Source organism: Siniperca chuatsi, linkage group LG15 (assembly GCF_020085105.1).
Source record: "Siniperca chuatsi isolate FFG_IHB_CAS linkage group LG15, ASM2008510v1, whole genome shotgun sequence".
In the NCBI taxonomy this organism is placed as follows: Eukaryota; Metazoa; Chordata; class Actinopteri; order Centrarchiformes; family Sinipercidae; genus Siniperca; species Siniperca chuatsi.
This window is the reverse complement of record NC_058056.1, coordinates 28278421-28561066: the sequence shown is the minus strand read 5'-3', so window position 1 is coordinate 28561066 and position 282646 is coordinate 28278421. Positions and strand designations below refer to the sequence as shown.

Sequence of the window (282646 nt, the reverse complement as noted above, 5' to 3'; positions counted from 1 at the left end):
ACACACACAGATACAAATACACACACACAGATACACAGATACAAATACACACACACAGATACACACACAGATACAAATACACACACACAGATACACACACAGATACAAATACACACACACAGATACAAATACACACACACACACACACACACAGATACAAATACACACACACACACAGATACAAATACACACACACACACACAAAGGCAGTCAGCCTCAGGCCTGTACAGTAGAGCAGTGAGACTCAGAGGGCGGCAAGAGCTCGCCCTGATTTAACCAGTGTGTGTGTGTGTGTGTGTGTCTCTGTGTGTGTGTCTCTGTGTGTGTGTGTGTGTGTGTGTGTGTGTGTGTGTGTGTGGTGTAGATACACGGTGAGTCATCCTCCACCAGAGTAGAGCTGCTCTTCCTCACTGCAGTCTCATTGTGTGTCTGTGTGTGTGTGTGTGTGTGTGTGTCTGTGTGTGTTTTGTTAATTGTGAAACCAGGTTTTATAAACTTGAGACCTCAGACCTGGTCTCTAGGGATGCTTAAAGTCCAACTGAAATTAATGAGGAATCTCCTCTGCGTTTGTTTTAAATTTGTGAAATTATTTGCAAAAAGAAGAAACGTAAGTTTTGTCGGCGCTGTAATTTGATTGGTGCGATATCTCTGCAGGCGGAGACTAAAAATTGTTATATCCCTTCGTTTCTGAAAGTCAGCTACAACTCCGAAAGGTGCAGTCCGGCAAGAATCATCCAATCACAGAACTTCAAATTCTGTCAAGGTGTGGACACCAGTCTGGGTCAGTTGGACCGGGTCTGTTCCAGTCTGGGTCAGTTGGACCGGGTCTGTTCCAGTCTGGGTCAGTTGGTGTTGACAGCGTATGATATGTAAAGAGTCTAATCTGCAGTCATGTTTGATCGGCGACCGATGACGTCACTTGTGTGTCGCAGAGGGAGATCTACCTGTAAATAAACAAGAGAAGAAGAAGAATGGCGAGCAGAACGGTTTGTGGTGCGGGAGTGCACGGGACGACTGAAACGGATGAAAAACTGAACTGTGGCCTTTTGTGATCTTTTCAGCACAGATGTCGCTGCATATAAACAAGCTGCTGTTTGGCGTCCATGTTTGTTTTGGTACCGGAACACATGGCAGATTTGCGGGGTCGTCTACCTCCGGAGCGCCAGCGGTTACTGCGCAGAGGTTCGGTGTGCTGTCTGGTGGATTTACTCTGCCGCCAGGTTTCTGCTCCTTCCTGACAGTCAAACGCTAAAACATCTTTATGTTGTTCTTTTCTTTTAGCTCGTCTTCAGCGTCGTACTAACGCGCTCCGCTAACAACGAGCTGAAGCTAAACATTACCCTGTTGAGAAAACTGAAGATCTGCAGCTTAAATTCCGGGTCAATATCGGATGAATTCAGTAACCACGACAAAGCGTACTGAATTCACTACGGCTCTGATTTAGAAATACTTTATTGATCCCCGAGGGGAAACTCTTTACACTTCAGACTGGATTCACCACAGCAATAGCTGAGGCTCATGAGGATGAGGAGGTCGTAGAGGTCCTTGAGGAGGTCGTGTCCATTCTTGCAGGAAGTTCTAAAGGTGCTTGGGGAGATACTAGAGACGCTTGTATACATCCTTGAGGAGGTTCAATAGGCCCTTGAGGAGATTGTAGAAGCCCTTTAGGAGGTTCATGGGTATTGTAGTATTTAGAGACAGAAAAAAACCTAATTTGTCAGAAACAAAGTGTAAAAAATTCTACCTGGTGGTCAGAACATGAACCTGTATGATGGTACCATCATGAGTTTCTGTGTCCAGTAACATTCAGGAGATCCATTAAGGAAACATCTGAAATGTGAATTCAGAACGAGGACAAACACTTCACAGCTCTACAGAAAACACCAAGAGGCCTGAAGGTTATATACTCTTGTACGCAAAAATGTTGAAACATCTGAACAATAGCTGGAGTTTCGTCACAGCTAATTCAAATTTCAGTGAAATCGACAACTTTAAACTGAGTCCAACCAGATCCGTCTGTGCCAGCTGCTGGTTTGAAATGAGACTCAGAAGCAAAAACCCCCATTTAATCCTCAGGTCTGAACTCATTCAGGGATCAGAACTGATTCATCTAGTTTTCATTTATTTATATCAAAGAGCGGAAGTGGAGAGAGAAGACATACAGACATGAAACTAAATATTAAAACCACTATCTGTCCCAGATCCAAATCTGTCTCTATCTCACACAGGTTCACTCTAAAACTGTGTCTCTGTCCCCTGATCTCAGGTCAGATTTAACTTCACTGTTTTATTCATGTCAAAGTAAAGATTTTTACATCTCTCTCTCTCTCTCTGTGTTATGTAAACTCTCTCGCTCTATTTCTGGAGCGGAGGATTTCTGAAAGGAAGCTGCCGAGTCAGTGGGGCGGCTAAAAATAACCCCAGACATCTGATTGGCTGACAGCACAGGGCTCCTTCTGCATACGTAATGAGGCAGAGGAAGAAGACGGATGAATGAAAACCAGCAAACAAAAATGAGACTTTCCACACTGTTCAGTCTGTGACAAAACACATCTGATTGGCTGATTGGGCCATAACATTTAAATACATAAGAGGAATGACCAATCACACTGTGAGGCAGCGCTGCGTCTGCGCTCTCTGATTGGTTGCTTAAATGCTGATGAGGTTGACCAGTTAATTAACGGCAAGTGATTGGGAGGTTTTAGACATCCTTGAGCTAGTTCTAGAAATCCTTTAGAAGGTTCTAGTGGTCCTTGAAATGTCCTAGGGTTTCTTGAGGAGGTTCGAGTGGTCTGTGACAAGTCGAGGTTAAGGTCTTTAAAAGGGTTCCAGAGGTCCTGTAGGAGAGCCTTGAGGAGGTTTCAGAGGACCTTAAAGTATTTTAGGGTTCCGGCTGTCCTTGAGGAATTACTAGAGGTACTTGAGGAGATTCCTGGGATCTCAAGGGGGTTCCAGAAATCCTTGAGGAGGTTGTAGAGGTGACAGTAGTCCTTGAGGAGAAGTTCAAGACATCCTATAGAGAGTCCTTGAAAAAGTTCCAGAGGTCCCAGAAGAGGGTGTAGAAGTTACTATGAAGGTTTCGGTGGTCCTTTAGAAGTTTACAGAGGTCCTTGACAAGATTCCAGGTGTCCTAGAAAAGGTTCCGTGGAATCTTGAGGATTTTCTAGAGGTCCTTGGAAAGATTTCATGTTCTTGAAGAAGTTTTAGGGGGTTTTGAGAAGGTTACATACATCCTGGAGGAAGTTACAGAGGTCCTTGAGGACTTCCTAGAGATCATCTAGGAGGGTCCAGAGATCCCTGAAAAGATGAAGAGGTTTTGGGGGTTCTTGAAGGAGGTTGTAGAGGTCACCAAGAAGGTTCAAGTAGGCCTTGAAAGGTGACCAAAAATCACTGAGGAAGTTCTAGGGTTTTTTGAGAATGATGTAGAGGTACTTGAGAGGGTTCTAGATGTCCTTGAGGAGTTTCTAAAGGAACTAGAGGTCAGTGAGGATGTTCTCGAGATCCTTGGGGAGGTTGTAGAGGTCCTTGGGGAGATTCTAGAGGTACTTAACGATGTTGTATATATCCTTGAGGCGGCTCTACAGGCCCCTCATGAGGTTGTAGAGTTCCTTGAGAAGATCGTAGAGCTTGAAAATGTTGTAGAGGTCCTTGAGGAGATTCAAGGAGTCCTTGAATAAGTTAACTGTATCCTTGTGTAAGCATCAGTACTGCTGCTATAGTTACCTGCTGTTTGTTACAGAACTGTTCACCTGAACTATGTCTGAGGAGAGTCTGCCAGCCAATCAGTGAGCAGGATTGTCTGGTATAATTCACAGTAATGCAACATGGAAAAGACAAATGTTTGTTCCCTCTTCCAGCTCTGATGAAGTAATAATAATCTGATCCTGAGCAGAGAAGAAGAACTGGCTGAACTTCTTCTGACCCTGATAACCACCGAGCTGTTAACACACACTGCGTATCTCACATCACCACACTCACACTGTAATCATCAGCCGCCGCTACAACACGGCGACGCATCCTGCTGCAACAGGAAACGCATCATAACTCACATCAGCACTCAGGCATGGAGGAGAGACGAGAGAAAACCATTCATCTTCACCGAGGGGGGGGGGGGTTGCAAACAGCAGAGATGGAGTTATTGAAGCAGGCAGGCAGGAAATTCACATTTTACAGTTTTATCAGCTGGAACAACGCGTGGAAACACTGCCAGTTGGAGGTGGGTGGGTGGGTGGAGGGATGGACGATGGATGATAGATGGATGGAGGGAGGGAGGGAGGGATAGATGGATGGATGGGTGGATGGATGATAGATGGATGGATAGATGATAGATGGATGGAGGGATGGATGATGGATGGAGGAATAAATGGATGGATGGATAGATGATGGAGGGATTGATGGATGGGTGGATGATGGATAGATTGATGGATGGTGGATGGAGGGATGGATGATAGATGATGGAGGAATAAATGGATGGATGGATAGATGATGGAGGGATGGATGATAGATGATGGATGGGTGGATGATGGATGGATGGATAGATTGATGGATGGAGGGATGGATGATAGATGATGGAGGAATAAATGGATGGATGGGTGGATGATGGATGGATGGATAGATGATGGAGGGATGGATGATAGATGGATGGATGGGTGGATGATGGATAGATTGATGGATGGAGGGATGGATGATAGATGGATGGATGGGTGGATGATGGATGGAGGAATAAATGGATGGATGGATAGATGATGGAGGGATGGATGATAGATGGATGGATGGGTGGATGATAGATAGATTGATGGATGGAGGGATGGATGATAGATGGATGGATGGGTGGATGATGGATGGATGGATGGATAGATGATGGAGGGATGGATGATAGATGGATGGATGGGTGGATGATGGGTGGAGGGAGGAATAAATGGATGGATGGGTGGATGATGGATGGATAGATGATGGAGGGATGGATGATAGGTGGATGATGGGTGGATGATGGATGGATTGATGGATGGATGATAGATGGATGGAGGAATAAATGGATGGGTGGATGATGGGTGGAGGGAGGGATAGATGGATGGATGGGTGGATGATAGATGGATAGATGGATGATGGATGGATGGATGACGGATGATAGATGGATGGAGTGAAAGATGGATGGAGGGATGGATGATAGACGGATGGATGAGGTTATAATGAGAAGACTTCTATACAACCGGACTTCTTTTTTGCAACCAGTGGAGTCGCCCCCTGCTGGCCAAAACACTGCATCCTGACTGCATGCGACGCCAGCGACAAAGTCAGTTAAACTGCATTGTTTTCTATTGGACGTCCTAACTGGCCGCGAGCGACGCAGCGCTGCGCAGCGCGAGGCGGCGAGGCCTTTTGTGCTGAACTTTTGTCGGACTCTCTGCTGCGTTAATTAATTAATTAAATATATGAATGAATAAAAAATAATAACGAATGAATTGATTTAAAAAGTTTAAAACACTAATGAACCAAAAAGAGTAGTGAAATGCATGACATCACTGGTGCAGTTCTCTACTGTCCAATCAGATCAGCTGAAAGCCTTCCGGAGGCGGAGCTTCAGGGCCGCAGAGTAAGAGAGAAACACCTTCTTCCTTCTTACTGTTTATGATTACATGATTACATGTTTACCGTGACGACAGAGACACAAACAACAGCTGTCTGATGACTGACAGCTGATTCTGTGGTTGCCTAGCAACGAAGCAGAGCTACAGGCTGCCATCTTCGGCTGAAAACTCGGCTCTCTGCCTCGTGTTGTGTGTTTGGGGCTGTAACACAGAGCAGGTAGGACGTTCAATTCCCTCTCAGGCTCAGTCAGAAGAGCAAGGCACTGACATTATTGATACCCAGTAAAAGGTATTGATTATAGGGTTTCGTTGTGCTAGCAGAGGGGGGGTGCAGAGGAAGAAATCTTTACAAGAGATTTCTAAAAAAAAAAAAAAATGCTGTTCACTGTCTCCAGAGGATGCTTGTGGTGCGCCCTGATATATAACTTGAAGCCTGGACGAAACAGAAAAGGTTACTAAAATCAAAGTGGTTCACCTGCTGGGGAACAGGACTGTGATCAGTACATTTAACGAATATCTGCTCATTAGACTCTGAGAGCACGTCCACACTGTCGTGTCGGGGAAAACTGAGCTTTTACAAAGCGACGACAGAAGCTGCTCAGCGAGGGTCGGAGGCTGCGAGGCTGAAAAGCTAAGAAAGCTGTCTGTCTCACTCCTCACCTGCCTGCAGTGGCAACAGGGATAAGACAAGCAAGGTCTGGGATTGGCTAGCCAGCTACATCAGGTTGATTTTGGTAACGGCTCCAAATTCATTCAAGTCGTTATAATTCAAACAAGTGTTCGGTCAAGTAAAACAGGTCTGAACCACTCGTGTTCCAGTTTCATTTGAGAAAATTCTGAATACAGGAAAATCGATGAATGCCACACTTTCTCTTCAATCACTCGTACGCGCCCCTGCGAGTGATTCTTGTCGTCACCGATTGTGAAGCGGTTTGATGTTTTTCTCTGTTCGTATCATTGGAAGTTACATTTCTTTTGGTTTCGGGCAGAACGAGCAATTTGAAGATTTCACCTGAGGCTCTGCTGAAACGGTGATCAGCATCTTTTAAAATACTTTCTGACACTGTAAATAGAAAAATAATCAATTAAATAGTCAGTGATAAAACAAATCCTTTGTTGCAGCTCTAAGACCTGAAGCGCAGAGAACTCTAACGTCTTTTTGTGGCGAGAACATGTTGAAGAGTACTGATCGTCTCCACCTGTTTCCTCTGATCGTCTCCATCATGTTGGCGTCCTGCAGCTGCTGGTGGATCGAGGCTGAATCAGCCTGCAGAGCTCACAGGCTGACAGCTTACATAAGCACACTGTACACGGTATTATTCTCCAAACATGGCCTTAATCCCTACACTGGGAGAGATAAGTCTCACCAAGGTGGGATTCCTGCGGCTGAAGATGAGTCGCTGTGATGCTGCTGCACGTTAACATTTCCTCCCTGTTTGATCCGTGTTGTCCTGTAAGCTGATCCACACCGACACAACGCACATCTGCTCGTGTCCATGTTTTTTTCCTCAACGTGCACGCGTCTACAGCGAGCTGCTCTGCAAACGCCACATCACTCATCTCTGGATCTTTTTTCAAAAGATGGATGAAAGTAAAGGGATAATGAACGTTCTGCTGATGAGTTTTTATTTGTTTTTCACACGAAGAGAACGAGTCACTTCACAATTATTTGTTCCTATATCAGGAAAACTGCCCATTTTTAATGCTGTTGAAGCAGTTAAGAAAATCCTTTTGTTTTAATTGCACTGTGTGGCTTAAAAAATAAAGTGAATGCTTTAGAAAAATCAGCTGGAAGCTTCATTTTCAGTAGAGTATCACCAGCAATTACGTCCATCCACGACACTGATTTGTGTCTTCTTCTTTCCTCTCCCATTAATCATCTGACGACCCCTTAGATTTATCTGGTGACCCTTTGGAGGGACCCGACCCCTAGGTTGGGAACCACTGGACTAAACTAGCTAACTGTATATAAAGCAGTTAAACTAGCTAACTGTATATAAAGCAGTTAAACTAGCTAACTGTATAAAGCAGTTAAACTAGCTAACTGTATATAAAGCAGTTAAACTAGCTAACTGTATAAAGCAGTTAACAGTATCAGTATTAATCTAGTTAATTGTATCAGTCACATGGGCTAATTTTCTGCAAAACAAGGACTTTTATAATTCATACTTAAATTTAGCTTATAATATTTATTTATTTACTAAATGCGGGACTTTTACTTGTAATGGAGTATTTTTACATTTTGTTATTGGTACTTAAGGAAAGGATCTGAGTGCTTCTTCCACCACTGCTTATTTATGGGGGAGTCGATGATCTCGTGTCTGCGGTTTTATTCTGGTTAAATCTCATACTATGTTTTTTACTCATTATTTTCTCTTCTTCTGTCTCTGCTGCAGGACGTACAGTTCCCTCAGCTGCTCATATGACTAATAATGTTCAGTAATGTCCTCCATGAATCACACACACGGCGAATGTATATCTGTGATGACTGAGAGGACGTAAACTTCCTCTGCCTCCGTATGAATCACAGCCAAACATACAGTCAGAGCCATAAACATGATCAATGTGGCACACACACACACACACACACACACACACACACACACACACACACACACACACACACACACACACACACACAGACATGTCATTACAGCAGAGGCACGTCCTCCACACTCCGGCGGCCATATTTATCTCCCCTCAGCTCCCAGCATGCACTGGGAGAAGATTTACTAATGTTAATCAGGAGCCGAGAGCTGGAAGAGACGAGACCGAAGGAGAAGGATGATTTGGATTTCAAATCTCTCCTCTCTCTCGTTTCGTCTTCTCGTTGCGAGGTTGGCGTTACAAAAATAAGACATTTGATGATATCACCTCGGACTACAGCATTTCTTTTCACTACTTTCTGACAACCAATTAATTAAGATGCTCAGCAGATTAATCAATCATGAAAATAATCGTTAGTTGCAGTTCTAATCGCAAGTAGAAATTTCTTTTTTCCCCATTTTAAGGTGTCACAAGCCATAAAGACCAGAACGATCAACAGAAACATCAAGATTCCCCCTCTGAGAACCAAACGAACATGAAGATCATATCTGAACTTCCTGTCTCAGCTCGCGAACAGACACTAACTTCCTGTATCTTCCGGAGAACATCCACAACAACAGAAACACTTCTCCAAAAGTTTCCTCTGGAGAGCCGTGCAACACTGCAGCAGCAGTTTTGTTTCATCATACAAACAATAAAACTTTTCCACCTTAAAAGAAACCTGAGTCGTCTTCTTCTTCTTCTCTCGCTTCAGGCAAAGTCTTCCTCCTCTCCTCCCATCAGAGCTGTTACTTCTCCCCCAGGGGTCAGAGCGGCCGGGAGGATCCAGAGGAAATCCAAACAGACATGTTGATTAATTTCTTCACCCAAATGTTTAGTGGAACAGAAAAGGGCCTGTCGCACTGACTGGTGGACAAACAGAGATGTTCACCGAGCACTGGGCTGTCACTCTGCTGTCTCCACCTCCACTACTCAGAAACAGTCAGCGCCAAACGGCAAAACAAACGCACCCAAACCAGGACAAACACACAGTCTGACAGAGGTCAAAGGTTCAAACTGTCAGTGCATGTATTCGCTGTTAAACACCTGATCTACGGCTGGAGGGATGTCCCACTCTGATCAGAGAGCAGAAACCATTTTATTTCCTTGCTTTATTATCACCTTCTAAATAACCTCCCGAAATATAATGTTATGGAAAACATTTGCTTTCTCTGTTTTTACCAAAAATATTTTTTTGCTCTTTTTCAGGCTGAAGCTGTTAAGCTGTTGTCTGTGTTTACTGACTGGTCTTTGTACAAGGAGGAGGAACGGGATCAATACATTTACTGACAACAAGTCGATGAGACTACAAACCAGACTGAGAGTCTGCAGCCATGCTAGCACAGCGGTGCTTTCAGCTAAATGCTAACATCTGCATGCTAACATTCACACATTGACAATGCTAACATGCTGATGTTTAGCAGGTATAATGTTTACCATTCTTAATGTAGCATGTTAGCATGCTAACATTAGCTAGTTAGCAGTAAACACAGAGTGCAGCTGAGGCTGATGGGAGCGCCATCAGCTCTGCAGGTATTCGGTCAGAAACCAAAGTGTTAACATGTCGACCTGATGGTGGCGCTAGATGGAAAGTCAGAGGATCAGCAGAGTGATTACAGTTCATCCTGAGGGGAGCATGAACGATGAAACACGTCTCGTCACAGTCCAGCAGCTGCTGATGTTTCAGTCTGAACCGACGTGGCGGACAGACCGACCGTCATTACCATCCACAGAGCATGGCTAAAAATTGTGAGCGCAAACGTGTTAATTTGACCTGATGGTGGCGCTACAGGAGATCATTAAGGTTCCTCGGGAGGTCCTCTGGAGAGGACGAACACCTACAGCTCGTCTGAATGGAAATCTGTCGTTTTTAAGATACCTTGTCACAGATTAAGGTGTTGATCGTATGAGGAACGGCCCGAGGAGTCCCCAACATCATCAGGGTTAATCCTCTGGGGACCATGACTGTCCACAGAAAACCTCGTCACACAACTCCAGACAGTTTTATGATCGTAGAGTTGGTGGTGTGAAGGTTAAAAAATACTGTTCATTGACAATTTAACAACATATCCATTAAATTAGGGTTTAATTACCTTCAACAAAGCACTTTGGCTGATGGGTCTGTTTGGTTTTCAGGCACTTCCGTATTATTAAGTCGGATATATATCGAAGCTTTCAGAAAAATCCCTGTTAAAATTTTGACTTGGATTTTGTCGTGAACAGATTTACGAGCTAAACTGATAATTACTACACGTCCAATATGACTTGAACGCAGCATAACGGGCAACACACACACACCGGCAGTCTGACGCTCATCATCACGAGTCGATGCACATCAAAAAAGGCCCTTTATCAACAAGTGCAAGTGCGTTTATCAACGTTGTTAGCATTAGTGTGTTAAGTGTTTTAACTGAAGAGACACTAATAAGGGAATTTATAATCAGTTGGTGTGAATCAATAATTTGATCACAATTAAATAACTGTTTCAATGTCCATATGTAGTCAAACCCAGGTGGTTTATGTCTTTTAAATATGACTCGACACAGATGAATCAGCAGGATTTCCTCCACCTGCAAGAGTCAGTCAGCTGATCACTTTCTTCTTCTGCTTCTATAAACACAGCAGTTTGTCTCGGAGACACCAGTGTTTCTGTCGTCCTGAGCGTCCAATCACAGGCCCGAGCTGTCGGAGTCTGCAGATTTCCACCGCACCCGAACGCACCAGCAGCTCGTCTCACTAATTAACAGCAGTTGAACCACAGAGGAGGAAGTCATTAGTGAAATCAGATGCCGAGTCTGTAGCACAAACGTCCACAAGGGCCAGACGGGAAAAAATAAACGGCAGCTTTTAGGAGTTCACGCTGAATCAAACGTGACGTCTGAGGGAACTGTGGAAAATTCAAATTGAGTCCATTTTATACCCGTTTCTGTCTCTCCAACATGCTTAATGTCTGAATAAAGACGATTTGCTTTACTTCCAGTATGAACATCCATAATGTAAATGGGTTGTGAATTGTATGCAGTGATGTCATTTTTTAATACGGGTGGCTGTGAATGGTGTCATCGACACCAAAAAGATCAGTTTACTTTTGTCTAAACATGAACAGCTGAACAATAACATGAAACACAATCTAAATGTAGCGAAACAGCTTGCAGAGATAAGACTATGAGACCGAGCTGCTCTTCCGTCTCCCGTCCAACGCCGCGGCGTCCCTGGCTCGGGCTGCGAGGAACCCGGACGTGACGCTGGACGACCAGCTGTCCTTCGCCGCCAACGTCGCCCCGACAACCCGCTCCAGCAGCTTCATCCTCCGCAACATCAGGAGGACGCGTCTGGTCTTCACCCAGGAGGCGGCGCAGGTTCTGGTCCAGGATCTGGTCATCTCGCGCCCAGACTACTGCAACTCGCTCCTGGCTGGTCTGCCTGCATGTGCCGTCCGACCTCTGCAGCCGATCCAGAACGCAGCAGCCCGGCTGCTCTTCAACACTACACCGCACTTCACCTGTTCAGACTGAAGACTCACCTGTTCAGACCGAAGACTCACCTGTTCAGACCGAAGCCTCACCTGTTCAGACCGAAGACTCACCTGTTCAGATGCACTTTGGCCCATAAGAAAACTCTTCTTGTTTCTAAATGCAGCAGTTGAAGCAGTTCAGCGTATCCGATGAAGCTGATGTACCTCTGTGATTCTCGCAGTTTTTGGGTTGTGTCCACACGGTTGAAAGCACTCGTTTAGTTTATTATTTCTTTGGTTAAATGTGTTAGCTGAATAAGTGTAATGCAATGTATTCTCCCCGGGATGATGACCATGGACGCTGACTGAAAGCTCATCTCAGGAGTCGGGCCGCTAGCTGCTGAGATGACCGGCAGTGACAGCGATCGTCACGCTGTCTCCACTTTCTGTCCTTCTGTTTCTACAGCTCGTATCGTTTGGTTCTGAGCTGCAGCGACTTGTTAGTCTGAGCTCTTCCTCCTCCCCCTCCTCCTCCTCCTCTCATCGAGCAGCCGGCCGGCAGGAAACGGGCCAACAGCGCTCCCAGTAATCTGCCGCGCTCCATCCTCATTATCAAACATTAACACTTATTAACACAGTAAACCCACAGCTAATGGCTTGATAAACACAGGAACACATTGGGAGGAGGGGGAACAATGGCGGTACGAGCAGCATTTCCTGTCTGCGAGGAAATGCTCCACAGCTGGGAGAGAAGGGGGTAATTAAAAAACAATTATAATTAATCCCAATTTACCAGAGAAGGTAAAGTCAGAACAGGTCGAATATGCTGAGTTAATGATTTCATCAAAGTAGGAAAATATGCAGATTTATGGCTGCAGCCGTTCACAGCTCTTCATCACACCTTCACACACACACGTTTCAAATCAGAAATCAGATGCGTTGAGATTGTGGTGCGACTGAGTTTTATATTGTGCCTCCAGTTCTGTCATCATCCTGAAAACCTTCTCCTGAAACAGCCAACAGGCTTCATCTCTTTCATTTAAATCCTTTTACGAGCTTCTGGCTTCTGAGGGCGAGTGTAGTGAAAAGTCAGCAGTCAGATGAGGTCGTACGGGCGACGTGGCTCCGCAGGTTTCTGGTCGTGCGGGCGACGTGGCTCCGCAGGTTTCTGGTCGTACGGGCGACGTGGCTCCGCTGGTTTCTGGTCGTACGGGCGACGTGGCTCCGCAGGTTTCTGGTTGTGCGGGCGACGTGGCTCCGCTGGTTTCTGGTCGTACGGGCGACGTGGCTCCGCTGGTTTCTGGTCGTGCGGGCGACGTGGCTCCGCTGGTTTCTGGTCGTACGGGTGGTTTCTCATCGTACAGGTGGTTTCTGGTCGTGCGGGCGACGTGGCTCCGCTGGTTTCTGGTCGTACGGGCGACGTGGCTCCGCTGGTTTCTGGTCGTACGGGTGGTTTCTGGTCGTACGGGTGGTTTCTCGTCGTACAGGTGGTTTCTGGTCGTACGGGCGACGTGGCTCCGCTGGTTTCTGGTCGTACGGGTGGTTTCTCGTCGTACAGGTGGTTTCTGGTTGTGCGGGCGGCGTGGCTCCGCTGGTTTCTGGTCGACGGGCGACGTGGCTCCGCTGGTTTCTGGTAAACGGGCGACGTGGCTCCGCTGGTTTCTGGTCGCGTGCGGGTGGTTTCTGGTCGTCACGGGTGGTTTCTCGTCGTACAGGTGGTTTCTGGTCGCGGCGGGCGGCGTGGCTCCGCTGGTTTCTGGTCGCACGGGCGACGTGGCTCCGCAGGTTTCTGGTCGCACGGGCGACGTGGCTCCGCTGGTTTCTGGTCGACGGGCGACGTGGCTCCGCTGGTTTCTGGTCGCACGGGTGGTTTCTCATCGTACAGGTGGTTTCTGGTCGTGCGGGCGACGTGGCTCCGCTGGTTTCTGGTAAATACGGGCGACGTGGCTCCGCTGGTTTCTGGTCGCACGGGTGGTTTTCGTCGTACAGGTGGTTTCTGGTAAATGACGGGCGACGTGGCTCCGCTGGTTTCTGGTCGCAATGGCGCGGCGTGGCTCCGCAGGTTTCTGGTCGTACGGCGGCGTGGCTCCGCTGGTTTCTGGTCGCACGGGTGGTTTCTCGTCGTACAGGTGGTTTCTGGTTGTGCGGGCGGCGTGGCTCCGCTGGTTTCTGGCCGCACGGGCGGCGTGGCTCCGCTGGTTTCTGGTCGTGCGGGCGGCGTGGCTCCGCAGGTTTCTGGTCGCACGGGCGGCGTGGCTCCGCTGGTTTCTGGTCGTCACGGGTGGTTTCTGGTCGTACGGGTGGTTTCTCGTCGTACAGGTGGTTTCTGGTCGTGCGGGCGACGTGGCTCCGCTGGTTTCTGGTCGACGGGCGACGCGTGGCTCCGCAGGTTTCTGGTCGACGGGCGGCGTGGCTCCGCTGGTTTCTGGTCGACGGGCGCGGCGTGGCTCCGCTGGTTTCTGGTCGCACGGGTGGTTTCTCATCGTACAGGTGGTTTCTGGTCGTGCGGGCGACGTGGCTCCGCTGGTTTCTGGTCGTACGGGCGACGTGGCTCCGCTGGTTTCTGGTCGTACGGGTGGTTTCTCGTCGTACAGGTGGTTTCTGGTCGTACGGGCGACGTGGCTCCGCTGGTTTCTGGTCGTACGGGCGACGTGGCTCCGCAGGTTTCTGGTCGTACGGGCGACGTGGCTCCGCTGGTTTCTGGTCGTACGGGTGGTTTCTCGTCGTACAGGTGGTTTCTGGTTGTGCGGGCGACGTGGCTCCGCTGGTTTCTGGCCGTACGGGCGACGTGGCTCCGCTGGTTTCTGGTCGTACGGGCGACGTGGCTCCGCAGGTTTCTGGTCGTACGGGCGACGTGGCTCCGCTGGTTTCTGGTCGTACGGGTGGTTTCTGGTCGTACGGGTGGTTTCTCGTCGTACAGGTGGTTTCTGGTCGTGCGGGCGACGTGGCTCCGCTGGTTTCTGGTCGTACGGGCGACGTGGCTCCGCAGGTTTCTGGTCGTACGGGCGACGTGGCTCCGCTGGTTTCTGGTCGTACGGGCGACGTGGCTCCGCTGGTTTCTGGTCGTACGGGTGGTTTCTCATCGTACAGGTGGTTTCTGGTCGTGCGGGCGACGTGGCTCCGCTGGTTTCTGGTCGTACGGGCGACGTGGCTCCGCTGGTTTCTGGTCGTACAGGCGATGTGGCTCCGCTGGTTCACTTGGGTGCAGCTGAGCTCAGATTTGTTATCAAACTAACTTCAGTCTGCTGTTGGACTGTCTGCTCTCGTCACGCTGTTAGCTTCTACTCTTCACAAGCTGTAAAAACTCTGAAAGTTTTATTTTTCAGGACGCTGCGACGAGCTGCTCTGAATATTTAGCTACTTACTGGATGACAGAGGCTCCTCGGCTCTTTTTCTCTGCAGATTCATGTTAAATCTCAGTTGTTTTTCTTTTTGCTGTCACATAAACTCAGCTGAACCGAATGTCTCCAGACTCCCACTGAGCTTCGTGGCCTCGGAGGACTCCGGATCTCCTCCCCGTCTCCCCTCCCCCCTCGGCCCGGAGGATCCGGATTATCCCGAACTTCAGGATTATATGTGCACGCTGGCCGGCTCTCCCCTCATCATCCTCAATGACAAACGGCAGCATCAGGCAGCAGGAAGCCTGGCAGCTGTACGCAGATACAGGAATAACAGCCTGTAGGTGTTCTTTAGTGTGATTCTGCGTGAGACAGTGAAGTGCGGAGGTATCTGAGCGGTCAGGTTCGGCTTTACTCAACTCCTGCTGATCATCCAGAAGGTTTCACGTGGATTTCCTTTCCTCCGGGCAGACTTTGGTTTTATAGCCGACTGATGCTGGATCTTTGAGACAGACACTGATAGATACTTGCGTTAAATATATAGTATATTATGTTATAATGTTTAGAATCACGCAGTCGAATGACTCTCCCTTAAACGCCAGTCACGTTCTGAAATCTACAGCATGTGTATTTTTATATTTCATTAATTAAGACAAACGTATAGATTGCAATGTGCATGGAATAATGGAATTATACATGACTTTTCCTGGACTCGTGATAATAAACTGAATATCTTTGGGTTTTGAAATATTTTCTTTGGGGTTTGGTAAATCGTGATATGCATTTTATAAACATCGAGAGAATAATGAGCAGATAAATAATCGTTAGCTGCAGTGACATCATCATCACCATCATCATCATCATCATCATCATCATCATGTGTGAATGCAGCTGAAACGTCTGAGATCTCTGTGATAAAAATCCTTTCAGCTAAAAGATAAATATTTTACACATTTACTGTCATCTGTGACCCCAAAGCATGCTGGGAAAACACACACACACACACACACACACACACACTCAGGAGTCCTGTGTGACAGTCAGTTTGCTGGTTGAGGAGGTGTGTGTGTGTGTGTGTGTGTGTGTGTGTGTGTGTTGATTGACAGCTCCTGTTGCAGCTCTGACACACAGCGGAGTTGTAACTGAAGGTGACAGGTAGCAGATGTGTGCGGACACACACACACACACACACACACACACACTTGACAGTATCTGTTGTGGCGTGTGAATTTGTGTATTTCTGTGTGTGTGTGTGTGTGTGTGTGTGTGTGTGTGTGTGACAGATGGCCTCAGGATGCTGCTGTTGGGGCAGATTAACTACGAACACACGCAGAGTGATGTTAGCTCCATGCTAACATGTTAGCATTAAACAGCTGGTCAACAGGAAAACGTGCACTAACTGAATCACACAGCGGTGAACTGCAGGAACACAACTGACACACACACACACACACACACAGAAAAACCCAGAGGACCAGATCCCACCTGAACCAGAACTCAACCAGACTCCGCTCTGTGAACGGCTTAAACAATCTGACTGATCTTTCATAAAACTTCAGTATTTTATATTATTTATCGGCTAAAAGTTGCCTTTTCAGTCTGACAGCCGGTTCAAAAACACAGCCCTTAATGGTGTTAAACCCCAGTGGTAAACTGGGACCAGTTCCCTAACCAATGAGCCTTCTCACCTCAACACATAATCACCTGATGAAAAAAAGACTTCAGCCGTGTTTGGACCCAAATTAGCAGGTAAGACTTTATTTTATAGAGCTGTAATTTCCTGATAATTTCCCTGAACTTTTCTGGAAAGAGTTGTGTAATTTAGTACTAATTATAGAGAAAACAGAGACCGCTGGTACACTTCCACTTAAGTGTTTTTATTTTTAAAAAAAAGCATTTATTATTTCTATAAATTTACTATACGAATCGTTACATTCAGTTCGGTGAATGGTGCATAATGACTTGCTTACTCAAACCACAAAGTTTAGGGCTTTGATTCGACTTTAGACGTCCTGGCCGAGGTTTTAAAGTTATAACATGCAGAGCAAGAACTTTGTCCCGCCGCTGTTTGGACCAGTTCCCATTCAGAACCAGCTCTCCGTGACCCAAACACCAGCATGAATCCCAGTGACGTTGGTGACCCCCCCTCCCCCCCCCCACACCTTTTCTCTAGCGCCACCATCGGGACAATAATTCCTCTTGAACCAAAGAAATATGTAAATCTAATGTCCTGATCTCAGTCCTGCTCTCCGGAGGACGAACCCTTTCACACACAAAGTGCACGTTTGTGCAGTTATATACAGTCTGTGGTTATATGTCATTATTTCCATTGTGTGTGTGTGTGTCTGTGTGTGTGTGGGTGTGTGTGTGTGTGTGTGTGGGTGGGTGCAGTAAAAACTACAATACTTCCCTCTGAGATGTAGCGGAGTGGAAGTAGAAAGGTACCTCGAATTTGTACTCCAGTACCTGAGTAAATGAACTTAGTTGCATCCCACCTCTGCTGTTCAGACTGTAAGAACTGTTGTGGCCGCAGTGAGCAGGGCGGCCTGCGGGGGGCGCTGTGGGCTCCTCGCGCCGTGGTGTTGCTCTGAGAGACGCAGCCAAACAGTGAGTGACTGACTGTGTTTGACCTTTTCCATCCAGATGAGCTTTAACTGCGTTGTGGTGAAGAGAGTTTATGAGGCGGAAAATGAGCCCATATGGCTGTGAAATCAGATCAGTATCAGCGACAACACGTCCGACGCCAGAGTCAACAACAACAACAACAACAACAACAACACAGGCGGCATCACACTCACTCACTGACTGACTGACTGCAGGCTGCAGCTGCATGGTGATGATGATGATGATGATGCAGCCATTAGAGGATCAGCTGATTAGCAGGGGCGTGAAGATGAACGATGCGTATCAGAGACAGAGATCCAGCTACATCGACACGCTACCGCAGATATTACTCACATGATAAACACGTTTATGTTCTCAAAACTGTTTTTCTGACAATATAAGAAAACTGGGTTGTGACAACACGTGACATGTATTTTTATTTACTTTCGGACTATTTATAGACTAATCAATAATTAAAACAAATCGTTAGTTGCAGCTTTAATCTCCAGAGTTTGAGGAGAGATAAACTGGGGTCCGTTCAAAAAACGTTCGCTTTATTATCATGAACGACTGAAAAACACATTTGAGAAGTTGGGACCAGTGAATTTTTGCCATTTTCGCTTAACCAATCAAAATCGCTGCAGATTCATTTTCTGTCGATTCACTGATCAATAGATCGACTGATTGTTTCAGCCTCTGTTTCATTTTCAGAGCAGAAACGCAGTTTGTCTCCATAAAGCCTCCATTTAGCAAACGCACGGATGCTGCATCCTAATCCCTCCTTCCTCCTCCTCCCTCCTTCCTCCTCCTCCCCTCCTTTCTCCCCTTCCTCCCTCCCTCCTCCCCTCATCCTCCCTCTCCTTCCTTCCTCCCTCTCCTCCATCCTCCCTCTCCTTCCTTCCTCCCTCTCCTCCATCCTCCCTCTCCTTCCTTCCTCCCTCTCCTTCCTTCCTCCCTCTCCTCCTTCCTTTCTCTCCTCCATCCTCCCTCCTTCCTTCCTTTCTCTCCTCCATCCTCCCTCCTTCCTTCCTCCCTCCCTCACCTCCTTTCTCCCTCTCCTCTGTCCTCCCTCCTCCCTTTCTCCCCTCCATCCTCCCTCACCTCCCCTCCTTTCTCCCTCTCCTCCATCCTCCCTCCTTCCTCCATCCTCCCTCCTTCCTCCTCCTCCCCTCCTTTCTCCCCTTCCTCCCTCCCCTCCTCCCCTCATCCTCCCTCTCCTTCCTTCCTTCCTCTCTCTCCATCCTCCCCCTCTCCCTCCTTCCTCCCCTCTCCTCCATCCTCCTCTCCTTCCTTCCTCCCTCTCCTCTCCTTCCTTCCTCTCCTCTCCTCCTTCCTTTCTCTCCTCCATCCTCCCTCCTCCTTCCTTCCTCTCTCTCCTCCATCCTCCCTCCTTCCTTCCTCCCCCTCACCTCCTCACCTCCTTTCTCCCTCTCCTCTGTCCTCCCTCCTCCCTTTCTCCCCTCCATCCTCCCTCACCTCCCCTCCTTTCTCCCCTCCATCCTCCCTCTCCTCCCTTTCTCCTTCCTTCCTCCCTCTCTTTCCTTCCTCCCTCTCCTCCCTCCTCCTCCCTCCTCCTCCCTCCTCCTCCCCTCTCCTCCCTCCTCCTCCCCTCCTTCCCCCCCGTATCCCGGCTGCGTGACGGAGACGTCAGCGCACTGCACTCTGAATGTAAGTAACACAGTGTGCTGTGATGCGCCTCCTCTCCCTGTAATCTGCGACATATAAGATTACAGATAATCTGAGCGAGCCGACGTCACAGAACAACTGTGTTCAACAGGAAACACTCGCTCTGTCACCGCGCTTCATTTCATCAGACCGAAAGCCATCCAGCAGGCTAGACCATGTCCTCCTCTCTGGTCCACATAAATCAGGTCCTGACTCTGAACTCTGACCAGACTTGGACCAGGAGGGGGAACACTCTACACCACCACTTTGGCTTTGGACCAGGACTTCCAGGTCCTGCTGAGCCACTTTGAGTCTTTCAGTTGTTCAGAACCAAAACTTTTGTTTATATTCATTTTATTTAATTGTTTATTTTATAAATTTTTTAATGTATTTTATTGGTTTTATTATTATATTTTCATCATTTTTACTTCTCATGTGCATTAGTCTCAACTTATATCTGTACGGCCTTATTATCAGCGTGTCAGTCATCTGTAAAGCACTTTGCACTAACCTGTACGAAAGGTGCCATACAAATAAAGTTCCATTGATTGATTGATTGACTGACTGACGACACACAGATGACAGCCAGAGAGAAAAAGAGAGCCTGAGTTGGAGCTACACAATAAGAGCAGAGCTCCAACAGGCTGATGCTGCTGCCTCCTTACATCCTCCATCCTGCATCTGCACTCACAGCAAAGACAAAACAATAATCTTCCAGATGTTCGATGACGATGGTTTAACATCTACCCAGGACGCTAAACGTACTCAGCTCAGTCCAAATATCACAGCAGCATTACAGCGAAACCTCCATAAAGGCAGATAAGCGCACTATAAGGTCACAGCTGTGTCATGAGAAAGTACTGTATATGTATTTTTATTTTAAGGTCAGTACTGAGAAACATCTATTATTCACTCTGATTCACCGATAGTCTACTGGAATATTAAAGCAACACCACAGGTGATAAAATCACCACTAAAACGTTCCTACAGAAACATTAAAGGAACATTTCTGCGGTACCATAAAGAACAGTAGACTCAGTGTCCGCCACAGTTACACTAAGAATTAGCAGCTCACAGAGTGAGATAATAAAACAGATAATAAACGTACTGGAAGGACACCAGTGACCCACAGCCAGCCCCTCTGGGAGCATCACGAAGGCTGGAGCGGCCACTGAGGACACCGGGGTCGTTTCGGCATCCTGTGGGGAGTTTATATTTAAAAACTGACAGCTACACAATCTCCACCCCGCTAACAGTCGGTGGTCCAGATTTTAGTTTCAGGCCGACACGTACATGAGTAGATTAAGAAATAAGGTTTTAGTATTTATGCACCCCTGCCGGCGGTGCGAAGAAGAAGAAGCCGCCGTGTTGGGAAACAAACCGTACAGACAACATAAACTGAATCAATGAAATATGGAAAAAAGACAAATAATTCAAAAGTTTTAGAAAGTATTTCGTTGTTGTTGTTAAAATGTCATGAGGCGTTAGGACGGGGGACTCGAGACCTCAGTATTTCTAAACTCCTACTTATTGACCTGAATATCATATAAATATAAAAATAATTATTATTATAATGAGATGCCTCAGCTGATACCAAAGAGTACTGTGAAACAGTTAGTAGTATCTACGGAGGGCCAAGGCACCAGTGACCCCGGTTTCCATCCAGGGGGTCAGTGTGGACATTGTGGAGGACTACAAGTACCTGGGAGTCCACATGGACAATAAACTGGACTGGGCTACGAACACTACGATTCGCTGTTTACAGGAAGGGCCAGAGCCGCCTCTGTTTCCTGAGGAGGCTGAGGTCCTTCAACATCTGCCGGACGATGCTGAGGATGTTTTATGAGTCTGTGGTGGCCGGTGCTGTCCTGTATGCTGTTGCATGCTGGGGCAGCAGGCTGAGGGTAGCGGACGCCAACAGACTCAACAAACTGACCCGTAAGGCCGGTGGCATTGTGGGGGTGGAGCTGGACTCTCTGGCGGTGGTGTCAGAGAGGAGGATGCTGGGTAAACTACACGCCATCTTGGACAGCGTCTCCCACCCGCTCCATGACGCGCTGGTCAAACAAAGGAGCGCCTTCAGCGGAAGACTCATCCCCCCACAATGCACCACAGAGCGCCACAGGAAGTCATTCCTGCCTGTGGCCATCAGACTCTTTAACTCCTCCCTCTAAGTGTCAGTCTGTATGACCCGAAGTCACTAAACTGGACATTGATCATTAACATCTCTGCAATACTTGAATAATTGTGCAATATTCTGTGTAATACTTATGTGCAATATTTAGCTTTTTCCTATTTATTATTCATACCTCCATTACTGCTGTTGCACCACTGCTTATTACTTATATTATTACATTTCATTTATACCGTATTATCACCATCAACCGGTAAACCCACTTGGTACTTCACACTTATTTTATCTTATACTTATACCCACCTGGTACTTAATTTATTTTTTGACCTGGTTTTATAGTGTATTGTATTATATTATATTGTTTGCTAGTACTTCCTCCTGTGTGCACTGACGTAAAGACGAGCTGCTGTAACAAAGAGTTTTCCTTCGGGGATCAATAAAGTATTTATGATTCTGATATATATATATATATACACTGTATAACACTACTATCAGTGGTAGAAAGTAACTAAGTACATTTACTCAAGTACAAGTTGAGGCTGTTCTCGTTCACTTTTCGCGGTTGTACCTACGAAAAGGTCTTTCACGGGGAGGTCGGGGTTCGTGCCCCGCGTGAAAACACAAGTCAACGTTGAGTTATTTTAAGTTACTGCGAGTTACTAACGTTAAATTACTTATTTTAACCGTGACCGTGAGCTTTAAACCTAACAACCGAACTACGACCGCTTCACAGCGTTAACCACGTGTTTGTTGTTACCATGACGACGAAGGTCCGGTACGGCTGTTGCTAGTTGCTGGACATTCGTAGGATTATGCACGAAAAACTTTTCGTAAGATATCCACGAACTGTTGTGCGAGGATACGTTGACAATTTTGACAATTTTGAGGCACTTTTACTTTCCTTAAATATTTCCATCATCAACAACAAAATGATGATCTATTATTATATGTTAAGATAAAACTTTATTGATCCCGGGGGGGATCAAAGTAAAGGATCTGAGTGCTTCTTCCACCGCTGACGACTACACCACGAGCACAGCGACTGTCGCTACTGTAAGCAGCTATAGTTACATTTTAGGAAGTTCATTTCTCAAAAATCATAACTCAAGGACCACTTATGAGCTTTTTTTCCTTGAGCTTTCAAACACATCACAAGGTCTTCATCAGCAGACGGAGTTTGCTCCGCGCTCACGTGACCTAAGTATGGAAATTCGGTCAAATAATAACAACTCCCATACTTAGGTCACAAACCGTCTGCTGATGAAGACCACGACATGCGGTTGAAAGGTCCAGAAAAAAGTCTGGAAACAAGTGGACCTTGATTTTTAGAGATCAGACCAGAACATGTATGAATCACACTATAAGCAACTACAGAAATATGACAGGATTAGCTTCTAAAAGAGGAAATAAACTCTCAACTAAATTATACAACCTCACTCAAAACTCACATTTCAGAGGATTATTATAGCGACTGTTACAGTAAGTACAGGAATAAAGCAGCATAATAATATTAAAATAAAGGTCACTCAGAGCTCTTTTTAAGTCCCCACAGGAACCCGAGAGCTGTCACAGTGGATAACAATGAAACAGCAGCAGTAACCATCATGCCACCATCTCCTGAGTCCCAGAGACCCTGAACACACCTGCAGGACGCTGGTCCACAAGAAGCCCCGTGAAGCACATCAGGACAGCTAGACCTGTTAACACAGGAGTCCTTTCATACGGAACCACTATAAATATTACCGGGATATTAGAGGAATATTAATGGGAATCTGAGGCATCACCTTCCCTGGTATTCACAGGTGTGCAGCAGCCTACCTGTTGTACCTTTAGGCCGGGCATGAATGTAATATGAGTGAAAGAGCAACACACACACACATTTAGCCTACACACGCGCTAAATCCCTCACAAGGTCAAGTTGGTGTGGGTGGTATTCCGGGTTACGCGCTGCTTGTGCTGCGATGCGGCCGTTAAAATCGTATTAACGTCGTATTTAACGTGTATAAATACTTTAAAATGTACAACATATTAATTGTGTATTAATGGAGGTCCTTACCGTACACGCCCTGGCCGTGCACGCCCTGCAGGAAGCCGGTAAACAGCCACAGGAGACCGAAAACTAAACCCATCTTCACATCCTCCTCTGGCCGCCTCGCTGCTTCTCTCCCCCCGGGGATGAGGTTGTCAGTTCGGTTCCCCGCAGCCGCTGCTGCCGCTCCTCCTCCCGCCTCCTCCTCCTCCGCCGCAGCTCCGGAATCCGGACCGGTGACCGGTTCTCATCCAAAAATCCAAACGTGTCCCCCACCAGCACCCCGCCACCACCCCCCAAACCCCGGTCAGATCTGACAGGAAGGTCCGGTTCTGCTCATACCGGAGCTAACGTTAGCTAAAACCGTCAGGAGCAGCTGACGAAGATGACGGTCAGCGGAGGACCGAGAAGAAGAGCAGGTGCCTCAGCCGCGTCTCCTTGATGGTGACATTGTAGAAAAAAAGATTCAAATTCAAGAAAACAACGTCGGTGCGCCAGTAACGTTATCCTCCGACCGGTAGGATGTTCAGAAGTCCCCGCTGCCCCTCCGCCGAGTCCACCGGGCTCCTTGTCCGTTAGTCGGTACCGGAGTTACATCCATCATCCTGAGCGGTACCCGCTCCGTGTCCTGTCCTTGCTGTCAGCGGCTCTTCGCGGCCCGTCAGGCCGGGGAGGAGAGGCGGAGAGTCGGGGCTCCGTGACGCCGTGATGCCGCTCTGAGCTCCGGCGAAGGAGAGGGAGAAGCGGCCAGTCCGGTCGACTCGTCGGTGGATTTTTACCGGTGAGAGACGTCACCGAGCGAACCGAGCGGTAAAGTCGAACACAGTGGACAAGGAAACGGCTTCCGGGAAGATATTTTCAAAATAATGTCGTTCAGGTCTTGTACAAGGAGGGTCAAGCTGAGGAGTCATTAGATCAATAGAGGAAGAAAGAATGAAGAAAATATTTTTGATACAAAAAATAGTTTCTTTAGACTTTTTTGTGGTATAATACTGAACAATTTCTCAGTTTTAGATTTTTTTCAACTGAAACAAGAGAATAAAATCAGTTTACGGCTGAACGGAGTTAGACAAGCAAACAGTGACGCAGAAGGTTAAATCAACAGGCTCAGACAGGCTTTAATATTAAATAAAACCCTTTCATTTACAAAAACAACGTGTAGACAGTTCATTTTCTCATGGTTTATTTCATTTGTCTTTCTTAAAAAGGAAATAAATGATCATATAATAATAAAAAATAATCATGTGGGCTAATAAATTACATATACTGTAATAAGATGTCATCAAAAGGTAAGTTAAAAGAACATTTTACTGATAACACATTTTTTGGTTAGCCTTAACTCCTAGCCTCAATATTAAAAGATGAATCGTACTACAATTTCTAGTTTATTGTTATTTTTAAAAACTTCTACATCAATCTGTTTTGACCCACGACCCACATATAAGCGAGTGTGAAAATTTGATAAAAACTAAAAATATCCGATGTTTGTTCAAACATGTTATGTCACTTTATTTATTATCATATTTACTTTTACATTTTTCCAACAAATTCAAATTTCAAACATTATCTCACACCGGTTTTGGGAAGTTAATTATTACATTATTCATTAATTACTTATATCGCCACTTTCCAAATCGTATGCTTTTATTTTGACGGGTACACGCGCTGTGTTCCGGTCCCAGGCTGACTAACTGCAGCTGCTTTGACGTGAAGCGGAATCTGCGCGCGGAACAGCACGAGCCGCTGGTTTCTGACTGTGGGGGGGAAAAGTCCCTGCAAGAGGAGCCTGCGGGCGGCACGCGTGGTGGAAAATGACAGCGCGAGCCCTCACTGCGCACGTGTGTGATGTCCTTTTTTTTTCCCGGGACTCCTGGGTGAGGCGGGAACACAGAGAGAGAGACACACTGAACACATCTACAGCTCATTACCGATTAACACAAATGCTGGAAGTGTAATGTTGTATAATCAACAGGACATTTCTGAGTGATTTATGATAATATAAAAGTCACGTTTCCCTCCAAATGTAGCGTAAATTGTAACTTCCAGAAAAAGAAAACATGACTTGCTGTGTGAACATGAGCTCATTGGTGGAAATAAACAGCTAATTCTCCAGACTTACTTTGTGAAAGAAGCGGCTGTAAAACGGTGGATACATTTTTTTGAGCGTCACAACCGCCCGCGAAACGGCTCGTTTCACTGTCAGAATTAGATCCATTCGGTCCGATAACATTTGGGAAGTCTAGAAGAGACTAAATCATTTTATCCCCATTCCAGTTAGCCGGAGGGCTAAACCGGAAGTTAGCCCTCCGGGGTAGAGGGAGGCGGGGTTAAAAGAAACGCTAGTGCGCTTGCGCCTGTGGCACCGCACAATGCGGGAGCTGTAGGAAGATCCGGGTAATTTTATACCAGGAAGTCGAACTTTTTTGTTTTCATGCGCCTCTGAGCAGCTTTCATAGGAATGCCCGGAGCCTCCGACGCTGTATCCAGCTCTCTTTATACATCCATGGCTGACGCACTGCTGCATTAGCGTATACATGGTGGATATGAATTAAAGCTACAGTAGGTAACTTTTATAAAAATTACTTTTTGGCATATTTGCTGAAACTGTCACTATATCCTGACTTTAGTACACGAGACATCTGTGAAAAAACAGGTTCCTGGTGGCATTTGGTGCTGGAGGGGCGTCTTTGAGAAGACGAGTCACGGCAAGCGGTAGCGGGGTCCTGGCGAGGCTCTCGCCGCGGAGAGCGAGGGCTCCTCCTGCTGGCGGACGAACTTGTGGGTTTGGTGGGAGGGGCTTAGCGGAGTGATGGTTTTTCATTGTTCACTTGTTGCACTACTGCAGCTTTAAGGCCTCGTCACGCCACAGTGGTCCAGCGAAATTCATCTGCTAAATATCTAGATCCTGAAGCTTGTTGACGTGGTGTCTGTACTCGCAGGGCGCGTCGGTGAGCTAACCGCTAACTCGCTAGCTAACTGCGCTAGCGCTAGTCGGTCACAGCATCTGAAGCTGGAGTTGAAGCAGGTTTAACTTCCATCGTCATTCAGCAGATGTGAACAGGACACAGCAGCGAGGTTTAAAACGACAGATGTTTCCTGAGCCGCGCAGCTGTGGCGTAGAAGAAGACCATGTCCACAGCTGAAAGCGTCCACAGCTGAAAGCGTCCACAGGAGGACGGTGTGCAGCAGGTACGGCGGCTCAGCTGGGACAAAACTCTGTGAGTTAAATGACTCCGTCTGTGAGCTGATGGATGAACGGACTGAGAGTAACTTTCAGACGTCCTGCTCTTCATCCTTACCCTCCTCCTTTCACCTCCTCCTCCTCTGTTGTCCCTCCTCCTTCGTTCTTCTTCCTCATCCTTTTCTCTCTCTGATTTGTCTCCTCCTCCACCTTGTTTCCTTCCTTTCTTCATTGCTTCCACTTCATCCTCTGTTGCTTCTCTTCTTCCTCCCTCACTTCTCCTCTTCCTCCTCCCCCTCAACCCTTTCTTCTTCTCTTCATTTTGCCTCTTTCTCCTGCTCGATTTCCTCTCCTTCCTCCTCGCTCCTCCTTATCAATCTTCAATCTTCTCTCCTTTCTTTTGCTTCCTCCTCCTCCTCTTCCTCCTCTTCCTCCTCCTCCTCATTGATTTTTCCTGTTCGCTTTATTACTATAATTATTCTAATTTTGTACCTTCAGTTCTTCACCTTGATGCCGATCGGAGCCCTTGAGCTTTCTCTGCATTCATCCTTATTATGTCCTGCACATAAAGAAATGTTCCATCTCTCTGCTCTTTGTATTGATTTCTCCTCTTCCTCCGACGAAGACTGATTCTCTGTTTGTTGCCTGAACAGTCTGACTTCATTATCTCTGCTCGCTCTGATTCAAACACGGCTACATTTAAAGTCAGGTGTCCAGCAGTAATTAGTTATTGGCTGACACTGGCTCTGAGCTGATGAATGAAGCAGAAACAGGAAGAACACCGAGTTCTTTTTCCCAGAAGCATCTTCAGGCTGAGGTGGTCGGAAAAACATTTTATTCTTCTTCAGATTAAGAGATGTTTCCCGAAGGCATCGTAACTGAAGTCGCTCTTAGAAATGACGGAAGACGAACGAGTGGCTCCTGCCACCGAACCTGCACGTTTTATATACTTTTACTCTTGTGCTTTGTTAAGTGACGTTTGATGTAAAATGAGTGAAAATGTTTAAATTAGAAAATAAAAGTAACACACACAAATAAATTCCCCATCCGACCTGCCAGTGTGCGTCGTCTTCGTCCTCCTCTCCCTCTTCTCGTCTCTTCCTGCTGGACGGTCTCGGTTTCTTATCTTTTCTTTGTATTTACGGAGCGGATGTTGTTCGTCCCGTGTTTATATCCGGCAGGTCTGATACAGACATGAGGACCGAATCACGATCGACGGCGTACGCGAAACTAATAACCGCCACTGCTTCATTTCAGAGGAACGGCGGCCTCCGGCAGCAGCAGATAAATCACGCTTTACTTTCTTAAACTGACTTATTGATTGATTGATTTCACTTTATTATCAGAATATTTTTCTGCGGCGCGTCTCGCGCCCTGAGGCGTTCACCGTTTCACACATTTAACCAAACAACAAAACAAACACTACAAACACGTATTACGTCAGACGTTGTGAGTGAGTCGCTGCAGTGCGATCGGTTGAATCATCGTCTACACAGGAACACCGAGAACCCAGCTCTGACCGAGCGGAGGAACAAGCGAGCTGTTTAACCTGCGATCTGTCCGCTTGCTCCAGGTGACCTCAGGTGTCGTACCTACAGATGTCCTCTCCGCCCCGAGGCGGCGTCCGCACAGATGCCTGAATGTTTCCAGGAGGAAACTTGTTCAGTCGGTGAGTTCTGGTCAGTAACTGGCGGAAGATACGAGTTCACCGGAGGACCAAAAGTGACTTCTTGTGTCTTCTTTGGATTAATAATAAGCGAATTCTGTTCACACCACTCCACTGATCTATTCGTACAGTACTGATGAAGACCGGGATCATCTTTCATCCGAAAGCTTGGATGTAAATATATTTGGAATATCAGTTTACAAAAGCTGAACCAGTATTAATATGACTGCACATTACGCTTCGTCTTCGTACTGAACAGCTCCGAGTATCAAACATTCATGTGTGTCGTTTACAACGCTTTTAACACACAGCAGCTTACAGACGGTTACATATGCAAACTGTTCAGCTTCATCTTCAGACGGAAAGAAGCTTTTAAGTGGTTTATCAGTCTGCTGTGTTTATTCAGCAGCAGCCCGGTGTCATCTGCTCCTGATTTAATCTCTGCGTGTGGTCGCACTGCTTTCTGGCTGCAGATTTATCAACACGTGTGCTGCTGCCTTTAAATGGCTGCAGGGATTTAACGAACTGAACGCACTAAGACTCCTGGACTAAAGTAACATTTTCATCAGAGCTAACCCGTCTTTGTTCGACAGGATGTAGTTAAGATGTCGTTGGTTTAAGATTTGAGATCGGGGGACTCTTTCCCTCATTTTCATGTCAGAGACCCGAACGCGTCTCTTTGACCGCAGATTAAAATAAAGACACGGCCAGATGAGTTCCTAATCTCATCGAATAGGAACAAACGCTAACGACATCGTTACTGTTCCTGGCTGGCGATTGGCCGAGCGTGGGCAAATCACCTCAGCGCTCTCGTTAAAGGCAGCAGAGAGCGAAGCAGACAAGATGGCGACACAGAGAGCGGCTGAAACGGGCTCAAACTCTGGGTCCAGGTGGACCTGCTTCAGGACCCTGCAGGGACCGTTCGGAGGTGAGTCCAACAGGAACCAGAGTCATTGGTTCAGGTTTAATTCAACATCAGTGAATATCGGACCAAACGCCACTGTGCGTGAGTTAAATGAGTGTGATGACGATACCGTTAGTTCTGGATCCAAATGGCTTTCGAGGCATTTTCCATCCACGCCAAACCTTTTTAATTTAGGACTGACCTGGATTAAAATGGTACTAGACACCGTTAGTCCACGTTAAAATTGTTTACAGTCTGTTAGTCGTAGAAAACTAGACTGAGTTAGTCCTGGTTTCCGTCATTCCGTGTAACACTGCGCTGCGGCTGCAGTGTTGGCCGTTTCCTGCCCTCTAACGCAGCGCTGTCAGTCTTTCTGCAGGACAGCCTCCTCCTCCTGCAGTTCCTCCGTCCACATGCTGAAGAGTCACATTACTAACGGCGAGTTTCCCTGCAGCGCTGCTCCGTCTGGGAGTCCGCTCGGACAGCTGGGAGGCCCCGACCACCCGGCCACTGTTCCTAAAACCCACGGTGTCCGTCTCATTTGTGCTCTGCAGTGTAGTCCAAGTAGCTTCGTTGTGTTTTCATATTTAGTGCTTATAGTATAAGCAGGATTATCCTCTTCAGCTCAGTGGGTCTGAGTCTCATTATTTACAATCTTATTATCTAAAAACACTAAATATCTTAAAAAAAGCAACACAAGAGAAGCACCAACCCGAGATAAACGCCGCGAGGCAGCGTGGCTTTTTAAATAAAACCAAGTGAGAGCGTGAAAGTTCATCCTTGACCTTAACTCAAGGTCCACTTACTAGCTTTTTCTGGAGCCTTGAACTACATCTTTTGCGCCGAACTGTATCGTGATGTCACTTCCTGTCCGAGCTCTGTCCCACTAGCTTCAGTAGCTCAATATAATCTCTCATTCAGGATTTCTTTCATGTGAGGAAATGAAGCGTGTTCCTGCAGTTTGAGATGAATGATGATCCAATCCAGACCTTCGCATTAGAAACTGAAACACAGACGAAACTAGCTCAGAATCAGAATCAGAAACACTTTATTGATCCCCGAGGGGAAACTCTTTGTTACAGCAGCTCACTGTCACGTCAGTGCACACAGGAAGAGAAGTACTAAGCAAAAAATATAATACAGGTATAATACAGCTCCCATGAGAAGGATATCGACTCACACAACCTCCTAGTTGTAATCTACGGTGGCCCTGAGAGCTCAGCGCCCTGCAACTTAAGAAAACGCCGCTGCAAATAGAGAAAACAAGCAAATCCACGTGCAGGTAGATTCGCACGTGCTGTTTCTGGCAGACAGATATCTCAAACCAAACACAAACTGTGCTCTTAAAGACACCAGCTAATCAGAGACTCTGCTCTCTGGTATAACGTCCTCGGGTGAGTCTGAAAGGCCGCCATCGGGACAAAAGATAAGAAGAGATCCCGCAGACTGCCTGCAGCCTGGACCGGCTCTGAACAGACTCCCAGGAGCTTGTTAATGGAGGAGCTTGTTTGGCAGAAGAAGCTGAAGTGTGTGTGTTCCTGCGGAGGCCGTTAACCTCCGAGCATCAGCAGAACAATGTGTCTGTGTGGAGGCCTCGACTCTATAATGGAGCTCCGTCCTCTGACGGATGACGTGAGCTGCGTAATGGTCTCTGAAGAGGCCGAGGACGAAGCGATCAGAGCCGAACAGACGCTCTCTGCTTTTACCGGAGACGCCGCGACCACAGGAAGACAGGAGGGCGTGGAGAAGAAGAAGAGCAGGAGGGACAGAACAGAGAGAGACGATAAAAGAAAGGAAACTGGATCAATAAATAAACGCAAAGAAAGAGAAATAAAAAGCAGAAGAGGACAAAAAAAGAAACAAAGAAAGGCCCTTCTTGTGTTTTTTGTTTTAATCAAATACTTAATCTAAATTAAAAAAAGGAAAATGATCCACAGGAATTGTTTTTGGAAATGTTCATTTAACAACTTATTCAAATTCACCAGACTGTGACGGATCCTGTTTCTGTTTGTGCTTCTGAGTTTCATGAGGACAAAGACGAAAGAATTTTTAGAAAGTGAGGACAGTTTTGGAAAAAAATATATAATATTGGTGATTGCAGACCTTTTTGACTGTTTTGGGGAAAGAACATTAAGGACCTTTTTAAAATTAAAGGATATTTTAAATATTGTGGACAATTTTGGAAAGCGAAGACATTTTTGGAGTTTGCAGACATTTTATAAAGTGAGGACTTTTTCCCCGCCCAGATAACTGATATTCGTAAATAACTCGATAATTGGCTGATACTCTGGAGCTTTAGAGCGGAGGACAGTTTCACCGGAACTATTTATTAGGTGTCCAATATCAGGAATACTTTATTGATCCCCGAGGGGAAACTCTTTAGTTACAGCAGCTCACCTTTTACGTCAGAGCGCACAGGAAGAGAAGCACTAGAAAAAAAAAATGATCAGGAATTAATGGACACCCTGCAGCCCGTCAGAATCGAGTATTCATGACATATTCTCGTATGTCACGAGCCGCAGAAACAGAAACCGAAGGCAGATCTGGACGTGTTTCCAGCCGGCTGTCTCGTCTGTCTCGTCTGCTACCAGTCACGCAGTGAAACACTGAGGGCTGAATCTGAAGACTCCTTCCTCCACAGTTTTGCTGCTGTCACGGATCGTTACAGCGTTCTCCGTCTCCCCCGAGCCGCCGCCGCCGCCGCCGCCGCCGCCACCTTCGACGCTGAAACGCTGCTCTGCGTTTAACCGTTTCCATGGTGAAGCTCGGTGTCAGCTGTTGGCAGACCGCAGGCTGATAACAGCAGAGATCAGCACTGTGCCGAGTCCGGTTTGTTTACGGCCCTGAGGGACACGTGAAAGAGGAGACCGTCAGCGTCTCTGCGCGGCGGCGGCGGCGTGTCGGCCTGAAATCACCTGCGGCCGCCAGACCAGCTGCACTGTTTCCGCTGGTGAGTTGGTCAGTTTACCTGCAGTCCCCAAACACAGGAGCTCGTCACTGTTTGATGTGTTCACACTCCTACTGCTGACTGGTGAATTTATTCATTTAAATTAATAAGTGATTTACTGATGCTCTACAGGTCAGATATAAAAGAACGGGTGTTCGTATTCATCAGGTTGACCTCTGCAATGGACCGTTTGACCTCTGACCTTCTCGACACAGCTCCAGAACAAAATGTATTTCTTCCCATCGACTGGGAGGCGGTCAGATACACTGCTGGGGAGTCAGCGGACGGCTGGAGAAAGGTCACGGTCACATCTGACGGAGGTTGCTGTCCCCCCCCCCCCAGATGCAACCTGGGGTGGGGGTGTTTGGGAATCTCACAATTCGAGTCGACTTCCTGGTGTTGCTTCGATTCAGAACAGATTCCACCGGTTTCGGGCCGTCACTCCGGCAGCGGAGGTCGCCGCCGTAAGGAAGTGAGAGCGGAGCAGCTCCCTGAGTGACGCACGTCTTCGTCAGCAGGGACGAAGCAACATCATCGTCAAAGTCTCGTGATCCGGTCTAAGCCAATAAACAAAGTTTATGATACTAGTTAGCTCAACTTCCTATGTTAATCGTGTCGTATTTCTAACCATTGCGTGCTGCAGCAGCCTGCAGCACGCGGCGCACTGACAGAAATGCTGACGAGCAGCTCTTAAGGGCCTCGCCATGCGGTTATTTTGTTATTGTCTTGAACTGAATATACGATTTTTCTGTCCGGCTGCAATAAAGGTCACATGAAAAAACATCTATGCGATTATTCCTTCCCGGGTTAAGGTCTCAGGTCGCCCCAAATCCAGAGCGAGCCTCTGTAACGGACTATTTTAACACAGTAGTTGTTCTCTGCACCCGTCTGACAACGTTTTGTTAGTTTGGATCCGACTAAACTGTGTGAAGCGGAAGATATTGACCCGCGGCAGACCCGAGGGTCCTCGCAGTGCTGCCGAACTGAACTGTTTTCTTTGGCTTTACGTGAAAGTGATGAAATGTGAGTAGCGTAAATAATTATGTTATAGGATCTGCTCATTGGTCTTTGTTTCGTGTTGTTTTACAACTTTTTTAACACATTTACTGTCTCAGCGTTTCCTGAAACCAGCGAGTTCAACAGATTACAATCGTGACGTCAGGGCAAAAACAAAATGTCCGACTATCGGCCTCGTCGGCCTCCCAGTGACATCATCGGCCTCCCAGTGACATCATCGGCCTCCCGACAGGTCATTTTAATTAACATTCAGCTCAGCTGAGACGCTTTTTGCCTGCAGAGAGAAACACCTGATGGAGAAGAGGAGTGACTCCTCCCAGCAGATTACTGCGTCTCCTTCAGGAGGATCAACGTTCGCTTCTCTTCTGCTGCAAAGAAACGGATTAAAGATCATTCAAATCCTCCTCCTCCTCCTCTCTACTCCTCCACATGTTCCTTAGTGTAATGTTTTCCTGCTCCTCTTCATCCTAAATGTAAACATCTCCTCCTCCTCCGCCTTCAAGTTTGTTTTTCCTCCTCCACCTCCTCCATGTTCAAGTATGGAACTCCTCCTTCGTCATGTTATCTTTTCCTGCTCCACCTCATCTTCTCCTCTTTCTACTCCTCCACATCTTTCTTTGTGTTATCTTTTTCTCCTCCTCTTCCTCCAACACACTTCTCCCTCCCTCCTCCACATCTCATGTTATCATTTTCTCCTCCCCCTCCTGTTCATGGTGTCTTCTCATCCGCCACCTCCTCCTCCTCCTCCTGTAATTTCCTCCTCGGTGATGAAGCAAAGCCAGTAAAGTCTCATTGTTGTTGCGTCTCTTTGTTTGTTTGGTTGTTATCACTCCTCATCGCCTCCTTCGCTCTGACTCAGTGTTTGTCTGAAGAAGACAAAGAGAATAAAAGACGTCGTTCTGCTCGTGAAGCGATCAGTCGAGTCACTTTGGACGTTTTAAACCAGAGAAATTGATTCAAGAGCTCAAACAGTTTGAAACGAATCGCTCAGTTTCTCTGTTTTGTCCCCGCAGCAGCTGGTTTGAATGGAAAGTGAGGACAGCGATGAAACGTGTTGTTGCTTTAATTGTCATTACTTTAAAAAAGAAAACTATCCATTTTATTTTGGAAGTGTTCAGTTCAACAGATCATTTATTTAATATTTAATTCACCGGACTGTGATGACTTTAATAACGGTCACTATCGGTGTGCGAGCGACACCGTGGCTTTGCACGTAGGCCCGCTCGCTCTACGTCAGCGCGTCCGATGTGTAATAATCAGTTATGGACCGCGTCGAGCCTCCACACGGGAACCACAGCGCGACACAATCCGGCCGACTACAGCACGGCACAGAGCGCTCTGCAGAGCGGCGGACTATGCTCTTATTCTTATCGGCACAAATAAGACACGGACACGTCTGATAGGAAAACAAGTTTACGATCTTGCGGCGCCACGATTCGATGGTGATGACAAGAACAGCATGCCGGTGTCTTTATCAGAGTTAATTGGTGATGAATCTTACATCAGTGGCCTAATTTGACACGTGATCAGTGATGATGAAGATGCAGCTCCCCCTTTAGTTCGCACACTGCGTGTTTGTCCTTCTGTCTATGTGGGGACCACGTGTTTCGACATTTTCTGAAACATTTCGGACGTTTTTTTTGGAAAAGAGAACATTTTGGAAATACTTTTTGAAAAAAGATCAAACATCAGTGAAGAAACAGTTGAATTTTCTGAATTGGTTGAAATGTCCCTTTAATGCTGCGGGATCAGTTTTATCTCTCTGTATTTCTGCCACACAAAGCTTTTATTCAACGCTCACGTCTGCTGGATTGTTTCCTCTTTAAACGCGCTGTGATACTGAGCTTTGCTCCGACATGAAACTGAGCTCCTGTACAAACTGACGTGAAGTGAAATCCCTTCTGAAGCCGCTGATGCTCGTTCAGCGTTCAGCGAGCACGTAGCAGGTTATTTCTTCCTGCAGATAAAACCGGAGCGACTCGGCTGGCTTTCATCACGCTCGCGGAACAACATCACAGGACGGAAAGAAAGAAGCGTTGATGGTTCAGACTCACACCGTGATCCCACGTTAAAGGATTTTAAAGATAATAATGAAAAACTTGATTACAGTTTCATAAATGGCAGAAATAATTAAACGAACTTCTCCAAATTACCATCTTAAAGTCACCAAAACTAAACCATTTCTGATTTAACCCTTTAAACCGCAGTCACTGCATGTCAGTGGTGGAAGAAGTACTCAAATCTTTTAACCCAAGTAAAAGTAGTAATAGTGTAGAAATACTCTGTTATAAGTAAAAGTCCTGCGTTCAAAATCTTAAGTAAAAGTATTCGCATCAAAATGCCCTTAACGTACTCATTGTGCAAAATGACTCATTTCAGAAAAACACGGCTGATTTTATCAACTTTATATTCTGCTGGCAGCTTAACCTACAATAATACATCATAATTTATTATTTGATTATATTTAGTTTTAATAATCTGAATCTGCAAAGTAACGTTGTCAAATAAATGTAGTGGAGTACAGAGTACAATATTGGCTTCCAGAATGTAATGAAGTACAAGTATAAAGCAGCATAAAATGGAAATACTCGCGTAAAGTACAAATACCTCAAAATTGTACAGTACTTGAGTAAATGTACTTCGTTACTTTCCACCAACTGTGTTAATCGCATTGAAATTGTAAATATTACAGCAATTTAAGACAAAACTAAAACCACAAAAATTGTTTTTCTGCACTTTAATGGAGACGGGAAACAAGTTTATAGTTAATAGACATAATTTTTGTTTAGAAATGATCAGAATTTAACTTAGTAAGTCAAAATTATCATTTTATCATTCAAAACTTTTCATCTATTGATTTTTTTTCTTCCATATATCAGTTGAGGATCCTTAAATAAATATAAGGTTTTTATTAAGTGGTGCGTGGTTATATGTAGACATGGCGTTGGATGACATCAGGTTATAGAAGACGAAATGAAATATAAAACATAATAGAAAAAAAAAAATTCAAAGTCTATGTGGAAACGTTGAACCGAAGATGATTTCATGACATGGGACAATATATATTATAATAATAAAGATGCTGCTTGCTCTCAAACACTTGACATCGTGCAACAAAGTTTAGTGTTTCTGTACTAAAGAGAGGATATCCTGTTTCAGCAGTTAGAGCATCTTCACTAAAGTCAACATCTGTATGTATTATTAATAGAGCAGAAATCTGCCCTTCATCCTCATCAATAATTCAGAGAGCTGAGAGGACGACGGAGTTAGGAAGAGGTGGATTTTTTCCTTTGTTGATGGAGCGAGGCTAGCAGTTTCCCCCTGCTTCCAGTCTTTGTGCTAAGCTAGGCTAAACCCGACACACAAAACCGTGTGAAACATCTGACTCTGGAAAAGTTAAGAAAAGGAGTTCATTAAATGTTGGATCGCTTCTTTAACGTCTCTAATCTTTATAATAATTAATAATAGAGTTTGTTTTATAGCACTTATCAAAACCAGAGATTACAAAATGTTTTACAAGGACAAAAGGAAACATAGGCCTACATGTGAATTTTACCCGTAAACCAGCGGACAGACATAAACACACACATGCAGACACATTCACCCAAATTGAATGAGGTTATGAAAAAGGCTGATAACAAGAAGCAATATAAAAGAGAAAAAGCAATTTAAAAGAGGTTATTAAAAAGCCCTTCGATAAAAATGTGTTTTCAGAAGCGATTTAAACGAAGATACTGAGTCCTGACAGAAAACGCTCGGTCCCCTTTAGACTTACGCCTCAACATGGGAACCACCAACAGGTTTCCGCCTGAGGAGCTCACACTGCAGGTTTATAAGGACGCAGTGATTCAGAGATATAGTCTGGGGCCATGAAGTGCTTTAAAAGCAATGAGTGAACTCTTAAAATCGATTCTGCATAAGCTGGTAGCCAATGTAAAGACATTAAGAGGGGAGTAACATGATCTCTTTTCTTAATCTTTGTGGCAACGGAAGAGGCCAGCTTAGGCACTATCTGTGAAACTACAGGCTACACACTAACCACAAAACCTTACACCAAACAGCAAAACGTTCTTCTTCTTCTTATAATTCGTGCAAAACACAAAACAAAACAAAATCAAAAACCATCATTTGAATAAGCACCAAATACGCACTGATAGTATACAGCACACAGAAAAAGCAAACGCCACAAGTTTTTCATTTACAGCGGTGTGCAAAAGTGTTCGCCCGCTTCCTGATTTCTTATTTTTTTTGCATGTTTGTCACACTTAAATGTTTCAGATCATCAAATTAATTTAAATATTAGTCAAAGATAACACAAGTAAACACAAAATGCAGTTTTTAAATGAAGGTTGTTATTATTAAGGGAAAACTAAATCCAAACCTACATGGCCCTGTGTGAAAAAGTAACTGGTTTATCACACCTGAGTTAAACTTCTCTAGCCACACCCACTTACTGCCACACCTGTTCTCAATCACTTAAATAGGACCTGCCTGACAAAGTGAAGTGGACCGAAAGATCTTCAAAAGCTAGTCATACATGTAGTAAACACACACACATACACACACACACAGGTATCCAAATGTGTAAAGTATTGAAGTGTATTCTGAACATAACACGCTATCAATACAAATAAGGGGAAAAGTTATTTATTTTCTCACACAACCCTGATGTCTACATCTCCTGGTTTTAAAATCTGGCCCAGCTGAATCTGTAACTGAACAGCCCTGATCTATGTGTTTCAGTACACGATGGTGTCATCTGCCATCACGTGGTCCTGTATTTACAATGTGGGTCTCCTGCTCTGGGTCGACCTCTCCCACCTGATACTGGTTTTCTTGCAGTTCTTTAAAAACATTTGTTTTTAGTGATAGATCCTCCTCGTTATGAAAGTACAGTACATATTACTGTCCCAGTAAGACTGCAGCACTTGCAGGTTCTCATTTCGAAACATCCGGATGATACCTGCAACAGTATATAGCGGCTCAGATTTGGTTGAACCTGTTTCTCAGCCCATCGCAACATGGTCTCTTCCCCGTCCTACTTCACCTCCTCCTCCTCCTCCTCTAGCCCACCCAACTCTTCCTCTCTGTCCAATATCGTGGCCTATTCATAGTGGTCAAGCTCTGATTTGTAAGTGAACTAAACCTAAAAGTGTTTTCTGAGTGTAAAGCAGAGAGCGTGTTTGGCAAACTCAGTGACTGCATTGTGTTAACGGTTTCAGAGAAAGTGCTTCAGGAATCACTGTTGGTGTTTAAGCATTCAGAATAAACTGTAACTCAACGCTGTATATCATGGCTGCCACGGTGTCACGTGACCTAAAATCAAATCTTAATCAAATTATCCGACTGTAGATTTAACTCCTGACTGCAGGAAATGAAACCGAACCCCCACTGGAGGATTTGATCTGTAACGGCCGACCAGTCGATGTTTATCTTCCATCCTCTCCCTCTTTCCTGCCTCTAATGACGTCATGGAGACAAAATCAATCCATTTGTTGCGTCTGGATGTTATTAAGACACAGACGGGCAGCAGAGAGTCGGAGTCTAATGAGGAGTAACGTTACACATGCTGAATGAGCTGCAAATCCAGCGAAGAACAGTCTCGCTGCCGTCATGACTGTTACGCTCAGACAGAGCTACTTCAGGTGAGAGCAGGTGAGTGTCTTACAAGCGACACAAAGCGTTTTAAATGATAATAACCAAAACAAATAATGGCGAGGAGACCAATGTAATAATTCAGGGCATATTACTAAAGATAAATGTCCAGGCTGTCGCAGTAATATCCTGTATTTATAAAACAGGGAAAAGCAGCAAATCTGAATGAAGAAACTGACACCAGAGAATGAAATGAGCCAAAACCACCACGTCTGATTCAAACCCTTAAATATGGTTTAAAGTCTTCCTCCATCTCAAAACTCATTACATCTATTTAAAGGTATATTACGAGGCTTTTGGTCTTTGTCCCAGAATCAAAAAAGTAATCGTTTAATTTTGTTGGACAATTTAATCTGAGTATACCTTTAGTTTTAAAACAGTCTAATTAAAGGTAATCAGTCACTCAGTGGACCGTGGACGAATCTAACATGTTTGTGGTTTCCTCTCGGGGGGGGGGTGGACCTCGGGGGGAGCTGCTAAATTAAAACTCATAATGAAAGGGAGAAGGTGCCCTTTGTTTAGTGATTTAATGTGGCAGCCAGCGAGGTCCCTGAACGTCTCACACGCTCGCAAATATATTCAAACAGGCATTTATAAACACTGGCACAGAAACAAACGGGCTAATCACAGAGGCTGAGGTCACGGCAGTTTGTATGAGTTTAATTAAAGAGAAGAAGAAGAGGTGAGTTACTGGTTGGCGTTAATTTCCATTGAGGTCAGCGAGGTGACGGAGCGACGGTTCTGTTTGTTAGTTATTACTACTCGTTACCGATAACACCACTTGTTGGAGAAAGTGGTTTTGGACAGCTTGGTTCGATGGTTTTTAAAATTTCTGCCTTTGAACATTTTTCAGCATTATTATTCAGAGGCAAAGCCGCTGCTTAAAACGATGTTAGGTTTGTTTTAAGTGTCTTCAGGGCAGAGCTACGAGGAATGTGTAAGAGCACCAAACTCAGTGCACCAGTAACAGTGATAAAGGTGTAATTTGTCCCACCTTAACAGGTACAACAGGACAGTGAGGGAGACATCAATCCGTCCACACAGTCCTGATAGGAGCACTAATCAGGGAAATAAGTGTATATATATATAAGAGTGAAGGGCGTTGAAGATGAGTGTTATCAAGCTCCTCTCCTGTGGAACCAGGTCCCAGTTTGGGTTCAGGAGGCAGACACCATCTCCACATTTAAGAGCAGGCTTAAGACTTTCCTCTATGATAAAGCTTATAGTTAGAGCTGGCTCAGGTGAGTCCTGAACCATCCCTTAGTTGTGCTGCTATAGGCCTAGACTGCCGGGAGACTTCCCATGATGCACCTCTCTCCTCCTCTCCCTCTCCATCTGTCTGCATTTTTATCCCATTACTGCATGTTACTAACTCGACATCTTCTCTCTCCCGTAGTTCTGTGCTTTCTCGTCTCTCTCCTCTCTCCTTCTGTTGCTTTCAGCAGGTATTTCTGCCTCCGGAGCTGCGGAGTCTGGATCTGTGGGTGTGTGCCGCCTGCTGCCCCCGTGTTCCTGCAGAGTCTGGATCTGTGGTTGGGGCCACCTGCTGCCCCCGTGTTCCTGCAGAGTCTGGATCTGTGGTTGTGGGCCGCCTGCTGCCCCCGTGTTCCTGCAGAGTCTGGATCTGTGGTTGTGGGCCACCTGCTGCCCCTATGTTCCTGCAGAGTCTGGATCTGTGGTTGTGGGCCACCTGCTGCCCCCGTGTTCCTGCTCGACAACTGCTGCTACAATTATTATTATTATTATTGGTCTTATTGCAATTATTATCACTATCACTCCTATTATTATTTAATTAATGTTACCACTACCAATTACATTATTCTCTCTTGCCCCCCCTGAGTCTGGTTCTGCTCGAGGTTTCTGCCTCTTAAAGGAAGTTTTTCCTTGCCGCTGTGGCCAAGTGCTTGCTCATGGTGGGATTTGTTGGGTCTCTGTAAATAATATTATAAAGAGTACGGTCTAGACCTGCTCTATAGGAGAAGCGCAATGAGATAACTTCTGTTATGAATTGGCGCCATATAAATAAAATTTAATTGAATTTGAGAAACTTGCCTGGACGCCTGCTGTCTGTCTGCTTGTAGCGTTCACATTGTAATTACTTTTTCTGAAAGTGGCGGTATTTCCGACTCTGCACTCAGCAATAAAGTGCCTGAAAACCAAACAAACATGGACACCTCACCTCATCAGCCAAAGACTGTCGTTCAATCTATGTTAAACTAAATGTAATAAATATGGTGTCATATTATAAATGCACAGTATTTTAATCGTCACTTGACCAACTCTGTAATCACACGACCGTCTTGATAACAGCATCCAATAGTTGTTCAGATGTTTCAGTCTGGACCAAAGGGGTGAACCGATCAGACCTGAGTAGATTTTACTGCTGATACTTTGAATGCAGGACGTTTTTCCACATTTTGATGTTGATATTTTTCCGTAATGAAATGATCTGAATCCTTCTCTCAGCACTGAAGCTGGCAGGTGAAAGTTAAACTCCTGAGAAACAAACACCTGCTGCCTGCTGACGAGCTGACAAACACAATAAAACTGATGCACCATAAAAGCCTCATTTTCTTTACAGCCCACTCTTCATGTCAACTTGACTAATAGCATCTCCGGAGACGATTCATTTGTTGAAGGGCGCGGTTTCAGTTTACGACAGGAGAAGTTTCTGACGCCGCCAAGACAAAAATACTGAACCGTGGCCTTGAGGGTTTTTACTGAGCGTCCTGCAGCCGGACAGCCTGCTGTGGAAGACAATTTCTGCCAGAAGAAGAAAAAAATAGACAAAATGTTAGTTGTGTTAATGTTGAGTCTCAATTAAAAATTCAGTTCGAGACTCAGGTTTCAACCAAGCAATAGCATTAGCTCACGCGAGCTAGCAACTGGGGATAAAATCTGTCGTTATTTCATCTGATAAAATCAGAGAAGTTGCTTCTATCTACTTTCAGGTGAAATCGATGACTTGTTTCAAAAATGACTGTGAAGTACGATCCCGCAGTCCAAATTAGGATTAAGAAGTCATAATTATGACTGTACAAATAAAAAATTTGGAGATATGTGAAAATTATGACTTTAAAGTCGAGATTAAGTGAAATTAAGTCAAAATTAAAAGACAGGAAATTAAAAATGGACAAACTAACATTTACTACATGAAAATTATGAGATAGTAAAAAGTCAAAAGTTTGACTAATCATTTGTATTTTCTAAATCGTTCTCAACTTTTCACCTGTTTATTATTTTTCCTTCCGTATGTTTCCCTCCTCGACCTAAATCAGACTCCATCAGTGGCTCTGCCGCCAGACTGGATTCATAAAACCAGGTGTGGGATTGTAAATCAAATAAGAGCTGATCTCAGGGCTTTTATTTCTGACTGGAGGTGGTGGCCTTGTGTTTTACTGTTTCGTCTTTGGAGTTCTTAATTAAAATAGTGGCTGCAACATCTTCCTGAACTAAAGGACACTGAACTTGGAAAAGCTTTCAGAAGAATAACTTCATTATACTTGAATACTTACAGTAGTTCCATATTATAAGTTTGTATTTTACATACTGTAGTGTGAGGCTCTTATCATGTAGGTAACCACCAAGTGCATACTTAAGACGGCTTGAAAACAATGAGCTAACTACAGCTGATAAAATCGTTAACGTTAGCATTAGCAGCAGCATCTTTCTGCAAGATACCCACAGTAGTTTAATTTAAACCTAAAAAGATGGACAACATGAATCTTTTTCATGCTTTAATGCTCAGAAATGCTTCATTTACATTTTAAACTGGTGGAAATGTTCTGTGTGGACCCCGAACTCTGGTCTGCAGGCCTGATGTAGACTGCCTTGCTCTGCTAAGGGGATTAAACCCTTAACTCATTCATTATTGGTGCTGTTTCCAAAGTGCCCTGGTGTTAATGCCTTGCTCATTAACCTGCCCTGGGAATACAACTATCCACCACTCTGCAACTGCCAACATGAAAGTCTTCTTCTTCTTTCTCTTGTCTCCTTGTCCTTCTTCTTCTTCATGTCCCGTAGATTATAGACGCGGTAGCTGCCTTTCCGGCTACTAACAGTCTTTGTTTCAGCTGCAGGACGTTTTGATCAAAAAATACATTTAGAACTTAATTGTAGATGAAAACCAGGAGAGTCGGCCGGTTTGATTACCTGTCTTCAACCTGAGGGCTTCTGCTTTATTCATGAGGAACAGCAAACACGACGGCGCCGCTCTGGAGGCCACAGCGTCTCTGAGAGGGATGGGGGGGCGTAACATGCCACCATTAGAGGTTCACCAGAATAAAACATCTTTTATTCATCAACTCTGAGCGACTCTCCTGTTCCCAGAAGAAGAACAGAGAGCGGCGGTTGTATGTGACAGATCGATGTTGTTCAGCGTCGTGTTGCTGTCGATTCACATCCAAGTTTAAAAGGAAGGAATGAAGGGAGGGGGCGAGGGATGGATGTTGTTGTCATGGCGATAAGCGCTGATTGAGCTCCAGTTTGAATGTTTAATGTAGTTTCAGTAATCAGGTGAGGGAATTAAGAGCTGGCTCTTAATTATAAAAGACAGCGAGGAAGAAAACTCCAGAGAGCGTCGGTAGTCGACACACTCACAGATGAAATTAATCCTCACATGATGATGAAAGCTTAAAATTAATACATTCATAACATGCAGAGAGGCAACATATAAATAAACCACGGAGAATATTTGCACATACATGTATAAATCACTGAAATGGGTCCGGATGAGATGCAGATATTAAACATTTGAATCTGTCGGATCAGATCTCCTGTCCTCAGATAAAAGGAGTGAAATATTGGTTCGGACTCAGGAAACGTGACGCCGTTCAGACGTCTCAGCATCTACTTTCTCATCTTTCTGCTTTCCGGAGGTCGAACCCTTTAGATTTTGATGATAACGCAGGAAAACAGCATGACAGGCTGTAAACTTTAACAAACCTTTTCTCAAAAACACCAAACTGCAAAGCTAAAACTTCAAACACACACTTTTTTATTTCTCAGTGGAAATCTGAACAAAGACATTAACACGGTGAATAATATATTTCTCGTAATCGTAGCTGAGATGTATCGAAGAAAAGGATTTATAAAAACAAAAAATATCTGCAGATAAGAAAAAGCAGGAACCACAAGCAAGTCTGGTTATTAGAAATCGATGGACACCTGTCAGCCAATCAGGACTTCCAGCAGCCATTCTTTAAACCATTAGGTTTTCATGTTTAAGCCTCGAAAAGTTCATTATCTGTGAGTGTCATCATCTCGTTTTTGGTTTTCTTTAAGATAAAAGATTTATAATTAATTACATTCTTTAATGGGCACATTTCACTTGCATAACTTTAACTAACTGTGGATCCAAAAAAATGGTTCAGGCTGTGAAATCTGTGCTTTTATTTACAACTTTTATTGTAGATCAGTTTTAACGTATATTCATTATGCTGCTTTTGCTCTGCACTGTATTAGTTTTACACATTGTGCTTCTCTGTTGTACGCGTTCGTACCCCTGCCTGATTTATATACATAGTTATTTACAATGTGTAATGTGTAATTCGATAGCGCTGCCTTCTTGGAGTCTGGTATCCAGTTCTCATAAAACATCCGTGTTTACCTCGACAGGCCACTGAAGTGCAGCTCGAGCTGTTTCCTGATTCATCCTCCTCTTCTTACTGTGATTTAATGCCGTTTAAACAAATTCTCATAATTAGCTGAAGCTGTCAGTGAATGTTAAGTTGTTTCTATCTGAAACCTGTTCAGATCTAATGATCTGTATGCATGTGAACACACTCAGTACTGTACTCCTGTTTCCTGTCCACCTGCTGTACTCTGCAGAGTTGTTTCTTCGAGCTTCGGCGTCTCTGCAGCATCTTTAAAACACAGAGGAACTCTGGGAAACTGCCTGGACCTTTGGGTTTGTTCCACTTCCTGTTGTGTCCTTTAACCTCGGGTTGCTGTAGCTGCTACAGTAAATACAAGTAAAAAGTAAAACGTTAGTCGTCTCTTAATAACTCCAGATTATCTGCATCGTCTCTTTACGTGTTGTCTTGCTTTGCCACGAGTACAGTTCTGAGGTGCTTTCCATTTTCGGCTACTTTCTACATTTCAGAGGGAAATACTTTTTACTCCACTACATTTATTTGATAAATGTGCAGATTCAGATTATTAATGCAAAATATAATCAACAAATAAATGATGGTGTATTATTACAGATAAAGATAAAACTTTATTGAAATTCACAAGCTGTATGTAAAGCGATTAAAATGAGCTCCACCTTCACCAGCTGCATCATCAATAACTATAATCCAATAATATAATATATATTATTCTGAAATGGGCCGTTCTGCATAATGAGTACTTTTACTTTTGGTACTTACAGTATATATTGTATTTTATATGTTTTGAGTATTTCTACACTGTGGTGTTTTTGCTCTTACTGAAGAACTGCACCACTGACTGACTGTACATTATGTGGATCAACATCAATACAGTTCATGGTGTAAAGTCTTTAGTATTGATCAGTGAGCACCTTCTGCCCTCTGCAGGACAGAGTGTGAACTCCACTCTGAGCTGAGCAGCGCCTCATTTCTCTCTCCTCCATATCAGGAGTCGATGGTGACGTCCATCTTATGAACCTTCTTAATGTTTCCCAAAAGCATCGGAACTGAAGTCGCTGTGAGAAGTGATGGTAGATTAACGAGTGACTCCTGAACCCGCAGGAGGAACTTTGTTCGTTTTTAGCTTTAATCACGAACACTGAAGTTCTTTGTTTAGTGACATCTCAAGTAAAATAAGTGATAAAGTTTAAATTAGAAAATACAACTAAAACAAACAGTTCCTCTGCCGGTTTCTGTCGTCGCCCTCCTCCTCTCCCTCTTCATCTCTGATATCTTCATCACTTTCCTGATGGGATGGTTTCAGATTCTGTCTTTTCTCTTGGCCCACGCATGTTGTTTGTCACGTGTTTGTATCCAGCAGGTCCGACACAGAAGTGAGGACAGAATCACACTCGATGAGCTGCGTGTTCGCGAAGCTTACTGGAACCATCGCTGCTTCGCTTCAGGTTTAATGAAATTTTCACAGCAGCAGATAAATCAGTTTACTTCCACCCAGGAACACGAATTATAAAGCTGTAGACTGTTTACCGCACACGAAGCTTCGTTTTAATATCGTAGAAAAGGTTTCAGTCGTAGTCGTCTGGACGCTGTTTTCAGAATCAAGACGTTTCGGCTCCCATCCGGACGTCATTCTCAATTGTGAAAAAATGGGACGGGAACTGGAAATTTAAGCTACTCTCTGTTACATAAGCCCCGCCCTCAGGGAGGAGTCTACCTGAGTATCTGTTGATTAGCTAGTTTCACCTGAAACTGACCTAATAGTTTCCACGATGGCCCAGTAATCAGTAATCAGGCCTATTGTTAACAATAATAACAACTCAGAGTAGCTTAAATTTCTAGTTCCCGTCCAATTTTTTCAGCCCAAACGTCTTGATTCTGAAAACAGCGTCCAGACGACTACGACTGAAACCTTTTCTACGACAGAACACTCCTGAGGGAATGAGGGACTACACCGTCCTACATTTTAATACTTAACACTTTGTCATGGATGTATTTTTAACAAATCCAAAAGATATCTGATTTTTAAAAACTCACTATGTGTAACTTTAAATGATAAGGTGTAAAGTGGGCTTCGCGGTGATGGTGAACAGTGTTCATTTGGTTAAATTAACTCTGAACCGACGTGTTCATTGCAGCAGCAGGTGAGTCAGACGGGTCATTTAAAGTTTAAACATTTTACCAACAAAGTTTAAAGATACAGACTCCGTTCTGTCCTGCTTTAATACAACAGGCCACATAACGAATAAAGCAATAGTCTGCACTGCATGCTCGTCATTCTGAAGTTTATCAAGACGTCTGTGGCAGCAGGAAACACCTCGAAACACATCAGACTTGCTTTTCCTTAGTTTTTATTTTTATTTTGTTTTCAGAATGCAGAGTAGAGAGAGAGAGCAGGTGTCACATCAGGTTTATATTCAACACAATAAATGTGAGTGAAGACCGTAAAACATTTATTAACAGTGTAACCAGATCGTTTGAATAACGCCCCACTCAGACTGTCTGTAAGGGAGGTTTCAGTCTCGTTATTTGCCCCCCCCCGGTTATGATTGCAACTACAATGAGCTCCTGGTTGTCTGAACTGGCCGCTCCTCCGGTCGTTTAAACCCCGTCCTAGTTTTTTTCCTTCTGCTGCATATTTTCAGCTGAAATGTGACTTTTGTGAAAATGGAGGGAAAATGTTGTTGCTAATCTGATAGATGCTAACATGCTAATATCGACGACAGGACACATTACAGCCGTCAGGGGGGGCGAGACCCCGTAACATCAGATGGTCTGTGGTGATGTCAGCTGCAGGTCGGTGCTGCTGTTCTCTTTGTTCTGGACGGACATCAGAGATAACGATATCCTCGGGAGGTTTCTTTTGGTTCATGTCTATGTTCAGGTATGACTGAGAGGGAGCGCGATTTCTGACTGCTGAATGTCCACGTCTATAACAGACCAGGTCTTCATTTCACCAGGGTTCAAATGAGTCCAGAACGATGAGCTAAATTACCGACGAGCTCAGTGAAGATGTCATTCCCCGCCTCCCCCTGTGATGTCTGAATGAGGCTTTAATCATCGTGTTTTCTGGAGATAACAGCTGATAACAGACGACACCGAATCTAAACTCTATCCAGCGTAGGGAAACCTGAGGAGCGCGGCCTGTCCGGGGCCGAGCTGCAGGTTCGTCAGGTCCACGCTGCTGTCTGCAGGCAGGGAGCTGCTGTTGGTGCTGAGGACGACCGCAGCCCGCCGAGGCAGCGCCGCGTCGCTCAGCTGCAGCGCCGCCGCCTCCTCCGCCCAGTTGAAGGCGGCCAGGTAACGCTCGCTCTGATCCCAGACCCGCAGGTACGCCAGGGAGGAGGAGGAGTTAGAGAGGAGGAGGAAGTCTCCGAACAGCAGGGAGCGCTCTTTAGCACGAAGCTCGCTCAGACTGCGGAAAAAACTGCGACAGGACAGACGCTCCGCCCTCTCCTCCTGCCCACAGAGAGGACGAGATCAATACACTGACAATCACAACGCAATACTACTATTACTGCTGGTACTACTCCTTCTGCTGCTTTTACTAGTATTTCTACTACTAACTGCATTTTAAAACTTCAGCTTCTACCACTGCTAATACTGCTGGTACAACAACAACTGCTGTTTGTACTTCTACCACTACTACTGGTGCTTTTACTGTTACTGAAAACTAATGCTACTAGTGCTGCTACTAGTAGCACTACCATTAAAACTGGTACTAATACTACTACAACTGCTACTACTGTCACTACTGCTGCTGCTGGTAAAAGCACTACTAATACTAGTACCTCAACTACTGCAGTTAATGCTACAACTACTGCTGTAGTACTATTTCAGCTGTTGCAACTACTACGATGATTCTGGCAATAATGATAGACTGTGTGATGATGATTATATATGAATAGTATTGCTGTTACTTTTACTGCTTGTACTGACTTTTCATGTTATTCTGTAGTTTTTCCCTCATTATCAGTATAAATAAGAAGTTTTATCATGCAGTAACATGCAGTATCTCCATGTGTTGTTGATGATGTTTACCTGCAGAGTCCCATTCAGCGCCTCATCAGAGTCCCAAAGCATTCTGGGAAACTTGGTGCCCTTTAACAGAGATGTTAAAATGTCAGGATCAATAACAATCAGTAAGCAGGTGTACATATTTGCTAAGGGGCCTTCTAGTGAGTAAATCCAGCCCTGGGTGGGGGGGTTAACGTGGTTGTCATGTACTGTTCTACATGTTGTTTTTTTGTTTAAATTTAATGAAATCGACTATTTTTAATCAATTTACAGGTTGTCAGGTTGCTCTGCGTAGGATTTGAAAACCCTTTGCCACCATCTAGTGGTGATAACGCGCGACCCTGTGGCAGAGAGCAAAGTGTTGTTTAATCTTTCGACCGAGAAAAGCTCCGTCCACATCGTTTGAAAGATGCTGAAATCACCCAAATCCCACACACACTTTAAATAAACGTAACATGTGGAATCTGTTCGAGGGTTCACGGCGTCCTCACCTCGTCCATCAGGCCGATCTCGTCTCCGTAGTTGAAGACGGGCGTCCCGGGCAGCGTGAGCAGCAGCAGCTGGTGCAGTTTGACCAGAGCCGGGCCCACCAGCGACGCCAGGTGACCCTCGGTCCGCCCCCCCAGGCTCCAGGCCAGCTTGGTCTGGATGTGGGACGAATACAGGAGCTGGACGGCCTGAGCGTGCTCCGCGGCGGGGCGGAGGACCCTGGAGATCAGCAGGTCGACGCCGGTAGAGGAGAGGAGGTCGGACACGTCGTTAGCCGAGGAGCGGTCTGTGACGCCGATCAGGACTCTGGGAAACACACCGAACACTCATTTCATGAAATCCACATTTTCAGGTGTAAAAACATTTTTCGGTCGTGTTTGTAGTTTTTTTGGCGTTTTCAGACTCAGTCGCAACAAGTTTGCAAAGTATTGAAACCGTGTTATGCGTTTTTAAAGCTCACTTCCTCCATGTTCTCGCCTTTTTCAACAACAGACTCTCAGTTTATGTAAATGGACTGAAGCAGTTTAAAGATTCGTCTTGTGACTAAAATCATTTGTTAAGAACAGAATTTTACATCCTAAATACAGACTTCTTTTAAAATATTTACGGTTTGAGTTAACGGGACTAGATTTTATAGTATTTTTTCTAATTGTTGTTCATCTTTGCCTCCTTGTTAAAAATCTGGGAAATGACGTCAGCATGGCGTCAGATGAAGCTACAGGGTCGTGTTTATGCAACAGAATACATTTCTAATTTTCAAGTGACGAAAAAGAGGCTAATTTGAAATGTGTTCATACAGTTTATTACGGACGTGTGAGATCTCGAAAGATAAATCCCCAAACTGCAAACTCTGGGTTAGTGGTGTGAGTAATTAAGTGGTGTTTGGAAATCTCAGTCGTGCTGATTATGATTAATTACTGTGCAAAGTTATATTTTTTGGAAGGTAAATGCTCCTCCAACATTTAAGTTATTCCGAGGTCAACTATCACAATTTCTACCATTAGAGAAATTAACTCTCGAGAGGCAAAACTGTGAGTTCCTTTCTGGAGGCTTTGGGGCCTTATTATATTATCAGCTGTATATTATAAGATCTAAGTCACTAAACTGGACATTGATCATTAACATCTCTGCCATACTTGTAATAATTGTGCAATATTCTGTGTACTACTCCTGTGCAATATTTAGTTTTTCCTATTTATTGATATTGATATTAGTCATACCTCCATTACTGCTGTGCAATATCTTAATAATCTCAATAAGCTACACTTAACTCGACAGTACATGCACCTCTGCTTATTACCATATTATCATCATCAACCGGTAAACCCACTTGGTACTTCACACTTATTTTATTTTATACTTATACCCAATTTATTTTCTGACCTGTATTATAGTTTTTATAGTGTATTATATCGTTTTCTAGTACTTTCTCCTGTGTGCACTGACGTAAAGGCGAGCTGCTGTAACAAAGAGTTTCCCTTCGGGGATCAATAAAGTATTTCTGATTCTGATTTTGATTCTGAGTTATGAGGACTTGTAGAGTTGTCTAAATGTGGAGGGGATGCTGAATTGTTGGGCAGATTTTGATCTCGGGTACGTTGGTCCATTTTTTTGTCCACTATCTCAGTTCTGTGTTTTTTTAAAGAGCTTTGGTCCAGCATCACATCATTGAGTAGATGTATGTTGGTTTCTAGCTGTGCTTGTGTTGAGGTGTGACCCGGTCCCAGTGTGGTTTCTGACCTCTTGTTGGGATGCTCGTCCGTCCCGTTCTGGACGATGGCTCGGATGTCGGTCCACAGAGACGGCACCACGCTGGCCACCCGCTCCACCCCCGACAACTGCACGCCATCCACGCCTTCGTTCAGCCAGAACACCAGAGCAGACTGAGGAGAGAGACAGCTGTTAGACACAACTACAGCGCCCTCTGCTGTCTCACACAGGTCACATCGATATATGGAAACTGTTTTTATTTTTGAGCGTTTTGAGCCTCTACATTTATCACAGTGCAACTTGAACTGTCATCTCATGAGGGGCCTTTTGTAGATCAGGACAGTGAGTTAGCTGTGAGTCTTTCAGCCTGTATCTGTTCACATGCAGTCAAACTGTCCCATCAGAGCAGCCGAACCAGCAGTCAGCAGCTCCTGTCTGCAGTGGACCCGTGGACGGACAGACAGCTGTCTCTGGATCACTGTGAGACTGAAGGAAACTTAGAAACAGCAGGATTCTCAGGCAGGTTCTGCAGCATCTTTCTTCTCTGGTGTTTAAGCTGATTTCTGGAGGTTTATTCTGGACGGACGTCAGAGACGATGACGTCCTCTGGAAGTGTGAGCGAGTTCAGATCTGACTCAGTTGTGACTCGGAGAAGGAGTGAGACTTTTGACTGTGAGTCACTGCTGCAGCTCCACCTGCTGACAAACTACAATAACTAACTTGCTGCTGTTTTCACCTGCGTGCACCTGTCGCCTCTCACAGTATCTTTGCCTCTGTCTTCCATACTTACAGCTCGCAGCTGTACTGCACTGTATACTGCAGTGTGTCAGTACTCACCTTCAGTCTCTCAGCTACGTTGGTCACGCTGATGTTGGAGAACCAGGGTCCAGATGATCCCTGGTAGTTTGGAGTCAGATCCAGAACCACAGAAATACCTGCAGAAACACACAACACGTAAACTAAACAGGTATGTGTGAGATGTAAAGGAGTAGATTTACTTCAGTACTGTTTGAAGTACCGGTACTTTAGTTGAGCTTTTTCAGTTTGTGAGATTCGTTTAGATTAGATGTTAAACATCAAGGAGGACTGAACATATTTCTGTCTCAAGTTCACAAATGTTCATATCATTTATTGCTTTAGTTTCTTCTTTTTTAGATTCTGCATATTGTTATTTCAGAGAAGACGTATACAACGAACTGTGAAATGTCATTTTTATGTTGGCACTGTAAGAAGCAAAGCAGTGTGTTTTGCATTTCATTTGGTGCTGCGATAATACATCTTTAATATAAACCACATATTCCTTACAATAACTTCACATTTACATGAATCTACATGCTTATATTCAAAACTGTATAACACCCTCATCTTAAAACCTCGTATTTATTAAGCAGCTCATTTAATTTCATGAACTGAATTAACTAAACGACAGACAACTGAGCACCTTTAATTTAAAATTTTAATACAAGAATTAAGAATTTAAGGTAACCAGTCATTTAATGTGGCTTGTTTACATTAATAATCCTGTAAATCATGAAAAATAGCATCAAAAATTCCTTCATTATCAGAGAGAATCCACCCGCGTATATAATTAACCCTGAATGTTTGAAACTCTGTAATTACTCCTGATGTGTTTCATGATGTACGTCTGCATGAATACTTGTCCTCACCCTTCTTATGAGCGGCCCGGACGAGGCCTTTAAACTGCTCCAGGTTTCCGGCCTCGGGGGAAATCTCCTCGAACCTCAGGCTCATGGCTTCGTCTGCCGGGGCGACGTGGATCGGTCCGACCACCAGACCTTTAACCTTCAGCTGAAACAGGCTGCCGATCTTCTGCTCCAGGCCTGAGGAGGAGGAGGAGGAGGAGGAAGAGGACACATCAGCTGTGACTGAGCAGAGACGAAATGCAGGAAAACTCCAGCTGTCCAGTGTCCTTAAAGGAATAGTTAGGTATTTTGGAAAAAAGTTTCTTTATGTCTTTCTTTCAGAGAGGAAGATGTTCAGATGGAATCAAGCCTGTGTTCGATACAGAGCTGGAGTCAGGACGTGGCTAGCCTAGCTTAGCATAAAGACTGTAAGCAGGGGGAAACAGCTAGCCTGGCTATGTCTACAGTCATGCTAACAGCTCTGTGAGGCTGTACTTTGAGCTAAATGCTAATATCAGCTCACAATGACAATGCTAACATCCTGATGTTTAGCAGGTATAATTTTCACCATCTTAGTTTAGCGTGTTAGCATGCTAACATTAGCTGATTAGCAGTAAACGCAGAGTACAGCTGAGGCTGATGGGAACGGCATCAGCTCTGCAGGTATTCGGTCAGAAACCAAAGTGTCGGACACGTTAACGTGTCGACCTGATGGTGGCGCTAGATGGAAAGTCAGAGGATCAGCAGAGTTATTACAGTTCATCCTGAGGGGAGCATGAACGATGAAGCACGTTTCATCACAGTCCAGCAGACCGACATTAACATCCATACGGCCGCGCTGTTAGCACGGCTAAACATACACCTACCAAATACACTGAGAGAAGCTAACCAGAAGCTAACCTCAGCTCTATATAGTTAGCATTCAGCATGGTGTTCAAACTGTGTTTTACTTCTGCTTTATTGCAGACACGTAGTCAGCAACATTACACCAACAGTTATTTTGAAGAAGGGTGAGTTAAGTAACCCCCCCCCCTTAAACTGCTGTTGGTCTCTCTTACAGATGTTGAACTAATCTCCCAGAATGCCGTGCGAACGCTGGATGTTCTCACCCTTCAGGTTGCGGCTGTCGGTGAAAGCCTGGATGTTTCCGATCTGGTACAGCGGGCCGTCGTTCCACCAGTTGGTGGCGGGCAGATCTCTGCAGCGAGGAGCCTGCAGGATGATGAGGACGGCTCCACCCAACATCCCCAACCAGCCGAGCCAGAACACCACCAGCAGCGCCCAGCGGGTCCGCACCCAGCTGAGGAAACATGGAGGAAGAGCAGAACAGATCTGACCCAGTGGAAATATCTAAACACATTATCATCACATGCAACACTGTGTTGCTGTGTCTCCAGGGTGGGGTTTGTTGAGTTTTATTCTGCCCCGCCTACAGATGGAGGCTACCGGTTCATTAGACCTACACGTCTACACATCACATGTCTGGTATTAGTCTACATGTCAGCTGATAATGGTCTCGGTGTTGACTCTGGCCTCAGATCTTGTTTGAACAGCTCAGCCGCCAGAATAAAACGCCGGCAGTGTACGTTTCTGCGGACCACGGATACGTTGAATCTCTGCACAGGTAGCCTATAACTCGCATCATCCCACATTTTATTCAGAATCAGAAATGCTTTATTGATCCCCGAAGGGAAACTCTTTGTTACAGCAGCTCGTCTTTACGTCAGTGCACACAGGAGAAAGTACTAGCAAAAAATATTATACACTATAAAACAGGTCAGAAAATAAATGAAGTACCAAGTGGGTTTATGATGGTAATACAGTATAATAATAATACAATGTATTAATATTATAAATAATAAGTAATAAGCAGAGGTGCATGTACTGTCGAGTTCAGTGTAGCTTATTGAGATTATTTAAGATATTGCACACATTTTATTATTCTGGTGACTGGGTTGCTTAAAATGCAGAGAGCCACACCCTGTCAGAGCCAGCTGATCCCAGGTCAGCCTGCACTGAAATACATACTGTGTGAATGCAAAGTGGCTGTGAACTACAGAATTACTGTGTGTATACATACATACATACATATATATATATATATATATGTATGTATGTATGTATGTATCCGGGCCTGTGCGATGCTCCTCACCCGGGGGTCCCGGCCACCCTCAGCAGCTCTTCCTTGGTCAGCCCGGTGAATTTCACCTCCTCCGCCTCCTCGGGGATCTTCAGCTTCACGGAGCCGTTTTTCTCCGCCGCCGCCGCCGCCGCCTCTCCGCCGGCAGACGAGGCGTCCTCAGCCCGGTCTCCTCCACCACCTCCTCCTCCTCCTCCGGTCATCGGCTGCTTCTCCTGCTCCTCCTGGTCCAGATCCGCTTCACTCACGTCGGCCTCCGTCGCGTCAGCATCCGCAGCAGCATCCGCCGCATCCTTCGGCTCAGCATCTCTGGTCTCCGCATCCTTCAGCTCCACGTTGGTCTCCTCCGTGTTCATACCGGCCATAATTACCGCTAATCAATCAAATGAAAGAAACGAGAGCACCGAGCTGTTCTGCACCGTGAGGCTTGTCCGTGATGTCTGCCTGCCTGTCTGTCTGCCTGCCTGCCTGTCTGTCTGCTGACCGCAACACTGCAGCAGCTAATGCTGCTTTCAATGCTGTCGGAAATCTGGGAACTGGATTTATGGTGTCCGAAAACCCCCCATTCTAACCTCAACCAGTATTCAGATCCTTTACTTAAGTAAAAGGATGTAGGTATAAAATGTACTTAAAGTACTGAAAGTAAAAGTACTCGGTGCAGTAAAATGCTGTTATATATTCTATCATCACATGGGTCTCCGTTATTCCAGCTCTCATGAATATTTCTCTTGACAGGACAGAACAAAATACTTGGATTAACCCGAGAAGTCCTCCAAATGAAATGATAAAATATGTGGTTTGTCCATGTGTTTTCTGATCTGACGCCATCGTCTGTCTGTGACACGGCTCTGGTTAAAGTTTGGTTCGGTTTAGGGAAAGATCAGGGTTAATAAAACCAGTTCGACATGAGCAACATCCTGCTTTTACATTAATGCACGAGGAATAATAACCTGATGATTATCAGGTCGTTCCCCACAACTGCTACTTCTCCTCTCATGGCCGTTACGATACGTACTGTCCTCAGTACGTGATGTTCTTTCTGATCTCCCTGTTTCTTTGTATAAGTGTAAGCCTGTTTGCAACAGATAATCAACGTTTCCCTGCAGGCAGCAAGTCTGCAGGACGACACTTTGAATTCATAAGCCTCATGCCCTGCGTGTGTGTGTGTGTGTGTGTGTGTGTCTACAAAAGTTTCAACATGGTATTTAATTTGTTTAAGTTTTTGATTCTCGCGCACGCTATCAAACAATTCACTCACACTACTGTCGCCTTCGGGTTGCCAACAACGTTCGACCCAAACGCACACTTAAATATATGAAGCAAACTTCATCTTTGCAGCTCGGGAAGATAGAGACAGTTTCATGGACAAAAACACTACGTGCTATCGGGAATGATGGCACTTTGATGTTGTTTTGATACAGTTTTTTGTGTGTGGAAGTGTTTAATTTTATGTCAAATGCGTGAAAACATTGATTAAATACAGAGAAATAAGAATGAATGACTAAAGTTTACGTCCATGGGGGGCGGCAGCCTCAGGAGCTCCGCCGTCCTTAGAAATAAAAAGCTTTTGCTAGAGATTGTCAGTGACCAGACTTCATAAGTCTCAAACCAGGACACCTGACAGGCCAAGTGCACCAGCGCAGTAGGGCTCAGATTAACATCTGCCGGACGATGCTGAGGATGTTTTATGAGTCTGTGGTGGCCGGTGCTGTCCTGTATGCTGTTGCATGCTGGGGCAGCAGGCTGAGGGCAGCGGACGCCTACAGACTCAACAAACTGACCCGTAAGGCCGGTGACATTGTGGGGGTGGAGCTGGACTCTCTGGCGGTGGTGTCAGAGAGGAGGATGCTGGGTAAACTACACGCCATCTTGGACAGCGTCTCCCACCCGCTCCATGAGGCGCTGGTCAAACAAAGGAGCGCCTTCAGCGGAAGACTCATCCCCCCACAATGCACCACAGAGCGCCACAGGAAGTCCTTCCTGCCTGTGGCCATCAGACTCTTTAACTCCTCCCTCTAAGTGTCAGTCTGTGTGACCCGAAGTCTCTAAACTGGACATTAATCATTAACATCTCTGCCATACTTGAATAATTGTGCAATATTCTGTGTTTAATACTCCCGTGTAATATTTAGTTTTCCCATGTTAGTTTTTCTTATTTATTGTTATTATATACCTCTATTACTCTCGACAGTACATGCACCTCTGCTTATTACTTATTACTAATTTGGTTACATTGCATTATTATACTGTACTTTCATCATCAACCGGTAAACCCACTTGGTACTTAATTTATTTCTGACCTGTTTTATAGTGTTTATAGTTTATCATATTGTTTTCTAGTACTTCCTCCTGTGTGCGCTGACGTAAAGGCGAGCTGCTGTAACAAAGAGTTTCCCTACGGGGATCAATAAAGTATTTCTGATTCTGAGATTAATTTCATCCATAAGTGGTAAACAATTCATGTAGCCTGTTCGCGGTGTAGATGTTGTTATGTTAGATGTTATTCCAGTGACGGGGCTTTACTTTACAAACACTCACATTAAATTCATTCTTTTTGTGGGTGCAGTGTGTTTGTAGTCTACACTCAACCAATTAAATGTTATTTAACAAGGAATCATCATCATTATCATTATTGATATTAAATAACGCATGCTTACGGCCAAAATACACAGAGCTACCTCTCGGGCCGTAGCCCCACCTGGTGGAAAGGCACGGCGCGCCGCTGCTGGGAGGGTCGCCTGCTTGTACCTGCCCATCGGGGCTGGGCTTCCAAAACAGCACAGTGAGGACTGCCGTTCTGGTAGTGTCACTCTCAGCCGGGCCTACTGCATCCACCTCCGCTTTCTTCCTCATGCATTACACCATATTCTCACTCATCCACGCACCTCGAACATGACTGATGTCTCTCCTACTTACCCACCAGTTAGTTAATATACGTTTGTTAGTTTGAGTTAAACAACTTACTTTTGCCTGATATCTGTGTGTGGCCTTCCTTTTTGTTGCCAGCCTTGAGCTCGGCGGTAACACTACGCTACTCCTATTTACTACGTCCTCAGTACACAAAATAAATTTCCCCAGACCTGCAGTCACAATCAAAAAAAGTTGAGTTGAATGTGTTGAGTTTAACTGGTGGTAGCTGTCATTTGACAGTGACCTCTTGGCTTGCTGTTTGAATGTCTCTGACAACTGGATCTTTAGTTGACCCCCCATCCTGTGCTGCTGGCCTCCACCCCTCCACCCCACCGGCTGTCCTGCGATAAGGCTGCTGAAGGAGCGCACTTTGGGCAACAGTGCGTCTCTCCTCCACGCTGCTCTGGTGGATCAACACAGCAGAGTGGCTGAGCAGGTCGATGAGCTTCCTTTCCGTGCTCCGCGGCACCGCAGCGGCAGGTGTCCCTCCCGCCCGGTACCCTGGCTGCTGTCTGTCTACGCGAGGGAGGCCCTCACTCACCTGAAGGACACAAAAGCCAGGGTCACGTCCATCTTCGGTGACATCTTAAAGATAGACTACACCATGAAGGCAAGCTTTGATTAGTATGAAGCGTGCCCTCTAAAGCATGCTATGTGAAGTGACGTAACGTGGCTGTTTTTTTTTTTAAATGTCTCTTTATTTTGACAAAGAAGTTTGTGGGTGACGCTGCCGGGACAGCCGCCTTATGTCCGTCCTCACGGACTCCGAGGGGAACGGGCTTTTGCCCATGGTGGCTGGACTCGTGCAGTGGTACACCGACGCCGGACAGAGCCCTCCTCAGGTTTTGTACGTGGACCGGGACTGCTGTGCCACCGCAGGACAGTGTGAGGTACTGTATGGCCTCTCCACGTGCCATTAAAAAGGTCCAGCCCCTCTCTCTCCTGCCCCTGCTGGTCAGCCTCCTTAACGGGTGCAAACCTGTCAGCAGATGTCGCAGTTCACCTGCAGCAGGTGTGACCAGCGTGGAGGGAAGAAATGAAGGAGACAGGCAGGCGACATTTTTAAATTATTTTCCTTTATTGCTGTTTATTATTTATTAGTTTTTATTATTGCAGTATTGACTGTTTATTCATTGACATTATTTACAGTTCTGTTCTTCCTTAATAAATGTTAATTTTTGGATTCTTCTCTCTTCTTAGTTCAAAAAGTCACCATTCCAACTAAAATAAACTATTACAAAACCAACACAAGTGAAGCGCCTTTTATTAATATCATGTACTGAAGAACAGTTTTACCTTTTCTTCCAACACATGACAGTTTCCACTCACTGCTGCGAGGTCCTAATGAGACACACCTGTTCCTAATGAGACACACCTGTTCCTAATGAGACACACCAGTTCCTAATGGGACACACCTGTTCCTAATGGGACACACCTGTTCCTAATGAGACACACCTGTTCCTAATGGGACACACCTGTTCCTAATGAGACACACCTGTTCCTAATGGGACACACCTGTTCCTAATGGGACACACCTGTTCTAACCATCAGTGAATGACCTGAAGCACCATCACAAGGAAAGAAAAGAAAAATCTTTAAATAAATAAACCTACAAAACTTGAACAAACCTGTGTTCTGTTGTTTGTACCTGATAAATTCACAGATTAAAACACTGGCCATTAATTACTGAGTGAACACACAAAAATTATAATGTTGTAAAATACTGTCTGGTGACTTTTCACATTTAATATTTTTAATATTTTAACTGTTAAAAGCCTGACTGGGGTCATGGGAATATAAAAAGCTATTGTGCACAAGAATAGTTGTTTTCTCACATTAGTAATTTGTGCTCATTTGTATGCATGAATTAATTCAGGAGAATGAATTACTAATTTGTGATTATGAGTGGCAAAACTTAACAGAAGCTAATTTAAACAATAATACACTTAATTTGTAATGTGACAGATGTCAAAGAATACAGTTGTCCAACACGTGAAATCTCTGTTCAAAATCGAAAACTGAACTGACCATTCAGTTCGAGCCCCTCATTTAGATCTGACAACTTTAACGGTTTATTTTTCTCCGCAGCAGTCGACACAGAAGCTTACGTACGTAACGTAACTGTTGCATCATTACAGAAGAAACACGAGCAAATTTAATGAAGGTGACGTCCAAAAAAAAACATTAATATGAAGAAATGACGTCAGTACCTGCAACTACACTTAACTTCACTTCTTAACATTACAGTCACATCAGAATCAGCTTTATTGGCCAAGTATGTGAACACATACAAGGAATTTAACTCCGGTTTTTCGTTACTCTCAATGTTAAACACAGAACAGTTTACAGGAAACAAACAAAGGTAAATATACATATAACTATTATGAACATACAAGTAGGTGAAAAAATAAGTGTATATATAAATATATATAAAAGCAACAATGAACAACAACAAACTGTCTATATACACGTCAAATTGTAAACAAGAGTGCAACAAATGCTGGAATCAATGATTATTGTAATATATTACTTTATATATATGAAATGATGGTTTATGTACAGTATATGCGTGTATACATGTCTATATACAGATTGCAGGCTTTATATTTGACAATGATGATGATATTTACATGTTAAAGAACTGTGTATATTTAAACTTAGATATAATTTGCGAGTACAGCGGATGTTTTAGTGTTAACCTGACATTAATTTGAGTGCACAGAATTTAAAACCCTTTTTGTTCTTTGTATTCGTGGTGGAGTTGAGGTGACAGGAAGTCGCACACGGCACTGAGGATCGCTGCCTGTACAAAAGATTATCTGAGCTTTAACTCAGAAAAAGGACAAACTAACTGGAAACCAGTTAGTGCAACCAGTTTACGATCAGTTCTGATTCACCCAGTTTTTAAAGTGATTCACTGTTTCAGACACGTGGTTTTTTTTTGCTCCTCAGTTTTTAAAACAAATTTAAGGGAGACATAAGAAGTATTTGTAAGAGAGGCCTCCAAAAAAAACAAAGTTCCTCTTTGGTGCGCAAAAAGTACCTGCTTGGATTCGTACGAATACCTCACACAATCATTTGGACTCGGAGAGAAAATTATTTTAGTTCCTGTACAGTTTCTGTTTTCTGCTGAGTCGTGTTACATGTTTTTCTGTCACAGGAATCATCTTCTGATGTCTCCACCACAGAAATGAACCAGCAGACACAAAAACAAATGTCAGTACATTCAGTCTGAAATACGCTAAGAGTCTAAACTAACCGCTGCCAAGACCTTCAGTGTTACTGATAACCAGAAGGACAAACCCACGGGTGGAGCTGAGGCCACGGTCCACTTCTCGTGACTGTATCCCAACGTGACAATTTAGGATGAGGTTGGTGGTTTGGCAGAAACACTTCACAGCTTATGTTGTACTTTAAAACATGCAGTGATATAATATTTAAATCTGACAGCTTTCTCTCTTTTGAAGGAACTTGTCTGGACGTAAAGCACCGGGGTTTCGATTAAGATGAACTGTCAGATACTCACGAGAAGATCTAATAAAACTTGTTTTAATGCTGTCCCGCTGCAAAACAAATGTCCTGTGGAACAATAAAGATCTGAACTCTCGTTTTGTCTTGATTCTTGTTCGTAAGAACCATCAAACAACAAGAAACACCTCCCAAGGTCAGGGACAGCGTTAATCTTACTAAGTCGGACCGAGTAACATCTCTCGTTTAGCAGATAGGTACGCAGACACTGCAGCATCCTTCCTGATGATGAGTTAGTGTTGAGCAGCAAACCAAGCGCTGAAGACTAAACTTGTTCTGAATATGCTGCAGCTTGATCACAGAGGTCATTCTGCTGTGGCAGACTGGACAGGTTGAAAGAGGAAAGCTTGTAAATTAGTCCAACGTACAGTTTAAAAAACTGCACCGAGAACAAAATGACAAGGAAACTTCAGCTGGAATTCTGCGTCTCCGAGCTGAAAGTAAGCTAACGTACGTTAGCGTTGTTCGGACACGTTGGTTTATGTGGTTTTTAATTCTTGTACAGATTGAGGATATAATGTACGTGTCCACCAGGAAGCAACATCACGTTTAACAAACCACAATGTAAAGAAAGACGCAGAAGAAATCAGATTTCTAAAGCAAAATAAACTCTTACATCTTTGTCTCATATCATGTGTTCAGTTCCTCAATACAGCTGTTCCAGAAATTCACCTCTTCGACTCAGACAGTATACAATTACTTTTTACATTATTCCTCACAATTAGTTTTTTAAACATGCAAATTCCTCTAAAATCATGTTGACTTTCTCTCATTTTAAACAACCTTTAGTTACTTTCAGGTAAAAACATGCTGTTTAACTCTATATGATTTGAGCCGTTTTAATTTAATAAACAGTGAGTTTGCTTTAATTTATGTGGTTTCCAGCATAATTTATTATCTATTGCCACTCCCAGAAATGTAATTTCAGTCACTCTTTCAATTTCACCATCATTTATCAGGAGTTTGTGTGTTTGTTGCATGATTCCCAAAAAATGTCATTTAATCTGACTGTTTTTTAAAAATCAAACCAACTCCACACATTTCGATTCCTTTTCCGCTGAATCCAAAAGGTTGTTTCAAATGATTACCACAACTAAATAAATAAATCTGCAAATAAAATAGATTTTATTTGAACATATTGACTTAACCAGGAGTGTGCTACTTCCATCTCTCTCATTTAATGACAGATGGTTGGAGGAAGACACGTTTCGGAGGAAAGCAAGCAAGATGTAATTAATGCCCAAAGACTTTCACGTTAGGGGCCATGAAAGCAGGTGAATCCCACATTAAATCTGAAGCACCAGCGTTTGTGTTGTTTTACGAGAAAAGTGGTGTACATTGATTTCTTAACTTTTTGGCTCAGGACAGGCTGTCTTGAGGAGTGTTTTTAAGCTTATTCGTGTGCTTGAACTGCTCTCTGATGGGTTAATCGTTTGAATGGAAAAGTCTGAACTGACAGTGTTATGAGCACTGAACAAAAGAGAGGAAAAGTTTTGTTTTACCAAGTCGGACTCAGTTGTCTCTCTTTCCTATCAAAGAAATTCTTTCGACATTTGTTGAGTCTTAAGTTATATTTGTTGAGGTCTTTAAAAACAGTGCAAGAACCCTGTATTATTCTTTGTCAGGAAATATGTTGGGTAACCTGCTTTTCCAGTTCCATTTTTAATCAGTTCATTCTCCGAGTATTTTTAATATTATTTCTGCTATCTTCCATTAATTGACTATAGTTGCTTTTGCTGTATCTCAAAATACTACTCAGTTTGTTTCTCTGTCTTGTGTGAATGTTCGGCTTCTTTGTCTTAGCTTTAAAAATTCCTTATAATATATTTTTCTTTTGCATGCATTTTAGTTAACCAAGGCTTTTCAACAAATCGCTGTTTCACTACTTTCTTTTACTGAAGGACAATGTTTTTCATAAAGAGCAGTTATTATGGACAGAAATCTCATAGCTTCATCTACATCATCCACATAGACCTTACTCCAGTCTGGGTTGGAATAAATGACCAACACATTATCAAAATAGCTGCAGATTAATTTTCTTTCTATCAACTGAACGATTAAAATGACTAATGGTTTCAGCTCGAGCCAGAATCAGTATGTGGCGTTCAGTTGGAGCAGCTAACCCTATCTGCTCAGCTGGAGCTCATCTCGTCATCATCATCCTCTCCTCTTCCTCCTGCTCAGCTGTTCCTCTTTTCCTCGTTATCGCTCTGTGGATAGAAAGCAGAGCTTCCTCCGGCTTCTCGCTGACGCTCAGTTTCCTCAGTGGTTTCAGTCTGCTGCTCTTTTCTGCCGTCTGTGTTTCTGTTGGCAGTTTTCTAGCTGGAAATCTGTTGTGACCTCAAATCCCTCCTTCACTCTCAACTTGCATTAATGCTTTAAATGCTGGACCTCATCACATAGTTTATGAATTAGTTTGTGTGCAGAGCAGGAGGTTCTTCCTCTACCAACGTTAGCTTGTTACCAGCAACATGTGCAAATGTTAGCTCATGGAAAAAGGTTTACGCTGCACACTCATCATTCAAGTGCTGCCGTTTTCTTTACTAATTATTATACTTGCTTTCTACCTAAAGTTTATCAAGACGTCTTTAGCAATAAGCTACAAAACATAAAACAGCTTGGAACCACCAGCACACACGTTATACGAGTCGAGTGTGCTAATATTCGTTAGCTTACTAGTCAACCTTAGCATAACTCTTCTGCACTGCTAACAATGGCAGGGCTGCTACACCTATTAGCCATCAGTTAGCTTCAGTTATTTGGCTAAAGGTGTCAAACTTTCACATGTGTGTGTTGTCCTACATCTTGAACCAACAGCCCATCTAAAATGGGATTACATGACACATTTTCAGCAACATAGACTTCTGAATTCCTGCCTCCAACTGTACAAACTTAAATCCTGTTAATCTGCTGTCCCTGAATGCAAATCCATCATTTAGTCTTTTCTGCCTGCCTGCTTGAACAACCTGATTCTTAAAACATAATGAAGGCAGCGAAATGATGACACGAAAATTCGTGAAGGGCTTCCACATTTTTGATTTGCCCGTTTTGCCCCGAGCTCTTCTCGAGCAACTGAGGGGGAAGTGTGTCCTGTAAGTGGCTGGAATTACAATTGTTCCTTGCCTCATTTCAATTAAATTTTATTTATATAGTGCCAATTCATAACAGAAGTTATCTCATTGTGCTTTTCCTATAGACCAGGTCTAGACCGTACTCTTTTTAAAAAATCATTACACAACCAAAATCATTACACACTGAGTTTTTAAGCTGCAAGGAGGCAACACCTTGTCCAAAAGGTGTAGTGGGGAGCGTATCTATGCTCCCAGGGTCCAATGTTCCCCAGCTCAATATCCTCTTAATATGACACGTTAAAGAGACTTTTCAAAGGGTTTTATGTTCTCAGCAAAGCGTTTTCCCAAGGTCAAATGTCTAATGAAATCACCCACCTACGGGTCAGCGGTTCGATCCCCGGCTGTGGCAAAGCTGGAGAAGCGCTTCAGGGGTTGTAAAGCAGTTTAAGGGAGACAGAATTACTGCAGATGAGTGTGGAGTCTTAGTAGATGTTTTGTACATTGTAAAAACTGTAAATAAAAGCGACCTTTTGACTGTTGCTTCACTCAGCCTGTTTACCTTCCTGGCCGCATGGCTAATTGAATATTCATACAGGGAGGAGCCGCACTTCCTCTCCAGGTGGAAGGGAAGGCTTAAGGCTGTTTAACTGAGACAACTGTGGAACAGTGCAGGCTTTTAGTGACTGATGTAGTAAATAGTAAAGATAGTATAACAGTAATGTATTCAAACAACACTATAAACAGTTAAAGGATGGTTCAGAGCTGTATTATGATGCACATCTGTCCTTGTTGTCTCCTGTCAGCGCGTTCGTTTATTTGCAAAAGAAAAGTCTGGAGAGAAGCTATTCCTTAATTTGGCATTTATTAAAGAATTGGAGGATCAAAAGCATCTTGTACAAGGATCTTTTCTATTCAGAAAACCACAGTCAGCAAGCTGTTAATCTGCAGCCATCATCCTAAAAAAGAATGCTATTCTTAACATTACAGAGTTTTAAATGAGAATGTGCAACTATCTGATAGGTTTCTACAGAGGTGGGGGGGAGCTGTGGTTTAGACTGAGCTCTCCCTTTGGTGGTGCACAGGCCGGTCCGGCCTCCACCCTTCGTGTGGAGACAGCACCCTAGTGGAGGAATCCTGCACTTCCTCTGTTTGTAAGTTGCTAAAGTCTCTGCTTCGTTCCCCAAAACTGATACTTTTCCTCTCATGGTCATTACAATACATACTGTCCTCAGTACATGATGTTCTTTCTGATCTCCCTGTTTCTTTGTATAAATGTAAGTCTGTTTGCAACAGATAATCAACTTTTCCCTGCAGTCAGCAGTCTGCAGGACAACACTTTAAATTGTTAAACCTCATGCCCTGTGTGTGTGTGTGTATATGTGTAAAAAAGTTTCAACATGGTATTAATATAATAGGCAATCAACCTTCATTAAAATTTTAAATTCTCACACTCCTCAGACTGAAGCCTCAGCAAAATCTCTGAAGATGGAGCTGGTACAAGGACAGACCTGATGTGAAGGAACTGTACAGAATGAAGAGGAAGGAGGACAATACAGTGCTCTTGAGAGTTTGCTCTGTTTTGGCTCTTTATTTATTTTTTATTTATATATATTTCTGATGACAATCCTGAGCAATTGAAGACTCCGCTGCTCATATCCAGGCTTCGTCACTGTGTATTTATCATGTTTCAAGAACATATTTGCAGCATTAAAGTTTTAACAACGAGAAGATTTAATGGTGTGTTTTGTTCTAATTCACATCAGCTGAAAGACTCAACTGAGTTCTGTTATTAATGTTAATAAATTACATGTTTGTTTACTTTTCATCACTTTGCACATTTGAGAACTCACTAGACAGCTTTGAACCTGTGAGGTGTGTGTCAGCAGCAGCGTGAGTCATCCTTGTTGTGTTTTATTGACGCGTTGCAGTTAAATGTCATGTTTAAATGGCAAAAGTATCAGAAATAATAAAGCTTCCAAAGTGCGGATTGTACAGAAAAGTTTATAACAACAATATGTATAAACCCACAGAACTGAACAGAGCAGCAAACAGACAGCAGGCAGAGAGCAGCTGGTGAACACAGTGGAGCATTTAACAGCTAAAAAATGAAATAAATAAAACAAATAAAATAATTAAAAAGTCCCTCAGTCCCCCACTGGTCTCCTCTTCATCTCCTCCCTCCAGTCCTCCACAGTTTTTCCACCGACAGCCGCAAAGTAAGACACACCTGCAATGCGAGTGTGGCCAGTGTCAATCCTTTTGGGCTGGCCACACTTGCTGCAGGTGTACTGCAACGTCTGCCAGCGGGTTTTGCTCCCGGGCAACGTGCCCCCCCGCAGCAGCTGCCTTCCTCTTCCTGTATGCCGTGGTCCTGGGCACACGCTGGGCTGCAGACGTGACGGTGTCACCCGGGAGCGGTGCTGGAGGAGGGAAAAGGCCACCATATGAGGGACCGGGCTGCTCCTCGGGGACGTCAAAGTGAAAGGGCTGTCCTTGTCCCACCTGCACAGAGGACAGCCCTCCCCCTCTCTTTCTGGCGTCGAGAGAACCTGAGAGACAAACAGGCCGTTTTTAGTCTCTTCAGCATTTATTAAACGTTCAGTCACAGTACCAATTACAACACATCAACACAGCTGCCTGTTAAACTCACCACTGGGACAGGGTCCTCTGGTTCAGCTCAAAGAGATGGATTTCGGTCTGAGCCATCAACCTCGGGCTGGCCAGCACTGCCTCTCTAATGGCCACGTAGTCCGCGAGGATGAGGAACCACCGAGTCCTCATGATCCCTCCGGACCGCGTGGCCGCGGGGTGGAGACGGCAGAGCTGGCTGCATACGGCCTCCACCAGGTTCAGGTTCAGTCTGAGAAGGCAGCTGAGAGGCAGGCGTGGAGAGGACAGCGAGGGTTAATGCACAGCAGATATTTACGAGAGGAAATAGCAGTATTTGGAAAGAGTCTTACCGTTGGAGACTCTCCTTCCCAGGACAGGAGGTGTCCCTCTCCCGGTGTCTGGGAGGGTAGACAACTCGCTGTTTGTCCTGCTCTGGCAGGCGTTGCCAGAGCGCGATGAGTCTGTCTACCCTGCTGTCAGAAAGCCCCTGAAGGCTCCTGCTTCCAGCAGGGCCTGGGCCAGCTTCAGGACATGCTGATATCCCGGCTGGCCGTCAGGACCCTGCATCTCCTCCTGAGAGGAAACACGAGACAGGAGGAGAAGAAAAGGAAGGAGGGACGAACATTGTTGTTATTATCATCATCATCATCAGTAGTAGTTTCTTAGTGGTCCTCGATACCCTCATCCACCTCCTCGAGCGACTGGATGGCAGCAGCCTCGTCCGGAGTGTCAGGGTCCAAGCTGACGTCCTCAAGCACTCTGCCCGTCTGCCAGTAGAGGAACTCCACCCCGATGAGCTCCCGTCACAGAGCAAAAACAGGAAGCAGAGGATTTGTTAAGTTCTCCTTTTCCCCTCATAGTTATGATGTTGGAATAAAGTGTTTTCACATCACATACCTGTGTACTCTGCAGGCTTGGTGACGTCCTTAACCATCTGAAGGCCAAGCACCCTTTGGCTCTTCTGGTTAAGGACGTGCTTGAAGTGGCCACTGTAGGAGTGCAGAGGCTCCACCTGTCCCTCAGCTGCAACCAGGGGTCCAGCTGCTGCTGCTGCGCGGTCCTCGTTCCACCTCACCAGTCCATCAACCAGGAACGCCTGGAAGTGCTTGGCACTAGCTCGCGTCCCTGAGGAAGTAGGTTTTGGATCAAAAGGAATTTACGTTTGCATGAAGTGTGAATACAGAGTATTGTATTTCAAGCTGTGAGACACATGATATAAGTACCTGGGATGAACCAGTTGAGGTGGAAGGACTCCAGCGATGTGGAGCCCCTCGCGCAGCGATAAACCGGCAGGCTGACTCCGCCCTTTGTCAGCCTGCCAGTCTGGGTGTACAGCAGCACGCCCAGTGGGTCCTGAATGCAGCTGAGGTGGCGCATCTGCGTACTCCAAATGTCCTGGATGCGGAGAGCGTCTAGCAACAGGATGTCCAGGTTGTCGCGTCCTGCTGGCCCGCCGAAGGTGTTGGAGGTCCTGGATGAGGAGTGCTGTCTCCTCCGCCCCACGCGTCCGGCGCCGACAGTGGAGCCTCCACTCCTCTCTGGAGATCCTCTGGATCACCTCGCCGTCAGTCAGGTCGACCATCCCGTGTTTCCACTCCAACTGGGACCGCTTCGCTTCAGTCAGACGGCGGGCATCTCCAGGGTCCACCTCGAAGATGCAGTGAGACAGCTGCCTCATGAAGGTGGGGTAAAGCTCGTGGCTCTCAGTGGTGACACCTGCTGCGAAGCGCCGCATCAGGTGCCAGATGTCTAGCCGAACCACAAGCTGTCCCCACTCCTGTGATGAAGAAATATAACCTGGTTTGTTTTTCATCCGTTTGATTATTTGAATACATTTCTTTATATTGTAAACACTGCTTTTATGATGTTGTAACCATCTCGAACAAAAATCTATCATGGCTTTGGTCTATACTAATGTGTAACGTTAAGAATTCACATTATAATTCTACTGTTATCAGTATTAATATTTACAGTGTCATTTCATACCTGAAACAAGGCAGCTGTCTTTGACACGCCGTCTCTCTTGCAGCAGTCATGGTCCACGTAGATCAGCTGGGGGCGGTTGAATCCATCTTCAAGATGGTTCCGAAGGTGGACGTGATCCTGGCCTTGTACTCGTCCAGCTGCGTCAGGACGTCGTAGCCGTACACCGTCAGCAGCCAGACGGGGCATCTGGGGTGATGGTGGAGGAAACTGCACCCTCACCGAGCACGAGGCCAGGAACTGCTCGCTGCGCGAAAGTACTGGATCGCTCTCCGCATCCAGGCGTCTGAATGTTGCTCCCGCAGGGTGTTGCACAGCCGAGCAGCACTGTTGCCCAGAGTGCGGGACCTCAGCTGTGCGATCACCCTAAGGTCACAGGACAGCCAGCAGAAACACAACACATTAAATTTATTATTATATATATATAATTAGAATTTTCTCTTACTTGTACGTAAGTACAGCTGGAAACTGGCAGCTGTAGGTGGGGACAGCTGCCTTATGATGCCCTCCGACCTTCTTCTTACATTGACGGCACTCCAGGTACTCAGTGGCCATGAGATACCAGCCGTCGATGTCCAGGACCCTCCGGATGGTCCTGTACAGCCCAGCCTTTGTCATGGACCCTGTGCACAAAGGCTGGGGGCATGTCAGCTGCAGATGCCAGATCCGGTGTGGCATCCAGAGGAACAGCCGACATGCGAAGAAGGGGTTGGGGGATGCGGGAGGCTGGTGGTAGATCAGTTTGTTGGGGGTACCACCAGAGATTCAGCTCAGAAGCTAGAGGGTTTTTCATTGAACCAAACTTACCCTGACATTTCCTGTCCTTCTGATTACGGGAAACATTTATAAAGCAAAATAAAAAGGAGAGTCAAACATGAATTCAAGTCTTTCTGTTATTAACATGTTACATGATTATGACTTTACTTTTTACTTACACTGCTCGATGTCAACTACCGCCCTGACCAGCTCTTCATCTGAAGGCTCCTCGGATGGTGTTGAGGGAGAAGCTGGTCTGAAGGAGGCAGTAATCACCCGACGAGAGACAAGAAACAGAAAATATACAGTGAGCACAAGAAATCCAATAAAGTTTAACTGTGTGTGGACTCACCTGGAGACGCAGCCTTAGGCACCAGCTTCTTGATCTTTGCCCGCATCTCCACCGCAGACAGAGAATGCCGCCCGGAGACGAAGGCCGCAAACCTTTAACAACACGACAAACGCTGAAAGGTCCTCCAGGTTCCTCGACCGCTTTAACATAAAACACGCACTGTGAAGCACTCCTGGCTCCCTGGCTTGCGGCCAAGACAGAGGCTGTGGTGGTGGTGGTGGACGCAGCAGCTCTCTGCCTGTCTCTGCTCCTGACGTAGCGGACGGCGTTCTCCATCTGCGTGCCAGGAGCTGGCGCCTTCCTCCGGAGGTAGTTGACAAATCTAAGTAAATCAGACAGTTTGTCATTTCATTCTTATCACGGTCAGTACAGCAGCTACATTATAATCCACATTACAACATACCGGATCTTTTTGGGGTCCTCAGACTCGTACAGGCTCTGCAGGGTCTCGAATTTGAAGTCCCCAAAGCCAACAAGGGCTTGTCCCTCCTGACCGGGCTGGAGGGACTTCTCCCGCGCCTCCTCAAATGCCCGGTGGAACCTGACTGCCTCCACAAAGTCAGGGTACGCTGAGGAGTAGCGGGTGAAGGCGTCCTGCAAGTTCACAAAGACAAGTTAAACCTGTCGCCACTCTTTTCATTGTATTGTATGAATCAGACCGAAGGACTTCACCTTGTTGGCCATCAGCGGGGACTGAGACCCTGTCCTCTCTCGCTCCTTCTGGTGGGAGGCGACCAGATTGACTGCGTAGCCCACGTCGTTCTCCAGGAGCCAGTGGAAGGTCTTGCCCTGGTACCGGCCGAACTGGACCTTCCACCGACTCAGGACGAGGGTGATGTTGGCGGTGTCGCCACCCTCTGAGAAGACGTGGGCCCAAGCCTCAGCATCCACCTCCTCTGGCTTCTTTGCCCTGTATGGTGCTTGGTGCGCTAAGGGCTTGGGCATCAGGGGAGGCCTTTAAAAGGAGGGTCCCAATAGGGGCATAGTGGCGTCCAGAGGAACAGCCGACATGCGAAGAAGGGGTCGGGGGATGCGGGAGGCTGGTGGTAGATCGGCCGGGTTTGTTGGGGGTACCACCAGAGATTCAGCTCACCGATGAGCCGAGGCCTCCCCCAGCTGTCCCTGGTAAACAGCACCCGACCGATCCACTGCTGCTGCGCCACAGTGAGAGCTGCCCGCCAGGACTCAGGCAGCAGCTGGAGAGAGAACCAGAGGAACACACAGGGATCTTTTAATATCTGAGGACATCACTTTATGGGGGAGGGCAGCAGTGACATCTGAGGCCTGATGAGCAACGTTTACTGTTCCACTTACAGCCTTACCTCAGCACTGCCAGCAGGTGGCGGGGGAGGGAGGAAGGCTGGCCCGGGGCAACTCCTCCTCTCGTCCTTCCTCCAGGGCAGGAGCAGGCGGTGGCCGCTGCAGCGAGGGAGGTGGTGACTCTGCAGGCTGGACCGTGACGAGGGCTGCTGGAGGTCGCAGGGGGTGGTCTCGCTCCTCGTGTGGCCTCCAGAAGCTCCTTGTCTGTGGGCTCGTCCAGCACACTTCTGTGGCGCTGCGGAGGTGGATGCTGCAGGAGCGAGAGAGGAGCCTGTACGTTTGAGGCTCATAGAGAAATAAAATATTTCAGTAACAGGAAAGAATTAGATTTGTGTGTGGATGAGAAATTATGATAAACAGATTAGACTCACTGAGGGAAGCAGGCAGCAGCTATGCAGGTAACAGGAAGATGAAGAAACTGTGACTCTGCAGGTGCGCTCGTTAGTGATGTTCTGACAGGTGATTGGCTGGCAGATGGGTTAGTGATTACCCTGAAGTTTAACTGTGTTTAATTTAGGCTGGACTTGCCTGGAAATGCAGGTTTAGGCAGCACCAGCTTTTTAATCTTGGATTTTTTTTTAAGCCTGGATTTCCACTGCAGAAAAAATGTAAAAACAAACTATGTACAATTGCTATTTTAATATTTTAAAATACACTGTATACAATAGAAAAGCTCTTCACTCCTCCACCTTGTTCTTCTGCTCCCTGGCTCTACTTTCAGCCAACCACAGTTCTACAGAAGTGCTCTTTCTTGCCTTTGCTGTTGCCAAAGTCTTTGGCCACATTTCTGGCAGATAGTTTGAGTTTTTTGCCCTCAGGTGGCTCACTTTCATCCTCCACAGGGTTGTCCGTGGTATTGCGCTGTGCTGTCCTTCCCTCTGTCATTGAGCAGAATAACTCCTCTCTGTAATATGCATGGCCGGTTTCCAGCCGTATGGGGCCACCGCAGGTGTTGCACCCCTCTGCTATTGACTTGGACAGGACCTCCCTGTCATTCTCCTCCTAAGTCAATTTTCAATTCACAAAAGGCAGTACATTAGAGTGAGAGACTAACCTGATAAAGTTCTCCAAAGAAAACCAAAACCTTCAGGTGGGTCGTGCTGCAGCTCTCTGTGATAGTGAGACAGTCAACGGTCAGGCTGCTGCTTTGTATTTGATGTGTAACAACCTCCAGACTACCTTTAACCTGTCCTATCTTGTCCCCCTGCATAGTACAGTATCTGTATCAGGACTTTACCTGTGTATTAGCATGCAGACGAGGAGGTGCGAAAGAAAATGGGGGGCCTGACAATGGCTGCCTCGCCCGCTAAGCCCCTGGAAAAGGCCACTTAGGGCCAACAGCATGTCAGTAAGCTTTGATGAAAGCAAAGTGAGAAATGTCAGTCATCTGTGTGTATGCAGGCATAAATCAAAGCAGTGGTCACTGAGAAACTGTACCATAGCATTTCCAGCACTGGTTTATCCTATGTAACTTATTCAGTGTTTTGTTTTCAATAAAAAAAAATGTAAATGCTTCATGTCTTCCTCTTTGTTGTCATGTCATAATTGTGTCATAGCACAGGACATAAGGTTGTGGAGATTTAAGGTGACAAAATTCACAATTTGGCGCAGATGGCCTGGTTTTATTGTGAAAGCACAGTGCTCATCAGTCACAGCATTCCTGATGTACAGTACACAGGCACTTACAGTAAGTGGAAACAACTGTTCTTTGCATGTAGTGCAGGTATAAGTGCTGGTGCACAAGCCAACACAGGAGGTAACTTATTGATACGGCGCTCCAAATAACAGAGTGGACAGACTGTCAGTAGCAGGAACAGCACTTGTCACAACAGGGCAGGAAACAGAAGTATGCCCTGTCTACATTCAGGAGTCTTATGTACTAGTGCATGAAACAAACGTATGTGTCTGTACAGAACAATATTATAGTAATGTGTACAAGACAACTTTGAACATTATGAAGTGTAAGTGCATTATGAATGTACAATATTTACAGTAATATTTACAAAGGTTCATTGACATGGTTACTTACAAAATCAAATCCTATTTACACGAGTACTTACAAGTTTTACATAGTTTTTCATTTAAGACATTTACAAGCCTTTTTTTGGTACCTGCCTCCGGGGCAGGCTGGGTGGCTCCAGTCAACAAGATTTCCTAATGTAACTACAGCAGTTACGATAGAACAACAACAATGATGATGTGAGGTTGCAGTTTGAAGCATGTCACTGTGCATAACATCAGGTAACTGACCTTTTTGGGGTCCTGGCTTCTTTTCTCTGCCAGCCGGCCCTCGTAGAGAGTGCTCTCCTCTGTAGCGGCTGTGGCCTTGTTCCTTTGTCTTTGGCTGGCCACAGCACTTGCACATAAAGCGGTCAAAGGTCTTTCTAGGAGTTTTGAGGAGAGCATCCTGCTCCTGGGCCCGTCTGTGTAGCTCCTCCCCTGACCTTCCTCTGCCAGGCGGTGGAGCGGGGCACAGAGGTGGCTGGGCCAGCATCAGAAACGGAGGCAGAAGGGGTGCGTAATGTAGAACAGGAGGAGGAGTCTGCAGTGGCACTGGCGGTGATGACGTCATACAGGTCCGGTGCCAGGGGCCCTCGGTGAGTGATAGCCTGACCAGAGGCGTCCTCAGGGAGATGGAACACTAGAGGCTGGTCAGGCTGCAGAGGCTCCGTCAGCAGAGCCCTGGCTGGAGGTAGTGGCTCTGCTGCAGTCTGCTCTGCGCTGGGCCCCGGCACAGCCACACGTCCGTCATCATCGCCTTGCTCCGGTCATTGTGCCTGACGGAAATATGAATACGTGATATAGATCATCATCATCAGCATCTTATGTCCACGAATAAAATTCTTAAAATCACTGCACGACATGCTAAAACACACAAGTCTTACCACTGCAGAAGGGTCCGCTGGTTAACTTCGCACAACTGGATGAGGGCGGCTGCCAAGAGTTCTCTGCTGTTGTGAACATTGTCTCTGATGAGAGAGTAGTCTCTCCTGACAGACCCCCAGCGGTTGCCTCGCGTCCCTGCTAAGGAATGCCCCTCGTAGTGTATGCGGCACAGCTCCAAAAACATAGCCTCCACCATCCTGCTGGCTTTTGGAGAGTGTGCCGCTCCCCGCGCACTGAACAAAGAGAGAGAGAGAGAGATGTGTACCGTGTTATACAGACTGGACTGACAGACAGAACAATGCATTTGAGTTTTAAATGAACATGCTACACTTACCGTTTCACACTGTCCACCCCTGGCGTGTGGGCACGTCGTGAAGGGCCCGTCTTGAAGTGGAGGTGCATGAGGTGCCACATGTCCAGGTGCACCAACAGCTGGTCCCACTCGCTGAACATGGCCGCATAACAACAAAATATGAATACATCTTTTTAGTCCGCTGCAGTTCATGTATAAATGAAAGCAGATTTTTAATGGCACGCAGAGAGGCCATACAGTACCTTGCACTGTCCTGTGGTGGTACAGCAGTCCCGGTCCATGTACAAAACCTAAGGAGGGGTCTTTCCGGCGTCCGTATACCGCCGCACGAGTCCAGCCGCCATGGGCAAAAGTCCATTCCCCTCTGACTCTTTAAGTACGGACATGAGCACCTGCCCGTGCTCATTGCCCACATTGGTGACCCAGGCGGCTGTCCCGGCGACGTCACCCGCAAGCTTTTTTGTCATCTGTGCAGAAAAAAACAGACACGTTACATCATCACATCATATGATATGGTTAGAGTGCACGTTTCATAATAATCAAAGCTTGCCTTCTTGGTGGAGTCCCATCTTTAAGATAACACCAAAGATGGACGTGACCCTGGCTTTTGACTCGTCCAGGCGAGTGAGGACATCCCTCACGTACACAGACAGCAGCCAGGACACGCTGGGTAACGGGCACCTGGCACGCGAAGCACGGAAAGATAGCTCATCGACCTGCTCATCCACTCTCTGGTGTGTTGATCCACCACAGCAGCGTGGAGGAGAGACGCACTGTTGCCCAAAGTGCGTTCCTTCAGCAGCCCAATCTGTGGGGTGGGGGTGGGTGTAAGCACAGGATGGCAGGTCAACTAAACTTTCACATATCAAACATTAAAACACAGCCAAACAGGTCACTGTCAAATGGCAGCTACCGTCAGCAGATGAATCCAGAATGAAAAGAATCATCAGCTGCAGTCCGATACAAAACAGTTCAAAATGAGTTCCAGCTCAACCAGCTGCAGCAGTAACATCTTGCTTTTACATAAATTTCACTGCTTTAATATTTTAAGGACATTTTCCTGATTATGCTTTTACTGCAGGACTTTTACTTGTAACAGATTATTTTGATAGTGTGGTATTAGTACTTTTACTGGAGTAAAGGATCTGAATACTTTGTCCACCACTGCTTACTTGTAAGTGAAGACAGCTGGAAACCGTTCCTGGTGTGCCAGGTCCAGCTGTCCCAAGATGTCCTGTGCCCACGCCGCGTACTTTCTGTGCCCATGAAGTACCGGACGGTCTTGTACAGGCCCACCAGCTTGTATGCGCAGAAGAAGAACCGGCTCTGGAAGAAGGCGTGGGCAGTGGTGGGGGGCTGGGTGTAGAGGGGCCGGTCTGCGGGGGGGAACCACCACAGATGGAGGTCAGCAGTGAGGACTGGCTGCCCACCCGTGCCTCTGGTGAACAGAGCCCGGCCCAGCCAGTCCTGTTGCTCCTCCGGCAGCGTCATTCTCCAGCTCTTGGGCAGCACCTGCAACATTCATATCACTCAGTCAATATCAAAGATTAAAGTCAAGAGGTTCATATGAAGAACTACATGCATGTCTGCACACACGTCAACAAATTTACCTATGGGAAGGTCCGGTCACAGAGGGTCCAGGCGGGGTGACAGCTGGTGGGGCATCCCTGTCCACTGCAAAACAGAGACTTACAGTTGTCACTCTGTTACAGTCATATACACTCACGCTGAGAGTCGACCAACATGGCAGCGGCGAGGAGCATGTCGTCTGAGGGGTCCGTGGATGCAGCGCCTGCATGCGTGAAGACGACAATTGAATGCGCATATTACATATGACATTTGCATAAACAACTTGTTAGATGCATATCAACAGGGGGGAACTTACTCGATGCATACATCTTCTGCTTCCTCAGCCACTGACATGACGACAACAGAAGAAAGCAAAGCGTCATCACACATTGTCACCTGCACCGTCGCTTGCAAAACTTACGTTGGACTCTCACCGCTGGTCGACTCGTACTGGGACGTCTCCCTGGCGTGCGCACCAAATCCCACCAGTGTCTTGTCCATGCCCCTCACCTACAGGGAGCCCTCGCGCATCCTACGCTGCCGGATGACAGCCGTCATCTCGGGGAACAGCTGAGCGTAGGAGGCGAGTGCATCTTTGTTGGCAGCGAGGGGCGACTGTGACGTGTCCCCACCTTCCCTCTCCTTCTGGTGGGACACCAGGAGGCTACACGTGTAACCGACGACATGGCTTAGTAGCCACTTAAATGTTTGGCCCCTGTACTGGCCAAACTGGAGCTCACTCTCACTGAGCACCAGCTGGCAGCACGTGGGGTCTCCTCCGGCCTGGAGGACCCGAGCCTTCACCATCTCAGGCATCTTCAGCTGACCCTTGGGCCAGCCTCGACGCATCAGGTGACGGCTGAAGGGTGAGCTCGGACGACGAAGGCTCCAGGTGGAAATCCATTCTGCAAAGAGTCAGACAAGAAGCACATTTATTTCTAGCATAATGTTGTCTTTGTCACAGCCTGTCATGTCCTCACCAGCTCCCAATTACACTCCTGCTCTCAATCAGCCCCAATCACACTCAGTATCCGACCTCATTCGCATGTAGGACTCCATGAACCAGAGACTACACAAGCGTCCATTGTGTTAGTTTCCAGTGCTTTCCCCTGTTTCCAGTGCGTCTCCAGTCCTCCAGTGACTTCCCTACACCTATTTCCCCTATCCTAACCCTCTCCACTCCTTGCTGTTTTTCAATAAATAGTATTCCAGTCATCCTCGGTGTCTCCCTTCTGTAACAGTCTTTATCTTATTGAGACCAAAAGAATTGTTAAACACACCTTCAGAATATGATGAATGTAAACTCCACCCTCAGAATATAAACAAATTTAAATGTCATAATTTGATACTTCCTTCTGTGTTAATGTGATACAGCTTAAAATAGGGCCACTGCATAATCCAAATGTACATTTTACTGCACAGAAAGAGCATAGTTTACCAACTGATTGCATTAAACATGAGTTGAGCCTAGTAATGCTTTAAACATTTTCTACACCAAGTAGATGTACACATTCATCTGAGCTGCATTTTTCGAAAACTAAACAGCACCAATATTAACGGTACACACATAACAAAATGTTCAATTTGAAATTGTATTTGATAACATTTTTACAACACCTTTATGGATTTTACATAGACTTTTACTGGTGTTGGATCTAGCATTCTGTTAACGTTAACAGAAAACGTAACACTTTATATAACTGTATTCTTAGTATAAATGACCAATGTGTTATTGCTAATTATTGAACGCAATTGTTGTAAATTATATTACATTACATGGTATATTTGTACTTACTCACTTCTCTCTCGCAGTAACTGACGCTGTGGTGTCCAGATGCAGAATGACCTTGGTCGCACAGCTGGGGGTGGGGGCTTGCCAGGCAGCCAATCAGAGCGAGAATTAACACATCTAATTCTTTCTTGTTACTGAAGAATTTTATTTCCCATTAAGCCTCAGATGTGCAGCGCCACAGAAGGGGTCTGGTGTCTCTGCTGTGCTGGACGAGCCCACAGACGAGGAGCTTTTGGAGGCCACACGAGGACCGAGACCACCCCCCGCGACCTCCAGCAGCCCTCGTCACGGTCCAGCCTGCAAAGTCACCACCTCCCTCACTGCAGCGGCCACCGCCTGCTCCTGCCCTGGAGGAAGGACGACAGGAGGAGTTGCCCGGGCCAGCCTTCCTCCCTCCCCCGCCACCTGCTGGCAGTGCTAAGGTAAGGCTGTAAGTGGAACAGTAAACGTTGCCCATCAACTTGCCGGGTGACACACAAAATCCCTCCTATGTTCCAAATCATGGCCAATGGCCTTCTCGGAGATGTCCCGCCCCTTCCAATCACTGCACAGTATTTGTTCCAATTGGGCAAAACACACAGCCAGTCAGATGGCTCAATTTGTTCCAATTTCGACAATCAAAGTTTTTGGCATCCAATGGGAGAAGCGGATTTGTTCCAATTTCTCTCAGTGATCCCGCCTCCTGCAAGCGGACTTTTTACTGCCGCAGAGACAGAAGCAAGTTGGTGAGTGAAGCATTGGTGGAAAACATGTTAAAAACTTATATTTCTGTCTGACATTAGTCATAATGAGCTAACCGAGGTGTTTTTATGTTGTGAAATTGTTGAGTGACGAATGAGACAGCGTAAAGTTAGAGCCGGAGCGTTATTAATTCTTACAATGTCAGACTTTAATTTTACTGTAAGGAATTTATTATATAAACTTTTTTATAAATTGCTTTGTGTTAGCCAGCTAACGTTCATGCTGTTTAAACCATTTAAAACACTGTACTGCAGGCTGATAGCATGCTAACACACCCACCGCTGTCGGCTGGTCGGTGTGTTTCATACTACTTATGTGATTAACAGTCCAGCGGAGCTGAAGGCAGCCAACATGTTTTATGTGGAAACTAGCAGGTGGTCGAGTGGCTGGTGGATTTAAAAAAGCCAACTTTTTCACCAGTCAGCTGTTCACTTAATGTAGATTTCCAATATTTAATGTCGGAACATCTGTGACATAAAGATCTGGTGTCTAACTGTATCTTCTTCTGTTAAATTATAGATTCTCCTGCTTAAAAGTAAAAATCGTAAGTTTTAATAAACTAGTAATGATGTCATTACTAAGTAATTTCTTCATAATAGTTAGCATTTCCTGTTCCTTCCTCCTCTTGAAGCGTTTACTGCCCCTAATGGGACCCTCCTTTTAAAGGCCTCCCCTGGTGCCCAAGCACCATACAGGGCAAAGAAGCCAGAGGAGGTGGATGCTGAGGCTTGGGCCCACGTCTCCTCCGAGGGTGGCGACACCGCCAACGCCACCCTTGTCCTGAGCCGGTGGAAGGTCCAGTTCGGCCGGTACCAGGGCAAGATCTTCCACTGGCTCCTGGAGAACGACGTGGGCTACGCCGTCAATCTGGTCGCCTCCCACCAGACGGAGCGAAAGAGGACAGGGTCTCAGTCCCCGCTGATGGCCAACAAGGTGGAGTCCTTCGGTGACGGGTTTAACTTGTCCTTTGTGAACTTGCAGGACGCCTTCACCTGCTACTCCTCAGCGTACCCTGACTTTGTGGAGGCAGTCAGGTTCCACCGGGCGTTTGAGGAGGCGCAGGAGAAGTCCCTCCAGCCCGGTCAGGAGGGACAAGCCCTTGTTGGCTTTGGGGACTTCAAATTCGAGACCCTGCAGAGCCTGTACGAGTCTGAGGACCCCAAAAAGATCCGGTATGTTGTAATGTGGATTATAATGTAGCTGCTGTACCGACCGTGATAAGAATGAAATGACAAACTGTCTGATTTACTTAGATTTGTCAACTACCTCCGGAGGAAGGCGCCAGCTCCTGGCACGCAGATGGAGAACGCCGTCCGCTACGTCAGGAGCAGAGACAGGCAGAGAGCTGCTGCTGCGTCCACCACCAGCACCACCACAGCCTCTGTCTCGGCCGCAAGCCAGGGAGCCAGGAGTGCATCACAATGCGTGTTTTATTTTAAAGCGGTCGAGGAACCTGGAGGACCTTTCTGAAGATATGTCAGTGTTTGTCTTGTTACAGGTTTGCGGCCTTCATCTCTGGGCAGCGTTCTCTGTCTGCGGTGGAGATGCAGGCAAAGATCAAGAAGCTGGTGCTGCCTAAGCCTGCGTCTCCAGGTGAGTCCGGCCTCAAGTAAACACACAGTTAAACTTCATTGGATTTCTTGTGCTCACTGTATATTTTCTGTTTCTTGTCTCTCGTCGGGTGATTACTGCCTCCCTCAACACCATCCGAGGAGCCTTCAGATGAAGAGCTGGTCAGGGCGGTAGTTGACATCGAGCAGTGTAAGTAAAAAGTAAAGTCATATTCATGTAACATGTTAATAACAGAAAGACTTGAATTCATGTTTGACTCTCCTTTTTATTTTGCTTTATAAATGTTTCCCGTAATCAGAATCACAGGAAATGTTAAGGTAAGTTTGGTTCAATGAAAAACCCTCTAGCTTCTGCCTGTCTCTAATCACTAACCTACACGCCGACCAATCACCTGTCAGAACATCACTAACGAGCGCACCTGCAGAGTCAGTTTCTTCATCATCCCGTCACCTGCATAACTCCACCAGCTGCTGCCTGCTTCCCTCAGCGAGTCTAATGTGTTTATCATAATTTTGTCTCATCTCTTTGAACCGCCTTCTCTGCTCCTGCGGTGTTCATGCAGCTTGGCTGAGCGTCGTTCAGTGTTAACACACAAATCAAATTCTTTCCTGTTACTGAAACAATTTATTTCTCTTTAAGCCCCAGACGTACAGGCCCCTCTCTCGCTCCTGCAGCATCCACCTCCCGCCACCACCTCCGCAGCGCCACAGAAGGGGGCCGGTGTCTCTGCTGTGCTGGACGAGCCCACAGACGAGGACTTTCTGGAGGCCACACCGGAGCAAGACGACGACGACCACCACCTGCGACCTCCAGCGGCCCTCGTCACGGTCCAGCCTGCAGAGTCACCACCTCCCTCACTGCAGTGGCCACCGCCTGCTCCTGCCCCGGAGGAAGGACGACAGGAGGAGTTGCCCGGGCCAGCCTTCCTCCCTCCCCCGCCACCTGCTGGCAGTGCTGAGGTAAGGCTGTCTGTGGAACAGTAAACGTTGCTCATCAGGCCTCAGATGTCACTGCTGCCCTCCCCCATAAAGTGATGTCCTCAGATATTAAAAGATCCCTGTGTGTTCCTCTGGTTCTCTCTCAAGCTGCTGCCTGAGTCCTGGCGGGCAGCTCTCACTGTGGAGCAGCAGCAGTGGATCGGTCGGGTGCTGTTTACCAGGGACAGCTGGGGGAGGCCTCCTCTCATCGGTGAGCAGAATCTCTGGTGTTACCCCCCCTAAACCCAGCTGATCTACCACCAGCCTCCCGCATCCCCCGACCCCTTCTTCGCATGTCGGCTGTTCCTCTGGATGCCACACCGGATCTGGCATCTGCAGCTGACATGCCCCCAGCCTTTGTGCACAGGGTCCATGACAAAGGCTGGGCTGTACAGGACCATCCGGAGGGTCCTGGACATCGACGGCTGGTATCTCATGGCCACTGAGTACCTGGAGTGCCGTCAATGTAAGAAGAAGGTTGGAGGGTGGTCACAGGGCATCATAAGGCAGCTGTCCCCACCTAAAGCTGCCAGTTTCCAGCTGTACTTACGTACAAGTAAGAGAAAATTCTAATATATATAATTAATGAAATGATTGTGATGTATGCATGTGGTGACAAAGCTGTATATAAATGTTTGTGTCGTGTTTCTGCTGGCTGTCCTGTGACCTTAGGGTGATCGCACAGCTGAGGTCCCGCACTCTGGGCAACAGTGCTGCTCGGCTGTGCAACACCCTGCGGGAGCAACATTCAGACGCCTGGATGCGGAGAGCGATCCAGTACCTCGGCGTGTGCGAGCAGTTCCTGGCCTCGTGCTCGGTGAGGGTGCAGTTTCCTCCACCATCACCCCAGATGCCCCGTCTGGCTGCTGACGGTGTACGGCTACGACGTCCTGACGCGGCTGGACGAGTACAAGGCCAGGATCACGTCCACCTTCGGATCCATCTTGAAGATGGATTCAACCGCCCCCAGTTGATCTACGTGGACCATGACTGCTGCAAGAGAGACGGCGTGTCAAAGACAGCTGCCTTGTTTCAGGTATGAAAATTACACTGTAAATATTAATACTGATAACAGTAGAATTATAATGTGAATTCTTAACGTTACACATTAGTATAGACCAAAGCCATGATAGGTTTTTGTTCGAGATGGTTACAACATCATAGAAACAGCATTTACAATATAATGAAATTTATTCAAATAATCAAACGGATGAAAAACAAACCAGGTTATATTTCTTCGTCACAGGAGTGACCCTCCGGAGGGTCCTGGACATCGACGGCTGGTAACTCATGGCCACTGAGTACCTGGAGTGTCGTCAATGTAAGAAGAAGGTCGGAGGGCATCATAAGGCAGCTGTCCCCACCTACAGCTGCCAGTTTCCAGCTGTACTTACGTACAAGTAAGAGAAAATTCTAATTATATATATATATAATAATAAATTTAATGTGTTGTGTTTCTGCTGGCTGTCCTGTGACCTTAGGCTGATCGCACAGCTGAGGTCCCGCACTCTGGGCAACAGTGCTACTCGGCTGTGCAACACCCTGCGGGAGCAACACTCGGACGCCTGGATGCGGAGAGCGATCCGGTCCCCGGCCTCGTGGTCCATGAGGGGGCAGTTTCCACCACCACTCCAGATGCCTCCTCTGCCTTCACGTGTCTGGCTGCTGACTGTGTACGGCTACGAGTACAAGGCCAGGATCACGTCCACCTTCGGATCCATCTTGAAGATGGATTCAACCAAGAAGGCGAGGGAAGTTTCTCACAATGTCGTATTTCCTCAGTTGCTTTTACACCACAGCTGTTGGCGTGTGTGCACTACACTGGCTCAGACACACACATTAACGTAAGAAATCTCTCTGCGTCACTCCAGGTGACGAAGAAGCTCGCCGGTACCGCTTCCGACATGGCCGCCTGGGTTACCAATGTAGGTAACGAGCACGGACAGGTCCTCATCAGCGTCCTCACCTGCTCACCGACTCGCCGGGGTACCCCCCCCAGCTGATCTACGTGGACCATGACTGCTGCAAGAGAGACGGCGTGTCAAAGACAGCTGCCTTGTTTCAGGTATGAAGTGACACTGTAAATATTAATACTGATAACAGTAGAATTATAATGTGAATTCTTAACGTTACACATTAGTATAGACCAAAGCCATGATAGATTTTTGTTCGAGATGGTTACAACATCATAAAAGCAGTGTTTACAATATAAAGAAATGTATTCAAATAATCAAACGGATGAAAAACAAACCAGGTTATATTTCTTCGTCACAGGAGTGGGGACAGCTTGTGGTTCGGCTAGACATCTGGCACCTGATGCGGCGCTTCGCAGCAGGTGTCACCACTGAGAGCCACGAGCTTTACCCCACCTTCATGAGGCAGCTGTCTCACTGCATCTTCGAGGTGGACCCTGGAGATGCCCGCCGTTTCACCGAAGCGAAGCGGTCCCAGTTGGAGGGGAAACACGGGATGGTCGGCCTGACTGATGCCGAGGATATCCAGAGGATCTCTAGAGAGGAGTGGAGGCTCCACTGTCGTCAGCGGATGCGTGGGGCAGAGGAGACAGCACTCCTCATCCAGGACCTCCAACACCTTCGGCAGGGCAGCAGGACGCGACAACCTGGACATCCCGTTGCTAGACGCTCTCCGCATCCAGGACATTTGGAGTACGCAGATGCGCCACCTCAGCTGCATTCAGGACCCACTGGCAGGCTGACAAAGGGCGGAGTCAGCCTGCCGGTTTATCGGTGCGCGAGGGGCTCCACATCGCTGGAGTCCTTCCACCTCCACCGGTTCATCCCAGGTACTTATGTCATGTGTCTCACAGCTTGAAATACAATACTCTGTATTCACACTTCATGCAAACGTAAATTCCTTTTGATCCAAAACCTACTTCCAGGCGTTCCTGGTTGATGGACTGGTGAGGTGGAACGAGGACCGCGCAGCAGCAGCAGGACCCCTGGGTGCAGCTGAGGGACAGGTGGAGCCTCTGCACTCCTACAGTGGCCACTTCAAGCACGTCCTTAACCAGAAGAGCCAAAGGGTGCTTGGCCTTCAGATGGTTAAGGACGTCACCAAGCCTGCAGAGTACACAGGTATGTGATGTGAAAACACTTTATTCCAACATCATAACTATGAGGGGAAAAGGAGAACTTAACAAATCCTCTGCTTCCTGTTTTTGCTCTGTGACAGGGGAGCTCATCGGGGTGGAGTTCCTCTACTGGCAGACGGGCAGAGTGCTTGAGGACGTCAGCTTGGACCCTGACACTCCGGACGAGGCTGCTGCCATCCAGTCGCTCGAGGAGGTGGATGAGGGTATCGAGGAGGACGTTGAGGACCAGACAAACAGAGTTGTCTACCCTCCCAGACACCGGGAGAGGGACACCTCCTGTCTTGGGAAGGAGAGTCCCCAACGGTAAGACTCTTTCCAAATACTGCTATTTCCTCTCGTAAATATCTGCTGTGCATTAACCCTCGCTGTCCTCTCCACGCCTGCCTCTCAGCTGCCTTCTCGGACTGAACTCGGGCCCGGCACCAGATGCCTGGTGGAGGCCATATGCAGCCAGCTCTGCCGTCTCCACCCCACGGCCTGGAGGGATCATGAGGACTCGGTGGTTCCTCATCCTCACGGACTACGTGGCCATTAGAGAGGCAGTGCTGGCCAGCCCGAGGCTGATGGCTCAGACCGAAATCCTGCTCTATGAGCTGAACCAGAGGACCCTGTCCCAGTGGTGAGTTTAACAGGCAGCTGTGTTGATGTGTTGTAATTGGTACTGTGACTGAACGTTTAATAAAAGCTGAAGAGACTAAAAACGGCCTGTTTGTCTTTCAGGTTCTCTCGACGCCAGAAAGAGAGGCGGAGGGCTGTCCTCTGTGCAGGTGGGACAAGGACAGCCCTTTCACTTTGACGTCCCCGAGGAGCAGCCGGGACCGTCTCGCACTCCGGTCTGCTTCCACGCCCTCCTACTCCAGATGAGGAGCAGCCCGGCCCCTCACATGGTGGCCTTCTCCCTCCTCCTCCTCCTCCTCCTCCTCCAGCACCGCTCCCGGGTGACACCGTCACGTTTGCAGCCCAGCGTGTGCCCAGGACCACGGCATACAGGAAGAGGAAGGCGGCCACGTTGCCCGGGAGCAAAACCCGCCGGCAGACGTTGCAGTACACCTGCAGCAAGTGTGGCCAGCCCAAAAGGATCGACACTGGCCACACTCGCATAGCAGGTGTGTCCTACTGTGCGGCTGTTGGCGGGAAAACTGTGGAGGACTGGAGGGAGGAGATGAAAAGGAGACCAATAGGGGACCGAGGGACTTTAATTATTTTATTTATTTCATTTTTAACGCTCCACTATGTTTACCAGCTGCTCTCTGCCTTTCTGTTTGCTGCTGAGCAGCTCTGTTCTGTTGTTGTTGTTGTAGTAGTAAATAAACTGTTCAATGGACAATCTGCACTTTGTTTGGAAGCTTTATTATTTCTGATACTTTTGACATGTAAACACAACAAGGATGACTCACGCTGCTGCTGACACACACCTCACAGGTTAAAAGCTGTCTAGTGAGTTCTCAAATGTGCAAAGTGATGAAAAGTAAACAAACATGTAATTTATTAACATTAATAACAGAGCTCATGTGAATTAGAATAAAACACACCGTTAAATCTTCTCGTTGTTAAAACTTTAATGCTGCAAATATGTTCTTGAAACATGATAAATACACAGTGACGAAGCCTGTATATGAGCTTCAATTGCTCAGGATTGTCATCAGAAATATATATAAATAAAAATAAATAAATAAATAAAGAGGCAAAACAGAGCAAACTCTCTTCTCTATCTTTGCCACAGCCGGGGATCGAACCGTAACGTGTAATATTGAGAGGATATTGAGCTGGGGAACATTGGACCCTGGGAGCATAGATACGCCCCCCACTACACCTTCTGGACAAAGTTAAAAATGCACTGTGTAATGATTTTGGTTGTGCAATGATTTTTAAAAAAAATTTTTAAGAGTACGGTCTAGACCTGTTCTATAGGAAAAGCACAATGAGATAACTTCTGTTATGAATTGCAACAGCCTCAGTTGCTTGAGAAAAGCTTGGGGCAAAACGGGTAAATCAAAATGTGCAAACGTCTCACGAATTTTCGTGTCATCATTTCGCTGTTTAAGGAGGCAGGCAGAAAAGACAAAATGATGGATCTGCATTCAGGGACAGCAGATTAACAGGATTTAAGTTTGTACGATTCGGAATTCCGAAGTCTTGGGTCATTCCACGAAATCGGTGCCTTTTGCGTCCCTAAGAAATAATCAGACACAGAAGTACTATAACAACAAATAAATCTGATTTAAAAACATATCAATACTGTGTATTGTTTTATCAATATTACACCAAAGTAAAGTCAATTAAATATTATTTTAAATAATTAAAATTGCATTTATTCTGATGAGGGTAAGGTTTTTGGCCTGTCCCTTGCTATGAATGGTCTTTTTCAGCAGGACTTTTAATTTGCAAATTGTTCTAAGTATAATCTTATTGACAAGCAATGTTTTAGCATAATTACACATTATTTTTCATAAAATATAAATAATTTTATCGGTAAGTTTACATTCAAAAACTTATTTTATGTAATATAATCGTTATCTACAAGTAATATCCTTTCAAAGTGTACGACATGTGCTTTTGTGATTTGGTCTGTTAGCTAGAAAATAGCAAATTAGCTTGAAATTGTCAAACCTGTTACCGTCAACCCTGTTACTTTTCCAGAGTAACAGGTCTTGACATGTGGGTAACAGGGATGACAGTCACCTTAGCCACACTGATTTGTGTAAATTTGAAACATTTTAAAAGGTCTTACCATGTGTATTATTTATCTAATGTCTTTATTATTCATTGTGGGTGGCATATGAACATCAGTTACATATTTTAGTTAGTATTTTTAGTATTGCTGGTACACTGAATCTCACAATTAAAGTATTAACTATTTAAATAGTTTTAACATTGTGTTAATTTTATTTTGATTTTATATTTTCACTATAATACACTTTCACAGATGATAGTAGCATGCCATTAAGTGCAGCAGAAAAACAAAAGGCGCTACCGCACTCGCCGAGATGCGGATCCTGAAAGAAGGGCAAAATACCTTGAATGGGAGAAGCAGAAATGGAGGAAAGACAGAAAGCAGGGGAAGAAAAAAGACATTCAAGAGTGCAGCGAGAGAGAGCAGAGGTTACAGCGGTAATATATATATATATATAATGATGAGACAAACAGTATAAGACTAACAGTATAAGCAGTGCATTGAGACATAGGACAATGCATTCAAGAATACAAGTATAGAATAAATAGAGAGAGAATATACAGACACAAGTATAGAATAGCTATAGATCAAGAATAGATATAGAACAAGTATACTACACGACCTAGATTTATCCTAGTGGAATTCAACTTATATATAAGGTTACATTTTTTGGTTTATGATTACATTTCAGGCAACATCAAGCAGGAAGAAAATGTTCAAAAAGACACCACAAAAAAAAAAACAACTGTCCTTTTGTCACGCCTGGAAAGAGAGCTGCAAAAGGAACGTAAAGAGAAGGAGAAATTCAAGAAGAGATACCAACGTCTGATAAAAAAAACACTGTCCCCAAAATCCAAGTTCAACCGTGAGCTGCACACTTTGCCCAAAGTTGTTAGAAGACGTATAGTTGTCCATACTGCCCTAACCAAAGACCTCAGTGACTGGTATCACAATGCCAGTGGTGAAAAAGAGGCAGGTGGAAAAATAGTACAGAAGTACAGGCTTAGAAAGTATGCTCCGGCGGTTTTGGGGTTCTCAAAGAAAAGGTGGAAGTACTCTGACAAAACCCCACTCACATTCACACGAGAAGCAAACACTCGGACAGCTGATGCAATAAAAGACTGCGTGAGGCTGTTCTTTGAACGGGATGATGTGAGCCGTTTGACTACTGGAAGGAAGCAGACAAAGACAAAAAGCAAACTTAAAAAGCAAAAACCATTCCTCATTGACACAATGAGAAATGCACACAGGAAGTTCTTGGCAGAATACCCAAACAAAATAATTTCTTATTCTTTATTTGGTCACCTGCGTCCATTTTGGGTAGTCAATCCAAGCCTGTCTGAGATAGAGACTTGTTTGCGCAAGATGCATGAAAACCTTGGCTTCATCACGAACAAGCTCTACCACCTGAAGATACTAAAACACTGAGGAGTTGGTAGAACAGGTTGTGTGTAACGCCAAGAACAAGAAGTGCATGTATGGCCAGTGTGAAGGGTGCAAGCAGAATGGTTCTCCTGTTATTACACAATACAATCAAACTGCCCTTGTTTCATATTCCCAGTGGATAACAGAAGAAAACTCAGTCATTCAAAATCACTGGCAAAAAAGAGATGGAGACCACCATGGACGCCCTCACTGACTTGTTCAATGAACAGTTGTCAAAATTCAAGATGCATATTTTTAACATCAGCCATCAATTTGCCTTCACCAGAGCACTCAAGAAAGAACTGTCCAGTCATGAGTGCATAATACATGTGGACTTTTCAGAGAATTACAGATGTAAATATAGCTCTGAAGTCCAAGCTGTGCATTTTGGTGCTTCACATCAACAAGCCACACTACATACTGGTGTTCTATACCCAGGACCAAATGCCACACCTCTCTGTTTCTGCACTGTGTCCTCATCCAGACAAAAGGGCCCACCTGCAATTTGGGAACATCTCAGGCCTGAGCTAAACTGCATCAGACAGGAGTACTCTGCTGTGAATGGACGGATGGGTCTAATGGGTCTACAGTACCCTTAAAACATTAGATCTCTTAGAAATTGAATGTTTTAGTAATAAAGCTATGCAAAGCAATATAATGTAAATTAAAAAAGTAAGAAACTTTACAGTATTATGTAAACAAATATGTAGAATGTATGCTGAAGAATGTGTCCCATCGTCCCAGTTACTCTGGTCAGTCCTGTTACCATTATGCCAATCCTGTTACTGTCATTCATTTCATAAATAATGTAAAAATAATATTTGAAATGGCCTTCCAAGTTTTTCAGTTGTAACAATCACATTTTGTTTTGGACAAAGCCCTTCTTTTAATATCTCCCTTGTAAATATATATATTTTTCTTAATTGACAGGTGATCAGCATTCAAAATTAGGATGTTTTTGGTCATCTGAATGACAAAAATAAGATTTGTTTAAAAAATACAAAATTTGAAACAACCCTAGTGAAAAATGGGACAAAAATACTGCTCATATATGTAAAAACTATTACGTAGTTCTAATTAAAACTGTAGTATATAGTGATGATTATATCTGTAACAGGGTTAACATTGTCATTTTAAGTTGTCTTCATTCCATATAAATACACTTTTTTTTTTAAATTAAACTTATTTTTTAATTTTTCAAAGTTGAAAAGGCACAGATTTCGTGGAATGACCCTCTTACTGTGTTGCTGAAATTGTGTCATGTAATCCCATTTTAGACTGGCTGTTGGTTCAAGATGTAGGACAACACACACACGTGAAAGTTTGACACCTTTAGCCAAATAACTCAAGCTAACTGATGGCTAATAGGTGTAGCGGCCCTGCCATTGTTAGCAGTGCAGAAGAGTTATGCTAAGGTTGACTAGTAAGCTAACGAATATTAGCACACTCGACTCGTATAACGTGTGTGCTGGTGGTTCCAAGCTGTTTTATGTTTTGTAGCTTATTGCTAAAGACGTCTTGATGAACTTTAGGTAGAAAGCAAGTATAATAATTAGTAAAGAAAACAGCAGCACTTGGATGATGAGTGTGCAGCATAAACCTTTTTCCATGAGCTAACATTTGCACATGTTGCTGGTAACAAGCTAACGTTGGTAGAGGAAGAACCTCCTGCTCTGCACACAAACTAATTAATAAACTATGTGATGAGGTCCAGCATTTAAAGCATTAATGCAAGTTGAGAGTGAAGGAGGGATTTGAGGTCACAACAGATTTCCAGCTAGAAAACTGCCAACAGAAACACGGACGGCAGAAAAGAGCAGCAGACTGAAACCACTGAGGAAACTGAGCGTCAGCGAGAAGCCGGAGGAAGCTCTGCTTTCTATCCACAGAGCGATAACGAGGAAAAGAGGAACAGCTGAGCAGGAGGAAGAGGAGAGGATGATGATGACGAGATGAGCTCCAGCTGAGCAGATAGAGTTAGCTGCTCCAACTGAACGCCACATACTGATTCTGGCTCGAGCTGAAACCATTAGTCATTTTAATTCAGTTCAGTTGATAGAAAGAAAATTAATCTGCAGCTATTTTGATAATGTGTTTGTCATTTATTCCAACCCAGACTGGAGTAAGGTCTATGTGGATGATGTAGATGAAGCTATGAGATTTCTGTCCATAATAACTGCTCTTTATGAAAAACATTGTCCTTCAGTAAAAGAAAGTAGTGAAACAGCGATTTGTTGAAAAGCCTTGGTTAACTAAAATGCATGCAAAAGAAAAATATATTATAAGGAATAAGACAAAAGAAGCCGAACATTCACACAAGACAGAGAAACAAACTGAGTAGTATTTTGAGATACAGCAAAAGCAACTATAGTCAATTAATGGAAGATAGCAGAAATAATATTAAAAATACTCGGAGAATGAACTGATTAAAAGTGGAACTGGAAAAGCAGGTTACCCAACATATTTCCTGACAAAGAATAATACAGGGTTGTTGCACTGTTTTTAAAGACCTCAACAAATATAACTTAAGACTCAACAAATGTCGAAAGAATTTCTTTGATAGGAAAGAGAGACAACTGAGTCCGACTTGGTAAAACAAAACTTTTCCTCTCTTTTGTTCAGTGCTCATAACACTGTCAGTTCAGACTTTTCCATTCAAACGATTAACCCATCAGAGAGCAGTTCAAGCACACGAATAAGCTTAAAAACACTCCTCAAAACAGCCTGTCCCGAGCCAAAAAGTTAAGAAATCAATGTACACCACTTTTCTCGTAAAACAACACAAACGCTGGTGCTTCAGATTTAATGTGGGATTCACCTGCTTTCATGGCCCCTAACGTGAAAGTCTTTGGGCATTAATTACATCTTGCTTGCTTTCCTCCGAAACGTGTCTTCCTCCAACCATCTGTCATTAAATGAGAGAGATGGAATTAGCACACTCCTGGTTAAGTCAATATGTTCAAATAAAATCTATTTTATTTGCAGATTTATTTATTTAGTTGTGGTAATCATTTGAAACAACCTTTTGGATTCAGTGGAAAAGGAATCGAAATGTGTGGAGTTGGTTTGATTTTTAAAAAACAGTCAGATTAAATGACATTTTTGGGAATCATGCAACAAACACACAAACTCCTGATAAATGATGGTGAAATTGAAAGAGTGACTGAAATTACATTTCTGGGAGTGGCAATAGATAATAAATTATGCTGGAAACCACATAAATTAAAGCAAACTCACTGTTTATTAAATTAAAACGGCTCAAATCATATAGAGTTAAACAGCATGTTTTTACCTGAAAGTAACTAAAGGTTGTTTAAAATGAGAGAAAGTCAACATGATTTTAGAGGAATTTGCATGTTTAAAAAACTAATTGTGAGGAATAATGTAAAAAGTAATTGTATACTGTCTGAGTCGAAGAGCTGAATTTCTGGAACAGCTGTATTGAGGAACTGAACACATGATATGAGACAAAGATGTAAGAGTTTATTTTGCTTTAGAAATCTGATTTCTTCTGCGTCTTTCTTTACATTGTGGTTTGTTAAACGTGATGTTGCTTCCTGGTGGAGACGTACATTATATCCTCAATCTGTACAAGAATTAAAAACCACATAAACCAACGTGTCCGAACAACGCTAACGTACGTTAGCTTACTTTCAGCTCGGAGACGCAGAATTCCAGCTGAAGTTTCCTTGTTATTTTGTTCTCGGTGCAGTTTTTTAAACTGTACGTTGGACTAATTTACAAGCTTTCCTCTTTCAACCTGTCCAGTCTGCCACAGCAGAATGACCTCTGTGATCAAGCTGCAGCATATTCAGAACAAGTTTAGTCTTCAGCGCTCGGTTTGCTGCTCAACACTAACTCATCATCAGGAAGGATGCTGCAGTGTCTGCGTACCTATCTGCTAAACGAGAGATGTTACTCGGTCCGACTTAGTAAGATTAACGCTGTCCCTGACCTTGGGAGGTGTTTCAGGAGCTTATTGAAGCGAACTACATGTCAAATTACAAGGTGAGAAATACGGCACTCCAGTTCCTAATTCAGTTCGTGAATGTGTTGTCTTCTACGTGTCTCTTTGGTTGTTTGATGGTTCCTACGAACAAGAATCAAGACAAAACGAGAGTTCAGATCTTTATTGTTCCACAGGACATTTGTTTTGCAGCGGGACCGCATTAAAACAAGTTTTATTAGATCTTCTCGTGAGTATCTGACAGTTCATCTTAATCGAAACCCCGGTGCTTTACGTCCGGACAAGTTCCTTCAAAAGAGAGAAAGCTGTCAGATTTAAATGTTATATCACTGCATGTTTTAAAGTACAAGATAAGCTGTGAAGTGTTTCTGCCAAACCACCACCCTCATCCTAAGTTGTCGCGTTGGGATACAGTCACGAGAAGTGGACCGTGGCCTCAGCTCCACCCGTGGGTTTGTCCTTCTGGTTATCAGTAACACTGAAGGTCTTGGCAGCGGTTAGTTTAGACTCTTAGCGTATTTCAGACTGAATGTACTGACATTTGTTTTTGTGTCTGCTGGTTCATTTCTGTGGTGGAGACATCAGAAGATGATTCCTGTGACAGAAAAACATGTAACACGACTCAGCAGAAAACAGAAACTGTACAGGAACTATAATAATTTTCTCTCCGAGTCCAAATGATTGTGTGAGGTATTCGTACGAATCCAAGCAGGTACTTCTGTCTTTGTTTCTGTTACTCTTTTTTGGGGGGCCTCTCTTACAAATACTTCTTATGTCTCCCTTAAATTTGTTTTAAAAACTGAGGAGCAAAAAAAAAACCACGTGTCTGAAACAGTGAATCACTTTAAAAACTGGGTGAATCAGAACTGATCGTAAACTGGTTGCACTAACTGGTTTCCAGTTAGTTTGTCCTTTTTCTGAGTTAAAGCTCAGATAATCTTTTGTACAGGCAGCGATCTTCAGTGCCGTGTGCGACTTCCTGTCACCTCAACTCCACCACGAATACAAAGAACAAAAAGGGTTTTAAATTGTGTGCACTCAAATTAATGTCAGGTTAACACTAAAACATCCGCTGTACTCGCAAATTACATCTGAGTTTAAACAGTTATTTAACATGTAAATATCATCATTATTGTCAAATATAAAGCATGCAATCTGTATATAGACACGCATATACTGTACATCAGTTGTGTCCAAACCTTTTGCAAAGAGGGCCAGATTTGGTGAGGTGAAAATGTGTGGGGGCCGACCATTCAGCCTGACAGTCTTTGAACCATTAACATTAAATGCAAATGAACTATTTTATGAAATTTTTATTGCAAATGGCATACTTTTCATTTCTTCACACAGAACACAAATGAATCTAAACAAGTTTTTACCAAAATCACTCTTCCTTTCATATTACTTTCGGGAAGATTAAACATATCTAGGTTCATTTGAAACATTGCATATTATTCACTATTAAATGCTCGCTGTAAACTTCTAAATTCAAAACTTGTGAACAGGAAAATAACACTAACAGAAGTACAAAATATTGACGGCTATATGAATCTGTGTATCACTCGTTCTTTCGTTTTTCAATTGACCATCAAAAATCAAAAAACGAAAATGTTATTTGATTTTGAATCAGATATCAAAAACGAAATAAGCCCTTTTTTTTTTTTTTTTCAATTTTAGACTCGGATCAAAAATCCGAAATGGAAAAACGGGCTGCCGGAGCGAATTTGATTTTAATAGTCATCAGGGTCCGCGGAGAAAGGAGAGGGAAAAAGCGTGATCTCCTTTTCAATAGCTGCAAAGTCCCGAAAGCGTTGAAGTGTTGAAACCCCTCAGCCAGAGATGAGATGTCTGCTGCATGCCTCCTCATTTGCGCACTGATATTGTTCTGTGGAAAACTGGTCATTATTTCCTGCAGCGATGGGAAATGTGTGGTGTTGGGCTGCGTTTGTGACAGGTGCCTTTGGAAAAGTAGCAGCTCGGTCCCAAAGGCTTTAATGTGTGAATACAGTTGGCTTAACGCTGCATTTTGCCCCTGAAGGCTCGTGTTCAGCGCGTTCAGATGTCGTGTTATGTCAACTAAAAATTCAAAATCAGCCAGCCAAACAGAATCAGACAGTTCTGGCATCGGTCGTCCCTTTTTTGCCAAGAATTGTCCGACTGAGCCATCTTACGTTGTTGTGATACACAACATCTCCGTATTCAGCCTGGATGTCGAGTAGAAACTGTTGAAACTGGCGGTGGCACAGGGCTTTGGAGCGAATATAATTAATAGCCTTTATCACCGGTTTCATAACATGATCATATTTCAGATGTTTGGCACAGAGAACTTGTTGGTGAATAATACGGTGGAGTTTTTATAGCTTTGCCTCCTTCTTCGCTGACTTTGTTACAGACTAGGGTTGTCCACTTCGCTCGCCAGCCATGTCAGGTACGCCATCCGTAATAATCGCAGTGACTTTATTCCACCGTAGTTTCATGTCATGTAGCTCTTCGATCACGTTCATTTTATTGTCCACTCCACTCAAAAAAATCAGTGACTGAGCGTTCAGATGCATCCGTCCTCAGGCTAACGAAAAAAAGTCAAATCCACTCCTTTTGCCTCTAACTGTCTCCTAATATCCGATGAAACGTCTTCAATTCTCCGTACCACAGTGTTACGAGCCAGGTAAACATTGGCAAACTCTTGCTTCTTCTCAGGACAAATGTTCTCCTCCATTTTCATCACGCAGTCTTTAATAAATTCACCCTCAGTAAAAGGTTTGCAGTGCTTGGCAATCAGCGTTGCCACCTCGTAGCTCGCCTTTGTGGCATTTTTATTTGACTCACGGACTCTTGCGAAAAAGCGCTGATGTGCCGTTAAAACAGCTTCCAGTTGCTTCAATTTTTCCCCGTGTTCGTTCCCAGTTTCGTCTGGTAGTGCCTCTTGATATTGAATTCCTTGAAAACAGCCGCAGTCTCTTTTTGTGTGTATTTTACACTGTGGTCAACAGTGCTGGCGGGCCACATATTGATTTTATGACAGAGGCTGGTGGAAATTTGAAAGCGGTTCGCTATTGGCCCCCGGGCCGGACTTTGGACATGCCTGCTGTACATAAACTCCCATTTCATATATATAAAGTAATATATTACATTAATCATTGATTCCAGCATTTGTTGCACTCTTGTTTACAATTTGACTTGTATATAGACAGTTTGTTGTTGTTCATTGTTGCTTTTATATATATATTTATATATACACTTATTTTTTCACCTACTTGTACTACTATTAACCAAACTGCAGCAGCTAGTCTCTCCAAAGTCTGCGTGCCGAAAGCAGGAATAATATCAACAAGCTAAAATGCTAATAAGCACTGAGTCTACTGTCTGACTCTGGCACGTGAATGAATCTGTTGAACCCTGAAGCTCCCAGTCGGTCTCTTCGGTATTTTTCTACATACAAGTTAAACTTTGCCGCAGTACTGAGTGGGTTTGTAACAGTGTTAAAGTTGTAATACTACCAATTATACGTCTGGCAGTTTGGTAACATATAAAAGCAGAGAAGACGAGAGCTTTTGTCAGTGTCGGGCTAGCTGTGGTTATTTCCTGGAGGCAGTACGTACCAGTGGAGATCCAGTACATGGACGAGGGAAGTAGGGGTGCTGAGGGGGCTGCAGCATCAGCTAAAACCAGGCATTATAGAAACCATCCAATTGATTAAAAAAAAAAAAAAAAAAAAGTTTAAACTTCATGTAAGGTAATGTTTTCCCCTTTCTTACTGGGATATAGGCTATATGTGTAGTAGACAAATATTTGTGATGGTAAAGAGGATTACTTTTACGTTTTTTATCCGTAAATTATTAGTCTATTATTAGATTCCCTATCAAAAACTACAGGGCCGTTTTTCATTCCGAGTCCAGCTCTAATATGCACGTTATTTGAACGTGCTCAGATCTCTTATTGCACTTTGATGCATCCATTCACTTAACCCTTGTATTGTCTTCACGTTTGGGACCCTCTGGTATCCCTCGCGTCAAATTGACCCGGGACATATTTGGGGTGTTAAAAGCAATTACAAATCAAAATTTAACTTCATAAGCCATTAACATATATGACCTTTATCTCAATTTCAAACAACAGAGACAACATATATGTTTAATTATTGCAATTACCCCTACTAGAACGCAATAAAAAATGGAAGTTTGATTTGTTTTTTGCAATTTTAATATCCACTCTCACTGTAAAATCATGCATAACTCTGAAGAAATGAAAAGAGACAATATTTTCATTAACATTTTTTTTAATGAAAACTTTCATTAGCTTGAATTTCAAAAGTCACTTTTATCTCAAAATGCAAATGAACAACTGAGGCTTTATCCTTGCAACAAAGGGTGTTGCTTGGTAAAACAATATATACCATACCTCTTTACAAAACACATGCATCACAAAACTTAGCAGTATGTGTGCCACAGATGTACTTTTTGCAGTCTCTGCATGTTGTTTGGGTCTTAGTATCCTTTGATGGCCCACACACCTCACAGCGCTTCCTTTTGCCACCGACTGCAACCTAAAAGAATGAAAAGACTTTTAGTTCATGTTTAATTTTTTTAATTTCTAAAATCACACACACACACCACAAAACTGCATCAGGACGCTTACTTCAGAAGCTTGAGGTTGTGGTGGTGCGAGGGGTGCAGGTGGGACAGGTGTAGCCTCTGTCACTCTCCTCACTGTGGCCGGAGAAGCCGGGGTCCTGGGCACATGCTGTCTCCTTTGCATGTGCGGTGTCACCAGTGCCTTGCCGAGCTCCTCAAGGAAAAGCCGTCTTCTTTGGAGCTTTCTTTGGTTCCAGTCTGGGTTTGATTGCCATCCATATTGTGAATGCATTATAGGCTGAGACATCCAGCATCTTATAAAAGATCACAAGTGGCCATCGCAGTGTTCTTCTTTGACAGCTGCAGCAGGCCAGCAGCTTGTCGAGGTTGTCTACTCCTCCTTTGGTGGCATTGTAGTCAAGTATGACCTCTGGCTTACGATCCTCTCGGCTACTTATTTTTCCATCCCGGTGCAGAGCGCTCATCAGCAACACATTTCTTCCTTTTTTTGGTATGTAAGATACCAGAGCAGTGTTGGCTGTGGACATGAAGTTGGAGGAATGCACAGGCCTTTTCTTCACAGTTAGAACCGAATAACCATACAAGGGTTAAAGGTTCTATGAGTAACTTTCAGAAAACCCTCGTTAATAATGATACCTTTGGCCGTTAAGTGAACTGCAGTCAGCGTCCTGTTGCTCGTGCATCGTCCTGGACAGCTGCTAAAAGTGACATACGCAAGCGCTTAAATGAACACTGAATGCTGGAAAATAAATTACAATCATATTTAGAATAACATTACTATCTGTAATGTTCCTATATTTTATTTGGACCATTGGCTCCATGATACAAACTAGCTTGCTGAGTGCAAATCACCTCATTAGCCAACACTACGAACCCACAGCGCGCAGCCAAGCCACATCGGCCAACCCCAGCTTAGCTTAAGTTACAGTTAGCTGGTTGGCCACCCCTGCCTTGCATCGCCATGCTGCATATATCCGGCCGCCCACGTAACGCCAACCGCCAAGTAACCTGCAAATGGCAAGCAAACCAATTTACCAGCCAGATCAACCCTGGGAGTCTGGAAGAATTAGCTGACGTTATCCACCCAAGACAGTGTTTTGCTATTGAGAAAGTCGGGGAAGGTTTAATTTTTTTAAGTGTAGTGACAACCCGTTCACAATAAAAAGGGATTAAAACATGTCAAACTACATACAGTACCTTGTTTTTAAGATGTTTATGTTTTTTGTCTTGATGCTTTTTATATACATTTTTTTTCTGGTTTTTTTTTTTGAAGAAAAACTATTTTGTTTTGACTCTGTTGGTTTTGTAATAGTTTATTTTATTTGGAATGGTGACTTTTTGAACAAAGAAGAGAAAAGAATCAGAAAATGAACATTAAGGAAGAAAAGAACTGTAAATAATGTCAATGAATAAATAAATGCAGCAATAAAGGAAAATGTCCCTCAGTCCCCCCTTCTCCTCTTAATTTCCTCCCTTCATTCCTCCAGTTTTTCTGCCGACAGCCGCACAGTAGGACACACCTGCAATACGAGTGTGGCCAGTGTTGATCCTCTTGGGCTGGCCACACTGCTGCAGGTGTACTGCAACGTGTGCCGGCGGGTTTTGCTCCCGGGCAGCGTGCCCCCCCGCAGCAGCCGCCTTCCTCTTCCTGTATGCCGTGGTCCTGGGCACACGCTGGGCTGCAGGAAGAGGAGGAGGCTGAGCAGCAGGGGCAGACGTGACGGGAGCGGTGCTGGAGGAGGAGGAGGGAGAAGGCCACCATATGAGGGACCGGGCTGCTCCTCATCTGGAGTGGGAGGACGAGGAAGCAGACCCCTGTTAGACGGTCCCGGCTGCTCCTCGGGGACGTCAAAGTGAAAGGGCTGTCCTTGTCCCACCTGCACAGAGGACAGCCCTCCGCCTCTCTTTCTGGCGTCGAGAGAACCTGAAAGACAAACAGGCCGTTTTTAGTCTCTTCAGCTTTTATTAAACGTTCAGTCACAGTACCAATTACAACACATCAACACAGCTGCCTGTTAAACTCACCACTGGGACAGGGTCCTCTGGTTGAGCTCAAAGAGCAGGATTTCGGTCTGAGCCATCGACCTCAGGCTGGCTAATGGCCACGTAGTCCGTGAGGATGAGGAACCACCGAGTCCTCATGATCCCTCCGGACCGCGTGGCCGTGGGGTGGAGACGGCAGAGCTGGCTGCAAATGGCCTCCACCAGGCGGCTGGCGCTGGGCCAGCTTGCAGGGCCCGAGTTCAGTCTGAGAAGGCAGCTGAGAGGCGGGCGTGGAGAGGACAGCGAGGGTTAATGCACAGCAGATATTTACGAGAGGAAATAGCAGTATTTGGAAAGAGTCTTACCGTTGGAGACTCTCCTTCCCAGGACAGGAGGTGTCCCTCTCCCGGTGTCTGGGAGGGTAGACAACTCGCTGTTTGTCCTGCTCTGGCAGGCGTTGCCAGAGCGCGATGAGTCTGTCTACCCTGCTGTCAGAAAGCCCCTGAAGGCTCCTGCTTCCAGCAGGGCCTGGGCCAGCTTCAGGACATGCTGATATCCCGGCTGGCCGTCAGGACCCTGCATCTCCTCCTGAGAGGAAACACGAGAAAGGAGGAGAAGAAAAGGAAGGAGAGACGAACATTGTTGTTATTATCATCATCATCATCAGTAGTAGTTTCTTAGTGGTCCTCAACGTCCTCTTCGATACCCTCATCCACCTCCTCGAGCGACTATATATATATATATATATATATATATATATATATATATATATATATTTATATAAATAAAATTATTGAAGATTCTGCTGCTCATATCCAGGCTTCGTCACTGTGTATTTATCATGTTTCAAGAACATATTTGCAGCATTAAAGTTGTAACAACGAGAAGATTTAATGGTGTGTTTTGTTCTAATTCACATCAGCTGAAAGACTCAACTGAGTTCTGTTATTAATGTTAATAAATGACATGTTTGTTTACTTTTCATCACTTTGCACATTTGAGAACTCACTAGACAGCTTTTAACCTGTGAGGTGTGTGTCAGCAGCAGCGTGAGTCATCCATGTTGTGTTTTATTGACGTGTTGCCGTTAAATGTCATGTTTACGTGTCAAAAGTTGAGTAATGCATCAGAAATAAGAAACTAAACAAAGTGCAGATTGTGCAGAAAAGTTTATTTATAACAACATTATGTAAAAAAAACCCCCACAGAACTGAACAGAGCTGCTCAGCAGCAAACAGAAAACAGACAGCAGGCAGAGAGCAGCTGGTGAACACAGTGGAGCATTTAAAATGAAATAAATAAAATAATGAAAAAGTCCCTCAGTCCCCTATTGGTCTCCTTTTCATCTCCTCCCTCCAGTCCTCCACAGTTTTCCCGCCAACAGCCGCACAGTAGGACACACCTGCTATGCGAGTGTGGCCAGTGTCGATCCTTTTGGGCTGGCCACACTTGCTGCAGGTGTACTGCAACGTCTGCCGGCGGGTTTTGCTCCCGGGCAACTTGGCCGCCTTCCTCTTCCTGTATGCCGTGGTCCTGGGCACACGCTGGGCTGCAGACGTGACGGTGTCACCCGGGAGCGGTGCTGGAGGAGGAGGAGGAGGAGGGAGAAGGCCACCATGTGAGGGGCCGGGCTGCTCCTCATCTGGAGTAGGAGGGGGTGGAAGCAGACCGGAGTGCGAGACGGTCCCGGCTGCTCCTCGGGGACGTCAAAGTGAAAGGGCTGTCCTTGTCCCACCTGCACAGAGGACAGCCCTCCCCCTCTCTTTCTGGCGTCGAGAGAACCTGAAAGACAAACAGGCCGTTTTTAGTCTCTTCAGCATTTATTAAACGTTCAGTCACAGTACCAATTACAACACATCAACACAGCTGCCTGTTAAACTCACCACTGGGACAGGGTCCTCTGGTTGAGCTCAAAGAGCAGGATTTCGGTCTGAGCCATCAGCCTCGGGCTGGCCAGCACTGCCTCTCTAATGGCCACGTAGTCCGCGAGGATGAGGAACCACCGAGTCCTCATGATCCCTCCGGACCGCATGGCCGTGGGGTGGAGACGGCAGAGCTGGCTGCAAATAGCAGTCCTTCCCAGGACAGGAGGTGTCCCTCCCCTTCGCTGCCTTGAACCGCCCCCCTGGGCTGCCTCTCCCGGTGTCTGGGAGGGTAGACAACTCGCTGTTTGTCCTGCTCTGGCAGGCGTTGCCAGAGCGCGATGAGTCTGTCTACCCTGCTGTCAGAAAGCCCCTGAAGGCTCCTGCTTCCAGCAGGGCCTGGGCCAGCTTCAGGACATGCTGATATCCCGGCTGGCCGTCAGGACCCTGCATCTCCTCCTGAGAGGAAACACGAGAAAGGAGGAGAAGAAAAGGAAGGAGAGACGAACATTGTTGTTATTATCATCATCATCATCAGTAGTAGTTTCTTAGTGGTCCTCAACGTCCTCTTCGATACCCTCATCCACCTCCTCGAGCGACTGGATGGCAGCAGCCTCGTCCGGAGTGTCAGGGTCCAAGCTGACGTCCTCAAGCACTCTGCCCGTCTGCCAGTAGAGGAACTCCACCCCGATGAGCTCCCCTGTCACAGAGCAAAAACAGGAAGCAGAGGATTTGTTAAGTTCTCCTTTTCCCCTCATAGTTATGATGTTGGAATAAAGTGTTTTCACATCACATACCTGTGTACTCTGCAGGCTTGGTGACGTCCTTAACCATCTGAAGGCCAAGCACCCTTTGGCTCTTCTGGTTAAGGACGTGCTTGAGGTGGCCACTGTAGGAGTGCAGAGGCTCCACCTGTCCTTCAGCTGACTGTGGCCTTTGTCAGCCTGCCAGTCTGGGTGTACAGCTGCACGCTCGGTGGGTCCTGAATGCAGCTGAGGTGGCGCCTCTGCGTTCTCCAAATGTCCTGGATGCGGAGAGCGTCCAGCAATGGGATGATGTTGAGGAGGTCCTGGATGAGGAGTGCTGTCTCCACGCCCCACGCGTCCGACAACGACAGTGGAGATCTTGCAGCAGCCTGTAGGGGATGGTGGAAACTTGCATATGTATTAGAGACACAGACAGCTGTCCAGAGAGGCACACAGAGTGTGAGAGTAGGTTTCAGACAATGCATGTTACAGCTTTCATTCAAAACTTGACTTCAGCTATACCTGTGTTTCATACAAGACCATACATGCAGAGACAGTTAAAGTTAAAGCACATCCACTTTGTTTGCTGTTTACTACAAGTCTTAATGCACAAATATTTACAAATATTCACAAAGTGTATCTATACAACTGTACAAATAAAAAGAGTAAAGTCAACAAATGTCCTTGTAGACTTGGATACAGATGAGCTTTGCCTCCTACAGGATGATTGAGGTCGGGGGGCAGCTTCAGCTTGGACAGACATATATCAGACGTATTACACAGAACAGTGGCAAGTAAACAGTGTCAAACTATATCATTTCCTGCTCCGACCGGGTGCTTCCTCAGCCGTGACGAAACGAAGGTTGGAGATGCCGATTGGAGTGGTTGTGGGCAGCAGGACATGCAGGAAAGAGAAAACTAAACACACCGAGCCATGATAATAGAGTATGGGGGCGTGACGTAACGGCTCTAGCGCCGCGATGGCTGATGGGAAAAATCGCCATATTGTGAGGCCACTTGTTCTGACGCGCCGACGAAGTTTTAGTCATGGGAAGAACCTGCTGTGTTGTTGGATGTAATGTCCGTTCACACAATCGACGTGGGAGAAAAATAGACAACGGTCTTTCTTTTTATTGTTTTCCGGCCTGGAAACTAAATGAAGGGAGTCGTGTGTCTGATGTAACAAAGCGGAGACGGATGGCCTGGATATCCGCCATAAGACGTACGGACATACATTTCGCAGACATCCCAAGATCACTTAAAGTGTGTTCCAGGCATTTTCATTCAGGTAAGTGTATAAACCTCACTTAGCAAACGATTGTGTTCTCATTTTGTTCTGTTACCGAGAGGAGTAGTCATAGGTTCCTCTACATTTTGCAACTAAACACTAGAACAAGAGCAAGCTAAGTTAGGCTAGTTCAAATAAAGCACGCTGAATGCATGTGATCAAAACAGAGCACTCAGCTGAGCCACTCAGATATTACCAGGTGTAACCCAGCCAGATCACTGTGACACTGAAGCACGAGAAATTCTCTTAATAACACTTAAATATGTTGCCACATGAGTTCAGTTGGAACTGAAAGCATAGTATCTAGTACTAGTATCTAGTATGTAATTATATATATATATATATAAAATATTTAATAGGAATTTTGATATATAATGTTTTCTAGTAATTTGTTGTGTCTCCCAAAATGTGTAATAAACATGATTTAAGTCCTGGTGTCCTCTACATTGGACTTGACATGTATGAAATTGATGCCCTGTTTCATAACAGAAGGCCATATTTTGATTTGAAACCTCACAACATTTTCATGAAATGCTGATTTAAGTACAAAATATCATCATATTTCCATAAGGGTGTTACACTTGATCACTAAATTAACGTCATCCATTTTTATAGACCAAGGAGAGGGAGTGGCCATGGTGACACATCCAATCATTTATCTCTGAAAAGCCCTGAACTTGCTCTGTACAGGACATCCAGACTGTAATGTCTCAGAGAAATCGCTAAAAGATAATGTGCATAAAACTCCATAGCTGGTAGTCAGGAGGATAATATATAAATCTGTTTTAAATATTGTGTTAAGATGCGTGTTTCACTAATCACAGGTAGGTAAGTAAGATCACACCTTTGTACGAATGAAAGTGTTTTCACAGCTCGTGGTTTGTAGGCTTCCAAGTCATGGACCCAGCCATTTGTAAATTGAACGTGGGCTTCCATAGATTTAAAATTATGAAACTGAGCCTCGGTATAAGCACTCACACCACAGACTAAATATACAAAAATATCTGGAAATGTCAGAGGAGGTAAATCGTCGGGGTCTCGACTACATTCTCTTGCAGGCACCTCATACGGATCCAGATTTCCGATCAATGCCATCTTTTCCAGGTACTGTTTTCTTGCGTCCGGTAGAAGTTTGTCTCTGTATAGTACATTTTGTTCTTTTAATTGACTTTTCAACATATTTTTTACAGATATTTTCATGTTTTAAGTCTCGCACGATGTGGCCTCAACATGGCGGCGCCTTCTTGTTTACGTCCCAGAATGCACTGCGCGGTGACGTCGGTTGCCAAGCTCTATAGGGAGTATTGTCCATGTGGCTAGGTGAGTTTTCAGTATCTCCTGTGGTTTTTCACACAGCAGACAGTGACTAAGCTGTTTTAAATCCTATCTATCAGATCGATCTCAGTTTGTACATGTTAACGATGAGTCCTCCGTGCACACCAAAGTTAGTCATGGAGTTCCACAAGGTTCTGTGCTTGGACCGATTCTATTCACTTTATATATGCTTCCTATAGGTAATATTGTAGAAAAGGTTTCAGTCGTAGTCATCTGGACACTGTTTTCAGAATCAAAGAAAACAGTGTCCAGATGACTACGACTGAAACCTTTTCTACGATAGAACACTCCTGGACGAATGAGGGACTACACCGTCTTATAGGTAATATTATTAGGAAACACTCCATAAACTTTCACTGTTATGTGGATGATACCCAATTATATCTATCGATCAAGCCAGATGAAACTAACCAGTTAACTAAACTTCAAGCATGCCTTAAGGACATAAAAACTTGGATGACCTGCAATTTTCTGATGTTAAACTCTGACAAAACTGAAGTTATTGTACTTGGCCCCAAACACCTCCGAGACACATTATCTAAAGATATAGTTACTCTAGATGGCATTGCCCTGGCCTCCAGCAGCACCGTAAGGAACCTCTGAGTTATCTTTGATCAGGATTTATCCTTTAACTCCCACATGAAACAAACTTCAAGGACTGCCTTCTTTCACCTACTCAACATTGCAAAAATCAGGCACATCCTGTATCAAAATGATGCCGAAAAACTAATCCATGCATTCTTTACTTCTAGGTTGGACTATTGCAATTCCTTATTATCAAGCTGCTTGAATAGGTCCCTTAAGACTCTCCAGTTGATCCAGAATGCTGCGGCACGTGTACTGACAAGAACTAGGAAAAGAGATCATATTTCTCCAATATTAGCTTCTCTGCACTGGCTCCCTGTAAAATCCAGAATAGAATTTAAAATCCTTCTCCTCACCTACAAAGCTCTTAATGGTCTGGCACCATCGTATCTTAAAGAGCTCATAATACCTTATTACCCCACTAGAACACTGCGCTCCCAGGATGCAGGGTTACTTGTGGTTCCTTAATGCATGTTACTAACTCGACATTTTCTCTCTCCCGTAGTTTAGTGCTTTCTTGTTTCTCTCCTCTCTCCTTCTGTCGCTTTCAGCAGGTATTTCTGCCTCCGTGGCTGCAGAGTCTGGATCGGTGGATCTGCTGCCCCCGTGTTCCTGCTCGACAACTGCTACTACAGTTATTATTTAAAAATTCTATGTGGAATTTGCATTGTGCTACTGTATTTTCTCTCACTCTCTCTTTTCAATGGGCTTTATTGGCATGGGAAACAGACGTTAACATTGCCAAAGCAAGAGTGAAATAAAAACATATATATAAACAGAAGAAATTAGATATTAAAATATATACAGATAGGTAAGATATTAATAAAAACTGTAGACTTGCAGTTAAAAAATACACATACAAAATAAGTGAAAACTATATAAACACTGCAACATTTTGTGTGTGTGTGTCCTCAGGATGTGTTGATATATATTGGGCAGCAGGATCGGCCCTGCCTCCTTCTCCTAGGAGTATTTTTAATGCTGAGAGCTCATTTAGCTCTTTGAAATCTGAGAGTTGAACCTGTTAAAGTAAATGTTTCTTCTTTTATTGAATGTTTTACATTGTAGAAGGAAGTGCATCTCAAACTCACCTGTCGAACAGTGACCACATATTCTGTTTTCCTTTGGTTGCCGGGATTTTTTTTTGTCTCTTTCCAGAAATCATGACCCAGTTACTCAAGATAATGCACAGATTTGTTGTGAGCAGTTTCATGTAGGGACTATTTTCTTTGTACCTACATGAAACTGCTCACAACAAGGTCTGTGGATTATCTCGAGTAACCGGGTCAGGATTTCTGGAAAGAGACGTTGCTGTTGAGTTCATCAAATGTATTTTTTTGAGCACCACAAGCCGAGCGCCATATAGTCCCATTATATTCAAAACATGCAGACATCTCTACGGCCGATATCTCCAAAACTCAGCAACTCACAGCAAAACAATCTAGATGGATAAACAGCGCTACAGGTGAGAGGAAAATGTATATTTTTGATTTTGGGGTGAACTGTCCCTTTTAAGTTTGAATTCCAGAGTTGAACTTGCCAAGTTTGAACCTTCAAGGACACATGTCTGAACTTTGTGTACTCTGTATTTACAAAAAAGTCCTAATGACAAGGAGCACTGAAGCTGTTCTGGAGGCTCTAACACATGTTGTTATCCATCATACCGTCCAGAGAGTGATTAAGTTCGAAGCCCTGATATTTCAGACATCAGCCACTAGGTGGCAGCAGCACAGCATGTCTTTAATACTTCCTACTACGTGTACTCTGGGAAAGAGACCAAACACTCGTTCACATTTCACGTTGCACCTCACTCTGGCCATACTGACACCAATCTACTGTATGACGTGATAATGTGAGAGGGATACTGTAATCAAAAGATGCTACACAATAAAACTAGATGTTCACAAAGTATTGTTATTAACATTATTACATTAGTATAGACATAAAGGCCAATTTATCACACTTTAACACCAGAGTAAACAGTTTTTAACAGCAGACAGTTCATTCCTCATTGACTTAGCAATCCATTTAAGTTAGAGAAAAATCTTCAAGTCCTTCGTAGTTGTTCCACCTTAAGAGAGTCCACAGAACATCTCGCTGACCTCCCACAGTTTCCGACCCACGGCGTCGTCTCGGGCCTGGGCGCATACTTCCTGTACGGCGCAGCAGGAGAAGTAACGTCCGCTCAGAGGTTCGATTCCCTCCTGCAGGGCGCAGTGCAGCGTGGTCTGAGCTCCGGCCTCCGGGTCCAGGAACAGCAGCTGGGCCACGGGCTCGATGAAAACCTTCTGCCACAGGCTGACGTGACGTGACAGCTCGGTCCGAACAACACCTGCAGCGGGTCGAGAGACGCACATGGTTTAAAACAACGGATGCAAAAATTAACTGAGGAAAAATACTGAAAATTGCCGTGGTGAAAAAAGACGTTTATCCTTGTTGTCACAGCTTCACAGTTGAAATATCAACTTCACACTAAATCTTGTGAGGTGGAAAAACATCTGTGGGTTCAAAGGTTCAAGGCTGATGCACTTCTGACCACACCCACATCAGGTGTGGTCTGTTGGACTTGTGGCTAAGCCCATAGTCATCAACCATACTCTGAAATTTAGTGGGGATTGTAAATTGTAATTTTATTAATAAATTTAACTGAATCTTATTCTCCTTACATCACGGTCTGGTGCCAGGTTCTGGTGGAGAATAAAAATTTAATTTTAATGTAGTTAGTTTGCCTGAAAAACAGTCAGCTAGTTTTAAATAAATATTAGAATCATCTTAAAAAAAAAAAAGCTCAACATTTAAGTTTGTAATTGTAGAATATAGACTTCTCTTCATGTCATTATAAACCTCCCAAATGTCCAGAAATCCACCTGAACTCGGCATTATCACTGGTAGTTACATGTCATATGGGACTTACTGTAAATACCAGTTTATGACTTGTGTGGTTCTCGCCAACTACAGTTGCAGCTGGAAAACTTACATACGGATATCCATAAATCTTTTATTTATTGAAAAGAATGCAGTAAAACTTAACTCTGGGTTTGGTACTTCTTCATAGTTTTTTACACACGTTTCTGGCAATAAGTGCGTTTAAATTCACCTGTTTTTATGCACAAAACCTGAGCGGAAACAGTGGAAATAAAAATAAAGTCGAAATATCACAAACGTTTTTCAGCTTGGCTGAGGCGTAAAAGTTGAAGTGGGAATAAAAACAAGATGAAAACATTTTGAATAAATGATGACGTACATGAAGCATGTTACTTAAACCACAAGCTTCCACTAAAGAGGCGAAATCTGTGCTACATTTGGATGGAAACCCGGCTATTGTTGACATTTTCTTTGATAACACGATGTCACGTGAAACTATCTACCTCAGGAGTCAGAATTAATGCATCCACGTGCTGGAGGACCTAGAAAAATATTTTCTGCCTGTCAGTGGAGACTTCAGGACGTCAATAAGGATGTCACACTTCCTGGAGTGAAAACGTAATTCAGGCACTACATTTTTCTCCAAAACGTATTTGGCGAAGCACATTAGTAGAATATAAAGGTATTTAGTAGGAGTTTGTTTGGAGCATGTTACCTGGGTGGACGCTGTAGCAGGTGACGTTGGTTCCTTTCAGCCTCTTGGCGAGCTCGTGGGTGAAGAGCACATTACACAGTTTACTGTTGCAGTAGGCCTTGAAGAACTGCCAGCTGTACCTGCCGGTGCCCAGGTGTTTGTTCGCCACCAGAGCCTGAACACACAAAGAACTCCATTAACTCAGGATCACCTGAGTGATAGGGGTCATTAGTGAGTACAGGTGACATGAAATGGCATGTGATGACGTCATCTGTCCAGGTGTTGACAGGTGAGACCGTGAAGCCTCACGCTGCAGATGAGGAATGTTGAATGTATGGAGGAATCCTTTTGTGTGACGGAGGTAATATGACATAATGTCACACCTGAACAGGAAGGAATCCTGAAACAGAAGAACCAGTTCTGACGCTGTTCCTAAATCTGTTCCGGCAGAGACAGGACTGGAAGACTGTTGCAGAGAAACCTCATGTATTTTCAGATTTGATGCCTCAGTATATCCGAGTCTGAATAAAGAAGTGGATTTTTAAACGAACTGATGCTGCATGTTACCGTATTATATGATGATGATGATGGTTTTGCTCCAAACGATGCAAGGGAAGGAGCGTGATGGAGTATAAGCAGTCAGTACTGGTTCTGCAGTAAAAAGTTTCCTGGGACTGATATCTGATTCTATCTCACATTATTAGATTAATACTGATGCATTAATGTTAGAGCAGCGTTTTAGCTGCTTGAGGTGGAGCTAGTTTTAACTGCTTTATACACAGTTAGCTAGTTTTAATTACTTTATATAGAGTTAGCTAGTTTTAACTGCTTTATACACAGTTAGCTAGTTTTAATTACTTTATATAGAGTTAGCTAGTTTTAACTGCTTTATATAGAGTTAGCTAGTTTTAACTGCTTTATACACAGTTAGCTAGTTTTAACTGCTTTATATACAGTTAGCTAGTTTTAATTACTTTATATACAGTTAGCTAGTTTTAATTACTTTATATACAGTTAGCTAGTTTAACTGCTTTATATAGTACAGTTAGCTGGTTTTAACTGCTTTATATAGAGTTAGCTAGTTTTAACTGCTTTATACACAGTTAGCTAGTTTTAATTACTTTATATACAGTTAGCTAGTTTTAATTACTTTATATACAGTTAGCTAGTTTTAACTGCTTTATATACAGTTAGCTAGTTTTAACTGCTTTATACACAGTTAGCTAGTTTTAATTACTTTATATACAGTTAGCTAGTTTTAACTGCTTTATACACAGTTAGCTAGTTTTAATTACTTTATATACAGTTAGCTAGTTTTAACTGCTTTATACGCAGTTAGCTAGTTTAGTCCAGTGGTTCCCAACTTAGGGGTCGGGCCCCTCCAAAGGATCAGTAACACTTTATTTGGATAGTCCACCTACAGATAGTACAGGTTGCATGATTCAGGTTTTCTGTAGCTATTGCTGTGGACATCACTATATTTACGCAATTCTTTTCTATTTTAATCAGTATATTGTGTTATTTATAAGTGTACATTAAAGTAATCTTTGGAAGGAGCTGACTGCGAGTTCTGAAGTGTAAGCAGTGAAAGCAACTGAAGGTAAAATACACCCAAAGAGTTGAACTATAAACACTGAAAAAAGCTAAAGTTTTTGTGGTTCTTCACACAGAGCTTTTGTGTATTTGTATGTTGATTTTGTGATTTAAAAGCTCACGTCTAAGTCGATGTGTCCCCAGCGGTAAGCCATGGAGGACAAAGTGACCACTCGTCCTCCCCCCGCCTCCTTCAGACGCTCCAGCAGCAGGCAGGTCAACAGGAAGTGACCCAGGTGGTTCACCCCGAACTGAATGCCGAAACCGTCTTCTGTTTGCCCGTCAGCCACCAGACCTACAGGGCAGATTTGAAAATTGTTTTAGCAATGTCTGCAGTTCTTTGTGCTATTAAGACTGCCATCAAAATCTGTGTTCCCATCAATTTGTGTTCCCCTTTATCTTTACCTGAACCCAAGGTTATCCCAAACACCAATCAGCCGTCTCCGAGATGCCTAAACATAACCGGACTTGATCCCTAACCCTACGGGAAATGCTATTCAATACGGAAACACACTTTAACACAAGACAGGAACTGGGCAACTACATGTAATGACATGTAGAGATATTGATATAAAATATAAAAATAGTAAATAAAAACTGACACACTGTAGAATTTCCCGGTTTGTCTCAAGTTTAATTTAAAAAAGGAAACCACTTAGGGCCTTTTAATACTTTTAATTCTTCATTCAGTCAATGGATCTTTCTCACAGGACTCACTAACTTGTGTTTGACATGTAAAATGTTAAATCAAAACATCAAATAATTAAAAATGTAAACAAAATGTTATTTTCTAATTAATTAAAGAAATTATTAAGAAATGTTAAATAGACTGATGTGTATGTTTAATAAAGAATATTAAGCATAATGATGAAAACATTGGTAGATTTGGTTAAAACTTGCAAAAAAGTACAAAATATCACAAATTTAAAAGCTAAAAAATAAGTATAAAATATTAAATGTTAAATTATAACTAGTTCAAATGCTACCGTTTGTCACGGTTTGTTCTAAATTTAATTCTGGTGTCAGTTTAATCGGCAAGATGAAGACAATAGTCAGCAGACCTTTGTCCCAGTGAACACTTGCTGCATGAATGGCTGCATTCCATATCAGGTGTGTCTCTTCCCAGGTTTTGTAATCTCTGGCTCACTGTCAAACCTAACCTGTGCTTCTGCTGCCGTCACAGGTCAAAATGTATGCTGTCAAAAAAAGTCTGTTCACCTCTGTACACCTGTGTTCTGCTAGCTTCTGTTCCTCAGTGTGTTTTCTCAGAAGGTTTCTTTCATCAACACATTCCCAGAATACGTCTTTTGTTCCACCAAAAACTCCCAAATGTTCTGTTTACAATAATAAATTCTCCTCATCATCATCGTTATTTTTCTGTCGATCAACTAATCGATTAATCGACTGTTTCAGCTGTAGTTATTAGCAGTTAACTTTTCTCGTGTCGATGTGTTTCTGTAATTCAATTTACAACCTGTACAGCCGTACAGTGTTTTCTGTCCATATGCTAAGATACACGAGTCTCTACTGCTGTCTCTAAAGATAAAAACTAGTATCAAGAGAGCCTGCACCCGATTATCTGCTTGCCTTTTTGTTAAGACCTGCTACTAAACCGACAACCTCCAGATTGTTTTGTTTTTTTTCAGTTGGACCAAGAACTCCAGGGGCCTGAAAAAATCTAGGGGCCTCTTAAACATTAGGCAGTTCATTATTTCATGAACTAAAGGCCTTTTTCACAGCAGACATTTTGGCATGTCATGGAAGAAAAAGCACAGGTGTAATCGACAATAAAATCAACAGCCATCCATTTAGGTGAGCTGGTTCTGGGGTCCTGGTATTGTGCGTGCTGGCTCACTGTCATGGCTTACTGGGACACTTAACGAAACTAAGCCATCGTTAACAAAATTAGTTTCACCTGTGCTTGTCCTGCTATGACAAGTCAAAATGTCTGCCATGAAAAAGGTCTATATATATTATATTAAATGCCAAATGAAATGACCACACAGCTAAAGTTCACTCATTTGTAATGCTGGTGTGACCTTTAAACGTTACCTGTGGAGTGGGTTTTGTTTATCTTGTGCACAAGGACGGTGACGTGATTCACAGTCCTGCCAGTGGTTTCACACTATTCCAACAGGTGGCGGCAACACGCCAAAATGTGCAGCAATGCGTCAACAAAGACAGGGAAGAAGAAGACTGCTAGCTACTAAACACGGACGTTAACAGTGCAGGATTTGAAATGTACAAAAAAAAATGTCTTGGCAAATGTTTTATGAGGAAGGAAATACATTCAGCTAGTTTGTTAGACCTCAAGGATTCACACGATGCGTTTTGGTCCATTAACGCTGGTCACTTGTCGGGCCTTGTGTACATTCACAGCCACACACACGACTGTAGTCTAGATACGGTCAATCTCATAACAGCAACTACAACTCCCATGAGACATTTATATGCTGTCAAAGCCTCAATGGAGCTGTAGTTGTTAAATACTAACACAATAATTGTTGTTAGATGTATTTTGTTAATGAGATGTTCGGATTTTATTCTAGTAGACAGTGGTTGGAAGTATTTCCCACTTGCGGCTACGAGATCTTGAAGTTGTTTAGGTTTAGATCACATTCTTTTCTCACTTTTAAAAACAAAAGTAATAAATCATTCGTCTTTATGTAATAGCGTGTGTGTTTGTGTACCAGCGTTGTTGATGAGCAGGTCCAGCCTGGACTCAGTTTTCAGGAAAGTTTCGGTGAAGCAGCGGACGGACTTCAGACTGGCCAGGTCCAACTGTATGTGGAGCACGTCAGTACTTCCTGTTTTCTGGAACAAGATCATCATCATCAGGTGAAGACAACGTTGGATATTTACTATAATTAGACCACAGACTGTATACAAAGACTGAGAGTCAGATATACATAATGTAACATACTGATTAAAATGAGAGAATTGAGTGAATGTAGTGAATTCAACAACATGGTTTTCAGATAGATAAAGAAAACGAGAGTCACACAACCTTTCTACTATGAACAAGAAGAATTTATTACTGTAATTTGTGATTCTTTTGCTCATTTCATGTCAGTCTTCCTCTCTTTATAACCAAATGTTTCTCCCTCTTTTCATTCCTTTTGTCGATTCTTAACTCTCAAAATACTCTTAATAATTCTACTCTACCCTACTGACAGTTCACTTCAAGTCTAACTAACGCTTCATCTCCTTTCAGCTAATTCACAACTTATGCCTCAATTCCTTGTAGTAAACTTTTCAGCTCATTTCAGTGCTTATAGTTGAACTTGTTTTAGTCTTTATACTTTACCTAGTACTTCAGCTGCTTTCACAGTTTACACTTCAACTGACAGCTTGTTTCAGTGATTACACTTAACTCAGACTTCAACTCCTTTCAGCGCTTGCATTTCAACTGCGAGTTCATCCTCTATCAGTACACTTAAGCTAATTTCTGTGCTAATGGTTTAATTCTTTCAGTGTTTACGCGTTGTAGCTCAGCGGGCGGTCCCATTCACAATGAATAGCAGCCTATTGCTGTTCCAGCTTTTGAGTCTGTATGTGTGAACAGCCCGCTACACTTCAACTGCTTTCACTGCTAATACTTCAAATGATAGTCAATTCCTTTGCGTGTTTACATTTCAAATGGAAGTTCCCCTCCTGTCTGTAAATTTCAGCTCATTTCAGTGCTTACATTTTACTGAGAACTTCAACTGCTTTCACTGCTTACACTTCAACTGTCAGTCAGCTTCTTTCAAACTTTGTGCTTTAACTTACACTCTTTTCAGCGGTTACATTTCAATTGAAGTTCAGCTCAGCTGTCCGTACATGTTAGGTAATTTCTGTGCTCACACTTAAACAGTCATTTCAACTCCTTTCAGTGGTTCCACTTCAACTCTTTTTAGTGCTTTCTTTGATCTTTTTCTTTATTTGAAAGTACTCTTCATACTCCTTCAGCTGCTTCTTCACTCACATCTTTTCCAGAAATGCAGTTCAGCACGTAGCGATCACAAAAGAAACGTTCTTGAGATCAAGACAAAACAAAACTTGGAATAGCATTTTTAGCTGTTTACTGTGGACATCTGTACTTCCTGAGCTCTGAATCACTGCCCACACGTCTGATTTGTTTTAAGTAAAGTGAAAACGTAATATCAGCCCGATTATCAGGCTAATAGTTTCATGGACTTAAGTGTGACATAAAACTGTCCATCCAGTGAAGAATATTTAACAACCCAGTTGTTTATTGTGTAAGAAACAGTTCAAAGATGATGAACTATGCAACCACTCCTTAGCAAGTAATGACATGTTGCAGGACAGTCAATGATTTATAAAAGCTCGAATGGAGACACGATCTGATCCGTTTTCCCTACCTGTTGTATATCTACGATGGCGGCCTCGGCCTTGTCCCGGCTTCGGCAGGCCAGGATCACTCTGGCACCCTTCCTGGCCAGGTGCAGAGCCGTGGCTTTCCCGATGCCGGTGTTCCCTCCTGCAGCAAGGAAACACAAACTGTCAGCAACAATATAACATTGCACGTAGTCTTGTCTATTCATGCCAGTGGCGTGGCTCTAAGGAGGGAAATGGTGTAGGTCAGTCGGTTCACCACTTTGTTCCATTACCATAAAATTTGGTTCAGACGTTAATGTTCCCCTCAGGATGAACTGTAATAACTTCATACAGTACAGGTAAATACTCACTTGTTCTATGAAAGTTCCTAGAAAATTATAAAATATCACTTTGTTTTAGGAAAAGGATTCAAGATACCCGATAACATATCATTTATCATAGGTGTATCATCTATTTATCATTTTACATGCTCACAGATATCTCAAGTCTAAGTCTGTACACATTTACATTAGTTAATTATAATTAATTGATGCAGTTTAGAGATAAATGTATAAAGTAAAGAAATCTGGATAAAAAGAAGCAAATAAAGAAAAGAAAATATAAAATGATCATTAAATGTCCTTTTTATTTATACAACTTACAGAAGTTGTTGTAGTTTAATTTTCTGTTTTCTAATTGTTTAATTTACTAAGTGTTTCAGCACTTGTCCTTATGTCTGTTTATTTATTCTGACATTTAAACGATTAATAAATTATCCTTTTTCAAAATATCACAAACATTTTTAAAAAGGTTTTGTTATTCCATTTAGAAATAATTTGTTGTATCATTTCAAATAGTTACATATACTTACAGACACACTGCCTGATTTTGTTTTTGCTTTATTGGGCAAAACTTTTTTTACCTGTAATAAGGCAGTGATAACCCCGCCCCCTCCACAGACAGACAGTCTCACCTGTGATGATGACGGTCTTCCCGGCCATCGCTGCGTTCCCTTTACATTTGGATCTTTTGAAGAGAGTCTGTGTGAGGAAGATGTATCCTCCCAGAACCAAACCGGCCAGCAGCAGCAGGTGAAACATGGTTTGTTACAGCATCTGATCCACCTGAGAATCACTGACTGACTCAGGAGCTGAGCTCTGTCATTTATACACGGTGGGACTCACCTGTCGGACCAGTTCTACCTGCCTGAGGCTGGCTGACGACGCTGAAGTTAACTTCTGATTTGGCAGTTAAAGGGAAAATTTTGGGAAACTGAACTTACATTGCTGAGCGACTGATCCTCAGTTTTTTGCACCTCTTACTGTTCTGAAATCGTGTTAGACATTTTAGGTAAAGCCTTAACGCTGTCTGAAACCCACTTTCAAATTTGTAAAACCTAATTTCTATTTGTGAAAATGCAAAAAAGGGCGATTTCACTGCTTTTTTCACACCTAGACCACATTAGACCAGGTCCAGATCAGAAACCACTATACCTACCCTTGTCAACAGTGGTGGGCCCAACATTTCACCTACACCTGTCTCCTAGTCAGCCTCCTCCATCAGTTCCAGTGACAGCAAGAGAGCAGAATTCCTCCAACTGTGGCTTATTCACTCCACAGTGGCTTTAACACTCATCACTGTAATTTCCAACTAACATGTACTGTTGCAGCTTGCTGTGGCAAGTGATGGGGCTGGCTCACCCTCATAGAATAGCCATTATACACAGTACTTTGGTATCAAAGGCTATGTAAAGGATTAAGGCAGGCAGGCAAAAAGCTTCAAAATCACAATTGCAGGCAGATTCAGAAAAAAACAAAAGGGCTGCAACGCTACGACAGGGAGACACGATACACAGTGTGGCAAATGACGAATATAATAAAGGTGAAACTGTGTTTTAAAGAATATTTAGCCTCTCTGGGATAAGCTAGTCCAGATTAGACAAATCTAGGTATAGTGGTTTTTAATCTGGACCTGGTCTAATGTGGTCTAGATTGGGGGGGAAGCAGTGAAATCTTTTTTTTGCATTTTCACAAATATAATAAAGGTTTTGCAGATTTGACAGTGGGTTTCAGACCAGAGGATCGTTTGCTCAGCATCGTGGCTGGCAGGTGAGTCAGGCAGGTCCGACCGGTTCTGGGATTCCTCCTCGATCAGATTGTTTTACTGAAACTCCTCCTGCTGTTTGACCTTTTATGAGAGGGGAACTCCCCTGTGGAGTCTGCCCCTCCCCAGTCTTAACTTGGACTTAACCTAGTTTCTACAGTCATTGTGGACTTATATTTATACTTATTACTGATCCCTGTCTACACTCACAACTCTGGATCTGTTGCACTCTCCTTGCACAGCTGCACTATCTTGTACATTCACTATTATTTGTACAATTGCACATTTTATTATTTTAATTTTCTTTGCTGTTTGGATTTATACTGTGTTTGTTTATCTGCTCTACTCTTCGACTTTACACCTCGGGGTAAATAAAGTTTTATCTTTTGCACTGATACACCCTGAACCCCAGGGAGAGGCTAAAACTGAACTTCCTGTCAAAACCTTCAAAATAAACCCTCTGTTGACAAATGTTTTTTTTTTTATGTTTATAGGAAAAAGAGAAAAGTTCTACAGGACAAAAAAAACAACCCATTATAATATATAATAGTAATAAAGTTAATTTGTATAGCACTTTTCAAATCCAATGTTATAAAGTGCTTTACACAAAACAAATAATAAAAACAAAGAGAGGAATAAAATCATGAGACATAAGATAATGATCCTACTTTATTCTGTAAACCCTTGGATTTAAAAAGTATTTTAATTTTTCACTTCATCCCTTGTGTTTGTTGATATTGGCTTTACTTCCTCGTTGTTCGGGGTTCCACTGTCGTATGTGTCAAAATAATAATTGCAAAGTCAACCAATTTGATTTCTGACCTTATTAAAAGCCAATATGTAGGAAGGTATTGAAGTAGTAATCCTTCGCTTTGATACAAACTGAGCTTGCACATTTGATGAAACTGACAAAATACAGAAATGAGCATAAAGCTTTGTTTTTACACAAAATAAAAATAATGATAAACTTTATTTATATAGCACCTTTCAAAACACAGTTACAAAGTGCTTTGAAATAAAAACAGAGCACATTTATAACAAAAAGAATAAAATGAATTAAAAGCCATAAAAACTAAACACATAAAACACAGAGTGTAAAATGAACTAACTATTACTTTATACCATATTATTATCATAAACCCACTTTGTGTATATATATATATATATATATATATATATATATATATATATATATATATATATATATATATATATTTTGCTTAGTGCTTCTATTCCTATGTGCACTGACGTGACAGTGAGCTGCTGTAGCAAATGAGTTTCTCTCGGGGATCAATAAAGTATTTCTGATTCTGATAAACTGTCATAAAACATCAATGAAAACAATGAAAAGCCATTTTAAAAAAAGTGGGGTTTTAAAAGGGATTCAAAAGCTCGACCTCCTCAGGCAGGTCCTCCGCTGTCTCGGAGCCCTGGCTGCAAAGACTCACCTTTCATAGGGCACTAACAGATCTGCTAGATAACTTGGGGCGAGGCCTCTTAGGGCTTTGTAGATAATCAATAATATCTTGAAATCGGTTCTGAAAACAACAGGTAGCCAGCATAAGGAAGCCAGGATCGGTGTGATGTGATCATGAAAATCCTGGCGGCCGAGTTTTGGATGAGCCGGAGAGCGAGGTGTTACAATAATCTAACAGACTAGTTTTGAAGGCGTTTCCAGATTTTTGGCAGAAAGAAATGTCATGAAGTAAAAAACAGTGTTTAGTAAACTGAACATTAGGATTAACTCTGAACGTTTTGAAACTAGAATTTAAATGGTCTGATCCTTGGGATGTTTCTGAGATGATGAAAGTAGGATTGAACCATCGTTTTAACATGTCTAAGATGAGGTTTTGATCAAAAATGACACCAAGATTTCTGCAATGCTGAGTCATTGAATGGGACAGAGAACCATGACTGTTTGATATTTGAGCATTTGCACAATCTTGACCTATGATCAATATCTCGGTCTTATCAGCATTTAGCTGCAGGAAATTTTGAAGGCAGTTTAGCAGGTTGTTCTGATAGCGTTTTGCAGGGTAGATCTGAGTATCGTCTGCGTAAAAATGGAAACTGATATTGTGTCTACGTATAAGGTGGCCAGGATGTAAATGAAGAAGAGGACTGGACCCAGCACCGAGTGAACACCTGCTGCAGCTCACCTGCTGCAGCTCACCTGCGTGCAAACGCAGAAACTTTGTGCTTCGTCAGTGTCACCGGTACCCACCCCGGTTTCAAGACGGTCCAAGAGGATCTCGTGGTCGATGGTGTCGAATAGATCCAGGAGGACAAGGATGGATTTATGGCCAGCATCAGCTGACAGCAAGTCATTTAAGACTTTGAAAAGTGCAGTTTCAGTACTATGTTTGTTTCTAAAACCAGATTGGATTTTTTCAAAGACATTGTTATCATGAATAAAAGCCTTTTCTAAAACCTTGGCTAAAAATGGGAGATCAGAAATGGGCCTAAAATTGTTAAAAGGAGTCAAGAGACGGTCTTTTTAAAAGTAAAACTGTTATAGAACTCAAATAACAAATCCAATTAGACAACAATTCTCATAAAATTAGGAAAAGTCATGAAGTAAAAAACTGTGTTTATTAAACTGATTAACCCTGAAACTCTTTTTGAATTTAAAATCTGATATATGGCCATAGATGTAAATTACATATGTCGATGTATGTGCATGTGTGCCACATATATTTCAAAATATAGCAAAAATAGCTGTTTTCTTTTATGCGGTAAATATTATATTTATGTAAATATATAAAATATTAGTATTTTTTTAACTGTGGATGTATGAGATATAGATGTAATGTTCCTTTTGTTATTTAGACATTCATCCAAACACTGAACCTGGTTACACTGGGACAGACTGGCTGAGAGGACTGGTTATACTGGGACAGACTGGCTGATACTGGGACAGACAGGCTGAGAGGACTGGTTATAATGTGCACTGAGGATGATCCATCAAAGAAGTTGAACTTAGAGCAGATTGGTGAGGACTTCGCGGTGCACAAGGCTCACAGAATGACGTTCAGACAGGTGAGTACAACAACTACAGACAGGGACATCAACAACCACTGCGTTGCCTAGCAATGTAGCGTTGTGTGTGTGCGGTGTGTAGAAACTGTGCAGCTCTCTTCGCTTTAATATGTGTGTTTGTGGCTGCTGCTGCTGTGGAGTTTATATTAGTCATACATCTCTGTGTTGTCGCTTTGGTTGCTGTTAAAGTGGCAGTTATTTCATTTCTGAGGCCTAATATTGCTTTTTGCACCAGCCGCTACGTCCATAGCTCTTTTTATTTATTGTTGGTCATATGTGTCTCTTTCCTGGTTGTAGTGAAGCTATACAGAGGAAGGCCTGCGTATATTTACAAGTGATAATCATCAGTGATATGCACAAGCTACAAAATCTGCAGAAAACCAAATCCTAACTCGCCTAGGGCGCCTAAATGGTTAGAGCCGGCCCTGTTGTGATAATCATTACTGAGCGTCTCAGTGACAATCTCAGAGTTTACTCTGGGATTAAAAACAAAGCTCAGATTTCAGGTTTGGTTTTAGGACAGACCGCAGAAACTCTCGCTGAGCTCCCACAGCTTCTTGGCCGTGGCGTCGTCTCTCGCCTTCGACTCGATGTTCATCAGCGGCGCACACTGAGTGAAGTAGTGGCCGCTGAGGTGCTCGATGCCTTGCTCCAGGGCACAGTGGAGCGTGGTCTGAGCTCCGGACGTGGCATCCATGAAGAAAAGGACGACGATGGGTGTCATGATGAGCTTCCACCAGAAACCAGCGTGACGACCGATCTCCGTCTTTATGGCTCCTGGATAGAGAAGGAAAAAAATAAACACAAGTTTAACTGACAATACATATAATTAATATGTATGGAAGACCATTTCTGTCAGCAGAAAAAGATTAAGGGCCCTGTTTAACTATAGCGCATGGTCTAAATGCTTAAATGGCGCATAATCTGAGAGAGAGCATCTGGAACTGGGGGTGGAGGAAATAGGCGCTATCCCCCATAATGTTTAGCATCATCCACCCCCCTTCTAGTGCGTTAAACAAACTGGGGGTCTGGGCCGGCACCAGTACGAGACATGATGTAGGACTTGACCAGCTTCTCTAGGACCTTCATGACCAGAGATGTGAGAGCAATGGGCCTGTGGTGGTTGAGGGACCAAGCCTCGTCCTTTCTGGGGACCGGGATGATTGCAGCGGGGCCACCCCTTGGTCTATAGCTGCAGGGAGGCCCTCGCTGAGCAGCTCAGCACAGTGCTTGGGGGTCCTGTCACAGATGCCATGAGGTCCAGCGGTCTTGTTGGTTGGGGCGGCTTTGAGCAGGTTTAGCACATCCTGTTTTCGGAGGGTGAGTGTGGTGGATGGCATAAGGCTGTGGCTGAGCTCCGCCATGTCGGATGCCAGGTCAGGTCTCTCGAAGTGGGTGTAAAACCTGTTTAGTTCGTTAGGCAGAGAGGAATCACTGACCCCCTCCACGCTCACCCGCCTTCTCTTGGTCTTTGTGTTTTTCATTCATTAAACCTTTATTTAATCTCGAGGAATCATTTACAATTATGTCGAAAGTACGGTTAAAAGGGTTAAAGTTACGGTTAAAGCAGTTTTCCCAAATTTAGTGTTTAGTATCTTGAAGCATTAGCGGGTCAAATAATAAATATTGGACCAGTTTAACAGGGAAGGGATATATGATGGCAAGTTAAGCCATTAAGGGCTTTATAAATAAATAGAAACCAACGCCTGTCACGTCAGAAATGCCCACCCAACCTTTTCATACAATAAGCAGTGATGAGTAGAATAATTGTCACTGGTGTTTACAGCGGCCATGTTTTTAATTCCCTGCCACGCTGCCCTGTGGTTGCCTTGCTGAAACTTCTGCTCGATCTTATTTTTATTTTTATTGACTGATGGCTGCTGTTTTTTCTCCTCAGCGGATCCTGTAAAATACACAGGATGCCTTTGAGCTCTTCGGTCACCCAGGGTTTGTTATTTTGGAATATAGTGATCTGCTTAGTAGGAATTACAGAATCAACATAGTGTATTTTGACTAGTACTTGAATCCAGGAACAGCCCCCATGTGGTGCAGTCAAAACAACCCTGTAGGGCCTCAATGCTTGATGGAGTCCATGTTTTGACTGTCCTGGATGGATGTAGGCTGGGGCAAGTAGGATGATGTTATGAAGTGACCTGTAGGCTCCAGGAACTGGGGCGTAACACTTATCTAGGGTCTTATGCATGTGTGTGGCAGAGGTAGCCTTTTAGTTATTCGTCCATGGAGCACAAATCAATGTTTATTTGTGAAGATCACTGATGAACACAGTATCTCCGCCCGTATATTCTACGCCGGGTCAATAGCGACCACTGAGGGACGCAGATTGAGCAGGAACTCGGGGTCGAATGGCTGATCGGATCCCCATCCGAGCAGAGCATCGGTTCCCACACCTAGGAGGAACAGCAGTAGCACGGCAAACTTGCAGAGATTCATCTGGCCGATTGCAGACCCAATGAAAAAGGTCAAAAGGTCATATTTTCTATAACATAAATAAATAAATGTATTACATTATAAGTAAAAGTTATAACATACATCAAAATTATGAGATTGTAAAATGAAAGTTTTTAGATAATAAATCAAAATTACTAAAGAGCAAGTTGACATTTTAATTTAGTATCATAATTATCTCATAGATTTGACTTTGTCATTAGTATCTCATAATTTTGATTTAGAAAGTCAAACTTTTGTCTCACTATGTCCTAAGTTTTGATTTACAGGTAGCTCTTTTAATTAATCTATTTTTTCCCCTTTTCCTGGCAGAAATGGGCTTCCGTAAGAAGGACACTGTAGATGAGAAAAAGCTAGACGCAAACATAAGATGTTGTCTACTGACCCGGATGGACGCTGTAGCAGGTGACGTCGGTGCCCTGCAGCCTCTTGGCGAGCTCGTAGGTGAAGAGAACGTTGCACAGTTTGCTGTGGCAGTACTTCTGGAAGAGCTGATAGCCGGTGCTGCCCAAACCCAACTCTCTGTGAGTCGTCAAACTGTTGAAATCCACCTTCCCCATCTCATACGCTTTGGAGGCCACGGTCACCACGCGGCTCGGCTTGCTCGCCTTCAGTCGGTCCAGGAGCAACACCGTCAACAGGAAGTGACCCAGGTGATTGACGCCAAAGATCATCCCGAAGCCGTCCTCCGTCTTTCCACCCTTCATCAGACCTGAAGACAGAAACATCAGGAACAATAAAATTACAGTTGTGGCTTAGCAATAATCTACTATTTTGTCGTGTCTTTACTTCCATATATTTTGAGAGTGCATGAACGAGCAAAGAAGTCTAAACGGGTAGCTAAAAGTAAGAGAAAAATGGTTGAAACATCCATCTTCCAAACCAACCTAAATATTGACAGTGTGAAAACATTATCCATTTTTACATAACTAATAGAGTAAAAGTTTTAAATCAATTCAAATCAACACATTTAAAACAACGACAGGTAGCGTCGATGAAGGGGTACTTCAGTAATCTGACTGGGCTAAGGGTCTGACAGAAAAGGTTGGAAACCACTGATCTGACCAGCGTTGTTGATGAGCAGATCCAGCCTGGACTCGGACTGGAGGAAGTTGTCAGCGAAGGAGCGAACAGACTGCAGACTGGCCAGGTCGAGCTGCATGAAGATCACCTGGCTGTTCCCCGTCTCCTGATCACAAGGATAACAAGGAGAGGTTAGAAAACACTGAACACTTACAGGACAGTTTCCTGCTTTCCCTGCTCTATTCAGTCACTAGATGGTTTTCCACATTTTATCATGTCAGGAGATATTTGTTGTGTTTCTCATCTTTGTTTAAAAAAAAACAAATATCCTTAAACTAACGCTGATATAGATACACGGGCAGATTGAATTGGCATGTGATATGTGCGTATCATCAGCATAACAATGAAAATGAGCCCCATCTTTGTGAATATTATCATCTTCGGGTAACATATGTATATACAGAAGAGAAGAGGACCTAGGGTGTAGCCCTGAGGTACACCAGCTGTAACTGAAAAGTCAGACATTTTGTTGCACAAACAATTTCTGGAGAAAAAGTGTTTTTAGTGATGATTATAACTGAACTGAAGGCTAAACATACGGGGTATATTCCCGGTAAATTTGTGCTGTGACCTCTGCAGTCAGAAACTGTTTTGTCTTTACCTGGATGATTTCCTGGATGGCGGCCTCAGCTCGCCGTTTGTCTCTGCAGGCCAGGATCACCCTCGCCCCCCTCCTGGCCAGGTCCATCGCTGTGGTCTTACCGATGCCGGTGTTTGCTCCTGGAGAGGACGGACAGAATCTTTTTTTTAATTAGCCGTGCTAGCGACGTCGGTCAGTCAGTCAACCAGTTCGGCCCAGACTATACTAGACTAAATATCTCAAAGACTATTGGTTGGATTGCCAAGACCTTTTGTATTGACATTCATGGAGCCCAGATGATGAATCCTAACGACGATGGTTATCCTCTCAAATATCTCCACATCTACTCAGTGAATTGGTCCAAAATTTCGATATTCATGCTTCCCAGAGGATGAACGGTCTGCGTGTGACAATTTTTGTAATTTTCCAAAGTTACAAACAACAAAAAAGTTGTAGTAAGTTTGGACAAACTGCACCATCATTAGTTTTCGTTTACGTATTCGTGTAACTCTTCTGTTTACTTTATTTTGTTTCCTTTGCTTTTTTTGAAAGTAATTTTACTTTTGTTTATGTGTGTGTGTATATATGCATACAGTATATTTTGTTGGGTCTTTTTGCATCTTTTTTGATCATGTTTTGTATGACATACAGTGGTAAAAAAAAAAAAATTGCTTCCAGCAAAACAACGTTTTAGGCAGCCCTCAAAGCCTCACGAGAGCTGTAGCTGTTGGAACATTTCCATCTGAAATTATACTATCTAAACTCCCTGATGGATCTAATCCAGTTGGTGTCACTCCACCCAAACTGTGACACTCCTTTTAGACTTAAAGCTGAATGAACAGGCTCAAACAGACATAGATGTAATTATTTACAAATATTTGAGGAGAAGTGGATTATGCTATTTGGAATCCATTTTAACTGACATATTTAAACTGAAGGCGGCTGCTTTTCTCTGTGGACAGCCATCTTTTAAGCTTGCAGATATTTTTATTGGTCCATACAGATACATTTTGGGTTGAATATCACTTTAAATATAGTTGGCACCACTTTCTAATAAGGCACCCATAATAAAGGGATTATAGGTTGTAACCAATGGCTTTAGTAATGGTTAATAAATCATTTACTAAAGCTTAGCAGATTAGTTATATGGCATTAATATATGCACAACAGGGTTGCCAGGTTGTGAAAATTCCTTGACACACTTGATCTGGACAGAAATCAACTTAATAACAACTTATTAAGCATTTATTGATGGATTATCACATTTCTAGCAGCATTTGTACCAAACTGAAAGGCTAAACACCAGGCAAAGACATCTTTAAAGCCAGTCAACCCAAAAAATGTGTCTGAAAATGCTTTATTAAACATTAATAAAGCCATTAGTTACAACTTAAAAATGATGCCTTATTAGAAAGCGGCACCGTATAGTGTTTTACACTGAGAGCTTAGTCTCCTGTCTGGGTTTTTGTCTCCACACGTGAAGCCTGTTTTCTCAGTCTGACTCAGCAGCATTTCAGCAGCTGTTTTCAATGTGAATATTTGCAATAGTTCCTTGGTGACAACACACTGTTGATCTCATGAAGGCAGCTCGGCCTGCGGCCTGCGAACTCACCGGTGACGATGGCGGTTTTCCCGTGTAACTTTGCAGCACTTGTACATCTGGGCAACTTGAGAAAAGTCATATGAAGAAGAAAGTAACCTCCGACCAACAGACCTCCAAACAGCATCAACAGCTCCAGCATCATCCTGACTGCAAATACACCAAATTACGGACGCTTAATGAGCAAAACGTGCAGCTTTTCACGTGAACAGCTGCACTGTGTGTGTGTGTGCCTTCATGTATCAGCAGCTCCACGCCCTTTCTCCCCTGATAGCAAATCTCTTTCCCCTGACTGTTAAACCAATTACAAGTCTCCTTCAGCTTCTTGCACCAAAACTCTGCTGGAAAGATCCGCTCTGATTACAGTTTACAGGCTGATATAAACCAGGAAGGTGATTTTAACTTTATAAGAAAAGGCTTGTTTTTATCATTAAGTAAAACTACAGAGTGATTTCTGGCAGCTGCTACATGTTGACATGATTTATAGTGTTGCTTAACATAAAAAGATGAATCTTGAATTGCATCACATTCACAGATAGTTACAGAAAGACATGCCAACGTTTCAAAGGTTGAATGCTTGCAGGGCAGCTGCAGCGCCGCCTGGCGGCTGTACACAGTATTACAGCGGCGTTACAGCACATGTGCAGTGCAGCAGAGTATTTTTAAGGTTAAGTAGGCTCTTATATTGTATATATTCTCTTATTTGCAGTTTTAATGTTTGTCTAAATGTTGTACATTTGCTTTTATTGTCATACGCACACAGGCAGTTCTTTAATCCAGGGATTTATCATAATTATTATTATTGTAGCTGGTAAATGTTAAGAGACCAGAACCACTGACAATCATCTTCTCTTTTTTTCCACAAACTGGACGGTGTTGTGAATCTTCCTCGTCAGGAACTTCACTGATTCCAGACTTTGGAAAAGTCTGACACAAAACAAAAACACTGTGGAAGAAGCTACACCGCTAAAACATCTCCAGCGTAACGACGCGTTTAGTCCGGCACTGAGCGACCTGTGGAGAAACTCACACCTGTAAAACAAATGTGAAATCCTCCTAAATAAAGCAGCCGAACTGTAAAATTGAGGTGAAATAAACCAAAACCTTGTAAAGATCCAAACTTGAGTCTTGAAGTTTATTCTTGAACTTGGAAACAAAAAAGGATTCAGTATAATTAGATAAACCTCCCAACAACTACAACTCCCATGAGGCTCTGACCTTTGTCACGTTCTGTATTTTGGCTGTACTGCACTTACTAGCCTTTTCAAGATCTTTCAACCCCCCTTGTGGTCTTCCTCAGATGGAGTTTGCTCAGTAAGTCAGTACGGACATAAACTAAACTTTCTCTACGACAGCTGAGCAAACCGTCCGCTCTTGAAGACCATTAAATGTGGCCCAAAAGCTCCAGTATTTCGATGCAGATGAACTTAAAAAGGAATTCGTCAAACCATCTGCTGAGGAATACCATGAGACGCCGTCAAAAGCTCCGGAAAAAGCCAGTAAGTAGACCTTGAGTTTAAGATTTTTCTGGGATGATTCTAATTTCTTATTCTGAAAACTGGAATTTCTGCATTTTGTTAAGATGCAGAAGCAAAAAAGGACTTCGAAGTTTTGCTGCTTTCTTTTGTTTTGTTTTTAAAAAGCAGAATATCTTTCGGGGTAAAACTGTTGGTCGGAACAAAACGAGCAAATCGAAGACGTCGGCTTGGGTTTTTAAGAAAATGTGACTTTGTGCGTTTTTCTGTAATTTATGACATTTTATAAACCAGAAGTTTAATTTGCTGAATTGTGAAAACAATCGATTATGAAAACAATCATCAGTTGCATCTCCTGGTCTTCCTCAGCTGATGGGGTTTGCTCAGTTGTCATGGAGATCTAAACTGACTGATTGGACGACGAGATGCGGCCGGAAGAGTTTAAAGAGTTTCCTCCTCGGGGATCGATGAAGTATTTCTGATTCTGAAGTTTCTGACAACTTTTTTTTGCGAAAGTAATCCAACCTTGTTTATAAAGTAAATAACACTTAAAGGGGTTTCTGTAGTCTGGAACTGTATTCTGGCTCTACAGGAAGGACCAGAGCCGCCTCTGTTTCCTGAGGAGGCTGAGGTCCTTCAACATCTGCCGGACGATGCTGAGGATGTTTTATGAGTCTGTGGTGGCCGGTGCTGTCCTGTATGCTGTTGCATGCTGGGGCAGCAGGCTGAGGGTAGCGGACGCCAACAGACTCAACAAACTGACCCGTAAGGCCGGTGACATTGTGGGGGTGGAGCTGGACTCTCTGGCGGTGGTGTCAGAGAGGAGGATGCTGGGTAAACTACACGCCATCTTGGACAGCGTCTCCCACCCGCTCCATGACGCGCCGGTCAAACAAAGGAGCACCTTCAGCGGAAGACTCATCCCCCCACAATGCACCACAGAGCGCCACAGGAAGTCATTCCTGCCTGTGGCCATCAGACTCTTTAACTCCTCCCTCTAAGTGTCAGTCTGTATGACCCGAAGTCACTAAACTGGACATTGATCATTAACATCTCTGCAATACTTGAATAACTGTGCAATATTCTGTGTTAATACTCCTGTGCAATATTTAGTTTTCCCATGTTAGTTTTTCTTATTTATTGTTATTGATATTATATACCTCTATTACTCTCGACAGCACATGCACCTCTGCTTATTACTTATTACTAATTTATTACATTGTATTATTATACTGTATTATCATCATCACCCGGTAAACCCACTTGGTACTCGACACTTAGTTTATCTTATACTTATACCCACCTGGTACTTAATTTATTATCTGACCTGTTTTATAGTTTTATAGTGTATCATATTGTTTGCTAGTACTTCTCCTGTGTGCTCTGACGTAAAGGCGAGCTGCTGTAACAAAGAGTTTCCCTTCGGGGATCAATAAAGTATTTCTGATTCTGATTTCAAAGAAAGATGATGATCCTGGAAACAAGGAAATCTACTCTGGGAATAAAGTGGAGTTCACTTCTTTGATTTTTTATTATTTTCACCAGAGATCTGGCTCAAAGTTTCAGAAACAACAAGTTGTTTGTTTGTTTTTAGCTGCTGTTTCCAAGGCCACGAGTGACCCTTCAAGTTATCTCTCTGAACTTGTGTTTAAAAGACACTTTCAGACAGTTTTCTGGAGGAAATGAAGCGGAGACTTGTATTAGAAGCTGTCCCGGCAGGTTCAGGGTCTTTTCAAGTCCTCCTCCGGTGGCTCTGCTTTCATCAGTTTTTCCAGAAGTTCGGGTTCTGAGCCATCCTCCTCTGGAAGTTTTCATACCACTTCAGGATGCAGCTGGACGGGATGAAGGTCTCCGTGGGGTTCGGGGTCATCTGCGCCTGCGACACGGCGAAGGACGAGGCGAAGTTGTACAGACTGTCCAGCATCTTCTGGGTGAACTGCAGGAAGGAGTCCACGGTGGACACGGCGGCGCTGGACACCGGGATCTGCTGGGCCAGCTGCTCCAGAGCCTCCACCGACACCCCGACCTGAGCCACGGAGGGCGACGAAGAGGAGGCCATCGTGCCGAAGGGGTGCGCCCCGCCCTCCCCGGCCTTCAGCCCGGAGATCTTAAAGATGGCACTGGGCTTGTCGTTGGTGATGAACCCGAGCAGCTGCCACACCGGGCCGCCGCTCGCCGGGTCCGGGAAGGAGAAGTAGACGGCGCCGCCCATGCCGGCGGGGAACGGCACCGTGCCCAGCATGAACACCACCACGTGGTTCACGTTCTCGTAGTCCGGCAGGTTGAACACGAACTTGTCCGAGGCGACCTGCACCGCGTCCGTCTGCACCAACCTGCCGGAGACCAAACAACCGAACATCCCGGGCTGCTGTCAGCTAGCCGTTAGCCTCGGTGTTAGCCAGCCGTTAGCCTCGGTGTTAGCCAGCCGTTAGCCTCGGTGTTAGCCAGCCGTTAGCCAGCTCCCTGTACTGTGAACAGTCTGTAGCTTTAGCCTGCTGGCTAGTTTCAGTGGAGGAGCCTCCGGCCGGCTAACGGTCGGAAGTTGTTTATCCGGTAGAAGGCGGAGGAATGAATCCCGCTGCCGCCGATGTGGTTCATGAAGGCGGCGGTAACGGGCCGGTAGAAACTTCTAGTACCGTCCGTCAACTTGCTGCCCGCTCCGAATCTGCTGCTCGACTATCGACCTAACATCCTGCGCGGTGTTTCAGTTGTCCCTTCAGCTGGGCTGACAGGCACATCTTTCTCTCTTCTGTGGACATTTTCAGCCTTTTTCGCCACACCGGCCAGACTAACCTCAAACATCTAAAACTTACAGCACTGCATTGGTTTGACAGCGGTGGTTAACAGTAAAGGAGTTCTGCCTGGGAGACACTGTAGAGGGCAAAATCGTTGTCGTGTCGTTTGTTGTTGGCGGTGCAGTCGCTCGATGATTCGTTAATCGACTTGGTAGGTCCAGCCGAGCGGTTAAGTTAGCGGGAGTAAGCATGACCGGAAGTGACAATTCTTCGCACTAAGAAATTAAAGCAAAAATGTCTTGAAACAACTTCATATCGCAATAAAATTTCACCTTTAAAAAAAAAAATGGAAATCATAATGAAGACAGGCCATTTTTAAAAAATGATTTTATTTTGTGAATAATAATAATACAAAAATAAAACAAGGGCTAATTTAAAAATTAACGATAAATGTACATTTTGTAATATTGTCAGTCATGCGTTTACTCTGTACCCCTCATAAGTTTTGGACACATTTACAGGACTTTATTTCAATAAACCGGGCTCTGAAGGTCAAGAAGTTATAGCATTTTGAATGTAACAATAACTCTTTGCGCTTTATTGTAAATCTTATAATTCTTATGAATACATTTCACATACACAAAACAAAAACACTTACGATAATGCCAGTATATGAGGAGTTATTTTGTGAGTTGTTAAAATTTTTGGGTTTATAGTAAATTAAGTCAGTCAAAACGTCTGTACTGTGGGAATGCAGCATTTTATTACTCAGATGCAAATATGTCTCTTACAATTGTTGCACTCGTACAAGATTAAATTGTGAAATTTGAATAAATTGACTAAAATGTGTGTGTTTTATTTTGAAATACAGTAACCGGATGTATCTGCGGTAGTTTCCGCCGTCTTGACGCTGGCTCTCAGCGGGTCGGGTCCGTCGCGGCAGCTCAGCTGTGACATTAAAAGCCTCAAAATAAGACTGAAAAAGACTTTCTGCTCGTGTGTTTCCGGACCGACACTTTTCTGTACGGATTAACGACCTTTAACCGACACTAACAGGTAAACGGTCCCGTTTTTTTTTTTATCTCGGTTTGTCCCTAAACTTTAGCTCGTTAGCTAACCCGGTTAGCCACCCAATGCTAACAGCTAGCGATGCTGTTTGGTTTTTAAAACATGAAAAAAGAAACTTTAACGAGTTTTTTTAAATTTTTTTGTGGGATGAAGGAGAGAGTTTGTGTATTTATCTCAGCTGCTAGCACACTTCAGTACATGTGATGCGTTTGAAGGTCTTTTTCTGTCTCAGTTTAACTTGCAGGTTGTTCTGGTTTGACACAGAGTGAATGTGACACTGAGTCTGTGAAGTTTAGCTGAAGCAGCCAGATTCAGGCTGGAGTCTGCGCAGGTTTTCATAAACCAGCTGGGACGAGATGCTGGTCTCGAGGTCTGGTTTGTTTGCTTTGAACAATGCTGAGCAGAGTAACTGACTCCTGAAGGGCAGAAGAGGTTAAAGAGTAACTCAACACCTTTACTGCAGGGACGTACAGGTGTACTCCAGGGTGTTTCAGTACACTGTGACATCACTGGTGGGTGTGGCTACAGGTGCAAAGAGGTGTGCTGGTTTGAGCCACGTGGGTGTGGTTTCCACTCCCATTAAACACCGCCCTCTGCTTATGCCGACTTGAATCGACAGCGTCAAGTAACCAAAATATAACGAAACAATCGTTTATTCCACCCTCGAGTCGATGGTCGGTGCCGTCCGCCCGGTTGTTTTCATCATCAGCAGCAGATCAGTTTGTTAAAAAGCTTTTCGAAACACTTTGAGAAAAGAAAAACAGCCTCCTGCTTTTGGAAAAAAATGCACTTTTAAATACATATTTTTTATTTTCGGTGGCTGAGTTTACGCTAGTTTTTATCGTTATGTCCCCTAAGATCTAGTAGCTGACGAAGAGCGGGAACGACCAGTCTGTTTTTAGGGACACGCCGATCCAAAGTGTCCTCTCCAGTTCCCGAAGTCAGAGCGTCTGCTGATACCGAGTACCGGTGCTCGTTTTCCCCTCATTTAAAATCTGTGGCGCTCACTGCGTGGCGCTCGTTGTGAGGTAACGTGAGGTCAGAGGCGACCGACGGCAGAAACACAGAATTTCATCACGACGCCGACAAAGAAACTGCATTTAATGTCACGTCGTGGCCGACACTCGACCCCCTCAGCCCAGCATTGGTGCTGACAGCGTAGTGGATCAGTCGATTTGTTGATTAGTCGATCTGCAGAAAATTAATCGCCAACGATTTTGATACTCGATTAATCGATAAAATGATTTTCCGAGCAATAATGTTAAAAATGTTGTTTCCAGCCTCTTAATGTCTCTGATTTTCTGACTGATGGTCGAAGCAAACGAGACGTTTGAAGACGTCACTTTGGGCTTTTGGGAACCTGTGATGAACGTTGTTTTCTAATAGTAAACAGGTTAACGTTTATTATTTTATAATGAACAGGTTATCGTGTCTCACACACACACACACACACACACACACACACACACAGGAGGTGAGGATGTTTTCTCCTTCATTAAATCTTAAAGCGCTCTGCAGTAAAGTGTTTTTCTGTGAGACAGGAGGTTATTTTTAGTCTTCCTGCGTCTTTTTGTGAGCGGTGTGTGTGTTGGTGTGTTTGAGCGGTGTGTGTGTGTGTGTGTGTGTGTTAATGGAGGAGACACAGTTGTGCTGGTGAATAATTTATGAGCTGCTCTCTCAGATATTCTCGCAGCGTCCGGCGGCCGAGCTGCCAGCGTCTCTTCTTTCCCGTCCCGTTCCGGTCCGATCGCTCTCAATGGGACACAAAGGCCGAACAGTTCTGTTTGAGACACTGGACGTCCCTCGGCGCAGCTCGGAGCTCCTTCTGCAGCTCGATTTGTTCACGGTTTGTCTTCCAGGTCGGTTTTTCCCACAGCTCAACACGTGTAGTCCCGCTCAGCCGGTGACAGCCGTTGTCTGACGTCCGCGGAGACAAACTGGAGGTGTGGAGTTTGAAAGACGTGACAGTGTTGAGTGGCATTATGGGAAATGTAGGATCCTGTATTTTGGAGTTTTTGTGAAGATATGGAAATGAAATACTGACCTTTTTTCTTTGCTTGCACGTGTTTTCTCTCTCTTTATTCCTCCGTCCGTTCCCTCCCTTTGTGTCTAACAGGATTTAGGAAAATGGCAAAGCAGGACAGAAGGTCTCACCCTCACTGAGAGGAGAGGAGGAAGAGGAGGAGGAGGCTGAGGATGGAGCGAGCTCACAGCCTCCTGCTGGACGAGGATGCCTGCAGTCAGCTGGGTGAACATCAGAGGGCCGAGTTCATCTTTGAATGGCTGAGCCACCTGAAGAAGCTCCTCCCTGCCGCTGACAGGGTGAGAGCTGCGCGAGCCCTTTAGTAGGACCTTCACATTTGAAAAGGTCACGTGATTCTGGAAAATGAACCTAAATGAGAATTATAAACCTCGAAATCTCTCTCTTCCCTCCAGGCCGACATCAAACTGAAGCAGCGGCATCTGATCGAGCAGCTGTCGGGCCTTCTGATTGGCTCCCCCGGCCCGCCGACCCGCTGGCTGCTGGCCCACTGCTTGGCTCTGCTCTACCGCCTGGGAGACCCCATTTCTTCCAGCCTATTGGTGGACAGGTGCAATGACATCATCCGCAGCAAAGACGACTCTCCGTCAGGCCTCCCGACCCGACTGTAAGTCCGGCTGCGTTCGCGGCCCACGGGAAAGATGGGAAAAAGGAGCTTTCAAGTTCAAATACTAAAATACTTTTCAGCTTAGATTTCAAAGACTTTCGTGATAAAGGTTTAGGAGTTACATATTTCTGTCAAATTAAACCAATAAAAGGACGAAGCTTCATTTTAGTTCACACTTGAAATGATATATTTGTGTGTGTGTTTCAGGGCAGCCATTGCGTGTCTTGGTGCTTTGTTTGAGCAGCTCGGCCGGATGCTCGTCGGCGCTTTCAAAGACACGCTGACCAACCTGCTGAAGGCCATGAAGAGCGCTGAGGTTTGCCTGCTTCTCACTTTGCGTTTTTATTCAGAAAGACAAGTTTCAGCAAGTAGTTTCTCAGTCATTACCCCCAAACAAGAAAGGAACGCCTGCACAGACCCCAAACCACTCGTTCATTCAGACACCCATCGGTCCTGCCAGTCCCACGCCGCACCACGGGGATCTTCCACGTTTACTTTTATCTCAGGATTTAATTTTATTTTCGGCGTTTTTATTTGAGTTTGTACTCATCCTGGTTTATTTCAGTTTCTTTCTTTTTTTTTTTAAAGCTAAATAAGTTTAAAGTAGTTCAGTTTTGGAAAACATTTAATGATAAATTCTAATTTAGTTTGGGTCAGGCAGTCCCTCATACTGTACGAATGCAGGTATTCTGTGTACTGTAAATTCTGGTTTCTCTTTATTTGCTCCAACCACAGAGAGAACCCGTCCTTTATTTCTAATTTCTCCTGTTTTGTAAGTGTATGCGATCGTATTTTAGTAAGAGTCCTCCCTGTTATTTCCCCCTGCAGTCACTTCCACTTTTCCGCTGGTTAAGCTGTCGTCAGTGGAAATGAACGCTTCATGCACAGCTGGTAAAAGCCTTTCAGTGGCGGCACCCCTCCCTTCCCTGCTAGGCTTTTAATGTGAAATGTCTGCAGGAAGTGTTAAGTTTCACTGACAGTATTTTCACAGCAATTGAAAAAATATGGCCAAATAAGTGAGAACATGCCTCTGCTGTTGTACTGATGGAAGTAGGACATTATACTGAACTTACCATTATAGTTCAGGTAATTCACCCCCGAGGGGCTTAACCCAACCTTTATATGTTCGGGTTCGTTAATTTACAGTAATCTCGTCCCTGGGAAGTAACTTTTTAAATATGTTTTACCTGCCGGGACACTCCTGTAATTTAATAAAGAGGTTTTAACCAGAACATCTGTAGTGCGGTGAGGTCACCCTCCTCTTCCTCTCTCAGTCTCAGGGTCGGTATGAGATCATGTTGAGTTTGGAGAAGATCCTGCGAGGTTTGGGCGTGAGCGCCGTGCCGTGTCACCGCGACGTCTACAAGGCGGCGAGGACCTGTCTGACGGACCGATCCATGGCGGTACGCCGTGCCGCTGCCAAGGTAACGACGCCCAGCGTGTGCAGTCCTCTGACAGCTGCCAATCGCATCACTCCCGCTGATCACTCTCCAAATCATCCGTCAGCTTTTAGATCGATTTCAGCCGTCTGTTTCAGTTTGTTTCAATGAAAATCCACCTGCTGCAGAGAGATAATCCATCACAGTCAAACTGACATCCCGTCTGTCTGTGTCTGGATCGTCCTGTCAGTGTTTGCTGGAGCTGCAGAGGGAGGCGGTGTTCCTGTGGACCAGCGAGTTGGAGAACGTGGCCACTCTGTGCTTCAGAGCCTTCGAAGGATCCAACTACAACGTCAGAGTGTCTGTGGCCAAACTGCTGGGAACTCTGCTGGCTGCTGCTGTGGAGCCCAGACAGCCCACTGGTACGATCAGAGAGGAAGGGTGCTGAGGGAGGAGAGTACGAACTACTGAGGACAGTGTTTCCTCTGGACATCTGTCTGATCGATGTCTATGAGAACAACTGTGTTCTTTAATCGAGCTGTCGGATATTTTAATAAATCCTCTTGTCTTCTCTTTAATCACATGAGAATACAGTTTCAGTTCCGTCTCTGTAGATAGATAAGTCCAGGAAGTGTTAGCCTAGCTTAGCACAAAGTCTGGAAGCAGGGGGATGCCCTTTACGTGCTCCAATCATACCTGTTTAATTATTTTTTTCTCCCAGCAGCCCCCAGACAGGGGGGGCGGGGTCGGAGCTCCCTGGAGGAGGTGATGGATTTGTTGTCGGGGGGGTTCCTGCGGGGCGGGGCGGGTTTCCTCCGAGCCAGCGGAGACATGCTGAAGGGGACGAGCTCCGTCAGCAAGGACGTCCGCATCGGAGTCACGCAGGTGGGTCGCTATGACAACAAGTGAAGTTAGGGAGCTTGATTTATCGACCTGAAGAGCGGATTAAATGGCTCCTCTTCCTCAGGCCTGCGTGGTCTTCGTCTCCACCCTGGGCGGCTCCTGGTTGGAGGCGAACTTCGCGGCCTTCCTGTCCCTGCTGATGGAGCTGGCGTCCCACGGCAGGGCCACGCAGACGCCGGGCGACGCCGTGGTGACCCGCTGCTGCGTCTCCTTCATCCTGAGGAGCACCCTGGGGTCTCTGCTGGGGGAGAAGGCTCAGACCAACGCAGCCAAACAGCTCTGCCTCGCTGTGGCCGCGCAGAAACGAGCCATCGGTGAGCAGAGCGGGAGGAAGGACTGTGTATGACTTTCCTCTGTGTGTGTGTGTGACTACTTGACGTACTTATTTAATAGTAGTTGTAGTTAAAAGTACTGTAGTAATGTATCCAACAGGGGGGAGCTAAACTGTCACTGCAGCAGAGAAGTGCAGTAAAAAAAAACGTTAAATAAGAAGCATGTGATACAAGGTACTATTTACAACTATATAAAATAAATAACATAATAATACTGAAGGATAATGTCAGACACAAGGCTGCAGAGTGTTCTGAATTTATTATTTTATAAATAGAAAATGTTAGTAGAGAATATGTAATCTAGTAATGGTGGCTGCAATTTTTTAAACATTTCTAAAACCTGGGAATACTAGGGCTTTGTACAGAGTTATGGACATTTCAATTTATTGCGTTGTAGCGCCACATACAGGACAAATGACAAATACATTATTTTTAGGATCGCACAGAGTTCATGAGTGCTCTTGTCATCCAAATGTAGTTGCAAGAGTTCTGGCAGGATAGAATATCAAAAGAAATAAAGGAATGTTTTTCAGGCTCATCCGAATATTTTATGTACCAGATTTGGTGAAAAACTGATCAAATCTGTAAGAAGAGGGGTGTTTTGTTTTTTTTTTTGTTAAAAAAAAAAAAAAAATCAAAATGGCTGAAAATCTGTGTAGGCTCATTGGTGTATTTTCAGTACAATGTGGAAAAAACCGCTCAGTGTCAACAGATCAACACAGAGGCAGTTTATTATCCCGAAGAACAAGATTCAGAGGTTCAGAAGCAAAACATGACCACGCGGTGGCGCTATCTGCACCAAAACCCAATGAGTTCCTTCTGGGTCCACGGTCACAGATCACAAGTGCCGGCCGCGTGATTGGCTCTCACGAATTGCGGACACATTCGTGACGCTTGCACGTTGCAGCTTGGGTGAAGGAGGCCTCTGGAGTGACGTTATTGTAGTACTGATGATGTTAAAGTACAAGCTGGGGATTTAATTTCTTTAATTGGTGAAAGTCATATATTTTGTTTGTTTGAAGTCGTGGAGCTCTAATGCTAACTGTGTGTGTGTGTGTGTGTGTGTGTGTGTGTGTGTGTGTGTGTGTGTGTGTGCGCGCTTAGATGCAGCTCTGACTGATGGGAACGTGGAGACCAGAGTTTCGTCTGCAGACGTCTCGGCCAGTCAGCATGTGTTGGTCTGCTGCCTGCTGGAACTGGGAAGACTCGTACAGGGACTGGGATCCACCGCCGCCCCCCTCCTCAGTGACAGCAGCACAGGTCTGTCACACACACACACACACACACACACACAATCCCAATAAAACATTGGTGGTCAGGGTTTAAGTTCAAACCAATGGGAGCATGTAAGGGAGACAAAGGAGGAGGACGTCTGGGCTCGACTGTGGATCAATAGGAGGTGATCGTGTGTTTATCAGCAGAATAATAACTCTACACTCAGGACTTCTTTCTGACCTCCACAGTGAAATCAGAGACGACAGATCGTCCTCCTTCTGTCTGTCCATAGCACATACTGTGTCCGATGATCAAAACGTGATCAAACCAGAGGGAGAGATGCAGGTATTATATGTCTGCAGGAAGGTGGCGCTTTGTCTTTTATTCACCCATCCACGCGTCACGAGGGAACGATGCCGCCGACGTTCTCAGGTTGAGAACGAATGGTCGCACGTTTCCGCATCTGAATTTGATAAAAGAGTGTTTATATCTTCTGCAAACCTCTGCTTAGAAATCTGCTGAAGAATTTAAATCACGGCTGCAGGAAGTTGTCTCATGTGTTTGTCCGTGCAGCCCTCCTGGACACGGTGATCTCCGTCCTCCTCCACCCCGTCGCCTCAGCCTGTCTGGCTGCCGCCTGGTGCCTGCGCTGTGTCGCCGTGGCGATGCCGTCCCAGGGTTCCTTGCTGCTGGATCGCTGCGTCGAGAGGCTGGTGGCGCTGAAGTCTTCCCCTGAAGCAGTGGGCGGGTACGGAGCCGCTGTCGCCGCCCTGGTGGCTGCAGTGCAGCACTGCCCCCTGGGAATACCACACACCAAAGGCATGGTGGGTAATATACGCTATCATATATAACATTACATAACTTAATATAACACATACCATGCTAATGTTAGCATTAATTAACACAATGCAACTAAAAGGTCAAGTTCATAACTGTAATATCCTGAAAGGAACCAAACATTACTGTTATTATACAGTATATGTTAGTGTATTTACACTGTGTGTGTGTGTGTGTGTGTGTGTGTGTGTAGGTGGTGCTGGGTCTGGCTGAAGACCTGCTGCGTTCAGCCTCTCAGAACAGTCGCATCTCTCTGCAGAGGACTCAGGCCGGCTGGCTGCTCGTCTCCTCTCTCATCACCCTCGGTACAACTGAACACTGAACATTTCTGTCACGATACTGAAAGAAACAGTAATGAACAAGATCAGCTAACCGCTTCAGTACCTTTTATGCTTAGCCACCGTAGCGGCTTGGCTGCTAGCATGTAGACTTTGAGCTCAATTGTAACATTTGTATGCTAAACTGCCAGTAGCTGAGCCTTAGTGCAGCTAAGTTCAGTATGTATCGACTTAGCGTTTCAGGACAAGCGTTATATTTTATACTCAACTAGTAGTAAAGAATAGTTTTACTTTCTGTAACTCTGTTTTTGACCAAGCAACCTCAGTCAAAACACGGCCTGTTTCATTTTAATTTAAATTAGCATGTGTGTGTGTGTGTGTGTGTGTGTTCAGGCCCAGCTGTAGTGGAGCACCACCTGTCCCGTCTCCTCCTCCTGTGGCGGTGTGTGTTTCCCGCTTCGCTCAGGGAGCAGGAGATGGAGCTGCGACGAGGGGACTTCTTTACGTGGCAGGTTACGCTGGAGGGACGTGCCGGGGCGCTCTGCGGTCAGTCCACACAGTGCCTAACACCTGTCCGTCTGTCTGTGTGTGTGTGTGTGCGTATCCTTCCACCTGAGGGATACTTTGTCACATGACACTAATTCACTGAGTCTCAGTTTAAATAAATTCACAATACTTTATTCATCCCTCAAGGGGCCGACAGTTTGTAAATAGAAATTAATTTACATAAAAACTAAACTGAAAATACAAATATAACAATGTCAGAAAGAGTTGATATTATGTCAAAAAACGTAATAGTGCAAGTGCATTTATCAGTCTATGCACGAGGTAAACTTCTTGTACTGCAGCTGTTCTCACAAGTCTGGAATGAAACCACACGTCCCTCTATTTGTTTTACGCTCTAAAACTCACTGTTGATGGCAGCAGCTTAAAGTTGTCATAGAGGACATCGTGTGTGGGCTCGTTGATAATCTCATGTGCTTAAAGGGAGAGTTCACCCCAAAAAACTAAAACACATATTCTTCCTCTCACCTGTAGCGCTGTTTATCCATCTGGATTGTTTTGGTGTGAGTTGCCGAGTTTTGGAGATATCGGCCGTAGAGATGTCTGCATGTTTTGAATATAACGGGACTATATGGCGCTCGGCTCGTGGTGCTCAAAGTTTTTTTTGTGCTCGTTAATGATCTCATGTGCTTTTTTTGAGGACTTGTTCAGTATTAAGCTGTACCAGGCGTCTTTGTGTTTTGCCAATAACTTCAGAGCTGACGTTAACGACGCCTGCAGTCGGTTCTTCTGACAAAGGGGATGTGAACCAAGAAATAAATGGCAAAGAAAATAACTGTTCTTGTGTCTGAACAGCGATGAAGAACCTGCTGCTGCACTGCAGGGAGCTCGTCACTGATGACATCATCAGCCGTCTACTCACGCCATTGGCCTGCGCTGTGGCCCTGCTCATCAAGTCAGTCCCTGATTGTTTGCCTTTAAATTCTGGCGATACTATTTTTCTTTTTGTCAACAAATCCCACGCACAGACTCAAACCAACACTGAATGTATCTACTAACAAGTATTGTTTGTAAAAAATCGACAAGGATTTCATAATATATGGTAAGTTTTTGCTATATTACTAGAAAAATATGATTCCAAAGACCAGACTTCCAAGATTTGGGATTGGTGTGAACTTTTTGAAATTGATCCAACTTTCGTACACAAATCCAAGTGCTGAGGTGACAAACGGTGCCGTTTCTAAATCATTAATACTCGTAACGTTCAGCCCGACAGAGATTTCCTTTAACACCTTAGTTATTTGTTGTAACTGCGGCTGTAAGAGCACATGAAGGCGTCTCTGGTACAAAGATTGGTGAACATGAGCATTAAACCATCTTTATATGCAGACGATGTCATACTTTTTGGACATCTAAAGCAAAGTATTCTCCAGCTAATAAATATAATCAATTTGTTTGGAGATATAAAATAAACAATTTTGAAATCAGCATCAGTGATTAAATCTTATTATAGATACACAAAAGAAGGTTTTAAATTAGACATTATGTTAGTTTTGGTCTTTTTCATGGGATTTGTTGACAATAAAAAATACAGAATAACAGCGGTCTTATCGTTTACATTTTTACAGATAAATAAGATAAGATGAGACTTTATTCATGTTACAGCAGCTACAAGAAACAGAGGAGACAGATTAAGAACGATTTAATAAATACAAAAAAATTATTATATAAATGACATTTATAAGCCATAATATACATTATATACATTGACATGACTTGAGAATTGTGTAGGAAGCTTTACAAATATATATGTGCAGAAGTAAAGTGTGCAACTCTGCAGGACTTACACTGAAGCAAGTACTGTATGTATTATACCTAATATAGATATAATAGTGAACAAAATATATGAAATATGCAGTAGTGTTATTATGTATATGTAGTATCTACTACACACAATATATGTATAGAATACACCACAATATACTATATAATATATGCTATATTGAAATACAGTATTTTTGTGATACAGAACAAGGTGCAGTACAAAGATTTTAGATGTTAGTTACAGTTATTTCACTGTTTGTTCCTGCCACTGAAACCCTCTAGTCTGTGTGTAATATATGTTATTTGTGTCTGTGTGTATATCTGTGTATTGTGTATTGTATGTATGTGTGTGTGTGTGTGTGTGTGTGTGTGTGTGTCCAGGTTGCCTGCGCTCATCAGGTCTTACAGCAGTTCAGTTCGTAGCTGGTCGGTCGTCTACAGACTGCGAGTCTACGAGCTGCTCGCTCTGCTGCCTCCACACACCTACCAAGGTAACAACACTTCGCTCCTTCCTTCTTTGCATCTTTTTCCTCTCTTTCCTTATCTAATCCCTTCATGATATTTACCATGTCTCCTAATCGCGTCTTTCTTCCTTTTTCCGTTCCACGTGTCCATAATCTCTTTAATTCTCTCAAAAGGATGATGTGTTTCTTCACCTCTCTCCTCCTCCTGCAGAGAGTTTTGGTTTGGTGATGAACCAGCTGGTGTCTGATCTGTCCGCTCAGGACAACCTGAACCAGCCGTGTTCAGAGCTCACCCTGCTGCCTCCCCTCTGTCACCATGACGACCTGCCGCTGGCCGGCCCCGCCCTCCACGACACCGACCACAGATACATCGAGGAACAGGTGATGTGTGTGGCAGCTGGACTTCAGACTGGTAACGCAAACAGTACACCACAGGACTGACGAGCATTGTAATGGTTGAGGGTGTGTTTGGTTTTCAGCTCCATGGCAGCAGCGTGGGAGGTGGCTCTCTGGACAACGACGCCTTCAGTCTGTGTGAGAGGAGTGACGAAGCTCCCGCTCCTCTTCCTCCTCCCGTCGCTCTGACCGCTGCCGCCGTCCGCCTCTTTGGAGCGCTCTTCCCCCACATCATCTCCGCTCAGAGGTAACTCGCCTGCTGTCCAGTTCAGGTTAACCAGTGCACGTCAGCCAGTTGGTTGGCGACGGTCGGCCCTGCTGCCAACCGGGACCACATCAGTGTGGCTCGCCGTGGCTATCCCCTGCTGTGAAGTCTCGGTGTGAATGAACGTGTTCACAGCTTGGCAGCTCGGCAAGATGGGAGCTTTCTAAAACAGACCTGTGGATAACAAATTCTCTCTGTCTGTCTCTGTCTCAGAGTGAAGATATTGGAGCAGTTTGTAGAAACAGTGAACCAGCTGAAGGGTCAACGCCAGCAGACCGTCCAGACAAACGTCTGTGCTGCCCTCTGCAGTCTGCTCAAGGTACTACACCTGTCAGCATCAAGACTTACACCACTCAGACGTCCAGACAGTGAAAGTGTGTGTGCATGTTTGTGTGTACAGGACAAATACTTGGCTTTAATTGGAGTTGGTCTCTACAGTCTTTCGTTTAATCTGTTTCTGTCCACTTGGGGGCAGCAGAACTCCACTACAAGCTGAACAACGTAAACCTCTGACATATTATCGACTTATAAATTTGTAATAGCTAAGAAAAACTAAACTGTGTCCTCCTCCTCAGCACCAGGGTGGTATCCGGGGCTCTCTGGGGCCGGAGGAGGTGCGTTCCCCGGCGTTGTCCCTCCTGTCGGGGGCGCTGGAGAGCGTCAGTCCTCTGCTGCGCTGTCTGGCAGCTGAAGGTCTGGCCCGGCTGGTTCAGGTGGTCGGAGACCCCGGTTTCACCGTCTCCGTCTCCCTCCTCTGCTTCGACAGGTAGGTGGACGTTAACGCACAGCTCATAGTTGAAGATGCTACAGTCAGTGTTGGAGTGGACTCTCACTGCAGGAGAGGATCTTAGGGAACGATCATTTACTAATATGATCATTTACACGTCGTTTTTTAATGGATGGAAAGTTGGATGTTTCTTTAAGTATTCGTGCATCTTTTTTTCCATTTTTATTTTTACATGTTTTATTACATATTTGTGAATAGTGAAGCAGAATTGCTGCCGTTGAATACAGACGAAATGAAACAAAATTTCTTTTAATCTATTTCCAGTCTCAAATCTTAAAGTAGCAACAGCAGAAACAAATCAGGTCGTGGTCCAAAAATATTCATGACACAGACAGTCAGTCACATAATAAACCAGAAAAAGCTTTAAATAACTGTGAGTGGAAGCCTGGATTCAAATATAACACAGTGTGACTCACTGATGCAGTTTGAAAATGTTGTTTTAATGCATTCCTTTGTAGAAAGCGAGTGTCTGCACAGAACTTGGGTATCTTTCCTCCCGTTATGGTTTCTGGTCAGTGGGATCTATACTGTGCAGTGTTGTCATGTTATGCTGTAACCCTCTTTTAAATTTTTTATACATACATTCATTTTGTACGTGTTATTTTTGTGATTTCTATAACCTTTTTGCAGCTATTACAGTATTTCCTAATCTATCTGTAGGGTCATATTGTAGGTATTTTAGTTTTTTGATCGCTCGACATCAGTTTTGTGCCTGTATACATTCTGTCCCTTGTGATGTTGGCTGTGTTCCTGATAGAGACCTGGTAGGGTCGAAGCCTTTTTCAGCCCACAAATGTGCATTTCTTTGGCTCATGTGACACGCTTAAAATTGTGTCTGTGTTTAAAATGTACTATACAAATACACCTGCCTCACCCTACTGTTATTAAAACTACTACATCTACAAAAACTGCTGCTGCTGCTGCCGCTAACAGTATTGATCATGACTGTTCAGGCTGAAGACGGCTCGGGACGCGGCGTCTCGCAGTGGCTACGCTCTGGCTCTGGGGGCGCTGTACCGCTACACCGGAGGAATCAGCTCACCTCAACACCTGTCCACCTGCCTGGGAGTCCTGTTCACCCTGAGCCAGGACAGCACCTCACCTGAGGTCCAGGTACACACACACACACGTTTCTTCCATATCTATCTATATGCCGTCACTTAAAATTCACCCAAAAGTTCAACACATGAGGTGATTCTGACGTTTTCCTTTTTTGCTGAATTATAGATGTTTGTTCTAAACTTGTGAGGACCTTCAGTGACACGAAACATTCCCCTTAACCACCTTAACTCAAACCAACTCGAACTTTAACCCTCGAACAGCATTTTAAAGAAGTGATGACCAGACAAAATGTCCTCACTTTCCCTGAAATGTCCTGATCCTGAGTGTCCCTGTGTGTCTGTTGGGTCCAGACCTGGTCTCTCCACAGTCTGTCTCTGGTAGTCGACCTGTCCGGTGGTTTGTACCGCGCCCACGCCGAGCCGTCCTTCACCCTGGTGCTCCGGCTGCTGCTGTCGGCTCCACCCACCCACCCCGAGGTGCACCACAGCCTGGGACGCTGCCTGCACGCCCTCATCACCTGCCTGGGCCCCGACCTGCAAGGTACGACCCACCTCACACCTGAGGACAGAAACAGTAGCTTTTAGGAAGTGTTGGAGTGATGTGTGTGTGTTGTGTTTGACAGGTGAAGGTGCAGCAGTGATGTGTGTGTGTGTGTTGTGTTGTGTTTGACAGGTGAAGGTGCAGCAGTGATGTGTGTGTGTGTGTTGTGTTTGACAGGTGAAGGTGCAGCAGTGATGTGTGTGTGTGTTGTGTTTGACAGGTGAAGGTGCATCAGTGATGTGTGTGTGTTGTGTTTGACAGGTGAAGGTGCAGCAGTGATGTGTGTGTGTTGTGTTTGACAGGTGAAGGTGCAGCAGTGATGTGTGTGTGTGTTGTGTTTGACAGGTGAAGGTGCAGCAGTGATGTGTGTGTGTGTTGTGTTTGACAGGTGAAGGTGCAGCAGCATGTGTGTGTGTGTGTGTGTGTGTGTGTGTGTGTGTGTTGTGTTTGACAGGTGAAGGTGCAGCAGTGATGTGTGTGTGTGTGTTGTGTTTGACAGGTGAAGGTGCAGCAGTGATGTGTGTGTGTTGTGTTTGACAGGTGAAGGTGCAGCAGTGATGTGTGTGTGTGTGTTGTGTTTGACAGGTGAAGGTGCAGCAGTGATGTGTGTGTGTGTTGTGTTTGACAGGTGAAGGTGCAGCAGTGATGTGTGTGTGTTGTGTTTGACAGGTGAAGGTGCAGCAGTGATGTGTGTGTGTGTGTTGTGTTTGACAGGTGAAGGTGCAGCAGTGATGTGTGTGTGTTGTGTTTGACAGGTGAAGGTGCAGCAGTGATGTGTGTGTGTGTTGTGTTTGACAGGTGAAGGTGCAGCAGTGATGTGTGTGTGTGTTGTGTTTGACAGGTGAAGGTGCAGCAGTGATGTGTGTGTGTGTGTGTGTGTTGTGTTTGACAGGTGAAGGTGCAGCAGTGATGTGTGTGTGTGTGTTGTGTTTGACAGGTGAAGGTGCAGCAGTGATGTGTGTGTGTTGTGTTTGACAGGTGAAGGTGCAGCAGTGATGTGTGTGTGTGTGTGTGTTGTGTTTGACAGGTGAAGGTGCAGCAGTGATGTGTGTGTGTGTGTTGTGTTTGACAGGTGAAGGTGCAGCAGTGATGTGTGTGTGTGTGTGTTGTGTTTGACAGGTGAAGGTGCAGCAGTGATGTGTGTGTGTGTGTGTTGTGTTTGACAGGTGAAGGTGCAGCAGTGATGTGTGTGTGTGTGTGTTGTGTTTGACAGGTGAAGGTGCAGCAGTGATGTGTGTGTGTGTTGTGTTTGACAGGTGAAGGTGCAGCAGTGATGTGTGTGTGTGTTGTGTTTGACAGGTGAAGGTGCAGCAGTGATGTGTGTGTGTTGTGTTTGACAGTTGAAGGTGCAGCAGTGATGTGTGTGTGTGTGTTTGACAGGTGAAGGTGCAGCAGTGATGTGTGTGTGTGTTGTGTTTGACAGGTGAAGGTGCAGCAGTGATGTGTGTGTGTGTTGTGTTTGACAGGTGAAGGTGCAGCAGTGTCCGGTCTGCGCTCCAGCTGTCTGGTGGGATGTGGGGTGATGCAGGCCGGTCCAGACTGTCTGGTTCAGGCCAGAGCCATTTCCTGTCTGCAGCAGCTGCACATGTTCTCACCACCACACGTCAACCTGGCCAGCCTCGTACCTGCACTCTGTGTGAGTACACCTGGCTACACCTGAACTACCTGCCTGCCTTTACTCTGTTTTCTGTGTTGGTGCGCCTGATGAAGTCTAATCTCCAAACACGCTACTTAAAAATAAATAATAAGCTTTATACAGCACAGCATGCTGCACATGGCTGAACCAGGATAAAAACATTTCAGGTAATGGGGCAAATAAAATTAGAGAATTAAAGATAATACAAAAATAAAATGGAATAAAATACCATAACAATAATATAAGATTAAAAAAAACAAAAACCAGATAAAACGTGTTGGAAATAAAACCGTGTGCTAGCATTACTAAAAGCTTGATTTAAAAGATGTCACTGATTCTGCAGGCTCAGACCTTCAGAGCTGAGGTCCTGACTGTTAAACCAGGTCTCCTTTAGTCCTGAACCAGGACTCAGGAGCAGCCAGCAGAGCCCTGCCCGAGGAGCTGAGGCTCTGGCTCGTAGTGGAGCGTCGATTCAGCAAAATAACTGGGAGCTTTGCGGTTTCACTGTAGGCAGATTCCCCGCGCTCTCTGCGGTGGGCACGGGGAATCAGATCAATGAATCAATAAATAAAGACACTGTTGATTTCCTCCTGTTCCTACGTGAAAACAGTTTTGGTCCAGAACGTTTCTGCTGTCACTCAGTCTGGTGAAGACAGACGGCAGCCGTCCTCACTTTTGATGTGGATTCCCAGTAAGAGTAAAAAATTAAATTAGATTAGAAAACAGAAATGTGAAGGATACAAAGACAAACATTATAAATACACGTAGTGTGAATATTAAAATGTTAAAGTGCATATATTAAATGTAGGACGGTGTAGTCCCTCATTCGTCCAGGAGCGTTCTATCGTAGAAAAGGTTTCAGTCGTAGTCGTCTGGACGCTGTTTTCAGAATCAAGACGTTTCGGCTCCCATCCGGAAGTCATTCTCAATTGTGAAAAAATGGACCGGGAACTAGAAATTTAAGCTACTCTGTGTTGCTTAAGCCCCGCCCTCAGGAAGGAGTCTACCTGAGTATCTGTTAATAGCTAGTTTCACCTGAAACTGACCTAATAGTTTCCACGATGGCCCAGTAATCAGTAATCAGGCTTATTGTTTTCTGGCTGCACCTCCCTCATCACTGTTAAGTACCTGATTAGCATGTGATTGGCGTGACCGAGGTGATAAAACACTCTGATAGACTCCATTCAGTACAGTGAGGAAAACTGCAAAGAACGGTACACAGGTGAGACCAAACAGCCACTTCACAAAAGACTATCAGCACAGACGACACGCTAACTCAGGATTACAGAGCGCCGTGCATTTGCATCTAAAAGCTACGAACCGCACATTTGAAGACAGCGAGGTGAAGATTCTTAGTAGAGAGAAGAGTTGGTTTGAAAGAGGAGTCAAAGAAGCCATTTTTGTGAAAAAAGAAAACCCCTCTTTGAACAGAAATGGTGGTCTGAGATTCAACTTGCCAACGGTTTACCACAGTGTATTAACATCATGGTCAAGCCAATCACATGCTAATCAGGTACTTAACAGTGATGAGGGAGGTGCAGCCAGAGAACAATAGGCCTGATTACTGATTACTGGGCCATCATGGAAACAATTAGGTCAGCTTCAGGTGAAACTAGCTAATCAACAGATACTCAGGTAGACTCCTCCCTGAGGGCGGGGCTTAAGCAACACAGAGTAGCTTAAACTTCTGAGTTCTCAGACCATTTTCACAATTGAGAAAGACTTCCGGATGGGAGCCGAAACGTCTTGATTCTGAAAACAGTGTCCAGACGACTACGACTGAAACCTTTTCTACGCTATATTAAATGTACTTATGTCACATTTGTAGGCAGAATATATAATAAAGAGACGCTCAGAGTTCATCGTCTTGATGGTCTCTCTCTGTACAGTAAGGAGTGTGTGTGTTTTTGACCCTGTCTTGTGTCTTGCAGGAGATCTTGTTGGATTATTCCATGTTGGTAGGTTCTCGCTCAGGCCTGCCGCTGCTGTTTGTCTCACTTTCTTTTGGACCCTCAACACTTTTCTGTTGCCGTGGAGCTTTTTAAAACAGTTTTCTGTCACTAAAATACTGTTTTAATGCAGTTTTCTGTGGATTGTGAAACACAGTTTTCTGTTGCACTAAATCTTAACATTTTCCTGCTGGTTTTGATACTGTATTAACTCACTGTTGTTGTTTAACGTTTGAACATTTTGCCTCACAGTTTTTCTGTTTTTACTTTCACACCATTTGCTTTGCAGACCGACAGCTAACTCAGTAACATCGCCACTTCCTGCGGGCTGTTTTTATCTCCTACAGTGAAACTACTCAGTGTTTCCTCTAGAAAGAGCTCACAAATTCATCTAATTATTATCATTATTATTATTAAATGATCACTCAGTTCATCATCATGTGATGGTAACAACTTTAAAGTGTCATAGAGGAATTTGTATTGAACAGAATTGCACCGACACATTATTATTATTATTATTATCATTATTATTATTATTATTATTCTTTAGACAGAATAATGAATCAGTTCATCAGAAGATTAATTGATGGGGATCATTACTGTTAGTTGCGTACCTAGTAATATTTCAAATAGACCTGAAACGATTAGTCGATTGAGCTAAAAATACGTATATAAATATAAAAAAAAAGTATTTTAATAATTGATTGATCTGTTTTTAAGCAGAAATATCAAATATTCCAGCTTCTCAGTTGTGAGAATCTCTTTGGTTTTGTGCTGTTGGACAAAATAACTTGAAGACGCCGCTTTGGGAACTTGTAATCTTTTTCACTTTTTTCTGACATTTTATAGATCATTCGAGGAAATAATTGTCAGATTAATTAGTCATTAAACTATTAATTACTTGAAGACACAACAGAACAATGTTTAGTTTCTGAGTCTGGAGGAAACACTGTAGCTGCATGCTTCCTCTGATACACCTTAAACCTACAGTACACCTGTTGTCCACGTATTAACTCCTGTGTGTGTGTGTGTGTGTGTGTGATTCAGGCCAACCTGTGCAGTTCGTACCTGTGTCTGCGCCGGGCGGTGGTGGCGTGTCTGCGGCAGCTCGTCCAGCGGGAGGCTCTGGAGGTGTCTGAACACGCTGTGACTCTGGTCAAAGAGCTGCCGAGACGAGACAACACGCAGCTGGGTGAGGCGAGCAGAGACGCTCGGTCCTGTCTTCCCGATGAGAGCATTGAGACTCCCGCGGAAAGACATCAAAATTAGCTTTTTACTAAGCCGCCTTAAAGATGCCCTCCATACGCGTTTGAAGACGATGCTGTGCTTAGAATAATAATTAGTGTCGAATATGGTTTTTCCACAAAGAGTTCAATTAGCTTAATGTATATCTGCTCTTTCTCCCAAATTCATGAACATTTAAATAAGTACCTTTATTTATAAAGAGCAGAACCTCTCAAAGTGCTCCACACAAGAAATGACCTAAATACAGACTTAAGAAGACGGAAGAATAAAACAGTGAACAATGAAGAAAAATAAGAGTAAATAGAAAATGGCATAAATAGGTCTTGAGCTGCTTTTTAAAGGTGTCCACAGATCTGCTGTCCAGAGGGAGACAGTTCCAATATTGTTTATTTCAAAAGTTTACACATCAAGTGTTTTTCCCTCTGTGGCTACAGGCAGAAAATATATATATATATATGCGCCTACATGACTTGTATTCGTAAGTTTTGTTCACACTGTAAGTGCGCATGCGCCAACGTGCATGCTGCCTGTTGCCGTAGCTCCCGTCTCGTCGTCATTATCATCAACCGGTAAACCCACATTGTACTTCACACTTATTTTATACTTGGTACTTCATTTATTTTCTGACCTGTATTATAGTGTATTATATCTTTTGCTTAGTGCTTCTCTTCCGCGCTGACGTAAAGGCGAGCTGCTGTAGCAAAAGAGTTTCCTCTCAGGGATCAATAAAGTGTTTCTGATCTGAAGAGGAAATTATAAATATGAAATTGTGAATGTGACTCCTTTATACACTGTAGTTTCTTCAGCAGAGAGCACCTGCGACATATTTTGGTCACTGTTCTTTAAGAACCACATTTAAGAATCTGTACCAAAAATGTTTGTTTACCCCCCCCGTGCAGACGTCACCATAAAGGAGGTGGGTCTGGAAGGAGCTCTGTTCACTTTGTTGGACCGGGAGTCAGATCCGGGTCTGAGGAGGGACATCCAGGAGACTCTGGTCCACATGATGGCGTCCAGCGCCACCAGCGGTAAACTGGGACACTGGCTCAAACTCTGCAAGGACGTCCTGTCTGCGACCACCGGTGGGTTGAGTCTGACGCGTACAAAGATTTCATGCTTCCACGCACAGCGAGTGAATCTTAAATTAGCAGATTACTTAATTAATCGTCTCGTGATGGTAACAACACGAAACATATTCAGATTGATTTTATATCCGTTTAAATTGAACACACCTGCTCAACAGACAGAAGGTATTTGAAGACACGCCTGCATGATGGATGCATCTTATTATTTTTGACTGGATAATCAATCAGTTAATTAAAAAGATAATTCATTTAATCAGTATGGATGGTAATTGTTACTTGTCCTAACAATATTTAAAAAATGTTTAGTTTGTTTCCTTATATGTCATGTGACTTTCTGTATAAATCACCATAGAAACTACGTATGCCAAACAACATTACCAACGTCTTTTTAAACCTGTTTTTACAAAATACAATATTTACTCCTTGTGGATACAGAAATTAACACGTGATACATAAATTATCATAAATGCAAAACAAACTATTACAACTGTCAACAACTTTTAATGAGTAAACAGGTGGAAATTTTGAAAATCTTTTTGTCCGCCTGTGGACGTTTACGGACACTGTTTTTGTCACCAAACCTCAAGTCACATCTTAAAATGTCATATCTGGGTCAAAAGCAATCTTCTTCAGAGCTTGACAAAACATTTTTTTAACTCAAGGTCCATTTACTAGCTTTTTCCAGAGCTTTCAACCACATCTCAAAGTCTTCATTAGCAGACGGAGCCTACTTAGTTGTCATCTTGTGACTTAAGTTTCATCAAAACTTGGGTCACGTTGTTTGGGAAATTTTATGGGGGACATGAAGACCCAAAGATACTGTTTTTAAGCTCCGGAAAAAGCTAGTAAGTGGACCTTGAGTTTCCAAGGTGAGGAATGAACTTTCATGCTGACTCTCCTTCAGACTGTCTGGCTCCGGTTGAGGCGAGTCAGGTGGACGAGGAGGCGGACCCCGGCAGAGACGACGACTCCTCTGCTTTCAGGGCTCGGTCGGAGTCCGGCGGCCCGTTCATGGCCCTGCGCTGGGCCACGCGCCGCTTCGCCATGGAGTGTGTGTGTCGCATCATAGCTCAATGTGAGACTTCAGACCCGGCTCACTTCGACATGGCTCTGGCTCAGGAGCGTCGCCTGCACGAGTCCACCGGTAAGAACCCCGCTGTGGCCTTCTCGGTTTGTGTTTGCGGGCGCTGCAGACCTCCGTGACCCCTCACCTGTCTCTCCACAGACTTCCTGGTCCTCCATCTTGGTGACCTGGTCCGCATGGCGTTCATGGCGGCGACAGACAACAGTGACCAGCTGCGGCTGGCGGGTCTCCAGACCCTGCTGGTGATCATCAGACGCTTCTCAGCCATCCCCGAACCGGAGTTCCCCGGTCATGTGATCCTGGAGCAGTACCAGGCTAACGTAAGTGCTCACCGAATACAGAGCACTGTTACACTAGTTGCAGCCGTCAACAGTGGAAATTTCTGCCATAAGAATACTGTATTCTGATTGGCTGGAGGTGTTTACAGTGTCCTCATCATTGTTAATCTTCAAAGCTGCAACCAATGAGTATTTTCACTGTTGATTATCTCTTTTGATTACTTTTCTTGAATGATCAATTAATTGTTTAGTCTAGAAAACTTTTTAAAAACTGTGAAAAATGAGCAGAATAATATAGTCCAGGGTGTCTTCAAATGTCTCGTTTTGTCCGAACAACAGTCCTTTACTTTTACTGAGTTTACTGAGATAGAAAACAGGAAATATTAATATTAATAAGCTGGAATCAGGGAATGTTTGGCATTAGTGCTTGATAAATGATTGAACATTGATTCATCAAGTTAGTTGGCAGAGTTCATTTGTTTCAGACCACTTTGATGACTTCCGTGGACTCGGATGTATGTTTTCATTTTGTTTTATTGTTTACTGTGTGTGTGTGTGTGTGTGCAGGTTGGAGCTGCTCTCAGACCAGCCTTCACTGCCGACGCTCCTCCTGACGTCACCGCTAAGGCCTGCCAGGTGATCAATCAGATCTTCAGTAATCATTTTAATAATCCTGACTGACAGCTTACCGTTGTAATCCAGGTAAATGTTCACCTGAGGCTGCCGAGTCAGCCCGGTCCCCAGGTAACGTTTTTCATCAGCTGAATGAGAGAGGAGTCACATTATGTAGTCTGCTGTCACCTTTAACCCCGCCCCTCCTCATCAGGTCTGCAGCGCCTGGATTGCCAGCGGTGTGGTCAGTGACCTCCGTGACCTGCGGCGAGTCCATCAGCTCCTGGCCTCCTCATTGGCTAAAGTCCAGGCCGGGAGGGACACGTCCAGCCAGCTGCACAACGAGGCCACCGCTACAATGGAAACACTGGCCGTCCTTAAGGCCTGGGCCGAGGTGGGTGTTCACCGGGTTTAGCGTTTGTAATCAATCAGTTCTTCTTTTTTCCCATCGACATTGTGTTTTTCTGACTGTAACAGCGACAGCAGCCCCTACATTACTGTCCTCAAGTGCTCTATAGTGCTGTCTCGTGCGCACAATATAGCGTCTTACTAGACGCTTGTGAGCGCAAGATGTCGTCTTGATAACGCCTTGTCGCACAAGATATTATCTAGGTAATAACTTGTGCGCACATGCAAGATATAAAGAAAAATAAACTGATTCTTTTCCAGATTTTAAAATCTCATTATGGTTTGTGTTTTGTCCCTGCCCTCCTCTCTCTCAGGTTTACATCGTAGCGGTTCAGAGGAGCAGACAGAAGGAGAGCCCCGGTAGGACGGCTGACCTGTCAGTCTCCTCTCTGGCCAATGACGGCTCAGGCTCTGAGTCAGGAGGTGCGGGCCTTCTGAAGTTGGTCCAATCAGATCTGTCGACGCTGAGCCGTCTGTGGTTGGCAGCGTTGCAGGACTACGCCCTGCTGACCCTCCCGCAGGAGTACGCATCCCAGCTACCTGCGACAGGTAGGAGGCGAGGCGAGGCGAGGAGGGAGGGAGGAGGAGATGGTTTTTGGCATTTTACAATCTTATAAAATGTTCAACCAGGGATGGAAAGAGTACCAGAATATTTTACTCAAGTAGAAGTAAAAAAAATAGGTCACGACTGTATTCAGAGGGGTTCGTTTAAATTGATTACTGATTAAAGTTTCTCCTCCTCTTCCTCCTCCAGGAGGTTCTTTCTACACAGCAGAGACGGTGAACCAGGCCAGAGCTCATTACTCCTCCTCCTGGGCTCCCATCCTCCACGCCACCTCCCTCTGGCTCCACAGCACCGGTCAGTGCTCCTCCTCACTCCTCCTCCTCACTCCTCCTCCTCACTGCTCTTCTATTTGTTGTGAGAAGTAAAGACGTAGACTGGTGTTAAACAGTCAGATGTGACTGTGTGTTGCAGGTTTTGTGATGTCAGATGACGCACCTGCCAACCTGTCCAGACCGGCCACGCCCACCTCCATGGGACACACCGGCTCTATGGGTGGAGCCAAGAGTCCAGAGGACATCAACTCCGACAGACTGCATCTCATACTGGGTAGGAAGCTGGTTTTAATACAAAACCCAGCAGACACTCAAAGACTAAAACGTGTATTTATTTCACTTAAATTGTGATTTTTCTGTATTGAGTTTGGTTGTGTGGTCCTGTATTTCTCTGTCAGGGATCAGTGTGGAGTTCCTGTGTTCTCCGCACTCTGAGGACCAGATGGAGAACATCACTTCCTGTCTGCGAGCTCTGCAGGCGCTGCTGGACGTCTCCTGGCCCCGAGCTAAGATCGGAAACGACCAGGTGAGACACAGCTGGACCTGAACCCAGACCAGAGTTCAAACCTGATTCCAGCGCAGAAATTTGACCGTAATCAAGGCTAGAACCGAGGCCAGGTTCTTGAACAGAATCCAGGCTGAAATCCAGACCATAATCTACAATATAATCCAGACCAGAATATAGACCAGAATCCAGACCAGAATAGAGACCAGATCCAGAATCCAGGCTAAAGTTCAGACCACAACAAAGGCCAGATTCTAGACAAGACTCCAGGCCAGATTCCAGATATTCCAGAAATTTGACCATAATCCAGACTGGAATCCCACAGTCCAGGCTAGAAATCAAGGCCAGAATCCAAACCAGACTAGAATCCAGGCTGGAATCCTCAACAGAGTCCAGGCTAGATTCAAGACCAGAAATGTGACTTGAATTCAGAGTTGATTCAGGCCAGAATCCAGACCAAACTCCAGGCTAAATTTCATCTCAGAAACTGTGCTAAGACTCAGACCAGATCAAGGCTTGAACCCAGACCAGAATGCAGATCCAAATCAGGACAGTCAGACCAGATTCCAGAGATATCTCACTCTGGACCAAAGACTTGGACAGACAGAACGACGTGTCCATCTGAAGTCTTCTCTTTGTCTTCAGGCTAATTTTCTTAAATGGCCAAAAAACAGAAAACGTTTCATGTGTTTAATTTTTATTATCATTTAGTTTGTTACAGACCGAACTGCCTGTCTGTCTGTCTCTCTCTCTCTGTGTCTCTCTGTCTGTCTCTCTGCCTGTCTCTCTCTCTCTGTGTCTCTCTGTCTGTCTCTCTGCCTGTCTCTCTCTCTCTTTGTCTCTCTGTCTGTCTCTCTGCCTGTCTCTCTCTCTCTGTGTCTCTCTGTCTGTCTCTCTGTCTCTCTCTCTCTCTGTCTCTCTGTCTGTCTGTCTGTCTCTCTGCCTGTCTCTGTCTGTCTCTACTGCCTGTCTCTCTGTCTGTCTGTCTGTCTCTCTGCCTGTCTCTCTCTCTGTGTCTCTCTCTCTCTCTGCCTGTCTCTCTCTCTCTTTGTCTCTCTGTCTGTCTCTCTGCTTGTCTCTCTCTCTGTGTCTCTCTCTCTGCCTGTCTGTCTGTCTCTCTCTCTCTGTGTCTCTCTGTCTGTCTCTCTCTCTGCCTGTCTGTCTGTCTCTCTCTCTCTTTGTCTCTCTGTCTGTCTCTCTGCCTGTCTCTCTCTCTCTGTGTCTCTCTGTCTGTCTCTCTGCCTGTCTCTCTCTCTCTGTGTCTCTCTGTCTGTCTCTCTCTCTCTCTCTCTCTCTCTGTGTCTCTCTCTCTCTGCCTGTCTCTCTCTCTCTCTGTCTGTCTCTACTGCCTGTCTCTCTGTCTGTCTGTCTGTCTGTCTGTCTCTCTGCCTGTCTCTCTCTCTGTGTCTCTCTCTCTCTGCCTGTCTCTCTCTCTCTCTCTCTCTCTCTCTCTGCCTGTGTCTCTCTGTCTGTCTCTCTGCCTGTCTGTCTGTCTCTCTCTCTCTGTCTCTCTGTCTGTCTCTCTGCTTGTCTGTCTCTCTGTCTCTCTCTCTGTGTCTCTCTCTCTGCCTGTCTGTCTGTCTCTCTCTCTCTTTGTCTCTCTGTCTGTCTCTCTGCCTGTCTCTCTCTCTCTGTGTCTCTCTGTCTGTCTCTCTGTCTCTCTCTGTCTGTCTGTCTGTCTGTCTGTCTCTCTGCCTGTCTCTCTCTCTGTCTCTCTGTCTGTCTCTCTCTCTGTCTCTCTGCCTGCCTGCCTGTCTGTCTGTAGGCTCTGAGTGTGGAGCTGCTCAGCGTCCTCCACCGGCTGATGGTGACCAGAGAGTCGGCGTCCGTCCAGCTCGCCGTGTTGGATTTACTGCGGCAGATTGTGGCGGCCGCTCAGGAGCACGTCAGGGAGAAACGCCACAGCGCAGAGGGTGAACACGCACTTTCAGACGCAGCCTCGCGCTGCGGTGACTCTGTAGAGCCGTACGGGTGCCCAGCACGACCAATATTCATATTAGACCGTTGATTACAACGTCCACTTACTGTACTAGCTTTTTCCGGAGCTTTCAACCATATTTTACGTTGTTCATCGGTGGACAGAGTTTGCTCAAATGAACACTTAGCAAGCAACACAATAATTAACACTTACAAAACAGAGATAAGACCAGCAAACACTTAATGTCCACTGTCCTCGAGCCTGAACCATGTTGTTTAAAACTTTATTGTTCCACAGTGGATGACGGCGCGTCGGAGAAGGAGACACTGCCAGAGTTCGGTGAGGGACGGGACACCGGCGGTTTGATTCCCGGACGCTCGCTGGTGTTTGCAGCGCTGGAGCTCTGCCTCTGTGTACTGGTCCGGAAACTTCCACAGCTCAGCCCCAAACTGGCTGGAACCAGTCCAACTGGTACGAGGAAGAGGAGGAGGAGGAGGAGGAAGGAGAGGAGAAGTGGGGTGGTGCAGAGAGGGTTAGAGGATGAGTTAAATGAATGGGAGGAAGAGCGGAAGGAGCAGGACGTTTAGAGGACGAGAGGAGAGCAGAGAGTTTGAGAAGGAGGAGAGTGTGAGGAAGCTGGAGGAGAAAAAGGAGGTGACAGTAAGAGGAGTACGGGGAACGTGGACAAGGACGGGTGAGGAAGAGAATATTAGCATGAGAAGGAAAACAAGTGTGAGGAAGAGGAAGGAGGAGAAAAGACATAAGAGGTTGGAGGAGGTGAGAGAGGAGTTAGTCAAAACACAAAACAGGTTCCCTTCAGGAAGTAAATGTGAGTCGATGCAACGTCCTTTTAAGTGTGTGTGTGTGTGTGTGTGTGTGTGTGTGTGTGTGTGTGTGTGTGTGTGTGTGTGTGTGTGTGTGTGTGTTCAGGTCCTGGAGGTTCACTGTGGAGTCTGACTGACAGCGACTGCCGGTTGGTGTCTTCGGCTCTGTGTGTCCTCTCTGAGCTGCCGTCTGTCTGCTCCCCAGAAGGTGAGAGCTGAAAGTAAAAGCACAAACCTTTACGTGCTAATGCTAATGTTAGCATGTTAACACTGACGTTGACGTTAGCGAAGTTGATGTTTTTCTCCGCATTTGAGTCTCTGATTGGTTGATTTAATGGTTGTCTGTCCTGCAGGCAGCGTGTCCATCCTCCCCACTGTCCTCTACCTGCTGCTGGGAGTCCTCCGAGAGCTGGTCCACCAGCCCAGCACACACACTGGTAACAAACACACACACACACACACACACACTGGTAACACACACACACACTGGTAACACACACGCACACACACACACACACACACACTGGTAACACACACACACACGCACACACTCACTGGTAACACACACACACTGGTACACACACACACACACACTGGTCACACACACACACACTGGTCACACACACACACACTGGTAACACACACACACACACTGGTAACACACACACACACACACACACACACAGGTAACTAACACACACACACACACACACACACACACACACACACTGGTAACACACACACACACACACACACACACACACACACACACTGGTAACACACACACAGGTAACACACACACACACACACACACACACTGGTAACACGCACACACTGGTAACACACACACACACACACACACACACTGGTAACACACACACACACACACACACACACAGGTAACACACACACACACACTGGTAACACACACACACACACACACACACACACACACACACACACTGGTAACACACACACAGGTAACACACACACACACACACACACACACACACTGGTAACACACACACAGGTAACACACACACACACACACACACACACTGGTAACACGCACACACTGGTAACACACACACACACACACACACACAGGTAACACACACACACACACACACGCACACACTGGTAACACACACACACAGGTAACACACACACACACACACACACACACACTGGTAACACACACACACAGGTAACACACACACACACACACACACACTGGTAACACACACACACAGGTAACACACACACACACACACACACACTGGTAACACACACACTGGTAACACACACACACACACACACACACACACACACACACACACACTGGCAACACACACACACACACACACACACACACACACACACTGGTAACACACACACACACACACACACACACACACACACACACACACTGGTAACACACACACACACACACACACACACACACACACACACACACACACACTGGTAACACACACACACTGGTAACACACACACACACACACACACACACACACACATTGAAGTTAGGATCCTTTTTGTTTTCATTTCAGTCCTGGTCATCACACCTTGGTCACACCTGCAGTTACTGGTGGCTGATGATTATTTTCATTAAGGATTCATCTGCTGATTATTTTCTCGTTTCATCGTTAGTCGATGGATTGTTGTGTTGGGGAGTTTTAATTTATAACAAAACATCATATTATATAAACTGTTCATATGTTTTGTGTATAAAAAAATCTTAATTTGTAAAGTAACTAGTAAAGCTGTCAGATAAATACTTCAAAGATAAGATAAGTACCTCAAATTTGTACTTTAGTAAATGTACTCTTTTTTTTTTTCCCAGGTGCCCCGGTGGCGGGCTCCGTGGGCGGGGCTGGTCTGGGTACGGTGGTCCAGGCGGCTCTTCAGGCTCTGAAGTCCGTTGTGACGTCTCCGATGAGCCGACAGGAGAAGAGTCGAGGAGCCTGGAACCTGCTGCTGAGATCAGCTCTGAACACACTGCTGGGACTCTGGGACTCCGGTACGCAACGCACTTTAGTGTCTAAATGTTTATAAATGCAGTGTAATTGGTACACGCACAAGATTATTTAAATTATTTATTCATTCAGAGCGTGGGGAATTCAAGCAGACATACAGTGCGGGAGGGAGAGGCGAGAAAAGGAAGTAAAAGTATAAAATAAAAAAGGGAGGGGCAGTAGAAAAGCCAGTCATAATAATATCCGGATTTAGACACAGAGCGAGAGACGTTAATAAAAGTGTGTTTGACTTCAGTCTTTTGATTGTGTGTTTATGTGTGTGTGTGTTTTCAGGAGACTCTGTTGTAGATCAGGTCAGCCTGCTCACAGCTCTGACTGTCTTCCTGCTGTCTGCTGGTCCTGACGTCTGCGCCGTCGAGCCGCTGCACGCGCTCTGTCTGCAGCGCTTCAACGCCGGCATGGACGCCAAAGACCCGCTGGTTAGTACGAGAGAGAGAGAGAGAGAGAGATCACTGTAGATGTTGATGTGAATTTGACGCCATGAAACAGCAGATGAAGCTCACACAGAGCGAATTTGTGGAGCGGAAAAAACAACACGAATGCAAACAAGAACAGACTCTGGGTGAAACTCCAGATGTTGAACCTGGCGACAGCGGCTTTGCAGGTGTCGAGTTTTGGTGAAATGTCACCATGTGTGACAGTTTATTCGTCTTGTTTCAAGATATTGACGCTAATTTCTTAAATGTCAAGCTCATGAAACACAGGACACTGCAAACACTCACCACGTTTGTTGATTTAAAAAAGACGTAGTCACAAAAATATAGCATTCTGATACATTAGTGCTTGCTGGGCTTTGACTGTAGGTACACACACACTCATGTTTTTATCTTCTACCTGAATATTTTTTAGAAAAATTGAAGCTGAATATGAGACCGAACGTTTAGTTGGGACGGATGTTTCTTACAGTGTAATTATTGATCATCTCTCCAAAAGTCAGAAAATATTAAAAGCACAAACATCCACAGCTGTGGGACAAACGAAACAATCAAAATGTCTTTTCTTATTTAATGTTTAATGCATTACATGAAGCACGAACACTGAAGGGAAACTGGTGAGAAATCCAGAAACTGTAAACATCAGCAGTATTACCGCCGCGGGGAGAGAAAGAGAGATAAAGAAACAGAAGGTAGTTCAGGGTGGAAGTTATTTCTTCTTTGAGAAGATTTTTGCTAAGTGATCCTCCCCCAGCATCACACTCAAGACCAACTTCCTGTGAGACGAGTCGCCACAACGCCGCAGGACGGAGGTCGACCGCGCTGCGTTCACCGTCCCCTGGGACAAATGGCACTTTTGTTGTCTGAGAATCTGATCGGGAACATGAAGAATGAAATTCAAGTGGTGAGTAGGGCACGCCGCCATGTTGGAAGGATGGGGGGAAAAGCCATATTATGACATCACTTCCTCTTTCACAGAAACTGTCCATTTAATGTTCAGGGCGACAATCTTTGATGTCGTCGCGACTCGTCCAACATGGCGGTGTGTTCCTCTGATGAGACGCTCAGCATCTCTGTATTACTCTGCATGTCACTAAATCACTGTTAGAGTTTTATCATCCGTCATTCAGAGCCAAGCTAAAGATCCAGTTCTGGTGGTTTGACATGTTTTATCTCATCAACTACAAACTGTTTACTTTCCGTCCCCGCTGATCATTTCCCAAATCCTCCGTCGGTTTCACATTTCCGTCTTTAAAGGGTGGAAGTTATTTCTTCTTTGAGAAGATTTTTGCTAAGTGGTATGAATAATAATATTCTCTCTGTTGCAGGTTGTGAGTCGCTGCTATCAGCTGTTAACGTCGCTGTTTCAGGCCCCGCCCGGCGTGGCCGTCCCGTACATCCAGGTGCTCGGACCGCCGCTGGTTCGATACCTCCAGGTACTGAACTCCACATGTGACTTCACTGTGAACGGGAGGCAATATTTTTTGTAGCAAAGAGTGTAAAGATTCTGGTCATAAAAATGCAGTAAATGTTCTTAAACGGTGTGAGTTTGTCACTTAATCACTTCAGTTTTGTCTCGAGGAAAGACGTGGCTGATTTTAGGAATCATCACTACCAAAGTCTAAAACATTAAATTGATCATTACAGAAGAAGCAAACAGACAGAATTTAATCCTGATAACGTCTGAATATTTTCATGAAAAAGGCAGAGGTCTTATTTTGAAAAGAAACTCTTCAGATGTATCTTCCTGTCCGTCTGTGGAGCTGCTGTTTGATCAGATAGATTAATATATTGATCTGATGATGTAGTTATTATACGATGCGTTTCTTCCTCAGAAGGTGGAGAGGAGTCGTCCTCAGAGTCCAGAGGAGCTGTCGGGAGTCCTGGAGGGAGTCCGAGCCATGGAGGCTCTGGTCCAGGCTGCAGACGAGTCCCAGCGTGAGTCGAGTCCGGACCAGAACGCACAGTAGAACAAAGTAGTATCTGTAGAGTTAAAGCTCGATGTTCATGAGTGTGGAGGTCCAGGTGAGTCCAGTCCAGTCGGGACTCACAGCTTTCTAAAAGAAAGTCATTAGTCTGGTTGTTACACTAAAGACCCACCGAACGCAGCGCGGCGCAAAACAAAAGCGTTCAATCTTTGGGGAAGCAGTGTGCGGTTTGTGGAGTGCAATTCACATCAGCGCACATATTGCATCATTTCCTGTTAAGTGAAAGTACATTGTTCTGCAAAAAGTCTTTGAAGACACGCGTCAGACGTCGGCTCTGGGAAGTTGTGATTCGGTGAAAGATGGATTCACAGAAACGATCTACACATGCAGAGAGCGAAGCTGCAGGATCAAGAGCTGCTGCTTTTGATGGCCGGTGAAGAAGAGGAGAGCAGCAGCTGTGATTCTTATTTGAAGTGAATGACCATGTGAATAAATAGACCTCCAGGCTCCAGATTTCTGAATTACACTTAAAACTCACGTCGACACGACATGTCGATGTTTTTTGAGTGATTTAGGAAAGTTCCGGTTTATTAAAAACATGATTTTCACTGAGAAACACTATGAATAACGCGATGTTTTCTGACCCTCAGGTCCTCAGCTGGTGGCCATCTTGTTGCCCCTCCTCATCTCCTTCCTCCTGGATGAAAACGCTCTCGGCTCGGCCCCCGCAGCGTCCCGGTCTCTGCACGAGGCGGCGCTCAAAGACCTGATGCGTCTGGGCCCCCAGCACTCAGCCGTCTTCAGGTAATAGATGTTACACAGTTCATTTTTAATGAATGAAAATACAGTAAAACACAGTTGTAATAATATAAATATGTCTTCATAAGAAAACCTTAATAAACACTTACAACAGCTGCATATAACTACACTGTAGTGTGATCTAGACAACTTATTATGTTTATATTCTAATTATAAATGCTAAGTGGGGGGGTTAAAGTAAACTGTTAACATTTTTTCTCTGTACAGGAGCGTTTTCTGATAACACGTAAAAAGTTTCCTGTCATTTAAAAAAAAATGGATTCAAAAAATGTACAAATGGGAAAGAGAATAAAAAGGTGACTCCTGTTTAGCTACACTGCGCTGGCTTCCCATTTCTTTTAGAATTGATTTCAAGCTCTTAATGAAATAGCACCTTCTTACATTTCAGACTTTCTAAGTGTGTATCGACCAACAGGAGCTCTCAGGTCCTCTGATGCTGATGTTTGAACTGTTCCTAAAGTAACGAGCGGGGGAACTGCTTCTAGCCGCAGGACTGTTTGTTTCCCCTTTGTGTTTTGTTCTGATGCCACTTTGAGTTGCATTTTAAGTATGAAATTCGCTGTACAAATAAAAGTTATTATTATTTATAACTGAAAAAATGTATAAGGCAGTATTTTAAAAAGAGGGTTAGGATTGATTTGATGTATTTTTCCCTCCCGCAGGTCTCTCATCGCCTCATCTCCTCACCTGAAGTCTCGTCTGGAAGCCGCCGTCAAAGGAAACCAGGAGAGTCTGAACGCTAAAGCTAGCAGCGCTAACCCCGCCTCCCGCAGCGCCGCCAAGTCCTCCCCCAGCATCACACTCAAGACCAACTTCCTGTGAGACGAGTCGCCACAACGCCGCAGGACGGAGGTCGACCGCGCTGCGTTCACCGTCCCCTGGGACAAATGGCACTTTTGTTGTCTGAGAATCTGATCGGGAACATGAAGAATGAAATTCAAGTGGTGAGTAGGGCACGCCGCCATGTTGGAAGGATGACAGCAGACAGGGGGGGAAAAGCCATATTATGACATCACTTCCTCTTTCACAGAAACTGTCCATTTAATGTTCAGGGCGACAATCTTTGATGTCGTCGCGACTCGTCCAACATGGCGGTGTGTTCCTCTGATGAGACGCTCAGCATCTCTGTATTACTCTGCATGGCACTAAATCACTGTTAGAGTTTTATCATCCGTCATTCAGAGCCAAGCTAAAGATCCAGTTCTGGTGGTTTGACATGTTTTATCTCATCAACTACAAACTGTTTACTTTCCGTCCCCGCTGATCATTTCCCAAATCCTCCGTCGGTTTCACATTTCCGTCTTTAAAGGAAGTCCCTGCTTTCAGTCCAGTTCTACGAACATCAAGATAATCCATCTCAGTCGACGTGCTGACGCAGAAGTGACTGTTGAAAACTCTTCGTTTGTGTTTTCAAGGACACTTTTTGCATTTTGTTTGTCCTCCGCGTTCAACAACCGAGCTCATGAGATGGGGGGGGGGGAGTTTTGCTGAAACAATTAATCAATAAATCTATTAGTTGACTGACAGAAAATGAATTAACAGTTTGGCAAAACATTCTCACCCAAACATCCACGTTAACTTGCTGTTTCGGGAGCTGAAAGCTGAAAGCTGAAGTTTCCAAGGTCAAGAATGAACCTTCAAGCAAAAGAAACCCCAACAATTTTAACAAGCGATTAGTCAATTAAAGTCATCGATAAGATAGAAATGCAAACGTGTGTGAGTTCCAGCTTCTCCAGTGAGACGATTCTTTGCTTCATATCATTAGAAACTGACTCCCGGTCAGATTTGTCAGCTGCTGTTCAGACTAAATGGGCAGAGCGTTGGAATATGCTTTTGTTTTCTGACATTTCATAGGCAACATATATACAGACAAAACCGATGGATTAATTGAAAATGACTAACGTTTAATTAATTGTTGTAATCTCTCTGGTTCTCTGCAAGCTGATTTTAATAGAAATGAATCAGGACTGCTAACGATCATTATCGATTGGTTATTTTCTCGATTAATCAATTAGTCAGTTGTCTATAAAATGTCAGAAAATTCGAGTTGACGTCTTCAAAAGACTAAAACCGCAAAGAGATTCAGTTTATTCTCATACAAGAATAAAGAAACCAGAAAATGTTTATATTTTCAGAAGCTGGAGAATTTTGCCATTCTGTCTTCTGATTCATTGATTATCAAAATAGTTTTCTGTTGATTTGATTAATCGGCTAATTGTTGCAGCTCTACGGCAAAATGAACTGAAACCAGTGGGAGTCTGGAGGGAAGGAAGTCAGTCAGAAACCGATGGATGGTTTTAGAAATGATCAGCAGCGATATGAAATATTGATTATTTGTTGATACGTGGATAAAATAGAACAGTTTGGTTCTTGTTTAGTTAAATATATATTTGTCACGTTTAACTCGGAGGAACAGATGTTGATTAATCATGAAAAGCAGCTGGTTCGCTGTTTTTATAGATCGTCACCGACGAGTGAATTTACTCTCGTATCGGTCGCCGGCGGCGGCTTAAAGGACGTAACGCAGACTCCAGGTCAGTCAGAGCGAACGGACCGGAGTCAAACAGCTGCGACAGACAAGCTGACAAACAAATCGCAGTTCTTATAGGACAGAGAGGAACGACAACTTTTAAACTGAAGGATGAACTCGAGCTAAACGGTTTTGGATTCATGTTTTCATGAATACACGCGCACACACACACATCAAAAGATCTCACCAGTAGATTCTCCAAATTACACAACATTTCGTACACTAACCCCGAGTGCGCTCCAGGTCTACAATGCCAAATGTGGTGCAAATGCAACAATAGGTGGCGCTGTAACAAATGTTTGCTATTGCCGTCGCATTATATTTTTCAAATTTGGGACAAATCTGACAGTATGTGATGCTGTCTTACTTTTTTTTTTTTTAATCATATCATCACCAAAAAAAAAAAAAACCTTTCCTGATAAAACCAGGATGTGTTCCAGATGTGACGCGGTAAGTGGTGCGGTGAGTCCGCTGACTCCATATTTGGTGTGCAGATCCGGTATCTGCTCCAGTTCTGTCACACCAGATGTGGAGAAATTCTGACAACGTTTCACACTTTAAAAAAAAAAAAAAGTTTGATACACAACATGAAAGGCCGCTAGATGGCAGAATTGTTCGCGGCTTCCCGATTGGTCGAGCCTTTAGTTCCGAGTTGCGTTGGCGTGTCGGACCCCGGGATACTTGCTCGCAAGTCTAGATTTTTTTTTTGTTCTCCAGTGTTTTGACTTTTCTCACCATAAAGGATACAGGTACAGTGCATGCAGTGGGTGACCAATCACAGGCGAGCATCTCGAAGTCAATCAAGGCTGTCTCTGATACCTAGACTCCACCCAGCTGGCGCTGCAAGTACAACTAAACAAGCAGCAGCTGTGAAAGTGTCTGTGCTGTTTGATCCGGTCTGTCAGTATTCTGACATTCGACGCTTTTATTTTGAAATGATTGTCATCACTATGTCCGTCGTGGTTTTAAGCAGGAACACAATCTGAAGTTGGCAGTAAATAAGCTTCTTTTCCTGTTTCACTAACAATGAATGGAGGTCAAAGGTCACGTTGACACGTCTTCCTTTGACCCTGCAAAGAATGTCAATAACAGAGAAGAGGATTTTATTGTTTTGTTTTTTTTAGTAAAATGTTTGTTGGGTTTAATTTCGTCTGACAAATCGCATAAAAACACAACCTGAAGACTCTCTGATTGTTATTAGTCATATGGTGGCCTGTAAGGGACAATTTAGTCAACAGCACTTTAGTTTAACAACACTACGACGTCACAATGTCAACCACGTCATGTTTTATCAGTTTGAGTCGTCTGCAGTGGAGACTGTAGACTGGGAGCTGAAAGAATGTAAGCGTGGTTTTGTTTTAGAGGACTTTTATTGTCTAAATGTGAATGTTCATATCAGTGAAAACTATTCTAACATCATTTCCTTTAAAAGCTCCGTCACAATCCAACACAAACACTAAAGATTTACCTGCAATAAGTCTGTTAACCAGGTGAGCTGTGTGCTTCAGTCTTCCAGCTTCAGCAGCTTCTCACACACACACACACACACACCAGCTGTACGAGTGTGTGTTCGAGTGTGAGCTCACCTGGCTCTGTGTACAGGTGTGAACTGAATGAATGAGTTAACATGTTGTTTTCTAACGGCAGCGAGTGAATAAAAACACGTTTTTCTTCTAATTCAGTTTCCAGTTTCCTTTCTTTGTCTTCAGCGTGTGAACAAACACCGACGATGGAGGTTTGTCTGTAGTTTGTCTGTAGTTTGCAGACCGAGCCGAGGAGATTAAAGAGACAGAATGATTCACCTTTCTTGTTTCTGATGCTGTGGTCGTTTGAACCGAGCCACGGCGGTGCTTTGAGCTCAGCGCTAACATGTGTTTGCCGTGTTCACCATCTTCATGTGAAGGCTAACACTTGCTAATTAGCAGTAAACACTTAAACCACAGCAGGTCAGAACAGACCAGATTTTCAGGGGGGGCGTCTTTAAGTTTTTGTTTTTTTACAAAATGATCTTAAAATAACTTGATGTTCTGATACGTATACAAGTTGTATTACCTTTTTAAGAAAATTCTGCTTGAATGAATTTAATGAAAAAATAAGATGTGGGGGGGGGGAGGGGAGGTATTATTTGAAATAAACGGAACCAATGAGCTTATTTCATGTTGAAATGTGAATCTACACAGTAACAAGTCTCTCGCCTTCAGATAGAAGAAGTGGAGTAAAAATAAAATATAATATAATAAAATATTTTCCCTTTAAATGCAGTGGAGAAAAAGCAGAAACTCTCCCTAAATAGAAAAACTCAGGTGAGCTGATTTTAAACCCACGTGTGTGCTTCAGGTACAACCAAAATTTGATCTCTTGATTAGAAATATAATAATTAAAAATTATGCACGATATGAAAATACACATCTAATATCTAACGAGAGAAGAGCATTTGAATCATATCGACTTTCTCCACGCTGTCTTGTTTGTGTGTGTAATCGGTTGTGAAACACTTTTGGAAACTTTTCCCTTTGAACAGAAACAAACACGTTGCAGCGCCCCCTGACGTCAGCCGCGTCACCTACAGATGCTGCCTTCAGGGACTGTCGTAAACCTCACAATCATCGAGACGAAGCGTGATTAAGGAGTTTTTGGGTTTTGTAACCCAAATAAAATGGAGGGCTAAAAATTGACCCCAAACGTATATCGTGCTCTACTATCATAACATATGAATGTTTATCATAGCACATTAAAATGAATAATGATAATAAAAGGTGTTTTAACATTTGTGTGCCATTGTGGATTACAGTTCATTAAGTAAAGACCATAATACTTCTTAAGGTGAATACATGTCTGATAAACGCCATTGTGTAATTCATCACAATAACAAACACTGGTCCTGATGCTTCCATGTTTTCTATTGATTTAATTGTAGTCATTACTTCCAGGGAAATATTTAGTAATTTGTGTTTTTTTTCCATTCTTGTTTAACAATACAAGATCAAATTTAGCCTAACCCCAACCGTGCTTAGTCAATTTTAAAATTCAGGTCAAACTAAATATGCTGAATGTAAATTTGTCTTACTTGATATTATTATTTGACCACCTTTTTTTTTTAAATTAATAGTTACCACAGGACAGCACATGCATATATTTACACAACTGACTGGCATACACGTGCAAAATAAGATCAAAATATAATACAACGAGATGAAATAAAATTTTTTTTAAAAAAAAACATCTAAAATGATGAACGTTGTGATGTTTCATATTTCCGAGCTCAGGAGCAGCTCCTGAACGCGGCAGAAGCAGTCGGCTCAGCTCTCCATTTCAGTCCGGTCTGTGCTGTTGATCGCCGCGCCGTCCACTCTGACCTTTATAGACCAGTTCCGAGGAAATGGGAACGCCTTGATTTAACTCCCGGCATCGGCGATAAATACAGCTCTTCACCCTTTAGTTGGATCTAGAAGAGCTCAGTTCATACCTCTGCTGATTGTCTCTGTGCCGAAAAGAAAAAACGGTGAGTGGCTCATCCCGCAGGTAAAAGCGAGCCCGGGGGCCGGTGTAGCTCGCGTCGGGTGTCCGCGGCTGCGCAGCGGCCTTTCGGCTCTCCCGGAACTCGAGCCCCGCGGTTTGCGTTTGGAGTCCGAGGCCGCGGATATAGTTAGCTTACTAAATGGACATTAATGCTACACTTGACGTACATAAGCCGTGGCAGCTTTTGTTTCTCGGCGAGGCGGTTAAGTAGCAAAGGTTTCCTGTCTGAAATAAAAGCGGTTTTATCACAGAAACCCGAGGACGCTGCCGTTATTTCAGCTAACGTTAGCGTTTAGATTAGCTAGCGTGGGGCTAACCGGCTAACATTAGCCGGGTTTCGTTGCTTGTAATTAATTTTCTGTGCTGGGTAACAAACCATAATATAATTTCGTATAAGACTGTTGGGTTCATGCTTATATGTTTAGGATATTTTCTGGGAGTTACAATTTGTTTTAAGGGCCTGACAACATCGCAGTTGCTAATCAGCGTTACGCTAGCACGTCTTCTGTTAATAAAGCTAACAGCTAGCTAATGCTTAGAAACTGGCAGCAACTCTGTGTAAGTTGGCGATAAAACCCTGTGTACACGGGCTGCACAGCTAGCTAGAAGGCTTAACGTTGCCAGCAACATATCCCTGCTATATCCTCTTATGTTGACTTGTGTCTGATGAAATAATTAGGTCCCTTATGCCCCGGTCAGATGATGAAACTTGGGGTCACACAGCTAGCTTTGTCAGATATGGCTGAACCATGTAATTTCCCCAGTTTACTCGTAACAAGTCTGTCTGTGGCCGAGTTTCTGTCGTTGTACAAGTTTGAAGTCGCAAACAAAGGAGGTTTGTTAAATTAGGGCAGGGGAATATGGAAACATAATCACGAGTATCAGCAGACTTTATTGTAGTATTTATACAATGGCTGCGGCTAATTTCTCTCTTACTGTTGATTAATGTACAACTTGATCAAGTTGACAAAACATCAACCTCACCATATGGTCCGCAGGAGTATTACTTTATTGATCAAACTCTGCTGAAACAACAGAGTTTCCCCCTCGGGGATCAATAAAGTATTTCTGATTCTGATTATAGATGTTTAAAATTTTCACTTTTATCTGAGGATTTCTTGTCCATGTTGACTTGAAAGTAAAACGCAGAGGGATTTAATAAAGGACTAAAATGTCCCATTTTAAGAGTTGGAAACAGATAGTGTTAGGGATTTTTACCTGACAAAGTAAATGTTGGTAAATGTTTAAATGAGTAATTATCACATTTGTCACCAAACCTCAGTACGTCTGGAGGACCTACAACTATATTTATCCTTAACCTAGTCATCAGTTTTTCTGTCGATTAATCCAGTCGTTGATTCACAGAAAATAAATCGGCAACAATTTTGATGACAACTTTTTGCCAAACATTACCTGGATCTGCTGTTCTTAATCTTACATCACAACAAACTGAATATCTTTGGGGTTTTTTTTTACTGTTGATCGGACAAAACGAGACATTAGAAGACGTCACCTCGGGGATTTAGTTTTCTTACGCTTTACAATCCAAATGATTACTTGAAAAAAATAATGAGCAGATTAACAGATAGTCAAAATAATTGTTAGTTGCAGCCCTAGTTAACTGTTAAGTAAATGTTAGTCACGCTGTAGAATGTGGAAATAGGAATTCAAACCTGATTTCTGGTTGCCGGTAGGGTTGAGTATTGGTGGGAACGTTTTTGATACTGGCACAAGTCGAAAGGCAAGTGTTTATTAAGGATGCACTGGTCTGACCAAGTATCGGTGTCAGCGCTGACTTCATCATAATGTGTCGATCCATATTAAAGCTTCTTCGTCAATGTTATTTTAAAACTCAGTGAGTCCGCTGACAGTTTTAGTGCCACAGAAATCTCTTGCCTCATGCCACCTTACTTCCAAACAGCGAGGTATACAGATTTTATACTTGGGGGGGAAAGAGGGTACTGGGTATCTCCAGATAACATGAGTCGAGGTGTTTGAATCAGTATCGAGATAAAAGGTTGGATTAACGCACGATCCCGGGAACGCCCCGATTCGGACGGTGGAAAGAAGGTTTCAGGTGCTGTTAGATCTGACAAGCACTTAGTTTGAAGCTTGCTGATATCAATAACCAATACTACCAATACTGAAACAGCACTTAAAAAATACTTCGCTTTGGTTAGTATCAACATTTCTTTTTTTTTTCCCTACAATGCGTCACTGTGAAACGTTGACCGAACACAAGCAGCTGTTTAAGAACTTGGCCTGAGTGAAACGCGGTATTAAACAAGCTGAATGACGGTTAAAATCTGAGCGCGCGTTCCGTCAAAGGGTTTGGTATTTGCCAGTTTTCTATAATCAAACGGAAGAGCCTTTTTAAAGGACGCAGAACACAATGAAGGGTTAAAGGGGTGAAAGCCAAACCCTGTGACTGACTGCACGACAGGCCGGCTGTTTGGTCCTGCTGTGGTCGCCCCCGGGCCTGAGGGGGGAGGGGGTCGGGACGCTCTCTGGCAAGTTGTGATGATTAATCTGTTGATAAGAGGATCTGTCCAGCACAGCCTGTTTCTATGCAGACAGACAGACAGACAGGCCGGTTGGCTTCAAATTAGACCCTAATCAACTTAGCCTACACCCATCAGACTCCCAGCATGCCGTGCTGCAGTGCTATGCTACCGAACAGAGCTGCTAGCCTGCTGCTGTGTTCCAGATATTAAAGAAAGTCAGGATAACTTCAGCGGAGAGGCTCTTTGACCCCCTGGCATTAGCACGTGTAGAGCTGCTATCCATCAAACATTTGATGATTCCTGGCTGTGAAATGTGAGAATTTTCTGCTTTTCTTGGTCCTCCATCACAGTAAACGTAATACCTGTGGGGTTTGGACTGTTGGTCGGACAAAACACGACATTTTAATGATGTTTTATAGACCAAGTGATTTAATATATTAAACAGGGAAACTATCAGTAGATATTTGGAAATGAAAGTAGTTGTTAGTTGCAGTTTATATCTGGATGATAGCAGCTGATTACAGGTCTTTGTATTTTCTCCTGGTATTAACGTGCGTTCTCGTTATCTCCACTCTGCCGTTGTGATTGGATCTCAGTACAAACGAGGTAGGGCAGCTGGTTGACTGGAGCCTTTTTCACACACGGTTACCAGTAAAGTACTGGGATAACCTTTCACTATTCACGCGCGCCGTGGCAATGCTGGAATAGATGGAGCGAGGGACAGTCCAGCAGATGGCGGTAATGCAACACTTACGGGGGGGGTGTACTGTACACAGCGACGGCAGAACTAGAAGACATCTCAGTATTTTCAGAAACGTGGCATGCGAGGAGCTGTTTTTGTCCGGTGCCCTTGTATTTAATATTCAGCAAGGCATTTTTTTATTTATTTTTTTGTGATCTACTTGAACTTGTTTATCAAATCACCCGTGTAAGCGCTGGCAAGGAAGGCAACAGGAAACAAGTCGCGGGTTCAGATGCGTCATCAGCGGAGTCTTGTGATTGGTTCGCCCGCCCCGCGTGAAACGTCTTTCATCAGGTGGACGTAACCCTTTACGTGCTCGTCCCTGCGGTGTTTCTGCTTTCGTTCACCACACAGGCCACACCCTGACCTGTTACTGGGTCATGAGGTGAGGAAGCGGAGGTAGAGATTTCCCTGAATATTGATCCCTGTTCCCGTTCACACGCACAGAAAACGTTCCTGAACGTCTCCGGGATAGACTGCGTGTGTGAAAGGGGTTCAGGTGAGAAGGCATCTGTACTTGCTAATACAAACCCGTCTGTTCGATTTTTCAGGCTGGTTATAAACAAATCTGATAACATGTCTGTTGATATTCCTTTTTTACATGAACACAACAAACACTCTTCATAAGGAACCCTTAAAGTCTTACAGAAATGAGGACATTTTTACAGTGTAAAAAATCTAATTAAAAATAATCTATGCAATGCTGACCCTTCTTCTAAACCAGCAGCCTCGAACACGAGGGTGACAGATTGTCCTTGACCCTGGAAAAAAGTAGTTTGACTAAAATAAGCTCACTAGCCTTTTCTGGAGCTTTCAACAGCGCTGCAGACTGTGTGGCTGATATGTGGATCCTGCGGGATGCAGTTAAAGCTCTGCACAGTAAGTTGACCTTGAGTTTAAATCATTTTGTCGAACTTCCTCAAACAGATCTGCCGTTTCCCTGTTTTTACAGATTTAGCGCTAATTAAAGTGACCAGCCCGTTTTTTAAGGGTACATTAGTTTAATTTGATCTGGGGAAGCAAAGCGTTGTCACCATAATATCTGAAAGGCTGCAGAGACTATCACGATATTTTTGTGTCACAGACACCGAGGATCATCGGCCTCGTCTGGACTCTGACCTTGTTTCAGCTCCCAGAATCCTCCTGACCCAGCAGTGACAGATGTGAAAGTGTTTATGCAACTTTTTTCTTTTCTTACGAGAATCGCAGTTTATAAAATCTCAATATCTAACCTTATTGCTAACTAACAATCTCCAGTTGTTGGTCAGATTAAATCCGACAGGCCTCCGTGTTCGCCTCGTTATGGACCGGAGGCTGTAATTGCTCAGCTGCCAGGACTTTCCAGCTTCTCCGGTTGATGAAGAAATGTTTGTTTTCTCTGTGTCGTTTAAAAACAGCCATGTAAGCCACAGAAATTAAGGACATTGAGATCTCAGCAGTGTTTCCCAGGCATCACTCATTCGGGCGACCTGCCAAACCACATTCCCCCACCCTAAAAAGATATTTTACATTTTTGTATTGCTTTTATTTTTCTCCTCTGGGAATGCTTTATTAACTGAGTTTCAAAGTAGATCCAATTTAGCCGCTAAAGACAAAGCTTTTGCGTTCAGTAAACTGATTTTATGCCTCCGCTGCTGGTTTGGTTCCCCGTTTTTTCTTCGTCTGTTATTACCTTCACTAAAAGCTCTTTAATACTTTTTTCCTTAATGGTGTTTCTCTCACAGTAGACTCCGTGATCCTCCTGCCTCTGTCGGCTTTTCATGTGGAGGTGCTTCACATTTGCACGTTGGTTTGTTTCAGTCGACCGTGGAAGTTCTGTGGAAGCGTTGTGGCTCTGAACGTCTCCCCGCCTGTCAGACTAAAGACAGGGTGTAAAAGCCTTGAGGTTCTGATTAGCTGCAGCTCTTGTTTGAAGGGAAAACCACATCAGAGTTCAGTTCCAGTAAAGCTTGCTTGTCTGTGACGACAACATGGAGTTAAATTAGCTCGTCAGATCCTGAACGCCCTCCGTGCTGCGGTTTAGATTGTTTTTACTGCTGTCAATCTGTTTTGTTGTAAACCGCTCGGTAATTAGGCGTACGCATCTGAGCACGTGCGGAACATAAAGTCTGTTGTGTAAATTCCACCTGAAAAGCTTTGGCAGCTGGTCTGTCGTCCAGGAATTATCTGCTTCCCTTTTTATAAATGAGAGCAAGTGGCAGTTAAGCAGGAATTATCCTCTGCCCTGTATCCACAATCTACAGTAACTCAGGAATAGGGATGGACTTCCGTAGCATTTTATCGAATCCAAATCCTTTTTGAATCCTTTATTAAATCGTTTGTTCGGCAGGTAATGAAGACATCTCAAACAAAACAAGCATTGTCTTTATTTCCTTCAGTATCAAACGTAAACCAGAGCGATTCTGCTGTGCACACACTCGTTATCCCTGTCCTGACCCTGCAGGGGAAAACAGGCTGTGCTCCAGCTGCAAAGCATCAACTCACAGATTTTTGTCTGCGTGCACGACGCATTTAAAGTTACCTGAAGGCACTGCTGCAGGTCACAGAATCTCACGGGTGACAGAATACAGTGTAACACCGGCGGTAGGCTGAGGCCGAGCACTCGTCCTTCTCCAGTTATCAAATCGGTGGTAGATAAATGTTTAAGCAAGGATGCCATCTTTCCCCCCACTTTTAGTGAAGGTCGGCCATGTTCAGTCAGTCGCTGAGTGTTTGTTTACGTCGCCAGTATATTTTTCTTTGCTGACGTCTGTGGAGTCAGAAAGAGGCGATCTAAGAGAGACGGTGAATGAGAGATTCGATAAGGGATTTGTTGTCCGCGGAGCTTAATGAATCTGAATTTTACCAACTTGGAACCGGATCCAAAATAGAACCTGATATCATAACACATCCCTACCCAGGAATTATCCACTCGCGTAATAACAAGCTACAGGCGTCCAGGAAATATCCACTGCCCTGTATAAACTGTTGTAGTAACCCAGGAATTATCCAGTGCCTTTTTATATAAACAAGAATCCAAAAAGTAACCTCTGCCCTGCATAAATGAGCATGAGCTGCAGTCGTCCAGGAATTATCCGCTGCCCTGTATAAACAATGATTAATTATTCCATTGTCATTCCTATGTGAACAAGATAATTAAGTCATGCTCTTTCACTGGTGTCACATATTTAAGTGTCTCCTCCACTTCCTCCCATTGTTTTGCTTGCAGGTAAAGAGACTACATGTCCCAGAAACCCCTGTGAGGCCGAGCGACTCCCCTGTCCGTGTTTCCTCTCTCCCTCCTGTCCGGTTGGTTGGATGAGTCCCAAACAGCGACAGGACTTTGAGCAGTGATTGGGCCCTGAGCCAGACCGGGTAGCCAACGGGGAGCCAGGTGAGAGGTCAGGTGACGCTAATGACTGTCAGAGCAGGAATAAAGGTGTATCTAATAATTTAAGATTTCAAATAGAGGTCAGTGTCGGAGCACCGGCTCTGAAGCTGCAGCTGTGTGAGACTGCATTACTGTCTTTGGGGATATTTGGCCCTTTGAACCGAGTATCTGCAGTTTGGGTCTTGGCAGGTGCAGAGCATCAATTCCACAGTGAAAGCCTTTTGGCAGCGTGCAGCTGTTGTCTATTAGCTGAACCATGCTAGTCAGGTTAGCCCAGCTCGTGTAGCCGGTCGGGTCATCAGGTAAGGGGAACATGGACGTGTGACTGGAATTTATAACACAGTAAAATACTAATAGTGTTCATTTTGTCAGTTATTTTAGTCCCGATATCAAAAGTCCATGTGAGTTGGAGTCATATTTGGCAAACTTCATTTTTTTTAAATACATTTTTAGTCAACAAAAGAAAACCACAAACATTTTAGTCTCCAATAAATTAGCTGACAAAAACTTTGGGAATGTTTTTAGTCTAGTTTTAGTCAACACCGAGACTGAGCGCAGACTAAAAAAAGTCTAATTTCATCTCTTCCATATAAGTCAAAAATATCTGTTTTTTATTTTCACATTCCATTTCAGTCAACTGCGTCAGTGATCTTACTGCATATGGAGATTCAGTCTGTTTCATAACAGTTAGATTTTCTTCATGAGCAACGCATCAACAAAAACTTGCCTAAAAACTCAGTTTGCCAAAGAAACGACGGAGGAACAGTCCCTGTTTGCAAACAAGTGAAACTCTTTTATTAATGCTTCTAATGCATGTATTTAAAACCATTCACATGTAGCCAAAGTTCTGGGTACACTGCATCTTGCCCAGTGCATGCTGTAACCCAGAATGAATGGTACATGTATAATTAAAACAACAACAAATGAAAAACACACTTAAGCTAGGTGTACATGGTGTATTTGTTGTCCCTTTAGGCTAGCCATCATGGCGGACGTGGACCCAGACACCCTGCTGGAGTGGCTGCAGATGGGTCAGGGCGACGAGCGGGACATGCAGCTCATCGCTCTGGAGCAGCTCTGCATGCTGCTGCTCATGTCGGACAACGTCGACCGCTGCTTCGAGACGTGAGTTTTCAGTTTGCGATCACAAACGATGCAGGCAGCCAGTAGTCGGGAGGTCCGAGGACAGTGGACTATGCCCTGACTTGTCTCTCTGTCCTCCCTCTCCTCGTTCCAGTTGTCCTCCTCGGACGTTCCTCCCGGCGCTCTGTAAGATCTTCCTGGACGAGAGCGCTCCAGATAACGTGCTGGAGGTCACGGCCAGAGCCATTACTTACTACCTGGACGTGTCGGCGGAGTGCACCCGCAGGATCGTGGGAGTGGACGGGGCCATCAAGGCGCTGTGCAACCGGCTGGTGGTGGTGGAGCTCAACAACAGGACCAGCAGAGACCTGGCCGAGCAGTGCGTCAAGGTAGGAGGACAGGAGGAGGTCTGATATGTAATGTGAGTGATAACATCAGACTAAATGATATTTCTGATGCAGACGACTGAAGGGAGCTTCAGTCTTTGGTTTGAATATGTGAGGATCGTTTTATTTACTGTAGATTATAGATATTTTTCATCTTTCAGTGGAATCATAGTCTGTTGTAATGCATACAACACAGATGATTGCATTCAAACAATCTGATGTGTGATTTTGCACACATTTGCATCATGATACACGTCAGTATCTGAGAGATTCTTAATTACAACATGATGATAATTTTATTTTATTTACAACATTTATAGCAGTTTTATAACACAAAGGAACACATGAGGGAAGTATAAAGCAAGCGTACATTTCACATTTGTTTCGTCTGAATCAAGTACTGTCACATTCTGAAAAATTCCGCCATTTTTTCCCAACGTCTTCTTCCTAGTTCTTCCTGAAGTCGCAGGGTATAAGTCACACGCTCCATGGTTTTAATACTTTCCACCACGGAGATGAAGAGGTTTGCGGTCGGGGGCTGTTTCTGTAACCAGTGTTTTGTTATGGACTTCTTGGCCGAAGCCAACAAGATTTTTAGGAGGTAGACATCATCCGCTGACATCTTGTCAGAAAAACAACCAAGATAGAGCACTGTGAAGGAGCAGCTAATGTCATAGCCCAATGTTTTTGAAATTATTTTTGTCACCTCTGTCCAGAAAGGCTGAATGATTGGGCAGGACCAGAAAATGTGTCCATGGTCTGCTGATACCTCCCCACACTCTCTCCAACAGTGAGCGGGGGCCGAGCTAGACTTGGACTTTTGTTTCGGTTTAATGAAGAAGCGGACTAAGTTTTTTCCAACAAAAGTCTCTCCGTGTGTTGGAATTGGTCGTTGAGAACTGCATTGCACAGGCCTCTGTCCACGTGTCTTCTGAAAGCACAACATTCAGTTCACTCTCAACATGATGATGATTTTGATATTAATCACTCAGCCCTAATAAGGAAAAACGTCCACATAGTCTGAATACATGCTGCGAAATGTCTCTCTTCTTGGTTTCTTTCTTGGGGGGGGGTCCAGTTACATGAAGGTTAATTAATTGAACAGACACCAGTTCACCAGAGTCGGGTGGGTTCAACCCTGGTCGAGTAGTAATGGAGGGTCGGCCGTTGGTTCGCATCATGGTGTCGGTCATTAAAATGTCGACTTCAGTTTTCGGTAGATTCTCATGAGCTGCACCCACTTAAACAGTTTGAGGAAGTTGTAGCAAACTGCTGGTGTAAGATTTCTTTAATCTTACTGCAGAATCTGTTCAACCTGGGAATAAAGAGTTCCTTTCCAGTATTTTTAGTTTCTGGGCTTTTAGACCGAAGACAGCCCTGCAGATACTATGTTGGTGTGTCGCTTCAGGTACAGGTGAGAGGATGAAATATCCAGGAAGCCCAGTTTGATGATTGGATCAGTGAGTTTGAAGGTTTATCTGTTTCCCCAAAACACTGCAGAGAGGTTTCTAATTCTCTGAAACAGGATTTTACAACTGCGGAAAGTCGTTTTTATAAACTGTAGAAACAGCGTCCACTGTAGTCGTTTACCAGGAATGTGTGTATTTGATTGGCCGCCGCAACGTCCTGCTGGATGATGTCGTGTTACGCTGCGGCATAAATTTGAGCCAGAATAAACTTCTTTGCCTGAGATGGTTTTTTTTAATTTTTTTTACTGGAGCTCATTAGTGTGAAAGCTGCAGTGTGTTTTTGTTCCAGTGAAATGTCATCAAAGTGGCTTTTTGTCAGGACGACTCCTTTAAGTTATTATCCTGAACAGGACCAGTGTGTCGGGGAGGAAGATAACAGCAGGTTAACTGAGGCCAAGACATGATTATAACTGATCAGAGATCAGCCCGGCAGGAGATCCACAACCATGTGCCACCAGACGTTTATTAATACACATCACAGGACAGTTGTGTTCTTTATTCAGGCCTCAGTTTGTCTGCGTCTCGTGTCCCGGCACTGATCTGTGTGCTGTTTCATCTCGTGTTCATTTCATTTTTCCCAGCTTTGGTCACTAAATGGTAGATATTAAATCTTATTTCCCCTTGTTTGTGTCTTTGAAGAGGAGAGTGTTAATTAAACCTTTTCCCATCTTTTTTACAAGAGTTTTTAGTAAATGAATCGATTTATTCTTTCAGTCTATAAAATGTCATAGTGAAAGATGTGCATCAGTTTCCTAAAACTCAGTGACGTCTTCAGATGTTTTGTTTAGTCCGACCAATAGTCCAAAACCAAAAATATTCAATTTACAATGAAATAAAACGGAGAAAATCTGAGACACTGGAGAAGCTGCTACCAGAGAATGATTGATTGACAATTTTCTTGATAAATGACTTGAACGATTATTAGATTTTCAAAATGGCTTTCAAATAATTTTATTCATTTATTTTATCAATCAGCTAAGCGTTTCAGCGCTACGAGAGTTTTGAGTTTTGAAAGAAAAAACAGATGAGATTTTAGGAAGCCTTTCAGCAGTCAGTGTTTCCGGCCGGTTCGCTCGTTTGGTTAAAGGACCATAAAATCATTTTTCCATATCATCCCTTCAGTTTCACTGTCCAGCCATCGCTTTTATTTGTTCAAACAAATGAGTCTTTTCAACTGTTGATACCATGTGACAGGAACGTAATTTTGTAAACATAACTTTTGTTTGTTGTCAAGCAAACTCCACAGGTAAACTGTAACATGAACTGAAATCACCTGGAAGAAAGGAAATCAGTCCAAACACTGATAGGTTGATTAAAAGTGATGAGTGCGGGTTAATGGGGCGAAACTCCCTGAAATACAGGTTTAGTGCGTCTAAATTTCAGTCCTTAGTCCTTTTTAAACCCGCAAGCTTTTCCGTAAACATCCATTTGAAACGTTCCTGTTAATTCAGGAAGTTCTGACACAGTGTGAATCTGTTTTTACTTTCCGTTCAGCTGGGTCAGGCTTGATATCTGGCTCAGAGGTACCAAAAGGTGCAGAGAAGTCATCCTGCTGGTTTTAATCTGCGCGTGTTTTGTTGTCTAGGTGCTGGAACTGATCTGTACCAGGGAGTCTGGTGCTGTGTTCGAGGCCGGCGGTCTGAACTGTGTGCTGAGTTTCATCAGAGATAGCGGTCATCTGGTTCATAAAGACACTCTGCACTCCGCCATGGCCGTGGTGTCCCGACTCTGCAGCAAGATGGAGCCTCAGGACTCGTCTCTGGAGACCTGCGTCGAGTCTCTGTCCAGCCTCCTCAAACACGAAGACCACCAGGTAACTACGAGGGAGTCGACAGTTTGTTTTTCAGCAGTTTGTTTCTCAGTAGAGCTAACCACTTCCTGTCCCCCAGGTATCAGACGGTGCTCTGCGCTGCTTCGCCTCATTGGCCGACAGGTTCACTCGCCGCGGCGTGGACCCCGCCCCTTTAGCCAAACACGGCCTGACGGAGGAGCTGCTGTCTCGCATGGCGGCCGCCGGCGGCACGGCGACGGGCCCCGCCTCCTCCTGTAAGCCTGGCCGGACCTCGACGGGCGCCGCCCCCTCAGCCCCAGACTCCAAACTGAGCAACCAGGTGTCGACCATCGTCAGCCTGCTGTCCACACTGTGCAGGGGGTCGCCGCTCGTCACACACGTAGGTCGACACACCTGAAACGTCACAACACAAGAATAATACTTTTTATACTTTTTCAAGAGAGAAGGAACATTTTCTTCTTTAGATTTTACAGAAATGTAACATTGTCTGATATGTTCGCCCCCTTCCTCTCGCGTCTTCAGGACCTGTTGCGTTCGGCGCTGCCCGACTCGATGGAGTCCGCTCTGGGAGGAGACGAGCGCTGCGTGCTGGACACCATGCGGCTGGTGGACCTCCTGCTGGTGCTCCTGTTTGAGGGACGAAAGGCGCTACCCAAATCCACGGCGGGGTCGACGGGTCGGATCCCCGGCCTGCGACGCCTGGACAGTTCAGGGGAGAGATCACACCGACAGCTCATCGACTGTATCCGCAGCAAGGACACCGACGCTCTCATCGACGCCATCGACACCGGAGGTAAGAACGCAGACACCTGTGATAAGACTTTAGACGCTGTAGGAGTCAGTTCCTGAAGAAAATCTCCTCCGAGGTTATTTGCCCAGGCTGTGTTTACCATATCACAGGCAGACCCTTCTAATAGAAATGAAAACATTTAAATGTAATTGCTGTCTGGGACGGATGGTGGACTACACTTGAATGAAAAGTTTTCTGCTGGAAATTGCTGCTGCCATCTTGTTTTAAGTGACCCTCTGCTTTCTATTGCAGCTTTTGAGGTGAACTTCATGGACGATGTTGGACAGACGCTGCTCAACTGGGCTTCAGCTTTTGGCACACAGGAAATGGTAAAAAATAAACAGACACTGAGCTCTTTTATTTAAATCAGTTTTGTTTATTAGCCACACCTAGCTGCTTGGATTTAGGGGTGGCAATGTCAGCCGGTCCACCACTATGTTTCCAGAGTGAAATATCTCAACAACTACTGGATAGATCGCTGATAGACTTGGTCCAGACATTCATGATCTCCAGAGGATGAATCCTACTGACTTTAGTTTTAGAGGTCGTGACCTGGATCATTTAAAGACTGATTTCATGTCAGCCTTAGCTGTGCATTGCGAGTAATGCTAACATAGCAAGGCTAAAGTACTTTAGCTTGTATGCTAAATAAATTACGCTCCTATGGAATAAATTCCATAGGAGCTGATATCTGGAGACTCGTGTTGGCTCTCATTCGCACGTTTTGTATTTCCTGGCTGTAATGTCAGTTTGACCAACCACATGTTTGTTGTTGTTCCAGGTGGAGTTTCTATGTGAGAGGGGGGCGGACGTCAACAGAGGTCAGAGGTCATCCTCACTACACTACGCTGCCTGTTTCGGACGCCCGCAAGTAGCCAAGGTAACGCACAGATCCACAGAGTGAACACACACTGTAAATATGCGTCTGTCTGTTGTTCCGTTTTCCTTTCAGGTAGCTAGCTCTCACCTGGAGCCACGTTTTGTTCTTAACATTTTGTTGTGTGTGTGTGTGTGTGTGTGTGTGTGTAGACTCTGCTGCGTCATGGAGCCAACCCTGACCTGAGAGATGAGGACGGGAAAACTCCTCTGGACAAGGCCAGGGAGAGAGGACACAGTGAGGTGGTGGCTATACTGCAGTCCCCTGGTTAGTAAACCCATAATACTACTGTGTACTACTGCTGCTGCCGCCGCTACTCAGTGTTTCCCAAAGGTGGATACTTTTATCTGTTGCTCCTGATTCTGTGGCAGAAGATGGCGAACTCACGAAACAACCTGAAGTCATTTTAACTTTACCGTCTCCGAGGGGAAATTTATCTTGCAGCCAAGTAAAACATAGAACACGCAGAGACGTAGGCGCACAGACTGAGGTACAAAAGACATAAAACGTGAATACGTCACGTGACAAGAGAATGTTTAGCCATCGCCAAAAACATCATCAGCCCCCAGCGGTTATATGGTAAACCAATCAGCTGAGTCATCATGAGTATTTGTCCAAATCCTCTTAGATAAATGATGTTTTAAAAAGGGGTCACTGCATTTTATTCTGTGTGTTATGAATGCAAACGCCCAATCACTGTGACGTTGGTGCGTGTTCCCATAAACTCAAGCAGAATCAATGCTGTTGGCAGGCTTCTCACTTTTACATGTTATTAAATGTAGTCAATTAACGTTATCGTGCGAGTTAGCTGAGCTACACCGAGAGAAACGGCACTCTGTCGTCGTCTTCTGCTGCTTCTGCTTGTGTAGCATTTAGTGGGTGTGCAGTTTTGACAGTATTGTTTATGTCCCTCTTGAACTCCTGGAAAAGTACGAATGGGCCCGTTGGACCCCCCTCCCCTCCCAACAACCCTGGCTCAAACACTGTTAAATGTTGATTTCCTCTGTCAACAGCTCACAGCATTTGAGCACTTAATTTCCATGTTGTTCAATAAACAAAATCCTGCTTCCAGGATGCTACACATACACCGGGTGTGCTCCAGACACTGTCACCATTTTTATTGACTGTAGGTGGGGCTGCTCGCACAGCACCAGTGAGGTAACTCGAACCTGTGCGTTTGTTGCAGGAGACTGGATGTGTCCGGTGAACAAGGGCGACGACAAGAAGAAGAAAGATGTGAACAAGGAGGAGGAAGAGGGCAGCGAGCCCAAAGGAGACCCAGAAATGGCCCCGATCTACCTGAGGAGACTTCTGCCTGTTTTTGCACAAACCTTTCAGCAAACCATGCTGCCTTCTATTAGGTAAACTGGCCCAGACAGTTAATATAAGGTAGAAAAACTGAACCGAACCGTTAAAACATTTGCTACGACAGTCCTACTCTGTTTATTTATAGCAGATGAAAGTCGAACTGCACTTTTAAGCCATGCTGTCTGTCATTGGCTGATTTATTGTCAGCAGACCGTCTCAGTTTACTGAACAGAACCATCATTTTGAAATTCTGTCTTTTTCCATGTAAAAAGTGAAAGAAAAGAAATATTTCTGCGTAAATGTGTTGACAAGACAGCTGGGTGTGTTTTGTGTGTGTGTATGTGTGTTTTGGTGTGTTTTAGGAAAGCCAGTCTGGCTCTGATCAGGAAGATGGTTCACTACAGCAGTGAAGTCCTGCTGAAGGAGGTGTGTGATAGTGAGACGGGACACAATCTTCCCACTGTGCTGGTGGAGATCACGGCGACTGTCCTCGACCAGGAGGTACACACACACACACACACTCGTGCGCACACACACACTCGCACACAAAACTGTACTCATGGCTACACAAGATGTGAAACCTATCTTTGTGTCTCTCTGTGTCTCAGGACGATGACGACGGTCACCTCCTGGCTCTGCAGATCATCAGAGATCTGGTGGATAAAGGTGGAGACGTCTTCCTCGACCAGCTGGCCCGACTGGGAGTCATCAACAAGGTGTCCACTCTGGCTGGACCGGCGTCTGACGACGAGAACGAGGACGAAGCCAAACCTGAGAAGGTAGAGAGCGAGAGTGTGTGTGCGCAAACCCGCTGTATCTGTTCCTGTCTCAGATGATGACTCGAACAAAACCCTTCAGATTTAAAAGATGTTTCTGGTTTATTATATATCTGTTTTCACAGTTTTGTCCATTTCTGTCAGAAATAAAATCGTTCTCACAAAGTTAATACAGTAGCTGAGGACTCGATGACATCTCTAAAAAGAAGCCTGAATTGAAGCAGAATCATCCTTTTAAAACTTGATCGTTTTAAAGATTTCATGTAGCGTGGGCACTGTAGTGTCCTTCAAGTTGATGTAAGATTTACCTTTAGATTTGAAATGTTGAAACTTTAAAACACTGAATTAAAAACATGATCTTTTACAGTCACAACTTTAGAACATGTTAAAAATATGAGTACATCTAACTGAATGGCTTGTTCCTCCTGCAGGAGGAGGAGGTGCAGGAGGACGCGAGGGAGATCCAGCAGGGGAAGCCGTATCACTGGAAGGACTGGTCCATCATCAGAGGGAGGGACTGTCTCTACATCTGGTCGGATGCTGCGGCACTCGAGCTCTCCAACGGCTCCAACGGCTGGTTCAGGTTCATCCTGGACGGGAAGCTGGCCACCATGTACTCCAGCGGAAGTCCAGAGGGGGGGTCGGACAGCTCCGGTACAAATAACTAACTCATAACACACTTATTGATCTCTAATTATCTTTGTTGCTCTGACTGATCTCTCTTGAACCCCCCCCCCTCGTCGGCAGAGTCTCGCAGTGAGTTCCTGGAGAAGCTGCAGCGGGCGAGGAGTCAGGTGAAACCAGTAACAGCCAGTCAGCCCATCCTGTCCAGTGTGGGTCCCACTAAGCTGACTGTGGGGAACTGGTCTCTGACCTGCCTGAAGGACGGAGAGATCGCCATCCACAACTCAGACGGACAGCAGGCCACCATCTTGAAGGAAGACCTGCCGGGCTTCGTCTTCGAGTCCAACAGAGGAACTAAACACTCCTTCACCGCCGAGACCTCACTGGGTGTGTCTCAGCATTTCCCAGCAGCTCCACGAATCTTCCTGCAGCTGTTACAACAACACATCAACATAAACTCTCAAAACTATGGAAAGTTTAAAATCTTGTAGCTTTAATTCACACCAGAAGCAGCGTATCCGCTGCATGCAAGTTACTGTTCGAAGAATTCACACAGAAGCTTGATTTTATGATTCTGAAACAACTACACAACCTCACTGAACAGAAAATATCTCTGCAACGGATGTGTTATAGTGGCAACATCAACTTATACAGCTGATAAAGAGCTTTCTCAAATACAAAAGTTACTGCAAAAAGACCACTTAGCTGTAATTAGGTTAAATCCATGCACAGTAAATTAGTTAGAAATTAATAAAAAGAGCAAATTAACTTGTCGTGATACATATTATCAACATATTATTAACAAGTAAACTATTTTTCAAACTTTTCATATAAATAACTCCTTAAACATTCTTATGAACACACAGGATCTCTGTCTGAAACGCCTCTAAAGGAGAGAAGTCCAGGTTTGAAAAGGGATAAATCCTGGCTGCGAGGCACAAAACACACTTCTGATTTAGTGAACCGTCAGCAGGAAACAGATTGTAAAATGGAGAGTAGCTGCAAAGCTCGCTGGTGAAGTTACTGGTGTCCTTCCATGGTGTGGCATGGCAGGGGTTAATCTACTGAGATAGGCCTTTGTTTAATCCTCCGAGGTTATCAAGTGCTGACGTTTTAAACAGTTTATAAAGCGCTTAAACATTTTCGATTTACATTTTTTTTAGCCAATTTCTCGTCAAAACAGCGCAGCGGGCTGTGTTGGTGGGTGCGTGTTGTTTTTAAGGTACCGGTGAGACATGAAATACGATACGAACAGATTCCTGCTTTAAAGGTTTATCATGGCGGCAACTTACCTGCAACTAATGCTTCCGTTTTACTGAGCTGCAAAAAGCTTTGTTGTTGTCAAGTTTATTATATTTCTGGATAAACGCCACCTCGTTCTCACACGGATCCCAAAAGCTTTTGTGACATCAAGGCAAGAGCAACATAAGAAAGCTCATTAGCACAACTATGGAAGCAGAAACACACAGCTGGAACAAATATGTTAAAAAGTAGTTGCTTTAAGATGGATCCTTGAGGAACCCCGTAAGTTTATTTACTGTTTTGAGAGACGATCATTTACTGAGACAAAGAAACCAGTTAAAAATAGTTTCAGACAGTCCGACGCGTTCCTGCTGATCAACTGTATCACAAGCAGCGCTCCGATCAAGTACCATCGATATTAATGTTGACGTTGTCTGGCATGTGGGTGTGTGTGTGTGTGTGCAGGCTCAGAGTTTGTGACGGGCTGGACGGGGAAGCGAGGCAGAAAGTTGAAGTCGAAGCTGGAGAAGACGAAGCAGAAGGTGAAGAGCATGGCGAGGGAGCTGTACGACGATCACTTCAAAGCTGTAGAGAGCATGCCCAGAGGAGTGGTGGTCACCCTGAGGAACATCTCCACACAGCTGGAGTCCGCCTGGGAGCTGCACACCAACAGACATGTACATAAACACACACACTTCTAAAATCCTGGGATTCATTCCAGACTTTAAGTAGCCATGCTGTAGGTATTGATTTTGGTATGTTGTATGATTTTTGTACCGTTTTCTGTGTTAGCAGTGTATTGAAGGGGAGAACACGTGGAGGGACCTGATGAAAACGGCTCTGGAGAACCTGATCGTAGTTTTGAAGGATGAAAACACGATTTCTCCGTATGAGATGTGTAGCAGTGGCCTGGTCCAGGCTCTGTTCACTGTCCTCAACAATGTAAGTGTTCTTTTTCTAAAACCCTTATCAAGCCTACAGTATGTCATTGTTTTGCCTTTAAAACATGGCAGCGTCCTTTTTTAAAGATGTAGAAAGTCACTGGTGTAAAATGAATTCTCCTGTCCGTCTGTGTGCAGAGTGTGGAACTGGACCTGAAACATGACTGTAAGCCTTTAATGGAGAGGATCAATGTCTTTAAGGCAGCTTTCAGCGAGAATGAAGACGATGAAAGGTAACGGCACCAAACACCAGCTGACATGTTCCTATCCTGACTTCCACACAGGTGTCAAGTTACTCGGGCTAATTAGATCTCTAGTCAGGTTGGAGTTGTGTTACCAGACTCAATGAACTAATACAGACCTTGGACACGGGGGCTGCGTCACGCAATTTCTGTAACTTTTTCCGAAACCGACAATCACTCCCACTTCACGCAGCGATTTGGAGGTGAAGAAGTAAGCAGGGTTTGAACTTTTCTCTTAGCTCTTTTTTTTCAGTTTTTACAAAAATATTTGTCACTTTTCTTGCATACAACTGAGTGCAACACCATGAACACCCTCCAGGAGAGTGTGTCTGAAAGTGTGCACCGTTATCTCCGTATTTAAACGATTATCGCGTCTCACTCCTCCCCTCACGCCAACTTCCAGTGTGTCCGTTCAGAACCGCTACGAACACTTTTGCCTTCTGATATTGGCGTAAGACACATCGTACGGACTTGTTCTCGTCGAGCACACTGAGCATGTAAACTGTCCAGCTCTAAAAGGTGCAACAAGGCTAACGGGAGAGTGAGAGAGCTGTCGGTCGAGCACACATGCCCACACAGGCTGGAGAAGATCGATTTGATTGTTCGAGTGTCGTGCACCATATGGTGCCCAGCCCACAAGACACTAGACGGCAACAACCAGGATGACAGATCATAATAGACATTTCCACAAATTAAAAAAGAGAACATTTCGAAACATTAAATTTCCATAACAGAAATGTCTCATTATATTGGATACAGTGTTCTCTGTCTCAGTTGCCAAGCATTTTCTATAAATCTTGCTAAAACAAAATCTGCTCATTAAAAAGCCGGCAACGTATTATCTTCAGACAACCAAAACAAATCGGGGTTCTTCAACTGAACTAAAAACAGATAATTCCAGTCACTGTACATGGGACAGTGGAGCACAAAATGAAGTCAATCCTCAACAACACCAAGATCACAAAACACACAAACGCTGCTGTCCAGGATCACCTTTATATAAGAAGTCTAAAGAAGAAGTCTAATCAGGCAGCACAAGTGAAAACAGCGGTTTGTGGAAGGGGCTTTAATGAAGTATGCTCCGTGTGGTCCGCCCGTTCACTGTTCTTGTCTTAAACTGTCAGATTAAACCTGAACGCAACGCTGTGTTTGTGTGTGTGTCTGCAGCCGACCAGCTGTTGCCTTAATCCGTAAACTGATAGCTGTCCTGGAGTCAATAGAACGACTACCTCTGCACCTGTACGACACTCCAGGGTCCTCCTACAACCTGCAGGTGAGTCACAGTGTGTTCTGGGTCCAGGTCTATGTTTGGAGAAACTCTGTTGGTTGGCGTACGCGTGTCTCCCGAAGGACAAACTTAGTGGACTGCGTTTGTGCTTATCAGATCTTGACAAGGAGGTTGCGGTTCCGTCTGGAGCGAGCGCCGGGTGAGACGGCTCTGATCGACCGGACGGGTCGCATGTTGAAGATGGAACCGCTCGCTACTGTGGAGTCTCTGGAGCAGTACCTGCTGAAGATGGTGAGGACACGCTGAACACACACATTCAGTCAGACACGCATTTATGTAACTCTGATGCGTGCACATTAGCACTCGCACAGAGCGTGGATTATTACTCTGAGGGTGTCGGGGAACTTTTCTGAGTGCTTTGCCCAAAAAGACCAAATCAAAGGCATCACCTCTACTCATTTTACACTGATGAGTGTAAAATTCTTCCTCCTCTTCGTCCTCAGGTGGCGAAGCAGTGGTACGACTTTGAGCGTTCATCCTTCGTCTTCGTGAGGAAGCTGAGGGAAGGACAGACCTTCACGTTCAGACACCAACATGACTTTGACGAGAATGGAATCATCTACTGGGTCGGAACCAACGCCAAGTAAGTGCAGCGGCTGCAGTCAAACTATAAATCTTTATTTAAGGCAAACTGAGGACCTTTTTATAGCATCTTTTTACTTTAAAATGTACTTTTTGGTGGACTACATGTTTTTTTTTAAACTGAAGAGTGGCTTCAAATATCACATTTTATGCAGCACGCACCTTTTGTAGTTGAGTTATCCAGACAAATTGAACGGTAACCTGGTAAATGTCGATTTCACATTTCCTCAGTTCTTAGACTTATTAAAGACTTTAAACTGTTAAAATATGATTTGTTGAGGTATTGGTTATTTATTTTGATAGTTATTTTAAAGGGTGAAAGTTAATCAATAGTTGAAGTTCCGCCCTTTTATCAGATTTATAGTTTCAGACTTCTGGAACATCATCACAGCTGGACTTCAGCAACTCATTCATCCTCATTTCTTTTCCACTCAGGACGGCCTATGAGTGGGTAAATCCCGCTGCCTACGGCCTCGTGGTGGTGACATCATCAGAGGGGCGGAACCTCCCCTACGGGCGGTTGGAGGACATCCTGAGTCGGGATAGCTCTGCCCTCAACTGCCACACCAATGACGACAAGAACGCCTGGTTCGCCGTCGACCTCGGCCTCTGGGTCATTCCCTCAGCGTACACCCTGAGACACGCCAGGTAACAAACCATATGTACACCCTGAGGTACTAAAACAAACATACACCCTGACAGGTAATAAAACAAACCTACCTACACCCTGAGACACGCCAGGTAATATATCAAACCTATACCTTGTGCCACGCCAGGTACTAAAACAAACCTACCCTGTGATACGCGCCAGGTAATAAAAGAAAAATACCAATACCGTGAGACGTACCAGTCAATAAAACAAACTTACACCCTGAGACACGCAAGGTAGTGAAACAAACATACAACCTTTAGACACAGCAGGTAATAAAATAAACACACCTTCCTCCTAAAACATGCCAGGTAACAAATTGGGGAAAAAAAGACTAATTAATATATTTGGTTTTATCTGCTGCTCCTCCTCCTCCTGCAGGGGTTATGGCCGCTCTGCGCTGAGGAACTGGGTGTTTCAGGTGTCGAAGGACGGTCAGAACTGGACAACTCTCTACACCCACGTAGACGACTGCAGCCTCAACGAACCGGGGTACGACGTTCCTCTTGTGCCAATGAGCCGATCAATTAATCTGTAATGGACAATCGTTTCAGCGCGATTTGTGACAAAATTTATATCAGCAAGTGGGAGAAAATACTGTATACTACTGTCATCTAACTCTGTGTGTGTGTGTGTGTGTGTGTCAGGTCGACGGCCACGTGGCCTCTGGATCCGTCCAAAGAGGAGAAGCAGGGATGGAGACACATCAGGATCAAACAGATGGGGAAGAACGCCAGCGGTCAGACTCACTACCTGTCTCTGTCCGGACTCGAGCTGTACGGCACCGTCACCGCCGTCTGTGAGGACCAGCTCGGTAAGGCTGCCATCTGCGCTTATGTAATATTGAGTAAGGGCCCCCCATGTAGACTTGAATCAGGGATGTTGTGGTCACGTTCACCCCCGACATGTTTCCATCAGTCTTCATCACCTTTTTAAAGCAGAAAACCGTGTGAAACTCAGCGTTCAAAGTCCCCGCATTGTGTGTGACGCTGACGTTACACATGCATACACACGAGTTCCAAGTATAAACCTTGGCCCTACCTTTGGATGTAAAGGCCGTGCCAAAATTCATACTTACCGTAACCAAACTGTGTGCATGTGTAACTTCAGTGTCTCACACACAGTGTTGGAACTTCGAGCGCTCAGGTCTGATGTTCAAAAGCATTTCTTTGAGTCTTTGAGTAACATCAGTTGATGTATTTTGTGCAAACATTTTATTAGGACGTCAAATTTATTTAAACTAAAAGTAATTTCTGAGCATTTCGTCACCTACTTGAGCCGTATGCTCCACTCCTCTGTTCTCTTTTTCACTTTCTCTGTCACCATTGGATTATCCCTCTTTGTCATCAGTTGAATGTTTGATATAAACCTTCCTCTCTCTGTCGTCCTCCCTCAGGTAAAGCTGTGAAGGAGGCGGAGGCAAACCTTCGCAGGCAGCGGCGCCTGTTTCGTTCCCAGGTGATGAAGTACATCGTCCCGGGGGCGCGGGTCGTCCGCGGCATCGACTGGAAGTGGCGCGACCAGGACGGCAACCCAACTGGAGAGGGCACCGTCACCGGAGAGGCTCACAACGGTAAGACACGTCCAGAGGACAGACACTGAAACTGAAAAACTTGTTATCATTCGTCCTGCAGCTTCAGAGGACCGTGGATTCACAAACCAACCAGTTTAACTGTTGTATTTAAAGTGATTTAACGCCTTTTCTTGTCTTAAAGTTTTGTTAACAGGGGTCCGGCTCCCAGTTTCTGTACTCAGAGGCTCAACTGTGGGCAGAAACTTGTACCGGCAAGTTCTAAATTTAAAAATTTGTATATATTTTCATAATTTGAAATTAAGAAGTTGACATTTTGGTGCAAGAGAGCCTGTTTTTAAATTGCGATTGAACTCTCTGAAACACCACATTCAGAGGCCGAGGAAAGCAAACGAGCACCGATGTATACAAAGACCCGAGTCAGTGCTGGTTCCTTAATTTACCACGTTATGTCACAGAAAACGAAATCGTAATTTGAAGAACTAAATGAAAATGGCTTCTACACATTTTTTAAATTTAATCAAACAAAATATTACACTTTCAAATATATTACACACACACGTTCAAGAACCTGGGTACAAATTCATTCAGCTGCAAAACTTGATGTCCAGATTCTGAGATACGAATTTGCGTCTTTCACTCCACTGAGTTTTACAACCTGCTGGTTCAAATGTCTGCCCACAGTCAACGTTCATGTTTTACTCTACAGTCTGTATCATTCTGTGAAACAGGATCTAAACTCAGCAGGTTCCTGGAAGAAGGAGGAACATTAACCATTTTCTCACATGACCTCTAACATGACCTCTAACATGCTACCTCTGATGTAGATGTGCAGTTCAGTGTCTGATGGAAACTTCCCATCTGTCTGTGATATGCTGGGTTGTACAGATTCAACACGATCGGCTGCCAGGATGGTGGCGTGATGGCTGTACTAGCTCAGCTGACAGTTAGCTAATTAATAACAATGACTGAAACTTCTCATGACTGTGACGCCTCTTGTCGTTTGTGATTACGCGCTCAAGTTTTTACATCTATCATCCAGCTGAAGCCACAAGCAGACACCTCAACAGCGAGTTTTACACCCGGTGGCTGTTTCCAGGTGCTGTAAGTTTGTTTGCACCTACAGTGTCACTTACTGGGAAACCTCAGACTGACACTGTTTACACAGCTCACGTAGTGGACGATGCGTTCAGGCGCAGCATTGTGTGTAGGATACCTGCGTTTTGGCAGCGCTCAGAGCCCAATACACAATCACTGCAGCTACGGGCATAAAACTTCGGGTTGTGGCCAAACTCAAAAAGTGCGAGTGGAAGGCGAGCATCCTGTGTAGACAGCTGTATATATCAGAAACATGAAAGATGGATGACTGAAAAACTAAAACGCCTCCTCTGTAGAAGACTTGACACCGTTGGAACAACCTCTTCTTGATGGTTTTTTGATGTTAGCGGCGGCGGTTATGCCAGGTTCGGACTTCACTGTCTTTTTGTGTGTTCAGATGCGTCACCGTGTCAGATTGGGAGATTATAGAGTCGTAAGTTCTTGCCGTGAGACATAAACAGACAACACGTTGGTCCCTGACCAATCACAGCCTGCCGTCTTTCACGACCTGTGTGATGTCATCGGGAAGGGACCGACTTCAAGGAACGAGACGGTGTAAACAAACAATGGTGTCCGAAATGGTGCGTACGATGCTGGCTGTCTACGACTGTGACCTTTCCTCTGTTTCACAGTTCCGCCTCGCAGCACTGACATCTTTCCTCTTTCGCTTCGCCGTCTTTACAGTTGTGCGCAAAAGAGCGCTCTGTGCTCCCATTGGTCACCGAACACGTCGAGAGAAGGCAAAAAAAATTCTGACGCGCTTGTCTTTCTGTCCGCTTTCTGCGGCATCGGTTGTCCTCCGCTACGATACACTACGCAGGATAAAGCGATGAGTTGTAATAGACGCGTCGGGCTGATGTTGTGTAGTGTAACCCCGGCACTAACTACCATCAGTCAGACCCTTTTTGAAAATGTCAGCACAACCCCAATCTGATGGTGTAATCTATTCGCTTTGCATGACGATGTGAAAATGTCTCAAAGAAACGACGCAGAACAGAAGCAGACGGTTTGATGCTACTACTTTGTTGCTACATCCCATAAGTGCGTCTGAATTCTTCTTCTTCTCTCCCCGAGTTTGACAACTTCTGCGTGGCGCTGTCAGGCGGAACAGTGAAGTCGGTCTCTGGCGTCTCGCCCATCACCTGAACGCCACGCGGGTTGTCAAAAAGGTGGTGAGATCTGATTGTTGTCTTTCATGTCTCGTAGTCGCAGCGAGTACTAAGGACTCTATAACCGACTAATCTGACACCGTGACCATCCGAAAAGAAATATTACAGTAACGATGCACACGCCTCGTCAAAGCGCTCCAGTCCCAACAGGTCACCCGGACAGTCGATGTTAAATCAGATCTAAATAAAAGATTTAGATCTGAAGATTTGTGCCCGTGCAGGAAGTAACAAACGCCCTCCTTCCTCCTCCTCCTCCTCCTCTTCCTCCCTGCTTCTTGCTCCTCTCGGGGTTTCTGTGTTTTGACTCAGATCTGATGTTTCTGCCAGTGAGCAGCGTGGAGACGCCAGCAGTACCTCCTGTTGATCATCGTTTAAAAACCAGGATTATTGCTGTTTCTCAGTTTAATTTCTTTCTTTTGTGGCGTTGACGCTTTGCATTTGCCAGAAATATTTTCTACTTTTGCTTCGATTGTCATTTTCTGTGACTGTGTTCATATTTTTCTCTATCATCGCTCCACCTGGACCAAAACCTCCTCAAGTGGAGTTTTAAAACACGCCGACAGTGATTGGGAAACACTGCCGTAAAGAACAAACGCCCCGAGCCACCCAACCCCCAGTGTAACATACTATATACTGTATGTACCTCGATGCAAATCGGTTGTAACAGCATTATATTAGTATAAAGTTAAATAATATAGGCCCGTTCTCAATCCCTCAGAATAAAAGCCAACAGGTGCAGATTCACAGATACTTAAAATAAACAATGAATTCAGTTAAATACACTAATGTGTTAAATGTATTTCTTTTCTTTCAAATTTAAAGTGAGCTCATATTTAAGGTTGTACAAGGACAAACAAAACAGGTTACAGGTGTTTTATTTTTGGGAGGCTGCTGTTGATGTGGCGAGAGAGGAAACACCTGCAGCTGTTAACCAGAGATGACAGAGACACATCACACGTATATGATGATGGTTAAAGCGCAGCACCACAGTGAATATGCTATCTGATGATAACTGTCCTCCATAACAAGCAGCCAAAACAGAGTAGTGTTGAGTCTGATTTGAGTTTTGGGCTCAGATTCAGTCCTGTCAGACTGCGTTGAGGGCTGAGATGCTCTGACCATTATGCTTCTGACTGCCGAGCTCCCGGAAAAGCTCCCGAGCTGGAAAGCGTGTAGTGTTACTATGGCAACCGTGAGCTGCGATGTCATAAACTGCAGCATAACTGCTTATTTAACAGTTAGTACGCTGATTTTGATATTTCTTGTTTCATTCTTCTGTTTTCATGAAAACAGAAGATGTTAATGTAAATGTTGCAGATTTTTTTGTTTTTTATGTGGTGAAACTTTATTGAAAATGCACAATAAATGAACGATATGATAAATCTTGGGAGAGACAATAAAAAAAAAACAATGAATATGCATTTTCTTTAATTACTCCAAGTAAAGTAGCAAATCGCTCCATCTTAACAAACCTCAAGACAAAGACAAGCAGTTGTCCCATAGAAATGTAATACCACCTCTCTTCAATATGTCCCCATAACGTTTGTACTTTTTAAAAATATTTTTTGTGATTATTACAATTAGACAAAAACAGGTCACTGTTTCATCGTGACTTTAAAGGAACATTTCACTGCTGCGATCTGGTCCAGTGTGGAGCTGTGTGGAGCTGCTCTAACTGTAAGCTGCTTCTCTGCTGTCTGTCTACCTCCCTCTACCTCTCTCTGTCTGTCTCTCTCTGTCTCTCTCTCTGCCGGGTCTCTGACATCCATCCGTCCGTCTCCCTCCTATCTCTCTGTCCATCCAGGCTGGATTGATGTAACCTGGGATGCTGGCGGCTCTAACTCTTACCGTATGGGCGCTGAAGGGAAGTTTGACCTCAAGCTTGCTCCAGGGTACGACCCTGAGTCGGCTGCCACAGCGCCGTCACCCAAACCTGTCTCATCCACTGTTTCAGGCCCCGCCTCCTCCACGGTGGGACCCTCCGTGACGCCGGCAGCCAGCGGCGGCGGCACCACAACCATCACCTCCTCTTCGTCCTCCTCCACCTCGTCCTCCTCGCAGCAGCAGTCGTGGAGCAGCCTGGTGAAAAATAACTGTCCCGACAAGGGCGGGGCCACGTCGCTCGGCGGGGCCAGCTCCTCCAGCAGGAAGGGCAGCAGCAGCTCCGTCTGCAGCGTCGCCTCTTCCTCCGACATCAGCCTGAGCTCCTCTGCAGGGCTGCCAGGCGCTGGGGGTCTGCGGCTGGATAGGAGGGCCGAGGGGCTGCTGCTCGACCAGGGCTCCGGGATGGGAGGAGTAACGGGGGGCGGGGTCGGCTCTGACGGACAGCAGCAGGAGCCGATCGTTGTACTGTCCTCTGCGGTGGAGGGCGGGTCCGGCTCCGCGTCCAGCTCCGGCACGCTCACCGCCGACACGTCTGCCCCCGGCGACGAAGCCAGAAACAAGGACTCCACCGACCCGGCGACGGCGATCTCCATGGGGCTGGTGAGCGTGAGCTCCCCCGACGTCAGCTCGGTGTCGGAGTCATCCAGCAAGGACACGCCTTCCCAGAGGCCTCTGTGCTCGGCGGCTAACGCCCGGCTGTCTGTCAGCTCCCTGCTGGCCGCTGGCGCTCCCATGAGCTCCAGCGCCAGCGTGCCCAACCTGTCGTCACGGGAGGCCAGCCTCATGGAGTCGTTCGTCCGCCGCGCCCCCAACATGTCACGCACCAATGCCACCAACAACATGAACCTTAGCCGCAGCAGCAGCGACAACAACACCAACACGCTGGGCAGGAACGTCTTGAGTACTGCCAGTGAGTACTGCAATATTACTATACTAATACTATACTGTAACTGCCAGGCAGGACGAGTACTGCACCAGTTACACGGTCAGGTGGGGGTCAACCGTTTCGACTGAAAGCAGCACTTTAATGATGTAACAAGGATGAAACCTTTTTTTTAAAAATTATTATTTGGGTGGGATTTTTGCCTTAAATTGATAGTGCAGTCGATAGACAAGAGGGGGAGGGAGTGAGGGGATGACATGGCCGCGGATTCGAACCCGGTAAGGACTTAGCCGGGGTACACGGGGCGCGCAGGATATAGGACTAAACACACCTGTCTGTCACTGTTTCAGCGGCTGACTGTGTGTTCAGAGTAGAGCGGGACTCGTGACTGTTGGTTAATGTAGTCTGGACTAACTTATCAGCACGTACTAACTTTAACAACATTAAACAAGTTACTGCTCCCTCTGCAGACAAGTGCAAACATTTGTGTACCCTTAACCATCTTACCTGAGATGGACCCGTCCTGAACAGACCAGAGTTCAGAAATAGCTTAGCAGTCTGTCTTTGGTGATTCTCTCCCTGCAGTTAGTTTGAAATCTCTTCACCTGGTGTGTCATTCATCTCTAAATGAGCTGGAAAGACCTCTCCTCAAAAACCAGCTAGCAAATTGGACTAATAACAGATTAAAAAGTGACAACTTTAGTGGAGACTAAAATAAAGTTTCAGTTTCGTATCTCTCAACCACTTTTTCATTATCTCACTCCTTATTAAAGACTAGTTAGCTCCATAGCTGTCATTTAAAGGTCGATGACACAAAAAAACCACAACCCTACTGCTAATAATAATTGATAGTAACAACCACTACTTGGTTGCAGTCCAAATAAATTTTGTACACATGTTGTAGCTGCGTAGTGTCTCATGTTTAGCCAATCAGTGATGTTCAGAACAGCTCTGCCCTGAAAGTTCCTGGTCTATCAGACAGTGGTTACTCAGGAGCCGGCATTTTTAAGGGGCAGGAACCAAAACGTAGGTTGCAGTCGAAATGTAGGTAGAGTTCCTGACAAGATCCCTGGGATCCAGGAAATGTTCCTGTGATTGAGAAGCTCAGTGAGCCGCAAACAAAGCAACGCTCTCGAGTGACAGGAACGCTCTCTAACGTAACGTTCTTAGCAGCTGAAGTCAGATATTACTGAGACCTGAGACCAGACGCAGGCTGGGTGCTCCGGTCTGCATCCTGCTGGGTTAACAGCATGAGCATCCTCCAGCCAATCAGCAGCTGTTTCCAGTCAGCTGACGGAGATTAACGAGCTTCACTTGCTGCTTTGTCTCTTTTGGTTTCTGACAAACTAACCGCCCTTTGTTTGTTTGTTTGTGTGTTTGTTTGCAGCTTCTCCTCTCATGGGCGCTCAGAGCTTTCCTAACCTCACCACCACTGGCACCACCTCCACTGTTACCATGTCAACCTCCATAGTAACCAGCAGCAATAACGTAGCCACGGCCACCACGGGTCTGTCGGTGGGCCAGTTGCTAAGCAACACACTGACGACCAGCCTGACGTCCACGTCCAGCGAGAGCGACACGGGCCAGGAGGCTGAGTTCTCTCTCTATGGTTGGTGACCACACACACACACACACACACACACTGCTTCAACTAACCGGCTGTCTAACTCTTCTCACATCAGGGAGCAGATTAGCAAGATGAAATATCACATTTGGTGCGCAGGTCATGTTCATTGTTTATTAGTTATTTTCTGCTACAGACAAAATTTTACTATAACCAGGTATACTGGGGTCCAACCACCCGATCGGGGCGATCAGGAAGCAGACGGCATCGCTGAATAAAAGTCAAACAGCTGGATTATTTAGCGGAACAATGTATTTGTAAGCTAACAGCAAAAAAAAAAACAACGTGTTTTGGCGTCGAATAGATTTGCACCAGATTGGATAAGGCGAGTCTGGAGCGCATACTGACAGATTTGGTGTCATTTGGAGAATGTATTGATGAGTTAGTGATAAAGTGTCATCATCGGTATTCAGAAATGTTAAGTGTGTGTGTGTGTTTAAATGTTGTCGGATTGCACTGAATTTGGTATAAAAATTAAAATGTATAGCAAATTTGGCTGCATTTAAACAATATAACTGTGAACTAATGAGCAAAAATGTGTCTGGACCAAATTTGCTGTATTTAGATATATAGTTGATTATTGACCGTCAGGTTCCAGGGGTGGTTTGACGGCTCGTTGGTCTCTGACTCTAAAAACACGTGATAATAAGTCATGTCATGTCTTCAGATTGCTGTATCTGTCTGACCAACAGGGATTCAGTTTACAGCAAAGCCACATCTTAGAAATTAATAAAATTGTTTGATCTTCTGTCAGTTAATGTTTTAAGTTCTTTTCTCGGTGTTTGAAGGAGGCTGTGTCGGTGGTCGACCATCAGGGGCGTGAACGAGCCAAAAACATTCTTTCTTTTAATCTATCGAGCTGGATTTTAAGATTTTCCTCTTGTGTGTCTCTCTCAACCTCCTGTAGACTTCCTGGACAGCTGTCGTGCCAACACACTATTGGCTGAGCTGGACGACGAGGAAGACCTCCCTGAGCCGGACGACGACGATGACGAGAACGAAGACGACAATCAGGAGGACCAGGAGTACGAGGAGGTTCTGGTAATAGACCTTTTTTTTGTTTGTGGGGTTTGTTTGTGGGTCATAAAATAAAACCAGCAGATCAACACTGACCTGGCAGCGTGAGTAGTGAGAAACAGGAAGTGAAGTCAGAGGGTGTGACGAGTGTGTGGCTGCCGCCCTGCAGGAGGAAGAGGAGTACGAGACCAAAGGAGGTCGCAGGAGGACGTGGGACGACGACTTCGTCCTGAAGAGACAGTTCTCCGCTCTGGTCCCCGCCTTCGACCCCCGACCAGGAAGAACCAACGTCCAGCAGACCACCGACCTGGAGATCCCCCCGCCAGGTACGACACACAGACCAGGATCCTGAAATACCTTTCAGTTATGTTTGAAGTGGAACTCAAACCAAACTTTATCAAGAAATAAGGTCTGGAAAAATAACAGTAAAGCGGAGTATACGTGTGTGTAAACCATCACAGTGTATATATTTATATACCTGTTCCTACCTGTACATAACCGGTTCTCACTAAGCACATATATTTACTACATTACTGCACAGCCTCAGTCTACCCCAGTATTATATTTCATGTTATATTATTTTATTCTTTTTCTATATATTATATACATTTGCACTATTTCTTTGTCTTAGACTCTTTTTCTCATTTACTTGATTACGTGATTTTTCTTTTGCATATTTTTGTACGAGCCTAAGAACAAGAACTCCAGTGCCAACGACTGCTTCACTGTAACTGTTGTGCAAATGAAAACTTAAAGCTCCAGTGTGGAACATTTAGGAGGAGCTACTGGCAGAAATGGAATATAATACTTATATAAGCATGTTTTCATTAGTGTATAATCACCTGAAGATAAGAATCGTTGTTTTCCCCTTCGACGGAGGCCGCCATGTTGCACCGCCATGTTTCTACAGTAGCCTAGAACGGACAAACCAAACACCGGTTCTAGAGACGGCCATTCGCGAGTTTCGCGGCCACCGTAGTTTCTCCTACAGGCTTGGGAGGGGAGGGCGAGGCGAGCGGGATTTAAATGGTTGCAAACTGCAATTTTACGGCTAGATGCAACTAAATCCTCCACACTGGACCTTTTTAAACTTAAACTCTAAGGAGGCTCAATAAAACAGATATACAACAGGAGTAATTCCAGCCAGAAAGATATTTGAAAGATTTTTAAAGCATTACTTCCTGTAAATCCGAACATATTTCAAACATATAAGAACTCTAGAGTTACTCTGGAAATATCCCGTAGTTTTTGTTTTTGTTTTTTTAGTTTGAAGCTTTCAGACGTTAACACACGTCAACATCTAAACTCTCAGCGTCATGTAAACAACCTAAGTTCCTTACAATCTTTTAAACCACAGAACTCGACGTCTGATTTCAACGTCACTAAAGTTCATGTTCGCTTTCCTTCTGTCAGGAACTCCTCGTTCGGAGGTTCCGGAGGAGGTGGAGTGCGCTCCGTCTCCTCACCTCTCTCTCACCCTGAAGGTAAGAAAACCACGACCAAACAACTGAATTTATTACCAGGTCTGGAAAATTCAGGAAATGTATGTAAAGACTCAGATCCTGAAGGTTGGAAATGTTATTTTACAGTTAAAAATGTATCTTTAAGTTGCTGGTTTGTGCGTTCAGGTGGCGGGGCTGGGTACAACCCGGGAGGTGGAGCTTCCTCTGTCCAACTACAAAACGACCATCTTCTACTACGTCCAGCGGCTGCTGCAGCTCTCCTGCAACGGAGCCGTGAAGACGGACAAACTGCGACGCATCTGGGAGCCCACATACACGTAAGAGGAGGGCCAGAGTCTGAATCTGACACGAACTGCTTGACCTTTTTCGCAGATGTTTGAGTTTTTATTCCGGCTGTTTTGTGCTGCAGGATAATGTACAGAGAGCTGAAGGACTCTGACAAAGAGAAGGAGAGCGGGAAGATGGTGAGTCGCACAGAGGAAACAAACTGATTCGTGACGGGAAGAGAAATATTTGTTCTAAGTTTATCATTCATTATCCAACAGAGTCAGCAGCACGCCGACCTTCTTGCGTTCATGTTTCCTTCCACCTCGTCTTTGGCCTCTGACAGGCTCATGTTCGATAAGACCCACCTTATTGACGATCAGTCGGACACATGATCCCGATGTGACAGAAGTTCTTGTACGAAGTAGAACTGAGTAGAAAACAACTTCTGTTCCACGAAGGAAACATGAAACTCAACTCGTTTTCTGGGAGATGTGACTTTAACATTTCCCTGATTAATAAACAAAATAAAATGAAGCAGAACGTAAAAACATCTGATGTGGAATTAATGACAATCGTGCCATTATTGACTGCAAACTGTCGATCACATATTCATAAATGGTCTTTGTGATGAAGAGTTGCAAAGTTAGTAAAAGTTGTGAACTCACAACTTCTCCATCAGAAATGGCAGAATAAAACCCACAACCTGACGTCTGACCTTTTTGATTTATTTCTCTCCTCCAGGACTTATGTGAACACAGCATCAGTGTTGGGGGTCGTTCTGGCGGCCTGAGCCCGAGCTCGGTTTCAGCCAATCAGAGCAGTGAGATCCTGGGCGTGGCCAGGGAGGTAGCACAGGCGAAGGCCGGCTGCAGCCAGAACGCCTGCGGGGTGGAGGACGTCCTGCAGCTGCTGCGCATCCTCTACATCATCGGAGGAGACGCCACCTCCAACCCCCGCACACTGCAGGAGGGTACGAACTGTAAAAAACACTCATACACACACACACACACAAAACACACACTGCAGGAGGGTACGAACTGTAAAAAACACTCATACACACACACACACACACACACACACACACACACACACACACACACACACACACACACACACACACACACTGCAGGAGGGTACGAACTGTAAAAAACACTCATACACACACAAAACACACACACACACACACACACACACACACACACACAAAACACACACTGCAGGAGGGTACGAACTGTAAAAAACACTCATACACACACACACACACAAAACACACACTGCAGGAGGGTACGAACTGTAAAAAACACTCATACACACACACACACACACACAAAACACACACTGCAGGAGGGTACGAACTGTAAAAACACACACACACTCATACACAAAACACACACTGCAGGAGGGTACGAACTGTAAAAAAAACACACACACACTCATACACAAAACACACACTGCAGGAGGGTACGAACTGTAAAACACACACTGCAGGAGGGCATGAACACACACACACTCGAACACACACACACTGAAACTTTGTTAGAACTTTTCGCAAATCAAACAAAAGTCAGAAATTGAAATCGCTCGCAACAGTACGTCTGAACTCTTGCTGATGCCACTGTACACTGGCAGCGCATCAGTTCTGAGAACTGAATTCAAATGTTTCCGTGCAGACTTCGACGAGCTGCAGTTCAACGCGTCTCCAGAGGAGTTCACCAGTAAGAAGATCACGACCAAGATTCTGCAGCAGATCGAGGTCAGTTTTCACTGCTGGGTCATGAAACACTTCCTGTCCAGAGGATGAAATTGGATAAAGTGGATTTTTTTTTTAATGAGTGATGAATGTTTTTCTTTAGTCCAGCTGGTTTTCAGTGAGGAAAAAGTCTTAATTTGATGAAGTGTTGTATGAATGCGGCCTGTTGTAGTTAATAGTGCAGTAGTTAATGTTGATTAATGAGTGGTTGTCTGTTTCCCAGGAGCCTTTGGCTCTGGCCAGCGGAGCTCTGCCCGACTGGTGTGAACAGCTCACCTCCAAGTGTCCTTTCCTCATCCCCTTCGAGACCCGACAGCTCTACTTCACCTGCACAGCGTTTGGAGCGTCCAGGTGAGTCCTGAGACCAGCATCCAGGACATCCCTGGACCGGACTGAGCCTCGCAGGCAGAGCTGCGTCTAACTCGCAATAAGCTGCACAAACAGATGTGTGACAAAATGCGAGACAAAGACTTGTGAATAAATCCTGAAAATTTGGGTTTAAACTGTGAAAAGGAATAAAAATGTAACAGACCTTGATTTCAAACGTTCATTTAAAATATGGGACTAAATAGGCCCCAAAACGTATTGCGTATATTACCTTGGGGGGGTCTGGTGGTTCAGACGGCCGTGGACCTTGTTGTTGCACTTACTGTCAGATCTCTACTGTCACTATCGAATAAGGCACAGGCCAAAATAAAACTACATGAAAGGTGAGAAATAAATCTGGGTAAAACCTCCCAAATTTTGAAAGAGTTGTAATAAAATCCAAAGGCCTGAGTAAAACCTGGAAAATGTGTGTAAAGTTGGGAATAAACCCAGAAATTTGGATAAGACGCTCAAATATCAGCTTTCCATCCTGAGACTTAACTGGGGACAAAATCTGCCAACTTTAAGTCTTTGTTGTCGTCTTCAGCTTCATTCACGTCGAGTTAAATTTATTTTTCTTTTTTATTGTTTCCTGTTTAATTTTAGAAATATTTCATCATTGAGTCTGACACACGTCTCTTAACTGACTACCGTTCCAGTCCTTGACCTCTGACCCCGGTGTGTCTGTAGGGCGATCGTGTGGCTCCAGAACCGGCGCGAGGCGACCATGGAGCGCTCCCGGCCGTCCACCACGGTGCGGCGGGACGACCCCGGAGAGTTCAGGGTGGGGCGGCTCAAACACGAGCGAGTCAAAGTCCCCCGAGGAGAAGCCATGATGGAGTGGGCCGAGTCCGTCATGCAGCTCCACGCCGACAGGAAGTCCGTGCTGGAGGTGAGAGTCAGATTTAAGGAACAATGGTGACCTCTGCAGGTTAATTTATACATTTACTCTTCAAAAAGAGTATTTGTGATTTTAGGAGGTTTGTTTGAGTCTGAAAAATGACACATATAAAATATTAACACGAGATTAAAAAAAATGTTTTTAGATCAGCAGATTGAGTTTGCTCAGTTTCTATGGAACTTTAAATGTAGTGAGATTGTTATTTAGATATGATTTTCAGAGTTCAGGGTATTATATGAATCATCCCAGTGCATCTTTACATATTGTCTGAATGTTTTTCTTGCATTATTGCTGCTTCGAAAGAGTTGCTTTACTCCCGTTTATCATGAACTCATGATAGCGTATGATATTGTACTAACAGTAAAATCTCGGAAGCTACTGAGCAGCACATTTTTAAACCGCTTCACAAAACAGAAAAACAAACTACTTAAATATGAAGAAACTCTCCCCTGATTGTGTTCTGATGCCCCCAAATTCTAGTAACTCATCAATAACAAAATCAAGTGTGTGTTTTATTATATGGCTGTCTAACCCTGTGTGTGTGTGTGTCCAGGTGGAGTTTCAGGGTGAGGAGGGAACAGGTCTCGGCCCGACTCTGGAGTTTTACGCTCTGGTGGCTGCAGAGTTTCAGAGAACGTCTCTGGGGATCTGGCTGTGTGACGACGACTTCCCCGACGACGAGTCCCGACAGGTGGGACGCACACGCAATCATTTCTACTTTTTGTGTCATTGGCAGCAGTTTTCTAAAGTCACAGTTTGATGCACGTCTGTTGACGTAAGTCTTGGATCATTGTCTGTGGAAAAGTCCATTAACTTCTTACTGTATAAACTGTATATTAAAACACTTAAAGGTGGGGTGTGCGATTCTGGAGACATCCAATACCATGATACAGAGCGAATGACGACACAGCAAGTACTGTAACTAACGTTAGCTATGTCGTTGGTTAGCTTAGCTAGGTTGTGGGTTAGCAAACTGTCGCTACAGCTGCTGCTGCGAAGCTAACAGCCAGAGAGGACGAGACGGTTTCCCAGAGCGAGCACAGCAGCTCCAGACAGCGACGCTCACAACTCTCCTGCTGCTATAGCTAACATCACAACAGCAGCAGATCTGGGACGGACAGCTAGCGGACCGTGAGCAGACATTTGCTGAATTTGACAAAGACGTGTTCTGGATTAGAATCGCATACCACACCTTTTTAATATTTAAGACATACTGTGTGCTATTAGTACGTCGCCCTTTCAAACAACAAATGAGAACCGTTCGTTCGTACCTGACAGGTGACGTCAGATTTGTCGTGGTAACGATACTGTAAGGCGGCAAACAGCCTCACCTTTATACACAATGTTGCCGTCTGTGGTTTCAAATCCAAAACGCTTCCTCAGATTATCTGTTCGCTCGTCTCCCACCAGCAGACACAGCTGTTTTCTTCCGGGGGGGGGGTCAACGCCCTGCTGTTCCCGAGCGACTGATGCTTCTCAGATCCTGTCACTGTGGACATTTCTGCATTCAGCAGTGCATGAAATCCGCCGTGTCCATTACCTGAGTTTTATCTGTATATTTTTAATTTAGTAACTACAATGAAATATGGACCATGGAACGCTATCTCAGGCTCAGTTTTTGTTTTTCTGCGCTCCTCCCTCTTTCTATCTTTTCTTTCTCAACTCAGTAGTGAGGCTTTTATTCGAGTACAGAGAGAGATCGCGCCTGAACCAAAACATACACGATGAGTGAACCACAAACGGACTGCGCTCTGATGAAACCAGATCTGCCAGGTGTGCCGTGGTTTCTGTCACATCAGTGCCAAGTGATGAGAACCATAAAAGTCGAGTTTAGTGAACGGGCGACCCGACGGACTGTCGGACAGAACTTTGAATTCAGTGACATCATTAGAGATCGAATCATTATTTTGAGTAAAAAGTGACGGCCTTAGTGTGTAGTGCGGAAGACATCGTCAACATGGCCTTCTTTCTGTCTTGAATCAGTGTCCTGTGATCTTGTGAAACCTCGTCAGTAAACTGATCCTCGTCCTGTGTTTCAGGTGGACCTGGGCGGCGGTCTGAAGCCTCCTGGATTCTACGTGCAGCGCTCCTGCGGTCTGTTCCCGGCTCCGTTCCCTCAGGACAGCGAGGAGCTGGAGCGAATCACGAAGCTCTTCCACTTCCTGGGCGTCTTCCTGGCAAAGTGCATCCAGGACAACCGGCTGGTGGACCTGCCCGTCTCGCAGCCCTTCTTCAAGCTGCTCTGCATGGGAGACATCAAGTCCAACATGAGCAAGCTTCTGTACCAGTCTCGCAGCTCGCCGCAGGGTCACGACCCCGAGCGCCCCCACCTGCAGCCCTTCCTGCTGCTGTCGGAGGTGCAGTCGGAGGCGTCCACAGAGGAGAGCCAGGAGACGTACTCTGTGGGCAGCTTCGACGAGGACTCCAAGTCTGAGTTCATCATGGACCCCCCGAAACCCAAACCGCCCGCCTGGTACCACGGCATCCTCACCTGGGACGACTTCCAGCTCGTCAACCCACACAGGTGAGACAGAGAGAGCAGTAAGGTGTCCACGCGTCTTCCTACACGAGTTCTTTAGTATTGACTCATCAGTTTCAAAGTGCGGGTGTCGGGGAATTTGCATGTTCACCGCCAGCTGCTTCGTTTCTTCTACATTTGAACGAAAACTGATGAAACCTCATTTCTCTCCTCCATCTCGTCTCGTTCTCTGCTGTTACACTTTCTTAAATCCATCCCAACGTTTCTCCCTCGACTCCTCCTCCTCCTCCTCCTCCTGCAGGGCGAGATTCCTGAAGGAGGTGAAGGAGCTGGCGGTGAAGAGGAGGCAGATTCTGGCCAGTAAGAGTTTATCTGAAGATGAGAAGAACACCAGACTGCAGGACCTGATGCTGAGGAACCCGCTGGGCTCCGGACCCCCCCTCAGCATTGAGGACCTCGGGTAAAACACACACACACACATCAGAGCCTCTGGGTCTCCATGGTAACACTCCCAGCAGCCCCAGGGTTCATGTCCCACCTTCAGCTTCTGGATCAGGTCTGGAGGGAGGCTGAAGGTGCGTTCAAGGGCCGAGACAAAACTTTAAATGAACACGTATGCGACGTACTCGTAGACCGAAAGTAAAAAGTATTTTAAACCGTAAAATGAAGGCAGTTTTATTCTGATTTAAAAAGCTCCATGAAAAACAAAAAACTGGAACTACCATCAGTGTCCAGTGAAAACCACGTATCTGCATGTTTGGTGATGTATACACGTTGAGGTAAGTTACGCCAAAATACGCTGCGATCAGACAAGTAAACAACGTGGGATTTAAAGTACTTTTAAAAAATCATCTTTGCAAAAAGGAAATGTTTGTTAGAGCTGAAGGAAACGCAAAGTTCTGGTGATCAACACTGAATGTGAACTTGCGGCTTTAAAGGCACCACGGGTCGGTGTCTGGTTCAGTTAGCTGGTTCTGTTTCACGTCAGATACGCAGATTAATTATACTGAGACTGAGATTCAACATAATTCAGATTTAATAGAATAATATTGAATGCTACCCCCATGAGCTTCCTTATTTGAATGTTTTTTTTTTTTTTTAAAACACAAAAAATGATCAACAAGCTTAAATCGAGTTTCTGAAAAGCTGACGACCAAACAGCCGTCTGTCGTCTCCGGGTCAATAAACCTTCCTCCCCTCGTGTTTTTGTTCCCCAGGTTGAACTTCCAGTTCTGTCCGTCCTCGAAGGTTCACGGTTTCTCAGCTGTGGATCTCAAACCCAACGGAGACGACGAGGTATGAAAACACACCTGGCGTCACCACGCGATGACGAAGGTTCCCTGCTGTCGAAGATGAACAAACGTTTCGTTCATATAATCGAGTTTTTAGTCTGAATCTGAAGTTTTCCTGCGTGTTGGTGGAGTTTATACACAACGTGTCTGAACACCTTCTGATTTCATTCAGTTGTAACGTTGATGCTAAAGGGGTGTGTGTGTGTGTGTGTGTGTGTAGATGGTGACTATGGAGAATGCAGAGGAGTACGTGGAGTTGATGTTTGACTTGTGTATGCACACCGGCATCCAGAAACAGATGGAGGCCTTCAGAGGTAAACACACACACACACAAACACACACACACACACACACACACACACACCTCTGAATACACATACCAGTAATATGAGATTAAAGCCCGTTAAGGGGGGGGGGATCAGGATCTGGTCTGTACCAGACGTTCAGCAGGACGGAGACAGGAGGAGGTCCTGCTCTCCTGGTGGCTTTAATGTTTTCTGTCGTCATGGTGACAGCGACACAAGCGCACACACAGCTTCTCCTGATTTGGTTCAGAGATGAACTGACAAGATCCTCCTCTCCTGTCTCCTCCTCTCCTGTCTCCTCCTCTCCTCCCCTTGTTTCCTCTTTTTCTCTCCTTGTTTTCTCCTCTCCTGTCTCCTCCTCTCCTCTCCTTGTTTCCTCCTCTCCTCTCCTGTCTCCTCCTCTCCTCTCCTGTCTCCTCCTCTCCTCTCCTTGTTTCCTCCTCTCCTCCCCTTGTTTCCTCTTTTCCTCTCCTTGTTTCCTCCTCTCCTGTCTCCTCCTCTCCTCTCCTTGTTTCCTCCTCTCTCTCTCCTTGTTTCCTCCTCTCCTCCCCTTGTTTCCTCTTTTCCTCTCCTTGTTTCCTCCTCTCCTGTCTCCTCCTCTCCTCTCCTTGTTTCCTCCTCTCCTCTCCTTGTTTCCTCCTCTCCTGTCTCCTCCTCTCCTCTCCTTGTTTCCTCCTCTCCTCTCCTTGTTTCCTCCTCTCCTGTCTCCTCCTCTCCTCTCCTTGTTTCCTCCTCTCCTCTCCTTGTTTCCTCCTCTCCTCCCCTTGTTTCCTCTTTTCCTCTCCTTGTTTCCTCCTCTCCTGTCTCCTCCTCTCCTCTCCTTGTTTCCTCCTCTCCTCTCCTTGTTTCCTCCTCCTCCTCTCCTTGTTTCCTCCTCTCCTCCCCTTGTTTCCTCTTTTCCTCTCCTTGTTTCCTCCTCTCCTGTCTCCTCCTCTCCTCTCCTTGTTTCCTCCTCTCCTCTCCTTGTTTCCTCCTCTCCTCTCCTTGTTTCCTCCTCTCCTCCCCTTGTTTCCTCTTTTCCTCTCCTTGTTTCCTCCTCTCCTGTCTCCTCCTCTCCTCCCCTTGTTTCCTCTTTTCCTCTCCTTGTTTCCTCCTCTCCTGTCTCCTCCTCTCCTCCCCTTGTTTCCTCTTTTCCTCTCCTTGTTTCCTCCTCTCCTGTCTCCTCCTCTCCTCTCCTTGTTTCCTCCTCTCCTGTCTCCTCCTCTCCTCTCCTTGTTTCCTCCTCTCCTGTCTCCTCCTCTCCTCTCCTTGTTTCCTCCTCCCTTGTTTCCTCCTCTCCTGTCTCCTCCTCTCCTCTCCTCCCTTGTTTCCTCCTCTCCTCTCCTCCCTTGTTTCCTCCTCTCCTGTCTCCTCCTCTCCTCTCCTTGTTTCCTCCTCTCCTCTCCCCTCCTCTCCTCTCCTTGTTTCCTCCTCTCCTCCCTTGTTTCCTCCTCTCTTCTCCTTGTTTCCTCCTCTCCTCTTCTCCTTGTTTCCTCCTCTCCTCTCCTCCCTTGTTTCCTCCTCTCCTGTCTCCTCCTCTCCTTGTTTCCTCCTCTCCTGTCTCCTCCTCTCCTTGTTTTCTCCTCCTCCTCAGAGGGTTTTAATCGAGTGTTTCCGATGGAGAAGTTGAGCTCTTTCAGCCATAAGGAGGTTCAGATGATCCTTTGTGGCAACCAATCACCTTCCTGGACTGCTGATGACATCATCAACTACACTGAACCAAAGCTGGGTTACACCAGAGACAGGTGAGTCGCCACAGACGGCTGTTTTTTTGTTTGTACCTGAAGATTCACCTGCTGTAGGTTGTCGCTCTAACTCCCTCCTCTCCGCTTCAGTCCCGGCTTCCTGCGGTTCGTCAGAGTTTTATGTGGGATGTCGTCCGACGAGAGGAAAGCGTTCCTTCAGTTCACCACCGGCTGCTCCACGCTGCCCCCCGGCGGCCTCGCCAACCTGCACCCCCGCCTCACCATCGTCAGGAAGGTAAACTCACTCTCCGATTGGCTCGCCAGCTGCAGCGTCCGTGGACTTCTGACCGCTGCTTCTCAAACTTCTGTTTCTGCTGATGCGTCTGACTTCACGTCGGCTTCTGTATTTGTAAATCCATCGCCGAGTCCTTCCTAATGTTGCGTTCAAGTCACGTGGAAGCTACTGGAAGTACCAGTTTCTTCCGTGTTCACGTCAACTTTTCTGAAATCTCCGATATTTAACCTTAATAAGTCATAATTACGACTGAAGTTTACGTGACATGAACGCAACATTAGGAAGGACGTTTTTAACGTAGCGATGTCTACATCGCGCTCTTCCTCGTTCTTTATTCTTTCCTCATCTGACTTTACGTATTTATTCCTCCACAGCTAGTGAAGCTTTGTTTGTGGTTTTATCGTCTCCTCTCTGCTTCCTCTAGAGAGGAAGAGGAAGGATTAGAGGAAGATTAGATCAGTCGAATAATAGGTTATTAAAGAAGTCTGCTTTTTTTTCTTTTTATCATTAGAAACTGAACATTTCTGAGTTTTAGACCAAATGACACATTTCAAGACGTCGCCAAATGTTAGCTAAATAACTGTATTCCATCAGATGTCGTTTAAGAGTGTGTTTGACAATGAAACCGGCTGCTGCCTCCTCAGGTTGACGCCACGGACTCCAGTTACCCGTCAGTCAACACGTGCGTTCACTACCTGAAGCTTCCCGAATATTCCTCCGAGGACATCATGCGAGAGCGTCTGTTAGCCGCCACCATGGAGAAAGGCTTCCACCTCAACTGACCCCCGCCCGCTGCCGCTGCCGCCGCCGCCGCCGCCCGCCACGCTGAGCATGCTCCTCAAGTCCGTCTCGCCGCCCGCCGCGTGATTGACAGATCAGCCAGCCAATCCAAACCAGCCGACTGACTGACTGACCGCCTGCTGGAGGACGAGGATCTATGTTGCAGAATAAAATTAAAGAAAAGCTCACATCCTTAACTCCTCCCTCCTTCTCTTGTCTCCTCTCTCCTTCATCGTCATCTTCCTCCTCACCCACCTGAGCTGCTGTGTGTGTGTTGACCTTCCTCCTCCTCCTCCTCCTCCTCCTGTCTGTCCTCAGTTTAGTGCCTGGTTTGACTCGTAGCTTCTGTTATCAGTTCCTCCTCCTTCAAACAATCATGCTGCTTCTTCTTCCTCCTCCTCCTCTCTCTCCTTTTTGTTTTTATTTTGTTTTATTGCTTTTTGTTTCCGTGTGTGTGCGACAGTTTTGGGTTGTGTCTGACCGGCTGTAGAGGTCAAAGGTCAGAGTGCATTTGGTGTTCTTTTACAATGAAGCTATAGAGACAAAAACACTGGTTGTGTGCGAGGCACATCTAAAGAGAAAAACAAATGTAAGAAGCTCTGCTCTCCCTTGTATTTTCTTTGTATATTATAAACATTTATTTAACTCAAGTTGCAGTTTGAGGTAAACAGATATTTTCAAATGTGTATGCTCCAAAAAAAAAAAAAAAATCATTAAAATGTTTGCAAAGTATGAAGTAAAGATGGTGTCCTGTGGTCTGTGGAGGGAGTCACGACTCCAGGGGGGCAGCTGTGACCTTATGGCCAAAAGTATGTGGACAGCGACACCAGGTTCATTCATTGTGCTGCTCCAACAGCCTCCACATATTCTGGGAAACGCTAGGCTACATGCTAACAGTTTAGCTCCCGCTGAGGTCATTTCGAGGTTTTTAATGACCTGAAAGAGTTTACATTCAACATTTACACACACATTAGGCTTGTTTTGGTGGGTTTTTTTTTTTAAACTCTTATTTAGGTCATGTTTTTATGTTCTCAGGCCTCTCGCATGAAAATAAGATCTTACTGTCAATATGACTTACCTGATTATATACATTTGACTTATTTTATTTAGGTGAACTGACCCTTTAATCCATCTGTGGTTTGGGGTCAAAAAGCAGCAGATTTCACTGAAAATCAACCTGCTGAATCACAGAGACCAATAACAGGCTGGTTACTGTTACTATGCTATGCTAATTAGCATGCTAATTGGCGTTCATGTTGATTTATTGACATTAGAACAACGTCGGCACCATTTTTACACTGAATCTGAATACAAACTGAATCATCACAAGGTTGCAGGTTCGATTGCCTTCAGTTGACAGTCGAGTCCGTTAATGTCCACCTGCTGATGTCAGCCTGGAAAACAGTCTGTGACATCACTTCCTGTAGGTTTTTGAGTGTCAGCCGTCGGCCATCTTGTCGAGGGCGGTGAGAGGCGCGAGGATGCGGCTCTTGTTTGTCTCCACGATGTGTCCGTTCTGGATCATCTCGTCCAGGATGATGTGGACTCGGTCCAGGTTGAACATGATCTGATGCCGACGCAGAGTCAAAGAAACAAAACTAACAGTTTTGACATTTACAGCGGTGTGAAGAAGTGTTCGCCCGCTTCCTGATTTTTTTTTTTGCATGTTTGTTACACTTAAATGTTTCAGATCATCAAACAAATTTAAATATTAGTCAAAGATAACACAAGTAAAGACAAAATGCAGTTTTTAAATGAAGGTTGTTATTATTAAGGGAAAACTAAATCCAAACCTACATGGCCCTGTGTGAAAAAGTGATCGCCCCCTAAACCTAATAACTGGTTGCTCCACCCTTAGCAGCAACAACTGCAATCAAGCGTTCGCGATAACTTGCAGTGAGTCTTTTACAGCGCTGTGGAGGAGTTTTGGTCCACTCATCTTTGCAGAATTGTTGTAATTCAGCCACATTGGAGGGTTTTCGAGCATGAACTGCCTTTTTAAGGTCACGCCACAGCATCTCAATAGGATTCAGGTCAGGACTTTGACTAGGCCGCTCCAAAGTCTTCATTTTGTTCTTCTTCAGCCATTCAGAGGTGGACTAGCTGGTGTGTTTTGGATCATTGTCCTGCTGCAGAATTCATGGTTCCATTTATCACAGCAAGTCTTCCAGGTCCTGAAGCAGCAGAACAGCCCCAGACCATCACACTACCACCACCATGTTTTACTGTTGGTACGATGATCTTTTTCTGAAATGCGGTGTTACTTCTACGCCAGATGTAACGGGACACACACCTTCCAAAAAGTTCAGCTTCTGTCTCGTCAGTCCACAGACTATTTTCCCAAAAGTCTTGGGGATCATCGAGATGTTTTCTGGCAAAAATGAGACGAGCCTTAATGTTCTTTTTGCTCAGCAGTGGTTTTCGTCTTGAACTGCCATGCAGGCCATCTTTGCCCAGTCTCTTTCTTATGGTGGAGTCATGAACACTGACCTTAACTGAGGCGAGTGAGGCCTGCAGTTCTCTGGATGTTGTTGTGGGGTCTCTGAATGGCTGAAGAAGAACAAAATGAAGACTTTGGAGTGGCCTAGTCAAAGTCCTGACCTGAATCCTATTGAGATGCTGTGGCATGACCTTAAAAAGGCAGTTCATGCTCGAAAACCCTCCAATGTGGCTGAATTACAACAATTCTGCAAAGATGAGTGGGCCAAAACTCCTCCACAGCGCTGTAAAAGACTCACTGCAAGTTATCGCAAACGCTTGATCGCAGTTGTTGCTGCTAAGGGTGGAGCAACCAGTTATTAGGTTTAGGGGGGAATCACTTTTTCACACAGGGCCATGTAGGTTTGGATTTAGTTTTCCCTTAATAATAACAACCTTCATTTAAAAACTGCATTGTTTACTTGTTATCTTTGACTAATATTTAAATTTGTCTGATGATCTGAAACATTTAAGTGTGACAAACATGCAGAAAAATAAGAAATCAGGAAGGGAAACACTTTTTCACACCGCTGTGTGTATATATCGGACAGGAAGTAGAGATTTATGACTGTGGTCAGATTAAAGGATACATCCAGTTCACTCTGTTGGGAGACAAACAGACACAAACAGTCATCAGACTGTTTCTAAAGTCTCACCTGAAACTAAACCTGTGATGGTTCCTGTGTTCAGTCTCAAGTGACGCAGGAAACATTGAACAGTCACTTAAAGTTTAAACTCACCACTCGGCTGAAGTATTTATCCAAAACCTCCACAAAGTTATGAACCAGCTCGTAGACGGACAGCTCGTTCTGTGGAGACGAGACAAATATTCATCAGCAGTTATCAGCTCTAACTACTAGTTGTTTTAAATAAAAAACATCAGCCTGTACAATCTTATAAAAGACGGTATTATCAGAGATTAAACCAAACCTTGTAATCCGACTTGTAACCGTTTGCAAAAAAGGTTCTTGTCATGCTTTGATGTCTGAGTTACAGACATTTCTCCTCTAAACTTCTCTCATGGTTTCATTTAAATAACTTTTTATTCCAAACAATAAAATAAGTCTGGAGATATTATATATTTTTCTTATTATCAACAAATCTCGTGTTCAGATTCAAACCAGCAACACGTCGGTCCGTCTCTCAGCACCGTCTGACTTCCTGTCTGCGGCTCTCAGCTGCGAGCCCATTGGTTCCTGCTGAAGACGTAAATCTTTTCACAGATCTATAGTTTCCTGTTTAAAAAGGCTCAGTAGTTTCCTCAAACAGCTGCTCGCTGTAGTTTTTATCAGACTAACAGGAGGAAACAGAGCATCTGTTGGGGACTATTTCCAGCGGCGGATTCATATTTCCCAAATTTATAATAAAAACAATTTCCCAAAACGTTGAACTATTCCTTTTAAGAGTGAGTTTTTCTTTGTGTTGTGGTGTAAAACAGTACAGGTGTGTCACTCACCTCGCTGTCTGTGACTCCGACCACGATGTACAGCGCAGCGTACTGACGGTAAACCAGTTTAAAGTCTTTGTACTCCACAAAGGAGCACTGGAAACAACCAGACGGCAGAGTTAACGGAGCATGCCACTGTTCCAGGGTATGATCAATTACTAAACACCATGTATACTTCACAGACAGACGGACAGTCAGACAGTCACCTGGTCTTTCTTGCGGCTCAGGCAGCAGCGGACCACGTCGGCCTCCAGCACCGCTCTCCTGCTCAGCTCCACGGGCTGGTAATACCTGGACAGCCTGGTCTGACCCTGCCGGTTCACCATCAGCACAAACTTTATCATCCTCCGATTGGCCTGACGCACAGCACAGGGGTAGTGCTGTCACACATATTGATCATCGATTGAACGTTTTCAAGTTCTGCTGCACAAATTTCAACTCTGTTTTGTTTGTCACAAAAAAAACAGACAGTTTTACTTTGGGCATCAAACATGTTTTCAAAACTTGCAGCTTATAGACTTCTGACGCCTGCGATGGGGAGACACTGCTTCTTCATAAGAGGTTAAAAGGTCAGAAAACACAGTATTATACAGCGGAGGAAGAAGCACTCGGAGCTTTTACTTCAGTAACTGTAGTAATACCAGTGCAGAAATACTCTGTTACAGGTAAAAAGTCCTGCAACAAAATATACTTAAAGAATTATGAATTATGCAGAATAATATATATCATTGGATTATAATTATTGACACATTCATGTGTTGATGGTGGAGCTTGTGAATTTCCCCCTGGGGATCAATAAAGTCTTATTTTAACCAGTAATAACAGCTCATCAATTATGTGTTGATTATATTTTGTGTTATTAAGCTGAACCTGCAAAGTTATGAAATAAATGTAGAGCATTAAAAAAGTGCAGTATTTGCCTCTGAAATGTAGTGGAGTTAAGCTACAATGCGACAAAATGGAAATACTCAAGTAAAGTACAAGTACCTCCAAACTGTACTTAAGTACAGTGCTCGAGTAAATGTACTTTAAACTACTTTACTTTCATTTACAGAACAGAAGTCGCGTTTATGGCTTCCGTTACTGGGACAGCGGAGTGTCCGAGGGGCACATGAAGGCAGCATACCGTCACATATATTTCCCGTTAATAACCGTTAATAAAAGCGTTTTAAATATAGCATACGACTTGTATATGAACGTTAAACAGTGTCACGTAACGGTTAATATACTGAATGTTTCTTCGCCTTACCTGCAGCTGTTAGCTTGTAGCTGAACTGTAACTTATGCTAGCTCAACGAGCCCCATCATACAGGCTAAAAACAACGATAGGCTAACTGCTGTTAGCTTGTTTTCAAATCTAATTTTAACTGCAAACAACGAGGCGTCGCAGCCGCTCAGACACTCACAGTTTAATCACAGTTGTATTAAAGTTAAATTACTATTAAGACAAACAAGAGGCGTCCGTTACCAACGGCAGGAAGCTAACTAGAGCTGTTAGCATTTCCGACGCATGCTCAGTAAAGCCTTCATCTGGTGCGTTCACGGAACAAATGGTAAATAAGAACTTTAGGACTCAGCCTTCACATTTCAGACTGTAATGGCTTTATTATGGACAGGCATAGGAAAACAAAAACATTAAATGTTATTACTGAAACATATATACTTACAGAGTTTTTAATCAAAAGTATATAGAGCAAAACAAATTAGAAATTTTTGTAGGTGTTAAAGGTAGGGTACAGTCACATCTTATAAATGGAAATATAATAAAGTAAAAAGGAAAACACAAGTAGGGGAAAGTAAATAAACAAAACAAATACAATAAAATAAAGGCAGATGACATTCTAGATGTTTAATTGTGTGTACTATTTCAGTGTGTGTGTTTAGTGTTGAATGTAAGAGTTTATCAAATATGTAAAGTCTTTAAGGAAAAGAGTAAACATGGGTATTCCTTCAGAAAAACTGCATTTGTGATTTTAAGAAATCCCATAGATTATAACAATTGCAGTAGAATTAATTTTGGGGTCTTTACATTTAAAATATAGAATGATATCTTATAGAGACAGCTCTAAATTGTGTTTACTCTGTTTAAAATGACGTCTGATGACACACGAGTGTCCAGAATTATGTAAAAGAGATGATTTTTGTCTGTACCTGTGTTTTATTTATTCTACCACTGGGGGGCCTCAAAGTTGTACATTTCCAAATTTTCCACATAGTGTCTTTAATCTAAATTAAATTTAGTGGCTTTAATTTGTATTGGGTCACATTATATATAATGTGAAACTCCACAATCTTTTCAAGAACGCCTTGGAAACTGGATCACAAGTACCGCTGCCACTGGTTGGGAACCAGTGTCCTATCTGAATCCAGACGGGTGTGCGATTTCCTACGTTTTCCTTGTGTCATGAACGTTACGTAGTGTATTTGGATGACAGGGAGGAAAAAAAAAAATCAGGATGTATCTTTCCCGTCATGCAACGCGGCTGGGTTCTCCCCCCGTGGTCATCGCATCCAGGGAGAGAGAGGGCAGTAATGGCGGCCGGGTAGATCCACACACAAACACCGCGTCCGCAATCAGCCGCACTCACCGCAGCCCTCCGGGGGCAACCAGCTTCACACACCGCGGCGGAGCCAGCGCGACAGACACGGCGTGGAGACACGGGCTTCAGGGGGGACGGGAATCCTTCAGCGGACCGTTGCTGTCTGGGACTTTCCTTCTACTTTTCTAAAAAAAAAAAAAAAAAAAAAAAACTAAAAAAAAAACATGGATGAGCACCCCGGCGGAGGAGGGGTCGGAGCGGGCGCCCCGCGACAGCCTCCGCCGCCGCAGCAGCAGCAGCAGCAAGGGAGCAACAGCAGCGCTAATCAGCCGATCGGAGGTGGTGGTGGCGGCGGAGGAGTCATGGTGCCGCACCAACCGGACGAGCTGCCCCGGCCGCAGCAGCAGTACACGATCCCCGGCATCCTGCACTACATCCAGCACGAGTGGGCCCGGTTCGAGATGGAGAGGGCGCACTGGGAAGTGGAGAGGGCCGAGCTCCAGGTTAGCCCACTTAGCTTAGTACTGAATGCCGATCCGGCTAACCCAAGCTAAGAACAACAACCGGGAAAACCATACCCAGCATAACGCTACCGGTTGAAAATAAGCTCTTTTCCTAGAATTAGCCACTTTCGCTTTCCCTCTTGACATTTTAGTTTACAGCTACCGTACGTCAAACTGACGCTAACGTTCCCGGCTAACCTAATGTTTGTAACCTAGCTGGCCGAGTGGCTAAGCTAACGGCTCGGGGCTCGAATAGCAGAACGCGCTGGGTTAGCCGTTAGCTGTTAGCCGTTAGCTGTTAACCGTTAGCTTCACAACGCTGCCCGAAGGTAACTTGCGCTGTTATTGTCACGTTCCTCTGTTAGCTCATGAGATTGTACTCGCGCCGTGCTGTGATAACACTGACGCTTTTTTTAAATTTATTTTTTTATTATTATTATTATTGTGGGCATGAAGTCACGGGTTAGTAAATGGGAAGTGAATCCAGCTGACTGTCAGCTAATCTCTGCACGCAGCCATTTTGGTTTGTCAGCCCAAGCAGAGGCAGCTGTGTCGGCAGCTAATGTTGCTGTCTGATCATCAGCAGCTGGGCCAGAGCCTGAAGCGCACCTTGTGTTTTTAAAAAAGTGTTTTTTAAAAAGCCCCCTCCTTGAACCGCCACCTTAACGTGGTGGAGGGGTTTGAGTACCCGAATGACCCTGGGAGCTATGTTGCCTGGGGCTGTATGCCCTGGTAGGGTCACCCATGGCAAACAGGTCCAGGGTGACGGGTCAGACCAAGAGCGGTTCAGAAGCCCCTTATGGATTACTTAAAATCAAGGCCAGTTACGTCGCCCGGATTGGCGCTACCGGGCCCCACCCTGGAGCCAGGCCTGGGGTGGGTGCCCGACGGCGAGCGCCTGGTGGCGGGCCTTTCCCCACGGGCCCGGCCGGGCACAGCCCGAGGAGCGGCGTGGGGCCGTCCTCCCGTGGACCCACCACCCGCAGGAGGATCCGTAAGGGGCGGTGCAGAGAGATCTGGGCGGCAGTCGAAGGCAGGGGCTTGGCGACCAGATCTCCGGACACAGAAACTGGCTCTAGGGACATGGAATGTCACTTCGCTGGGGGAAGGAGCCTGAGCTTGTGCGGGAGGTTGAGCGTTACCGGCTAGATATAGTCGGCCTCGCCTCCACGCACAGCCTGGGCTCTGGAACCCGTCTCCTCGAGAGGGGCTGGACGCTCCATTTCTCTGGCGTTGCCGGGGGGGAGAGGCGGCGGGCTGGTGTGGGCCTGCTCATAGCCCCACAGCTCAGCCGTCACGTGTTGGAGTTTACCCCAGTGAGCGAGAGGGTCGCGTCCCTCCGCCTCCGGGTGGGGACAGGTCTCTCACTGTTGTGGCGGCCTACGGGCCGAACAGCAGTGCAGAGTACCAGGCCTTCTTGGAGTCCCTGGGAGGGTACTAGACAGTGCACCACCCGGGGACTCCGTTGTTCTACTGGGGACTTCCAGCGCCCACGTGGGCAAGCGACAGTGACACCTGGAGAGGGGTAATCGGAAGGAACGGCCCCTGATCTGAACCCGAGCGGTGTTCAGTTGTTGGACTTCTGTGCTAGTTACAGTTTGTCCATAACTAACACCATGTTCAAGCACAAGGGTGTCCATCAGTGCACGTGGCACCAGGACACCTAGGCCGGAGGTCGATGATCGACTTTGTTGTCGTATCATCTGACCTCCGCCGCCGTGTCTTGGACACTCGGGTGAAGAGAGGGGCGGAGCTGTCAACCGATCACCACCTGGTGGTGAGTTGGATCCTCTGGCGGGGAGGAAGCCGGACAGACTTGGCAGGCCCAAGCGCGTATCGTGAGGGTCTGCTGGGAGCGTCTGGCGGAGCCCTCTGTCAGCAGGGTCTACAACTCACACCTCCGGGAGAGCTTCTCCCAGATCCCGGGGGAGGTTGGGGACATTGAGTCCGAGTGGACCATGTTTTCCACCTCCATTGTCGATGCGGCGGCTCGTAGCTGTGGTCGCAAGGTTTCTGGTGCCTGTCGCGCGGCAATCCCGAACACGGTGGTGGGCGCCGGAAGTAAGGGATGCCGTCAGGCTGAAGAAGGAGTCCTATCGGGCCTTGTTGGCTCGTGGGACTCCCGAGGCAGCTGACAGGTACCGGCAGGCTAAGCGTGCTGCAGCCCGTGCGGTCACAGAGGCAAAAACTCAGGACTGGGAGAGGTTCGGAGAGGCCATGGAGGAGGACTATCGGTCGGCCTCAAAGAAATTCTGGCAAACCGTCCGACGGCTCAGGAGGGGGAAGCAGTGCTTCACCAACACCTTGTGCGGTGCGGGTGGAGAGCTGTTGACCTCGACTGGGGATGTTGTCGGACGGTGGAAGGAATACTTTGAGGATCTCCTCAATCCCGCTGTCACGTCTTCCGAAGAGGAAGCGGAGGCTGGGGACCGGAGGCGGACTCATCCATCACCCTGGCCGAAGTCACTGAGGTTGTTGGCAAGCTCCTTGGTGGCAAGGCTTCGGGGTGGATGAGATCCGTCCTGAGTATCTTAAGTCTCTGGATGTTGTGGGACTGTCTTGGCTGACACGTCTCTGCAACATCGCGTGGCGGTCTGGGACAGTGCCTCTGGACTGGCAGACCGGGGTGGTGGTCCCTCTGTATAAGAAGGGGACCGGAGGGTGTGTTCCAATCACAGAGGGATCACACTTCTCAGCCTCCCGGTAAGGTCTATTCCAGGGTACTGGAGAGGAGAATTAGGTCCGATAGTCGAACCTCGGATTCAGGAGGAGCAGAGTGGTTTCGTCCCGGTCGTGGAACACTGGACCAGCTCTATACTCTCCATCGGGTGCTCGAGGGTTCATGGGAGTTTGCCCAACCAGTCCACATGTGCTTTGTGGATCTGGAGAAGGCATTCGACCGTGTGCCCCGGGCGCTTTGTGGGGAGTGCTCTGGGAGTATGGGGTCCGGGGCCCTTTGCTAAGGGCTGTCCGGTCCCTGTATAACGGAGCAGGAGCTGTGTTCGCATTGCCGGCAGTAAGTCAGACCTGTTCCCGGTACATGTTGGACTCCGCCAGGGCTGCCCTTTGTCACGGTTCTGTTCATAATTTATATGGACAGAATTTCTAGGCGCAGTCAGGGGCGGAGGGTGTCCGGTTTGGGAACCACAGGATCTCATCTCTGCTGTTTGCAGATGATGTCGTTCTGATGGCTTCTTCAAACCGGGACCTGCAGCATGCACTGGGACGGTTTGCAGCCGAGTGTGAAGCAGCTGGGATGAGAATCAGCTCTTCCAAATCTGAGGCCATGGTTCTTGACCGGAAAAGGTGGTTTGCTCTCTTCGCGTGGGTGGGGAGTCCTTGCCCCAAGTGGAGGAGTTTAAGTATCTTGGGGTCTTGTTCACGAGTGAGGGACGGATGGAGCGTGAGATTGACAGGCGGATCGGTGCAGCGTCTGCAGTGATGCGGGCGCTGTATCGGACCGTTGTGGTAAAGAAGGAGCTGAGTCGAAAGACAAAGCTCTCGATTTACCGGTCAATCCACGCTCCTGCCCTCACCTATGGTCATGAGCTTTGGGTAGTGACCGAAAGGACAAGATCGCGGATACAAGCGGCCGAAATGGGCTTCCTCCGCCGAGTGGCTGGGCGCTCCCTTAGAGATAGGGTGAGGAGCTCAGTCACACGGGGAGCTCGAGTAGAGCCGCTGCTCCTCCACGTCGAGAGGAGCCAGCTGAGGTGGCTAGGGCATCTGATCCGGATGCCTCCTGGACGCCTCCCTCGGGAGGTGTTCTGGGCATGTCCCACCGGGGCGGCCCCGGGAAGACCCAGGACACGCTGGAGGGACTATGTCTCTCGGCTGGCCTGGGAACGCCTCGGGATCCCCCCGGAGGAGCTGGAGGAAGTGTCTGGGGCGAAGGAAGTCTGGGAGTCCCTGCTTAGACTGCTGCCCCCGCGACCCGGCCCCGGATAAGCGGAAGAAGATGGATGGATGGATGGAATGGATGGTTTTTTAAAAAGCCCTGTATGGTGGGTAAATGAGTCTGCTAGTGTTAGCATCACACCCAGAACCCGAGTTGGTCTGGTAGCAGTAGCTTATCAGAATATAGCAGGGCCTCACTGACTGATAAGTGAGAGCATTTGGACTTATTGATAATGACTACCTTTACACTATAACTGGTTAAACAGACTAAAGGACCACACCGGTGGTTTCGCGTGTTTCTGATCATGTGTACTTCCATCAGTTATTAGGTTAATTTCAAGTTCTTGTAGGTAGTTGAATATTAGTTAAGAAAACACACCATAAAGGAGATTTCTGATCATAATCCCTGCATTATGTTTTGCCCATGCAATGGGGATGCATCAGTCCAACTCGTTATCTATTGATCTGATAGCAGTGAACTGTTTTTCCCAAATTAAAAATCCCTGTAGAGTCATTTTCATGTGTGGTAACATGAGGCCGGGGTTAAAAACTGAGTCAACAGCACTGACAAAGAAAACTCCTTTAACACTGATTGGTTACATCCTGGCTGATACCAATCCGGTGTATCAGATCAGTGCACCCTTTTAGTAATTGTAAATACCGGTAACATCATCCAAATCGTAAATATGACCGGGAAACTTTTTTTAAAGCTTCAGCATATTCAACTTGGGGCTTAAAAATACAGAAATTCCTTTAAAACAACAACATATGAACAACCTCCGTTCACTGTTCAGGGTAATTAAACCTAAATTGAGTCGCGTTATATAGTCAGTGCACAGCATTTCTCAGCTTATCTGATGACGTGAGCTCTCGCAAGTCGTAAATATATAAATCTCTCTACCAAATGTCCCATATGACGTGAATACATTACTATACACTGACACCATAACAATCAGACAGTTACTGTCATTATCAACTAATTATTGTTTCGATTGTTTTCAGACACATTTACATGCCCGGATCATTCCTGCAGTGATTTTTAGTAAAGAAAATGTTGGTGGGATCAAACTTACGGCGGCTATGAGTTTATAGATCCAGGCGTTGAAAACGCATAAAAATAAAAAGACGCATTTGTTATTCCACTGAGCAGTTAGTGTGTTGTGCCACTCACAGCCGTCAGACCTTTCTCGGGGTGTTTCTCAGAGTGGACATTTGTTCGTTCAGGCTTTAGGTGTGTGTGTGTGTGTGTTGGAGGAAGATGGTGTGAAGTGCTGAAATGTGGAACAGTTCATGTCTTTGTCATAACACACCCTGCAGCAGGCGGACCGAGGTGGAGGCTGCTGGCTGTGTGTGTGTGTGTGTGTGTGTGTGTGTGTGATGACAGGGACTCGGTACACACTGTGTGTTTGCTCTGCTCCGACTTGTTGCGTTGTGACACTGGATGCCTTCAGCGTGACTCTGTCAGAGTTCCTGATAAGAGTGGAGCGGGCGACGGTGTCGACATGCCTGGCCCGTTAACGCTCCACTGTAGGAGGAGATGAACAGCAAAGGCAGGAAGTGCTCGTGGAAATGCTTTATCGACCCGCCGGGGCCGCGAGTCGCTGGTTTCATTTGAACCTTTAGAAGCAGCTGGGGTGAGACTGTTAACGAGCATTTTTTAAAGTTTTTGTTTAAGCTTCATTTTTAGAGATTTAACCCTTTCAATCCCAAACCAAGAGCTGCGTTTGTGTCCTACTTCCGTTTAGGGATCCACAATTAAATACTTTATTTGTCAATGTCATTATAAGATTCAGTGTTTTCAGTCGGCCGCGGCCTTACCCGACGATCCCAATGAGTCATACAGACTTGGCATTTGGGATCGGCACTGTGTATCAGCAGATACTGAGCTGAGGTTTTATTATCAGTATCAGGGGAGGAAACGTTGGATCAGTGCATCGCCTCCTTTTTCTTTTTCAGAATAACCAGGGCTGTTTGAAAATTAAGATATAATTGTATTCAGGACTGACGATGGATTATATACATTTATAATTTAGATTTGTTCAGAAAAATCCAGTTGAAAGGGCATTTACGAGTGAAACCGACCCAAACTGTGACCTTACAACAGCACCAGAACCAATAAATAACACAACAGCAAATGTTACTCAACTTCTACCGAAGCCAAACCATGTCACCGACCTTCACGGGGGTCAAGGGTCAGCACCCATAATGCAAGTTACGTACAAAAGCACCTCGTTAAAGCCTCTTTACCTGTTTAAGGAGAGCGGGACGCTCATGTTGCTTTGATCGCCATAACAACGCACAAGCCGAGCATGAAGCCTCATTTTGCTCATACGGAACAAGATTATTGATAAGTTGATCGACAGCGAGAAATTCCCACTGGTTCATGTGCTTCACCTGAGCAGCGATCTGCCGGGACTATAACCAGGAAATAATAAAGTCACTATAAGGTGGGAGCCGATCCTTCCCTTACGTTTTGTAAGATTTAAATGACAGCACATCTGTACGTGTTGCTGTATGTGTTTTTAAACACAAAATCACAAGAAGTAGCGTATAAACAAGAGTCCTTTAATATATAATATGGCCAAGTGCAATATCCAGGCCTCAGAGTACGTCTTCGCTCGGTCGCCAGATTTGAAGACGCGTCTTTTTTTCTGGACGAGAGAAGTTTTTAGAAAGTTAATGTCAGGTTAACGAAGTTTAAAAGGGAAACTTTCTGCCTCCCCCAGCCATTAAACTGTATTCATGTTGATCCTGACTTCACAATTAGAAAGGAGTGATTTAATCGACGTCTCGGCGCAGGAGTAACTGTTCACCTGGTTAACAGGTAGCTTCAGCACTGTTAAATACTTGTTCGACTGTCTGACAACGAGAAAATATGTAAATGAGAAGAGTGAAATCTTGAGTGGGTTTGTATTAAAAGCCAGAATAGATCAGAGAGCGGAGGGTTAAGCAGCTGGCTGTCCGTCCTGCTGATCGACACACGTTGGAGCTGTTTTCCTGTTTGTGGTTCGGCGTGGATGGAGATGGAGTCGGGTATTTGTTTTAATGCCGTTGGTTCAAACAGCAGTTACACAGCTGACTCCCAGCTAGTCTAAAATAAGCATTTTGTTTTTAAATTGTTTCCGCGCCAAAGAAGAAAAACAACCAGATGAAATACTCCTCGTATTCCCAGCACCTCGCAGAGCAGCGTTCAACAGCTCTAACGTTTCCAGCCTCCCTTTCCAACATCCATCCCAACATCACAGCCATGCAGCAGTAAATCCCAAAGAAACCCCACGACGACTGTGTTGTTGTTCCAAAATCCCGTCTCAGACCACACACGCTCTTTAATCCCTTATTGGTCTAATTTGCCTAATCTTCACGCCTCTTCAGATGCGGTGGAAAACACACAAACACACAAATAAGAACGTGTTCATAAAGTTAGTTTCTGGGAATATAGTAGGCAGTTTGTGTAAATTGTAACCGTGAAGCATCAGCCCACGTCTGTCAGTATTTATTGATCGACGTGCCTGCGCTCGAACGTGCACCGCAGCGCCCCGCTTCACTTTCACACTGTGCACGTACAGCACTGCGTGGTGAAGCAGCTTCGGCTCTGATTTTGAAATCGCCGTAGAATCGCAGCAGTGAAGACGTTAAAGCTCCACAGGAAGCAGCAGCAGCAGGTGAGTTTTATGGTCCAGGCTTGTTAAAAGGAGCTGAGCCGTGAAATATTGAGGCGGAGTCTGAATCTGTTGCCTTAGAGCGAGCGGGAGGACGTCAGGAGACGCCAGCAGCCCAAACCTCCTGCTTCAGTCTCTGAGCTGAAGTTGGGAATCTGAATCTGAAACGGTCTCTCGGTTGTTGTGATGACGTTCTGCTGGTCGTCTGAATGGCTTCTGTAGTTGTGATCTAAAGTAGAAAATCCCAAACAGTTAGCAAATATAAATATGCAACGTCCGCTAAGACTTTGAAAATAAAGCTTGCTGAGAAACATTTCATGTGACGGTCGCAGTTTAAAATAACTGCTTCCTTTAAAACCAACACTGCTTATTGGTTTCACACGGGAAATGAACGCCGGTCAGCACATCTAACAGCAAAAACTTAGAGCTTTGAGATCAAGACTTCTTGAGTTGCATTCAGGCTTGAATTGATTACCTGCTGATCAATATATTAAAATAATTTAACTTAAAATTTTGCTCCGGCCTCTTTAAGTTCAACATAACACCTTATTATCTCAGTGAAATGTACTGAAACGAATGTATATGTGACACAAAAAAGCAAATTTATTTTTAATATGCTTGGCCGGTGAGTCAAAACGTTTATTTCGGACACTAGAAATGATATAAATTTGACTACTATTAAGGGTTTTGCTGCAGAGCTGAGACGTGAGGCAGATACTGTGAGAGGTGAAAGGGACAGGTGTGCACAGGTGTTCTGAAAACAACAGGAAGTCAGTTATTGTGGTTTGGCTGCTCTCCAACGCGGCCGGCAGGTGGAGCTGCAGCGGGGGCTCTGACGAACACGCAGGGCTTGATTTGCGTCAAAATTTGCACTCGTTCTCTGTTGTAACTCGGTCAGATCTGAACACAAATATACGATGCGCACATTCTTACATTCGGTGTGGCTCATACTTTCCGAGGGTACGATCATCTCAATGTTAATTGCACATAAACGTCCATAAATCCACTTAGAAACCAGAGGAGAAAGCGGCTGCAGAACCTGCCTGAGAATCCTGCTGTTTCTAAGTTTCCTTCAGTCTCACAGTGATCCAGAGACAGCTGTCTGTCCGTCCACGGGTCCACTGCAGACAGGAGCTGCTGACTGCTGGTTCGGCTGCTCTGATGGGACAGTTTGACTGCATGTGAACTAATATAAGCTAAAAAAAGTTGTAGCACACGGCCAGCGAATGTGTTCATCAATGTGAAGAACTTTTTTTGGTTTGTCAGGTCCTTAAGTAGTTTGATTACTATATTATTAATATTTATTGACATCGCAATATAAAATGACAGTCTGATTTCCTGTGAGGTGACAATGACTTCATGCTGGAAAATGGGTGACGTTGCTGCCTACCTTTACTGTCCCACCTTCATTTTCTTTTACTCAGATACGATCGATCCTAAAAACGACCCTGTGCTGAACTGCAGCTTCACACCAGACCACCTGTCTCGTCTTCGGCCGCACCGAGCACGCTCTGTGAGATAACAGCTCAGCCTTTCGCTCACAATTTCACGTTTTTACACAGAAAACACGTCTTTCACAGCCCCGAGCTTGTAGCCAGGAGGTCAGAGGTCACCCCGTTTACCTGGAGGGCAAGTCTCGGGCCGCCGTGCATCTGTAGGTGGGGCAGCGCCGTGGTGACTCCATGTTTTGGTAAAGGGGGCAGGGCTGCAGGACCGGAGACTGTAATTAGGCGGCCTGGCCTACTGGGCCCCGCTCTGACAGCCCGGTCCCAGCTGTACGCTAAAAGTAGACCGGCCCGAAATAACCACCACACACACACACACACACACACACCCGGGCTGAGGTTCAACTGCCTGTCAGTCACACTATGAACAGATGTTTAAATCAACGTGACGACTTTTTCTTTTTGGTTTAAAGTTAATATTTGAGTTATTTTGACGATCACGGGAGCGATTATTATTTGAGTCAAGACAGTGTTGCAGGATTTGTCTCTTGACTTTTTGAAGTGTGTGTGTGTGTGTGTGTTAATGGTGTTCAGAGTAATGGCCGTTAAGACGACCCCCCCCCTCCGTTTAGCCTGATCTGTCAGCCTGGTAAATCTGGGCCAGTGAGCTCACTTCGCACACACACACACCCCCCTTCATCATCTTCATCATCGCCCCTGCACTCTGACCTCACTCCAGCTCCCCCGAGGAGCGCTTGATTCATGCTCACCAGGTGCACTGGGCGGGAGGGGTGGAGTGACTTCGCTCTTAAGCTGAGAACAAACTAGAAACCTCTTCAGGTCCACGTGAACGGGCCGTGAAGAGCCTCGGCGTCCACAGCTGCCTTTCACTGATTACCGTCCCACACAAACGCACACTGTTCACACTTTAGTTGCTAACCTCGAACTGCAGGATCGCGTTGTAAAAATTCAACAGGTGTAAAATCATCCCGAAGCCTCCAGCTGGTCTGAGGATCAGCCAGAAGGCAGATGGATTATAAACACAGGTCACAGTAATCCGAATCAGACCGTGTTCACGCAGATGCAGCTGGATTTGACTGAGATCCAGTAAGTCCAGTTTGAAGCTTTTATCAGAACGAAAACCTTCTTACAGCTGTGGAAAGTTATCAGAGTGACACTTCTGTTTGTCTCCGTCTCAGTTTATTAAACTAAAAGATATTTTGTGTGTTTGAAAGCCATCTTCAAACATTAAGTGTGTAAGAAGGTTACGTGTGAAGTGTGTTTTCATGGAGCGTATTGTCGGGGATGAGCTTCGGCTCAAAGTGCAGCGAGACAACAAACATTAACATTAGACTGACTGACGCAGGTCAACACACACACACACACACACACACACACACACACACACACACAGTGACACGGCTGTACAGCAGGCAGTGAAGGCCTGACGAGTGCGTCATGGTCCGTTTCCTGTAACTGTTGATGACTCACAGTGACCATGCAGCTCTTTATTTGAGAGGATTCATCCTTTTGTAGTTAACGTGTCTGTTTATCGCCGGCCGTCCTGCTGATTCCTGAGCGTCGACTCAAACACTGAACGTGGTTCAGACGTCTGGTTGTTTACACACACACACACTCACACACACACACACACACGTACGTACGTCTTCTGGTATGTCAGAGGGATCTCGGGGGGTGGCGTGGAGCTGTCTGTGGCTGTCAATCACAGAGCCGGCCAATCAGAGCACGGCTGAATTAGCGTGGTCTGTTATGTAACGGTCTCCTCCCAGACGTCCCAGTTCACTCCCTACCCCTCTCTCTCTCTCTCTCTCTCTCTCTCGCTGTGTGTCTGTCTGGCCGGGGGAGGACCTCTGGTTTCCCCGTCGTCATGGCGACCTTCACTCGAGGAAGTCTGCGACCCCCAGTTTGCCTCTGAATCCCCCCTGTTGCCATGGGCACCCTGGCAGAGAGCTCTCAGCCGCCTGTATGTGTATAAATAGCTCTCAGCCTGCGGCCTTCGTCGGTGTTGGGTTTCAGGAGCAGCTGCTCGCAGACAGACAGACAGACAGACAGGTGGACTGACCAGTGAGACAGGTGTGGTCGGTCAGACAGGACGTGCTGCAGGTTGATGGAGGCGTGACGGACGACACGCTAACTGGAATCTGTCTGGACTTGTTATCCGCCGTTACAGTTCAAGCGTTTTCCGTAGCGCTGTGTAGAGAGCCGAGTTAGCCGATTTCTGTTCGGGAGGGGTTATTTTATTTTGCCTAACCCGTCCGTCGGACGCAGAAGCTGCGGTAGAGGTCGTTAGGAGGAGCAGGGCTGCGATTATTTTCATTATTGATTATTTCTAAATGGTTTAGTCAACGAAACATCAAAAAATGGCCATCACAGCTTCGCAGAGCCGAAGGCGTCGTCCTCAAACGTCTTTTGTTCCACCAAAAACTCCCAAATATTCTGTTTACAATAATAAATGATCATTATGATTAACCGATTTATCAAAATAGTTTATTTTTCTGTCGATCAACTAACCGATTAATCGACTGTTTCAGCTCGAGTTGTTAGCAGTTAACTTTTCTCGTGTCGATGTATTTCTGTAATTCAGTTTACAACCTGTACAGCCGCAAACGTCATCTTTTTTTTTCATGGATGTAAATATTGGGGGTGCTGTCAGCTCTGTAATAAAGACATAAAATACTTGAAAGAATTGACTGTTTCTGGGAAACACCAGACTTATTTAAATAGCTGAACAAATCAGACCTTTGGGTGACTAATAGGTGTGGAAACAGACTAATAGCCAGAACTTCCAGGTTCAGTTAGAAAATGTCACATTGACATTTTTAACAATGCGAATAAAAGAAACATATTCAATTTTTCCACCAACATCGATGAAGAAACCAGAGATCGGTCGATATAGAAGTGTTTAGTCTGTCCCTCAGTCAGAAGCTCCAAAGGTTTCAGGTGTTGATGAGTTAATCAGGTGATTGTTTTTGCTCCATCTGTTCTTGTGGTAAAGTTTCATTCCTGAGACCTTCCGGATAAATCCGGTTGTTTTTCTACTCGGAAACAGAGACACCACAAAAGAAGAGCGTTCTGAAATCTCTCACAGGACGAAATGATGGATTTTAAATCCTAATTTACAGATGAATGGCAGTTTATCCACGTGGCTGGATTATTAAGCATCAGTGAAATACCTTCAAAGAGGAGATCTTAATACTCGCTGGCTGATTTTTTTCTTTTCTTCATTTCAAGTTACTGCAGAAGCTCGTGAGAAACGTTTACGCGAGGTGTCGCTCAAACAGAGAGGAAGACCAGTCGCAGCCCGGCGAGCAGTACTGTGATAGTCAGGTGTGGGAGGGATTCACGTTGATGTCGATCATCTGCTGTACAGTCGCTCACTAACAAACGCCCGCTGAGCTTTAACAGAAGTGCAAGGAACCCTGTCTTTATTTACTGACTGTTGGTGGAATCGCTACATGTCTTAGCTAGCTGTCATATACTGTTGTTTAAAGCAAAAAGTACACAGTTTGAAATAATTTGAATGTTTTGTCTGTATGTCCTCAGATTTTCATGTTGATGAGAAGTTCAGAGTCTCACTGAAGGTAGAGGGGAAAAAAATAAATGTTTAATTTTCATGGATTTTGTCGTTTTGAGATATAGTGTATGTTTTCGCCATGGGCTGTTTTTATCCTGTTTCTTTACAGTAAGCGTTAGCTGCTAGCAGCTCCTGTCTGCTCTGTAACCGTGCAGACAGACAACCATCACCTGGGTTACTGCTGGAACTGAAGAAAACGTCTAAACATTGCAGATTATGAGGCAGCAGCTTAATTTCTATGAAGCGTATTAGGATATCTGGACGCTTATCTGCTGCGGACATTGAAGAGTCCATCAGAGTGTGTGACGTCTGTGCGTTCTGAATTTAACAGAGTGACTCGATTTTCGACACAAATCAATCATCAGTTTCCAAAGGTCAGCGGGTCGGATTTGTGTCAGTGCTGCGTTAGTAACCGAGCAGAAATAAAGCTGCTGGTCATCGCGTTCAGTCTGGAGGATGACACCATGACTGAATCATCTCTCTCTGTCTCTGCAGGCGAGGATAGCGTTCCTGCAGGGGGAGAGGAAAGGTCAGGAGAACCTGAAGAACGACCTGGTTAGAAGAATAAAAATGTTAGAATACGCTTTAAAACAAGAAAGGTAAGAAACGGGTTTCTGGCGGTGATTCTGTGGCTTTGTTCTCAGGAGTCGTAACGTTGCTCAGTATAACAAGAGCAAAGAGCAAAAAGTCCCTTTTTTACTACAAATGCTTTTCATGATTGCTCAGATGATCAGATTTTAGATTGATTTCCTCACTTCCTGTCATTGTCAAACCAACACAGTTCATAGTTGTGTTGCCACTGATTAGAAATGCAGTTTAAAAACGAACGCTGATCTAAGTCTGCAGTCGTGGTGCGTTCAGGTGCTAATCAAGTCTACTTATACGGTCTGTACAGCAGACGGCCCCACTCAGAAAAGGGAAAAACCCTTTAACTGGGAACAAATGTTAGAAAGCTCAGGAAGAGCAGCAGAGGAGGGATCCCTCTTCAGGACGGACGGACAGGAAGTAGATGTCGTGTGGACAGAGTAGACCAACAGAGCAACAAATAGGATGTTATGATTAAGAGATGTACCTTTTTTATTTATTTAAAGGTGGGGTGTGTGATTCTGGAGAAATCCAATGCCACGACAAATACCACGATAGAGCGAACGACACAGCAAGTACTGTAACTAACGTTAGCTATGTCGTGGGTTAGCTTAGCTTGGTTGTGGGTTAGCTTAGCTTGGTTGTGGGTTAGCTTAGCTTGGTTGTGGGTTAGCTTAGCTAGGTTGTGGGTTAGCTTAGCTAGGTTGTGGGTTAGCTTAGCTTGGTTGTGGGTTAGCTTAGCTAGGTTGTGGGTTAGCTTAGCTTGGTTGCGGGTTAGCAAACTGTCGCTACAGCTGCTGCTGCGAAGCTAACAGCCAGAGAGGACCAGACGGTTTCCCAGAGCCAGCACAGCAGCTCCAGACAGCGACGCTCACAACTCTGCTGCTGCTGTAGCTAACATCACAACAGCAGCAGATCTGGGACGGACAGCTAGCGGACCGTGAGGAGACATTTGCTGAATTTGACAAATAGACGTGTACTGGATTAGAATCGCATACCACACCTTTTTAATTCCAGTGTGTGATCTGTCGTTTCCACATCACGATGATGATGATCGTGTCATTAAAGACACTGAAACGTGAGACCTGACCTGTGAAGAAATAAAGGAGTTGTAGTGCAGCCGGGCTAATGCCACGGTCAATATGGTATTTCTTATCATTCTGGGAGAGGCGTACTGATGAAAAAGTCACTAATAATGTTGATTATCTTTTAAAAATTGGAAAAATATCTATAGATTAGAAAAAGCGGAAAGCGCCTGAATAAATAAAGAAGCTGTTTCACTGGTTAGTTCTTCTTTTTAAATTATTTTGATGTTTAACTCTGTTCGTGGGGATAAAATGTATTTTCTTTTGTTTCTTCCTCAGAGCAAAATATCACAAGTTAAAATATGGAACAGAGTTAAACCAAGGGGAGATGAAGATGCCGAGCTTCGAATCGGGTAGGTGACGGAGGAACGACGTGAGGAGACGTGTTTGTGTCCCAGACCAGGTTTCAGTGTTGACCTGCAGCCTGACCGTCTGAAGCCTTTTTACTCTTCACAGCAGAAATACCCATAATGCCATTTTAAACTCCTCTTCCGTCTATTCGTCAATCTCTTCTTCTCTCTGCTCCTCAGCCTCACATCCTGTTTTCATTTCTTCTTCTTCTTCTACTCCTTCTCCTCCTCTTTCTTCTCCTCCTTCTTCTTCTACTTCTTCTTCTTCTTCTACTCCTTCTCCTTCTTCTCCTCCTTCTTCTTCCTCTCCTCCTTCTCCTTCTTCTACTTCTTCTACTCCTCCTTCTCCTCCTTCTTCTTCCTCTCCTCCTCCTCCTTCTTCTACTTCTTCTTCTTCTACTCCTCCTTCTCCTTCTTCTTCCTTTCCTTCTCCTTCTTCTTCTTCTTCTTCTCCTTTTTCTTCTTCTCCTCCTTCTTCTACTTCTCCTCCTCCTTCTTCTTCTACTCCTTCTACTACTTCTACTTCTTCTTCTTCTCCTTCTCCTACTTCTTCTTCTCCTTCCTCCTCCTCCTCCTCCTCCCCAGTGTTTGAAGTAAAGATAAACCAGTCCGACTTCTCTCTCCTGATCAGGATCTTTCCTCTCTGAGGAGGGCAACACGTACACCCATTTTCTTTTTAGGTTTCTACAGCTTGTACTGACTTTTCTCTAGAAGGTTTATACAATTGCGATGTTACTATTTTCATCGCGGTGGTGATTTACAGTAAGATATTTTAACAATTTGCAGTGTCGTCGACTTCAGACAGTTATCTGAAAGTCTGAAGGCGTCCAGCAGCTGGCGCTGTGTTTATCAGCGTTTCCTCACTGCGTGTGTTTGTCCTTCAGACACCAAAGACTCGGAGGTCTCTGCTGTTCCTGCCAACAGTCAGCTCACCTGGAAACAAGGAAGACAACTACTCAGACAGTAAGAACTCCTCTGATTGGAGAACGTGCTGCGTTTGTGTTGGAAGCTCATGTTTAGAGAAAGATCACCAGGATCTGCCGAACAACTAGAAACTTGAACTGAAAAGACGATTAATAGCGTTGTTTCTTCTGACCTTGTGCAAAGATTTTAAGTTGAAATTTGGTAGTTTGCTGTCCTTCAGATTCTCTGAGGACAAACGCAGCCGACTGATAAACAACAGGATCAATATTAGTTTATTTATTACAGCTGCAACTGAGGATTTTTATTTATTAACCCGTCGATTACTTTTTGACTCATTGTTTAATCTTTGATGTCATAAGATGTTGACAAATTTTCAGTTTTCTGATGTGAGTCACTTAATCGAGAGAATAATCTGCAGCTCGAGGTCTTCAAAACCCCAAGACTATGAGATATTATATATATAATAAACAAACAAACAAAACATAAAACAAAGCTGGTGTGTGTGTCCAGGTACCTGCAGGAAGTGGGATACACAGACACCATCCTGGACGTTCGTACTCAGAGGGTCCGCTCTCTGCTCGGCCTGTCGGGCTCCGAGCAGAACGGATCTGTGGAGAACAAGAACCTGCAGCACCTGATCAACGGGACGGAGCGCCGCAAGGACAGCAAGAGGTACGCACGCACACACACACACACACACACACACACACGCAGTTACTGGGGTCAGAGGTCGCACAGTGGTTTTACCTTTGTGTGTCCAGGAGTCCAGGTGACGTTCTGGAGACGTTCAACTTCCTGGAGAACGCAGAGGACAGCGACGAAGAAGAGGATGAGGAGGGAGACCTGATGGACGACATCAGCGCTGACAAACACCACCGAGCCAAGAAACACAAGACCAAGGTACACTCACGCACACACACACACACGCACACACACACACAACCCGTTTTAAATGTGTATATATATATATATATATATATATCTCTACCTACTTTCCTCGCTTTTGCCTTTCCTTCTCCTCCTCCACCCCTACTCTCTCCTCCTCCTCCTCCTCCTCCACCCCTACTCTCTCCTCCTCCTCCTCCTCCTCCACCCCTACTCTCTCCTCCTCCTCCTCCTCCACCCCTACTCTCTCCTCCTCCTCCTCCTCCACCCCTGCTCCCTCCTCCACCCCTGCTCCCTCCTCCTCAACCCCTGCTCTCTCCTCCTCCTCCACCCCTGCTCCCTCCTCCTCAACCCCTGCTCTCTCCTCCTCCTCCTCCCCCTGCTCTCTCTCCTCCTCCTCCTCCTCCTCCTCACCACCGCCCCTGCTCTCTCCTCCTCCTCCTCCTCCTCACCACCGCCCCTGCTCTCTCCTCCTCCTCCTCCTCCTCCTCACCACCGCCCCTGCTCTCTCTCTCCTCCTCCTCCTCCTCCTCCTCACCACCGCCCCTGCTCTCTCCTCCTCCTCCTCCTCCTCCTCCTCACCACCGCCCCTGCTCTCTCCTCCTCCTCCTCCTCCTCCTCACCACCACCACCCCTGCTCTCTCCTCCTCCTCCTCCTCCTCCTCACCACCACCCCTGCTCTCTCCTCCTCCTCCTCCTCCTCCTCACCACCACCCCTGCTCTCTCCTCCTCCTCCTCCTCCTCCTCACCACCACCCCTGCTCTCTCCTCCTCCTCCTCCTCCTCCTCCTCACCACCACCCCTGCTCTCTCCTCCTCCTCCTCCTCCTCCTCACCACCACCCCTGCTCTCTCTCCTCCTCCTCCTCCTCCTCCTCCTCACCACCACCCCTGCTCTCTCTCTCCTCCTCCTCCTCCTCCTCCTCCTCACCACCACCCCTGCTCTCTCCTCCTCCTCCTCCTCACCACCACCCCTGCTCTCTCCTCCTCCTCCTCCTCACCACCACCCCTGCTCTCTCCTCCTCCTCCTCCTCACCACCACCCCTGCTCTCTCCTCCTCCTCCTCCTCCTCACCACCACCCCTGCTCTCTCCTCCTCCTCCTCCTCACCACCACCCCTGCTCTCTCCTCCTCCTCCTCCTCCCCTTTCCTTGATGTTTTGTCCTCTACCTCCTCCAGGTGGGGAACGAGGGTTTGGCGTCGGAGGACGATGCCGACACGGAGGAGGCTCTGAAGGAGTTTGACTTCCTGGTGACGGCGGAGGACGGGGAGGGAGCAGGCGAGGCTCGGAGCTCCGGAGACGGGACGGAGTGGGGTGAGAGGCGTTGTCACACCTGCGTCGTTTAGTTCAGTTGAACTGGAGTCGTTCGGGCAGATCTGCAAAACACACAGAAACATGAAAAGGCATCTATATATCCCAGCCAATCAAATGCTGCGGTTTAGGTAGAGGGCAGTTATCAGCCAATCAGATGCTGTTTTGACAGAAAAGAGTTATGTCAGTTCTAAACGTAAATGAAAGAAAAGAGTGATTGTTATTTTGAAGTATTTTAAAAAATGTAATTTCATTTTAATTTAATTAGGTCTGCAACTAAGGATTAGTTTCCTTATTGATTAGGCTGCCGATTATTTTCTTGATGTATTGTGTGTGTGTGTGTGTGTGTGTATAAAATGTCAGAAACTGGTGAAAAATGCATGTTCACGCTGACCAACTCTCCAAAATCTAAAAATATTCAGTTTACTATCAAATAAGACAAAGAAACCCTCCCAATGAAGAAGCTGGAACAGAGAATGTGCGCTATTTATTTTTTGCTGTAGAAAACAACTTAATCGATTATCAGAACGGTCAGTTATCTTTCTCTCGATCGGCTAATCGACTAATTATTTCAGCTGTAACTTTAAGTGAAAGGTAAAGTGTGTTAAAGTGTGCTTCTCTCTCTGTAGCGGAGCCTCTACCGTTTCCTCCCGGCGGGGGGAAGTCCTTCCTGTTGGGCGGGTCAGACGACGTGTTGGAGAGCGTGCTGGGTTTGGGCGACCTCGCCGACCTCACCGTCACCAACGACGAAGCAGACTACAACTACGACGTAAGACGCAAACGAAACCACAGCTGTAGTTTAGGACGCAGACAAGTTCAAACGACACATTTAATCACCTCACCTATCATGCATGTGCCTCAGCTGCCGTCCAATAAGGAGTCTTCGTTCAGGAAGACGTGGAACCCGAAGTACACGCTGCGGAGCCACTTTGACGGCGTCCGAGCGCTGGCCTTCCACCCCGTCGAGCCGTGTCTGGTCACCGTGTCCGAGGACCACACCCTCAAACTGTGGAACCTCAACAAGACCGTCCCCGCCAAAAAGTACCTCTACACACAAACCTGCACTCTGAACTGAACCAGTGTAACACCTGATTAACGGGTGTTACTGCGTTAATCTCAGCGCAGGTGTTTTAGGAGAAAAGGTTGCAGCTTCACAAATGAAGCTGCGTCTTGACTGCGATGCGTTTTCTCTCTGTATGTACCTGTGCTGTGGGGAAGCAGCTGGGAACGAGGGCTGTACAGAGGAACATTAAAGTGAGGTTACCCGACAGTTTTCTTCTGACCCGCCGGTTTTTGTTGAGCTAAAACTTACCTGGCCAACATACCGATAGTACGACCGATGTGTTCAGAGGCTCGTCAGGCCTGGTCCCGGTTTAGCTTACGGACAACTGTCCCACTGCAAGAGCTTTCCTTAAGTGTTTGTTTTATGGGGTCTTTAGCTTGATATTGACATTGAAACTGCACAGAAACCACCTCTGCCAAAATATACATTAACCTCACGAACCTTCATCTAAACCCAAACACACACCAGCAGAGTCTCTTCGTCTGCTTTCATCTGAGCTTTCAGTATGTTGCCGTAGAGATAAACAAACCTCACCGAGACTCTACCCACCAAAAACTTAAACTTTGACCGAATCCCTCAGTGGGTACTGATTAGGACCCCCCCGTTGCCCCCAGGACAGCCTGAATCCACCAGTCAGATAATTCACAGTAAAAGTCCTGCGGTGATGCCTCGCTCTGACATTTATTGTGAAACCGCTGCATGAGAGCGACACATGAAAGTTTTAAATCGCCCACAACACGTTGACTTGTTGTTCAGTAAAAGCGGCTCTAAATCTGGATTCGTACGTGGTTTGCTGCTTAGTTTTGTGGATAAGAACAGCAGAATATCGACAGTGTTGAGCGGTGAATGAGGCCGTACTTTAGGCTGAATACGCTGTTTATCACCGACAGCATTTCCTTCGCCGGGTGCAGCTCTCGTTTGTGGATTCAGAGGAAAATCCCCTCTTCTCAGACCCGACAGATCCTTTAGCATTTGCATCTCATTTCCTCCTTCCCGCAGCCTTTCTGACAGTATTCAGCCGAACTTCAAATGCAGACGCGTCCGTGTCCTGCGCGTAATCCCTGCAAAGAAACTCCCCTCAGGGCTTACTGCAGCACAGTACATCACAGCAGAGCTCCGCTTCCAGGACAAACACTCTTTAGAGCTTTTCAAACATCAGCTACTGACGGGGGATGAAGAGGGAGGCTTCGTGACAATGATGATGATGATGTGTTCAATAACAGTCTGGAAGTTTTGATTTCTGACTTCCAGTTTTCTGTCTTTTTGTTTCCCAGAAGTGCCTCTTTTGATGTGGAACCCGTCTATACATTCAGAGCCCATGTGTACGTATCTAAACACACACACACACACACACACACACACACACACAGTACAGTACATCAGTACTGTAGATGTGATGTCTCACAGTGCTCTGGTAAATATGAGGAACTTATGCTCTCCTCCTCTCCCCCCAGTGGTCCGGTGTTGTCGTTGGCGATGACGTCCAGTGGTGAACAGTGTTTCAGTGGAGGCATCGACTCGACCATCCAGTGGTGGAACATCCCCAGCTCTAATGTCGACCCCTACGACACCTACGGTACACACACACACACACACACACACACACACACACACACACACACACACACACACACGTTTGTAGTTCTGTTCTCGTGGGTTCTCTCGGAGGAATAATACCCCTAGAACCAAGTCTGGACTCTTAGAACGACCTTTGGAGAATAAGGACCAGACAAAATGTCCTCACTTTCCGAAAACGTCCCTCGTCTCCCAAAAATGTTGTCACTTACACAATAATTCTCACTATCCAAGTTATGTTCTATCATAACGTTTCCAAAAAATGTCCTTACTTTAACAAAAAACTAAAACAAACATTCCCACTTTTCCAAAAACGTCTTTTCACTTTTTAAAAATATTCTCACGTTTTAAAAAAAAATAAAATGTTCTTACTTTTTAAAAAATTTTCTTTTCGAACGTGTCGTCATTTTCCAAAAAATATTCTTGCTCTTTAAAAATTTTTAAAAAATATTCTTCGTCACTCTCACGGTCTACACTTCGAGAAAGAAAGTACAAGAGCAAAAGCTGTGCAATAATAGACCCCTCCCCTCTTTGTCCTCTTGTCCAATCAGATCCCAGCGTCCTGGCGGGGTCGTGGTTGGGGCATACGGACGCTGTGTGGGGATTGGCTTACAGCGGCATCAAGAACCGCCTCTTATCCTGCTCGGCCGACGGAACGGTGAAACTGTGGAACCCGACGGAGAAAAACCCCTGCATCAGCACTTTCAACAAAAACAAGGGTGAGGACGGAGGACGGGGACAGAGAGCGCCCCCCAGAGGACACCGCAGGGACAGCATCAGCTCAAACGTATTCATGTGTCTGTGTGTTTGTAGAGCACGGCGTCCCCACGTCGGTGGACTTCAACGGTTGTGACCCCGCCCACATGGTGGCGTCGTTTAACAGCGGAGACGTGGTGGTGTACGACCTGGAGACTTCCCAGAATGCACTGGTGCTGAAGGGGCAGGGAGAAGGCAGTAAGACACACACGCACACACAGATTCAACAGAAATGTGTAATAATGTGGGTGTAGTTAATAACCCCCACCCACCCCCTCCACAGCACTCCCGGGGTCGAATCATATCAATAAGGTGGTGAGTCATCCCACGCTGCCGGTCACCATCACCGCTCACGAGGACAGACACATCAAATTCTACGATAACAAGTCAGGTCAGTCTGCCTGTCTCTCTGCCTGTCTCTCTGCCTGTCTCTCTGTCTATCTGCCTGTCTCTCTGTCTGTCTGCCTGTCTGTCTGCCTGTCTGTCTGCCTGTCTCTCTGTCTGCCTGTCTCTCTGTCTGTCTGCCTGTCTCTCTGTCTGCCTGTCTCTCTGTCTGTCTGCCTGTCTCTCTGTCTGCCTGTCTCTCTGTCTGTCTGCCTGTCTCTCTGTCTCTCTGCCTGTCTGTCTCTCTGCCTGCCTGTCTCTCTGCCTGTCTCCCTGCCCTTGTCCTGGTCGCTGTGTTGAGGCAGACGAAGCCTCTTCTGTTTCCTGGACCACACGGTCTGAGAAGCTGCTGCGATTATAAAATTATTATAAAATTATTCTGGAATCACAGGAAAATCTCTCACTCCACAAAATTCCACCTAACTGGGAGTAATTCATGATAAAACGATGAATTTCTGATGTTTTTCTTTCATTTTCACGTGTTCATGTCGTAGTGCCACTTCTCCCTTTAGACGTCACCTCCGATTTCACTGGATAAACTGAATCTGTGTGCAACAGTTGCTTCCGTGATGCTTCCCTGACACGTGACATTTAGACGTCCCGTATGTTAAGGTATCTCACATAACAGGTGTAGCTGTGCTCTTCATCGCGGAGTCGCTTCATCTTATTTTGTCTTTTTGAGAGCTTGAGACAGACGGAGCCTGTTGGCAGCTCTGGAAACGATATTCTGCAGATGAGAAGTTGATCGTTATATTCTCATAATAACATAATTTTGAGGCTGTAATTTAGCCACGACAGTTAGGTGGAAGCACTACCGAGTTTTGTTTCGCACGTGATAAAGATCCCGAGGTGTTTTCTGGGAAACGAAAGCAGATTTCTGCAAGAATTCGTGGTAAAACCCAGGATCTCAGATCTGGTGTTCACCTGTAGATAAAGAAGCGACGGGCGTCTCTGGAGAAAAAGACAATCGCAGACTAAACTTCTTACAGCTTGTGGAGACATTTTATAAAGATGATTATTGGTTGAGCGCTCGTGTTTACCTGTCTGTCTTCTCTACCTGTCTGTCTTCTTCTTCTTCTTCTTCTACCTGTCTGTGTGCAGGTAAAGTGATCCATGCCATGGTGGCTCACCTGGACGCAGTGACCAGTCTGGCTGTGGATCCCAACGGCATCTACCTGATGTCTGGAAGTGAGTCTCCGTAAAACCAACCGCACGCTGCTTCATCCAGAATCTCTGATGGTTCGATTAACACGTTTACTCCTCTTCCTCTTCTTTTCCTCCTCCTCTTCTTTTTCTTCTTCCTCCTCCTCTTCTTCTTCCTCCTCTTCCTCCTCCTCCTCCTCCTCCTCCTCCTCCTCCTCTTCTTCTTTCTTCTTCTTCCTCTTCTTCCTCCTCCTCTAATTTCCCTCCTCCTCCTTCCTCTTTCCTCCTCTTCTTTCCCTCCTCTTCTTCTTCTTCCTCCTCCTCCTCCTCTTCTCTCCCTCCTCCTCCTCTTCTTTCCCTCCTTCTTCTTCTTCCTCCTCCTCCTCCTCCTCCTCCTCCTCCTCCTCAGGTCACGACTGCTCTCTGCGTCTGTGGAACCTCGACAGTAAAACGTGCGTGCAGGAGATCACAGCTCACCGGAAGAAGAGCGAGGAGGCCATCTACGACGTGGCCTTCCACCCCTCCAAGGCCTACATCGCCTCCGCCGGAGCTGACGCCCTCGCCAGGGTCTACGTGTAGACGAGGAGGAGGAGAAGAAGAAGAAGCGGAGGACCGCGGGGCGAGAGACAGACAGACAGACAGAGAGAGAGAGAGAGAGACAGGCTAGTCTGTCCACACACAAACAGTATTCAGGTCTGTTCAGGTCTCTGAACACAGAATATATATGTTAATGAGAGACTGGAGGTGGTGGATCTCCATCAGATGACTGAACACACACTCTCACACACACACTCTCTCACTCACACACACACACACACACACACACACACACACACTCACACACTCTCTCTGTTTAAGTTAAGAGGCGGAGCCGTGCGGTTTCCCTCCGACTGACTGCAGAGACTGAGAGACGTTCAGCAGCAGAAACACAGAAACGTTGTGGAAACGTTGTTTAAACCCTGCAGGTCGACACTGAGCAGCTCACCTGTCCTGTGATGTCATGTGATGTCATCTCCCCCCGTCTGCAGAGAGAACGTAGCTCTGATGACACTACATGAAGCCCCCTCGTGTTAACACTAGTCTGACCTCCTGACCCTCAGACAGCAGGAGCAGAGGACGGACTTAAAGGAAAAATCCCCCAAAATCGGCTCGCTGATGTTCTTGTTTCTGCGTTCAGTGGTTTGATTTTCTTCTTCTGTGGTGATGGCGGTGACAGTTTCAGACCCTCAGAATCAAAGAGCTTCGTTCTTCCTTTTCACACACAACAGAAAACACTTCCGAACTATCAAATGATCTGTTTTCCTGCGGCGTGCAGCGGTTTAAATCACGCAGCCGTCTGTCTGCACGTTCTTTTGTCTTTGTTCGATAGTGATGACAGGAAAGAGATGATAAGAAATGAGGCACGCAACAAAGGCCCCCCGGCTGGACTCGGGGACGTTGTCGTTCGTGGTCGGCATGTTAACCCTGAAGCCGCGGCGACGCCCCGGCTTCACAGTAAGTTTGAGTCCTCGTCAAGCGCGTGGTGACGCAGTGACTACCCGCGCTCTCGGCCGTAAGCAGACGCGAAGTCAACATTTAATTCAAAGGAGCGTGTTTGTACCGTCCACTCGAAGGTTCACGGCGTCCAGAGGAAAACCTCCCGTTATTCCAACTCCGGAGCGTTCGCATCTCACTGCCGACCATCTCACTGCCGAGCCTGCGCCATCGGCTGTTTGACACTTCTGTAGTTTATTTTTGCCGGATACGAGATAACCTCCCATCTCCGCTGAGCCTGAGCTATATAACGTGAACTTTCCTTCACTGATTCATTGATTTTATTTTCCAAATCACGCAGCTATACATTTACAGAGAAAAGACCCACAGTGCATTGCAGGAGCAGGGCCGCTTTCATTTTTGGCTTCTGAAACTTTTTCTTGTTGTCGCTCTTTCTTAGTACGACTTTCACTTCAACAGAGCATTCACACTTGTTGCCGCCACAGCGGAGAATAAAGGCGGTTCTGTGAGTTCGTCCTCCTGTAATGAAGGTTTAAATATCCGTTTGATGAGGTGTGTTGACGCCTGTGGTGTTTGTGTGCGCCGCTGCTCTGTTTCACCGGCGAAACCACACTAAACAAATGTGACGTTATGCTGCAAAACATCAGCCAAAGTTCCCACATCTCCTCTGGTTGTCAGAAGACACTTGAGGGGAAATATTAGAAATCCCGGACTGCAGTAGAAATCAGTAACGCAGCCTGAGGGGAAACGCCGTTCACCTAAAAGTAAATGAGTTCAATCGTTAAAGCGTTGCACAAAACTCAAACTGAACTGAACAACAGAAGAAGAACATCTGAGGGGGATTTTTCCTTTAAAGCGTCGAGCTGCAGCGGAGTCGGAGAGAAGAAGAGAATCCAGCCGCTTATATCGAAGGAACAGAGCGTTTGGTGTTTTAACCCACCTTGGTTTTGTTGTGTTTAAGTTTTTTTTTTTTCATCTTAAAATCTGAACCAAAGCTTCAGGAAACGAACAGCGAAAAAAAGCTGTTTCCAGATTTTGACGTGTCTTTTTTACAGTGTTTTTAAGAAATATAATTTAAGAAATGAATAAGTTAAGAAGTTTAAAATATGTCAAGTTAAAGTTAGCTCTTGATTTTGTCTCTAAATACTTGATGAACGACCACGTCGGGTTAAAAATCAGATTTTCTGTTTCCGTTTGTCTCTCTGACGAGGTGTGAGCTGATTGGACGTCTGTCCTAACGGGAACAGAGGATTGGTTAATACACCCCCACCTCAGTCCCTGGTGGGCCAATCGGAGCCCTGCGTTTTAAACCACCGAGGTAAAGAGCGAAGGATTCAGACGTTAGCGTTACTGTAGTTACATATGGACGTTTTCTGTTTGTGTAAAATAAATCTAGTTTTTATAATCGTTTTTATAAACGTGGAAATGCCTCGTTAACGGCACCGAGGAAGATTCTGGTTCCTCATTCCCGTCCAGTCCTGCCATCAACACTCACAGACCCCGCCCTTCTACTTCCTGTTTCCTGTCACATGATGAGTCTCCTCTGATACATGGGAGTCTGGTTCCTCGAAGAAACTCTGGGTTCAGTTTCTGGATCTCGGTGAAGATTTCACGAAATGTTCAAAGTAGAGGAGAGAGGGAGGAGCTGCTGAGGAGTGTTGAGACTCGGAGGAGGAGGAGGAGGAGGAAGAGGAAGGTGCTAGCGAGCTCTGATGTTTGTCAGGACCTGAATGCACCAGTGTAAACAGGCGATGATGCTGCAGTAAATCCTCGGTAGACGGTCTTGTTGAGGGAGAAGCTGCAGGTCTGAGGCTGGTAGAGGAGCCTTCACCCCTCCCAGCTCCTCCTCCTCCTCCTCGTCTTCATATCACTGTGTGAGTTTTCACTTTGAGTACATTTGACTTTTCTTCATCACAGCTTCAACAAGCAGGACTAAAGTTATTTATATCATTAAACGGTTTTTAGTCTCGTCCTGAGAAGGAAAGGTAACCGGTTTGAGCTCCAGGAGAAACTGTCCAATCAGGGGCCTCCTGGGGCGGGTTTTGAACACAAAGCTGCCACCTGATTGGCCGAACATCCCGACCTGTTCTCCACAGTTTTTTAATTTAATTAAATTTTTTAACTGAAGGGATTTGTAACGCGAGCGGCTTCTGATTGATCACAACAAACGAAATCTTTATTTTTGTTTTCACCCACGCTACAACTTACTGTGTAACTAAAGACTTTTTGTTTGTGTAATGCATGATTAATACAATAAAAGTATTTTTTCTAGTCTTCCGGAAAAATGGGGGGGAAAAAAAAAAAGTTCAGATCAGTTTGCGAGTTTTGATGAGTTTTGTAAGTTTGTTTTTTTTTGATTTACAAACTATGAAACAGCAGATTTTAAAGATTGTACCACATAGCGGAATACAGCTGTATATAAAATGTCTATAATAACTATTAAATGGTGTACCTGTACAGAGGCTGCTGCTCCGCTGATCTTTCTGTATCCACGCTGTCGACTGCTTTGATTTGAATTTATAATTAATTATATATAATTATAATTTATCGCTGCTTTAAAAACCTCAGGAAATGCACCACCAAAATAAAATGTTGAGGCAAAGTTGAACACTTTAATTTTCCAGCAGCTTCAGTTAAAGATTCTGTAGATTTTCCAAAAAATCTAAACAACCTCACAACTCACTGCTTTTACACTACGTGGCCAAAAGTATGTGGACACCCCGGGCTTACTTCGGGGTCCCTTGAGTCCTGGCTCCGTTCTTCCTGGTTTGGACTCTTTTAGTTTCAAAGAAGAGAAGTCTTGATGCTGCAGCATACAACGATATTTTAGTCCAGTGGTTCCCAACCCGTGGGTCTTGACCCCAAAAGGGTCACAAGATAAATCAGAGGGGTCGTGAGATGATTGATGGGAGAGGAATGAATCAAAAACACAAAACTGTTTATTTTTTCAGACTTTTCTATGATCATTACTATTTTTTGTAAAATACTCGACAGTTTTACTTCTTTGAGGCTCTTTAGTTATTCACATTAAACAGTCTGAGTGCAGACAATCACTCATTAGTGCTACATATTAATTTAAACCTTTGACGAGGGCAGAAAGGTTGCAAACAACTGTTTTAGACAATAGTCAGTCCTGATCCGGGACCACGAGGACTACACATCACGGTCCTGATCCGGGACCACGAGGACTACACATCACGGTCCTGATCCGGGACCACGAGGACTACACATCACGGTCCTGATCCGGGACCACGAGGACTACACATCACCACCTGACAGTTTTTTCCTGACTTCCTGCCATCTGTTGAGTTCATGTTTTCAATATTCTTACTAGAACTTACTGGGAGTTGATTAATTGATTAGTCAATCAACAGAAAAGTATTTGGCAACTATTTTGCTAATGAAACGTTTCTTCAGTGTCTCGTGTTTTCTGTTTTATATCTCAGTAAACTGAATCTCTGAGTTTTGGACAAAACGAGGCATTTAAAGACGTCACGTTGGGCTTTAAAAAGTTGCGACAGACATTTTTCACTATTTTCGGACATTTTACAGACTGAGCGACTGAACAGTAATCGATAATGAAAAGAATTGTTAGTTGAAAACATATTTCTGTCTGTAACAAACTTGAGGAGCAGCTCAGTGACCGTGATGCGTTCAGGACCACACAACAGTGTTCTTCCAGCTTTGTGTTTGTCCCTTCGCTGTTGCAACATGAAGGCTAGCGGATATGGTTGAAAGCCACCTGGAAAAGTAAGTAAACCTTGAATTTCTAATATTTTACCATGAAATCAGTTTTATTTTTAATATTTCATCAAAGAAAACAATCATTAGAACTCAATGACAAAGTATATTTGAATATTAATGACGTCCTGTGTTTAATAGGTGTAATTTTACTTAAAACCAGCGTCCTCATTCTTTCTCACCCGCTGTTTCCTCTGCAGTAACCGTCCTACAGTGAGTGTCTGACGGCGTGGACAGCCTCGATGACGGTGTGGCGTCTGTCGGGGTCCCGCGGGGCCGCGGCGGTCGGGGCCTGGTGCACGGTGAGCAGAGCGTGGCGTCCGTCGAGGGCGTCGCCGCTGACCGTCATGGCGTCCAGGTGCTGACGCAGCAGAAGCCTCAGCTGCTGGTTCTCTCGGCTCAGGTCGTCTTTGTGTTTCTTCAGAGCTTCTCGCTGCAGCACGGCGGCGCTGACGCACCACGTCACCCGCTGCAACTCCGGAGGCTCCTGCAGACAGACGCAGAGGTCAGTGTGCTGTTCGGCTTCCTTTTCTCTAACAAATAAGTCTGTGTCCAGCCTGTCTGATGGCCGACGGCTCGTGTTTCCACATCTCAGATATTAACTCGGAGAAAATTACTGTTCAGGATTCTGGACAAAACTACCAAAATAAGACCCAAGCTGGAATGAACCACTAGAGACCGGACTGTGGAACAGAAACCACTTGTGATTTGCACAACACATCATTAACAGGCAGAAGAATGGAAACATGTACAGATGAAGCTGAATTTACCTCCACAGACACGACCAAGTTAATTTACGCTGTATTGTCTTGTGTCATCACAGTGTGTGCACTTGATCAGGTTTGGAAATGTTTTGTCACTTTGTGGAGCAAAGTTTTCAAAGTAAGTTTCACATATTCGTGCCGGGAAGTTCGAGTCTTATGTTGCTTTGTATGTAAATATACATCGCACTTTTTCAGGTTGCTGGGAGTCACAGGGCAGACTGACAGGACGTGTCGGTATCAAGTGGAAGTAAAGCGATTTTACGCTTCATTATCGCCCCAAAAAATCTGAAGCTGCGGCTACAAAAAGCTGATAACTGCGCTGATGCTGCCTGTGTATTACTCATATGTGCTTTGTATCGTGACAGCAGCAGGAATAAGAAAAGAGCTGGAGACGATAAATCAAAATGCAAAATCATTATTAAGACTAACAGGCAGTAAAAGAAGTCGAACTATCAACCAAACTCCAAATAGTCAGGAATAATATCAAAACCAACAGGTACAGAGTCTGAGCTCTGGTCCTGGTCCTGAAGCTGCCACTCCGTCTCCTCGTTATTCTTTGGCATACGGGTAGAAATTCAGCGTGTGCAGGAGGTGTTGACTGCAGGAGGTACTGGAACCGCCGTCACTAGCAACTAAACTCGTCAGGCGTCATGTTTCCGTAGTGCTGAGGCGAGTTCGTGTCTCCTGATGGACGTCAGTCCAGTCTTCCCTCTGTCAGCTCTGTGTTTGGTCTCCGGCTAAACGCTGCACTGTGTTCAGCAGCTGCTCTGTGACTGCGTCTGTCTGCTGCTGAGCAGCTCGTCTAAACTCACAGTGCGAGGCTGTGGCTATTTCCTGGAACCAGTTTGTACCAGTCCAGACTCGCTACATACTGAAGAAAGTGCTCCTGCATGTGGTAGTGACCCAACAAATCTTTTCCAGTCAGTCAGGGGGACGGTCGAGGACAAAAGGAAGACCTGGAACTCGGAATCACAACCCACCTTTGTTGGTTCCTCCTCCGGTCCAGTTCTCTCCTGCCGGAGTTCCTCTGCAGGGAATAATGTTGATGAGACTTCCTTCTGCTCGCTCTCCAGCTTGCGACACATTTCAGCGACTCGTAAAACTCTCTCACCCTGGATCAGCACAGAGTGAAAAGATGAATGAGAACAGAGAGGGGGGGACACAATCACACGGTGGACAGACAGGATGTGGGACGTTTCACCTTGGCGATGACGGCCTGCAGTTTCTTGGCGGCGTTGTTGCTCTGGACGGTGAGGTCAGTCAGCTGTTTCCTCGCAGCTGTGTGAGCCTGAGTCAGCTGGTCCCGAAGCTTACGGGTCCTCTGGTTCACCTGGTTTCTGGCGGCTGTCAGATCTTGTTGCACCGACTGGTTTTGTGTCTCACTGGAGTTCATCTTTTCCCTCAGCTGGATGACAATATCCTGAGAAACAAGATGGAGGCTTGGATTTAACAGTCTGACGCTACGTTATTCCAGGCTAAACTGGCCCCGGACCAGTCTCTGTTCTCCAGAAATCCTTCATTACAGCTGACGTCTCTGAGCGTCTGAAACTGGACAGACTCACCTGTCTTTGTCTAACTTTTCTAAAACTGCTTCATGATGCATCAGTTGGAAACAAAAATCCAACACATAAAAAAAACAAACTTGAATCAATTAAAAACAAGTTTGATTGGGAACTTTGATTGAAACAGTATAAACACCAACACACTGTACTGTCAGCTTGTAACGTAGTTCTAGCTAACATGCTAGCAACCAGCTGCTTACTCCCACATGTTCAGCAGCTGCTGAGGGAAACATCCGGCTCTTTAGCTGCTAGATGTTGATGCAAGAGGGAAGAAACTAGCGAGCCGTGCTAAACAGATAATCGTGACACAAACCTGGTGAACAAATGGTGGACAAAGGTAAGGCTGTCCTCTGACTTTTGAAAAATGCACCTGCCTTAAAGTAACATTAGCTTGTCACTCAGTAAGTAAGACGTTTATCGTCACCTGGGAAAGACAGCAGAGACCAAAATCTGCCTTCAGTCTGAAAACACTTTTACGCTTTTTTGAATCCGATACATCTGAGCTCTTATGAGGAATTCAGTCTTTGCTTTAAAAAAGATGAATCGCCTCCACAGAATAACGTTGTCTTCCACTGACCTGCAGCCTCTTCACCTTCTTCATGTCTGCGTCGGTCATCTGGATGAAGCGTCGGTGTGTGGAGAGCAGGGTGCTGAGCACCTGTGTCTCTCTGCCGCAGAGCTCCAGAGCCTCCTGTTTCTGAAGGCTCATCTCCTTCATCTTCTCCGTGTCCTCCAGGACCAGACCAACCTTCTGTCCTCAGAGAGGGAAGACACGAGACAAACCTCAGGGACTCGGATCAGGACACCTTTTTATCTGACTGAAGGTGAGAGGGAACTGGTTCTGTGACATACCCTCTCTTCGTGAGCGCTCTCGTACAATGCAATGCTTTCTTCGTACAGTCTGTGGATTTCGGTCATCATTACTTCGTGTTGCTGCTCCACGGTGAACGTCGCGTCTTCCAGATCGGCTCGCTGCCGCTGAGTGTGTGCCAACAGCTGCTTCCTGGAAAACAGACCCCGTTCCCAGCAGAGACGTTAATGCAGCAAAGGATGAGCCCTAATGATTTTGGTGACACCTTGACTTTTCCTCCAGCCTGAACTTTTTCCACTTGTACACAAGAAATATCAGCAAAGCTGAATCCTGGTGTCCACCCTCTATACACTATCTAGACCTCTATCGTTCCCGACCCTGTAACCCATCTGCATGTATTTCTATGAGCAGTTCTTAACGGTATTCACATCTGTAATTTACTGAAGATAGCGGCAGTAGAAAAGAGGAGTTAAAGGATGCAGAGACTCACGATGGACAGTTTAAAAAAACACAGATCAAAATCGATGCAGCAGAACCAGAGATGTCGTCTTTTTTTATTCCACACATTCTTCTCGCCCATCAAAACCTACATTACCCACAATGCAATGTGACCACCGACAGTTGGGTGCGAGATGGTGTGTGTGTTATGCTAGTAGCGGCTAATGTAGCCTGTAGCCCGCAGCAGAGACGAGCAGCTACAGAGCTTTCTAACTCCACACCAACGCATTTGTTTCAGTTTCAAACTCGTAGCCTTCGGCCCCGGCCGACGCTGACTCGAGTGACATCACTTGAGGACAGTTACCGGACTTCACGCAGCTCCCTCTGAGACGCTAAAGGCGTCGTACTGCATGTTTCACATTTGCAGCAGAACTCCCCGACACCTGGAAACAGACTGATGAGCTGAGTTCACCTTTTAAGAAAAGCTAATCATCAGTGCGTTTGTCGTCATGTCACAGCTGGAATGACCACTGCGGTCTGTAGGGGGCGCTGTGGCTCCTCGGACTGACCTCTCCGAGCTGAACCTGGAGCTGAGGTGCTGCAGGCATTCCTCCCAATGCTGCTGCACGAACTTGAGCCGTTTGTCCTGATGAGCCCACAGACTCTCCATATGCTGCAGGTGAAGACGGCGCACCCGAGCCGACTGACGCTCCGCCTCCTGCAGGTCTCGCTGCAGATTCTACAACACAAACAAACAGGAAGCCACACGCAGAGTCAACACGTTGACGCACAGTGTGAAGACACGGGACGAGGAGCAGGCTGGACGTTCTGCAGCGTCGGCTCACCTGGATGACGCTGTCCAGGCCGTCCAGGTGTCTCTCAAACGTCTGACTGAGCACCGTGATGTCTTTACGCAGCTCAGCGGCTCGAGTCTGACGGAGAATCGCCCGCCAGCTATCGTTCAGCTTCAGCAAGTTGACTGCAGTGTTCTTCTGTTCCTTCTGCAACTTGTCCTGATTTCAGAGAGGAAACGTCAGTGGACGACGGACAAAGAGCTGCTCGCTAACACAAATAAAATAGTGAATTCTTTTTGGCTTACTGGAGTATATAGGACTTTACTTTTAATTTGAAAGGGCGACATTTTATGAAGAAAAGTTAAATACTCGTGCTGAAAATGTTTGAAACTTCCCAAATGTCTTTTAAAATTATGATTCTTTGAGGTTTTTTTGAAACAAAGTAAACAGTTCGATTGCTTTTATCTCCGTTTAAGCTGTCAGTTGAAGAGGAGAGCAGCTGAAACGCCATTTGGCATGTAATGAGTGAAAGCAGTCGAAGTGTCGGTTGAAATAAAGAAAGCTACACAAAGATGATGTGCGTGCTTTTGGATAAAGACTTGCTCTCAAAAATAAATGTCAAATTATCAAATTTTCTACTCTATTTGCAGTGTTTCTGTCTGAGCTGCAGAATCAGCATAAACAAAAATTGAGAAAAAGCGTATTATTTCTGGCTCAAATGTTTTAAGTAACGTGTTCAATCAAAATCTATCTGTACTGTATATATCCTGATGTTCATCAATTAGAAAATGCTCTGTAGACGCTATATTACGTCTGCACGCCACACAGACATCAGGATTCAAATATTTCCGTACAAATTCATTACAGGAAATAATGTAATTTAAAATGTTCAAGGGTACTTTTTGGTTTTAGGAAATATGAAAAATTCAACATCACTAATTTTATATTTTAGACCTTGTAATCCCTTATGAACCTGAGTCAGAGTCTTCTTTAAGTCTCGTCTCAAAACACAATTTTATCTGAAAGCAGATCCTGATTTTACCTGAACTGGCTGCTTATTTTATTGCTTTTGTGTGTTTTATGTGTTTTATTTCTTTATATTTCGTCATTCACTGTGATATTTTATTTCTCTTGTTGTGAAGCACTTTGTACTTTGTTTTGATAAGTGCTCTATAAATAAAGTTTTATTATTTAATGATTTTAGTAACTTCGTCCAGAAGATGAGTAGCTGCTGTGACTGAATGAAGAAGAGTTACCTTCAGAAACAGAGCGAGGATCTCTTCTTTCTTCTTGGCCATCTCCTCCTCGGCCTGAGCTCTCTGCTGCAGGTACAGCAGTCTCTCCTCCTCCGTCTTTCCACCGCCTTTACCTCCTCCACCTTTCTTTGCTTTCTTCGGCATGATCCCTCCCCCTCCTCCTCCTCCTCACTCTGCTGCTGCTTTGTTTAATATCTGAGAGGTCAGTCCTACCTCGGGGTATCTGTCGAGGTTAAAACGAATTTAAGACAGACAATAATTTAATAATTTGAGACAATAGTTTTGTAGCAGCAATACCAGAATCTTTTAACGCCATCTTTTCCCAGGACATCTGTTGGAAATAGATGGAGAAACAGTGTTCGGAGACCGCGCACAGGAAGAAGCAGCCTGTATCTGTTGCGTTGGAAACCCAGACATGATTCCTACAGGGGAAGTTTGGATTATTGGAAACTTTATTCTCTATTAAGAGCTGATGATGAATCGATTTGAAGCCGTGGCGTTGGGCTCGGGGAGCTTGTGATGGGTATTTCTCTCTGTTTCCTCGCATTTTTATTGACAAAATAATCAACAGATGAATCGATAGTGACAATAATCAGTGATTTACAACAGAAATACAAATCAGACCTCGTTCTGCGTGTTTAGCTGACCTGCTGTGCACTGACGAGGCCTTTTTAAAATAAAAAAAAATGAAGGTTGCATTAGCAAATACTTGGAATTGATTACTTAATTGAGCATTGTCTCTATTTTCATAACTGCTACCAAATTACAAACATCCTTTCCAGGAACCTTCCTCAGACATTACTGTTCCTTTTTTAGGAAATCATCAGAAAACTATGGGAGCCATGAAATGAAGTGTGTTTTAATGGGATCACGGTGAGTACGCTGAGCGGCCAGTTTAATTCATCCTCTGTTGTTGTTGTTATATTATCGACGCTAGTTTCCTTCAGGATAAGCAGCAGGTTACACTGTGATACATGTAAACTTTCTGTGTGTGCAGGGCTCCGTACAAGTCCTGGACCGGGTTTGTGTTCTCTGCAGGTCTGTCTGAAGGGATCAGGTCTGTCTTTCCCCAGCAGGTGAGTGGAAAGCTCAGTACATCAGATGTGGCTCTGGTTCTGTTGCTGAAAATATACTGATGGATAAACACAAACCTGAAGTAGACAAGAAGATATTAATAGTAAACTAAAATAATACTCTAATTCTAATAAATACAGCGATAGTACCTAGTACGGGGCTGCAGCTAATCATTATCTTCATTGCCAATTAATAATCTTTTGTTTTAATTCATTATTTTGTCAATAAAATGTCAGAAAATAGTCTCCAACTGACAGTCCAGAACAAAGAGATTCAGCTTACTATAAAAACTTCCCAGCTGCAACAGAACATGTCTGAGCATTTGTGCTTTAAAAACAATTTACTAGTTTGATAATTGATTATCAGTTTCATGTTTAACTAATCGGTTTGCGGTCTGGTAGGCAACAGTATGCTGACGTCTTGTAATGGAAAGGTGCTGCATTGAAGAGTAGCACTGTAAACACTGCGTCTGCTGTATGAAGTAATACAGATATCTGACTGCTGCCACAGAAACAGTAAACACGATGAGACGAACACAAGTTCAAGAAGCTACTTTAACGTCAGCTGTGTCAGTGAACAGATTAAATATAAAATAAAAACGTTAAAATCACGACCTCATTGATTCACTGTAGGACGATTTAATAAGTGAATGTAAGACTTTGAGAGTCTTTAACGACCTGCAAAAAGCGAGTTTGATAAAAGCCGGAAGGTTGCAGCACGTTAAAGAGGCGAAAATGCGAAGGGAGTCTGGTGCGGCTGCAGCTTCAAGGGTCGCTCTCTGCACCGTCCTGTACCAGGAGAGGACCTGCACCGCTGCCACACGGAGTCTTAGCATCGAAATATTGTATAAAAAGTAAAGGTACGGATTGTGCAGAATAATGCAGCGTAATTATCGACGCATTCATGCGCTCATCACTTGGTGAAGCTCATTTTAACTACTCTACACGCTGCTGGTATCATATACATAATACATCAGGTTTTATTAGTTGGTTGTATTCTGTGTAAATAATGAAGAAATGAATCTGCAAAGTATCTAAAGCTGCCGTATAAAGTAGCATAAACTGGAAATGCTGTGTGGCGCCGGGCCTGCCGCTGCGCTCCGGTTCGGACCCGCGGAGCCTCGTCGCCATTACTGGAATCCGCTAAACGTTTCTAACGTAAAGCAAACGTTTTGTTAAAAGCTTGTTAAACTTTGGTCCTGATTAACGAGCCCGGCAGGTACATTAACGTCCCCGGGCGACAGGTGCGAAGTTTTCTTACCTGGTGAGCGAAAAGCTGTGTGTGTGTGCGCCCGGCGGGCTGTTGGTGCTCCGTCTCCATGGCAACAGCGTCAGAGCCGATCCGCCATGTTGGGCGATCAGAGGTCACGTGACAGCTGTTTTATTTATTTTTAATTTTTTTTAAATATTTTAACAAACTGTACAACCACAAGGGCCGAAGTGAATAAATGACACATTAAATAGTAACTAAATACATTTTGCTCATTAAGTTTTTAGGCGCTTGTATTTGAATACTTCCGGTGTGCTGCTTTATACTTTCAGAGGGAAATGTCACGTTTATCAGACAATCAGCAAAGTAAATATATTTAACATTTCACACACAACATGATAAGGTTATTAACTGCATGTAGATTCAGTTAGCCGTTACTGAGGGAGTTTCACCTCCACCGGGAACATTAAACTGTCTCTGACACGTGAATGCATCAGTGATAATATGCAATAACACTAACATTTGACTGAATTTTGCTGCATATGTTTTTATATTAACTGAGTATTTTTACTGGTAACTTCTTCCACCACTGGTTAGGTTGCAGTCTGTGTATGTAATTGATGTATATTAAAGATACCAATGGAATAAGTCAGCAGTTCACACTAAACAGAACAGAAAGACTAGTACAAGTATTAGGCCACTATTACTAACAGTAAGTCGCTAAACTCTGACCAAAGTCTCAGATCTGTATTTCCCTGTAATTAATTATTGTAACCTGTAAAAGAAAAAGCATTCGTTTTATTTCACATTAACATTAAAAGCCTTTTACGCTGCCAGGAAGACAATTCTGGTGACGCTTTTGTTTATTTCCTAGAAATACTGAGGACTGACCTCAGCGTTAGTTATGGCCCTGACTGCAGGTGAGCGCTGCATTGTCTCTGATGTCAGGTTATACTGCTCTGACTGGCCGAGCCGACCACAGTGTCCAGGTGCAGGCGTGTAGCATGGGTTTAAAAGGACATTCGGTCTGTCCCAGGTCCATATTTTATACTCAAACTACACAGTTTAGGCTGTGTACCAATCTTTGCAGTGTTTCAGCAGCTATGGAAGAGATCGCTGTAACTGTACACATTGTGTAGTAACAGAAAATGATGCAAGGCGTTTGCCAACATGCATCCATGCTGGCATTCGTGTGTATAATTAAATGAGCTTCTTCTGCTTGTATCCGTTCCTTCTCTCAGTACTGTTTCCTGTTATCTGCAGTTTGGACACCAGGTGGCGCCACGTGTCTTTTTGTTTACATGAACACAAGTCAGTGGACAAGCTGTAAAAATAACTGTTCTTTATTGAGAGACGAGGTAATAAATACAGAAAAAAAGGAACGAATCATCATTTAACATCCAAATCGCATAGAAGGTTTCATTTACACAAAGACACAAAAATCTGATTTTTAATAATGTTTTTTTATATCTTAAAGTCACCCGGACGACTCCTGCAAGACACAACAGGACTTTCCCGACATCAAAGAAGCACACAGGTAGTTTCAGCTTTTTAACTACAAGTGCAGCATTCTCACCATCACTTTTCAGATTCCCTTCCTTCCAGGCAGCCATTAGGTTGCAGTTTATTTTTTATAAGAAATAACCTGGCAGAGACTCGAAACTTTTAAAGATGGTAATCTAAGTTATTTTCTAAAATAAAATTAAAAAAAAAAAAAAAACACTTTCACAGACTAAAACCTGTGTAATCTGGCATGTGTCGTGGAGGGGAAACAAATCAAAGTCACGTGTATGAATCAATACGTTGTGCTCTCAAATGAACAGAAGGTTAAACGACGGTTGACATTTTGCCTTTGTCTGACAGTCGCGGTGTGGAGAGACGGGAGGACACGCAACAAAGGCCCCCAGCCAGGAACCGAAGCGTGGACGCTGCAGTCGTGTGGTATGTGCTGTCACCATTAGGCTACCAAGGCACCCCAACATGTGTTTAACGGGCAGAATCTGAAGTACATCCACATAAAACTGCATTCAGTCCAAGCAGCTCATTGACATTAGGGATCCGGTGTGGCGGTGCAGCCGGGAAACTGATTCACCTCCTGATACTGATACTAAAGAGCATCATCAGCTTAAATTCAAACTGATGACCGCTACCCTTGACCTAACCTAACAGGTGACCATGGACGCCACAGCCTGCCTGCACTTGTTCAAATTCACACACAAACATGATTATTTAATTTATTGTCAAATGCATTTCCAAACAATATGAATTAACCAGATAACTTCAACAACACATCGTGTACATGTCCACTGTCTGATTGTTGAAACATCTAAAATGAATGACGTTAGGCTACTTGTGCAGGCTTTACATTTTACCAGATGTCACTTGCTGAGTTACACCTGAACTCCAGGAGGGTCTGCACGACACACCGACCTGACGCTGATGCAGAGTGAGAGGACATTAATCACCGGCGATTGTAAACGGTAAGAGCAGGGGTTTTTTTTTCTGCTTACTCGCACCAAACTTCATTCATAAATTCTACAGTTTTGTTTCCCGTTGATGTACAAAGGCACTCACGCAGTGAGCTCGCATATTGGAGATGTTTTCTAAATCTCTTAAGGGTCTTAAGGTGAATTCGGGATGGATGATTGCCAACTAAACAATGCTAAACGTTGACTAGAGAGCAAACAGCAGTTTCAGTGCGCTTCATAACATAACAGACAGGAGGGTTTCCTTCTGTCTCATACAAATCGCCAGGCACACGAAAAACAAGCTCGCTTGACATATTATGTATGAAACTGCCAATCAGATTTATTTACTCAGAGACGCCGTTCCTACTGTTACACATCAAAGTTAGTGGCAGATTCGAACCATGAACTATCTAAGCTAAATGAGCCGGCTGGTTAATGCAGTTTAACTTTGTTTAATTGGCAAAATCTTTAGTATATCCATGTCCAAAATGAATATTGTGATATCTACATCCCTAATCTTTTTATCAATTTGAAGAGCATAAGTTAGCTTTTTTTTCTTCTTCACATCACGTGCTGAACTCCGTAGGAATTCAAAATATCTGAAGATCCATTTTGACGTAAAAGATGTTTACCTTGTCACAGAGAGATTTGGCACATTTTTTATTAATTATTAAAATGCATTCCAGCTCTGCATTGACAACACAGTTACACATCAGGGCTTTGTGTCCCTGTGAATCTATGTTCCTGCATCTGTTTTGTAAAATGAACACATTCTTATGGTTAAAGTTAATATTTTAAAGTCAGGTTTTCTGCTGACGCCGTGCTGTAGCTCTGTCCTCGTAAAAACAATACAGATTCCAGTTTAAGAAATCTACAGGTTTGGCAAATGTACATCAGTATAATTACAACATAAACAAGGATGGAGCTTAAAACTTACAAAGAGTGAAATATATTTCTTTTAACAAGTCATTTGATCGTGTGTTTTATGATAAAAATCAGAAATTGAAACAGATGACTTCACAATTGTCCCTGTATTTTAGTTTAAGCTTTCTGTTATATAATACTCTAAACTCAAGGTTTACTTACTAGCTTTCTCCAAAGCTTTTGACCGCCTGTTATCATATGACTGAAGTGCTCTGCTTAAATCACCTTGAGTTTAGAATATTTTATCTCAGAAAAGTTTTCCCAACTTCCAAAAACTCTCATCTGACTGCTTGAGATGCAAACACGAATTTTCCCAAAGTGTCTCATGAGGAGATGACTCTGTGGGTAAAACCTCCATCCTTGATTAACAGACACATTAAACATTTTTAAGATAAACATAAGTCATGAGAGGTTTAACGTCCTGTGTGAACGGACATATGAACTCCATCCGGATCACCGCGCGTCTGAAATCGTTCACTAAATCGCTCGCAAAGTGTGCTGATGTCAACAAAACGTTTCTCTTCTAGACGCTAAAATGTATGAAATTCAACTGGATCATAAGAATAAATTACAGTCTTGGATTCAGAGATGATGGGTAAATTCTGTAACTCAGACAGATTACTTTAGAATAAGTACCGGAGAATGTTGCATTCCCACAGAAAAATAATTAAAATGAACTTAAAGAGTTGTCTTACTTATGACTTAGTATCTTGAAATTACGAGACCTTTATCTAATAAGATACAAAATGAGAATCTCATAATGACAAGATTCGTGTCTTTATAATCGAGCTAGTTTGATCTTAATTACAACGATCCAGTATCCAAATTTTATTCTCTTTAATCTGCAGTTTATTATCGGATCCAGCAGGGGTTTATTTCATAGTTAGCATCTATCGTAGAAAAGGTTTCAGTCGTAGTCGTCTGGACGCTGTTTTCAGAATCAAGACGTTTCGGCTCCCATCCGGAAGTCATTCTCAATTGTGAAAATGGTCTGAGAACTCAGAAATTTAAGCTACTCTGTGTTACATAAGCCCTGCCCTCAGGAAGGAGTCTACCTGAGTATCTGCTGTTTACCTGCCTAGTTTCACCTGAAACTGACCTTCTTTTGTTTCCATGATGGCCCAGTAATCAGGCCTATTGTTTTCTGGCTGCACCTCCCTCATCACTGTTAAGTACCTGATTAGCATGTGACTGGCTTGACCATGGTGTTAATACACTGTGGTAAACCGTTGGCAAGTTGAATCTCAGACCACCATTTCTGTTCAAAGAGGGGTTTTCTTTTTTCACAAAAATGGCTTCTTTGACTCCTCTTTCAACCCAACTCTTCTCTCTACTTAGAATCTCCACCTCGCTGTCTTCAAACGTGCGGTTTGTAGCTTTCAGATGCAAATGCACGGCGCTCTGCAATCCCGAGTTAGCGCATTGTCAACCGTCAGACCATTTTTTCACAATTGAGAATGACTTCCGGATGGGAGCCGAAACGTCTTGATTCTGAAAACAGCGACCAGACGACTACGACTGAAACCTTTTCTACGATGGACCACTGCTGGACGAATGAGGGACTACACTGTCTAGTTAGCATCTATGTTATATAAATTAGCTTACTTAGCTTTGAATGAACCCTGCAGTACAAAGCTAGCGCCTCTGCCAATTGCAGGAGTGCTGTTTATGGTTCCTTTTTAAAGTTAGCTGGGTTGAAATTAATAATATCAATTCATCTGGCTAATATGACATTAGCAATGTTTTTACAAGTTGTTCACAATACAAATATATACTTTGTGTTGTACTTTATATAGGCTGTAATAAATCCGATTACAGAATCAAACACACTGACAGTGGATTGTTTAGTGAATGATTTTGGTTTCTATTGATGATGATTGGTGATTTCCCAACTTCTCCTTCATTAAATAGAAAAAAAATAATTTGGTATATATGCGTGACTTTTTATGTTGTGTCTTTATATACATGTGTATTTATCAGTATTAGTAGGTATATGTTTACAGTATATATACAGTGTGTGTGTGAACTTGTGTGCTTCTATCTTTGTGGGGACCTGTTTCTCTACCTTCAAAATGAGGACATTTTGTAAAGTCTTCGCAAGTATAGAAGTACCGACACGTGTGTTCTTAGTTGTTCTCTGTGAAGTCTCGGCAGATGCCTCGGACCAGCGCAGGAGCTAACTCGGCGAGGCCGGTGAACTCTCTGGTGAAGAAGGTGTGACTGCCCTTCGGCTCCGATGACATTGCTTTGAGGTCATCCATGGGTGCCCAGGCCACGCCCACTGAGTACATGGTGATGCCTAGTGATTGGGAGAAATGGGTGATGCAGATTTCAGCAACAACTGAACGAACTGAACTGCTCTTTTTCCTTTTATTTTTAAACGCACCTTGTTTCTGTGCAGCTAGCGCCGGGCCTCTGACGTCGTCATATGATTGGCCATCTGTCACCACGATGAGGAAGTTGCGGCCTGGTCCTGTCCGCCTGGTGGAGGAAAAACAACAGCTTCAGTTAACTTAGGTATTATCCTGCTAAGAGAAACCTCAGCAATTCAAACATTGCCGATTGGGTCACATCTTCTAGCAGCGAGTTATTTTCGTCATCTCACAGCTCACTGGAAAACGCAACAGTCTGTGGAAATATTAGATTTAAACTTATTATTCTGGGCAGACACGTTATCATTTCGTTATCGAATTTCAGGGGCTGTGAGATGACAAAATATATATTATTTTTTTGCATTTTTCTTGTAAATGATTAAGTCATTTTACATCCTAAGGCCTCTAAAAATAATTCATTGGGTAACTCGTCACAAAATGTAGACAATGAAAATGTGACATTGCTGGGTTCACAAGCCAAAAAGGTAGCAAACCACGGTTTTAAAGAATATGTCTGGTATTATTCTATATTTTCTTATTGTTAACAAATCTCACGTGCAGAGCCAAACCAACAACATGTTAATCCGTCTTTTAAAACATTCTGACTTCCTGTCTGTGGCTCTCAGCTCCAAGCCCATTGGGTCCCTAATGAAGACGTAAATCTTTTAAAAACCTCTAATTTCCTCAAACAGCTGCTCGCTGTAGTTTTTATCAAACAAACAGGAGGAAATAGTGCATTTGTTGGGGACTATTTTCAGCGGCGGATTAATGCATATTTGGTGCTCTAGTGAGTGTTTACTGCAGCAGGACAGAGTTTAGGTTAAGAAAAATACAGAATATTACCAGCCTTATCCTTTAATTATTACCACCTGTTTGGGTGTTTTGTAATAGAAGTAGAATACAGCACTCAGATGTTACCTGAACAGGTTCTGGGTGGTGTAGCTGATGGCTCCTCCAGTGGCCGTTCCTCCGCTCATGTACGGGATCCTCTTCAGAGCGTTGATGGCTTCCTCTTTGGTGGAGTGGTCAAACAGGCCGAACTCGAGCCGCTGGTCGTAGGTGAACTGCACCGCACCTGGACATCCAACACACAGTCAGCCAATCAGCTCGTTAATGAATCAATATCTATTGATCAAATAACTTTCATCTTGCGAAGCTGACCGATGTGTGAGCCCACGTCTGAGATGTCAAAGCCTCTCGCGATGCCTGCCAGGAAGTCCAGGACCAGCTGGAAGTTTCCATCTCCGACGCTGGATGAGCCGTCGATGAGGAACCCGATGTTCACCGAGTTGTAACAGGTTTTACCTTAAAAACACACATTTATTTTACAAATCCACCTTTTCACCACCATGAATTAAACACGTACATGAACTATAACATTTCTCACTGTGTCTAAACCTGGCAAAATAACATGTTTAAGGTCCAGTTTGTCCCCTTGATCACAAGAAAAAACAAAAAGGCCACAATCTAAACACATTTTTACAACAGATTCCTGCAACTCCTACAGGTGCACCATTGAGCGTGTCCTGACTGGCTGCACCGCCCATCACCAGGACGGAGCTGCCATCCACGGAGGACCGCTACACCCAGCGGAGCAGGAAGAAGGCCAACGGGATCATTACCCCAGCATCAGGTGATGCACCACCCGGCTCAGGGACAGCTTCATCCCTCAGGCCATAAGACGGTCGAACTCGTCACTTTATATGTAGTTATGACTTTATACTGTTTTCGACTAAAGTGCTTTTTGAAAGATACACGGTTGTAATTCTTGTGTAATTGTAAACTGATCGCAAAACTTAAATTCTAAAGTAAAGCTTCCAGACTGCATCTGGCCTTCAGAATAAAAGGGTGGAATTATAATTCTTTTAAAGAAATGCAACACTTGAATGTTAAACTGGCAAAGTGAAGGCACGGGCTAATAAATCATCAGTACAGCACTCTCAAAATACATCTCCTGTCCTGTACTTTCTCCTCACATTACCACTCCATTATGTGCAGCGTACACGTGTTAGAGTATTCAATTATTAATCTGTGCTTTCATTTAGCAGAAATAACAAACGAGTCTTCTGTTTCTATGAGTGCATCTTGACTGTGTAAACTGCTTACAGTTACATTTAAAGGAATAGTTTGCTGAGAGTTAGATGTTCAGATTGAAACCACACTCATGCCTGTATGGTAGTTATGAAGCTACAGACAGCGTTGCCTCATGGCGACAACAAGACTCTGTAACGCCTCAACTTTTACACTACAGTTTGTGTGCAGATTAAACAAACAAGATATAACGTGTTAAATAGTGAGCTTTAGATTTTGGTACCTTTGCGCCCCTGTTTCCAGTCTCAGTGCCGAGCTAACGGTCTGCTGGCTGCAGCTTCATGTTAAACAGACACACGAGAGCGGTTTTGATCTCGTCGAACTGTTCCTTTTTTTAATTTTTGCTGTCTGTGTGCTAATAAAGTGACAGGATGTGCTGTGCTGTGGTGGTTAGACGGGTGCAGATGTGTCTTACTGCAGAGCAGGCCGTCCAGCGAGCAGAGTCTCTGACTGAGAGGTTTGACGTGTTTGTTGGTGCTGAACCAGCTGGGGATCAAATAACTGAAGAAACCGTTATCTTTACACACCGCCTGCAGGAAGAAGAGGTTGTCATGGAAACAGGTTATATCTCCAAAACCTTTTAGATGAGGTTCATTTTTAAATTACTGAAAATGTGAATAAAGTGCGCACCTTCTTCATGAATTCCTTGTCTCGCACCATGTTGAGCTCCTCGGGCGCCGGTTTGGCCACAGACACCAGGAACACGTTGATGCCAGACTCTCTGGCGAACGTGGCCGCCTGCTCCAGGTCGTCAGACGGCCAGCCATCGATCAGCACCATCATCACCCGGGGGTGACCCCGCCTCCCCCCGTTCTCCTGGGTGTAGAAGGTCTCTGCCGTGTGCATGATGGCTTTACCTGCTCGAGGCCAACAACAAGACGTTTTAACATCGTTTCAGCCACAGAGGTGCTGGCAAAGCCTCATGGGAGCTGTAGTTTGAGTGTTAACAAATAATTAGGTGTTCTTTTCTAATGGATGTGGACGCTTGTCTTTATTTCAGTTTCCCCCTTTTTTTTTTTATATATTTCATAAATTAAGTTTCTACATCATTCAATTAATGTCTCATCATACTTGTGTGTTCTGTACCTGTTCCACACTTATAAATGTTCTTTTATGTGTAATTTTTAAAAAATAAGCTAACCAGGAAGTGGGCAGAACATCAGCTTTTAATAAAACAGACTAATAATCAATCATTATGTGTGTGTGTGCTCTTGTTTGCCTATGTGAGGACATTCAAAGGGGGTCAGCAAGGCTTTGTGTGAATTAGTGTCACAGTATAAAGTACAAACATGCAAATGTGTGTGTTACCTGTGTTGGTGTCTCCTCCCAGGTAGGCCAGCTCCTTGATGGCAAACAGCAGCTCTTTAGGCTGAGTGTAGTTCGTCAGTAAGAACTCCGTCCTGGGAGAGTCACTGCACACACACACACACACACACCCGATAGTAGATACAATCAGTTTACAAGAGTGGGCACAAACAGTGCAGAGGTGGAGGAAGTATTCAGTAAAACGCTTCCTGTCAGTGTTTTATTATATCTGATGTTTCTGGATTCATATTCCTGCTGCGTTCATGTGTGTGTTGCATTTTACTGCTGCAGATGTTTCAGGTTGAGCTCATTTTAACTGCTTTATATACTGCTGGGTAGTTTAACCTGCAGCAATGCATCATGGTCTATAAGATCATCACGTGTCTGCAGCGTCGCCGTCCTGTGAGAACCTCGTATCTCTGAAAAGTCTTCCTGAGCTCAGAGAAACAGCCTGTTTTCAGCTCTGTGACGATGCGTTTCCCAGCTGATCCGAGGGGGGGTTAAAGAGTTTATTCAGCTTCAGGAGGAGGAGAGTTTCCTCAGCACGTGAAGGAAACTCTTCATCCTTCAGCTCATCACAAACACCTGGAGATACGAGGTTTTCACTGGACAGGAAGGGGATGAAACACTGCGATCTGTAAAGAAACTAAAGCCGTCAGACAGACGTAGCGGAGCAGAAAGTCCAATATTTCCCTCTGAGATGTGGTGGAGTAAAAGTATAAAATGGAAATACTCAAGTAAAGTATAAGTACCTCATATTTGTACTTGAGTAAGTGTACTTTATATTCCACCACTGACGGTCAGTTCTCCGAACACACCTTTAACCCTTAAACAGCCCTTCGAAGAAGTAAAGATGAAACAAATGTCCTCACTTTTTGAGGATTTCCAGAAACAACGATGTAAAGGAAATTCAAATACTTACAGGAATGTCGACAAGTAACTGTCTGTTTGGTCTTTTTGTTTAAAATTCATGTTGTATTTTATTTCTCGACTGAATCTGGAAAGGAAAATATATTTCTACTAGAAATTGTTCCTTAGTATTTTTTTACAATTTACTAAATTTGAATACACAAACTTAATACCAGACGTTCAGACTTTTAGAAGTGTTTGGTTGATTTACTTTCTTTTTCCAGAAATTTCTCTGTATTGCCCAGAAGCCCTGTGTGTGTGTACTTGTACTTGCTACATAGTGAGGACATTTTGGCCGGTCCTCACAAGTTCAAAGGGCTGTTTTAAGGGTTAAGGTTAAGCATTTAGACGTCCTCACAAACACTGAAGTACAAGGATGTGTGTGTGTGTGTGTTGGAGTCTGACCTGGCCTGGATCAGCCCTATATGCGGTCCTGTTGATCCGACTCTCAACATGGCCGCCAGTTTGATGATAAAGTTCTTCTGCAGGTTGAACCGCCGCCGCCCGATGTTGTTACTACTGTCGATCACCATGGCGATGTCCATCTGACAGTCTGCACACACACACACAAATGAACACACGATGCACTAGTTGTCTCCATAGAGGAGCAGGTATCCCTCAGCTTCACTTTGTTGATCCAATTTAGACTTTCTGGCTCCGTGTTATTACAGAATTAATGATGAATCCTGATTCAAGAGTGTCGGGAAACGAAACCCGAGCGATACGGAAACGTTACACATTTGGAAATCTTAGTTTGTCTGTTAAATCTTTTAGTCCTGATTTCATTTCAATACAAATATCAACAAGAGCAAACACACAGAGCACCTTTATTTCCGCCTGTCAGAGCTTTCTTCACTGATGGCTTCTTCAGAGGTTTCTTTGCTGCAACACACACACACACACAGAGGTCAGCTGGGGTAACACAGTCTGTCTGGTGGAAACATCACACTCCTGTTGTGTTTGGAAGCTTCAGGAGAAGAAAAAGACCCAACAGCAGCAGGAAAAGGCTGTTTATTTACCTCCGTGTCATTGCTGCAAATTCTGAAAATAAAGCTGCTGTTCAAATAACGGCAGAGTCTCAAATAAAGGCCGGGTTAAACATCGAGGGGAGGTGGAATTACCTGTACTGTGACATCTCCCATGGTTGAGTATAATGTAAATTTCCACTAATTATGTTCAGTTGCTTCTACATTTTTTAAATCACTGTAAGCTACCGTCAATAAAACTCTACACTTCCTGCAGATATTTCAAAGTAAACACCTACCAGAAAGGGAGGGGTTATGCCCTTTAATGTGAAACATCTTTGCAGGAAGTGTTGAGTTTCATTAATGGTAACCTCACCACGGTCGAATACGGCAAAATGGAAGTGACTGGAGTTAATCTGTACGGCCGCCGTTGTACTGATGGAATTAGTTCTTTGCAAATAAACATTATTCTGAATTTCTCAGGACAAACAGATAGATACAAGAGTTTGTATCAACAGCAAATTAAAACAGGAGCAGATCAGAAAACAGGGAGGACTCTTACCGAAATATGATCAAATACAAAAACAGGAGAAATCAGAAATAATTACTTGTTTCTAATATAAATACCTGCTGATGAGGTAAAGAAAAGCCCACAATTTGAGTTTGAAGTGCAACGTATCAGTAGTAGTAGTAGTAGTATATATATATATATATATATATATATATATATATATATATATATATATATATATATATATATATATATTAATATATATATATATATATATTAATATATATATATATATATATATATATATATATATATATATATATATATATATATATATATATATATATATATATATATATATATATATATATATATATATATATATATATATATATAATGAGTATCAGTTACCTGGTTGTGCGGCTGCAGGCAGACCTGTGGTATTGGTGTCACTGGTCAACTCCAGTGGAACGCTAACAGGCTCTGCTCACACACACACACACACACACACACACACACACACACAGTAATTAGTGAGGATGTGATGCCGTTTCAAGACGTGATCATGATTATTGATTTAAAGCTGTAATAACTGATGTTATCTGCCCACGAGGAGGCAGACGAGCTCGACGCAGAGTCCTCGCAGGTCATTAGCTGCCTGCTTTTCAGTCCAGTTTTGTATGTTAGAGTTTAATAGACAAACATCAGTCGTCGCTGGTATATTTCCTTCATTTCAGCGAAGCAGTTTAATCACTAGACAGTTACAAATGAAAAATCAAAGCGTGGAAATGCAAAGATTACACAGTAATGAGAGGAAATGAACATTTAAAGCTGCATGTAGATGCTGTAAACACAAGCCTGATGATGTTTTACATTTTTATGATCACCTTCAGGACTAAACTCCATCTACTGGTTGAAAGATACAAAATAAGTCAATAAGTGGACCTTGAGTTGCGATTTGTTGGTCAAACTGCTAAATAAAGAATTAAAAGTATAAAAGTGTTCAGAAAAACAAAAGGTGTAAACATCTACTGTTGTATGAAAACTAAGCAAACGCTATCTGCTGATGAAGACTGTGGGATACTGTTGAAAGCTCCAGAACAAGCTAGTAAGTGGACCTTGAGTTGAGATTGTTTTGTGAAAGAAACAATTTGTAGTGTCCTTCACAGCAATACGTGTAGCTGAGATCGTTCTGGGGTTGCAACTGATTACTTTCATTCATGATTTGTTTTGGTTGTCGATTAATCTCGACGTTTTTTTATTAAATCGATTCATCGTTTCGTCCAAAACCAAAAACCAACTTATTTAACGGCACAGGACAATCAATCAATCAATCAACAAAGCAATCGATCAATGAGCAAAATGGCTCCACCTACTGGTGAGGCTGAAGGAGGTGGACCAGTGGGACAGGGCCTCTGATTGGATGCCGTTGGCGTGGGAGCTCATGTAGTTGTGTCGTCCCTGCAGCTTGTGAACCCTGACGGGGCCGCCGGACGGACCCAGCACCCCCCTGCAGAGCCGAGACACAGTTCAAAACAGGAAACTTTAAACTGTCGTCAGCCGATGACAACAAAAACGTGCAGTTCACAACGTGGGTCTTTTTTTTCGTAGTTTTGTTCATAATCATTTATCGGCTACGATAACATTTTATTCACCGACAGCTAAAAGCACCGTAGCCCGAGTCCAGCGCTCTGAATCACCGCTCACGCCTACTTTTTATCCAACGATTCAAACAGACATGACCTTGGCGAGTGTCATGTTACTATTAACATACAAAAACTACCACTAATAACATGTTTGTACTTTGGGCAACATGACACATGGAGAAACTTATCAAAATAAGTTGTAATTAACTGAATAATCTTCAGACTTAACAGTTATAAGTAAAGAGTATTTTTAAAAAATCCACAAATCCCTCAGCTCTTCATGAAATGAATGATTGAAGTTTTGCTCAGTTTGTTTGATCTAAATCTGATCAGAGTCGGGTTTAAATCGAAGTAAGTGGTCTCGGGTCTTGGTGTCTCCACGCTGACCTGCGTTAAAACCGGCTTACAACAGGAAGCGTTGTTCGATACGGTTAAAGAGTGAGAGTCAGACGGAGGGAGGACAGGAAGATGAGATAGGAGGGAGTGAAGGGCTGAAGGCAGGATCCTGAGGGAGCAGAGTCGGTGTCGTTCAGAGTTTTCCCTCTCGGGGCCCCCGCGGCCCTCCGCAGAGGAAGGAGGGGGTCATTCAGGGTTGAGAGCTTAATCCTTCGTCCCTGCACATTCCTTCATGGTGTTGGTGTTTTGTTGAGGTTCAGCAGACAGCAGGACTCACGCTGCTCATTATTATGTCACATCTGCAGCTGCCGTCGGTAGCAGAGCGTTTGATCCACGTGTCTGTAAATCTACACCAGAAAAACTCCCGACTCCAACCAAACCCGCTACGAACCTCCACAGCTTCCATCTGACAAACCTGATTTCAACCAATCAGCGTGGAGATCTGCTTTCTTGTGACGTTTAGGGGGCAGTCAGTCCGGAAAGAAAGGTACAAAGACACAAAGCAGGTGTAAAATTTAAAGTCCTACCTGTGGACAGCAGCTGCACAGACGGAGGACACGGAGGCGTAGATCCCCGTCCCAAACACCCTCCACTGGCTGCAGTCTGGAGGACACAAAACCACTACGCCGTCCTCCATCAGGTCCACTCCACGGGTCACACAGGCCACCGGGTATGGCACTGATCAATAAGTAACGGCAACATTAGTGTTTGACAGTTTCCACGAAGGAAAATGTAGTAAAAAAATCATCATAATTGTCATAAGTCAGCAAAATAAGTTTAAGTAACAAGTAGCAATAACATGTCTTCCTTCTTATAAGTTTCTTTTTGATTTTTTATGTCTTTTAAATTGAAATAGGATTGATCACCTGCAGCACAAGACACAAGCTAAAGCTATAAAAGCTACATTCATTATCTATAAAACCGAAGAATGTGCACAGAAGCAGTGACTCCTTACTGAAGTGGAAACAGGTGAATATAATATACATAATATAAATAATAAATATAATATACACAAAAACATAATATATAAAGCAGCGTGTCGTGATACTTCAACTATATGCTAAATGTCTGATATACACACAATATAATAATAATATTCATTTCATGTATTGTGTATATCTGTATGTTTCTGTGTGGACTATGTACTGTGAAATCAAATCTCCTCCTGCGGCAATAAAGACCATCTAATAATTCATCAGTACACAATGCTTGTATAATAATAGAAATGGAAAAAGAATATAATACAATATATATAACAATATGTTGCACCCAAAACCCAATAAAAATATAAAATCTTAATATTTTGGGCCTGAACAAAACTCAAACGTTTGTCCAGACTGAAACATCAGCAGCTGCTGGACTGTGATGAAACGTGCTTCATCGTTCATGCTCCCCTCAGGATGAACTGTAATAACTCTGCTGATCCTCTGACTTTCCATCTAGCGCCACCATCAGGTCGACATGTTAACGTGTCCGACACTTTGGTTTCTGACCGAATACCTGCAGAGCTGATGGCGTTCCCATCAGCCTCAGCTGCACTCTGTGTTTACTGCTAACTAGCTAATGTTAGCATGCTAACACGCTAAACTAAGATGGGGAACATGATCAACATAATCCCCGATGATGCTGCATTCATGTGACACTTAAGTTATCATAATTACTCGTTTCTGACTTGGCACATAATACAGAAGCACTTCAGACAAAACAAACACTGACGCGAAGTCTGTTGTTCAACGTAGTTACACCGAAACTGAAGGAATATAGTGCGACGTTGTCAATTCACAGGATTTTTAACCCTTACACGACCATCTCTGTAGTCATACAACAGTCTGGAGTTACTCTGTGACGTGAATCTTTCCCATCGCTCCCATAAGACGTGAGCATGAACATCAGCATGTTGAAGCCATTTTTGTGAAAAAAGAAAACCCCTCTTTGAACAGAAATGGTGGTCTGAGATTCAATCTGCCTAAAGTTTATCACAGTGTATTAACACCGTGGTCAAGCCAATCACATGCTAATCAGGTACTTAACAGTGATGAGGGAGGTGCAGCCAGAAAACAACAGGCCTGATTACTGATTACTGGGCCATCATGGAAACTATTAGGTCAGTTTCAGGTGAAACTAGCTAATCAACAGATACTCAGGTAGACTCCTCCCTGAGGGCGGGGTTTAAGCAACACAGAGTAGCTTAAATTTCTGAGTTCTCAGACCATTTTCACAATTGAGAATGACTTTCTGATGGGAGCCGAAACGTCTTGATTCTGAAAACAGCGTCCAGACGACTACGACTGAAACCTTTTCTACGATCAGCATGTTAGTCATTGTGAGTCTGTTAGCATTTAGCTCAAAGCACCACTGAGCCTAAGTAAAACCTTGCGGAGTCGCTAGCATGGCTGTAGACTCTTAGTCTGTGTCCGAAACCACCACCTATTTACTACATAGTTCGATACATTTACTTTCCACCATTTTATTTGCGTATTTAACTCTGAAGTGTAAACTGTAAGCTCTATTTGGTGCCCTCAGAAATTCCAACAAAGACTGAAGCATCCGTAACACGTACAAAACTGCTAGAAAATTACAGTTTTGCGACACAGCATCTGTCAGCGATGATGCAAAATGAGGAAGATTAATAAATTAACAAAACCTTACTCGACAGTAAACACCGAGTGTCTTATATAATAGGGAGTAATGAACGCAGGATGCAGCTTTAGTCTGGTTTTAATGTGAAAAGCTGATGAAAATAAAAGAAACTGAAGCAGAAAAAAAGTGTGTTTTTGCCATGGTAATGAGCTGCTTTCAGTGCTGTTAGCTTGTAAGTGATTGATAGTAGTAATACACAGAACACCTTTAAAAAGGATAAAAATGACTCAAAACTTGGGAGAAATCAACTCGATTTACGACTGAGGATAAAAAAAAGGTTTACTGTTACGCAACACTATTCATGAGAGTCAGTAATTTATTGAAATACAGTCAGAATAACAAATCTGCTCTTTGAAAGGACTGACGCCGGATAAAAGGAGCTTTTCATCTGTTTCATCTATTAGAGAGAACAGACGGGTGGTTCGTTTAAATTTCAGACATTCGTATGATTCAGGCTCAATATAAACACGTGGGGAAAAAACTGTTCTGAGGATCAACATCGAGTCTTACGGGGAGGTTTAAAGTTACCTGCGTCTGTCCAGAGACACACAAAGTGACTGTTTCTCAACACCACACAGGAATAATTCATCAAAGTGAAGAAGACGAAGAAGAGGAAGATGATGCAGATCACTACAGTCACAAAGAGAAACACCTACTTCTCACTGTCACTATTTCTGTGTATGTTTATGTCATAATCTTCAACACTAACTGGTCAAATCATCGTGAACTTTCCCGATTGATTTCCTGCTCCTCAGAGGATGAACCCTTTAGAGTTTAATTTACTCTAGCGCCACCCTCAGGACAAACTTTACATTTTTAGCCCCATTTCTGGTAAAGGGTAAGGCTGTTCTATATTTTTCTTACCGTCAACAAATATCATGTGCAGATCCAAACCAACAACGTGTTCATCTCTCAATACTTTGGTTCCTGCTGAAGACGTAAATCTTTAAAAACACCTCACAGATTATATAGTTTCCTGTTTAAAAAGGCTAGGAAACAGAGCATCTGTTGGGGACTATTTCCAGCGGCGGATGAATCCACACGTGGTGCTGTAGTGAATGTTTGGGGCAGCAGGACGGTGTGTGTGGGACTGAATCAGAATAAACTACAGTGTGTGTGTTCGTGGTGATGGAGGAACATGTCACCCAGTGCAACAGAGCGGCTCGCTGATGTGTTTTAATAGTTTCTGGACAACAATGGAGGAAGAAGATCCATCAGGCTGTGATTCACACACACACACACCTGTTAGCAGAGACGTTCATGATGGTTTGGGTCTGAACGTGAGGTTTGATGTTAAGAAGAAAAGTATAGATTATCCCTGAGACTGTGGCTTCCAACCTTTTCGGCGTTTGAGCCCTTCAGACAAAGCCATTCCTTCAGTACTTTGACTTGCACACGTTTCCCAGTTCAGTCAAAGAGTGATTATTCCTTCTCAGATTGTTTTACCTGAATACTTTTTAAGGGCCTGAAGATGTAAAATCAACACATCAAAAACACGACATCGTAAAGTTAATCACCTGAACTGCTCACGAGTAAGCGACATACAAAAGCTGAGTAATACGCTTATAACGCAAGAGCATCCTGGCAGACAGTTCGATTTGTATTTTTTTACTAATGTACTGCGTTTTATACTCTGATGGTGCTTTGATTTGTGTACATGTTGTTCTGCTGCTTTGTGTGTACTGTGTTGTGTTTCCCGTCAACCGTCTTCCAGCCTCAGATTTATCTTGCGATCCCGTCAGGAGTGCTGAAACTCAGGTGGTCACACCTGCATTTTCAACCGCAACGTTTCAGACGCTATCAAGTCAGTGTGGTGAAAGTAAGTGAGTCCACGCAGAGCATTCGCAGAGTTGAACACTGGGCACGTGAAGTTAGGGCCTCGAACCAATAGCGAGCCGTCTCGACAGAGCTGAGCTTTGTGGGGACAGGAAATATTAGCACCGTCTAATTAACATAAGCCCGCTCCACCGAATCAGAAGCAACGCTAACGGAGCGTTCTGCTTCAAATCCGCAGCCCAGCTCCGAGCATCACCTGGTTTGCGAGGACATGCAAAATGCTTTCCGGTGCGACGAGGTAACGAGTGTTGTTTGTTGTGTAATGACCGCTGCGGCCTCTAGGGGGCGCTGACATGACTTCAGTAATGTGATGCAGCAGTGGGTCCTCACACACCCCCAACGCACGAGGTTGTACAATACTTGCGAGGACAATCATTGTTATAATGCATTCCTTAACACCTAAAGCCAACGTTAACCATCACAGCTACATGTCTGACCCCAACTTCGACCATAACCCCACCCGAAAGCTACTCCCACCCTTAACCATAAAACCAAGTACGAAGAAGTGAGGACGGGACAAAAAAATGTTCTCTTAAAGTCTAAAAGTTAAATCGGTTCTCACAAAGATAGAAGTCCAAGAGCACGCATGCACAGACCCTCTGTTTCATCCGGTTTGATTCATTCAGGGAATATTTCAGAACCCGCGTGAATCTCTCTCAACGCTCCGCTGACCAAATAAACAACGAGAGTCTGTCCTTAAATCACCCTCCGTGTTTCCAAGTGTGTTTGGAGCCAGTTTAACCCATTAGAGGTTAGATTAGTTCAACCAGTCAGGAGCAGCGGTACTGTCGCTATGGTTACTCGCAGTTTACACCTTGAGCTCTGATTTACAACTGTGGATGAACTTTTCACGTATACTGCAGCTCACATTTACCGTTAAGCTGATAATGACACCATCAGCAACAGGCAGGCAGGCAGGCAGGCAGACAGACAGGCAGACAGACAGACAGACAGACAGACAGACAGACAGACAGACAGGCAGGCAGACAGGCAGGCAGACAGGCAGGCAGACAGACAGGCAGGCAGACAGGCAGGCAGACAGACAGGCAGACAGACAGACAGGCAGACAGGCAGACAGACAGACAGGCAGACAGGCAGACAGACAGGCAGACAGACAGGCAGGCAGACAGGCAGGCAGACAGACAGGCAGACAGGTAACATTCAGGACTGACCGCTGGATTCGGAGCCAGACGTCGAGGAGATCAGGAAGAAAAGGCCTGCAGAGAAAGAAAGAAGGAAGGAAAGTTAACCTGAGCAGACTGTCAGCAGACCGTACAGCAGGTGAAGCACACCTGGACGCTCAGAGTGTACCTGTGAGAGGCAGCAGGACAGACAGCTGAGACATCCCTGCACCTGAAACACAGACTCACCTCAGATTACTGTGAAAAACAGCCATTAAATATGTTCGTATGCGATCAGAAGCAGTCAGTAAAGAAGTCAACACATCTGTCTGTGTACACGATACATGCAGACGCCGCAACACCAGTCAGTAAACAATACATACACCTGAAACAATCAGCAAACCAGTCAGTAAACCAGCTGACAGTTAGTTTGTAAACCGAAAAACAACTGATCAACCAGCCGGTAAACGAGTTAAAACTGTACACATCACGTGGGAATGAAATGTACAAAAGCACTCGGCAAAGCAGGCAAGCACTGGATAAACCAGCCAGTAAACAGTTAACAAGGTCAGTCAGCTAGTACAGAATTCAACAACAGTTAACTCTGTAACAGTCAGTAAGTTTATATGCACGATACGTGATTAAACTGTGATTTCCAGTCAGTAAAACTGGCAGTAAATGAGAATAAAACAGTTTGTAAACCAAAAACCAACTAATCAAGCAGCCAGTAAACCAGTTTATATACATATACAATCATAATGTAAGAGACAGTCAGCAAGCTGTGGGTAAACCAGTCTGTAAACCAGGCAGTTAAACTCAGTAAAGCAGTAAAACAGTCAACCAATCACTGGTCAGCCAGTAAACCAGTTAGCCAGTTAGTGAAGCAATGACAATTTAACCAGACGGTAAATGAGCTAATACACAGCATGAAACCAGTCAGCACACCACTCAAGCAGTGGGTAAACCAGTTGGTAAACCAGGCAGTAAACGCTTAAACAAGGTCAGTCAACTGGTGACGACTGGTTAAGTCACCAGTTGATCAGTCAGCTATAAACTGCTATCAATCAATCAATCGGTAAGCCAGTCAGTACACCAGTTAACGGACAAATTCAGTCAGTAAACAATTCAGCCAGATCGTGAACCAATCACAATTCAAACAGGTTTACTGGCTGGTAAACCAATCAGTAAAACTATATGTAAAGCAGTATTGCACAGGCAGTAAACCAATCAGCCAGTAGTAGGAGAGAAACCAGTCAGCAAGTCACTCTGTTATTAAACCAAAAAGTTTGCCAGTCAGTCACAAAAACAGTAATTCAGCCAGTCAGTAAGGATCTCTGCAAAACAAGCAGTAAACACAGTCATCTTACTGACTGTTTCTCCAGCAGACGTCTCTCAGGAAAACTATTCAGCGTTTATTCCCTAGAAGCAGCAGGCGGTAAGCTGATGATGCTGAGCTGGTGTCGATCGCCCAGCGAGAGCGTCGGCCCTTTAAATAAGCTCTCACACACACACACACACACACACACACACACACACACACACACACACACCTTACAGCTGTGACATCAGAGGAGGAGGTGGGAGGGGCTTCACTGACAGGTCAACCTGAGAGAGGGGGGAGAGAGACAGAGAGACAAAGAGAGAGAGAGACACAGAGGGAGAGACAGACACAGAGGGGGAGAGAGACAGAGACAGACAGAGAGAGAGATACAGAGAGAGAGACAAAGAGAGAGAGAGACAGAGAGAGAGAGACAGAGAGAGAGACAGAGAGAGAGACAGAGAGAGACAGACAGAGAGAGAGACAGAGAGAGAGACAGACAGACAGAGAGACATAGACACAGAGAGAGAGAGACAGAGAGAGAGACAGACAGAGAGAGAGACATAGACACAGAGAGAGAGAGACAGAGAGAGAGACAGAGAGAGAGACAGACAGACAGAGAGACAGAGAGAGAGAGACAGAGAGAGACAGACAGAGAGAGAGACAAAGAGAGAGAGACAGAGAGAGAGACAGAGAGAGAGACAGACAGGCAGAGAGACAGAGAGACAGAGAGACAGACAGAGAGAGAGACAGACAGAGAGAGAGAGACAGAGAGAGAGACAAAGAGAGAGAGAGACAGAGACAGACAGAGAGAGAGACAGAGAGAGAGACAGACAGAGAGAGACAGACAGACAGAGAGACAGACAGAGAGACAGAGAGACAGAGACAGACAGAGAGACAGACAGACACAGAGGGAGAGAGAGACAGACAGACAGACAGAGGGAGAGACAGACAGACAGACAGACAGAGAGAGAGACAGAGAGACAGAGACAGACAGACAGAGAGAGAAATAGTGAAAATCTTCCACTGATAGAAATGATTCAACAGCTGAGTAATGTTTGTTTATTTGCAGTCCAGTTAGCTAGTTACCTCATTCAAAACAACATAAAGATCCAGCCTCGGAACATTTGTTTGAACAGGGACGGTAATTAGAAAACATATTGTTGTTTATCCAAAGCTTGTTTGTTTTTTTTAGCAGCCTTTAGCAAACACTGTTCCCCATAAACCCCAGACCACCGCAGGCTGAACGCCATGGCTCGACAAAAGAGGCGGGTCCATGAGCGAGTTGAGGGGTCGCAGTTAGTTCAGACATGTCTGTAATAACGGCAGGACAGAGTTTTTAGACGATGGAAAAGTTTGGCTGTACTCAATTCCAAGTCATCAATATTCAATCCTTTCAATATAGAAAACAATAAAGTCAGTCATAACCACAAGTTTCAGTGGTCAATGTTCGAGTCAGAGTCATCTTTTCAAGCTGCTGCAAGAGCTTTGAAGGTTGTGATGTGATGTTTGAACTCGCTTATTAACAGCTCATTCAAACACAAATTTTTAAAAAGAAGACCACCTTTTATTGGATTGAATTATTGACTTTGATAACCTTTAAGTGAATCACGGGACTGGTAAACAGGGTGCTGCACTGCTGCGAGCTCTGTAAACGTGACGGAACTGAACCGAAGAGGAAAAAGAAGAACGACGACACGAAGGACGTGGAGGATACGAGACCACGTACTATATGTCACATATATCGTCTGCGGTCACTGAACCCTTGAGTTGTCGTCATTTTGTTGTAAAAACAAATCACACTTACAAAATGTTCCCTGAGGAAGGCTTTTTGTTATTTTGTTGACAAAGATGAAAATGAGTAAATATCGTGTATAGCAATATTTGAGCTTTGTTGGTGGAAAAAGCATAAAATCATGGCATTAAATAGCTTTTTCTTTCGGTGTGAAAGTTTTCTGGTTCAGCTGAAGTGTCTGGGCAACAACTACGGCGGTGACTGTCATGGAAAGAATCTCCGAGTGCTGCCGAGGCGTGGAGAGTGTCCAGTATGATAATGTCAAGATTGTGTCTCTGCTTTTTGGCAGACGATGTGATCTTGTTCGTGAGTCAGGACAAGACGAAACGCAAGACCGACAAGCAGATCTGTGTGATGTCAGCAGTAATGCAGGCCTTGTACCGGACTATTGAAGTGATGGCGGAGCTGAGCCTGAAGGCTTTGCACTCGACGTACCAGTCAGTCTACTTTCCAATCCTCACCTTTGGTCATGAGCTTTAGCCAGTGACCGAAAGAATGAGATTGTGGATACAAAGAGCCGAAATTAGTTTCCCTGGCAGTGTGTCCTTAGACCCAATTTATACTTTCCGAATCTTTGTGGCCGCAAAGGCCACTTAACATAGATTTCATAATCTTCCCATGTCAGCGAAGGTCCGTGCAGACCCTGTCTCTTAAGGATTCAGAAGGTGCTCGGGTGCTTGAGGCTAAAATTAATTTCCTTTGCAGAGTGTTTGGGCTCACCCTTATGCCGGGTTCACACTACACAATGGTGTAATCACTTAATCTGGTCACTGTGCCAGATTAAGTGATTACAGTCATAAATTCTTGCTGCGACTTGGCCAAGAGACATGGCAGACTACATGTTGTTCCTCAACAAATCATAGCTCGCCATCTTTCACGACTTATAGAAGTGATTGGAACCGTTAAACCCGACAGCACCAACATCAGTTCTCTTTCTTCTTTTTCCATGTGTACAGTTATGCGGGGAAGACTGCTCTGTGCTCTTATTGGTCAACATCACCAAACACTTCATAGAAGAAGTTGTCAAACTCTACGAGAGTTGGCAAAAAAAATTCTGACCTGCTAATCTTTTTTATCAGGACGTCGTGAGGTGTCCCAGATGCTGCGCCAGTTGACTTCCACTAACTGTAACTGTCATGCTAAACGCTAATTTTCATTTCAGAGTAGAACTGGTGCTCCTTCACGTTGAAAGAAGTCAGTTGCGGTGGTTCAGCATCTGTTAAGGATGCCTCCTGGACGCCTCTTTCTGTGGGTATTCTAGTCCAACTGGGAGGAGTAGACCCAGAGCACACTGTAGGGACTATATATCTAGCCTGGGAACACCCTGGGATCCCCCAGGCAGAGCTTGAGGATGTGGCTATGGAGAAGAACATCTGGGCTATGCCGGTTTCACACCAAAGGCGCGAGAGCAAATAGTTTGCATGAGGTAGCGGAGAGTAAAGAATATAATCCTACTAAGCAGCTAACTAGGATGCTACAGACTACATCGGAATGTAAACAATCAACGTCTTAATTTCCTAACTTGGTAATCTTATCCTCTGATAGTTTCTGGCCGCAAAACCTGGCAAAAAAATCAGTAAAGTAGCTGCCCAAGAGAACGAGAGAGCTCAGAGCAGTACCACACATTGAAAGCAACCAGTTAAGATGGTTCGGGCATCAAATCAGGACTCCTGCACACCTTTGGTGGTACTTCGGGCATATCCAACTAGGAGGAAACCTCGGAGTAGACCCTGAACACAAGCATTGCACATCACATCTCTCTGGATGTATTCAGGGCACATTAAACTGGGATGAGAGCTCAGGGCAGACCCAGAACACATCTGACCTGGGAACACCTCAGGATCCCCCCAGGAGGAGCTGGAGGACTTGGCTACGAAGAAGGACGTCTGGGCTACCTTGCTTAGCCTGCTGCCACAGCCATCTGGACCTGGACAATGGCGCAAAATTGATCGATGGAGGGATCGATGATGGTTTTATTATCTAGATTTCTACTTACTAAATGTAATGTTTCTGACATTATTCCTCACAAAAATTGTCAAATTAGTTGAGTGTAGCCTTCAAAAACAGAAAAACTAGTTCAGTGTTGCATCTGCTAGGCACCAAACAAACGTGACTGATAGCCGCAGGACTTTTCAGGTTTGCCTCGTTCTATCACCTCTGAAGCTCTGGTTATTGTCGAGGGCCGGGCGGAGCTCAGGGTCAGCTCGGTAATGTTACCGCTCAGAGGGGAGCGTACCTGTGTGCAGGTATACAGGCAGACCAGGCAGCAGCAGTCAGGAATTCAGCTTGGCCAGCTCCCAGCATGCAGCTGGTAAAATGAGAAGGGCGAAGAAAATGTCTCAGGGAGGAATGTAACTGGAGCAAAGGAGAATATATATATATATATATATATATATATATATATATATATATATATATATATATATAGATAGATAGATACAGATAGATACATAGAGAGATGGACAGATAAATATGAAATATAAATGTGAACAATGCTTTAAGCCAAATCTATGTGTGCGGTTCAATATTAACTTGATTCAGACGGAAAATCAGCACAATTTTTGGACTCAGTTTTCAGGGATTTGACTGATAAAAAGTACTTGTCCTGGCTCTTCGTGTGTGCCTGTTTTGTATTTCAGCTTCTCAGCAACACTAATACTCTTTTCCGTGTGATGGAAGCTTCAGTCAAAACAGTTTTTGTTGCCAAGCAAATTTCTAGTAGCTGATCAGTATCATCTTTGTCTGAAAACTCCACAGCCTTCTGTAGCTCGAAGGTGCTATTGTATAACGATATGAGAAGGAACAATGGATGATTATTATTTCTGACCAGCGTAATATCATCCAGGCTGGTTTCTTTTCCCAGACGAAAAGAACACGTAATCTTTTTTAAAAACATTGTTTTTAATAACAGTATTTGTTCTACTTTAGAAGTCTGGTTTAGAGGACTTGTATGAACAGAGTGGACAAATCTCAGTCAAGGTCACATAAAACGTGCATATAAAAAATGCAACATAAGCTACCTAGGTAAACCTATGCTCACTATACACAACATCCTCCATTTTGATTTTATGTAGTTTAGATTATACGACTGGTCATATACACTACAAAGTGACACGGTGAAATTCCTTTGTGGTTTGTTGCTATCATATGCTGTACCAGAAGCTCGCTAGCTAGATTACTAGTTAGCTACATAACTAGCTAGCCTGCTAGCTAGTTTCTTAGTCCTCCTAACATTGATTTGGTGACTTTTCATCCAGCGCCACCATGAGGTTGACATTAGTTTTGAGTGAAATATCTCAACAACGATTGGATGGATTGTGATGAAATGTGGTTCAGACATTCATGTTCCCCTCAGGATGAATTATAATCACTTTGGTGATCCTCTTTCCATCTACGCCACCATCAGGTCGACATGTTAATGTGTCCAACGCTTTGGTTTATGACCAAATACCTGCAGAACTGATGACGTTCCCATCAGCCTCAGCTGGACTTTGTGTCTAATGCTAAATATCAAATGTTAGCATGCTAACAGTATAAACTTAGACGGTGATCATGGTAAACATTATACCTGCTAAACATCATCATAACATTGTAATTATGAGCATGTTAGCATGCTAATGTTAGCATTTAGCTGTAAAGCAGGCTACAGCCTCACAGAGCCGCTAATGTGGCTGTAGACTATTTTAGTAGTGAAGAGGAGTATGAAACAGCATTAGCGAAAAGCTTCCTCCATTTTTGACTCTACAGTGTGTGTTAAGGTTAGTGATTTACGTCTTTACCTTTATGACAAATTCTCTGATTACAGCGATTCTGTTTCAAATTCTGTTTGCAAATAAACTGAATTCTGTGCAAACTACATGCTGATATGGCTCGAACCATTAATAACAGAACTATATCCTGTATAAATTGAAAACCCTGAGGTTAAAATGCACTGGAAATCTGGTGGGGGGACTCCGTGGCTCAAAAGAAGCAAACTCGCTACCAGGTTTTAGGACTATAACTGTAACAACTCCCAAACTGTCCGGTCTATCTTCAGCATACACTTCTTTATCTGCAGCACAGAAGGTTAAACAGCACTTTCAATACAACTGCAGAATAAGAAAAAGAACTTGATTGAGAGAAGCTAATGGTTCTGTTGTGTGTGTTTTCATGGACTGACATGTTGTTATTATCTTTATATAACTTGTTCCAGGCTTTCTAATTGAGATCCAGAGCAGATGTTTAGTTTCTTTGTAAATCTTTTATCAGATGGGCGTCCTGTCCGGGGCAGGAATGTGATCTCCCACATCCTGAAGCTCAACTTAAAATCTGTGCACTCATTGTAGTTTTTATCTGAACACTACAGAGCCACACTAAGAGTTTCAGATCACACTTCTGCTATTATGATTTCTTCCTTTTGACATACATAATTGTTTTGCGGGCCTGTTATTTAATATCACAGGAATATTATTATAGCCTACAATTTAAAGTTCTCCTGAGAGAAGACTCCAGGCCAGGAGGGGGAGCCACTGATTGAAACGCTGATACAGGATGGGATCTGTTCCAGAAAGAACTAAAATGGTCTACGAAGGGGATTCCTACTTTAGCCACACGTGAAGTTAAAAGATTAGGCTGAACTTAACGTCACCAAAGCTAGGGGATGGCAAATGAAAGGAGCCAATGCTCGTTTTAAAATGAGTCTCTGAAAACATTCAAAAGTAAGCCAGAGACAACCAACTCATGGAGCTAACGTAGGCTTAATTAGCTAGCTAGCTACGGCTAATAACGTCTGCCAGTGACAGTTGTCATTTCAGTAATAGATGATTGTCGGCTAGAAATGAGAAGCTGCTTTTGTTTACTTCTGTCTGAAATCAAGTTGCCATTGTTTCAGAAAATGACCTGACTTTTGATGGTAAATCTGCCGCCGTTCGCCAGGTTTCCATCCAAATCCAGTACAAATCTTAACTGAACTTTCAGAAGATCTGCAACAGAAAATGTGAATTTTTGCGTGTTTGTATTAGGAGTTGGTTCACGAGATAAACAGCTGGTGGTGCTAATTCTCCAGTCGGTGCCAGTATATGATTGTAGAAGAAGAGGATGTGAAATGACATCATTAAAAGAGCTACAGTCGAAGCTCAAATGGTGGGGAAAAAACATTATGGAAACATGACGTTTCTGTTAGTTTCATGTATTAATGTGAGGAAGGTTACAGCCTCTTCATCGCTCCACACAGATCTGATGTTTTCATCTGCCGCCACGTTTCGTCTCTCCAGTGAACGTATAAGTCACATGCTTCATATACGTCATCATTTATTCACTGTTTCCATTAAACTTTGATGGAAATATTTACATTAAGTGTCACATTTTGTCACATTTTGATTTTATCGCTACCAACTTTTCCACCGCAGCCAAGCGTAAAAAGTTTTTTGAGATATATGAAATCTTCGGCGTTTCCACTCAGGTTTTTTCAATTTGCGCATAAAAACAGGTGGATGGACACGCACCTATTGACAGGTGTAGCAACAATAACTAAGGGGGTGGGGCTTAGCGAACGGCCAATTTCAAAACAGGTTTGTGCAGTTAGGAGGATTTGCTGAGTCTGACTTAAAACGCTTGTATGAGCAAACCTGACAGAAAGAAGTTCGAGAGATTTAGGATAATAAAGGCCTTTTCAGACCAAAGGCGAATAAATCGCACGGCAATTAAAAAATTCGAGCCCATCGATCTCTACGAGCCCGTCCACACCGAGTCCGAAACGTTCGGATTCCGCCGTGTTTCGATTTCTGCGAATTTTGGATGCCGATCAAAACAAGCCAACCAATAAAATAATGACTTTTGCTCACGCGATCAATAGACGTCACAATTCCCTTCACACTTCACACAACAAGATGGATATTGATATCGATTGATCCATTTGGTCTCACAACATAGTGCCCCTGTTTGACGAACAAAATACAGATCGCAAAGGAAAGACGGAGAAACCTCCGTGACAGAAGAGGAGGAAGGAGGATAAATGAGCCGACAGGGAGGAGGAAAGCAGCTTTCCTCGAGGAATCCAACGAGCCCCGGAGGTATTATAAGCTGTTATAAACTGACCATTAAGCCTTGTATTAAATGCAATGTATCACGCATAATAAACTCATAAATATGATAAACACATTTAGACTCCGTTCAGTCCAGTCATGAATGATGAAAACCAGTGTGCGATGAAGCTCAGCACTCGTTACAATAACTTTGGCGCCACCCACAGGAAATGTGATTGTGCACGTTTGAACTTTTCTACACAGTATTGGACACCTGGAATAACGAGCCGTCTCCGGTGTGTGGAGGTGAGTGTGGGTTTGTTATAGTTTGTTTTTTTTTTGTTTGTTTGTTTTTGTTTGATGGCTCTTCTCCCAAGTCTCTGCAGGTTTCTAGAAACCACTGGCTGCCTGGCAGGAAGGAAATCAATCTGATGGATGGATTAGAAAATGGCCACAGCAGCTGCTCAGAGTGAGAAGTCTGAACATCATCTTCCGCCCGGATTAGTGTAAATGCTCCGAATAACTTTCCCCGGATATAAAAAGTCTGGTTTCTCTTTCTCACCTGAGAAGCTGGTTTCAGGTGGAGCTCAGAGAGCGAAAAGCTGCCGACACCTGATCTGTGCGTGTCAGAGAGTCCTCACAGAACAAACAGGTCTTTGTATGAACCACCAGAGGACCGGACACCATGTTATCTCTGTCCTGCAGAAACCTCGTATCGACACGGTTGACACGGTTGCTGTGAAACATCAGATCGGGGCGACAGATTCAAGTGTTTACATGCTTCAGATAATATATCTGATGGTCAGCTGAGGTCACAGCAGGAGCAGAACGGGAGCCAATCAGATCTTTGACATTAAAAAAAGGGGTGGCGCTGTGAGGCTGACTGCTGACCCAGGACCTGTGCTTCTGTTATCAGCAGGATATCAGGAGATGAAAAATAACCATCACTGGAAATCTTTTCTCCAAATGTCCGACCTGTATACGAGCAGTGCTGAAATGTAACTAAGTACATTCACTCAAGTACAGTACTTGAGTACAAATCTGAGGTACTTGCACTTCACTAGAGTCTTTTGTTTTCACGCCACTTCCTGCTTCCACTCCGCCACGCCTCAGAGGGGAATACTGGACTTTTTACTTCACTACATTCATCTGACAGCTTTAGTTACTTTAAAGATTCAGATTTTTACACACAAAACACAGAAAGAGATCATAAAATATGATGTTTTGTTATTAAATTTAACTACGCAACAGTTCACATAAGTACAGTTGAAACGATTAGAATCAGAAATACTTTATTTCGATTAGTCGATTGATAGAAAATTAATCAGCAGCTGTTTTGATGTTTGAAGTCGTTTCTCCTGTAAATCCCTTCCTGGCTGCAGCTCCTCAGATGTGCAGATCTGCTGCTTTTCCTCTGAATGACTGTAATAACTGTGATGTTTGTTAATAACGTCGAGCTTTGGACTGTCGGTCGGACACGACGACACGCTGAAGGCGTCGCTTTGGGCTCTGGGTCGTTTCTCACTGTTTTCACGAGTTTTCCAAACCGATCGATCGATCGATGGATCAACGGAGAAAAGAATCAGCAGATGGATCCAGAATGAAAAGCATCATCAGCTGCAGTCCGACACGACGATCTACGTATAACACATCCATAATGCAAATAAATAAAACACTGCAAACAAAGAAATGCTGCCAGGTGCAGAGAAAAAACACAACTGAGTTACAAAAGAAATACGTTTCCAGCAGACAACAAATGGACGAACACGCACGAGGGTCGTTGCATCTCAGAGTCGTTAACGGTGTGTATTTTATCAATTTATTTGAAGCGGGGAGCAAGTAATTAGTAAAAGTCTAACCCAAAGTGTTTAGCAGAAATCTGCAATAATATCTGAATCATGTCAGAATGCTGAAGCCAAAATAAATTCCTCTCATTTTCTTCATCAGCGTTCGTTTTGCCTGTTTGCATTGTTCTCCTGAGTTGCAGCGTGTTGAGCTCTCTCACTTTCAAACTCTGAAAGTCTTTGTTCCAGAAAACCAGCCAGAACGTTTTGAGAGCAGCTGGTTGAATAAATGCTGAGTCATCGGTATTGATCAACATATAAATCCACCTGAACATCTGTCCTGTAATGTCCTGTGTACGGACTGATGCAGAGGTTTCACATTTCCTGATACATTTTTACTCAAGAGGACAGCTTTGCCCTGAAATTAAATGTATTGTCTTTAGTCAACGAATGCGTCTTTTAGTTTCCACACACTCGAGCAGGATCGGTTTCACGGCGGATGAATCAGAGCTAGGTTTTGAATTTCTTTTCTTTACCTCTCCCTGGTCTCTTGTCTTTCTTTCTCTCCTCCCCGTCTATATCTCTTTTAGCTTTGATCTCACCTGAACGTCTTCCAGGAGGAAACGAGGAGAAGAAACAAGAGGAGAGGAAAGAAGAGGAGAGGAAACAAGAGGAGAGGAGAGGAAACAACAGGAGAGGAAACGAGGAGAGGAAACAACAGGAGAGGAAAGAAGAGGAGAGGAAACAACAGGTAAGGAAACAAGAGGAGAGGAAACAAGAGGAGAGGAAATGAGGAGAGGAAACAAGAGGAGAGGAAATGAAGTGAGGAGACAAGAGGAGAGGAAACAACAGGTAAGGAAACAACAGGAGAGGAAACAACAGGTAAGGAAACAAGAGGAGAGGAAACAAGAGGAGAGGAAACAAGAGGAGAGGAAACGAGGAGAGGAAACAAGGAGAGGAAACAAGAGGAGAGGAAAGAAGAGGAGAGGAAATGAAGTGAGGAGAGAGAGAGAAGAGGAGAGGAAACAACAGGTAAGGAAACAACAGGAGAGGAAACAAGAGCAGAGGAAACAACAGGTAAGGAAACAAGGAGAGGAAGGAAAGAGGAGAGGAAATGAAGTGAGGAGACAAGAGAAGAGGAGAGGAAACAACAGGTAAGGAAACAAGAGCAGAGGAAACAACAGGTAAGGAAAGAAGAGGAGAGGAAATGAAGTGAGAGACAAGAAGAGGAGAGGAAACAACAGGTAAGGAAACAACAGGAGAGGAAACAAGAGCAGAGGAAACAACAGGTAAGGAAACAAGGAGAGGAAACAAGAG

General features: G+C 44.7%; 15 protein-coding genes and 5 long non-coding RNA genes across 47 annotated transcripts in view; 8 read left to right on the top strand and 12 right to left on the bottom strand.

Moving 5' to 3' along the window:
* LOC122861717 overlaps positions 1-7276 on the top strand; it is an 8836-nt gene extending 1560 nt beyond the window's left edge. The window contains exon 3 of the long non-coding RNA XR_006374557.1: positions 6711-7276. This is a non-coding gene — a long non-coding RNA (uncharacterized LOC122861717). The remainder of the gene's footprint in view (positions 1-6710) is intronic.
* The window catches only part of LOC122861716 (MAM domain-containing glycosylphosphatidylinositol anchor protein 2-like), a 106373-nt gene extending 79598 nt beyond the window's left edge, over positions 1-26775 (bottom strand). The window contains exons 1-2 of the mRNA XM_044166528.1: positions 25518-26775; positions 23426-25268 (exon numbers count right to left, since the gene is read on the bottom strand). Of these exons, the coding sequence (XP_044022463.1) occupies positions 23426-23498 (73 nt within the window). The 5' untranslated portion in view covers positions 23499-25268; positions 25518-26775. The remainder of the gene's footprint in view (positions 1-23425; positions 25269-25517) is intronic.
* Positions 26776-46711: 19936 nt separating this feature from the next.
* Positions 46712-55012, bottom strand: slc3a2b (solute carrier family 3 member 2b). Its single transcript, XM_044167743.1, has 8 exons — positions 54389-55012; positions 53346-53536; positions 52261-52434; positions 51431-51528; positions 50624-50766; positions 48886-49189; positions 48419-48478; positions 46712-47836 (listed from the first exon to the last, which is right to left on the bottom strand). Exons 1-8 carry the CDS (start codon positions 54739-54741, stop codon positions 47489-47491), a joined length of 1671 nt encoding a protein of 556 aa, XP_044023678.1. The 5' UTR covers positions 54742-55012; the 3' UTR covers positions 46712-47488.
* A 10286-nt stretch (positions 55013-65298) lies between these two features.
* LOC122862245 lies at positions 65299-69096 on the bottom strand. Its single transcript, XM_044167592.1, has 6 exons — positions 68992-69096; positions 68482-68844; positions 67719-68272; positions 66846-67620; positions 66536-66757; positions 65299-66434 (listed from the first exon to the last, which is right to left on the bottom strand). The coding sequence occupies exons 1-4, from the start codon at positions 69094-69096 to the stop codon at positions 67608-67610; spliced, it is 1035 nt and encodes a 344-aa protein (XP_044023527.1). The 3' UTR covers positions 65299-66434; positions 66536-66757; positions 66846-67607.
* On the bottom strand, positions 68863-74568 carry LOC122862328. Its single transcript, XM_044167748.1, has 8 exons — positions 74348-74568; positions 74127-74237; positions 73792-74025; positions 70909-73683; positions 70259-70782; positions 69990-70180; positions 69587-69908; positions 68863-69490 (listed from the first exon to the last, which is right to left on the bottom strand). Exons 5-8 carry the CDS (start codon positions 70529-70531, stop codon positions 69449-69451), a joined length of 828 nt encoding a protein of 275 aa, XP_044023683.1. The 5' UTR covers positions 70532-70782; positions 70909-73683; positions 73792-74025; positions 74127-74237; positions 74348-74568; the 3' UTR covers positions 68863-69448.
* Positions 74569-74661: 93 nt separating this feature from the next.
* Positions 74662-76044, bottom strand: LOC122862331. The gene is made up of 3 exons (XR_006374673.1): positions 75716-76044; positions 75278-75617; positions 74662-74913 (listed from the first exon to the last, which is right to left on the bottom strand). It is a non-coding gene; the product is annotated as an uncharacterized LOC122862331 (long non-coding RNA).
* Positions 76045-77508: 1464 nt separating this feature from the next.
* LOC122862243 (bromodomain-containing protein 4-like) lies at positions 77509-80522 on the top strand. The gene is made up of 5 exons (XM_044167591.1): positions 77509-77539; positions 77626-77888; positions 79189-79379; positions 79461-79968; positions 80419-80522. The coding sequence occupies exons 1-4, from the start codon at positions 77509-77511 to the stop codon at positions 79675-79677; spliced, it is 702 nt and encodes a 233-aa protein (XP_044023526.1). The 3' UTR covers positions 79678-79968; positions 80419-80522.
* A 483-nt stretch (positions 80523-81005) lies between these two features.
* On the top strand, positions 81006-83773 carry LOC122862327. Its single transcript, XM_044167747.1, has 4 exons — positions 81006-81222; positions 81429-81792; positions 83031-83559; positions 83656-83773. Coding segments are annotated over exons 1-4 (909 nt in total). The 5' UTR covers positions 81006-81220; the 3' UTR covers positions 83670-83773.
* A 16876-nt stretch (positions 83774-100649) lies between these two features.
* On the bottom strand, positions 100650-103455 carry LOC122862332. The gene is made up of 3 exons (XR_006374674.1): positions 101169-103455; positions 100949-101071; positions 100650-100830 (listed from the first exon to the last, which is right to left on the bottom strand). It is a non-coding gene; the product is annotated as an uncharacterized LOC122862332 (long non-coding RNA).
* Positions 103456-106219: 2764 nt separating this feature from the next.
* LOC122862326 (dehydrogenase/reductase SDR family member 13-like) lies at positions 106220-114944 on the bottom strand. Its single transcript, XM_044167745.1, has 6 exons — positions 114771-114944; positions 113842-113960; positions 112168-112291; positions 109600-109772; positions 107906-108059; positions 106220-106657 (listed from the first exon to the last, which is right to left on the bottom strand). Exons 1-6 carry the CDS (start codon positions 114895-114897, stop codon positions 106398-106400), a joined length of 957 nt encoding a protein of 318 aa, XP_044023680.1. The 5' UTR covers positions 114898-114944; the 3' UTR covers positions 106220-106397.
* Positions 114945-118473: 3529 nt separating this feature from the next.
* On the bottom strand, positions 118474-126863 carry LOC122862325 (dehydrogenase/reductase SDR family member 13-like). Its single transcript, XM_044167744.1, has 5 exons — positions 124681-126863; positions 123090-123208; positions 122471-122594; positions 121791-122117; positions 118474-119716 (listed from the first exon to the last, which is right to left on the bottom strand). The coding sequence occupies exons 1-5, from the start codon at positions 124811-124813 to the stop codon at positions 119454-119456; spliced, it is 966 nt and encodes a 321-aa protein (XP_044023679.1). The 5' UTR covers positions 124814-126863; the 3' UTR covers positions 118474-119453.
* Positions 126864-127650: 787 nt separating this feature from the next.
* hikeshi (heat shock protein nuclear import factor hikeshi) lies at positions 127651-129302 on the bottom strand. Its single transcript, XM_044167749.1, has 2 exons — positions 128600-129302; positions 127651-128553 (listed from the first exon to the last, which is right to left on the bottom strand). Exon 2 carries the CDS (start codon positions 128500-128502, stop codon positions 127906-127908), a length of 597 nt encoding a protein of 198 aa, XP_044023684.1. The 5' UTR covers positions 128503-128553; positions 128600-129302; the 3' UTR covers positions 127651-127905.
* Positions 129303-129595: 293 nt separating this feature from the next.
* Positions 129596-165206, top strand: heatr5a (HEAT repeat containing 5a). 5 transcript variants are annotated; one of them, XM_044167740.1, is made up of 42 exons: positions 129596-129934; positions 132063-132268; positions 132383-132594; positions 132802-132910; positions 133869-134018; positions 134224-134395; positions 134698-134858; positions 134941-135190; positions 136313-136468; positions 136997-137247; positions 137454-137565; positions 137932-138084; positions 138898-138997; positions 140248-140357; positions 140542-140711; positions 140810-140973; positions 141205-141310; positions 141567-141757; positions 142732-142891; positions 143191-143380; positions 144847-145016; positions 146948-146974; positions 148013-148157; positions 149110-149292; positions 150200-150439; positions 150521-150699; positions 151225-151293; positions 151484-151663; positions 151992-152226; positions 152432-152536; positions 152654-152788; positions 152913-153040; positions 154785-154932; positions 155235-155408; positions 155868-155969; positions 156115-156198; positions 157626-157802; positions 158092-158237; positions 159581-159688; positions 160088-160190; positions 160831-160984; positions 161662-165206. In XM_044167740.1, the coding sequence occupies exons 2-42, from the start codon at positions 132143-132145 to the stop codon at positions 161819-161821; spliced, it is 6195 nt and encodes a 2064-aa protein (XP_044023675.1). In that variant the 5' UTR covers positions 129596-129934; positions 132063-132142; the 3' UTR covers positions 161822-165206. The 5 variants fall into 5 exon arrangements, with proteins under 5 accessions (XP_044023675.1, XP_044023673.1, XP_044023677.1 ...); XM_044167738.1 differs by having other exon boundaries at positions 134695-134858; XM_044167739.1 differs by lacking the exon at positions 129596-129934 and adding an exon at positions 131748-131889 and having other exon boundaries at positions 134695-134858.
* A 1609-nt stretch (positions 165207-166815) lies between these two features.
* Positions 166816-209558, top strand: hectd1 (HECT domain containing 1). Of its 4 annotated transcripts, none has more exons than XM_044166694.1 (44): positions 166817-167031; positions 173503-173667; positions 174640-174789; positions 174902-175136; positions 178188-178415; positions 178492-178773; positions 178917-179187; positions 179437-179513; positions 179966-180064; positions 180214-180328; positions 181248-181422; positions 181732-181870; positions 181978-182148; positions 182577-182799; positions 182893-183156; positions 184477-184688; positions 184807-184953; positions 185091-185185; positions 186362-186467; positions 186579-186713; positions 186926-187065; positions 187500-187712; positions 188095-188205; positions 188361-188527; positions 189110-189286; positions 193316-194305; positions 195666-195887; positions 196810-196943; positions 197089-197245; positions 198333-198403; positions 198548-198699; positions 198792-198846; positions 199391-199619; positions 200320-200402; positions 200623-200750; positions 201456-201657; positions 202220-202357; positions 203706-204190; positions 204447-204605; positions 205363-205441; positions 205658-205751; positions 207316-207466; positions 207557-207701; positions 208346-209558. In XM_044166694.1, the coding sequence occupies exons 3-44, from the start codon at positions 174650-174652 to the stop codon at positions 208481-208483; spliced, it is 7734 nt and encodes a 2577-aa protein (XP_044022629.1). In that variant the 5' UTR covers positions 166817-167031; positions 173503-173667; positions 174640-174649; the 3' UTR covers positions 208484-209558. The 4 variants fall into 4 exon arrangements, with proteins under 4 accessions (XP_044022630.1, XP_044022629.1, XP_044022628.1 ...); XM_044166693.1 differs by having other exon boundaries at positions 182893-183240; positions 184804-184953; XM_044166695.1 differs by lacking the exon at positions 195666-195887 and having other exon boundaries at positions 166816-167031; positions 182893-183240; positions 184804-184953.
* ap4s1 (adaptor related protein complex 4 subunit sigma 1) lies at positions 209483-213978 on the bottom strand. 8 transcript variants are annotated; one of them, XM_044166714.1, is made up of 7 exons: positions 213875-213978; positions 212613-212762; positions 212416-212502; positions 212081-212158; positions 211700-211768; positions 211550-211561; positions 209483-210048 (listed from the first exon to the last, which is right to left on the bottom strand). In XM_044166714.1, the coding sequence occupies exons 1-7, from the start codon at positions 213905-213907 to the stop codon at positions 209920-209922; spliced, it is 558 nt and encodes a 185-aa protein (XP_044022649.1). In that variant the 5' UTR covers positions 213908-213978; the 3' UTR covers positions 209483-209919. The 8 variants fall into 8 exon arrangements, with proteins under 8 accessions (XP_044022649.1, XP_044022650.1, XP_044022652.1 ...); XM_044166715.1 differs by having other exon boundaries at positions 212081-212155; XM_044166717.1 differs by having other exon boundaries at positions 212613-212846; positions 213656-213947.
* A 151-nt stretch (positions 213979-214129) lies between these two features.
* strn3 (striatin, calmodulin binding protein 3) lies at positions 214130-242059 on the top strand. Its single transcript, XM_044166703.1, has 16 exons — positions 214130-215449; positions 228541-228644; positions 229995-230068; positions 230950-231028; positions 231500-231661; positions 231751-231889; positions 233050-233185; positions 233812-233951; positions 234045-234223; positions 235520-235567; positions 235700-235821; positions 236372-236539; positions 236634-236774; positions 236860-236967; positions 238062-238148; positions 238513-242059. Exons 1-16 carry the CDS (start codon positions 215171-215173, stop codon positions 238680-238682), a joined length of 2136 nt encoding a protein of 711 aa, XP_044022638.1. The 5' UTR covers positions 214130-215170; the 3' UTR covers positions 238683-242059.
* On the bottom strand, positions 233230-251415 carry ccdc65 (coiled-coil domain containing 65). 4 transcript variants are annotated; one of them, XM_044166713.1, is made up of 10 exons: positions 251298-251415; positions 248964-249186; positions 247759-247926; positions 247483-247652; positions 246517-246667; positions 246242-246415; positions 245304-245522; positions 245083-245214; positions 243521-243825; positions 233230-233247 (listed from the first exon to the last, which is right to left on the bottom strand). In XM_044166713.1, exons 2-9 carry the CDS (start codon positions 249105-249107, stop codon positions 243547-243549), a joined length of 1437 nt encoding a protein of 478 aa, XP_044022648.1. In that variant the 5' UTR covers positions 249108-249186; positions 251298-251415; the 3' UTR covers positions 233230-233247; positions 243521-243546. The 4 variants fall into 4 exon arrangements, with proteins under 4 accessions (XP_044022648.1, XP_044022647.1, XP_044022644.1 ...); XM_044166712.1 differs by lacking the exon at positions 233230-233247 and adding an exon at positions 241936-243339; XM_044166709.1 differs by lacking the exon at positions 233230-233247 and having other exon boundaries at positions 243425-243825.
* LOC122861804 lies at positions 243705-258060 on the top strand. 8 transcript variants are annotated; one of them, XR_006374574.1, is made up of 9 exons: positions 243705-243843; positions 248912-249035; positions 249290-249486; positions 249780-249836; positions 249961-250039; positions 252724-253726; positions 256784-256930; positions 257040-257155; positions 257937-258060. It is a non-coding gene; the product is annotated as an uncharacterized LOC122861804 (long non-coding RNA). The 8 variants fall into 8 exon arrangements; XR_006374573.1 differs by lacking the exon at positions 249290-249486; XR_006374575.1 differs by lacking the exons at positions 248912-249035; positions 249290-249486 and adding an exon at positions 252510-252604 and having other exon boundaries at positions 243707-243843.
* coch (coagulation factor C homolog, cochlin (Limulus polyphemus)) lies at positions 256126-272019 on the bottom strand. 4 transcript variants are annotated; one of them, XM_044166708.1, is made up of 15 exons: positions 271802-271900; positions 270621-270662; positions 270482-270526; positions 265361-265511; positions 264168-264301; positions 263203-263274; positions 262141-262197; positions 261721-261868; positions 260410-260513; positions 259732-259958; positions 259517-259631; positions 258172-258315; positions 257929-258085; positions 257025-257119; positions 256126-256937 (listed from the first exon to the last, which is right to left on the bottom strand). In XM_044166708.1, the coding sequence occupies exons 2-15, from the start codon at positions 270652-270654 to the stop codon at positions 256765-256767; spliced, it is 1656 nt and encodes a 551-aa protein (XP_044022643.1). In that variant the 5' UTR covers positions 270655-270662; positions 271802-271900; the 3' UTR covers positions 256126-256764. The 4 variants fall into 4 exon arrangements, with proteins under 4 accessions (XP_044022643.1, XP_044022642.1, XP_044022640.1 ...); XM_044166707.1 differs by lacking the exon at positions 271802-271900 and adding an exon at positions 271981-272019 and having other exon boundaries at positions 256126-257119; XM_044166705.1 differs by having other exon boundaries at positions 256126-257119; positions 271802-271905.
* On the top strand, positions 258167-259612 carry LOC122861805. The gene is made up of 3 exons (XR_006374579.1): positions 258167-258308; positions 258518-258643; positions 259466-259612. It is a non-coding gene; the product is annotated as an uncharacterized LOC122861805 (long non-coding RNA).
* Positions 272020-282646: the final 10627 nt, after the last annotated feature.

Bases quoted from the DNA above. Each gene is read 5' to 3' on its own strand.
- slc3a2b (XM_044167743.1), bottom strand. From the start codon at position 54,741: ATGGCCGGTATGAACACGGAGGAGACCAACGTGGAGCTGAAGGATGCG. The intron at 51,529-52,260 runs GTGAGGACAAGT...GTGTTTCTGCAG, and splicing joins CCGGGCCGCTCATAAGAAGG to GTATTTCTGTGGTTCTGGAT. The intron at 50,767-51,430 runs GTGAGTACTGAC...CTCTCTCCTCAG, and splicing joins ACGTAGCTGAGAGACTGAAG to TCTGCTCTGGTGTTCTGGCT.
- LOC122862245 (XM_044167592.1), bottom strand. From the start codon at position 69,096: ATGACAAAGGCTGGGCTGTACAGGACCATCCGGAGGGTCCTGGACATC. The intron at 68,845-68,991 runs GTCGGAGGGCAT...CTGTGACCTTAG, and splicing joins GCCGTCAATGTAAGAAGAAG to GGTGATCGCACAGCTGAGGT. The intron at 68,273-68,481 runs GTATGAAATGAC...TCTTCATCACAG, and splicing joins AGACAGCTGCCTTGTTTCAG to GAGTGGGGACAGCTTGTGGT.
- LOC122862328 (XM_044167748.1), bottom strand. From the start codon at position 70,531: ATGCCCAAGCCCTTAGCGCACCAAGCACCATACAGGGCAAAGAAGCCA. The intron at 69,909-69,989 runs GTATGTTGTAAT...TGATTTACTTAG, and splicing joins GAGGACCCCAAAAAGATCCG to ATTTGTCAACTACCTCCGGA. The intron at 69,491-69,586 runs GTGAGTCCACAC...TGCCTCCTTCAG, and splicing joins GCCTAAGGCTGCGTCTCCAG to ACCAGCTTCTCCCTCAACAC.
- LOC122862243 (XM_044167591.1), top strand. From the start codon at position 77,509: ATGCAGAATGACCTTGGTCGCACAGCTGGGG. The intron at 77,540-77,625 runs GTGGGGGCTTGC...TTTCCCATTAAG, and splicing joins CCTTGGTCGCACAGCTGGGG to CCTCAGATGTGCAGCGCCAC. The intron at 79,380-79,460 runs GTATGTTGTAAT...TGATTTACTTAG, and splicing joins GAGGACCCCAAAAAGATCCG to ATTTGTCAACTACCTCCGGA.
- LOC122862327 (XM_044167747.1), top strand. The intron at 81,793-83,030 runs GTATGAAAATTA...TCTTCGTCACAG, and splicing joins AGACAGCTGCCTTGTTTCAG to GAGTGGGGACAGCTTGTGGT.
- LOC122862326 (XM_044167745.1), bottom strand. From the start codon at position 114,897: ATGTTTCACCTGCTGCTGCTGGCCGGTTTGGTTCTGGGAGGATACATC. The intron at 109,773-112,167 runs GTACACAAACAC...TCTGCCCTGTAG, and splicing joins CCTGCTCATCAACAACGCTG to GTCTGGTGGCTGACGGGCAA. The intron at 108,060-109,599 runs GTGAGCTTTTAA...TTGTGTGTTCAG, and splicing joins GGGGACACATCGACTTAGAC to GCTCTGGTGGCGAACAAACA.
- LOC122862325 (XM_044167744.1), bottom strand. From the start codon at position 124,813: ATGATGCTGGAGCTGTTGATGCTGTTTGGAGGTCTGTTGGTCGGAGGT. The intron at 123,209-124,680 runs GTGAGTTCGCAG...CGTCCTCTCCAG, and splicing joins GAAAACCGCCATCGTCACCG to GAGCAAACACCGGCATCGGT. The intron at 122,595-123,089 runs GTAAAGACAAAA...CCTTGTGATCAG, and splicing joins CCATCCAGGAAATCATCCAG to GAGACGGGGAACAGCCAGGT.
- hikeshi (XM_044167749.1), bottom strand. From the start codon at position 128,502: ATGTTCGGTTGTTTGGTCTCCGGCAGGTTGGTGCAGACGGACGCGGTG.
- heatr5a (XM_044167738.1), top strand. From the start codon at position 132,143: ATGGAGCGAGCTCACAGCCTCCTGCTGGACGAGGATGCCTGCAGTCAG. The intron at 134,859-134,940 runs GTGGGTCGCTAT...CCTCTTCCTCAG, and splicing joins TCCGCATCGGAGTCACGCAG to GCCTGCGTGGTCTTCGTCTC. The intron at 158,238-159,580 runs GTTAGTACGAGA...TCTCTGTTGCAG, and splicing joins TGGACGCCAAAGACCCGCTG to GTTGTGAGTCGCTGCTATCA.
- hectd1 (XM_044166693.1), top strand. From the start codon at position 174,650: ATGGCGGACGTGGACCCAGACACCCTGCTGGAGTGGCTGCAGATGGGT. The intron at 178,416-178,491 runs GTAACTACGAGG...CCTGTCCCCCAG, and splicing joins TCAAACACGAAGACCACCAG to GTATCAGACGGTGCTCTGCG. The intron at 204,191-204,446 runs GTGAGACAGAGA...CTCCTCCTGCAG, and splicing joins CAGCTCGTCAACCCACACAG to GGCGAGATTCCTGAAGGAGG.
- ap4s1 (XM_044166714.1), bottom strand. From the start codon at position 213,907: ATGCTAACAGCTCTAGTTAGCTTCCTGCCGTTG. The intron at 212,503-212,612 runs GTGACTGTCTGA...GGTTGTTTCCAG, and splicing joins TGAGCCGCAAGAAAGACCAG to TGCTCCTTTGTGGAGTACAA. The intron at 212,159-212,415 runs GTGAGTGACACA...TTACGTCTTCAG, and splicing joins TCGGAGTCACAGACAGCGAG to CAGGAACCAATGGGCTCGCA.
- strn3 (XM_044166703.1), top strand. From the start codon at position 215,171: ATGGATGAGCACCCCGGCGGAGGAGGGGTCGGAGCGGGCGCCCCGCGA. The intron at 228,645-229,994 runs GTAAGAAACGGG...TTTCTTCCTCAG, and splicing joins TACGCTTTAAAACAAGAAAG to AGCAAAATATCACAAGTTAA. The intron at 234,224-235,519 runs GTACCTCTACAC...TTTGTTTCCCAG, and splicing joins AAGACCGTCCCCGCCAAAAA to AAGTGCCTCTTTTGATGTGG.
- ccdc65 (XM_044166713.1), bottom strand. From the start codon at position 249,107: ATGCCGAAGAAAGCAAAGAAAGGTGGAGGAGGTAAAGGCGGTGGAAAG. The intron at 245,523-246,241 runs GTCAGTGGAAGA...CTTGTTTCTCAG, and splicing joins AGAAGGTGAAGAGGCTGCAG to GATATTGTCATCCAGCTGAG. The intron at 243,826-245,082 runs GTGGGTTGTGAT...GTCTGTCTGCAG, and splicing joins CGGAGGAGGAACCAACAAAG to GAGCCTCCGGAGTTGCAGCG.
- coch (XM_044166707.1), bottom strand. From the start codon at position 270,654: ATGTCTCAGCTGTCTGTCCTGCTGCCTCTCACAG. The intron at 261,869-262,140 runs GTGCTCTGTGTG...GTGTGTGTGCAG, and splicing joins TCTGACAGGCGGAAATAAAG to ACTGTCAGATGGACATCGCC. The intron at 258,316-259,516 runs GTAAGACACATC...TGTGTTTTTAAG, and splicing joins GCTGGACGGCCTGCTCTGCA to GTAAAACCTGTTACAACTCG.